The sequence below is a fragment of the Xiphias gladius genome, chromosome 6 (assembly GCF_016859285.1).
Source record: "Xiphias gladius isolate SHS-SW01 ecotype Sanya breed wild chromosome 6, ASM1685928v1, whole genome shotgun sequence".
NCBI lineage: Eukaryota > Metazoa > Chordata > Actinopteri > Istiophoriformes > Xiphiidae > Xiphias > Xiphias gladius.
In genome coordinates, this window is record NC_053405.1 from 20,217,174 (window position 1) to 20,505,531 (window position 288,358).

Below are 288,358 nucleotides of genomic sequence, written 5' to 3' on the forward strand. Positions count from 1 at the left end.
AGCTTGGCAGAGCGGTGGGGATCCAGGGTCACAGTGGCTATGTGACCAGTTATTGGGTCTACATGGAAATGACTGATTCTTTCCTCCTGACTGCTGTTTAGAGACATGGTTCCCAAACCTGACCGCTCTTGGTTCACTTCCAGCTTTCCCATCAGTGTGGTAATATCATCCAGTCCCTGGTCTCCTGGGAAATGCCGGTGCAGAGGCTCCGATTCATCCTCAGCGGAGAATGGGGCGTCAATGACATGCCGCACACGGGAAGCCTGGAGGTTATGCAGGGACCGTGACTGGACTGTGTGAGAAAAGCACATTGAGAAAAGACAAACAAGTTCAAGCCTCTGTTGACTACTACGATTTCTAAGCTGGCGCTGTCATAAGCAAGTGTGTGTCATTGTGTGTCATACTTGCATGTGTGCACTGCTTTGTGAGTGCATCAAATTCAAACCTAAAGACAATTGAGACTCCAAACCTTTAAAAACTTACAAAGCCTTTAAGCACTGTAAGCAGGATCCATTGATTTTTTTTTATTTTTTGCTGTCAAATATCTTATGGTAACAAATTACACCTTAGTGCTGTCCAGATCCACATCTTGCCTCATAATTAAAAATGGACCTTTTGTGGGTTTGTGCTAATAAATTTGATAATAAAGTAATAATAATGGTCTATCAGAAGTTGCTGATAGAGCAATGGCTTAATAATTGTAATTATAAAACATGGCCTCGGGCTACACTGTGCACTGACTCTAATCTTTAAAGTTTTTAAGTTGACAGCAAATCCTCTGTGAGGTTCAACAGGTTTGAACCTTTCCAGCTGTGGGTGAGACTGCAGTTCAAATAAGATCCTCAGCTGTGACAGAAAGGCTCTGGATTAGTTGGCAGACGGGCACACAAGTCTATTTGGTGCTGAAGGATACTTACTTCTGACTGGACTGAAGTCTCCTTGGCTGACCTTGGTGTCAGAGAAGGGCTTGAGGTTGGGGAAAAGGATTAGGGAGAAGGACAGCAGAAGCACCTAAGAATGTGATAAAAAAAAAATCAAAATCAAAATCAAATGCAAGGAATAGAAAAAGAGAGTTAGAAAAAGGATGATCCGAATAGGTGCAAGACATATAATTCATGCTCAAATCAAGTCAAAGAAAGTTGGTACTGTGTTCTACACTGTTGAACTTTTGTATAGCTAGTGTCTTTTATATTCCCCCTGTGAATATGCTTTCGGATTGTAATGTTCAGGAGAAACAGTAATCTAACTGTGGAGCTAAGTACTCTGTGACTGGGAACTGAGACTTGTTCGTATTTACAAATTAAAAGTTTAAGTTTTTAAATTCTTCTCCACTCATCTAGCCTCAGGTCTTGCACTTAATTCCATTGCAGTGATCAAAGGCAATAAATGGCTTCTGTTCAAACTGTGTTTTTCGCTCAATGGTGACTGTGCCTTTTTGCATCCTTTGTAATGTCTTGTCCGTTGTGTATATACTATATCTAAATGGGCCTTTCTCGATGGCTAACCCAGCTGTTGTCGCTGTTTATTGAGTCATCTGGATGGTCTGGGCAGTTTGTTTATCTGCCTGGCACACACACACACACACACACACACACACACACAGACGACGTCCGTACCAGTGCACATGTCCCAGTCTGTGCTGGCTTGTTAGATGTATTCATGACCAGAGCCTGTAGCCTGCGCAACTGTTCCATTAGTGACCTGCGGAGAGGATGGAGAAAAAAGGGAAGACAAAGACAAAAGAATAAGAAAAAATGGAAAATGGAAAGGAAAAGACAAGTATAATTGGATTAACAAGGGTCTGGGGAAACGAATGGGCAAGGGGAAATGCTGAAGGCAAACCTCTGACGGATTATCATAACAATCATCACCAGACATTACAGAGGAACAAAATGGAAAGAGGAGTTCTATTTTAAAATCACTCACATGTTGCATTTCTCTAGCTGTGAAACTTTCCTCTGCAGCTCCTGGTTGTGTGCACTGCAGGCAGCCATCCTGGGGGTAGTAATGCACAGGAGGCAAACAGGAGGAGAAGGAGAAGGTGAAATCCCTCACAGACAAAAAATCTGATTAACTCGTTTATTTTTAATACTGAAAAAAAAATTTTATGAGTAAAATTTTTCATTGAAGCACCATTAAGCAATATACAGTTTAAAGCCAAATGCCTGTTCAGGAAGAAACTGCGTATCTCATTCAAGAAGTGAATCAAAGGAGCATAATGGTGACTTTGCATGTCTTAGTCCAATGTCTACAAACTGCATTCACTTTGCTTTACTGGTACATATTTTCCAAAGCATACACCACCATATATCTTAAGTTAATTTCCCACCTGTTCAGCAGCTGACTCGTTTGAGTTTTCTAAACAGTCCCCGCTCAATAATACATATCATATTATGCTAACAAACTGTAACTTTGACACAAAACATTACATTATTGTCTTAAAGATTATTTTCATGGCATTTTGGTCTTCAACAGCTAATAGAGAGAATGAATGACATAAGGCAAAGGCCAGAATCAAATCAGGGAGTCACAGTTATATGGCACTGCTGGCCCATCAGGATGCCACAAGGTGATCTTCATAATGTGCTGAAATAAAGTGACCAAGGGCTGCCGTGAGGGCACAATGGGAAAACAATCCATTTACACATTTACAGTATGCTTTGGAAAATGGTTTTCAGTAATGGAAAGCATATTGAATTTGTAGTTGATATTTTAAAAAAATCACAAAACCATCAGCACTTCGCTTGTTGCTCTTCTATAAATTGGATTCTTACCTGCTCTCCAACCCATCAATATACTCTTTCTTCTTCTTCCTGCTCTCCTGGGCCGACTGCTTATTGCGAATCTTTCGGCGTATTTTCTTCAGAATCCTTTCCTCATACTGATTGACAGAGAAGGGAACATTTTAATTGTGAGTCTCCACAGGATAAACATAATTGTTTTAGTTGTTAAGGTAGTGATAGCAATTTACCTTTGTCAGAGGTAGTTGGCTGGGCAGAGTCACCCCCTCCTTTGCTAAGAGCTTCTTCTCATCTTCATTGAGAATCAACTCTTGAATAGACTGTTGGGATGGCTGTGGGGCCTGTGGTGAAATATGAATTCTAATATTGAAAACATCATCACTGCTGTTTGATTAAATTTTCTCTCTGGCCCCAAAGCTCTTCCTCCTCCTGCTTCGCCACCTCTCTCTCCCTAGAGCTTCACAGGAAGTAGTTAAACGTGTGCAGACTATCAGGCCACCTTCATCACTCTCATTTCATGGCTACCTCAAAGCAATTATGGTGTGGGAACCTAAGTTGCATTCTTCTACCGTCTCCTGCATCTTATTAAACTGGGCTGCAAAAATGGGATCAATACTTGGGGTGTGCTGACATCCTGTATACCTTTGAGTTTCAGAAGCACAAACACATTATTCTGCTTGCGGTGATCTTCTGTATTCACTTCATGACTTTCACTTTTAATTGTATTTTCTTTGGGGATTAAATGATTAAGACAAATATTATAGAATATAATGCAGCACAGAACTTTCCACAAACTTAAATCTCCACAAATTCCCCACACCTCAAAGTGATTATATCTCCACAATCAGAAAGGAACTAACAAATTATGGGGTTCAAGTTCAAGAAAAATATCAACTTCAAGAAAATACAAAATTAAATGTTTCTGCTTATTCCTTCTCTCACTGTAAGAGTACAAAGGGAGGTACTACTGATTATGCAGAAAACCTTCCCTTCCTATGAGCAAAAGTGAACAAAAAAAAAAAAAGGGACATTTCATTTGCATTTCCAAAGGTCTCATCCCTTGGTGTATCCATGATTTCAGGAAGTGTAATCACCCACTTGTTTTCACTGAAGTACACGCGCGCACTCACACACTAACTCACACCAAAGGTAAACATGCAAGCATGAGTGAGACAGCCAAAGAAAGATACACAAACACAAAAGACACTACTGCTCTTCCCCGTACCACTATTGCCGCATCCCCACTAACTGTGTCAAACTCCCAACACTACCAGGATACACTTACTGGCTCTGGTGTGCCAGACAGTAGCAGATCTTTGACAGTTAGCGGGAAGCCAGAGGAGAACTGTGGTCTATGAACATCAGAGGGATATTGTGTAATCCTCGTCCTGCCCGTTGGGAAGCCGGGTTCCCAGCCATCTGCACCCACACAGACACAAGGATGCACATAAAGCACATGCAAACCAACATTAATATGACATGCTGCGTCATTGTTTGGAATCTGTGACAAGCAATAATAAACAGCTAAGAAATGACATTTGGAGCTTGAACATTACTCAAACACCAATTTCTCTGTTTGGTCCTCAACATGTGTACTTTGATTTTTCATCAGAAACAACATCGGTGTCTTTGATAGTTTGAGTATTCTTGCACACAGTCACAAATCTTGTGTGATATCCTACTTTATCCTCTGTGATACTGAGATTCATGTGCAGGAATGTAGCCAGAAGATACTGTGACTGATTCCAAATGCACCGTGTTTGGTCACTGATCGCTCCCTGCTCACAACCATGACTAAAAATATTATTTAAGTGTAATCAGAATGAAATGATGATGTTATTAGATGTTAGTTGAGCTACAAAATTTTTTTTTGGCAAAATCTCGATCATTTTATGATGTTTTTATTGTGGATATTTAAAACCTACCGAGGTCAATGGAGACGTTGGCTTCCAGGGCTGCCTTTGTATGTGGCCTCTTACTGAAGTACTGAGCGTCTCCGGGCGGGCTCTCGGGGCGCTGCGGACTGTCCATCTGGTCTGAGGGAGGGTCCTCACTGATCCCACTGTCACTGGGAGATGGGGACCAGAGAGGCGAGCCTGACACAGAATCGCTTCCACTCAGGAGGGCGTTGAGGAAGTCATCGTCTGCCTGTTTGGGCGGCTGCAGCATCTGCTGGGTGAAAACCTTAAATGCTACCATTAGTCTGTCTGTGTGAGATGACAACACAGCGAGACATGGGACAGTCTTTTAAAAACAAAGACCTAGAGTTTATTCCAAGGATGAAGTATACAGATATAAAAGAAACAGTTGTAGCATGTATGAGTGACACAAGAGATCCCACAGTCTTACGCACATTCGGGTCCTGGATTGGCCAGGTGTTATGGTTTCCGTGGTGTTGTGTTTCTTCGTGACGGAGAATTCCATCGTTTTGATCAAACAGCCAGTCCAGCAGCTCGATGCCATCACAACCCTGAAACGAGACCAAGAAATTTAACACACAGGACTATGTCTTCATGCTTTTAGAAGCAACGACAACAAGACTATAAAGGCTACGTTTACTACCACAGCTGGGGACTCCTCTTTTACTGGCAACAATTCACCACAATCCTCCCTGAACACACTGTTCTGTGCAATATGTTCCCCTAATCTGTGTAGATGTCTGTCATTGGTGAGACAGCTTTTATGAATAATACTTGTAATATTTATGTCCTTTTAATACTATTCCAAAACATGGTATTATTCAGTAGATTTAGGTCAATTTAACATCTAGATGTACGTTTGTAATTTCCTCTCTGGCCTGAATTTTGCTCTGTAGGACTGTCCCACTAACCCATAACTGCCAAACTACAAAGCAATAAAAGGACAATATTTAGTTATTTACCTGATCTGGGTAATGCTCCATAATTTCTCTGTTTGCGTGGCACACCAGAGACAACAAAGACAACAAAGATCCCCCAAAATATCCAGTAGCTTTTTCTACGTTCCTAAAGAGTCTCCACTGTATCTCTCAGCTCTTCTTCTCGGGTCCAAAGTTTAAACTCCAACTCAACACACCCAGCCAACTAGTTTGCTTTACCCCCATTGGCTAAGATGAGAGATATAATATGATTGGTAGCCAGAAGTACACAACTAAGGAACTTCACAAGCTGGTCTATCTGGAGATGGAGGACAAGAAGTCTCCACTAAGATGTAAAACATCAGAAAGGTCAAAGTCTGTTGGTTCTCTTCCTTTTATTTTTTTGATAGCGTATTGACATAAGGATAGCTCTGACCTTTGGCACATATTCATAACAGAATGAACATACAAAGGACGGGTTCCAGAAAACATATAATTTCTACAGAGCTGTAACAGTATTGTGTAAATAAATTGTTACACACAAATCATAGTGGTTAACTGAAAAGGGAAACAGAATAAAATTTACATTTAGTTGTTTGGTAAAGTAAATAAATAAATATTTGCAGTTATAGATTGTATAATAGTGTGTTATGACAGTTGTTGAGGAAACTGCATCATTAAGGGAATAATTTATTTGTAGAACAAGTGGGAATAAGACAAAGCAGCCTGGGGCCTCAAGCACTAATCAGCCTTTAAAGAGGCTTAAAAACACGAATGTACTGCAAAGTAATGGTTGAAAACATAATTACACGGAAACAATTTGCACTTGGCTTTTTATAATCTATGTGATTTGTTTGAGGGTCTAATTATTGTTTTTTTCGCCCAAGCTTCAAGACACACAGTATACCTCAACAAGTTTATGTACTAATGAATTCAGTGTAGAGCAAGGCTGAAAGCACAAAAAAAAAATCCACTTAGACATGTAGTAATAGATAAATGGACGATGCTGGGAATTTTCATGTTAGACTGAAAAAAAAAAAAACAGATGATTTACGAAAAGAGGAGCATCGGTCTGAGGAGAGAAGTAGGTTATGCAACTTTAAACTTTTTCAGTTTGTTTTAACTGGCTAACAGTGTTTTCCCATATATAGACTAACGTAGGCCACATCCTGATTTGTCCCTGGCTGGAAAGATTTTTTTTTGTCTTAATTAATTAATTATTATTTAATTTTTGGCAAGGCACACAGAAAGGCGGATTGACTGAAAAGTCAATCTAAGATGGTGCTTTCATGTACAGCTGTACAGACTGAAAAAAGTACCTTCTTAAAAGTCAGCCTGAGAATATAAAACTGTTTCACAGTTGACTCTTAAAGAAGTAGTTTGAGATTTGGGAAATATACTGATTTGTTTTCTTGTTGAAAGTTTAATGATAAGATTGACAGCACTGTTGTGTGTGCACAGTAACTATGAAGTTACAGCCATTTTTGCACATTTTACATGTTGTATACATTAAACAAACAAGATATAATTTAAGATATAATAAGAAAGAGCCAGGCTAGCTGTTTTCCCTTTTTGTGGTGTATATGCTGTTTCTGCATGATCTCGCCTGTGAGGCACCAAATTCAGCAGAACCACCACTTCTCTCTGTTCAACCAAAATCTCACCCTCACATCCTCTCTGATTGTACCACAGGGTAGAAAAAGGTAGGATGAGGTCACTACCAATAACCATAAATATTATCAGAGTCGCTGCCAGGTATTGCAGCCAGAGATGCAACTAGATTTATATGACTTGGTGGCACCGATCTGCTGTTGGCACGGCTCCCTGCTGCAGCACTACAGCAAAACAAAACGGAGTAGACTGCACATGATATATAAAAAGGAGGGAGCGTAGCAACCAATTATCCCGTATTTAACTTAGTAATGCAATATCAGCAGGGAGGATAAGGCAGAGTTGAATAGGTGGAGACTGCGGTGGAGGAATTTTCTGTGAAACAGCAGTAGCAGCAAAGCAGTGACAGTGAATATGAGTGTGAAGGCCTTTAAACAGACCAGATCTGTGTGCTGAGATATGATGGGTATGATAAAGTAGCTGTCAGCTGACACTTCAAGACGTTAGAGTGTCTTGCCAGGACTAGTCTATTGGGTTTTCATAAAAGAAGAATTACATAATCATTATTGCTTTGTTATCTAATGGAGGAAGGTTCCAAAGGGCAAAAGCCCTGTAATTAGTCCGCGAGCTTTTCAGCTTTGGAATAAGGCTCTACCAAAGGAGGTGTTCAATGCAAACACTGAGTAATGTACAGTAAGAAACTGTTAAGGTCATGTTTCATGGCCCCAACTTTATCTGTGTTATCAATAGCGTCATCAGATAGAGACAGATGTGTTTCGTGTGCTACCAGTGTGTCTAGCTCTTCCCACTTATCTGTCCCTGTGTGTGCGTCTTCGTCACTGACTCCCAGTGTTTTGACTCCAGGAATTTATAGCACTCACTTAGTCTGTGACAGACCTGTTGTCAATCAAAGGGAGTTCTGGCCATTTGGAGGCTTAATTTGTGCTAATAGCTTTTTTTAAATTGTAATTCTAAAATGCAGCAGTACTTGTTCAGTAGTATAAACAAAGACAAATGTGATGTATACAATAAGGTGTGTTATGAAATACTGTACTAAATGTTGAAGTAAATGAAAATCTATCCTAGCAGCGTGCTGGCTGTAGCAATGGCAATGTCAATCTATTGGTTGGTTGGTCGCCAGGTGAAATGTCTCAACAATTACTGGATGAATTACGAAGAGATTTTGTACAGACAATCACAATGTTTTTGTAAGGTCAATGTTGTGCCTAGTATAATATCACAGGACCTGTTCATAGCTGGCATTAACATGCATCTTGGGTGATCCGGTCACAAGGCGACAGCTCTAAGTACGTCAGCTTGCGCCTGGCATTAGAGTACGTCTCGGGTGACCACTTGTGACGGGATCTCCCTTGCCTGCTCTATATGCAAATAAATACATACATACATCATTTCCTCTTGCAAAGACCAAATGCGTTGCTGTTTTTGACCAGCCGGAAGCAGCAATGCACTTCCTATGCCTAGTCTGCCGGAAATTAAAAGAAGAAGAGGAAAAACAATACAGGCTGGGTCTATTCCTTGGCGTGTTCCAGACAAACCAAATTGCCCATGATGTACGACACATTCGTAACATATATCTATGGGCTTTTTGAGATTTTCAGACATCGTGGACAATGCCAGCTTATGAATGAGTTGCGAGTTAGTCCACTTAAGCAGAGGACCAGCTGAGTAGGCAGTCCTTGTATGTGGCCCCGGACGAATAAACTGCTAAACGAATGTGGTCATATGCAGCCCAGACAACCTCCGAATGTGGTCTGAATGACCTGTTCTCAATGCGTCCTCAATGTGTCTCGGTTGCATTCACATTTGTACTTAGACCTGTCCACTTGCGATCGCATCACCCAGGACGCACGTTAATGCCAGGTCTGAACAAGGCTTCAGTAAAATTAAATTTTCTCTTTCCGCACATGGGTATACAGTAATAAGTACAACACAAACAGTACATGGAAAGGTGAGACGTGTTTGAACTGAACTACTGCTGAAGCTGAGCTTTTTGGAAGTGCATGTTGAGGCTCCATCCAGTAGTGTCTGGGCACGTTACACAGCAAGAAAAAAAGTAACGCAAAAATTGACTAGCCTACACAATGCGATTCCAGGTAACTTCTCTCACCAGCATAAATCCACCCATTGTATTGTGTTGAATAACAGCTACTCAACAAAATAAACTCACGTTCTTCTGTGTGAGTCGCTCTTTTGTGTGTGTGAAGTGGTGGCTGGGCTGGGATACGTAAATGCCAAGAGCATACTGTACTGCAGTGCACGTGCCTTGACGTGAGACACTGCCTTCAAACTATAAGGTCAGTACTCTGACAGCACTGTGAAATACTAATTTGAAGGTGTCTGGAGGGATGCAGTCAGGTACTTGACTTACTGTTAAAATTCCTTTTTAAAAATTAATTTACTGTATATCAGACCAAATCACTTACACTTCCTTTTGGGATAGATAGTTGCTATCCTTTCTGCAGCGATGAAAGCCCTGTAGGGGAAATAAGGTAAAAGTGCATAAAAATTGAATTGAACTGGATAGACTAGTGCCCAGATAGTGCCTGTTGTTGATCAGCTGATATGACATTTGCCATTGAATTATTAATTCCCCATTTGAATGCTACTCTCTGCTGTGAAATCTGAAATAAGGGTCAGATGACAACATATTCCTATTTGAAAGTTGGGGGGAAAAATATGCAAATGAGCCACCGAAAACAACATCGCACTGAGATTAACAGATGCTGAAGGCCAAATGCCAATCATTACAGTAAATGCCAGTCTGACAAGAGCTGTCAAGACCTCCCGGGTGGCATGAATAATTTGAAATTAAAATTCCAGTAAAGATTCATTTCCTCTCAAAAAAAATATGATGGCCATAATTTTAACCAGCACTCAGTTATTGTGTTGTAGTCATCAACATATTCAGTGAGTCCTGGCCACAAAAGCACTGTCAAAGTTTCATGGGAATTGCAGGTGTTGAATCCTAACAAACTAAATGATTGTTTTTCTTTGTTAAAATGAGGAGGAACTGAAACTTTATGAGCAATTGGAGCAGTAGATTCCTACCGGAATATGAACAGAAGATGACGAAGAAAGTGAAAGAAGCCTTTTTGTGAGAAATGACCTGAGCAATAAAAGCTAGTGAACCAGTCCAATCTAAACCATAAGTTGGGGACTTCAACTCTCTAACACATTTTGTCAGAAAGAAGAGACCGTTTCTTCAAAAGAAAAGGGAAAAGGCTTGTGTTTCTCCACCACTGAAATATCCTCAGAATAAAAGGTGTGATTCATCATGCCTATTTCTGGCAGAAGGTCATTAGGAGGACGTTAGTTCCATGGCAGTGGTATTAAAAACTATCAGCGGTCCCAATCAACACTGTTGGTATTAGCAAAGTTAACAGTAAAGGACTTAAAAGTTGATAAGCTGACAGGTCGTCTGTGTACCAGCCATATAAACTGATGATATGACAAACCTCATCGCAGTTTACGGTAGATCCGTAAAGCTTGACTTCATCATTGAAATGCATCAGCCTCTGGAAAAACAAGTTACGTGTACATGAGCACAAACAGCTCCAACACAGCAACACACCACTTAGGAATTAAATTCTATTTCATGGATACGAAATAAGAAAAAAAGTGAATATTTTATTTTATACTGTCAGGCCGCAATAAAATAGCTTTAATGGAAAAATTGCATTTAATTATTAGATTAGATTAGATTAGATCTTTATTGTTATTGTGCTCTGAACAATGAAAAGTTGTCTAGCAGCTTTTCAGCAATGTGCAGCATAAAAAAACAGTAAAGTTCAATAAATAAAAACAAATATGAACAAAAGTAAAATACAGTTAGGTACATAACTATTTGGACAGTGACACGGTTTTAGTAATTTTGCCTCTGTACACCACCACAATGAATCTGAAACAAAGGCATCAAAATGTGACTGAAGTGTAGACTTTCAGCTTTAATTCAAGGCATTTAACAAAAATATTGCAGTAACCATTTAGGAATTAAAGCTTTTTTTATACATAGTAACTCATTTTCAGAGGCTCAAAAGTAACTGCAAAATTGATCCCTCTGAGTTTGGGAGAGTGTTGGATCTCCAGTGAAATGTGGTCTTTGCAAGATGTGTAGTCAGTGTATTCCATTATCCTGATCAGCTCTGATCTGCTGTATTGCTATGACCACCACATTGACGAGAGTAAATAAAACTGCGCACAAAACAATATATAGATAACATGAAGAGTGCTGGGCCGCTATGGAAGGGCGATTGGACCAAATGTCTACTTTGGCATCTGCATTAACATGTTAAATTTGTAGGTCTTAAGACAAAAGAAAACACTCTGTTAAACGTTAATTTTTTTTTACGTCTTAAGGTGTTTAAAACTGGGTTCTACAACTTCATCAGTTTCTGACGGGAAATCCTACACAGACCTATAACCATTGTTAGAGAGAAAATACTTCCCCACTCAAATTGAGGTTAAGAAATAATATTGATTAAATTGTGCTTAAGAAATAATATTGATTTAAAGTGACGTTATCAACATCTTAATTTTTTGTTGGCTACTGGTTACTTATTGAGAAAAAATGTAGGCCTATCAAACTTGGCATATTCATTTAAAGTGTCCATTGTGATTAGTATGTAAAGAAACCCAAACGTCTAATTTAACTTTTCTCCTTTCATGAATGGAATGAAAGGACAATCACGGTTTTAGGAATCACGGTTATCCTGTTTAAAACACCACATTTATATTTAGAAAGAAATTCTTATATAATTGAGACTGGATTAAAACACACATAGGCCAGTGGTCTGTTTTTCACCTTATGTATAGGAATGAGAACCTGTAAAGGAAGTAGAGCACAGTGGCGATCAGAGCTTGTGAGAGGAGTGGAGTTGGAGTAGAGCAGGGAGCAGAGTGCCGTTAATCAAACTTGAGCGAGGAGCTCACCTACACCATTGACATCTTTAAGGAGAGATACTTGAACTTGAACAGATATCACTCAAACCCGCTCAAGCTCGCTCAAATTGATTCTGTGCCACTCAGGATGTTGTATTGCCTAAGCAGCACCCTTGCCCAGATAGCTAGATATATCTGGCATGTTCCTCTGTATTTGGTATTAAATGTTCAAATCCTCACTTTGACCACCTGTTGTGATTTCATTAATTAAAGCAGGCTATTACTGTTGCCATGATTCCTTCCTTTCCCATGTCCTAAATTCATAAGGGTGATTACTTAGCATTTTTCTGTATACCTTCAGTAATTGTCCTTATAATTAGGCTATAACACATGGTTTTTCCCTTAGACATCATCTGCAATACACACAGATTTGAATATTTTTGTTACATTCCTTGTTATTTAAATCCAAATTAGATACTTTCCATAATTTGTGGATTATAATCCCTCTGTTGAATATCGGTAACAACTGCATTCGTTTAGGCCATAATCGTTTCCTGTTATGGTGACTAAATAGCATGAGCTAGATTATTTAAATAATTTGATTCAAATCCGACATTTTTTTTGGCTAATTCTCAGAAAAAAAGAGTGAATTTGGAGTGACTTTTTTCCTCCTGAGAACAGGGAACAGTGATGGAGCGGAGCAAAGGAAAGACAGGGGAGAGACGGGGCAGAGGGCATGCACAGCCGTCTGGCTGGGAGGTTGGAAATTTTTTTTGCCCAACTCTCTGCACAGACTTTGGTGGCTATGCAAATAAAGTTTTAGCATAATATTTTTTCAATTCAAAGTCAATCTTTAATGAATGCAGAGGAGACCATTAATTATTAACTTACAACCTACATCATTAAACCCTAAATTCGTATCTGTCTGCAAACTGCAGGTATTAAGAATCCACTCTTCATGCTCTGTGCTTGGGGTCAGTATGGTTGGTGCCTGCATTCATCCCCGTTCCCCAGTAGAGGTGTGCAACTTTCTCTCTACATTTAATGAGAATGAATGAATAGTTTAGCATGCTCGGCTTATCTTGTTAGCCGGAAGAACAAATGTTGGTATGTGTTAATTAAATCCCTGACTAGAGTCACTTCTATTTATATGCGCATAGTTTAAGTTCTTTGTGTAGTTGGCCAATGTTGATAATGTAATAACCTAACCCAAAAGGGCTGGAGCACTGTACATTTAAATATAAGTATTTTTCTAAACTGTCAGAGGCCGAACACGCCACACAGGAATAGAGAAAAATATATACTTTGAGTATTTGAACAAAATTGTTAACAGGGTATTTTCTGTCGTCTTAAGACGTACAAATTTGAGTTATTATTGTGAATGCCGAACGAGATGTTGCTTTACATCCTTCCAGGATATAAGGAGGAAATAAAGAGGGGATGCTTTAATTTTTAACACAGTTTCAGTGAGTTGGGGCATGTTCTAATGTGTCTGCATTTCCTCCAACTACTCCATTTTCCTCCCTCAGTCAAAAGAAATGCAGCTCAGGTAAATCTGTAATGCAAAATTACCCGTGGGCGTGAATGTAAGTGTGAATGTGATTGTGTGTTTGAGGAAGTCCTGTTTGGCAAGCGTGTGCCTGTATGTGCTGGGATAGGTTCCAGACCACTGCGACCCTCAACAGGATAAACTTTTCAGAAACATAATGGATGGATGGAGTAAGTTCACTGAAATTATTATTTCAAGCCCCCTTTGATGTTCCTAAATATTCATACAGGCACAAATATTTAAGATGAACTGCGCCTCAGTCAACACTCACTGACTTTCACTTGAGGTTTTTTCTTCTCTAGCCACAAGCAGTGCTGCAACCCAAAACTCTGAGCTTCTCTACATAAAGCTGAATACCAAATGTGATTTGTTTTCAAATTAACATATAGGTTAATTATTGCTGACCTTTTCAAGTGTGGTTTGCAATGTGTTCAAGCTGAACATGTGTGCAAGTAGAGGTAACACTTAATTCCTTTAACCAGCCAAAGAGCCATGTTATTAAACTCTTGGACCTGAACAACTGAATGACAGAAACCTTAAATACTTTCCCATCCATGAGCCTTTTTCTGCTCATTTACAGTGGTTCACTGGTCTGTATGGTTGACTCGCTCAGACAAACTGGTTGCACTCTCAGGTGAGAAATTGGTAAGCTAGAGCTAAAGTAAACAAAGCACGGGTAAAGAACGCTAGAGCAGGAGTTTGTGAATCAAAACTAAAAAGACAGTAAATATGAGCGTAAATATGGAATTACATTTATTAGGTATGAGAAACATGACTCCTCTATGTGATGCTCATGTTGCTCGTTATCCCATGGATATAAAAAAAAATGATTTGCTAATACGTTAGCCATAAGAACATGAGTAGCTGCTGGTATAAAAGAACTTCGGGTAGGGTTTGAGTCTGTCTACCCTGAAGTGGTCAAAATCACTAACGTAGCTTCAACCAGCCTTTTGGCATCACTGACTTATCTAACTGCCTAACTTTAGACCAATTATGACTCACAGCAGGTGTTACAAATAAAGGTCAGTATTACTCCATTTTATTTACCTTGCCCTGGCAATACCACAATGGCATCCAAATGGAGTTAAGCCATTATCAAGGCTGTGCACGTATTTGAGTCAAAATTTGATGCTTTGAGAGAGGTCTGTGTTTTTTTTTTTTTTCTTTGTCTCTCCCTCTATGCATGTCTCTTCCTGCTTCAAAGATATGCCTTTTCATGTGTGCAGTTAACTGGGGTATTTTGTTGAATCGCTTTTTGGGCTTATCACATAAAATTGGAGTGAGAAGTGGGTCCCATTTTGTTTTTCTTTTCAAGTATGTGACATTTCTTGTAACTTCAGAAGCTTTGAACAGTACCTATGCTTCACAAAAAGTTTTGAATGAATATCAGGTTTTCTATACATTCAAACACAGCATCTTGCAGGAGAGTGTCTCTGCCCCTCGGAGAGAAGAGTCGTTGCTTAGAGCTAGCCCACAAACATGCTGCAGGGACTTATCCCTTATGCAGGGAAAACGAATGTCAGGGAATACATCATAGCGGAGCTTGAGGGGTTCTGCTCAAAAGGACGTCTGGGGTGCTTTGCTCTCTTATCACAATGAGTGCCAATAAAATGAATGAATGGGCATTTCTTTCTGCAAGGTTTTTTCCTTTTTAAAATTGATATTATTTTTGTTGTTTTGATGCAATATGTTGACTACTGGTGGCGGCCTTTTGTACTATCTAAAACTTGCAATTTATTACCTTTTAATATTAAGCTTTGGTAGGGTTACAGACATTCTACATAACAAAGTAATGCTTATTATGCCTATGAAACAGACTCACACAACAAAATTGTCTAGTATGATTGGCTGAAGGAAAAGTGAGTGAAAGATGCAAAGCTAGCCACAAACCTGAAACGCCCGTGTATGCCACATGCCTGCAGCTGCTTCACAGTAAGAGTCCTTCCAACACTTTCTGTCAAGAACTTCACAGAATGCAACTCAATACAACACTTCCAATAAATACGGCCTCAAAGTAATCATAGAGGTGAATCACCACCTAATTGCACACAACTGCTCAAGGAATATTAGTGCTCTCCACGTATCCCTAGCGGGACTTCAAAGAAAACAATTCTTATGATGAATTAAACTGGCTACAAAGAAACTTCAAAGAAGGTCTGATGATCTGAATTTATTCCTTTCACAGTGTTTTGATATAAGCAACTATGAACTTAGTGGAGGGAACACAACTCCAGCTCATGTTGTAGTAAATAGTAAAAAATCTATTATAACAACAGAGCTGTGGAAATCACCATAGATAGCTGTCAAACAAAGTGAATACCACTTCAAGCTCATGTGTTCGCTTGTGTTTCCTTTTAGCAAGGTTGGAAGCGCTTCATGCCTCCAGCATGAAACTTATCCCACAGTTCACCACGGTCAAAGGTCGACACAGATTGGACACTGCAGTTGCAGTGTTACAATGTAGATTCATTTTGAAATTTGAAATGTTAATATAAAGTTTGTGGATCTTCTGCTTTCATTGTCTATTCATTTACAGCAGTACACTATTGGAGAGGTTGTAGTTAAAATATGGAAAGACCTAAAGCATTTTCCTTATTTTTATTAGGGACAGTTGGAGAAAAATCAGCAAGTATTGTCAGTAAAATGTACTTGCAGTGTCAAAAGTACAACTATCTAAACTAAAAGTGTTCAGTGCAGAACAATGACCCCTCTGAGCAACAAGTTCACCAACCTGAACCACCGAATAGGTCACTTGTCCTTACCCTCAGATACGACCCGATGGAGCGTACCAGTGGCAAGCGCACTGGACCTTTGGCATTTTTGATAACAAAATAAAACACACAGGTAAGGTTGTGGAGCAGTCACGGATAAAAGAAACAGTGTTGCAGCGTCAGTTTCAAAAGGAGAACGAACAGCGGTCACTTGTGTAAAAGGTCTGTGTTATGTCGACCCATCCATCCACCCCAAGCTCCTCATATCGCAAACTTCCTCCTTTGCTCCCATCACATTTACAATGGCCGCCTTTGAGGTAGCCTGAAATTACAACGGAACTGTGGATCCTCATAAGCTGCTTGCACAGACAACTTCTGGGATCATTTTATACAGGAGGACGGTCTCCTCTGAGTGATACTCTAGTATATGATGTATAATTACATTATTAATACCGATGCTTTAATGTGTAAGTGGCATTTTAGTGTTGTCAAGGTTGAGCTAATTTTAACTATTTTATAAAGTGTTGGGAAGTTTCAACTAAAACAATGTGTTATATTTTACATTGGAGTAAAATGTGATGTATATTGTGAAATGAAATTGAAATACCTCAAATTTGTACCTAAGCACAGTACTTGAGTAAGTTTTCTTAATTACATTCCAACACTGGTTTTGAAGAGTTTGGGTTTTTTTTTTAAAAACTCAGGGGCAACTGTAATTACCTGCATGTGTTATTTGCACAGGAATTAAAGTAGTCACATATGTACTTTCTTGACTGACCCACAAATTGTATAGAAATAATGAAAGCTGAAAAACATGCCGTCAGATACTGACATCTGTGTGGGAGGAGTGTTTGTGGCATCTTCCACTGAACTCTCCTTGAGGCCTGTACGTAGCAGCTGTTCAGTGGTCCTAAAACAGCCCCACACCGGTTCGGCCTAAATTCGAGTAACGAAGGAGGCCAGATATCCAGAGATATCTACTAAGCCCTGCTCTTTTGAAAATGATGAAACAATTTTGACATTTTATCACCCGAAAACTGCCTATAAAAGAACCCCACCACCCACTGTGATTGTCGCAGTTTGGTTGTAAGAGAGAGAGGTGTGCTGTGAGTAGCCTCAACAACCGCCTCAATTTCAAGATTGTCTGGGCTGCTGCTGTTTTAGTATTAATATAATTATCTGAAGAAAAACATGATAAATATCAACAGACTACATGGTGTTCAAACTCCTGTGTCGTCCCTTCATGCATCCTTCCTTTTTTCTTTTTTTTTGAAATTAATGTTGTGGCTGATCGGTGTATGCTTTCAAATACCAACACTTTTACATGTCACGGCACCATTACGATATGAGCCTTCAGTATTACAAAGTTCCACATCACAGCTGCTTTTAGTAACACACTATAAAAGTTGTGCAAAAGCCTCATCTGCATACACTGTGCCAGAGCAGAGAGATTACCGGCCGACCATGGAGACCGAATATCCAGAGCTATCACCGAAGCCCTGCTTGTTTGGTGCCAGTATGATTTTTTGATTGTATATATTTGCTGTTTCTTTATTATTAACAGCAAATGTGATATTTAAGACTCAGCTTTGGGGGGGTCTGGCAATAATTTATTACAAGTTAGTCATTATTTAGCCCCGGGTGTCCTGGTACATGAACTGGTTGGGTTGGAGAGGAAAATCACAACAGAGCATCGCTTCCATCTGGTGGTCAGAAGCTGTAAGTACAACTTCAACGTTGGATTCAGCGTCACTGATATTTTCTTAGATGTTTCTGTGTTGTATAATCCAGATAATCAAAGATCATCAGGAAATCCCTTTCCCCCAAATACTGTGACTTGTGTGCTCTAAAGGTTCATGCTAAGGCTAAGAACAGGACTTAGGGTGTCATAACTGACAGTCACCTGTATTTGTATTCGTGCAGATACAGGAAATATTTTACAAGAATGGTTGTATATTTACAGCTGCTTATGTTGGCTGGGATTTCCGCTGTTGTGGCACAGATTTGTATTCACTTTTCCAAAAAAAAAAGAAAAAGAAGATTCCTGTTTAGGAACCTGCATCATTATCATTCTCACTTACATTCTCAACATCCTCTAAGTCTTCTGCATCTTCTGTTTCGATATTGCAAGGATTTACTTGACTTTGGTCTGCTGTGACATTTCCAGCCATTTTCCTTTGGATCATGGGAGAGACAGATAGTCCCTCTATAAAATGGACAAAATTGAGCCAAGGATACAGGAAAGGACGACACAGGAGTTTGAACACTATGTAGTCTGTTGATATGATGATATTTTTCTGCAGATAATTAAATTTATGCTAAAACAGCAGCAGTCCAGACAATCTTGAAATTGAGGCAGTTGTTGAGGCTACTCAGATCACAGCAGTGACTTAGATTAGCAAAAAAAAAAGAAAAGAAAAAAGATTGCTCTGCAGGGTGACCATTTCTCTCTCATGCAACCAAACTGCAACAATCACAGTGGGCGGTTGGGTTCTTTTATAGGCAGTTTTCGGATGATAAAATTAATCTTCAAAATGTGAAAATTGTTTCAACATTTCCAATGATTCCTGCCCTCCTCTTATCATGCAAGTCATATAGTGTGCTGCAAGAGACCTAGTGCGGGAGAAGACAGTCTGCTTCACGCCCCTCTGTGGCCCGAGAACAACTTGTTCAGCAGGAGGAAGTTACATACAAGATTTGGATTTGTGCAGAGCTGTACCCAAATCAGCTGGCTGCCATAAATCAGCCAGAATCAAATAAAATCCAAAGTAGGCTGGGATAATTAGGAATTTGAGAAACATTCAAACATTTAATTCTGCAATGGTAAAAGACAATAGGAGATGTCACGCTATGTTAGGGGAAATCTAAAGAGAGGGACACTTTTTAAATTCCTCTGGTGCAGTTCAAGTCTTATATTTTGATAAACAATATTTTGTTAATGAATTGTGGGCAAAGCAAAGCTGTTGTAATCATTACTTAGTGCGTGATTATTAAGGCAGCTAGTTACAGTGAGCACGGTTCTCTGCCCTCTTTCCACTAATGACTACATTCATGCTTCATTCTAATTGGAATTAAAACCATGATATCGGGTTGCTCAAATGTTTGTAAAGTCTGTGCGCTTTTAAATTCATCCCTGTCTTTTAATTATTTACACTCCACAGACAGGAACAGAGAATTTATAGGACCGACAATCATTTCTGGGTGCGGCTCTTTGCTGTTTTGACAGCTCAGGACATGGGGTTTCATTAGAATGAATTCAGACTGATATAGTGCACTTATGTATTTAGGGCTCAAAAATAATGCTGTACAATTACTTTTTCAATTATTTAAGTGGAAGTTTATTTAATTTTCTTAATCATATTCAACAGTGCCTATCCTTTTAGCGGTTGCAACCGGACCAACATCAGGAAACCATGCTGGAATGGAAAAGCTCTGATCGATATCAAAGATTTCTTCTCTTCCTTTAGACCAGGGACCTAAGGCCTGGAGAGGAAGGTGCAGCACACTCACTCCACAATTCAGCCCGCTCTTATCACATCTCATCAGCCTGTTAAGTCACCGGTCCGTAAAACTGTCTGAAGTGTGATATGCCGTCATCACATCACACCCTAATTTTCCTGAACAACACCTTACAGTTGAACAAGCATGATTTGCAATGCATAACCAGAGTGCAATGGTGAATTAGGCAGCGGGGGACACCTCCAAATCTTACCGCTTATTAAACCACCGCTACACTTTCAGAACTTCACCATGCCAGCCCAAGCAGAGAAGAAGCTTTCCCTTAACGGCAAAGTATTGCACATTTTGTTTTGTCAAGTTCCTCATTCATTCACTGACTTCTGCTCATAACTAGATGGCATATGGTAAGTTAAACTGTGTGTATGAGCATTGCTTTGTTTGCACGATATGCAAGTGAGGTGCTGGATGTGGAGAATAATGTTGAATTTGACTAATTAGGAAGTGTGTGTGTGTGTGTGTGTGTGTGTGTGTGTGTGTGTCTGTCTGACTGTCTTGACTGTATGGCTGCGAGTGCACGCAGAATGCAAAGTGACTCCCTCAGCTGCCTTTGCCTCCCCGTGGGCCCTCCAGACTTCCCAAGCTGAACAGATCAAGCCAGGCTGCCTCCCTCTCAGGGTCCAGACTGGTTAACAAGCAGCAGAATAATCGCCAGCCAGTTAAATTGTATGTAACTTTTTTAGTTTGCACTAATAGTGTGACCTTTATTGATTTCTTGTCTCTGCCTTCAGCTTGGCAAAACACTAATGGCATTGGTCAATAAAAAAAAACCACGGAGTGGAAGTTCTCAATACCCCTCCCCCTGTGTTGAGAACATCCCTAAAAATAGCCCCTCAACCTCCCTCAGAGGCTGGCGGGCCAGTGCAATGACAGCTCAGTGCTCTTATTCAATATGAGCTGCACTGTTTGTTTCCTCACTGCAGATGTAAGCAGGCTAACATGCTGAGCCATCCGCCAAACACATCTACTTCGAATCCTGTCCCTGCCAGCTCCCATTCAGATGGCCAGCCACATTCAGTGAGTACCCTGCCTCTTTTAATCAATAAATTTATAACATGATGAACTGAGCATAAAAATAACACTGTGACTTGGGCGCGCAAATCGAAAACAAATAGCAGTTTCAGCAGCTTTATCTTACTCTGCACTCTGGGACCTACTGCTTCAAAGAATTACTTTCACATTTCAAAAGAACAAGTTTACAATAAAAAATGCCTGTCTGTGTAGCTACCACCCACTGTTTTATTGACTTGTAATGTCAATGTGTACCCCTGCCTGCTCATGTCTTTCCCTCTACACTTGCACTTATTGAACTTGGCAGAAAGAAATATTATGAGCACAGTTCAATAGACCTGAAATTATCCCCACTTCCCTCCCAAAGAAAATAACCATCTGCTCTGGATAACCCATGTCTTTCGTCAAACTTCTCAACCCTGAACTTTGTTGACCAATCTTTTTTTACTGCCAAAACATGGCCCGTTGGATATGAGCCTTTCCTCGCTTTACAGGCATACTGGCGAATTCAGAGCAACAGAGGCAGCTGAAGCCAAGACTCACACACAGTGACGTAGCCATACGCAAGTCGAAGCTCTGGGAGGGGACCCCTGTGGTGCCGCTTCTCCACGATAAGAGAGGGAGCGGCAGTATTGATTGACCTCGCAGCCTTGAGCCTGCTGTCACAGACAGTATATCACTCTATTTAATCCACTGTTAAATAGGCTGTAATTAGAAATCTGTCCAGCAGATGTTTTTTTAACTAAAGGTTGGTTTGCGGCTAAGTTGTAAGTCAAACTGCCCTGCCTGTTGTACATTGGTTTTGTCAGCGTTGTGCTCATTTCAGTTTCAGTTTCATTTAGATGATGGATTTGGATCTGAGTGCTATTGACAGTGTCTGCAAAGAGAAGGCAAATGATGCAAATAAACCCTCTCTTGGGGGATTAGCCTGCTTGCTATTTGAAAATTACTTACAGTAAGTCTCCTAATTGTGGTTAATGTTAGCTGCTCCCTTGACTCAATCTAAATGAATGACTGCTGATTACAATACCACTTGCCTTACACAGAGGGCACTTGTGGCTAGTAGCATTTACTGTACATCATGGTCACCAAGTATCTTTTAACTTCTAGCATTTAGTGTAGAAGAGGAAAATGCCAGCTTATAGTTATACTTTTAATAATGGTGTATATTTCACCACAATGAGCATGTGTTTTATATGGAAAAGTATGGAATGAGTCTCTTTATAATTCACAGCTTAACATATGTTGTTTAAATGATAAAGCAATTTTCAGTTTTTTGTTTAAGTTTATGAAATACTACAGTTTATCATGGGCCATAGTCAATATTAGCTGTACCTCTTAGAGTTAAGGAAAGACATTTAAACATTATTATTATTATTGTACTCTTTAAAACTTCTGAATGTATGCTCACTTGTCAAACAAATCTCTTGGTCCAATCATTTTGGCAAAAGAGCAGAAAGAATGAATAAATTAAATAAAGATAATTAACACATTTCCATCAAATTCCTGGAGGGGGAGCAAAGACCCTGTATTGATTATTGCTCTTTCAAAAATAGCTAAGGTAGACGTTAGAGATTTTGAGAAACTATAAAGTCAGACAAGTATGGAATTAGTGTCTTATCTATCATATACGTAGACTAAGTAAGTCTTGATGTATAACATGTTTTTCTTCTCTTTTGTTTCAGAAATGAGTTGACCTGTAATTTTTAGTAAATATAATGTGTCATCATTTAAATGAGCCTCTGACCGCATTTCATATTTTATCATTTGTTTTGCTGAAAAGCGCTAGTGAAGGATTGGTTCACATTTTTTCAGTCCTATCTTACTACAACACTCACATGCCCATACACATCATAAAATTCAGTGAAAGCATTGAAAGAGTTTCTGCAATGGTTTTCTCCTCTCAATACTGGCTGTGAAGTGAGCCCTTCCTAGTGCAACTGCATGGCAAAAATTTGAGGAAAAAATCCACAGTCCTTACTCTGTGCAAATATGCAATGTAAAGTTCAAAACCTTACATTGGGATTCACAAGTTTGAGTGGGTGTCTGCCAAACATACAGTGTTTCTGGTTTGGAAATCCCTGCCATGTGTTTTTGCAAGACTGTGTTTCCTTGCTGAGCTGCATCAGATTTCTAGCAACACAAAGAGGGACTTTTGTACTAAAAAGAGTGTAACTTTGCAGAATACCAACTTGGTTCAGGTCCTGTTGAGGCTTCATAGTGTACTCGAGCATAGTTAAGGACCTGCTTTATTTTGGCGCTTTAAACTCTGTGAGACTACACTTTTGTCCACCACATTTCAGAGGGAAATGCTGTACCCATACGGCCTACGCTGAAAATACTATTGTGACATTAAAACATCAGTGGTTTGGAACAGTGTAGTCTGACTTATGTACACATTATTGCCAATTCTTGTTTACTTCAATTCGTGTAAAAATTTAAATGGAGGGCTTTTGCTTGCAAATGGCCTTTTCATTGAAGACGTTCACTTTGAGGCGTCACAGTGGGAAAAGCACAGGTGTAAATGATAAAATCAATGATGGCTGTCATGGCTGGCTTGGACACTGAAACAGAAAGGAGCCATTGTGAGTGTGCTCTTCCTGCTCTAACAAGCCAAATGTGTGATGTGAAAAACGTCCACGGAATATATATATATATTTTTTTTCCCATTTTGCTGCTTCCTCTAGAGGACGTGCAGCAGTTTCTCCATCACTGTTTGGACGGACTGTATTTTCACAAACATCCAAAAGCTGGTCGGAGCCCATATTTCACTTGCCAGCTTATTAGCGACCCAAGCTGTCTCTCCTAAATTGAAGTACTTCATAGGTGACACTGGGTGTCGCTCCAGAGTGTGTGATATCGCTCCTGTGCGTTTATTCCGTCTCTGTCACCCCCCCTTTCCTTGTACTGTGTGTGCGTGTGTGTTGTGTGTCGGATAGAAAGTCAGCCTGGTTTCCAGCTGAGTGCTTGCTCTCTCACAGTGTGTGTGTGTGTGTGTTGTCATTATTATCCACTCTGCTCCCAGCTCAGAATGGCCAGATTCACTCAGACTGAAACAAGAAGGCAGCACCATCCACAGCAGCCCCAGCCCGCTCACTCCAGCCTGGTTTTCACCGGACCGGGGGCACCACCGACCCAACAACCACTACTACTTATCCCACATCAGCACCAGTACCCTCAGATCACATTTCCGAAACCCATGAACGGGTCAGAACCCATTTCAATTCATCCGGAGAGCGGCAACATGAAAGACCAAGATGCCATTAAGCTGTTTATCGGGCAGATACCGCGGAACTTGGAAGAAAAAGACCTGAAACCCCTGTTTGAACAGTTTGGGAAAATCCACGAACTGACAGTTCTCAAGGACCGATACACCGGCATGCACAAAGGTAACGTGTCGCCCCTCAAGTGGCTGCCAGGCCCATTTATAGCTTCATAATTGCTCATTATTGCCAGAACCCTTTAAACAGATTTGTGTTAAAATAGCAACGCGGAGAAAGAAGGGTATTTGTCCATTAAAAAAAAAAAAAAAAAAAAAACAGGTTATCAGGCTTAATCCAGAAATAATATCAGCCTACTATTCCAAAACATTGATCAGTAGCCTCCCTTCATGTGCATCATCGCTCACAGTTTTTCATCTACCGCTCAGGAGGTTTGGCATTTTGACCCACTTCTGATCCTTTGTTCAGTATTTTAAGTTCTTACGTGTCAAGACGGCTGAATATTTTCCCCGAGCCTTTGTATTTCAATCTTGATCATTTCACTTTTCTTGCTCACGCGGCCATGTCAAAATGGGAGATTTACAAATATTACGAGTCCACGCAGCGGCGCGAGGGACAGGGAAACGAGCCCTGTTGTCAGTGTTCTTCGTTTTATTGCAAGTGGAGAGTGTTTTCTTTACACGCTCCTAAGTGGGGCAGAGGCGCTCGGAGAGGATGCATTTTTTAAGAGCCTTCCCTCGCCAGTCCCATCTTTTGCGGAGGGACGGCATCATTTATTCATCCGCATGCTTTCTCTAACATCTCCCCGTGTGCGAATGGAGCGAGCCGGGCGCAACCGCGCCACGGCGAAACCCGTGCAGCGCCACGGTGTCTCCGAGGGGCGCAAGAGCTGTCACAAGATGACGGACGTCGCCACGGAGAGTGGGCAGCGGCGCTGCGCGGCTTCTGCTGAAATGGAAGACTGGGGGAGGCGGGGAGGAGGGGGGGGGTGTAAATCCACGCAGCGCACTATACACAGTGACAACTTCCCCCTTCCGTAATGAAGCTGGTTATCGAGGATATACGGGGCAGAGATCCTGCCATTTCACAATTCGTGCCCCCCGCCGCACAGTCGATCCACGCAGTGTAGACATCATCATCATCATCATCATCATCATCATTATCATCATCATCATCATCATCCATCACCACAACACTTGCAATCAACTTTAATTTTGTGAAATACGTTTCATTTGTATTTGCACTCAGCCAAATAGAAAGCAAACCCCCCCCCCCAACTGTAGGGCTGCACGTTGGTTGAAACAACGACACAGTGACATTTAGGAGACTTTCATGATAATATAAACTGTCACCAGTATTATAATAATTGGTTTCGTTGTAATCATTATTTTAACATATTGGGCCAATGCACTGTTGACATTGTTTCCATATCCATGATTCAAAGGGAGATAAAACAAAAACAAAAACAAAAAAACGTCTGAATGAGAGTTGTGAAATGCTTTATTCTTTTGGATAACATGTATAGATTTACTTTTCATTTGTGTTTCTAAAACTGTCCCGCAGATGTTACAGACCATGACTGTCATTTTCTCACAGTTCTGCTCTCTCTGAATGCCATGTTAGATTCTTCATCTTTCACTCCTGCGGAGCAGATGTTGATACGTGAAGGATATTAATATAGGAGATAGGTAAGCCTTTTACTGCAGTGACATTTAGAGAAGACATACAACAATCTACGACAGCAATGTAAATGCCATTTGCAAACACTGAAAGCAATGTCATGTCTTCTGTGACTGATAGAATCACCGTCAGAAGATATGAAATTTGTTACCATTGCACAGTTCTGTATTAGACAGAAGACACAGCATTTAAGCAAACAAACTAACCAAAGTAAGATTATAGTAAATGGAGTAAATTTGACATTAAATGACTAAGACAAAAGAACAAATATATAGATATATGGTTTTATTTTTTATGTGCGTGCCCATGCTGAAATTAGCCGGAGATCTAAAATATTTCCCACAGTCTGTCATCACATTTGGATCACAAGATGTTAAAGTTAAGGAAGGTTTCCTACCAGATATAGCTAGCGTTAGATTATGCCACATACAGGACTTCATGAAACCACATGCCTGGATGGCAGCTGCTCCTCATCTTATAGTTTTATAGTCAGCTAGTAGACAGGGAGACAGTTTTTTTTAGTGTAGCACTCATTCGGCATTCGCCGGTTTGTGTTTGCGTGTGCATGTGTGTGCATACATATACTAAAATGTCATTGCCCTGTGTTGCATAATGATTGCAGTATTTAGCTCTTGACTGATTGTCGCCTCATCACGTTGTCAGAGAACAGACAGTTTAGGCTCTTAGATGTATTTCCATAGAGAGACAATACAGCTTTGATAGATCTGCATATGATTCAATTGTAATATATGACACAATTACAACTATGATATAAATTCTGTTTTAGTAGTAGTTTAGCATAAATATATTGAGTTATTTGCTCACCTATTTTTACATTTGAAAAGTTTTTTGTCTGTTTTCTACATATTATTATAATAACTATCTTTGGTTTATTACATCAGTCTTGCCCTGGTGTTAAAGTAAAACAACTAAAAAAATTTATATATATTTTTATGAACTCTACAATTGAGATATACTGTTTGTATTCAGTGAAAGTCTGTATGATCTCCTCCTCAGGTTCCTTGTCAGTTTGAAATGAAAAACTCTGATGAAAAGAAGACTTGTAACAAATGCCTTTTTAAAAAAGTGTATTAAACAGAAAAAATACATCCCGTGAACTTTCTATCCATTGTATGTCAATCATAAGTTTTGTTACCATTTATTCAGTTTGATAGTTGAGATCCTCACTGTAAAGTAGATAAGTAAAAAAAAAAGTTCATTCTGAATGTAATTCTCAAAGTGAATTTCTACCCTTATTCATTAACTTACAAACAACTAATTAATTTAGATAAGTCAGTGAAATTAAATGGCTTAGAATGTAATGAATTCTGGCCACACAATTAACAATACATAATCAAACCCTAATATGTCAGTGATCTCTGATTAGGTTATTTTATAGTTAATCATGTTATTAAGCAGAAAGGATTATGAATATGGATCCCGATGGAAACAGTGGAACAGCACCCTCAAAGAGGCACAATCAGACTGACAAATACATTGATGGACAGAGGGATAAATAGTCTCTTTCTCTTTCTCTCTCTCTCTCTCTCTCTCTCTCTCTCTCTCTCTCTCTCTCTCTCTCACACACACACACACACACACACACACACACACACACACACACACACACACACACACACACACACACACACGTTTGCATGACTATTTTTGTTAGGACATTGCTTTGATTTTCATTCATTGTGGACAGCATAACCCCCACACTTAACCAGGACCTCCAAAATGAGGTTTTGCCCCTGTAGGACCAGGCTTTGGTGCCCATGAGGACTTCTGGTCCCGACAAGGTCTGTGTTTATACCAGAAAAGGTCCCAAAGAAGTAACAAGAATGCACACGTGCACACACACACAAACACAAGCACTATTTTCATCCTACTAAGTGTCGAGCATTTGTAGTCATTGTGCTTATTCTGTCATTTCGATTTTCATTTCATCCACATTGTGCTTTGTGTGTTTATTATTTCCTCTCTTCTTATGCGACTATTTTTTCCCCTTGGTAATCCATGAGGGAAAACATGGAATTAGTTTGTAAAGCGTGATAATAATGCATGGCCATAATAACTTGACTCAAGAGGATTAGCAAATGTGCATTGTCTGAAGCAGCAGTCTCATGGGTGATCAGCTGGTTGCCTTCCTAAACAGTGGCTGCCTCTGCCAATTAAAAATTCAGTCTAGTCTGCCTCTTCAAATGATTAATTCTGCCCATGCTGTCGATGGCCTGCCAATTATTGTTGCCCAATTGGTATTAATAGGTAGAGGATTTCCTGATGTTGAATTTATCACAGACTGTGAAAACTTCTCCCTTTGGCTCTAATTAGCTTCCACTTATAGCACGTGCAGAACATACACTTTCATGTTTATGCACATGCATGTATACAGAACCAAAGCTAATCAGTAGTCTTATTTTTTTTAATGTGTTGTTTTCTGATTTCTTTTTTCAAATTCAATTCTGCTTTGAAAAACTGAACGTACTCTCAGAGCAATGCTGAATCTTTTTCAGTGTAGATTTTTGTCGAATAGCTCTATTTGTCAAGGCAGACTATATCCTATGAGTTTGGTTGAGACTGACTAATCTTCCGTAATGCAGTTAAGTAACAGGCACTCAAAGGAAAGAGACAGAGAAGGAAGAAGGAGAAAGAAGAAAGATTTTTTTTATTTCTGCAGGTGTGATTCAGCACAGCAAAAAGACAGTCCCTATGCTGCCCTGATCTGCCGGTGAAAGGCAGCCCGGAATCAATATTAAGATAGTGTCAGGTATCGTTGTGTTAATGCATTTATAAATGGACCAGAGATATTGCCGTAGACCTCAGCCAAGCAGAAGCACATTAAATCACAGAATAATCTAATGAAATATTTATTCAAGTTTTTATTTTTTTTCTCCCTCTGAGTCAGTCTGACGGATAGCATTCCTCTGTGGTTTGTCCTCCCTATAAGAAGGGAACAGGGAAGGAAATAGGAATTGTGGAACACAGTATATCCATCAAACCAAAATGACATGGTATTAACATGAGATAGAAGTTTCCCAATATATAATCAAACCTGAAAGGCATTAGCATTGATTAAAGTAAGCTCTGGCTTGTTAAAGCCTCTCTCTCCTCTATGATATGATGGAAGTATGAGTGCATCTACACGTCTCCATATAGTGGCCTCCATATGGAAAGTGTCAAAGTTCATGGCACTGCTGTAGGACAGCATCCCCCCTGAGGAAACAGATGGAATAAATTCACTTACAGACCCGTAAACAGAGCTGTAGAAGTGACATGGATAGTACATACATAAACACCCTGTGATATTATTAGTTTAATAAACATAGGGCTTTTTCCACTGTGACCATTGTGTGGCTGCGAATGAAATTAAACTATTTCATAAAGGTTTTAAGGAGAAATAAATTCCATTCCACCTGTGAATGAGAACACAGAGTCGCAGGAAAAAAACGACTGTCAGTCTTCTCGCAGTTTTGTGCAGTGATTCGCTTTAACAAATCTAGAATAAATTCTTCTGTCAGGGCTAGTGAGTGAAGGCCACCGAGCCAAGCTAATGCAGTAACAACACTCGCTTCGCAATCTTTAAACGTCTGTAAATATTGTAATAAGCAACAGGGCTTTCCTCATAAAAGATGCAGCAGCTCAACTGGTACTGACAGGCGCTATGGGCCTTGACTTCAGGATGAGGAATGCTGCCTGCCTCTCTCTTCTCCCCTTTTCTGTTGGTTTTCCAAGGAGATTGCCAATCTCAGATGCCGACAAGGCCGCGCTTTAATGGAGGTTAGTGTCCGCACACAGAACCCACCTGGCTTTTACACTATCTCCGCTTCTTTCCCCTTAATCCCTGCCCAAGAGAGCCTTTCAGATGGATTGATTTCCTGCACCAATGCAACATTCATTATGACTGGCAGTATATTTTGCTTTCTGGAGCAGGAATAGACATGGCAAGATGTACTGTGAGGTTTCAGGTAGAACACTGGCCAGATTTATCACAGAGACATTCGTTTATGAAACCTACAGTACCTGTGTATATAATTTAATGGACTAAAAGAAGCTCTGTGGTGGTTTTGGCCTGTGTGAAAAGTGTCACATTTGGAGGCAGGATGTTAATGGCATGTGTGTTTGTGTTTAAAGACATGGTTTTTCATCACTTGACTACCTGAAAGTAAAGTCACTGGTAATTCTTTCTGCACTTGGTGTTTCTCTATGCATCTTAGAGTTTGTTGATGCAGATGCTTTGATGATGATGCTAGAAAATATAGCCTAAAATTTAGCACTGGTCCAAAAAGTATTTAAAAAGTATTGATTTTTGGGAGGCTCTTTAATAACAGTCAATGTTAGAAATATTATTGGTGTAGTTGATACAACAAAAAAGGAATTAATTTGATTTCATTAGAAAATAGTAAGGGCACTTTCTTCTGTCTGTGCTAACAGTATTTTCTCAAGAGAGGATGTTTGGTTGAATTATTTTTGGTGTGTTGGAGGTCACATTTCTCTTCTAAAGGTAGAGTCGATAGAAGTGTACTGCCTTCTTGCGCATGAACAAAGGTCACAGCTATTTCTTCAGTCTAAATAGAAGGATAGAAGCCTATCTATTTTGTATGGGTAGCTTAGCAGAGAGTGCCATTGCCTACAGAGCAGAGTGTACTTTTATGAGGGGGGTTTATAAAGGCACAGAGGGAGAAAAAAAAAGGAGGGAGCGAAGGAGGAGGGGGTTGGTGTTTTCTGTTAGAATAGTATGAGCTCTTTAATGTTGTATTTGAGCCTGACTGGGCACAGATTCATTTTAGAAGGAAAATGAAATAACAAGCGAGAGGGGAGAGAGGAGATTTTAATGCAATGTTTTGTGATAATCCTTCTCCATTTTGGAATGGTTTAGGAGAACTCATGCGATAAAGCCTTGTACATGCCTGGAAAATAATAAGTTATTTGTCTTGCCTTATAGTACTGTGCCCTTGGAGGGCTCGCTAACCCCCATGTTTTGGCCAAAAAACAATCACAGATTAGTCAGGCTGTCACATCTCTCTGATTGCCAAATGGTTGAGCCCTTGATGCTGGTGGGAATGAACAAAGCATTAATGTTTTTTTTGTTTTTTTATGTCGTACATAAATGTCGTACGCCTGAGAGTGCAAGTGAACACAAAGCTGAGTGGGTATGACTTAGCACTGTCACTCAATCTCTCTCTGTCACACAGCCCAATGTGACAGAGAGGAATTGGACAGGGAGGATGGCACATGTATGCAGCAGGGCCCACAAGGCAAATGACAGGCAGACACATGGGCAGAGAACAATGGATGTATGGACAGATGGATAAGTGGAGGGGAAAAGATGAAGTGTTTGTCAGAGATGCAGAAACAAATGGTTGCTTTTATCCCAAGGCAGTGGGAGAATAGAGTGATGGCTCAGCTTGGGACATGGAGGATCCCTCTGACAGGTTGAGAGCTGTTTGGGCACTGGGGAGTGGGTTGGATGGAGGGTGGAGGAGGAGAAGAGACCAAGTTTGGCAGATGTATGAAATAATCACCTAAAAGCTGTTTTCAAAAGAAAATCCCTCCAGTACCACTAAAAGAAGTTTTCCCAACATTAGCCCTATTAGTGCTAATACTGATACTTCTACCACTGGTCTTAGTTGAGATTTACTGTTATTATTTCTAAACTACAAGTGTAAGCAACAATTAAAATTATCTTGTTAGTTGATAATTCTCCTCATTACCCTCCTAAATCATGACAATGGTAAACAGTACTACCAGCATTAAGATCTTGTTCTTACAGATATTAAGCAATCCCCATCTTATGAAGATGAAGACATATTTTAGATTGGAAAATGTCTGTGAATGCTCAGGTCGGTGAGGGATGTGTGAAGATACATGCTGCTCAGCATGGTTATATTTAGAAATTCTGTGGTATTTCCGAAAATAGGTTAAGCTGCCATCGCTGCACTGCTGGCATGACATCACTGATTGCCTGCCAGCCTCCCCCAAAAGACTGCTCCCACACTGTGCTCAGAAGGAGGGAGAGAATGAGGGAGAGACAGAGGGAGAATCTGTGGGCGACTGTAGGGCCATGTCCCCCTCATCTCAAGCGCTGTTCCTCCCCTCCCCTCACACCCCGTCCCTTCCATCACGCAGCCATCTCTCCCCTCGCTCCTTCCATCTATCTTTCCCACTGAAGGAGCAACGCTGTAGCTAACAGTCTCTGTACTTTATTGCCAGATACACAAACTGGTCATGGGCTTTGTACTGGAGATGTATTGCGCCCACATTTTTTTTTTTAGTGTGATACAAGCAAATTGAAAGCCAAATAGTGCAGAAGAGACAGATGAAAGATGGAATTTGTGTTTCTTTTTTGATGATCAAATGTTAATTTGGTTGAATGAGCAGAGCTTGTGGACTTTATACGAGTTCCAACATGGCACCCGATCTGTGGTTCACTATTCAACAGTAGATCTGGCTTAATTAAAAAAGACTACTCAAATTAATTAATGGCTGATGGGTTTTCATATAATTTCGTCTGCTCTTTGGATTCATTTCAGAGAACTGTCTTCTTTATTCTTCTGATCTATCTATCTATCTATCTATCTATCTATCTATCTATCTATCTATCTATCTATCTATCTATCTATTATTCATTTCTTGGTTGGTCATTAGCAGAAAAGTATTTCTGGAATCCTCTAGGCTGAATGTGGTTACTAGGAAATATACGTCAGTGCAATTAACACCCTGGTGCCTGCTTGTTAGTCAGGCCATTAGTGTTAATTATTACTCTTCTCCAGCTCAGTGGTGACATGACATAAATAAATAAATAAATAAAGCTGGGACAAGGACACAAAGTTGTATTTTTTGGCATGCAGGGCATAATTGAAAATATGTGTTAATGTGTTCTCTCAAGGTGGCCTGCAGTATAATGAAGATGAGTGTGGGTGTGTGGTATAGCCAGGCAGGGGTTTTTTATCCTCCTCCCTTGTCTTTCTTACTCATTCCTCTTTCAATCACTCTATCCAGGCAACCTCTGGGCCTTTGAAGCTCTGTCTTTAAAGGTATCTTTCAATTTGTGAAATCAAAGTGACTGAAAACCTGATCTGTCTCTTAGTCCACAGTCAGTGTGCAGCTGTCAGTCATCTATGATTGTGGCTTTGCTATGATCATTTGATCTCTTTCAAAGGTTTAAGTGCCTTTCACCTTTCAAAATAGGGCAAGCATTGTTAGGAAGGTTGCATCAAATATGCCAATCAGGTGCATGAAATGAAGACATTGCATCAGTGGAAACTTAGTGCACTGTGTTGTACTATACAGCAGAAGGAAATGAGTGTGAGCAAAGTGAAAGTAATGTTATTATTTCCTTTTGCCTGGACTTGTTAGTTCTTCTAAGAGGTTGATGCAGTTTCCTGGCTTTTGGTGGTGGTGGTGGTGGTGGGGGGGGGGCTCAGAGAAAATTCTATTGATTTCTTAGTAAATCCCCTGGCCCAAGCAGACTTGGCTGGAGGAGGGAGGGCTGATGGACTGGACAGTCGGAACTTGGCAGGTACACTCCCATTGCCCTCCCAGACGTAATACAGCAGGAGGCAGTAAGTGTGAACCTCCACATTATTTACAGCTCTGTGAAACTCCATCCATTAACAGTGTCAATTAGCTTGCTCATCAGGGATGCAGGCCACTATATGTATTTATAGATTGGGCCCTGGCTTTAATAGCAGAAGAGGGATGAAGTACCCAGACAGTCTACGAAAGCCAAGGCTTTCTTTAAAGGCTACAGCACAGTGGAAGATGCCAAAGTGCTGTATCTCAGGTATTATGCAGAGCCACATACTGAAAGAATTCGGGCCAACTTGGGAATGGGCAACTGGTTGCAGTCTATCACGTCACCTCCCAAAACTGTGCCCACTGCCAAACAACATTATCTTAGAAACTTTATCAGGAACTAGTTGGAACTGTATTGCTTACTGTTTTCGGTCTTTTTTATTCCTGTATGCCTACAGTATATAGTCATAAGTATATATGTCAGCTTTTGAGAGAAATACTCAATACAGTTGGGTTATATATGAAGCACCACTTATGCCCTGAGAGAACTATTTAATAGATGGTGAGTGTGAAGTTGTCAAAGTCTGTCTCCTTGCATTGTTATGATGGTTCTTTTGCCCCAGTATTGATCATCGTGAAACATGTACAGAGCCTATCAGAAAGAATTTATTGCATTTGTCAGACTCATTAAGCAATGCATGCCACACAATAACGTGCATGTAAGTATACGCTCTGTATATACACACTCATGTTCACACACGCACACAGGCGGCCCTTCGGGATGTGTTGCCTATGGATCTGTTTGACTGCTGCTTGGAGGCAAGTGTAGTCTATGTGAGTGAGTAGCAACAAATCAATGACTGAGGTCTCCTACTCAGGGGTCAGAAAGGATACCAGGGAGGGTTCGGGAACTATTTCTTGCCCTCATGATGGACAGTGATGCTCCTCAGGGCTCTGCGACGTTCGTCCTCCCCCAGCCATTGCTCAAGGTGAAAGGATGATGGGATGGGTAGTGAGAGGAGAAATGGAAGAGCATTTGGAGCTGGATGTAGCAAAGATGAAAGGATAGAGTGATTGATGAAGGCGTGATGGATGAGTGTAGTCAACGTCAGGATCAGGAGATTGTGACTGAGCACAGTTGCTGGCTCACTTTAAGGTGGCTGTCTGACTTAATTAAGGTTTACAGGTTACGCTAGGCTACTGCTTATGTTACAGCGCTCATTACAAGCCCATTAGGTCTGGGCAGAGAAAATATTGTTGTCAGAACAATGAGTGAGAGCATTTTGGTAAGTCCCTGTCAACTCCATGCTCCAGCTCTTCTTCTTTATTATAGCTCTCAGTCTGTCCTCCTTCTCCCTGAAACATCAGCATGATTGTCTGAGTGTGTGAACAGATTGAGGATCTTTTTTCAAAGTTGAGGGAGTGATTATATGAGCTAAAAGCTTCTCTGAGACCAGACTGATTACCCCCCTCACGGTCACTCTGCACCACTGAGCCTCCTGCCTCCCTGGCTGGCAGTGATTCAGGTCATAATCACATTGTATCAGTGCTGATGATGTGTGTTTCAGCTTCCGACCCCTCTGAAAGGCTATCAGTTCCCCCAGAGCCCCACGTGGCAGTAAATGAAGTAAGCAAGTAATCTACCCACAGTGATAGCATTTTCCAAAGAGTGCAAACGATGTGTGAGGGAGTAGACGAGACTTGTGCCAGGACTGGCTCTGTTTCTGCTACCGTCACACTCTCTGGCCAAAGGAATGCCACATTGAGAGCAAGTTCGCACTTCTTCATTATACTGGGGCAGCTGGGCTGGGCCAAGGAGTTGGAGAAATGGGAGCAAAGAGGGTGTGAATGGGGGAGTTAAAAGAGAAATGTTATGGTTTAAACCAACCAGGTCTGCTGGGAACTGTTTTCATATTCATATATATATATTCTGCAGCACATGATTTATGCCCAATGCCAATGAAGAAGTAGGATGTTCACATTGAGCTCCTGCAGTTGATATCACACCTATAGCAGTCAGTCGCCACAGTAGCAGGCACAAGTTAATCTCTTCAGGGTTATCCTTGGATATATCAATTTCAGTACCTGCTGAGGCAGTTAGGTTGTAGCGAAATGTTATAGAAAAAAGTTTCCACCATGCTGGACATCATGTATAAAAAACAAACAAACGGAACAACAAAAACCTCCATGTTAAATTTTGTTTCATTTCTGCAAAATCAGTATACAAAAGAAGGGACCATATTTTAAATTTGTGAGCCCACAGAGGTTGTAGGCTTTTGCAGTGACCATTTTATAAATGAATGACTCTCATAAACAGCACTTGGATTTGTTAGCTATATGAGTTGGGAAACGGAAGCTACTCAGTGAAGTTACTAATTGATAAAACAAATACATTTATTCCACACACTGTTTCAGTATTTATTATTTTAATAATAATAGTTTTTGTCACCTCTGTAAGGTTATATTTTTCGATATTTACTAGCTTGTATAGGATATAGGGGGTCGACCACATCTCTGTATCTTTCCAGCTTCTCAGAGCTGAGATGAGACGAGTGGGCATTAATAACATATTCAGCAAAAACAATTATCTAGTGAATGTTAGTTCACTGTTTCAGCCCTTCAGTAGGTGTTAGATAGAGGCAAAGGTTTAGTGGCTCTAATAGCCAGTAAATTTACATTAACACTTTCAAGACACACATAATAGTGACATGATATACCCATTTCACTGAGCAAAACAGCTTTGTATAAACTCTAACAGTCAGCTAATTACACCGTTGATTTAACTTTTACCATTGCCAGCTAACTAGCGAGTTAAAGTGTGTCTGTTATCTTGTGATCATCCGTTTTGTTTTCTTGTGTGAAATGGAATTATTCAATGCAATATGTAATTTAGCTTTGGCGACAATGTCACTGCGACACTCGTGCCAATAAAGCTAATTTGAATTTGAACGAGCCAATCGGGTGACAGCAGGGTATGAGGGCTATAGGCGCCACTGGAGTTGCGACCTGCTACCAGGGTTGATACCGAGCGGGAAAAAAAGAAAAAAAAAACCTGACGCAGGTGTTGTTACAACAGTGAGTATCCACTGCACGTTTTGTCAGAAATGTGAAGTGAGACATCCGGTTTGTTGGGAGCTCATCTCATCTGTGTGCGAAGGGGAACCCGTTCACCAAAATATGACGTGTGAAAGCTGAGACACAAAAGAAAGCTGGAAGTTGTTGAGTCAATAAATTAGTTGTACGCCACGAGCCGGAAGTCACTTAAAAGGGACTCAAACGGAATCGGGATATGGCGAAAAATTAGTATTTGGCTAGAGAACCCTGCAGTTAGCGAAGTGTTTTGAGTTGATGCGGGGCTCATTTTGTTCATATTGTGAAACTCCTGTGTGCACCGCACTTCCCCAGTCTTTACCTGCAACTTTAGGTAGCTGGTAAAAATATGAATGTCCTGTCAGACGTGTTTGTACTACTACTCCATAGTGATTCTGATTTACAAAGAAAACGATGAATTAAAATCTAATTAGTTTAAATTCAATAACCTTTATATTTTTTAAACTTGATATGACAGGATCTGTGTATTTTTGAGTTAAAGGGGAGGTTAATGGATTGCAGAATTTGTGGTGGAAGGTCATTTCTTTTAATTGAAGTTATTGAGTTGATTGAAATACTGTGTCTTTATATTTTCCAAAAAAAAAAAAAAAAAAAATGTTTATGCTTATATTCCAAATAGTCCTGTAAGGTAACTGATGAAGGATAATAAGTTCTGGCTTTCATTTACAAAAGACAGGTTTGTGAGTTTGATTGATGTTGTGAGCTTACCCAGTCAAAGGTGATTTTCTTATGTTTTTTTCCTTGCCACAGTGATAGGACAGCGCGCCCCAAGGATTATATGATGAATTTCCCATTTAGGTCCAGTAATTTTTTTTTTTTTTTTTCATATGAATCCAAAAACTGGATTATTTATGGGACACAGTGAGGGACAGTGAGGGACAGTTGGTTTACTTTGAGGGCAAAATATCAGTAGTTTCAACATTAATTCTCATTAAACTCTTTGCTTATGTGCTAAATTTGGGATAGTGTACCTGCACCGTAGCTGACCGTGCACAATTGATCATAGCACATGATGCGGCGCTGAGTGCTTTTTCATATAACAGGAACGACACTGTGAAAGGTGTCACTTACCTTGGTGATGTGTCCCCATTAAGCACTAAGAGAGTGCTTTATGGGGAAAAGAGTGTGGATGTTAGTGTTGGCTGTATTTTACCGTAACTGTGATGATGACTTTTCTCTAGCAGCTGAGTTTCGTTTTCATAGCTGTGACCATTTCTTCACAATATTTGCAGGACACCAAAATGTGTAAGATTTTTGCAGAATTGCAATTGATTCTTAAACAGAGGTGATTAGATTGAAGTGTGTATTTCATCAGTGTTTTGGTCTGTGTGAGCCAGACAGAGGATGATAGCAGTTACACGTGTAGTAGTAGGCGGCGTATGTTCATATCTGTTATTCTATGTTCATATCTGTGACTGTACCATTTGTGTGTAAGTGCCCTGTGTTTAGGTGTCTGGTCATGTGATAGTACATTCTAATTTTAAGCAGGTTGTCTATTGTGAAGGCACTAAGTGCGTGACAGAAAGTACAATCAAAGATGTCAGTTTGCATTCAAAATCAGCTTGATTTTCTAATGCTAATGGACCTTATTGTCCCACAGAGCATTGTACAAAGGAAATCTAGAAGCTGCTTACAGTTGCAGAAAAACATATTGCATATGATAGGGATACCGCTTCAGGAGAAAAATTTAAGAATTAAATCTTTGTAAAAACAATTTCCTTTCTCTTTACAAAATTTAAATTGGCAGTGGAGAGGTGATATCTGTCGACAAAATTCTTGTATCATTTCTTGTTAGCACAGAGCAGTACATTTATTACCTCTGCCAAAGAGGTTATGTGATTACCGGTGTCTGTCTGTCTGTTTGTTTGTTTATTTGGCAGCGGGATTATGCAAAAACTACAGAACTGATTCCCACCGAACTTGCTGGAGTAATAGGGCATAGGCTAGGGAAGAGCCCATTAAATTTTAGGGCAGATCCGGATTTTCTGAACAGGACCTGTAAACCTGACACAGATGCGAGATGCATGCTTGAGACAGACCCACAGTTTTGGTAATGGAGAGCCTGGGCCATTGTGAATGTAAATGGCTGCTGTCACCACAGCTATACAGTATCTACCACTGTTTACTCTGTCTCCTGTTCTCTTTCTGTCTCCCTCACTCACTCAGTCTCTCTCCATCTTCCATGTAAGATGCTTTAATTACATGCCATTTCAGCACAGTGGAGATGGAGAGACTCAGCCCTATTTTCTAGTGTACACACTGTGGCACACTTAAAAATATATCATTAAGAAATAGGAGCCAAGAGGAGTGGAGTTGGCATTGGTGAAGAGAAAGACGTCGGGGAAAGAGAGGAGAAAAGAGTGAAGGGGAGCAAAGAGGAAAGCAGGAATTTATTCTCTTTGGAGCTGAAATCAATGTGTGAGATAAGGCTGTTTTAGGTTTCTATCAGATGATGCAGAGGATCATCTCCTCACAATGGGAAGGCTTCCCCCGCTGCTGTGTCAGCACGCTCAGATTACAGTGGCTTTTTGTTGTGTTTCAAACAATTTCATCATGCCCCCCCCCCCCCACACACACACACAATTTTGTACTTGGTATGCAATGCAGCAGTGGCAATTTGTACGTGTTTGGATTGCAATTATGGAGTTGTTAAAGCTTTTTTGCCTGTGGCCTGCAAATTCTTATTAAGCCATACATTAAAGAGCACAGCATCACATTTAAATTGAGTTCATGTTTCTCTTTTGTTTGCCAATGTTGTGGTTGTTATTAATTTATTCACAATGCCCTGTCCGTTACACATTAACAAATAAATCATGTTTGTGATTGTAATGCAAAATAGTTGTTTCTTATTCAGAGATGGGGCCAGCATTTGTCAAGTAAACCAACAACAACAAGCCCAGAGAGTGTGAAAAAGGGAGAAAAACAAACACTAAAATTGAGCCATTCCCTCACATTAGCCTCACCCATTTGAGAAACAAACACACAAACAAATCCAACACAACAATGACATTTCCGCAGTCTTGGTATTTCTTTACAAGTTGATGCAGAAAGAGAGAGAGGGAACTAGACAGCAGTGTGAGTGATTGAGTGATTTGCTTGGTGGCCATTGGAAATCATTAGGTTAGGGTTGGTGCAACAATGGAGGCTATGGGGAGGACTGTGCCGTGACACCAGTGCTACAGTTAGCCACCTCAAAGGTCACGACCCTGGACAGACTCCATCACTGTCTGTCTTTCTCGTCCTGAAAAGCACGGCAGGATTGACCGGTTATTGTCCCAAACAGACGGAAGGATCTTCATGAAACAGAACAGAAAGAACAGAATGTGATTTTAATAGGAGCGTTCAAATACTTGTTGTTTGTAAATGTGCAGACACTTAGAGCAGCAAAGCAAAACAGGTTACAGGTCGATCAGTGGATCAATGAGTGACCTGGGATTCTAACCCTCCTTTTCGTTGCAGTCCTGCGGAGCTTACAGTGGAGACATATCCAAAGTGCAAGGGTTATTGAAATTGCACAAAATATACACGTGCTGGGGCACGTGTCAGAAATGGATGGTGAATGTTTCAGTGGGTAAAAATGGTCTAATATGCAACAAGGAAAACGGACTGGAATATTGTCCGTGTAAAGACACTTTATACAGCAATACCCACTGAATACATTTGGCTGGTGAAATGAGATCCAAAATGCATTGGCTGCTAATAAACCATCTTCAGAGTGGCAGAAATATGATGCATGGTAACCCATATGAACCTCATTAATAGAACACAAGCAAATCTATTTATTCAGACAGTCAGGGGGAAAATGATTGCCTCAATACTCCATCTGGTTTCTCTCCGTCGCTCTTCCTCCCTGCCTTCTCTTCTCTTCTTTTCTTTTCTATTCTCTTCTCCAGTGAATTTGACAGATGTGTGTGTATGCTTCCCATTGGTTCTAGGTGGATGTTTTTGTGTGTGTGTGTGTGTGTGTGTGTGTGTGTGTGTGTGTGTGTGTGTGTGTGTGTGTGTGCTGGCCAGGCTGCTGGGAGCTTTAGAAAGGACATATTAATGGCGACTGGGGGGCCTGGACATCCCTGGCAATTCATCCAAGAAATTCTCTGCTCATCTCCTTTTTTTGTTGTGATTTTGTTTTTTGCTCCTCTCCCCGTGCCACCATAAGAAACATCCACATGTAGCTCAGTGTATTACCTGTTTTCATCAGCTAACTTTGTTTTTTCCAAGAAATGTTTGCAAGGATTTTTGTGTTTTCAGTAACTGATTAGACCCACTATACAGATCTGGTTCCTTATTTTTTTTTTTTTTAAATTGCTCAGTAATTGTCCAACTGCTTTGTAATTAATTTTCATTACTGTCCAAATAATATTAGTTGATATTTCTCTTAAATTGCTACACGATTTTCTAATGTTTTTAAATGTTTTGCACATTGCTTATGTTTGTTTAATCCTAATTTTAATGTAAATGATTCTTATTGGATTTATATATTGTCTACCTCTGTTGCAGGTTGCGCATTCCTCACCTACTGTGCCCGAGAGTCGGCCATCAAAGCCCAGAATGCCCTCCATGAACAGAAAACACTGCCAGGGGTAAGTGTCTGTCTCTCCCTCTTCCTCTGTCTGTCTCCCTCCCCTCCGCTTCTCACTCTCTCTTTTCTCTCTATGGTGGTCAGCCATGCCATCTGCACCCGGCTGCACACCAGCCGGCATTCTCCTTGTGTAGTCCCAGAGATGAAAAACACTTTGGAAAGCAATTCAATCAATAGCTCAGCCTTTTGAAGGCCCAGTTTCAACTTTTCCATGGGTCTGTTCTCTAGGGGATATTGCCAGCATTGATCAGACCCACTCTGCCTCATAATTTTGAAGCAATAGCATAGAATGACAGTTTTTGTGGGGCAAAGCTCTGCATTTTTCTGGAAAGTTGATACCAAAAGAAAATGCGTCAAACAGAGTTTGTTAATTTTATAAAGAGAAAATCACCCCATTGCACTTTAATTTGTGCTTATTGGGGTAGTATTCACCTGCATTTATATTAATGTCATTTGTTTGGTGTTTATGCATTTGTATGTATGCTCACCTCTGTGCATAGCTGTGTCTGTGTGAGATGCTATTAGTTTTAAGACAATGACAAAGGGAAAAAGAAGAAAGAGAGAGGGTAGAAGTGGCTCCCCACACGGGCAGCATGTCTTAACATGGTCAAACCCAGCCAGCACCAGGGAGAAACATCACTAAAGATTAACTCACCCACCACCCCTGACCCACCAGACCCCCTCTGACGGAAGACAAAGAGCTTTAGAAACCCAGCCCACATGTTTCAGATTAAACATGTAAATACAACAACCACCAACTCCAAACATTTTTCTGGTGGTTCTCTTGAGAAACAAGTTGTTTCGTTTATCCTGCAAATTAGCCCAAGCTGGAGGCTGTAGGACGTTATTCTCTTTTTCTTCTGCATTTGAATAATAAGATGGAAGACAGAGGGAGAGGAAAAAAGTTATTTCAAATAATGCCTGAGGATGTGTTCAAGAAAGGTCAGAACTTTGTTCAGCAACGTATTAAAAAAAGAGGATTTTATTGTTTGTCTCTCCACTTCATGTTAACAGAAAAAAATATGTACAGCCATGATACAAAGAGTAGGTACAGGACGGGCAAACGCAGCCTTGCATTTTGCATTTTTCATACATGCGTTCTGAAAACTTCTCATTTTTTTGTCCACAGACTCTGAAAGTTGTCGCACATCACTTGTGAAAAAATAAAACCCTTTTCTTGTACTTTTCAGTCCTGCTTTAGCCCTCCTGCTGACTTCCCCTCTACCCCACCTAGTCCTATTCCCCCCACATCCTCCTGTCTCCCCTCTCTCCCACTGCTCCACTGCCACTGCACTTCCTGAGACAGAGCATGTCATAGAAATGTAACAGGCAGACGTTGATGGGTGTCAGGCCTCACAGAAGAGGCTGCTCTGCTCTTCCCTTCCCTTCAGCTTCACTCACACAAACAAACACCAGTGGTCCAAGGGAACACAGGCAGCGTGCGCTGTAATACTGCATCCACACGTAGCACAAGTAGGTACAACATTACCTTTACACAATTACTGTAGCGTGCTGGCTTCCCTGAACAACTTATGGTGCAGCGTCCGAGAAGGGATTTATAGACAAAAGTGCTCAGTTTTAGGGAAGGATAATTGTCAGAAGTGTAACATATAAAATACATACTGCATTGTGTTTGTGTGTTCGACTGCCTCCCATCGCTTCTCATGTCCTTCTCTCTTGAGCCTCCTTGCTCCTAAATCTTTTGTGATATGACCCCTGTTGCTTCACTGCTTGATGGTAACTAGATATGCCAGTTGTTTGTTTGCAGAATCCTGCTTGATATGCAGTGTGCCAGGGGCTACGGTGTAATTAATGTAAACTATGAATTCTACAGAGATGAGTTATGAGTTATTAACGTCTGCGTATGGCCATTAACCCCTGCATTGCTGCTCTCTTGCAGAGGGCTTTGACCAGCATGGCTACTTATCCATATATGTTATTTTAAATTTTTGAAACTGAATTCATGTCAAACCACCAAAATCCTGCTGGAATGTACTTTTTGCAAGTGACTAGAGCCCTGTATGAACATTGTACCCCCCATACACACATGCCAGCATGCATGGACACCAGCATACACAGTGAAACGCATTTAAATTTTACAAGATGGAGTATTTTATTTTTGACTAAGTCTCCAGCTGGAAGGCCTGGGTTCACACCCTGTGTCTGCTGTAATGTCCTTGGGCAAAGAATTGACTCCGTGACTTCTGCCTTGCTTTTCATGTTAAGGCGGACATGAGTAAAATGACTTTAAATTTAAAAACCCTTAAGATTTAAGTCCTTGTTGTTTAGCATCACCTGCAATTACTAGTGGTAATGGCAAGTACGTTAAAGAACTCAGAAAAGACAATTGGCCCCGAGGGCAGCAAATATGTTACTTTGTCAGATATACGAAGAAAGACAAACAGCTTGTGCATCTGCTTTGTGCAAACAAATAAACTGTGGGTTGAGAAAATTCATGTTTTAATAGAACACAGTCAACTGTGTAATCTGTCGTGCTAGTACTGAATTCATGATCGAATGTTGTTGGCTTTTGACTTCTGCATCACTTCCAGTACATGTATGGATCGTTTCCTTTGGTTTGCTCGTGTGGGTGTTTGCACTTTGAATCCTGTGCAGGAAACACAATGAAAACTACTATAAACTGTAAGGGAACCAAAATGCTAATACATTAAATTTATATTGTTAAAAAAATACTGGCTAAACGGTGTATCAAAAATGTGGTTTGATAAATAAAATTGTAAGGATTATAACTTGAAGGATTGTAATTTTTTAAAAATTACAATCCTGAAGATGCTTTAATTACACATGATTGTTATGTATACTGTACGTCTGCATGACCTCAGATGCTAAAGCCCAGTATCCTCTTATTATTAGAAAGAAGTGCCATTATTCTTGGATGTTATTATCCATGTCCCCCTGTTCCACATTAGCTGCTGAAAGGAACAGTATGGCCTAATGGAAGTGTACTGGACTGGAATATAGATTCCTGTGGTGAAGTGCAAAGGGAACCTTGGGGACACGAGTGCCTGACACAAGTTTGGCCACTGAATAGGAGAAGCTCTGACAGTTTACCAGGTGTGCGTTGCTTGGCTCTATTAGCCATGTGTGTTTGTGCATGTGTGGTAAGCCGGCTTTGCATTGCAGCCAGCCCTATGTACATACAGATAGCAGTGTATAAAGGTGGGAAGAAAAAACATGTGCACATGGCAGCTTGCCGTGGTCACACACCGCCCATGACAGTGAGGCTTGAATAGATTATTTGTGTACTGTTTTGTGCTTGTTTGCTGCTGATGAAGATGCACTACATTTTATATTACATAACCATATGAATGCTTTTGTGAATGTGAATATGCTTGTGTGTGTTAGCTTTAAAACCTGAGTGTCAGTCTTTTTCTCTCACCATGTAAAATCTTAGCATCCCCTGATGACTTAGACACTAAAATGTTTTCCTGGTGATCCCTTCATGACATACTTCTTCTTCTTAAAACACAAACAACAGAAACAGAGTGTTTCTACAGCACTTGGTGTGTGTGTGTGCTTGTGAGTGTCACAGCTCTCTACACAAGTCTGTAGGAGATTTACTCTACCCAGCTCAGCATCATGACAAAATCCTGCATCCTTCACACTACCCCACCCCCCCCCCCCCCACAAACTCTCTGTCCTCTCACTGCCACTCCTCAAATCCAGCAGATCCAAGAAATAATCTCAGTCACTGCAGCAAGTCTATTTGCTGTAGCATAGAAAAACATGCCCCCCTCCCCTTTTTGTCAGGCTAGCATTGTGTACAACAGTGATTGTCTTGGAGAGGCATTGGTGGAAATGTGTTTGCTGCATGCATTTACTCCCACTATTAGTACAGCTCGACCTGGGGGGAGTGTAAGAGGCTGGCAGTGATTCAGGAGGCAGGTTTATGGAAATAGCACCCGCATTAAAAACCCAATGAGAGCAGGGAGAAGATTATGCTCCGGCACACACATGTGGGCTCCTGCAATGTCAACACTCTAAGTAGATCCCCTCCCTCTCAATTGCCTCTGTCTCCCTCTCTCTCCAATTCTGTCTCTCCTTCTATTTCACTCTTGCGCTGTGCCCTTTGCTGCACATACACCTGCACTGTTAGTCTGCTTTGTTCAGTGCATGTGGATGCTTGTGTGTGTATGCGTGCGTGTCTGTGTATATGCATGGGCGTGCATTAGTTTGCGTGGATTTGTATGCGTAATTGTGTGTATGTGCCAGTGCTCAGCTCAGCCATAATAAGATGTATGAGGAGTGAGGAGCAGAGCCTGGCTGTGTTGCGAAGAGTTGTCGACTTTGTGCTGTGGAAATGAGGCTGGCGTGCTACGGAGCCATTCCTCGACACGCCATAAACCGCCCAGCCTCTCTCTGGAGGGCTTTGTGCATACATGCATACATACACACACATGCACACACACAGACACACACACACACACACACACACAAATCATATACATTGGCGTGCGTGCATGCTTACCCACCTGTTTATCAAATACAGCCAAGCTTTCTTGTGTGCTGGGCTAGCTGCTGCAAAGGCTGAATAATTCAATGCTACACTCTGTGAAGGTTGGTGGTGTATGAGTGTAGTGTACTATGATTGTGTGTGTGTGTGTGTGTGTATGGTATATGCCTGTGTTGTGGGGGCGTGAGTTGAGTGGACTGGTCAGCATGAAGCCAATCGGTGCTGTCAGGATTGGAGACCTTGTAGGCAGAGAGAGGGGACTCATTAGAATTTAGTCTTTGGGTAACACGTGTGTCGTTGTGTGTGTGTGTGTGTGTGTGTGTGTGTGTGTGTGTGTGTGTGTGTGTGTGTCTTCAGGAGGAAGATCATAGTGGAGTGGGAGTTGAAACAGGCCTGGTCAAGGTCTTTTTTTTTTATAATTATGTTTTTTCTGCCCTATGAATTATACAGGGATATGTGTCATGAATTTAACATTTGAGTTTGAAGTAATGATGTTTGAAGATGCTGTTGCATCTTTCCTGTCTAACCTATACTATGTTTTTCCTTTTTTATATTAGCCTTGGGCATGTATGTAATTTGTGAACTCAGATGTTTTATTTGGGTTTCACTCTTATAAGATCTCTGTGATGAACAAACACATATTTAAGGACCCAGATGTCCGTTAAAACATTTCGGCACCTGCCCTGGTGGGAATTTTCGTGTATGGAAAAATACCACCAGCTGATCTAAGCACTACAATAAGTTCAATGGCTGTATCTGAACTCATGGGCTACAGGAGTTTGCCTCTGATGTCTATGTTTTATAACCTTTGTTGATACACTGAGATGAGAATAAAGACGGCTTTGTAGATACTGGTACTCTAATGGTTTTATGTCTATAACCTGGCCTGTCTCTGAACATACCCCAGTCAAATCAAACTGATGAATAGTAGGAGCATGTGGTATAATAAAAAAGTACAGAGGTTGGGAGCTGTCTTGGGTGGACGTTTTAAAAAAAAAAAAAAAAAAAAAAAAAAAAAAAATCCTGAATCCTACTTATTTTGATTGCCACAGGTTTTACTACTGTGCCAGCACCATTATGTAAGCATAACAAAGCTAGTTTTGTTTCAGTAAGTGTGTTTGTGTGTGTGTGTGTGTGTGTGTGTGTGTGTGTGTGTGTCTACTGGTAATGGCATATTGTTGTAATGTACACACAGTAAAGAAATGCTGTACCAGAGTGCTCCTAAGGGAATCCCCATGCCCTTAGAGCATGCACTTATGCTCTCTCTCTCTCTCTCTCACTCAATCACTCACTCACTCACTCACTCACTCACTCACTCACTCACTCACTCTCTCTCTCTCTCTCTCTCTCTCTCTCACACACACACACAAACACACACACACTAGACTAAAATGCACAGGGTAACTGTTGGAGCCATCTCAGTGTTGCTTCGTTTCCACCTTCTGTCTCTCTCTGTCTCGCTGTCGTTCCTCTGGTACCCCTTTAAAACACACGCACATACCCACACATATGCACCTCTCCTTTGTTCGGCTCGTTTTTCTGTGTGGTAGATTAACCATGTATTTAGAGAAGCCTTCTTCTCTCCAGGAGATTGGCTTCCAAAGGTATTTGGAAAAAAAGAGGAGGATCTGCACTCTGCACTTGCCTTTGGAGAATAAACAACGTCCACTGAAAATGTGAAATTTCATTTAATTTCATACAGTTTATACTACATTCATATGTAATGGTCTCTCTTTAGTTACCACAAGGAGTACTGTCAAACTATAACAATCGAATACATTTTGCATTTAAAGTATAAAGTATATTTGTTGCATTATTTGTATGGAAATTATGCAAAACTGTAAATGAGATATATTAGTAGACTGATGGAACAATAGAAATGATTTTTAAAAAAATAAATAAATTTTAAGATAAAAAAAAAACAAAAATAAAAAAATAAAGTGAAAATGTCCACACTACCAAAATTTGAAAAAAATGTTTGACCCCATCTGTGACATTATCACTTATGACATTACAACACTGCTCCCCCACCCACTGCTCAGGGTATTTCTAACCGACTCTTGGGGGGAGACGTTGCTTGAAATACCAAAATAATCCACTGAACACCCTGCCCATTAAGCCACTTCACAGTGAGAAGTGTGCTATTTTTTCTGAGGTACAGGTTAGCAAAAAAGCTGAATTATTAATGTTTTTGATATTTTTAGTCTGTTTAACCTATTTCTGGTTGTGGCTGGAGACTGCTTGCCTGCCTGTCTGTGAGATTCAATCATGTGACACAGCTGTGATCTGGGTTATAGAGCTGGGTTCATCAGTAATGGGGGAAACTGTAAGTGTGTAGGTAGGTTTGTTTTTGACATTGATTGTCACTGCCTATATACCAGACTAACGTGTGCTAGTCTGGTTCATTTTGATGCTGTGCAGTTCAGATGATCTAATGTCAGTTTGGTACTGTGAAGCATCACCTGTACCAGTGGTACAGAGTCTGAGTCTGGTTTTATTCCAACCCGGCGGGCATGGCTGCGCGGAGCCGTGCAAGAGGCAAGGCCCAGATACGGACTGAAAATCCATCTATGGGTCCCCATACAGACTTGTACAGGTGTGCCACTGCCCGCAGACACAAAGAGAAGGAGAGGGAGCAAGCTGTGGTGTGCGCACATGGTTTGCCCTGAATATAGGGGTGTGCAAGTGTCTTTGTGTGAGTGTGTGTCCTTGTGTGTACATTGAAAGAGAGAGGAGAGAAAAGATTAGCTTACAAAAACTGGATATCCAAACAGACAAGACGACAGTTTGGGAGGCACAGACAAGTGTAGCTGAGAACATGTCACTTTACTGAGTAATGAAGGACACACTTAAAACGCATCACCCAATGTGGCTAATCGGAGCTGACATCTCACTGGCTGGACCTTGTGCCTTTGGGAGAGAGAGGGGGATGAGTAAGGATTGTGTCAGAGATTAGAGGGGGATGAAGTGACAGAATAGTTGAAATATTGAGAAAAAAAGAACGGAGGGAGAGAAAGGCACAGGGTCATGTTGACAGCTTTAAGGCATACCTTCACACTTAAAACAACCATTCCCTTGTCTGTGTCTGTGTGTGTGTGTGTGTGTGTCTGTGTGTGTGTGTGTGTGTGTGTGTGTGTGTGTGTGTGTGTGTGTGTGTGTGTGTGTGTGTGTGTGTGTACACTGCCTATACACACACAGCATGTGCTGTATATCTGTGTTCGACAGAAATGGCACACTTGTGTGGTGGAACCAGAGGGAGCTCATTTGTAAGGCAGATCTAGCCATGCTTTGGTGTAGTGTCCACAGAGAGGGTAAAGGGGCTGCACAGCATGACAGCCAGCATTTGTCAGCAAAAATCAGGACTAATGAAATACAGTACACATGGCTGGAGGGCAAGGAGAGGAGTGTGACTGACAGGAGGCATGAGTGGAAATAGCCCGTGGCCACCCTCCATCATGGCTACCAACGTATCAGCCAGCCAAACTGATTTGTTTTAAGCCCCAGCCCCCTTCCTAACCAGATAAGGGCAGCAGCATGAGGCATAGGGTAGAGGAGAGGAACAGTGTGTGTGAGGGACCCTGGGGGTAATGACACGGAATACAAGTGTATGGGGAGTGCTAGTGATGGGCCTGCTCATGTGGAAGTGGGTATTTGCATTGCAGAAGAGGGCTGACAGTAGAGCTCGCTCAGAGAGCCAGCGTCAGGGTGATCGCTAGCGGTGAAATCTTCTGTCATCTGCCCTGCAGACACTGGATGTAGCTGAACAAGCACTGGCAAGATCAAACGTGTTGGCACATTCAACATCTCTTTGTGTTGGGATTCTGCTAGTGTTTTTGGAGCAGTTTTTTTTTGTTTTCCTGTTTTCATCAAACTCGTGTAAGTGGTTCAGTTCTGTCTATCATGGCAGCCATAAAGCCTTTCATATAGAAAATTACAATAAGATGGATGGCTGCAGAATAGCTTGGCATATAAATTATATAGTTATTGCCAACAGCTATAGTCTTTGGCCTCTCAACTCTTTCAGTCCCGGGTTTAATAAGAGGCAGCTTTTAATAATGCAAAGTAAAACTGTATACTGGATGTCTTCAAGGCAGCAAGCTCACAGTTAGGTGAAACACTAAATTCCCCTACTCCCACCACAACCCCAAAACATATACCTGTGAAGGGCTTGTAGGGAGACACATCAATAGGTCGTGTTGTTGTTTGCAACAGAGTTTTTTAACACTGTTCAGAGCTTTACATTTCTGCGTGTATATGTCCATGTATGAACGAGTGAAAGAGACTTAGTGTGCAACTAAAAGAGACTTTGTGGTCGTTCACTCTTGTCAGGCCTCAATGGCTCCCTGCACAGCTATGGCACACATACATACGCGTGGCACGTTTTGGAGGAGGCAATTTAGAGTCATGCCGCTCGGCAGGGTTCGCCAGTGTGTGTCCTTTGATGTGCTTTCTGCAAGTTCTCAGACAGGAGGTGGTTCTGTGAAGTCAGCTTGGAGGTGGAGAAAAGAGAAAATGGAAAAGAGGGAGAAAAAGATGAAGATATGTGAATTAGATAGAGAGAGAGAGAGAGACAGGAAAAGGAGTAGGGATGGGTCTAAAAGAAGACAGGGAGACTGAAACGGAATGAGATGTAGGAGGAAAGATATTTGAATCACTGAGTTGTGAAGATTAAGAAATGAGATAGAGGGAGTGAGATAGAGGGAAATAGAAAGTGGGTGGTACTGATGGAGGGTCTCACTGCCTGATCAGGACTGTCGGTTTTAACCTGTACTGTATGAATCAGGGGAAAAGCAGCACAGCTGTGGTCCTTCTTTTGTTGAATCCCATGGTGAAGTCCAAAGGCGTCCCAAAGGCAATCATTAGGTTGACAGTGTGGTGCTCACTCGCTGAATACACACTGTCTCTCAGATTTTCATATTGGAATATATGGACTTGTTAAAAGAAAAAAGACAGAAAGATAAAAGCAGGCAGGTGAATCAAAATGAACAAAATACTTGAGAACCAAACCAATCATTCAGCTTTGATCCCTGCACATCCCCAGGATAATTCATGTTTTTCATATGGAACCAGAGTCCATTGTTTGCTCTGTTTTGTCAATATATTAATATATGATATTGACAGGGCCCAAAAAACCTCTTCTAGCAATTCTCTCAATAATACACAGACCCAAAGCACTTACTCCTGTGCCTCTGCTTTTTTACCTTGTGTACTAAATCTATGACAGTGTATTTAAACAAAAAAGTAACTATGGTAACTCGGGCAACTGTCTTGTACTACAATATACCATAGTATAATGGGTATATTAAATTTGCCATTTTGTTGCTGGTATGCTTAATTATACTGCTTGTGCGTATAATGATAAACAGTAGATGTCTTAGCACACAGTAACAATATACGCTATATAAGTAATGTAATATAATAATGTAATATATAGTATGCTGTCCTCTGTCGTGTGCATTTTCCATTGATGCCTGTTGTCAGTGAATCCGTGTGTAGATCATTTCCAGATCATGTCCAGTTTGCAGCTATAATAGTAAGAGGTATTCTGCAGAAATGTAACAGCTTCCAAGGTTTTTTTTGGTGCTTTTTTTGCTGTTTGCTAACCTGACATATAGTGTAAACACTGCTGCAAAAGCATTGCCTATATTTCCCCCCGAATGCCTGTAAGTAGTGAGAGTGACAATTTTACTGTTTTTCACGAATCCATATTGAGAAGGGGCTGTATAAGTGTGCTAAAATATGTATATCTATCATAAATGGAAAATATGCACTTTCCAATGTTAACACTCCTACTTTAACGAAACATATTTTATTGACTGGTTGTTTAGATAATTTTGTTACACTTACAGCTGCACCGGCTGCTGAAGACTAGTCTGTGATAAAATGTTGATCGAATTTGGATTCAGACAAAAATGTGCAGTTTTAAACTTGTGTCTGTTTCCTCTACATTTGCTGTGCAGGACAGATGGATCGTACCTTAGTCCACAGCAGATTGATCTACCCACTGATAATTACAAATAATGAGAAAACAGTAGCTTTTCGTGCCAGAAAAGTAAGGAATTTACAGAAACATATTTGAATATGAGGAAACGGGTACTTCATTTTCTAATTTAGTTTGCTTTAATAAGGGAGTGTCAGGCTTGCTCAAATTACCTAATGGGAAATAAGTGTTTACACACCTCTACAGTTTGATTGTTTGATTGTGCACAGCTGTTGCAGGTGATGAAGCTCAGTCTGAATATAAATGGCAATACCATATCTGTGGTGATTTTTCACCCGGAATGTTTAAATGGGAATGATCTTGAACTTGCCTTGTTGTCATGTAATTTCAAGCTCCTTTTATGAAAAAATGCCTTTCTCCTCTGTGCTGTTATTTTATGACATTCACTATATGAAGTGTCTCTGTAAATCTGGCTGTATATTTTAATAGTTATAGACGATGACACATATGAGAGAGATGAGAGTATGGTGTATGCTCTCTGACAGAAAGGCATAGGGATGCACATGTGTTTGTAAGTGTTTCTATGAGGTATGCTAAAGCTGTCTCTCATCATCATCACAAAACATCGTTAATGGGGCTCAGGCAAATGATTGCCATGGCAGCGTGGGCTACCACACTGCTTAAATGAGTGTACGCACACAGAGACACACACACACACATAAATATAGACTAAAGATGTGCATAGGCACAATCCATTAGGCGCTGGGGCAGAGGACGAGCCAGCACATTTATTTACAGAGTTTATTTTACCTGTTTTTCTCAATTCATTATTTATGAATCTATCAATCTGTATGACACTGTAGCAGTATACAGAGTGTGGTTGCTTTCCTGCTTATTTTCCCACATGCCAGTTTCTATGCATTTGTCTGCCTACCTGGCTTTACGAGGCCACTTCTATGCGCATCAAAATATGTCTGCTATGCAAACTCTCTCCCTCCTTTTCACTTTCTTTCTCTTTTATTCTGCCTCTCATCTCTTTCTACCGCACATCTTTGTCATCAGAGTAGTTCCTTCTATTCTTTGATCTTTTATTCTGTCTCTAAAACATATTAAAATATGATGATGATGACTTGCAATTTTATCTCAGATTAATTTGATGGGCTCAGCTTGTACCCATGGGTGTGCTTTGACTGCAGTGTTATTAATATATTCCTGAAAGACTACTCTCCAGTACCCGTCGTTCAAGACTGGGAAAAGGTTGAGCGTGGTGTCCAGCCCACTTCTTCATTTACTCTTCCATCTCTACGGTTCTAATATCTCCTCCCTAAACCTCTCTTGCCCCGCCAGTTGGTGGGCTTAAAGGTACTTTCTGGAGCTTTTGACCACTGATGGCACTCTAAAGCAAATGTTTGATGAGAAATCTCTTTGGTATTTGTATAACATGTTTGAGAATCACCTGTGCATGGTTGCACATCCTTGCTCTGAGATATGGGGGCTACATGATACATATTTCTGCTGGCCATGGAGGGCGCTTAAAGTTTGGGTCAGTAAGTAATCTTATTAGTGTGCCAATTAAAGAGGAGAAGACGCTAACAGTGAATGTTTCACAAAAAAATAAAAGTCTTTGCAAATGTCCCATAAAGTAGGAAATGCATTAAGTGTGTTTGTAAGGCCTTAAGGATACACAGTCTGTTTAGATAAAAAATGCTGTACATAAAGAAAACCATAATTGTGAACATTTAAAGCTCTATAGGGGACTGTTAACTAACTTTACACTGGATAAATGGGATGTTATCGGTGGGGCAGTGAAAGTCTGTCATGTCCTCTGACACATCTAAAAGCACTTAGGCTGTGTCTGCTGTATGACCATGATCTGATAATGCCAGATTTATTATAGTGTCTGTATATAGTGAGAGCCCTGTGGGTATATGCTTGCCAGCTATAGTTACACTGCCTGAGTATATTTCAGGCTGTGGCACAGAAGAGAAAATAAAAGCCTTTTCTTTCTCTTTCTCTCCCTTCCAGTCTCTCTTTCACTCTTTCTCTCTCACACTTTCTTTCTCTGTCAACACTGCTATCTTTTGCAACCCAGCACCCTTTATTGAAGATGCCTGATAGTGGTCTGGCTATAGCTTACAGAAATAGGACATACAGTAATAAAGGCAGAAGAGATGGCAGGTTATCTAAGGATCAGCATGGAGCGCAGCTAAAGAGAAAATAAGAAATTACAAATATCAAAAAATGTCGGCCCACCTCAGCCCCACCCTATCAAAACACAGGATCACTGAGCTGTAAATCCGGGCTTATTTTTTGGTGCAAACCAAATAGGCAGAAAGATCTATTCCCTGTTGCAATAAAGGAGAACAATGAAATATTGCCTGGGTTAATGTGTGAATGGAGCTATGGCAGTAGTGTGTGTTTGATAGCAGGATGTGGGTCTGTCGGTCAGACGCATTGATATCTTGCATTGTCAGATATGTCTCTCTAGGTGCGGTGTATGCTGGCAGAGCAGCAAGGTGTTATTTTGAAATTAGGAAATTAGATAGCTGATACAAAGGTAGAGCTAAAAAGCATTTGAAAGCAAATGGACAATTGCAGAACAACACACATGGTAACATATTTTTTCTCTTCAATTTATATTTTATTTCTTTTTTCAGAGTGGCAACACACAGAGCTTGTAAGACAAATCCTTTCTAATAGGAAGCCTCTAGGGCTGCAGAGGAGCGTGGTCGATACAGAGAAGACACAGAGAGCTTTCAAGATGGCCTATCTCTCTGCCTCCATCCAAATGAAAAGGCAAGAGAGGGGCCCACAGGGACAGAGCCGGGCTAAGTTTCTATTAACACTATCTACATAACACCTAAGATGTCCCTGTGTTTGATGTGACAGTGTCCAGATTAACTCACATTAGGGAGAACAACAAAGCCCTGGGTGCTGCATCCTCTCTTACTGCCTGGAAGACAGGAAGAGACAGGATGTTTCCCAGACTGACTCAGAAACAAGAGCATTCAAAAACACCAAGTCAAACATTTAAATACAAATATGTTTACAGTTTGAATGTTTTCGGTGTGTTGTCAAAACAGTTTAGTAGTCACAGATGTAAGAACCCTGAATGTATTTCTTCTTAATTTTTAAAAAATGATTACTCTTTGAATAAAAAATAAGATCTTGTATTGTGGCTACAGTCACAAAAGCCCATTGTAAATGATGTACACAATAATCATCACCAAAGGCAACAACTGTTCCTGAGATTTAAAACAACAGAAACATTTAAATATCACCCCTCTGGTGATTTCAAATTATGCATTTTTATACAGTAGGCAGAAATTATTCACCAGTCACCATTTTGAGCTAAAACTGTTGTGTAACAAATGATGTACTACTTGTGTGTTTGACACACTAACTGTCAGTGTTTGGTTTGATTCTTTCTCAGAGAGAGGTGGACGGGATCTCTTAGTGTCACCTTGTGAATTATTGTGAACAGAATGGAAAAAAAATGGATGTCCTTGTGCTTTTTAAGTGTGGGGTTATTATGACGCTAGCACCCTCAATGATGGGTGGACAGAGGTAAATAGGAGGTTTTGTGTATGTGTACATGTTGTGGTGATGTCCTGGTTCGACATATGGGAGCCAAAGATCATTCAGGGGATCTTCCAAAAGATTTCATTTGATTTAATTTAAGACAACAAATTAAATCCTATTTGTGAACTGATCACATTTTTGGTTATTAAATGCCATTTTGATTTAACTGAAAAGAATCTGTTTGGATTTGCATTCATTCTGTCACTATGAGTTTTTGTGCTTTTACATTGAAGTTGCATTACTTGCTGTGGGTTAGACAAGGATTCATGAGTATGTCTATTAATTAGGGGGAAGGTTGATCATTCCGTAGTATATTTATTGACATTCATTGGAATTGTATTTTAGTAATATTGTCACAATTTTATATAATTTGCATAATTCTGTTGTCCAAATTAATAATTACTAACAAAATGGGATTAAAACTCACAAAATTACTTATTGAAGTTTTTGTTCTACATTTGGGAAGAGTTTTATCAGATGTAATGCATAACAGTGGGACACAGGCCATTAAATTGATCGATCAGTTTTTATCTCCTAGCATACATTGGCCATATCTGGATATACAGTATATCGCTGTTGGGGAAAAAAAATCTTTTGACTTTGGTTTGACATTGATGCTGAAGTTGCATATAGTAATGGTTGAACCTGAGGCATTGTAGTAAAGTAAACAAACCCTTATGATGTTGGGTTTTTGCATCCTCATGTATATGTGTGCTTATGCAAAAATACTCGGTGTACAAGTGTTTGTCTAGAGCTGTCACAAAGGCAAATTCAACCCTGTGGGGCACCTGTCTCTGGGGCTTTGTGTGTCCTTTGTTGTCTCTGAGCCTGGAGTTAAACCTTAAGGCCCTTCAGCCCTCTGATTGAGAAGCATTAGGTCAGAGTAAATCAAATTGACATCAGTGCCTCAAATGGAACGTCTTTGTTTGACTGTTGATCACAGTGTTTGGGTTATTTAGGATTGCCATGGGTTACAGGATGAAGGCAGCTTCACTCTCCCGTTGAGAAACTGTGGAAATGGCTTTTCCCCTTGAGCCAAAATGGGCTCCGATGCATTGCCTCTTCCCTTTGATGTTGACTATAAATATGAATGGACTGGGGGTTGTGGTTATTATTGTATAGAAATCTTTTTTTTGGAGATGTGGATATTTACGGAGAGGAACACTGACAGCAGGGGAACACTGAGTATCAAGAGATTTACAGTAAGTACATAGAATCATAGGCTTCAATTTACTTAAATCTGAATTGTAATGTACTTTAACAAAGCTATTAGAACATTAATCATATCAGCCGTGGCAGCATATTTCTCATTGTTCCTCTCAAAATATTGTGAGATAAATGTATCCTAAAAAACCGGGCTATGTGTTGTGGGAATGTGAGTGCTGTTCAGAGTAAGGAGAAATGATAAGAGATATGGCTGTCTTAATATTGCAGATCAGTGTTGAAGTAAAGCATTGCATCTTGAGCTTTCACCAGCCCACACGCTCCCACGTCATGCCCATATATTTAGCAGGGGGAAAAGCTTTTTTCTTCTCCATGTGCTGTGGTGCGAGAGGTGCATGGGGGTTCTGAAATGTTTGTCTTTGTTCTCCTGGCAGACTTTTCTGTGTGTGGGCGTTCACAGTTTCTAGGAGCACCTCGGGAATTCGTTTCAACAGATGGAGGTTTTAACGGGAGTGTTGGCTTCCAAAATCAGGGCTATATGCTTTTGTAGCCTGCTATTTTAATTTGTTTGCTTGTTTGTTTGTTTGCCTATGTGTTGTTTTCCAGCAGGATAATAACAGGGTGTGCAGACCGATGGTGGATTTGCGATTTTGTTGTCATGAAGCTATAGGTTTAAGCTGTTAATGAAATCAAAATATGTGACATCTGATGCAATATTTTGTGGTCGGTGCTGTTTTTATGTCTATAAAGCTATTTTTAGTAGCTTATATTATGACATAAACAGTGAAGCCTACTTACCAGAGTGTAACATTACATTGGAGGATCCGTTGCAACGAGAAAGTACTGAAGTCTGCTGCCTGCAGTGCTGTCCATGGTGCTGAAATGGCCAGTAGCATAGGCACCATTCTCTCTAGATGTGAACTTGTTTGTTTGTCTTCCGTGTGAATTATATGAACTTAGCTCTTTTTCTCCATCTGATCCCCATCTGGTGTTTAGTACTAGTAAAATAGAGGCACATTGCATGGTAGCAGTGGAGTTGTCCTCCACAATTCAGTACATGTGATCTGAATGAGATGTGTGTGTTTTGAGCCATCGAACATTTGCAGTGAAAGTGCACATGAAAAGAAAATATTTTTTGCAAGGCAAAACGATTCTTACCACCTCAGGGCAAAACTACAGCGTGTTATGACACCCATCTAGAAGACTGCTTTCCATCTTTTGTCTAAAACTCATTTCTTATTCGATTTTACAGCCTCAGAAAAGAGTAATTGCTTTTCTGACCTGTAATTTTAGCTCAGCCTTTGTATAAACCAAAATGCAAACCTTTGATTTATGTCTTTTGTCATGCTGCTGAACTCCTTTGAATTACCTGAACCCTATAACAGGCCTATAACAGTATTTTTTAGCTCCCCCTAAACTGTTGACGGATTAAACACTTTAGATTAAACATTTTTGGTCCCCTTTGTAATTTTTTTTTGTTTTATTTTGTTAGGTTAATTAATGTGTGCTATGATGACTATAATTATACCACCGTTTTGAGTACTCTAAATCACAGTAGATGTGCTATTGTATACGTCTGTCCTTAAGCTGTTACGTTTAGGACAAACATATTTTAAGGGTCTGTCTGAATGTCTGAATGCACATTCCTATCTACTGTTTGTTATCCTCCGTCTCTGTCTCGCTTGTTTTTCTCTCTAACTCCTTCTTGCCTTTTCTTCCTCCCTCCGTGTCTTTCTCTCTTCTTACCTCTTGTCTACATATTTCCATCTCTGTGTCTCAAAGCCATTTTTCTCCTCACTCAGCAGTGGTGGCATTCCTCTCGGGACTGTGGGTGCTAGAGTGCCGCAGGCTTCCCTGGAGCCAGAACCTAGCCTACAAACACTCTGTCTAAGACCAGACAGGGCTTATATTAGTCCTGGTTAAATAAAGTACAGCTATCAAGTATCTGGATTCTGTATCAATGGGCAGTGGACAAAGGATCTGCTCTCCAATAAAGGCCAAGGCAGCACTCAGCAGTATAGCAATCTAAATCATTTTTAAAACCAGTGGATATAAAGTCAAATTCCTCTAACTGAAGTGGCCCTCATAATACAGTGTCTAATTTAATATCAAATGTTCAGCACGTAATGTGTATAAAATAGACTGTATAAAATGTGTTGCCCAGATGGTTAAGAAACCAAACAAATAGGTCACTGTTATGGTAATGTGCTATAAATAGGTGTGTGTGTGTGTGTGTGTGTGTGTGTGTGTGTGTGTGTGTGTGTGTGTGTGTGTGTGTGTGTGTGTGTGTGTGTGTGTGTGTGTGTGTGTGTGAGAGAGAGAGGGAAGTTCGGTCTAATTTTAGGCTCTCGGGAGAAGAGAGAAGTGAGGAATCAGGATCAGGAGAGTGAAGGAGGAATGAGCCCCATCTCCACCAGCTAATGGTTTAGTGTTTTTAATAACTTGCTTGGGAGGTATCTCCCGCTGTAATATATCTCTTCAGCAGCAGATAGCCCCTCCATTCATTACCAGTGTGTGAGAGCGTTATAAGCAGCTGAATACAGCATTGGCTTTCCAATAAACTGATTATATTAAAACATCTATATCTAATGAATAAAACAGGATTTAATCTGCCCCCCCCGTTCCTGTTTACACCTTATTCTAAACTGGAATTAAGGCATAGAATCAGCTTGGACAAAGTAGATCCTGACAAGAATGAATACAGACAGGAAGGGTAATTTATTAATGTTCCTTTCCTAACCTATTCTCCATCAGACTGGCCTGGTCTCTGTGCATAATTTTTAGGAGATGCTCATTAAAACTTAGATCTGCATAAGTAGAGCAGATAGAAAAAATAGACAAAAATGCATTCACTGGATTATGGATATGAAATAACCATTTCGGTTTCCAATTAAGCTTATGCTTTATAATTAGCCAAAAGGGCTCCATGCCTTAATTTTTCTCTTCTCATTTGCCCCTGAACTGTTTTTTTACACAGTCCACCACATTGAATGTGAAATTAAATCACTTTGTGCCCACTCATTCACGTGGAAAGCCCCCTATTCTAGTACATTTTGTTTTAATGCAGAAAGACAGCTCTGTCCTTTTTATAGTCATACCCTGTTCCTGACAAATAGACCCCGAGCTCTATACAGCCAGTTGCTACGTGCACAAGCTTTGTGGTCAAAAAATGTCACTACCTTTAGTAAATTGGGATTCTTTGTACTCTAATACCACTAAAGATGGACTCTGAATGGATATGGATTCTGGCTGAGAGGGGGGTGCATAATGCTGACACTGGTGATACTGTATGATGATTCAATGTACAGTAACACAAAATCTTAGGATTCAATTGGTTTTATTACTTATCTTATTAATATTCTGCATTGTCAGCATCAGATACTGCTTTACTTGAGCGTTTTGATACTTGCTAAGCATTACTGTAAGCGTTATAATCTTACATAGTGTCAGTGCTCATTCATGGCTCCATGCAGAACAGTCACAATCGGAGTGGATCCCGCGTTTGCAAAGTAAAGCTGAGGCTTTGAGCAGAGGTTCGCTTGCTGCACTCCGACTGTGGAAAGCCATCTCTCTCATGACCCAGCAGAGACAAACAGCACACATCGTGGTCATTTTTTATTCTCCATTGATATACCTGCTCAGTTGCCTTGAGAAGAAAGAGCAGATTGTTTGTTTTGCTGAGCCCTCCTTCATTTCGCACCGGAGAAAGAGACCATTAATATTGTCTTGCCATACATCTTATACGCTGATAATGGTGGCATTGCTTGAAGATGAAAAGAAATAGTGCATTACTGTCACCCTGGCAGAAGACACATCAAGCTTTCACAGGGTGCCTGCTTTGAAAGCCTTGATGCGTTAGGGGTAGCAGAGGCTTGGAAAAAAAGAAAGAAAAATAGGGAAAGAAATGTAGGAAGAGGGAAGGGCGATGTGGTAAGAGTAAGAGAGGTATGAGATGAGGAATTAAGTTTGATCAATGGCCAATTTAGGAAAGAAGAAGAGATAAAAAAAGAATTTAAAAAAAGAAGCAGTATAGCACAAAACAAAGAAAGCCACAAAGGAGATGCAGAAAAATCATAATGTTTATTATATCCTGTAAAGTAACTGCGTGCTTGTCCATAGCCTCTCCTTGAGAGAGGTAGTTAACAAATCATTGAAGAAAGATGGTTTTCTGCTGCAGTCAAGAAGTCTTAAATCTGGGATGATGGTTGAAAGCAGCACAGTTTTATAAATACAGACACTAAAAGTAAATGCACATTTTTCTTATGATACCCAAACTAAATTATCAAACAAAGAGTTTCAAACGGAATACAAGTACTGTCTGTACGTGATTTGTATTTAAAATTTTGGAAATTGCAATCCAAATATTTGCAGCTATTCAGTATTGGATTGCATCAGTTTGTATGTGCAACAGACTTTAGAAAGAGGTTCTGCTGAAGGATAAAGTATACACATCCTTTCGATTCATGTACAGACCTCTCTATTCCTCTTTCTATCTTGAAAAATTTCATCTCTTATTATGATGTTCCTTTTTTATTTATCACATGCATCTAGTTGAGAAGTAGTCTTACAGACTTTTAGGCTCTTGTTTTTTTTTTTTCTATGAATAAAAAGACAGAGAAGTTTTGTCACATTGAGATTGTAAAATTGACGGAAAAATACCATTTAAAAAAAAAAAAAAAAAAAAAAAAAAAAAAATCCAAATGATATTATGCACAAAAAAGTAAAAAGTAGTTGTGAGAGACAAAACGCAGAAAATGAATTATTGGGTTGCAATGTAAAAATTCAGTTTGATACTGTACGTATGCTAATAAAAGAGGCTTCCATTTTGAACTGTACCTCCTACAGCACCATCTGGCTTAGTGCAGGCAAAAGGGATATAATGAAAAAAATGCCAAATGTGTGGATGGCCGTGTGAACTATTTCATTATGAAACAGAAAATCACACTTGTCTGTGTGTCAGTATGCTAGTACAGGTGCAGTTATATTGTGTGAAATATGTAGGCATGCTCAGTATATAAAAAGCAAGACCAATGTGTACCCCCATTTCACAGCCTTAAAATCTGTCATAAGTTATCGTCATCCTCCATTTTTGTTCTGAGTTGCTGCTCTTTCTGATTTCAGTTTCCAGCTGTCTCTGTCTCTCTCTCTCTTGGCATGTGACCCAGCAGCTGACTTGTGGGAATTGTAGTGATGCTGTCAAGCTGAAAGCATCCCCAAAGTCTCAGAGGAAACACCAGAAGGAAACATTAAAACAACCTCAAAATGTTGACACAAACCCATGGATTTGTCAGGCTGACCTGGATTTACTCAAAACAGTATTCAGTCTTACCGTAGAAAACTGTCACCATACAACATATTGCTTTTTGAGAGATAATAAAGCAGATGGGTTTGACATTGCTAAGTGTATTTCCCCTCTTCAGATGCTGCTGCGCCTGCTCACATATCTGCTGAAAGACCGTTGCCAAGGCTAGACATTATTAAGAGCAGTAGTAACTCGCTACAACATACGAGACTTTGCTGTTTAAAGGCAAGACAAGGTGCTCCTTGAATTTAAAGTGGGGGTAGGAGTTAGTCTCCCTCATAGTGGCACAAGCACCATAGCGGGTACACACACACACACACCCACACACACACACACACACACATGGACACATGCTGTTTTGTACAGCCGTGCTCATGTGTACACAATCAACCTTCCATTTCTGTTAGAAACCTAAAGTGACAGTAGAAAACACAAAGTGCAGCAGGGAAAAATTTCCCAAATGCCCCCTCCAGTTCTCTACTATTTCACTTTCCACCCTCTTACACCCAACACCCACAATGCTCCCACTCCCAACCCCCCTTCCCACTTCGCCTCTGTAGCAAACTAAGGTTTATTTCCCTGGTGGAAATACTGGACTGTCAGTCAGATCAATTGCCAGTGTCCAGGGCACTTCATGGTTCCTCTAATTATAATCCTGTGCAGCTGGTGTGGGCCCACGTAGCTCTGGGGCAGCCATTGTAATAGAGGCATCACAGTGCTATAGATGGATAGAGCGAAGAGTCGGCCAAAGCCTTGCAGTCATCGCTCGCGTCGGTGGAGAGGCTTTACTCCAGCAGTCAGAGCAGGGGCCAGGCTGTCTTATCTGGCTCCTCCATGCGGCTCGTTGTATGCTGGGGGAGTGCATTACCAATTCTCTACCCCTCTCTCTCTCTCCTCTTTGTCCCCCTGCGCCGCTCCTCGCTCCTCACATCCTTATGAGAAGTCTAGGCACTTTGCCATGTTCGCTTGTAGAGACAGAGGTCTTCTCAGCAATACTGCATCCTGGGTGGAACCAAATTATGGCTTTGGTTGCTTTGTGTATGTGAAGTGTGTGCGAGTGAAACTTTGGATTTAAGGATGCAAATTAGTTTGTCAATAGCTCAAATGCAATTTTATTTATACTCATGAATATTCTGGACATATATCTGTGAGAACCAGAGGCACTGAATAACCTTCAGTTGTGTCAAATATTGCCATATATTTTCCCTTTGCGAACAGTGCAGCGCACTCTCTCACGTCCTCACCAGTAGAAGTGTGAATACTATGTAGAAACGGCACTCCACCACCCCCTTCTCCTGACTGGCATTGTGCGATTCCCATCTCAACATGCTGAAAGGGGTGTGAGGGAGGAGAGCATGTGAGAGAGGGAGGGGTGAAAAAAGACAGAAAAGAAAGAAGGGGAAAAGAAAGGAGAGAGTGTGACAAGGAAGAGAGCGGGAGTGGAGATGAACAAGAGAGAATTAAAATGAGTGCAGACAGCAAATGGGTGGGGGCAGAGAGCGGGGGAGCGAGGCTAAGAGATGTGGTTGAGGGAAAGAGAACGAGACAGTTTTAATACAGAAAGACATTAAAATGAGAAAGTGTGAAAAGGAAACACAGGTGGAGAAGAAGGTGGAGTGAATGGCAAGTGGGAAAAACTGAGACGGGGAGGTACGAGACATAGTACAATTGAGGAGAGACATGAGGGTTACCGGGAGCAAAATGGCATCTGAAATACACAAGCTAACCGAGTTATATAAGCAGATGCTGCTGCTATGAAACTGTTGGCTTCTGCTGGAGATGAGGAAGGCTCTCTGTCACCGGAGGGAGGGAAATGGGACAGACAGGGGGAGACAGACAAGACATGAAAAAAACAGACAGAAATACTGAGAGAGGCGTAAAGATGTATAGAAGAAAACATTAGAGCGAGTGTGTCAAGGGTTGGAGAGGTCTGAAAAGACAGACTGGGAGGTCTTGTGTGGCTGGCAAAAGAGCCAAGGCTCAAGAGAATGTAGAGATGAGTGAAAGGCAGTGATGCATTTTAGAAAAGAATACAGTACAGTGTGTGTGCAACAGAGAGTCAGAAAGTCAGAGAAAGCGAGTGGGTCGATGAGGGATTAAATGGCTTAGAAGGAAAACTGGGAATATGTGTCTACACTGGTATGATTTTATGTGTATGTGTGTGCACTGTATGGGTGTTTTATGTTAAAAGTGTAACCTTGTGTGAAAGCAAGTTCCAAACCACTCAGGACATGACAAGCGCAACTCCAGTGTCTTATTAATAATTTACGTCTCTTGTAATACTCTGAAGCATTAAATGTCCACGTCTGAAGTGGATGACATGCGCACGTAATATGCATGCATCTGTGTGTGTTTACATGCATGACACTGTATCTACTGTATATGGAAGTTCGAGTGTGTTTTGGCCTCAATCATGAATTTGCACTGCTGATGGTAAGGGGAGGAGGGAGGAGGGCATTTAAGCTGCATGGTCTGGCAAACCAAATAGACCATGAAAGGGAAAAATAACAAAATCTGACCCCCTCCCTCTGCCCTCCATTCCCCATTCCCCAATTCCCAGCGGATCACAGACTGCAGCTCTAGCTCACTCATCACTCCACTCCTCTGTGTTTCAAACCACTGGCTCCCTTTGCTTCCCTTTATCTTTTATTTTGTTTCATATATTTTTGGGGGAATTCTAGCCTTGGTAATGTTTTCCTTTGCTGCCTTTCTCTCCTGACTCTTCTTTCCTCCTTTCAGCATCCTCCCTCCCTCTTTCCCTTCTTTTCTCCATCCTCTCACCCCCTCCATCTTGACCCCTGTTCTGTCAGAGGTGTGACAGGTATGTCACGGCTCTCTCTGTCACTCTCTCAACTTGTTGACCTTTGTCTTAGAGATTACTCCGCTCAAAGCTCTCTCCTTGCTGGCTAGGATTGACAAGATTGCCTGGCAACAAAAGCTCCGGCTGATGCGCTGTGATCATGCCACCCTGTCGACTTCCAGTCAGCTGCCCCCATCTCCTCCTGCCACTGAGTTGAGATTGGCCGGAGTGTGCGCGTGTGTGGCTAAGTTCATATTCATGTGTGTGGATGCGTTGTGTGGGTGTGTGTACCCAAATAACATTTTAGACTTCTTTTTATTAAATGTCCATCCATGTAAGAGAACATGAAAGAGGCAGGGAGGGAGGACCAAAAAGTGCGTAAATAGAGGCATTGTGAAGTAAAGAAAACAAGATGATAAAGAGAGGGTGAGAGAAGAGAGCAGACGGGTGTGAAAGAGATGGGAGGGAGTGCGTGTCAGTAAAGATGCCTATAGAACTCTCAACCATTGTTTCTCCCAGTGTGAGCAATGTATAATCACTCAGCCCAACCACAGTAATGACACCATCTGGGCCCAGGAAAGGCGGCAGCTTCTCTCCAGCTGAAAAATGGATCGCACAGATCCAGGGCGATTAGAGCATCAGCTGTACACGACCTACCCTCAGAATGAATTCTAGCAGCTAATAACTACAATAGGTACCAGTGGGGAGTCTCAATCCTCCACCCATAACAAAGGTTTATAAAAGAAATGTATTGATTTTATGTGTGGATCTTTAATTTTTTTTTTTTTTTGAATATGGAATTGGTTTTAAATCTGTAAAGAATTTGTGTGGTGGAGGAGTGAGAATTATTAGTGTTTTGTGTTAACGTATAGTTTAAGTGTCGATGTCTGAGGTGTGATTACTGCATACAGAAATCTCCCCTTAAACCTGCAGACGAGGTCTCTTTAGTCTGATTGGACATTGTTCACCCTTATCCATCCACCTTTTCATTTACCAACAGCTATCCCACTTTAAGCCAAGACACATTGTTACCAGAAAATAGCTTCTAGTCCTACAGTCAGACACATTTACATAAAGGTCGGTCATGTTACTTGGGGCTCCAAGGCCTGTGTATTCATTGTGTCTGTGTTGCATCATCCATTTCAGTTTTTGAAATGACACCTCTCAGTGATATTTTGTTTTTACGTTATTTCTTTTGTGACGACGGTGCTGGAAAAAAAAGGGAAAAAAAACATGACAATGATGGCTCTGAATGACCTGTTGCCATGGCAACACTTCTCTATCGATCTAGCCAGCCCTCATCTCCTTTTAGATTCGCCTTCACTCTCACTTCGTTCTTACTTTTTCCCCCTCTATCAGTCTCTCTCTAGTTACTCTCTCCATCCTGGGCTGACTTGCTTTCCATCTGTCTGTCGTGTTCTGTCATGGAGATTGATGCCTTGTGGGGCTATGCTAACCTTCACCTGGTTCGAGCATACATTCTGCTCTTCTGTTCCAATCTGTCAGATTATATCCACCACTACCTGCCTCATCCATAAACACATTTATTCAGAATTTAAATCCTAACCCCGGGCGATGATTCAGTAAATACTTTGAAGTGCAACTGCGTACCGTGATTGCATTATTAAATGTTCTTATGCCCAAATATAGACAAACTGCAGGCTAGGAACAAAAATGTACTTCATGCTCATTTCAGCGCATTTTAATTCATTCTGTAATCTATGCCGCATATGCCCTCTGACACTCTGTTGATAACATGCCATGCACATTTTTTTCCCCTTTATTTGTAGAACAGCTCTTGCATCAACTTTCACACTATTTCACTTGGAGAACTATAAAATTAATAAGTTGTTTGAGGTTTGCAACTACTGTTCACAACATGTTTGGCTCTGCAGAGTCTTACAAGAAAGCACCATGGCATCAACACACGTCACACTTCAAGGTAAAATAAGAGTAAATAAGAGAACTTTACAGCATATAACATTTGCATTTAAAGACAATGTTGTTAAGCGTTCTCGTCTGTACTATCTATAGTATGACATCATATACCTGTATATAATTCTTTTTGTGTTAAATTCATTCGCAAGGTAATCTGATGCAGCAGACAGAAATTAATATAATTTTTTCTTTGTAATTAAAGATGTACACACACCAACTTTTCATTTGCAATCAGCCAAGCTCAGATCATGATGATGGGGATTCACCCAAGACTACTCAACATGTTCACTTATGTTACTGCACATCTGATTGCAGAGATTTTTCAAGGCCAGTGTAATTTTGTTTTGTATTTCTTTTTTTGCAAATTAACCTTAAAATTCAAACCCATCTCTATGCCCTGAGGGCTTCTCCCTAACTTATTAGAATTTATCAACGTGTGTTTATTTAATCATCCTATTCAAAAGGCTTCTTTTTTTCCTTTCGCTTTCAAATGAATTATTTAACCAAACAATGAGAGCAGAATCGCTTTGTTCTGTATGGTGAGTACAGTGATGCACACGCATGCACGTAAACATTTCATACACTTCTTTGTGAGATGTAACAAACATACACAGTCATGCAGTACATGCGGCATTTACATTGCCACCCTATGTGATTTCCTCATCCTTTTCTTTCAGACGGGACTGTGACTAATGCTACGAAGATGGCAGGGAATATTTTGAGCATGGAGGAGACAATTTTTTATGGTCCAAAGAAGAATACATTTTAAAATGGAAACTGCAAAGGCATCTCGCAGACCTCCTACACAATAGCACAGTTGTGTGTATGTGTGTGAACATGTATTGCGCGGGTGCATGGGTGTGTGCTGCTCTAGGCCCCCAGTAGGTGGCTGATGTATCATAACATGACTGCTAATGAACAGCATGCAACATTGTGATCTTCTGCCTTAAATACAGACTACTACAGTATGGATGCTATAATGTAAGACTTAGAGGGAAATTCTAGTTTCATACAACCTGGGTGCTATTGGTAATAGTAACATTGTTCTCACCAAGTTAGTTATTGAGAGAACACTGCGACGTAAAAAGATGTCAGGCACAAAACACAAGTAGTCAAATAATCATGTTGATTTTAAGCAAACTCCCAGGTTGGACACATTTTATTTGGTAGAGATGATAAATCTGAACAGTAAAAATTATTACCCAAACTGTCTTTTGTAAACATCTATCACAGTTCACAGATCAACTTTCTAGGTCATCTCTGACCCACTCACTTTTTGGTTTTACTGCCAAATAAAGTTATTTAGATTTTGCTGTAGAGATGTTTCTGAGGCCCCAGATCTCAGCAATTGAGTGAAATAAATATGAATTTATCTTTGAGAGTGACACTTCTTGGCACATTCACAAATTGAGATTAAATTCTTTAGTCAGCCTTCTTTAGATTACTGCATCATTCAATTTGTGTCATTCGTGACATGTTGCTGTTATGAAGCTCTTGTTTAGATACTATGAATGTGTCATAGGCCTGACTATAGCCTATATCCTGTCTTTGTTTCTGTCTCCATCTCTTCTCTCGAGGCTATCTGTCTGCCTCTCCTCCTCTTCCTGACGGTCTTCCTTTCTTACCTGCATGACTCCACACTCCTCCAACAGCCTTTCTGCCTGTTGTCTCTCCCTCTCCCCTGCCTGCTTGCACTCCTGCCTTACTCTGTGGCTGCCTTCACAGTATGACAGCCCACTAATGAAAGCAAGATAAGCATGCCAAGCAAACTGTTCATTTCAAATTAGAAAAAAAGTCCCCTCACACATAAAAAAATACAAGTTGCCCACCCCCCACCCCCATCCCCACCTTATCGTTGCTGTATTCCTTCCTCCTCTGCCTGTCCCTAGCTAACCAGAGCAAATTTGATTGGGTCTGGATAGGGAGAGAATGGCAGCAGATAAGGCACCCGAAACTGTCGCCAAACAAGGCCTGATGCAGCTGAGGATAAGGGCTGAAACGCAATTATGCTGGCAGAATTCTTATATTAAACCCCAAACAACAGTGTAACATTGCTGCCACCTCTATCGCCATTCCTCCACTCCTCATCCCTCCATCCATCCATCTCTACCTTTCTGTGAATGAAGAGAGTCTAATCTCTGTGGGTACAGATCTCTCTCTCAGGCCTTAACATGGCTGTAATCATAACCCTCGCCGCCTCTCTCCCCCCCAGCCTTCTCCTCTCCTCACCAACCCTCCCCAGTCAGATGGACTGTGCCTGATAACAACACCGCTGAAGAAACCTTTTTTTTTTTCCTCCATGGAATAGGGCAGCACTCCTGTCAGCTTGGAGATAGTTACAGCTGTTTTCTCCTTTCTTCCTTAATGCGTTTCACACTTACTCTGAGTATGTTTGAGTTGTAATGGGGGAATACATGTCACAGTTAACAGCAGCATGCATTATTTTGAATCGTCCCTTCCCTAGCCCACCAACAGTATAGAATGTAGTCTCATATTCCATTTTCTTCCGTATAGATTATATTTATGTTCCCTTACCTTCTGCCTTATTCATTAGAGATGGCTTAAGGAATACTATGGAAATTCCAGACAGTTGTTCCTTCAGCTACTTAGTCACAACCCTTTCAGGAGGCTGTTACTAGGGCTGGAACATTTGCTGCTAATGACGGAGGGGCATTCCCCTATCCCAAAGCTCTCTGTCAAGGAAAATGGACTCTTATTATAATAATGGTGACTTGCCCTGACAGTCAATAGAAAAGCCTGCCATTATCCCCAACATGGCAATATCAGTGTCAGCGAACAAATCAGTTTTATTTTGTTTGTCTTGTTTAATGTCAGGCAGCTTTTCCAAGGTTCTCGGAGAGCAAGGAATCGGAGGTACCATCCCAATCCCAAAAAAATGGAAAAAGTGTAATTCTGTTCCAAAATCGACAAAGCCGGACTAGTGTTCAGAAGGCATTGATGACATTATTATGCAGGAAGAGGATGTCTTTAGTTGCATGGATTGCATCGCTGTGAATAGAGGTGATGATGGGGTGTTGAGGAGGGTGTATTGGAGATATATAGGGGGTTGTAGTTTGGAAGTGGTTTGCTGTAGCCGAGGGGGCGGTTGGGCTGCCCAACATGCAGTATTCTGCTGTTTCCTGTCCTCCAGCTGTGAGGGCCACGGCTGCCACAGCACTATTAGGGGGTCCAGGTCACCACCTGCCGAGCGTTCCATTGTCAACTGCCCGCTTAACAGACAGAGAGGGGAGAGAGAGGTCCAACCTCTATTGTGGCGCCGTTGCAAAACAGCAGAGGAGACGAAAAAAAAACATCAGATGACTGTATAATTACACAGTGAATGCAGTCCCTCCCCCACGAGCATTTTTCTTTTTTTTTTCTATTCATTCCTTTTCTTCCCCCCTGTCTCTTTCTTTTTTTTTTCGGCAGAGTGTCTGCTAATTAAGCGCTTCCATTAGGCAGCCTGTAATTGGTTTGAAAAGTAATGACAAGCAAGTTTATTTACAAGGTAATTACAATAAAGGCAGGCTTTGTACTGATAATAATCATTTACAACTGCAGTGAAAGAGAGGAAAAAAAATCCAGAATCACTGTTATTTGACGGACAGGCAGTTCAGCACACTTTATGTAGTTATCAGTGTTTTATCCTATCTGTAAACACACTGCGCTCTCCACATGGGCAGCCCTTTTCTCATCTTGCTGCTGTTTTGTTCAGTGTGCAAATACAGGCCTTTCTTTGTTAAATGGGTGAGCTTGAGCTAAATCAAAGACGACATGCTGGGCAGCTTTCTTCATCCCTTCCATCCCTGCCTTCATGCTATCATTACGCTAAATGTACAGAACCGGTCTGTCAGCTGAAAGCTGAAGACTCTGCTTAGTTGGTGTGATGCCTTGAAGGGAAGAGTCAGACACTGTGTTATTCCCATAATGTACAGTTCCTCTTACAGTGGATTGGTAGGTGGATGCAACAGAGATGGCAGGCTTAGAGAGGGAGAAAGAGAGAGAGACCGAGTGTGTGTGTGTGTGAGTGTGAGTGTGTGTTTGGGGGGGTGTATGCCCATGCACTTGGACAACTCTGCCCTTCACTTTCCAGGCAACAGATGGAAACAGTGTATTAAGGCACCCAGGGGCAACCTTGGGCACCCTGGCATAGCCGAGGCATAGCCAGGTTCAGGGGGAGCAGGTGGGCATCTGTTCCATGCCCTTAATCGCTTGCCGCACCCGCCATCCCTGTGGTGAGCTTGGCTTTTTGTGTGTATATGTGGGTGTGTGGAGGGATGTATTTATATCTGTGTACAGTAAGGGTGTCTTGGTGTGTCACCTCTCTGTTGCCTTCAGTCAGGGGTAAGGGGGATTTACTCTCTGGTTGCAGGCTGGTTTCACAGGCAGAGGCTTACTACAGGCATTGTTGCCACACTAGGAACAAGGTGGAGTACAAGAGCTTAGTCAATGGTTACCACCTTTTGTTCAAACCGATACAACTAAGTTGAAAACATCTTTCACCCTAACCAGAGGAAGATGTTAAGACTTATGGCTGTGTCTGGCAGGGTCAACAAAATAAGGCATTCATCAAGACTTCTTATAGATAACTGACATTTGTCAGTGAACGTAGATATAGGTTAACGTGTGTGATCATTCTGGGGATGGGTAGGTCCATGTTCTTTAGGATGTTATACTTCACTATTATACAGTAAACAGGACAATGTTTTTGATGATCGTCCTGGGGTAAAGGCCTCTGTGGGAATGGGTCCAGACTATGGGTCCAGACTACCTCTTTGTTGGTGCAATAGATAAGACATGAAATGACATGAAATCCAAGTGAAACAGCCTTGGATGTGTCTGTGGGTTTAATGCTTTGTATCTCATTGCTGTTCATTCAGAGGTAAATGACTGCAGACAACCACTGTTATGTTAAAGCACCAGTGAAGATTTGTTCCTCCTATTTTCGGCTTGGACAAGTTTCTGTGCTTTGCTTTTAAATATTGAGGCAGGTTCTACAGCAAACATAAACAGCCTTCAGTAAATATGATTGACAGTCATGTTTCAAAGCCAGGCTAATTCCATTAAACTATTGATCTCTCTCTGCCTCAGCTTTGGCCCTGTACCAGCTATAAATACCTGTTTACTTTGCCCAGGCACTGGGCTGTAGCTCAGTTTCATGCTCTCCGTCCGTCTGCCCGTCTATCCGCCATTCTTACAGCAGGAGAATAACTTTTCAGACATCTCTCAACATGGTGCTAGTGCATAGTGGGTAAACAAAGAGGAGCAGCTTGCACACTTTACAACAAAACAGAGATGCTCACTGAGCTGGTTACTGCAAAAGAGGTAGCTGCATTTCTGATTAAACTAGAATGTATGGTCTTTTTCAGAACGTGAATGATGATTGTTTATTGTTGATAGTCTAGTGTACTAAATCAAATGTGCATGCTTATAACTAGTACTAGTACTGTTTTGAGGATTTCATGTGTTAGTGTGTAAGTCCTTTGTTGTCCATCTATCTTTGTGTCTCTCTCTAGTTTTGTGACTCATTTCTTGTCATTGTTTTATATACTATATTCATCTTCTGCTTTTTGGCTATATCTCAGTCCAAAATGTTCTGTATGAAAAAAGTATATTACTAGCTCTCCCTTCCTAAGCAGCACACTTTATTGCTGTCAAACCAAGCTTGAGATTGGTGGGAATCAGGAGCAAAGGGGAAATGGAGGAGGGAGATGATGGCTAAGGCTTGACTGGAGAGTTAGCTGTTGTTCCACTTGAGTTTTACTTTACTTTGCAAATAATTTGGCTGATTGGCGTCATGTTTACCCCCCCCCCCCCACACTTCCTCCGCCTTCCATCTTTTTATCTCCTGTCCCACTCTGCCCTCTGCCGCTCTCCTCTAGATTGGGGAGACGGGTCTGTGTTTCTGTGTGTGTGTGTGTGTGTGTGTGTGTGTGTGTGTGTGTGTGTGTGTGTGTGCGTGCGTGTGTGTCTGTGTGGGAGGGGGGGGGGGTTGAGTGGCTGTTTCCCTCATGTCCTGCTGGTCATGAGCAGGGCAATGGTAACTCACCACAACTGCCATTGATCACTGAGCTGTGTGGGTGCAGATGGGGCAAATGTATGGCCCCACTCCAAGAACATAATCCAAATGAAATGTGTATATGAGTGTTGCTGTTTTTGTGTGTGTGTGTGTGTGTGTGTGTGTGTGTGTGTGTGTGTGTGTGTGTGTGTGTGTGTGTGTGTGTGTGTGTGTGTGTGTGTGTGTGTGTGTGTGTGTGTGTGTGTAAACTGTCTTACTTTACAGTCAATGAGGAGTTTATAAAATTTTAAAGGTAGTCCCAGTAAGTTTTTCACTCACAGACCACACACACACGCGTGTGTAGGCCCACACATACACAGAAATATAAATGGTACACTGTGAGTCTATGGGTTATTGTCTTTGCCCTTAGGTATGCTCTGTGAGCTACTTCACCTGCACTGCCTGACATATAATGGACTGAGGAATGAAGTGCTACAAAGGAACACAAGACCACGTCCCAATCTTATTTCTCCTCCACACACATAATCGCACTTACCTACACACATAGACAAAGACAGACATACACAGGAAGACACACACGCAAAGTAGCTGAGCTTTGAGGACTAACGAAGCAAACAATGAGTTTCCCCAGTGCATTGTGGCTCGGCTGCCCTGCTTTAAATGTGAGGAGAGTCATCAGCACTTAAACGCTTGATTGATGGCACAGAAGTGAGGATGATTGTGGGATATGCCAGCTCCAAATGACAAGCAATTACTCATTTTGTGTAATGAAAACCTTAACACCAATCATTGAAGCTTTACACCATGCTAACACTTTATGTAATATTATATGTTCCCTTCATCCACCCCTACTCCCACCCCCGCTGCCATCCCTTGGGTGTCGCAGCAGACGTTTACTAAATAACATAATTTGTAATGGCTGAAGTGATGGCACAACAGGCCTGCTAAGTGAGTGAGCAGAGGCAAGTGTTTTATTGCTGAGGGTTGTTTTTTATTAAAGCAGATCTATGGTGGAGAGCTGAGAGTCCTGGCAGGTCTACTTACAGAGGCCCCGCAGACATCAGTGCCATTAGGTCCTCTGATTACCATTCTAAATGTTTGTGCCGCTTTAGCCTAACACTATCATCCGTCTAGCAAAGAGTTGCTATGGCAACCAAGGCTTAATTATGGTTTTTTTATAGGTGCGTATGTGTTTGTCTGTCGGTGTTCGCGTGTACGTGGCCCTCAGCTTTAGCCAGCATCCTATCTGTGTGTGTATGAATGAGCACATGCACACGAGCATGTGGGTTCGTCAACAGCGCTGTGGCGTGAGATAATGAAAGTGCTGTCCTCCTTTCTCTCCTCTCCCTTTGCTCTGCCAAGACTACAATTACCCCTCCACTCCTCTCCCCCACAAAATCACTGTAATTATCTGTAGCCTGCATGGGCACACTGGCTGGCAACAGGTGCCATGTGAATGCTAATCCCCTCCCCCTGGCCGCATGCTATTCTTCTGCCTGGCCTCTGACAAACCAACTGTCACTGGCAGAAGGAAAGACACTCCAAAGCTGCGCACTCCTTCAGAGCTGCATGCGTGTGGACAATAATTAGGCTGCCCAGAGATGTTAAGTTGTGGGATGTCAAGTATAGTTAAAATGTAGAGCTTTTGTTGAGCATGCATAGTAGGGTGGGTGTGGGTGTGGGTGTGTGTGTGTGTGTGTATGTGTGTGCGTGCGTGTTTGGGGGCATATGTGTAAATTATGGCATGGCATCCTTTCCTCCTTTTGGTAATGTGTATACATGGGCTTAGTCTGCATACACATGCACACGAATGCACACACACACACACACACACACACACACACACACACACACACACACACACACACACTTGACATCAATCCATGGCATTAAATGAAGTGTGAAAAACAGGTCAGAGAGGACTTCCTGTCTTTATAAACAGCCTAAACGCTATCCAGATGTTCCATGCCTCTCTTGTCCCTACGAAATCTGCTCACGTCAGCACTAAATGGCAAAATATAGCCTCTTTAAAGTGATATACACTAACTGAGGCAAGGACATCAGTATGTACTACCTTGGCTGCTGCACTTTGACTATGGTCTGGAGTAAAAATGTCAGGTCCCCTACCTGTATTTATAGTGCATTTCACTGTCTCTGCTTGAGTGCGATCCCAATGAAAATGAGCAATATCTCTTTATTTCTACTTTTGCCCGGCCATCTGTGCCAGGGATCAGCTGTGCTTTTAATAGACCCCATCTGACATGACAGGGATACACGGGAGGATACACACTGGTCTGCTAACTCTTACGTAAATATGGAATTGAAAAATGTGAGCACAAGGTAGTGGGAAGACAGAAAAATCTGGAAAGCCCCAAGCACCAGTAGTACTAGCTTTTTAGGAAAAAGCAGGCTTTCTTAATACAGCCAGTGCATGCAGAACATTCACTGAAGCCATGTGCACATAGACAAGACAGCAGAATTACAATTAGAATTACTCTTTTTTAGTGTGGTGTAGTCTGAAGTGGTGGATCAGGTGTCTCTTGTCTCCACCCGGTTTATTATATCCCAGTTGTTCGAGCCATAGTGTCCCGACTGGCTCCTCTCTCGCTCTGCCTGGTACATGAAAGTGCTGCAAATGCATGTTAATACAGGGACAAGGCAGATTGAGTGTCAACCATTTTGCTGGCCTTTATTTTGAATGCAGTACATTAAGAGGAACAATACTACTGGTGAGGACAGATTGATTCAATAAATGAATAAATGATGATGGCTCCTACTTTCGAGGAACGTCAGAATACACACAGACACACACACACTCATATACCAGTGCGAAATGGTGCTTCTTGGCCTCTTCTCTAATGGTTGTTAGGCACACTTACTTGACCTTTCCATCTACAAAGAAGCAGAAAAGTTCAGGACGACTGATTGTCGTCTCTCTTTTCACCCCCCCCCCCTTTCCCTGTTAACTCACCCATTATTCTGGACAGAATCCTTTTGACATGGGACCCACGTTCAATGTTTAATGCTGTTTGTTTTATATTCCTGCCTCATTTCCTTATATAAAAATTTATGATGACATTCTCTACCTTCCATAAAATATTCATAAATGTCATTACTAATAACATTCATAGATCATCTAAATTGATCCTTCTGTCTTCTGCTTTTATCCACGCTGCCCAGCATGGATCCATTGGTTTGGAGTGAGAGAAAAGCTCTTCGTGTATTTGGTTATGTATTGACAGGATGGGACAGATGTACTTGCGTGTGTGCAGTTGTGTTTTTGACTGTGTGTGTGTGTGTTTGTGTGTGTGTGTGTGTGTGTGTGTGTGTGTGTGTGTGTGTGTGTGTGTGTGTGTTGGGAATGAAAGCTAGTACAGATCGGTTCACACATTATAAAGTATTTCAGCTCTACTTTGTGCATCAGACACTGATCACCTATATTTCTGTCACACTACTGACAGACCTGCTCATTTCCTTCAAGCAAGGTGAGGGACTATCTTGGTCTAGCCGGGGCTCCCATTCATGTGGTCTATTGAAGTTAATCTGAAATCTGGGCTTTTTGTATGTGGCTTAATGTCTTAATTCCTTGTTGTAACATTTTGTTAAATTAATAATTTGCATTTCAAGCTAATTGTGTATAAATGAATGTGTATCAGGTGTGGTAATACCTATAGATCCAGGTGTGAATCTTCATCTGCCAGCCTCCCTTGATCTTTAATATATAAGAGATTTCTCTCTCTCAATACCTAGTGTTGCCTGTGAAAATTTCAAATGTCCCATTAATCATTCATGGGCTAATTTCACTTACATGACACACATTATGCATTATGCTACATGCACAGCATACTGTATATATGTTATCTTGTTATCTTTTGCCAAAAGATAACAAGTCATGAGAAGTCATGTATTTTCCTTCCTTCCTTTCTCTCCTCTTTATTTTTCTTTCTTTGTCTCCTAACTCCCCATTTCTCATTTTCAATCACTCTGTCTTGCTCTCTTCCTTCATCTTGCCACTCTCCCATTATTGAGTACTAATAAATTACTAAATTGGATTTATTTCTATTGTGATCATCATACTTAAATTTGAGATCAAAGGCTTTTATTTTGATAGATCACAGCACGATTTCTTTTCTTTTCTGTTTTTCACTGATGTATTAAGAACAACCCCACTGCTAGGTTATACATATCACAGATTAAGAAATAGTGGTATAACTCTAATTGTAAATTTACCTATGTTACTCTGATCACTTCACGTTGTTTGTAAGTCTGTATGTTCAGCCATTTCCTGTAATTGTTGTGTTGTAATTTATGGTCTCGACTTTTTATATGCACTTGTGAAGCAAATACTTTCTTACTTACCTACTAATGCAATCTTTCACTTAAAGCCACTATAAGGACATAGAAAAGAGATTAAATAAAAATTTTCACCATGAATGTTGATGCTAGGGAGAACATGAGTGAGCCTTATTGAAATGACAACAAGTTGTATTGTTCTCCATGTCCGTTCCCCTGGATTTGCTGGTTGTCTGTATTAATGATAGGTCTGAGCCTCAGAGTGTCCTTCTGTCTCCTGTCTGCCACCCTGACACAGAGATGAAAGATGAAATGGAGATTGTGACTGATGCAATTACGATGCTGCTGATTGAAGGAGAGGCCAAATTATCACCGCCCTGATTGGGCTTTGTCTGGTCTGAGAGCATGCCATGCTCTGATTAAAGTGTCGCAGAAATATGTGTGTGTGTGTGTGTGTGTGTGTGTGTGTGTGTGTGTGTCCATGTCTATGCATGTGTGTCTGTCTTGGACAGTAGAAAGGCTTTGGCTGGTACAAAGGAAAAAAGACACTTTGTCATCTTTGACCTTCCCTCATGGGAGTCCTCCTTAAAAAGAGCAGAATCAATGCACAATCTACTGAATGAAATTAAAGATATTGGAATGTGATAAACTTATTTTTCAAGCTTATCCCTTTTTGCCTTTTTAAAAATATTTTGGAAATTAGTATAATGCCTCAAGGGGTTATTACATCCCTCAGACTTTTCTATTTGGCCCTCAATGTTTTTATTAATTTTTCATCTAATTTCATATCAGCTGCAGCTAAATCTCTGCTGCAACATCCACCTTGTACCACTGGAGGCCTCCTTTCTGTCTGTCTCTTGTCTGTTTTCTTGTCTTGCAATATAACCTCATGCGCTTTCCATATATTTCTTGCACTATGTCTGCACATGTTTTTCTCATGGATGCTTTTCTGTCATCCCCTAACCCCCTTTCCCTCTCCCTCTTTCTGGCCTCTCTCTCATCTCCTGCTCCACTCTTGCATCAGTCTTTTTCAAACAGCTTGTGTTCAGCTGAGCCCCAACTTCAAACATACACTTTAAAAGAACCGAAACTATCTCATGTTAGAAAAAAAAGCCCCTGAGTCTTATTTGCCCAGCACTGCCACGCTCTCTCCCTCCCTCTCTCCTTCTCTCCATCCAGCCCTCCATCCGTTCCCTCCCCATTCAAAATGTTGTTTGTTTATCATCATTGGAGCATTCTAGCTCCAGGTTGTTGCATCAGAATTAGTAGCCTGAATAGCACCGAAGTATATGTGTGTGTGCGCATGCGTGCGCAGTTGTGCAGTTGGTTCATTTCTGATTTCAGAGGGAGTCAGTTCATCCCTGTGGCTGATCCCAGGAGCCAGCTGTTGGCTGTAGCCTATTGCAGCCTCACAGCATGGCAACATGGAGGTAACACACATCATATAACCCACCCCCACCCTATTTCTGCTTAGGACCAACTTGAAAGGCTTTACACTCTCTCAGCAGGCACCTGACCCCTCCCTCTATCCCTCCCTCCATCCATCCATCCATCCTTTCTTCTGTCTTTCCCTGCCTCTCTCTGTTTGCTCCTGTTGTAGACCGTAATACAAGTCCTTTAAATAATTACTCACAGAGGTCCTCCCGAGCAGCCAAATGGAAACATAGGGCTCAGTGAAATTTAACCCCTTCACCGTGCAGTGGTTTATACCATCTTAAAGCAGGGTACTTATAGGCAAAGCTGTGATCATCTTGTGTGTCGGTTTGCCTGGCTGTTTAAAACCAAGCCTGATGTAATCTGTGGGAAAAACAGCTTTCTAGTGACAGAGTATCTAGTTGGAGATCCCCAGGCTTTATCTGTAAAGGGAATCTGTCAGCTGAGAGAGCTCTGAGTGACAGGGTCTGAAAAAAGGAGGATGATCCATCCTTAAGAGTTTAGGCAGATCAGAGGTTAGGTTTCTCTGTGGCTGGGTGTTACTTGAAAAATTGCGTAATTTCTCATTTTTACGCCTTTTTTGGTGAAGGTGAATTTTTTCCCGCTGGCCGTCAATTGCTTACCTAACTAACGTTTACTAAAGCATCTTTCTGAAAATCCATACATTGGCCTCGACTTTAACCCTGGATCCAGTGGTTTTAGTCGAAGATGCATTATGAGAAGAGCTATGTGGCCTTCTGCTTCTATTTGGTAATGAGCTAATATGCTGCTGTTTACACTGTGTGAGGGGAAGCAGGTTGAGAAACAGAACAGAGGAACTGACAGAAACAGATTTAACACTATACATAATTAGTGTTCTCTGTCATTTTATATTGCCAACAAGCAGCAAATACACAAACAAAACCAAACACTATAGTGATCAAACTGCAGCTTTGTGTGGAGGCATTTCAAAAACTAGCATAAAAGTAACAATCGCCCACTAAACACTCCTTTTTAAGATCAGGTGGAACAGCTATATATGGCACAGGGCTACTGTACCGTCAGTAGTTGAGCTGTACTTTTTGCCATTTCACCTGCCAAGTGTAGGTTGCTTTGGAATTGGGTGCTGCGATTTGGCTTTGTCCAGGCTCCTACTGATGTACAGTATATACGTATGAAAAAGGTTGGTGGATGGAGCCTAGCTCACAGCTTGAGTCCTGTTAATGCAGATGGCTGCTTCTGCTGGCGTATGGGTAGGGTTTATGTGCGATGCCAATGAATATTTATGTGTTTAAAGCACATTTGTGGTGGGAGGCTCCTGTGGATATGAGAACAAGACTTTGACTCAGAGCCTTAGTGAGTGTCAGGGGGATGTAAGGGGCATTGGAGTGTGGCTTAGGGGGATGAGAATTCCTATTCAGCTGGCTTTATGGCTTAAAATGTCTTTGTATTTATCACTGGGAAAGGAACATGAATATACAATAAAAATATTCTGTAAAAGTGAGTGGGCAGCCCTCATCCCTTTTAGATTTTTTTTAAATATTATTTATAATAAAGTGAGGAAAGTAGAGGAAGAGGAGAAGAGTAAAATTGGCACACGTAGAACTTAGATCACAATATTAATAATTGAATATATTGTGACATGTTATTTAAAAAATTGCAATAAATAAGTAATTAAGTGATTCAGTTAAAAAGTCATAGCTGCAAAACTAAGACACACACATCAACACGTAAATAAGCAAAGTGTTGTGTACACATACAAAATTCAAGCTACAAATAAGTGTCTGTTGGGGTTTTGATTCATGTCTTGGTGTTGCTCTTCAATTAGAGTAGGTGAAACAGTAAATTACTCTTTAGGATCTTTTAAATAAGAGAGTCAGATTGCACTCATGGCAGTTTTTGTATCTCTTAATGTGGTAAAACCACAAAGGGAATGTTGAATTGATTTTCAGGGTGGGGTTTGCAGACTTTGATTGCAATAGTGTAATAATGAAGTGCCCTCAGCCCCCTTAGTACTTCCCTATTGAGCATACACTGTATACAGTACAAGGCCACCACTAATCAAATTCTCTCTTTCTCTCCCCCATGCCTTTGCCTCTGGTGCATCTCAAACATCAGGTAAGAAATTGTTCTATCATTCCACCAATCAATAGCAATATGGCCTGTAGCTAGCTACACACTGACACTGTCTACACTCAGAGATTTAGATGTGTGCAGATGGCAGCAGGGATATTTTACTCTAGACACCATCAATATTATCAGAGCCCAGGTGGAGCAGCACAGTAAATCCACTTCTCTTCCTTTTGTTTGGATCCTTTATCAAAACTTATACTTACCATGTAATGAAAGCTATTTGGCAAGAGCTGTCGCTATGTGGCATCCGGGGACGATGCTCAAAATGCTGTGGCTCATGTTGAAAATAGCTCAGTGCTCGGCTCGGGCAGCTGTACTGCTCCTGCCATTCTGTGGTGCGTTTCCTCAGTCCTCAGCCCTCCTGTGACAGCTCCCCCCAGTTTATGACAAATGGTGGGGTGCTGAGCAGGCTAACAGGGAGGTAATGCCTGTTGGTTCATTAGTAGGCCAGGTCACTGTGGGCTCAGAACCAGACAAACACTGCTCTACGCTCCTCGCTCTGGTGCTGATGGACAGATACAATGGTCTCTTTCATATGCACAAAATAACGTGTATACACACACACACACACACACACACACACACACACACACAAGAATGAATGCATGGTTTCATCCACGCATGCACCAATTTAAAACGGAAATGTTAGAACATATTTCTTGCATTTTCTCTCGGCTCCCTAGAACTGATAAGACAAAATCACCTGGTGACATGTTCATTTTTCATAGCATTTGCCCATATCATCCAATGATGTTTGAATGTTCTTTTAATGATCGAGTCATGAAGATTTTCCCAAATAAGCCCAGACCTCTGACCCATGGACCTTAGCCAAAGAAGATGAAGTGTGCCTCTGGTGATTAGCTGGCATTAGAGAGTTGATCCCAGCTTGAATGCCATCACTTTTTAATAAAAATATTCTTTATTGACGGTTACGAACACCCTAAAATCCATTATAGCTCATCCGTGCAATCAATAGGCAGGCTCAGCACGATCCTTGTCTACCACTCTGTCCTTCATTTGGTCAGTTGTAGCCCAGCCACCCCACCCTAAACTCTTTCTTTTTATCTCTTAGTCACTCACACTCTCTTTCCATCCTAACTAAGGGCTCTCAGAGGGCCACAGCCCAAACTGCTGGCCCTGTCTGTCTATTAATAAATGGCATTAACCACCTGGCCCTTCAGGGACTATTCATTTTAAAGATGTACTACCTTAAAGTACAACACAATGCATTGTGTCTCATTTTTACTGCTTCCTCATTAATGCTCTGGGCAGCTCTGGGCAGCTCTAGACTCATCAACGACCCTCCTCCTCCGCCCCACCACTTGTCCCACCATCCCTCTATCTTTTCATCAGGCCTTAACTTCTCCCTTCCCTCGATGTCCTTTTGAGAAAGCGACCAGAGCATCCATAGCTAAATCAATAGCAGAACAAGAGAAATGATTATGAGCCCAGCGGTAAGAAAGTTTCCTTTTCTCCAGATGGATTTCTAATTTTGCTAAACTCCCATCAACTCGATGATTCGGCCTTTGAATAGCTAGAGTCCCAATTCCCAGCTCTGTAAATGCACTAACAGCAATTGTGATGATAAATCTAGGCCCTCATGCTAAAGTGTTTTATACTTATGTAATTACCATAATAATTAAGTTTATTGTGGAGTGGCATGCTATACAGTACCATGGGTGTTTCATTCATAGCAATTACCGTTATAAACGTGCCACAGTGACTGTGTATCTGCACAATAAGCTGGCTCAGGCCAAATTACTGTGATCCATGACAATGTGCTACACTGCTGGTCTGCTAAATCATTTACACTATAACATATAGAGCCTGTTCTGCGCTTTAATTACACTCACTCTCAATAAGCTCCAGTATCATGCTTACTAATTTCACAGTGGACAGCTAATATCAGGATCAAAGAGATCACTACAGTTAAAAAAAACAAAAACAAAACACATCAGCATTTGATTGGCCTCTCTTTCTCATTTACTCTACAGTATTTTAAAGGGTTTTTTTTATCCCTATTACTTTTTTTTGTTTTAGTAGAAGATGAATCAGAATGCTTGGAATCGTTGCACACTTCTTCCCTTGTGTCTGAAAGTCAAAATATTTGTTCCGGGTTTGTTTTAGAACCCTGGCAAACGGGTGAAGGGATGGTTTGAAGTTGTAGAGGAACAGCCTCATTATACTCACCAAGCTGCACAGTTATTCTGTATGAAGTGGAGATAAAAGCAAGAGAAAAGCTGAGAGCAAGAAGAAATACAGAACATGGTAAAAAAGAATGTCGAAAAAAGATGAAGCTTGAAGGAAGAGAAATGTGGAAAGAAAAGGGGGCTGGATCAAACAGATAAGGGGGAGGAAGGAAGGAAGGAAAGCACCATGTGTTTCTAAAAAAGACACAATATACAAAGTGAAACAGATCAAATTATAGCAAGAGATAGTGACTCCACCAGTATGACTGGTTTATCAGCTGAGCTTAATGGTTTAAAGTCTCTGTCTCTCACTCTTTCTCTCTGAAGTCCTAAAGACAATTTCAAATTACTCTATGCTGATATGGCTAATGTTAATTAAAAGCTGAATGCTTTAGCCCTTATTGTGTGCTTATGTTTGAAGGATCAGACCTATTTCTTTCATTTCTTTGTTTCTTTATTAATTTCCTTCTCTTTTAATATGGCCTCAACATTTATGCATTTACATACATATACACACAGAAAGTCGGAGAGATTGAGGGTACATACCAATTTTGTTTTTAGTTTGTTTGTGTCTATGTGTTTGAGATTAGAATTTCAGTGCAGACAGAGTTTATGCTGTGAATCGCAGCCTTTGGCCTGTGAGCAATGGGTTCATTTCTAGCCGTGACAACAGTGTCCACACAAGGTTCTGTGTAGCAGATATTTTAATCCATCATTCACACGTGCCGCTCTAACATCTGACTTTTGACTTCTTCCCGTTTTAAGAGAAAATTGCATCTGGTAAATATGGAATACTGTGAAATAATGTAACTGTAGACCTTCTTATCACAATGCTAAAAATATTGATGTCTGACAAGCTAATAAGCACATTTTATTCCAGAGCACACATTTTTCAATTCAGTATTTTATTAATAATCAAAATTTAATGTAAAGATTTGTCTTTATACCAGTCGTGCCTTTAAAGACTAGTTCAGAGGCAGCAGCGTACATGTACTCTTGGCTCACTAACGTAAATTCCTCCACCTGACACTACACAAACATTGCGTCCACAACGATACGCTACCGCTTTTACGCAAGAATTCATGCAAAGCAAGCATTACGATTACTCGCACAGAGACACTAATTCACATGCTCCGATGCATGTAGATACACACAGAAACATGCACACAGTAACACACATGCAGGCTTTCCCCAGGTAGGTGGTTTCAATCGAGACAGAGTACTGATATTCTTCAAAGACTAGGCTCCACTGGCACTTTTTCATTCTTGTCTTGTCTTGTAGTCTGTTCTTGGAGACAGATGTACTGTATAGTCCTGTTGAACCACTGAGTTGAAGAAAATCACTGTTTTTGTACAGAGATGCATCAGTCACAATCCTTCAATAAGCCATCTGACATCTTCTTGGCAATGGCTAATATTTGTGGATGGCATAATTATATTAAGATTGTAAGACTGATTATTTGTCAAGAAAATAAGCAGAGTTATTATGTTTCACTTACTGTAGTTTCCTACCTGCCTAAAACCATTCTAAAAGGCCACAAAAACCTGGTGACAGGAAAATCAAGGTACTGAACCCAAAGCCTAAAAGACATCACAGAAATTGCTTTTCACAAATGTGACCATGTGTGTGTGGCCACATGAGAATTGTATTTAAGCTTTCCACCATAGATAAGAAGGGATAATTTGACACCTCCAAAAGCTATTTCGACACACCAGGGCAACTGTAGCTACTATAGCTGCCTGACTTGACATTCTATCTTGTTTGTATCCTCCCACATTGAATATGCAATCAAATCGCTCCCCTAGCAGATGAAATGGCATCCAGTTGACTCTCATATCTTCCACATGCATGATGTGAAGGCTCCTCATAGTGATGTGTATGTGTGATGAGAGGGTTGTACCAACCCCTGGGATCTGCTCTGTGATGAAACATTCAAGAAGAGTTGCCAGAGGAGTGTATTCAACAGCCAGCTGTAAAATTAAGCTCTGGAAAAGCAATCTCCACTCACAGAAACCTATTGCTTTCATTACCACCGAAGCTCTGTGCATCAAAGGCTATATTTTACTAAGATAAACGTTATGTCGTGATTCTTCGATGGTGGGAGGGTCTGAATGGTCATTTGCATACCTTATACATGCATACATAAAGCGCTGGAAAAAAATATTACTAGAATCTTTAGTTCATTCTGAACCTATCATACATTATAAAGCATGGAGCTTGTACAGTATGCTCATACCACACATATTAAATGAAGATGAATAGATTGCATTAATTGTATCGTATCTGTGCTAAAGCCACTGATTAATGCCACTGTTTGCTGATTCAGACCCTGTAATGATTTATGAGCACTTTTACAGCTGACAATTTTCATCATGCGAATTGTTCATTCCAAGTCGCTGCACGTGGAAATATGTATTTGAGTGTACGTGCGTGTGTGTGTAGTCTGCATACACATGCTGTAGACACAGGCAGTCAACAGAGAGCGAAGGTCCAGTAGTATTTTTGTTGAGGTGAGTGAGGGAGCAGTCAGCGTTTGTTTAGCTAATCAGGCAAATGAGTGTCATAAAGCAAGCGGGAAGCAGGAGGGGCGCAGAGTGCTGCACAGAGGAAACCCACTGAGGAAAAAATCCCCCTATTGTAATTGACCAACCTCTACCTATGTCCCACCCATTACATTTCAGCAATTAAACATTGACAGATGCCCTGACTGATCAAGGTTACTGGGCCAAGGTGAAGCCCATTGAACAGTGTCACATTGCTTTATGGTTTCTGTCCCGTAGGTCTCCCTCTGCATGGACCCTGCAGCACACTAATACACTCTGTACATTGAAACTATCCTCACCAGAAAACTGTCAATATTGTTTCTGCTTAAAATGGCCCATGCTTATGTTTTCCTAACAAGTGACCTCTTGTCGTCATGGATACTCTAGCTTTTGTCTCTGGTAAAAATGACAGCATTTGTTGTTTTCCACACAAAACAAATGCTTAAATTCAGTGGTAAGGATGGAAGTAGTTTTGGATGGATGATTAGTTGCACAAAGCAAGATTTTAAACCCCTACCATATACACTATATATGCCTATCGGACGTTTACTTGCTTTTGTTCTGAAAAAGGCAAGATATGCCAAAATACTGATACATAGAATATATAATTAAAATGATCTTTTATCTTTTTGTATCCTTATCAAAGTACTTCTGTTTGTAAGTGTAACATACTTCAACCTTATTGGCGACAGATCAGAAAAGGCTCATATGACTATAGCACATTTACTGTATATTGGGTTGTTGTTGGTTTTTTAAAAGCACTGACAAATTACCTATTTTGGTGTTTAGGTATGAGTACTTGTGTACACAGAGTTACGAAGTTGGCTATCATGGGTGCCTCTTTTTGTGGAAGTAAAAGTCCCATTGATTTCCTCTATTGACAATATTAGGTGAGAGCAGTTTCATGGCATGGGATGGACATGAAACTCTCCTGATTTCTTAAAAACAAAACTGAAATAATTAGGAGACCAACACATTATCCAGGAGACTCGTGTGTTTCTATGTTGAGTAAGATGAAGGATGTCATTGGAAGAAAGATTTGAAATGGGAATTCAGAGTGGGGAATAATACTTCTGGAAACAGTGGCTCCTCCCACTTGGCACCTCTGTTAGGCCAAGGTAAGGGACAATATATGCATGGTCAGAACAGGGAGAAAAGGTGAGTTCGTGAACATAAACATGTCTGTCCGTTATGGAGCAGGTGTGTCTTTGTGTTCTGTCTTCTGTCATCCAAACAGACCAAATCCCAAAGGAGAGATGCAGGTTAATCAGACATGTTGCTCTGCATTAGAGTTTCCCAACTTGTCACCACCACCATTCTCACTGATTTCCCCAGTCTGCCATCCTCCATTCAGTGCGTTTTTGAGACCAAGTTGCTCAGCAGTAATGGAGATAACTGGCCTGTAATAGACTTTTTTGTCGTATCCACTGGTGTCAGAGCAGCATGGGTTCCTTGTGACATGGCTATTGATTCCTGATTGGGCTTGCTAACTAGAGAGGTTAGAGAGATTGGGAGAGAGATGGAAGGCCAGCCCCAGGGCTAATGGGCCAAGGGGGCAAGGCTGAAGGGTAGGACCGGGCCAGGATAGAGCTCTTTAATAACAGTTCCTTGGATCTACACTGTCCTTTAGGTAAATGACTCATTTCATTATAATGATTTACTGGAAACCCCTTCCTCTATCTGCCTGTCATTGCCTGACTTTGTAGCAGTCTATCGCTTTCTCTTGTGCTCTCCAGTGCAGTTTTATTTTCTCTTGTTCCCGCTCCCACCCTTCTTCTTCCCCATCCCTCTCTCCATCTTTCTGTCCACTGGCCTATCAGAGAGAAGATCATAACTCAGGTCAGGTCTATAAAAGCGTCAGGATGACAGCATGCATGGACCTTGCATTATAGGGTCAGCCTGGACTTCATTACAACATTTAGACTGAGGTATTGGTGGCTGGCTTAATGGGTCACTGCTCAACCCATTTGCTATCATGTATTTCTTTTACCACTGAATGATTGGAAACCACAAAATGCTGCGAGCTTCCATTAGACAGTGCATTCTAAAACACTCTGTTTGTGCTGCCATGTTCACTGCCAAAAACTAGCACCAAAGAATAATTGCAGTACACAAGAGCCAAATAGATATGTAACAGAATGTCTCTACTTGAAAAGAGAAAAAAACTGAAACAGTCAGTTTTTTTTTTTTGGGGGGGGGTTAAAGTTTCAGAGACAATAGCCTCATCTAAACAAATAAATAAATAAACAAAGACTAACTAATATGTGAAAGCCTGAGAGGAATGGGGGCTCGGGGGGGAATATTGTGCATGTGAAAGGCCAGTGGAGGATTAGAGTGAAAGGCCAGACAGGGGGGAGTGAGGGAGAGAGAGAGAGAGCGAGAGTGACAGAGAGAGAGCACAACATAATAAAGCCAGGGCAGCTGTTCAAAAGAGGACAAGAGTGGAGGAGAAAAGAGAGGGAGAAAGTGGGAGAGGGGGCCTGAGAAAGTGTGTGTGAGAGAGAAATTGCGGGAAGACTAGAGACTGTATTTTTAGGTATTAAAGATTTATTGAGTGGCGAAAGAGCAGAAGTGCAGAGAGAGAGAGAGAGAGAGTGGATTGGAGAGAAGAATGGACATGGCTAATAATTTCAAAAGGCCTGAGTGGAAGCGTTTTGTCCTTGTCATTTTAATCTAGGTTTGGACAGCATGTCTCAATGAAGACCATGGAGAGAGAATGAGCAGGCAAGCAATACACACAACCACATAGACTTAGACATATTTGTGGGGTTTCTCATACTTGGTCTGAGGTCTGTCAATGAGTAGTTGGAGTCAGAGATTGTCCTCCCTGCTGCTAGGATCCTTCATTAATTCATAGAACAGTGGACCCGGGTGTTTTCAGTGCACCAGGTGTGGCCTTGAACGATGCCTGTTAAAAAAAGACCTCATTTCCATCCTGGGGACTTAGAGCACTTAGGCTTGTTATGCCCAGGAGGGCAGTATGGTGTGGTATAGAGTAGTGCAGGCAAATCAGTGTGTGAGCCCAGCCAGACTGTCACTGCTTAAAATTGAACGGGAGCATGGGTAGTCCCACCCTCTGAGTCTCTTTGTTACTGACTAGCTAGGTGACTGACTTTTAAGACCGGCTGGATAACTGATTTGTTGACACCATCAGGCTGGTCTGGTACAAAGAGCAGCCCCCCCCTCCAATAAAATGGTAGCATTAATATGCACCTGCAGTATTTCCCCTATCCTCTTTAGAACCTAATCAGACTTTATTCAGATTTGCACAGCTGTAGTTCATGTATTATGCAGCATTAACTGCTACTTCAGTAGTCATTAATAAAGAGTTGGCTGGCCTCTGAATAAAGGATGATGCAGGAAGATGATGAGGTGTGTGAGTGACAGAGGGCAGGGAACATAGCCTGTCAACTCTATGTCCTTCAAATAGTTATTTATTTCCTTATTGTGTGCCATGTTATGAAGTCAATGAGGACATTGGCGTCAAAAGTAATTATAGCAGTGGTGGCTTTAGAGAGCTGACTTTGAGTTAAAAAGTTTTCGAGGATTGTAGGGGGGCCCCTAAGTGCCCCTTGTTGAAAATTCTGTTGAAATATTTGTTTGCACGGCTCAGTGGCATTTAATCTCCTGTTGTTCATCAGTTTCCGCTTGATTTATTTCTTCACCTTCGCCTATTTATTGAATTTAATTACACCTCAAATCCCAATGCAAACCTGCTGCTGTTAATGGCGGAGGGAGGTGGGGATGAAAGGAGGAAAGGGGACGAGGTTGGGGAGTGGTATAAACCATGACTCAGACAAATAACCTACTCCTTCCAAATACATACTGTATGTGCTCTCTTTTATTTAAGCAAGCTCACATGTAGACAAACACACACACATTAGCTTTGGGGGTCAGTAAATTAACCTAAGAGCGGTTCAGATAGACACACATCCTCTAAAACCCTAGCAGATGATCTGCAGTCTGTCTGTGGTCTCGCGGACCACATAAAACATCGGCCAGTTAATTAGGCAGTAATTGTGCAATGTGCTCTCCTTTTTAAGTGCCATGCATTGGGCCATAAAGAGGCCAATGTGAGGATGGTTGGGGGAGAGGGACACTGAGGTGTGTGCTATAGCATCAGCCCATTTCAGGGGTACAATATGGCCATGGGTCACATATATTTCTTTTTTGAAAGGAAGTGGAAGAGGCCCAACCCCCTGCTCTGTTTCTCTGAAAGGGCTAATGAAAGAGGCAGTAACCTCAACTGGCTGCGTGCCTGTAACTCTTACTGCTATATATGCTACATAATAAGTCATACTTTACTGTGTTACATTGTTAATGTCAATGTCTTTCATTTATAATATCGAATTTAATCTATTGCTTTGACGTTACATGTCAGTAGAGGGTCTAAGATGTATTACTTTTAAATTCTTTAAAGAAGTGAAAAACATTTGTGGAAATACAGAATTGAAGATTGAGGAATCATGTTGAGCAGGTCATGTTATAGAAGCACAAGGCTTTCATACAAGATTTTTTGTACATATTTGCTGAATGTAGCAGAGAACAAGGCTGAGGTGTTACAGAAGAGACTACAGAGCACGCTGTTGGATTAATTGTGCTCTCTTCGCTAGTGATTGAGTGAGCATGGACAAGGTCGTCAGGTTCACATATTAGAGAAGGGACGTGCTGTATGCCCTCCATCTCAGGAACATGAAGGGAGTTTTTTGATGATGTGTGTGTGTATGTGTCTGCTTTCATGCTGTAGCTAAACTAAAGTTGCTCTGAATGAGCATGTGCAATATATGCCCGTATGAAATCTCACTCTATGTATTTATTCGCGAGTCTGCATGTGGTTATGTATCCTGGGGTTAGTTTATGTGTTGTGTTTGTGTATGTGTGTAAGTGCTCAGAGCCACAGGGTTGTGTGTGTGTATGTGTGAGTCTGTGTTCTGCCACACTGCAGGGCCAGCAGCACACAGCAGCGAGACAGAGATATGACAGTGATGGCTCCTTAGCCCCGGGCCACAGCTGGGAGGCCTGAGACACACCCACGCTACTGACCTTCACTGTCACCACTGCAGCAAACACACACACACACACACACACACACACACACACACACACACACAGAGGCGCACATACATTCTGCTCGTTTTCCACCTACACTCTGCTTTTCACCCCTCCTCTCAGTGAGTCAGAGCTTATAAGGCATGGCGTAATGATTCACCACCAGTTTGAGTAAGCTGCTTTCTGCATCCAGCACTTTCTCTCAGACCAACTCCATATACTCATACTTAATTATCATCCCCACTCACCCCCCTCACCCCGACCATTTCATCTCACACCCCCACACACTTGCTGTCTTGCTCCTAGTGTGCCTCTCTCTCCCCTCACTAGTATCCTAAGCCTCAACTGTGGTCATTAAGACTTTTCATTGCTCTTCTTATAATTTATAATTTACAAATTACACCAGCAGAAATAACTATTATCCGAAGATGATGAAAACAAGATTTCTGACTCTTGGATGCTATATTCAGGTCTGCGCAAGGTTAAAATGACTCTCCTTGGCCTCCTGGCTTTTCTATAAATATTTATGCTTGGGGTGGTCAGGCTACAGGTCATCACGTTCTGTGCTTGGTTCCTCTGTCAAATCAGTTGTCAGGCTGAAGCATGATGTGCATAAGTAAGCATCAGGCAGATGGAGAAAATTATAAATTTAACTTGGATAGCTACAGCCATGCACTTCTGAACCCGAAAGCTTTAACATCTCAAGTGTCATAGTTGTCGTTTACTTTTTCTCTAACCTTTTCTCTTTATTGTGGATAATGAATCCTATCATGTTTCCATCATGTAGCTTCATATTCTGTATATTCTTCATCTGTACTGTGTGAACCAACACAGCTGGAACAGGGATTGGTGGGAGCGTTAGTCATACTGTGAAACCTTAATACGATCTTGGCACGTGTAAAATTTATCATACCCTGATTTACATTGAAAGTCAGTCAACAAAGTTAATACTGCATTAAACCACATAACTCAGTAGTTCAGCCTGAACTTTTCTAGCCAAATACCATAATCCTGTGCCCTCATACAGACCTTATACTGGCTATATATAGGCACTTCAGTACATACTGCCGAATGTTGTGTTAGCGCATCTGCCATAGAAGTGAATCCCTTTGTGCTTTCGCACTGTGTTGTTAGTGTGTTGTGGTAGTGTGACAGTATACTAAGAAGTATGCTAACAAGTGTTTTTTTTTTTTTTTTATGGTTAGTTAGTCTATTACGCACTGCAGGGAAATATCTTTGATGGTACACAGAAGAACAGAGGAGGATTGGCGATAATAGGGCACAGGAGAGGAGAACAGGTTTTAATGGGGCAGGAAGAGGAGATATGTTTGTGCATCTTAACCACAACAGTAACATCAGTAGCCCCTGTGTTTTCCTTGATCTACCATAACAAAACTACACACACAAACATGGGAGAAAATAATTTTTCTTCTCTTTTTTAAATGCATATGTGTGCGTGCAGATGCTTTGTGTGTGTACATGTACATGTGGGACAACTATTTAATAAGACGCATTTTAGTCTTTTGCTAATTCTTACATCTTATTTTTCCTTAAACAAGTAAAAATGGTGTGAAATAATTGCACCTGTTTTAATGCAAATCAACTTGTGTCCAGGATATTCTTGAATCACACGGTAATCTTGATTGCACTGACCTTCCCTTTTGCATGTTGTTGCTAATTATCTCAAGAGGATCCTTGAAACAGGTGAAACTGCAGTGAAAATACAAATTAATTACCTCAGTAGAGCTCTTGGAATTACTTTTACGGGCTGGACATATTTCATATTCAGGAAAAGTAGATAGCGCACACATACTGTATTGTATGTATGTGTATACCTGTGTATATTTTGTTGGTGTTCAAAGCTTGTGTGTAATTAAAAAAAAAAAAAAAGACATTCATTTCAGTCAAGGGGACATACCGCCATTGTACTGCTGAGCAAGGCAACTGTCAGCCACATTTTAGATGGGCGTTATGTACTGCATTAGTGTATACATGCCAGTTGTGCTTGCTTACACTTGTGTGCACTTGTTTGCACTTGTGTGTGTCTGCGTATGTTAGTGTGTAGTTTGTGTATGTGCACACACAGTATATGCGACTGTCAGCACACTACAGCACTGTATATCAGGTCCATGCAGCACCATTAGATCTTTCTGTGACATTTGATTTACACGGGCTGTCAAGAGCCCTGTGGGGCTGTCTTCTCTTCCTGGAATAACCAACAACTCCTCTGGAAGAAAAAAAGCACTGAAACAAAGACTTAAGGGTGGAGTTGATACATGTATGTATATATGTGTGTGTGTATGCACGGTGGAGGCAGAGCCTGGGGGTGACAGTTCTTGCAACACTCATGATTTACACTCTCTAAGTCAATGCTGAAGGAAGGAATTAGATAATTAGCTACTGAAAGTGTGTGTGTGTGTGTGTGTGTGTGTGTGTGTGTGTGTGTGTGTGTGAGAGACAGCCATGTAGTGTGTATGTATGTGTGTGTATGTGCAGTGGGGGGCGTGTTTGCGGTTACACAAGACCTACGATTGAGTGTATGTTTTCTGCTTGTCCATCCTTACTCTATAGGTTGCAATGGTGCTGCAAAGGTGAGCCCTCTGCCTTACTCCAGTTTTTACTCTGGTGGATGCTTTGTTTGGTGTAAAGCTTCAGCCATTCACAGAGTGCTGAGCGTTGAGGGTGGGGGTGAGCTTGTTGTTCGTGTATTCTTGCCATAAGGATAATGATGTGATGAATGGAGAGAGGGAGAGAGTGGGATAAAGAGAGGGACAGAGAGAGATTTCAAGGCTAATGCCTAGGGGGATGTCAGACAAACCTATGTATGTGTAATAACCACGGAGGTTAAAATGCTACACCGGCACTAGAGATGGCTGCCAAATATTTTGACATCCACTCTACCTCCTCCGCACAGCTGCTGCTGAGGTTGAGAAAGCGAGGGATGATTTACAGTGGAGAGAGGGATGGATTAATGTGAGTGAGAGGAGGGAGAGACCAGAATGTGAAAGAGTGTGGGCAACAGAGGTGTTGATGTACAGTCAGTAGGAGAGATAGGGAGGGAAAGAAAGAGAAAGCTGCCTGTTTGCCTGCCTGCAATGCCCGCCTGTCTGTCTCCCTTGATTTCTTTCTCCCAGCGCTCTGTGCCCGAGAATGTGTCCATAGTGCTATTTGTTTCAAGGTTGTTCTAAATGTGACTGATGTGCACAGCCAACGTGCTGTTTGCTTTGCTTTCCTTCACTACAGCTGCATGCAAAAAGAATGTCATACCATATTAAATGTGGCAGAAAAACATGCAACACAAATGATGCAGATGGACTTTTCAAACAGGGTTATCTCCAGCCTCTAACCTCTTACATGGGTGAGTGTTTAATGGCGTATTCAAATTTTCTCATCCTTGTGAGCTGTTGAATGCTGCTACAAAACTCAGTTATGGGCTGTGAGATAGGTCACTTGATGCACAGTGTTTATTACCAATTGAAATAGGAGGGAAATTACTTTGCAGCAGATAGGACGCTCTGTTTGTGTGTGCATGTGTGTGTGCCTGTATGTGTGTGCGATGGCTCCATAACCCCCCAGGGGCTGTATATATAGATTGTGTCTCTCATCTTCTTTTTATTCTGGTGTGTATGGATAAATAACTCCTGTTCCCTTTAGATTAGCCATGACCTTTCCACCCCTTCTATATGTGCCTAGCAGGCCCTACCAGGCCCTTGCAACCCTTATCCCATGATTGCATTGTGAATCCTTCACAGTAACAAATGTTAACTTCATTGATTGGCCATCTTAGCCCAAAATAACAGACGTCTGAAATGAGGGGGGCTGCCGTGCTGCGGCCGTGGGGTCCCCGGGCACTGCTGAGAGAACGTATGTCGTGAGAGATTGCAGAGAAAATAGAAAACCTTACTCATTAACTTCAAGTCCACGGCCCCAAGATTTCATGGATTAATCAATGCTAACCTACTTTATCAAAGACACTTATCTTCCACATACAGAAATCTATGCATGTCCCTGGCCAAGAGGTCGATAGCAGGAAATATTTTACATTGCCCACCCTTTTTCCATCACTAATTTTCCTTCTCTCTCCCTCCTCTCTCTCTGTCTTACTCAGTCACTGCATCTCTGTCTCTTCTTTTGCCTAAATGTCCTTGGGATCGGAGCGTGCGTAGAGAAGGGGGACCCATATCAGATAACTTATTGGTTCATTTTGCCCATCTCTTTCCAATAATGTGTAACATTACCAGTGTTATTAGATAGGAGATTAATGGTGCTTGGCCCTGCTCCTCCTCTTCAGGATGGGACATAGAGGAGAAAAGATAAAGGAGAGAGAGAGAAAAGAGGGAGGAAATGAGGTGAACAGAGAGAGGGAGAATGAGAATGAGTGAATCCTCTTTGACTCTGGAGGCCTTAATGTCTGACTTAGCCCTGTAGTTAGAGGGTCATTTCGTGGAGCTGACTGACAGACGGGAGCGCCCTGAACTTGTCTATCTGTTCCCCTGTTACCCCCTCCATCCCCCCATCCCTCTTTTGCCTCCATTCTTCTCAGTCCCTCCCCTCTCTATCTCTCCATCTTCCTGAGTACTACCATTCAGCAGCCTTTGATCCTCCTCCTTCACATCAATCAATGCAGACAGCAGAGAGAAGAGAAAGAGAGAGAAGGATGACTCGTCTTCCAGTGCTTCAGGTGCTGTCTCTGCCATGGCAGGCAGAGGTCTGATACTCTGTTTATTTATGCAGCCCCCCTCCTGTGATCCCATTTTCCCCTCCACTCCCTCCGAGGCTTGAATAGGCAGGGCTGTCAAGTTATTTGATTTTACCAGGGTCAAAAATGCTGTAAACACTGCTGATGTTAACAACCAAACTGAATAGGGATGCCTCCTTATTGCTACTGCCTTTTAAATCTAAGTGGATTTTCCATCTCTCTCTGTATTTCAGCTCTCTTTATGTTAGCTCACTTTATGTCTTTCCTTCCCTCCCTCCTTCCTGCTCCTCTTTTCCCCTGCTCCCCTCTCCTCTCCCCCTCTCTGTTGTATGGAGTAATAACTTGCTCATTATTGGATGTAGGAAATATCTACTAAGAGATTATGCCAGATATAAAAAGCTCACAGGTGATGGGAGTCAGAACCTCTCTGCATCCCTAATGAGGCCTGGGGATTGCAAAGCAAGCTCCACAGAGACTGAGCATCCTCCACTCGCCCTGCATAGAGGCCAAACTTAGCTTAGTGAGAGACAACTCGGCCCAGCTCAACCAAGCTCAGCCCAGCTCAGCTCAACTCAGCTTGGCTCAGTTGAGCTGTGCTTGACCTTGGTCTGTGTAATTAATGTATTTACTGAATGCTCATCTGCTCTTGGTCTGTCAGTCATTAGAGCTTGGGAGTTCTGTTGCGCTGCTGCTTTGCCGTTTGCCCACTGCACCCTTGGACTCCCCTCATCTGCTCACCTCCGGTGCTTAGTTCTGGGGAACGAAAGACTTACCTCCCTGGAGCTCTGTCAAGTGAACGCAGTACATTTCTCCTCATTTTTAGTCCAATATCGTGCCTGCCAAGAACTGAGAGAAGTCTGCCAATTATATCCAAATACATCTCTCTCTGTTCCAGGCTTTTCGGTTCAAGATGTGGGTGATTATCGTTTCAGGTTTCTTAAGCTATGGTTATGCTTAATTTACTACAGTCTCCTGTTAGTCTGTAGTTGATATTCACTTAAGTTCTGTGGCCAAATTTATATTGTATCAAACATTCAATAAGCTTTTGTGCACATGGAATGCCATTGTACTATGTATATGTATGCATAAGGATGGTTTTTAGACTACACATCCAGTAAAAACAACTGCAGGAGGAACATGTTGTTCTTTTGGACAGTAAAAATTGAACTTATTGAACATTTAAGACTTTTTGGGTATCCTGGAAAGAGGTCTTCGCGAGTGATGATCAATAAGAAGCTTTTTTTGAAATTTGTATGCTCAGCTTCAAGCAACACAGCTGGGGCTTTAGCAGTGGAACAAAGCATAAAGTAGTAAATTGCTCAGCAAGTGTGCTGCTTGCATGAGAAAATTAGTTCCACAAGTGGCAGAGAAACCGAATAACAATAAAGAGGAGAGAAGGAGGGAGGGAGGCAGAGGCGGAGTCGGAGGAGGAGAGGAGACAAGGAACATCTTTGCCCACCACAGGACCAGCATAGGGCAAATGTTTGAATCATTTAAAACTCTAGAGACTCTAGAGAGATCTGTTACAGTGACCAATGGCAACAGGGTCGGTGTGGTGGAGCGCATGGCCCGCCTTGGGCCATCACTCCTCCTTTCTATCCCTCCATCTCACCACCTTTCCATGGCTTACACTTAAAGGAAGAGTAAGCGATTCTGGAGAAAGACTGTTGATATTTGAAATCAACAATAAAACAAATACACCCCTCCTCCGGTGCTCCTTCAGAAGCTCCACTCCCCAAATTCATGGGTGCGCATTGCCAAGGTAACAACACAAAGGAGGAATCCAGAGCCTCTTATACGGCATGGAAGTGAAGAGAACTGTTTCTCATGGCTGAAGCGAAAGTAACCTTAAAACAAATCAAACAAACGACACTCACACAAACACAGCATCCAAAACAGAACGGAGTAAAAACTAGTGAGAGTTAGTTGTTTAGGTTGTTTTTATAAAACTACAGTGACAGATAAAGGACTGTAGGTTTGTAGCTTAGCTAACAAGGAAGGTAATGTTACCGGCCATAGCATTTCGAATTATGCATCAATCCAAATATCCCACTGTGCATGGTAAACTGGTGTTTATAGGTCTTTTTTAGCAATAAAACCCTTTGCATGTGTACAGACAAATACCATGTTATAGAGCCAACTACGAGACAGCAAACTGTGCTGCAGTTGCTGCTGCGTAGCTAACATGCGAGAGGACGAGACGGTTTCCCTTGTTCAGCACACCAGTTGCGGACAGCGCTACTTACTACTCTCCTGCTTCCATAGCCAGCATCACACCAACATGTCTTGGCAAACTAGGATGTATACTGAATGTCCGTGGGCAAGTTATGTAGGTTAACGGACACACAAATGCGACACAGGTACCAGCCTGCTAACTTACCAGTTGGGATTGGCTATCACAAACGTTAGCAAATGGAAAAAAATAATGCTGACCTATTGTCTCATAACATAGCAAAACTAATATAACCCACCTATCAAGCAACCTCCGTACCCGTCTTCATGCCTTTTAAACTCTTGGTTGGAAAGCCTCACAGACGTTGTGGCCTTTTCCTGATCATAGCACTTCTTTTTCAGTTTTTGTTCTTCTTTGACTGTTTCTCAGTCATCTCTCCCTCTTCATGATGCGATTATGTTGTAGTGTTTACACTACTGTCACACAGCCGCCGGTAGGTGTTCCTTCCGTGCACTCGCCTTAATGTCGCTGCCGATCTCTTTTGCAGTCCCGATCAATCCCCTTCAAAACGCCGCACAGTCTGGTGGCGTAGGGTAGACTGTTCCTTCTCCTTCTCCTGCTAATCCTTAAATCGGAGCTATCCACCGTTATTAGTTAGCATGTGCCGGATTTACCATCTCTCGTTCCCACTGCCCCCTTTCACCCATTTACCCGCTTCTCTTCTTCCTTTCCCTGCCCTTTGCACAAGCACAAACGCTCCCTCTTGCTGATTGGCAGAAATAGTGTTGTGTGGCTCGGTCCGAGCCACTTTGTTTGTTTTTTTCAATTTACAGAGCCAGGGCTGTGCAGGAAGACCAGATTTGTTTCAGCACACACACAGAACGGACAGCTAGCAGACCATGAGGAGATATTCACTGAATTTGACAAAAAGTGTACTGGATTAGAATCACTGACTGTATTTTTAATTGCCGTAGAACATGGACTGGACAGGTATAGTAGCCGTAAAGACGTTCTGGGTTCAACAAGAGAAAAAAAATTTGAATCGTAATAAGGAGTAAAAATGAGGAAGAGTAACAATTTAGGAGGAGAGAAAAGGTGTGCCAAGATGGAGTGAAGTAGCTAGGTGGAGTTTATTGAGTTTTTTATGAATGGTTGGCCAACACTTTAACATGTAAAAAAGGAACAGACGCACTCACACGCAGTCATTCATTCATCTACACAGAGTGAGATTATTCCTTTTTTAGCCATCGGGCAGCCTTTATTTGGTGTTTGTTACCCTATTTGACCTCTGGGGACTATTAAATGTCTATTCCCCTTTAAGTGAAGAAGAAAGACAACTTCACCTAACATTTGAACACCCTTTAAAGGTCATACATCGCTGTGGTGACAACTACCGCTCCCAACACAACATACACACGTACTCGCACATACACACACTGCAGAAAAACAAACATGGAGATGCAAACTCGCACTTAACTGACCTTTTTACTCCTTTGCTCTGTCTCCTTCGTCTTTTGTCTTTCTGAAGATTTCATCTATTTTCTCTTGTGTACGATTGGCTGAAGTTTTGCCGATTGGTGGGTGTGTTTTTTCTTAAACGTTTAACTTGGGATATCAGATATTGATTGTAATGTTTATATTAAAGGAGCTTTTTTGTGAGAGAGAAGCAGCTCTAGAACCGTAAACATTCGCAGGACACATCGTCACATCCACTCTTGCTCCCAAGCTGATGAGAATTAATGCATTGTCTAATATTCAATGAGTGTGTGTGCCTGTTTGTTTGCCTGGCTGTGCCTGTGTGCTAACGGATATATTTTTTATTATGTGTGTGCAATGTGTGTATACAGTGTGTGTATTTCTATATTTTTGCATGTGTGTGTGGTATTACAGCTCCTTTTCAGTCACAGCACGGCAGTTTATTAGAATTTGTATGCCTGGCCCTGAAGTCTTCATTAGGCAGTCAAGAAACACATGAAGACGGGGCTGCAAGGCCACCATCCGGCAGGCCAAACAAAGTTGCGGCCCCTCAGTTTAGCAACTCTTGGGGGCACACCACAAACACCTATCCAGACACCAATACATGCATGAACATATACTGTACTAACATATTGTCTGTATACTTCTTGCGCTCACACTCAATCAGCTCTGTTTCCTTGTACAGAATGACAGAATAGCTTTGAAACAGCAATCAAGCACAAAACTAAATCAGAATCCTAAGTGACACTGAAATCTTTAATCAGCTGTGCATTTTACAATGGATAAATGATGAAGAATGAGTTTTCCAGTTGATCTGCATGTCCCCGGATGCTGCACCAGTGGCAAAATGATGCCTCAATTTAGTGAAAATGAACCTGATTTCATATTCATCTGTGCTTATCATCATAACTATTCATGCTAAGGATATCATTGCCGAGTGTATTTGATCACTTCACTACAAACAGTCCTCCCAGACAGCTTTGTTGTATCTTTCTTTGCCCATTAAGCTATTCATTAAAGAACGGCCATGTCTGGGGCTACAGGGTGTGGGTGTGGGTGTGTGTGTGTGTGTGTGTGTGTGTGTGGGGGCGAGGGGTTGTGCGCGCATGCGTGCGTGCGTGTGTGCATGCAGGTGCATTAATGTGTGTACAGTACTTGTGTGTGCATGCAAGAGCATTTTTGTGTATAAGTGGAAATGTATATGTACATTGGTATGCGTGTGTGCAAGGCTTTGTGTTGATACATGAGAGAGTGAGTACATGTACTGTATGTTTGCATACTCGCCCCATTATCCACGCTTTGTAGCACTGTGAGTGGGGATGCAGATTTTTTTTCTGTCAAGGTTAATAAATGAAGAAATCAAGGTGAGTGTGTCTCAATCCAGACACAAGGACACTGGGGTGTGTGTGGGGGGGATCAGACACCCAGCTGGTACCTCTGAAATTTTAATTAGGCCCTCTCTTTATTTCCCCTCCACAGACAGACATTGTGGTTGAGTATTCAGACATTCAGAACTATTTTCTCCCTCAATATTACCTAAGACAGGGATGGGATACTGGGGAGCTGTGGTTTGAGTTTAAAGGTAGCCTCCCCCTTCTTCTTAGAAATAAACTTTAATGTAATTAAGCTGTTCTTGACTCCTGGAATTCTTGGATGCCCTTCAAGTACAGTCAACCGGTCCATTGTCCAAGTCAAGAACAACTGCTGTACCACCTGACAACTCAGTTATTAGCATGTCAGCACACATATCCACATGCATGTTTATAAGTTTTAGCTACTGACAAAAGCACCACGGACCCTGGCAGTATATATTTTTTCAAATGAAAATGGTCACAAAACTGCTCATTTTAGATGTGTGTGGGTGTGTGTCTCCGTCCAAACAAATCAAATTTATTAGCCACTGCTCCAATGTGATGTGATTTTATTGCCTTGGCAGTTGGGAAGGAATTGGAGAGCAGAGTGAATATAACTGAGAAGAAACTATAAGAATGGGATTGTAGTGCCGTGTGTGTGTGTGTGTGTGTGTGTGTGTGTGTGTGTGTGTGTGTGTGTGTGTGTGTGTGTGTGTGTGTGTGTGTGTTTTTATGTGTCTGTCCATAACACTCTTGGAGGTATTTTCAATAGCTGCAGAATGGTACTTTATGTGCTGGCTCACTACTGTGAGAAAAATGGTACATCCTACCAGTAGTAACCCTAAAGAGTCTTTGGTCCTCATTGATGACTCCATACACACATGCAAATGCACACACACACAGGCATTACAACCTAAGATCTGACACGGACAGATAAAGTTTTTGAAAGTTGTCTTTGAAACATCTTCTATGGGATTATCATCACACTTTGAACAGATCTTGGTTCAGCCATTGGCGCATGTTAAGATCTCTTGCTTAAAAGGGACCGAAGAAGGGACCAGAAGAAACACATTTTTTAAAGGTATTTCAATTTCACAACAGAGATGCAAGACTGTCTTCTGTATGTTTTCCATACTTCATATGTATATATATGAAATCAATGTCATCAAAGGCATTTATTTCATGAATTAGTTATGACAAATAAACATGACTCACAGGCAATGCAAAATATAAAAGCAATATAGCAATATACATAAAAAACTCACTTTAATGTGTCCAGGACTGTACATTAGAGAGCTAATGTGTAATTTTTTCACGTAGATGTTCATTGTGGGTGGTTGGTGAGATACTGTTAAAGTAAATTTAGCTTCTGTTTTTACAAGTAGGTAAAAAGAGCAATAGTACTAGCCATATCTGTCATTACCATTTGGGGAAAAAAGTAAAAGCCCTATTCAGAACATACTGCATTGCCTCAGAGTCTATAGAGATGACTGTTGGGGGATAAATTGCTATGTCTCCCTTTTGGAAATAGATTTCTCTCTGTATTATTTCTCAGTGCAAAGGAGTAAGTCTGGGAAAGCATCCTTTGTGCTTTTATTCTGAGGGACTGACACCAAAACGTGAAAATAACCATTGATGTCTCTGAGAGCTGAAAACTTTTCTCCCATTAAACATCATTGTAGCTGCACTGAAGAAAATCTCAGCATGATGTTACACTGTCAACATTTGGCCAATTATCTTTAAGAATAAAAAAAAAAAAAAATCGACCACCACACAATAAAATGGAGGAGAATGGTCCCTTGATTTTCAAGAACTACTTGTGATGTCTTGAGAGGTATATGATCAAAGACTTTTCCTGATCAAACTGATTTACAGTAGATGCCTAACTTTACCCTTATACTTTAGTTGCTTCAACATAAATCTAGCCTTAATGCTAAACTTGTTTGCTTGGATAACCTTTTAACATTAGGAACAGATGCAAATGGCTTGTCCTCTTTGGCGAATTCTCACATAACCCAGTTTGTAGTAGAGGAGATTGCATTGAAATTGCCTCAGGAGTAGATAATATACCACTAGTAACAGTTTATAACAATCTTAATTTTTTTAGGGTGATTTTTAGGGGAGTATTCCTTTTATCTAAATTAAAAACAAAAAAATATAAGATTTACCTGCCAAGTGTTTTCAGCTGGCCCCTGTTTATTAATCTCATTAGGACAGTTCTATAGGAAGTGGGCAAGGCACACTCCATTATTTATGGAAGTGTAATTATCTATGGTGTCACAAGCAGGCAGGAATTTACAGGACCCCGGTTTTGCATCAGCACAATGGCTAGCTAGGTAATGAAGCGAACAAACCTCCAGGCCCTACAATACACTGTCCTGATCTACCCCACTGTTTTCTCTGTTGCTTTTTGCTACACTAATCTACACTACTGCAGCATATCTCTGGAAAGGCATGCCAGCTGTGAGTGGTAGAGGAAGACTTGTTAGTATTCATTTATAATAATAAATATAATGTATAATGTAATATGACAATCAAGTTCCCTAGAAGAAAAGATAGATTAAACAATTAGTAAAATATTTTATGAAGATTTTGGCTCTCTAATAGTTTCCAAGTGATTAGTTGATCCATCAGTTAGTTAAATTGCAAACAATTAATGACCAACAACTTTGGATAATGGATAAAAATGCCAAACATTCACAGGTTCTATTATCTAAATTGTGAAGATTTCTGTTTGTAAATGGAATATCTTTGGGTTTTGTTTGATGTCACCTTGAGCTCTGGTAAACTGTGATGTTTACCAGTAAATCATTTTCTTATTTTGAAGAAATATTATTTTTATTACACATTAATCGATTTTGAAAATAATTCTAAGTTGTAGCCCTATGATTCTTGTGCTGACAGCAAAGAAGACAATTTGCAAAAAAAATTCCTGTTCATTTTGTTCTTTTTTCATTACAATTTCAGCGAAAGTTGGTTTCCCATGATGCATTTGCATATTTGACATAACTGATTAAGCATGCAATCTTACACTCCACACAGTAGAAAAAAACTTTTTTCAAACCAGTTCAGCACTGCTTATCATCACATTTTTTTGGGCATGTACTTTTATACTGACAAGAATTTGACTTTCTTCTCCATTTTACAAGACGGTTGTCAATTGCACTATTACTGTTGGATATTCAAATATATACAAGGGTTGCATTGAAATGGGTGCTCTCACTGCTTTGTGGAATGGACTGTGGGCTAAAAATATTAGTATATTAACACTGAGAAAAGAACAGTTAAGAAGTATTCTTAGTATATGCGTGGATTATTGTGACAGTGCTCTATATAGAGAGGCAGAGAAAGAAAGAGACCAACAAAGATTGAGATAGGGAAAAGGAGAAAGCAGAAGCAGAGACAGGAGTCAGTCAGGCTGGCCGACTTTCTCTCTCTGGCCCAGCATTTCAGTGTGTGTACAGACTTAGTAGCAGCTTCCACAGCAGCTGCTGCAGCAACGATGGGGTCATTTACATATAAATGAAAGTTGCCGATCACACGCTGCTGACCCCATTTATTTCAGCGGACAGACAGACAGGCAGGCAAGGCAAGCGCCAGCGAGTTGCCGAATTACTCCAAATTACCGCATTTCCATCTCCACATCAGGCCTGTCAGGCCTGCAACCATCGTCCAAGCAGTTTTTTCACTTCCCTTCCTTCTCCACGCATCCACCGCCAGGTCTGGAGTGACTCTAATTGGCAGTGGTGAATTTAAAGGACCCGTCAGTGGCTGGGGCTGTCACCACCCAGGAAAGCACAGAAAAGAAACAACATAGCCAGCTTATCACAGTACAGCGTGGCATTGCACAGCACAGAAACAGCATAGTCAGGTTAGCATAGCACACAAGTAGCATAGCAAACTTTGCACATTACAATGCAGGAATAAGAGCTCAGCAGAGCACAGTGCAGCACAGTATAAGCAACAACCCACTTCATAATCAGGCACAAATATATGTTGTATACAGCGTCCTCTACCAAACTCATGTTAATCTTTCACCTCGTCATCAATTTTCTGTCATTTTTTTCTGTTTTTCTTTAATTCATTTATTTTCTGTTCTAGCTGTTATTTAAACACCAGTCAATCTTACATTCAACCTCCCATGTTTTGCGTCTCTTCTTTCATCATTTTTTTTCTATCATACTACATTCTCACACCACTGTTTTGTGTGAACATCTGGATTTGAATCCTGGACCATATGCCCTACTAGCATCTTCATCCCAATCCTTCCTTGGACATGCAACCATTCACATGTTCTCTCTCACTCACACACACACACACACACACACACACACACACACACACACACACACACGCACACGCAAGTACTACCCTAAGTACCATGGTACTCTAGGTCTCAAGGTCTTACAAGAGAGATTAATGCTACATGCCTGCATGATCTTAATTTGACAGCTGTGTGCTTTTCCAGGCGGCAACACACTCATAAAACTGGGTATCTCCACACAAAATACAGTATTCCATTCTTTTAGTTTAAAAAGGAGAGCGATGAACCCTTGTTGAGAAAGGCAGCAGAGCTAGCGCTTGTAGCTGCTTTATTTAGCTGGTAAAGCAGCCTCTCTTCCTGCTTATTTGTCTCTTTCCTGTCTCATTCTTGGTTAGTCAAGCACGCACCCTTATTAGTTCATTAAAAGGAGTCTGCTGCTGCTGCCTGACTTTGGTATAAGCAGGGGAAAGAGGGAAAGAAAAGAGGAGAAGAAAAGGGGAGAGAGTCAAAACACCACTCTCTAATTACTCAAGATTGATGCATCCAGTGAACATCCTGGTAATCAGTGTTGTTTTTATTTGTTTAATGGTAGGACAGGGATCACAGGCAGGCTGACCCTCTGTGATCATTAACAGAATTAATGCAGGCAGAAGCACACACAACTACTCTCTGCTTGCCTGGCCTGGAAGCAAGTGTCAGGGTGTTGGTTTGTGAATGCATTTGTCTATTTGTGTGTGCACATGTTGGTTTGTATTTGACTTTGTTTATGTCATTGAGCGCTGAAATTAACCAATCATCCATATTCATCTGGATTCACTTACAGAGATGGATATTATTCTGTATGTGATACCTCCAGGGTGGAGCTCATGTGCTCGCTGTTGTAATCACAGATACAAGTTTTACTTTGGCAAACCACATGATGATGAAGTTTCTTGAAATTTTGGTATTACTTGGAAGACATATACAATGCGACCATTAATAAGCTATTTTGTAGTGGATCTTCTTTGAGTTTGTTAGCACTACAATAATATTGACAGCCACACAGCTAAATATGCACATGCCTACACGTAATTGTTTCAGATATATTTATTCAGTCATTTTATTTGATTTTGTAGCCAGTGGAATGGATTTTTGAGGTCTTTAGCATAATCAATATTTAGGAGTTTTTAAAGTTATAATATTACAGTATATCAGCTGATATTGATTTTGCAGATAACATTAACAAACATTATTGACAAGGATCCCTCAAAGTTGTTTTTTTTTAAAATAAATTTTGACTGAGTGGTGCATTCAATAGTCAAAAAACAAACTTGTTCATGCTTTCTGGTGGACAAAACTAAGTAATGGTGACATTGTTTTTAAACTATCTAAAACATATCTTCAGCATTTCCCTACCTTTAATGTCTTGTTACTTATTTGCTGACACATATGTCAATACTGATAAATCAACAATAAGCTAATATTGGCTGATATATTGGCCCAGCTTATTTATTGGTTTGGCTTCAGTATCCAGGATGTTATTATTCTCCAGTATTGGTATCGGCCTCTAAAATCCAGTATCGCTCTGCCTGTGGCGTTTACCACTCTGGTGAATGTTTTTCTTTTTTTCCACATGGCTAGGTCTGTGGGAATCTGCTTAGATGTCTTTACTGTCCATCTGTCTTCATCCTGAATGGGAGTGACAGAGCACTCATTCATTTCTGTTGTTCAGGGATCCTATAAGGGGCATATGGGTTTGGGTGAAGTAATAGAAAAATGGAGGGCAGAGTGTAATGGAGGCAGCCATTCGAAAAGATGGTACTCTAATTTCATGGTAATTAATTAACGTACAGTAGCTGTTCGCTGGGGATCTCCAAGCTGCCCCCGGGGGCTGACATGCTATGCAACTGGCAAATGTCATGACTCCAACTGACAGGAGAAAGGGGGTAGGCTTAGATGGGTCAACGGGTAATTAAAGTTGGTAGAGAAAATGGACTGAGTGTTAACTGTTGATACAGTTTGTACATTTTCATGTTTCATGCCCCAGAGTTGGCTATTGTACATGTCAGAAATGCCTGTTATACTATGGGCCAGGACCCATTAAAGCATATGTAATACTGAGCATCAGGCCTAGTGCAAAGTTTTTGAAACTCGTGTCTCAAGCTATAAAACTTAAGTGTGGGTGTTGAATACAAAATCCAGTAAAAGAAGAGCAGCAGAAAAAGGCTCTAAAGTCCTATACTATATATCCTGGGTATGTGTGACACATACAGTAGAACACAGAGAGAGTAAAAGTGGGAGTAAAATATGCAGAGGTCTAAATCCTCTCTTCATCTTCATCAGGAGCTCTTAAGACTCTCTGAGACAAGTTTCCTCTGGTGACCAAGATTTCCCCTGCACTCATCGCTCACTCATACATCTGTGTGTGTACAAAGGTGTTTATAGTGGCTTAACAGCCACTGCAACCTGCCTGTAAGTGGAACATATGAAATGATTTGTGCTATGAATCATGGGTTTCACTTCTCTGCACTGCAGTGGGATGTCTGGGATGTTAATGAAGGCCTAAAATTGCCACTGTATCTTTGAACTGCGAGGGTAAAGTAGAGATTTTTAAAAATGCAAAAGGAGAGAAGGCAAGAGCCTGAATTCAGTTTAAGAGAGAGACAGACACTGCAAGGAACCAAAGAGTTTGCAGGGAGAGTAAGGAAGTTAAGGGAAGTTGTATAGACCCCTTTGCTTTTTATGCAGCATCATATACAGAATTTGTGGCAAATACCCTGCACATCCACACACTATAATTTGGAACATATGGAACAGTTTCTCTTCACTGTTTTCTTTTACATGTACAGTGGCACACACATACACACAGACATGACAGAAGAATGTACAACATTGAAACCTTGAAGGTATTTTAAACTGTGGCTGTCCCACTGTCCTACCTCAGGCTAACCTCCAGCAGCCTCGGCGATGTAGTGTCAGCAATGACATTGGGATTCTATTAGCAGGTTGTGCGAGTCGCTGGCCCCCTGCCCTGTGGTGAGACCCACCATTGATCTGTCATGGGAGATAGCTGTTCCCTGCTTCTCTCTCCCATAGGGCTCAATTTGAACCTTTCCAAAAACCAGGACCGAACCCTCTGCTTGAAATCTACCTGGGGAGCAGAGAGATAGGAGAGAAGAGAGCTCAAGGTCAAGCGTGACACTGGTGTGCAGATAAAGACAATTGGGTATGGTCGACACCAACCATAATGGCCAGTGAAAAGTGAGGTTATTTGTTATCGATTCCCAATGAGGGAAATCACTAGGTCTATATAGTGCTGTTTATGGCTGGGCAAGGTGTGTGTGTGTGTGTGTGTGTGTGTGTGTGTGTGTGTGTGTGTGTGTGTGAGTGTGAGAGAGAGTGAATGTGTGTTTGTGTACCAACCGGTCGATGTGAGACTGAGAGAATCCTCTGAAGGACAGAGAAAAGAAATGAAAGTCTGTCTCTCTCTCTCCCTGGCTCTCTCTCTCTTTCTATTTTGAATGAGGGCATAGTGATCTGTTTTCCCAGCCAGCCTCATTTGTATTTTTACTGAATTACCCCGGATGCGCAACCTGAACCCACTTAAGCATGTCACTTAGCGTTTGTTGAAGTTTGCCGAGACAGGGCCCTCATCAGGTTTCAATGAGGGAGGCTGTGGCTAAGTGGCCACTTGTCATGTTTATTTATTTCATTTTTACCCAATCCTCACATGATGCCTATGTGTGCTGTCCAAGCTGTTTAAGAAGAAATGCAAGACCAGAGGGAGAGACAAGGGCTTATGATGGATGTGTAAGTACCATACAGTATATCATTTGGTGTCTGTTGTGTTTCATAAACTTTTGAATCTGTAACTTTCCTAAATTGAGTTGGTTGTTATTTTTAGGCTGCTAGAGTAGAGCGCGTTCTCTTTAAGTGTAGAAATAGGTTAAATACACAAAAACCATCTTCTCTCGTTGTGGAGGTATTTGAATAATCTTGAATAAAATGTGTTTACATATAGTCATGGAGCCTTTAATCCTTTTTGACTTACACAGTATGAAGCAACGCTAAGGAACACAGGGGTATATGTGAATTAACAGTATGAAAGTACAAACAGAACAGAATATATAAATTGCCCCCATGGGCGATTCTCGGCTGTGCTGTGGCAGCGAGACACTTCCTGGTGCTCCATTTTATATGTATGAAAATCTCTCACGGATCCATGATATACATTATAGATGAGGGCTCCCATTCAGCACCCCAGTGACTGGAGCAGAATTTTCCATGATGTGCACCCCCAACCACCACCATCCTCTCCTCTCTGTCCCTCATTCCTCTATCCATTCATTTCTCCTTCCATATGCCCTCCCATTGGAGTGTTGTTTCATCCCTCACCAGCTCCCTTTCATCCCTCTCCAGCCCTTTGGTCTCTTATCATTTCATCAGTTCCATAAGTCAAACCTTACATCTTTACTTCCACTCATCTCCCCTACCTTCCTTCACTTATTCTGCCCCTCCCCCATACCACGGAGCGAGCAAGAGAGAAGCATGTGACCAGAGAGGTGGGAGCCTGCAGGGCCTCCCCCTGCAGTGCCACCGTACGTTGATTTGTCTCCTCCAGTTCCATATTGATTTTGTTTTAAACAAGGGAAAAATACAAGAAGAATGAGGTGCCGGAGGTGACATGGAATAAAAAAAAAAAAAAGAGGTAAGGGGGAAAGAGTGATGGGGGAGGAAAGAGAAAAGAGGAAAAGTGCTTCTATGTATCAAATCTATTAGTTGGGTCCCAGGTGGGTTCAGGGTATTATCTGGAGGTCAGGGCACAGTGGGTGATCTCAAAAAGAAGGGAACAGAGATGGAGTGTGAGATCCTTTATATAAAAATCCTTTTTTTTTTTTTTTATTCCCACCTTTTACTTTGTGCTTTCTAAGTGAGTTCTGGGGTTGGTTATGTGGCAAATGCAACTCATTCTATGTCATGGTACAGTTCCTGCCTTAAAATGATTCTCTGCTTAGTTCAGTTTAAGTTGTGTGCAGAATAATCGATCCCCCCATTAATTCTACTTAGCTGAGCTTCACAGTACAAGCCTGGGCTTGACTGGTCCACCAAGGCTATCGCTGCTGAATGGCTGACCTTTACACGGCTCCGACTGCCATTGATTTTCAGCAGGACTTATTTCATGAACTGGGGTTTGGGATGGGGCACCCAGATGAAGATGAACTATGAGGCAAAATCAGTTTCTTTGGCCCTTTCTCTCTTATTTCCCTTTATTTCTCTGTCCTCCTTACTTTGGAATAAGGGCTGTACACCGTATTGGCTGAGCTCTGTGGGTGGCGTAGTCTGAGAGCAAATAAAGCGTCCCCTGTGTGACCCCCTCCCCTTGAGCTAAGAGCCCCCCATGTCCAAGTGTTGGTGTGTGTGTACTTTATGTTCTTGCTTTAGTGTCTATGTATGCGTGTTTCTGTCCATGCTTGAGTGTATGTAGGTTACATTTTTAAGTGCTTTAGGTGGGCGCTTTCTGTGACATGGCCCCTTGGTATTTGCAGGTAGGAAATAATGCAAAGCAGAGAGTGTGAACAAGCCATTAGAGCACCAAGGACTGCCCTCAGAGGCAGAAGAATCGAGGAAAACAATCCTTACCTCATGGAACGACAAACACAACATCCACCTCACAACTGCAGGGGTGAGGAGGAGGGGGAAAAGAAACGGAGAATGCATCTCAAATCCCAAATGTAATTTTGGTAGGATTTAAGGTCCTATATTGCATGATGTTAAACCTTTTAGGTCTTAATTTTTTAGACGAATGTGCTCAGATGAACATCCTTAAAAAGAATAAATTAATAAATAATAAAAGCTAAGACAAGGAAGGGGCGGAAATGTGGGAGGCTTCTGAGTGTGATTTAGCTCGAGTTCATACAGAGTGCACGGTGTCTCTCTTTCTTCCTCCCTCACTCTGTCTCTCTCTTCTTGGCTTGCATTAGCTGTGTATCAGTGACTGTAAAAAAACATCTTTAAATTTGAAACCCGCTCATGAATACATGCATGCATACAAATGTTCCTGGATGGTGGGAGGCATGAGGGGCAGGTGAGGGCCTGGGCTGTCAAGAACGCTGCTCACAGTATGAGGTTAGTGGTGGGGATAGGGATCTGTCCTTTTTTTATACATAGTACATGTCACAACTTCTTTTATTCTCTATGCGCTCAAATGTTTGACAAAATTTTGACAAGAACGTACAAACGCACATACAAAATGCTGCTCCAAACCACATTCACTCACCCACTCCAAACCCCACCAATGAAATAAGCCACCCTAGGCCTTGGGGGGCCAGTGAGGAGTGGGAGTTGGCAGAGACACTTCCAATGTGTTTTCCACCCCAGTGCTTCTTGTTCTCACTTCGTCAGAGTGTGTTTGCTGCAGATTGGGAGAAATGGCAAGAGGTCAGGCCGGTGTGCTGCTTTTCTGGCCCTTAGGTTCTGTGGAGTTCAAGGTTGAACCAGACAAAGTGAGAGGGGTTTTTGTGTTTATTAAGCAAACAATTTCACTGTGTTGCAGCGTCAGACTTCAGAGCAGGAGGAGGGGATGAGAGACGGGGCTAGAAGACAGGCCTGTCCCTTTTGTTTGGTGCCGCATGCACTTATAGACAAGCAGGGAATTTCTCTAAGTGTCAGGATGAAACATAAGCAGGCCTCACAGCCAAGAGCTGGAGTGGTGGGAGAGTGATGGAACCAGCAGAAGTCGCTGGTGACAGAATGCTGTGTGTGCGTGCGTGCGTACGTGCGTGTGTGTATGCGTGTGTGTGTAGACATGGGGTATTGATATGCTGGGAATGAAGCTGGGAGCAGATGGACAGAGCAGGCTGGCCCTGTGTCGATCCTGTGAGCTCTGGCTCCTTCTCACAATCCCCCTTTGATAGACACACACACACACACACACACACACACACACACACACACACACAAATATACACGTGGCTCAGGAAATTGTGCAGTGTCCATATTTTACCAACTTGATAATAGTCCTATAGGATAACAAATGGTCCTATCATTAATAACCAGTATGTCATACTGATCAGTAGCTATGGCAGATGTGGCTGGTTAATGAGACCGAACAAATCCTCCAGTGGAATATCAGAGTATACAGCCAGATTTGGGGAAGAGGGTGTGTAGACTGTATGTACAGCGAAAGGGGGACAAAGAGTTAAGGGAGACAATCCATTACCATTTTTGAAATTATGCAGCTGGTTTTGGGAATATTGTTTTATTATCTCCATTTCTGTCTACTTTTTTTTCTTGCCTTACTTTCCGGCACCCCCAGACCTCTATCCACTCCTAAGCCAACATGCTTGGCTGCGTCCCTATCTTTCACCTTCCTCCGACTTCTTCTTCTGCTGTTCCTCTCCCCTCCTTGGAGGGGTGGCAAAGGGAGTGGAGGGGTAGAAAAGTGCAAGAGCTGGTGAATTGCTAAGAGGCAATCATAGTGCTCAGGACAAGGATGCCTACTGGAGGTCTAGGGACCATTAAAGAAACGTCAACTCGGCATAGGTATGCCAAGAATTATGAGTCAGTGGGCAGGCAACACTCCTTGGCTCCTATTGGTCAGGGCAGCAGGCCGTAATCTGTCACAATCCTGGAGTTGCTGTGACAGCAGCTGGAGCATTCTGGGCTCAACAAAGAGGGTAAAGGAAACATGCAGCTAAGGGTGTGTGTGTCTGTGTGTGTATCTCTATGTATAAGCCAGTATGAGTGTGGTTGAGTGCATGAAGGGCTGTGCAATGAGTGGAAAATTTACCAAAACCGACATTATGCATGTCTCACGATTTAATTCGTCATGTTGGTATGTTCAGTAAATTCGTTCCGTTAGGTAAGTTGTCAATGTAGCGTAACCTTTTAATGCACCTGAAAGTACAACAATGAATCACATCTAATCCTAAGTGCAAACAACTAATCACTGTGCTTGTGTCATTTCTGTGGGTTTAATTCAAATTGGAGAAGTCAAGTCAGCTTTGTTCCACCAAGCAGTTTTAAACAATTTTAATAACCATGTGTGCCCAGTTTAACCTGAGCAAAATAAATCCGCTTTCTAGAGGAAGCATCAGCAGTTTGTTTCATAAACGGAAACACAACCATGTCATACAGTATGACTAGTGAATAACCAAGAAAGAACAAAAAGTCACACAGTGACTCACCAGGGCATGTTTGAATCGATTACACAAGCATTAGCTAATGTCAATCCTGTACCGTACCACAGATAGAAATAAATGTTACTCATAGTCATTGTTAATAACTTTGTTTATTGTTCTGTAAAAAGAATATGTTTAATTTATTGTTATGGAGGTAAATGTTACAGTTAATTGTGATATAGATTTCAGATCATTTTAACTAGCCCTAAGTGAACTTGCTATAGCGTGCTAGCTGTGATGTTGTACATCATTACCAAAGCTGTAACTCACTGACGGTCGGGCAGGACATAATCTTCAAAGCAAATATCAAGGCAGCAGCCAGATAGGGAGCATGGCATCAGTGCATAAGGGCACCTCTAAGCATTAAAGCCTCACACAACTCTAGATCTGTAATTCTGTCACGGAACATATCCTCTGCCATTTTGTTACTTCCTGCTCACTCCGGACCCTCGCAGTGACGCACGCTGGGATTGGCATGATGTTGCCCTTCTGAAGCCGCTGGGTTGGGTCTGTCGTCATGATCTTATCTTTCTGAGGACAGTTCCTCAAAATGAACTGAAGAGCGTAAACCACATCAAACATTGAGCCGAATAAGAAAGAGAGAGAGAGAGAGAGAGAGTGTCTGTGTGTGTGGGAGAGATGTGAGCCCACCAAAAGCTTAAGCCTCCAGTGTGCTGTGCAGATAAGATTCATTAGATAGGTTGGTAAATGCAAGAGAGAGGCAAAGCGAGGCAGACACAGAGAGAGCGAGATTGAGCTTGCTGCTGCTCCAGCATTTGTTGACACAGATTTACAATGAGTCTCCCACTGCTTCACGCATTACAGTAACACGCCATGTCAATAGCTCTCTGGGCTTGAAAAGCAGCCATGCCAAAGATGTCTGGGAGTGATGCCCTTCCCCTGATAACCAAAGTGTGCCTCATAAGTCAGGAAGTGGAGGACAAGGAGGGGCAGGAGAGGGGGGAAAAATGATTTTTTTTTGTTTGTTTGTTTTTGGGTTTTTTTTGTCTTTTCACTTATTAATAAACCCCCACCCACTCTTCTCCCTCAAGCTCTACATCTTCCTAAGCATCTTTTCATTAATTTTCCCTTTTCTGTCACTTTTTCTAAGATCCTTTTCCTTCCCCCTTTTCCATCTCTCTCAGTGTCTTACTCCTCTCTCCCTCTGTTTCTCTTTATCTCTTGGACGCCCTGCTACAGGCTCAGTAGGACAGGATTTAGGCATTAGCTCAATCCCCCTATCTTACTCCCCCTCATGATTGCACACTGTTTCTGTCACCCACATACCCTAGTCTTCTGCACAAGTCTTGCAGGACTCAGAGTCTCTTATACAAATACTGGTAGAGAGCTTATACTCCACAAGACAGGAAGACATAATCAACTAGACAGACATGCATGGCGTGAGACGAGTGACAGTGTCTGTGAAAAGGGTTGGGACATTGATAAGCAAACTCAGAGGTGGAGGGTGAGATTTTTATATGGCATATTGAGTTAATCAGAAGTAATAAAGAGTTTGATGAGAACCAGCACAGGCTCATGCCATGCAACTCTGCTGAGTCATGGGGCACCCTAAATGAGGTGGTTTTGATGTGTGGCATTCACCTTCATGAAATCTTGATGAGAGCTGAGTTCTGCTGTCTGTATAATGAGGGCTGTAGCACTCAGACAGCTGGCCAATCACTTCAGCTAGTAAAGCTATGATAATAGAGAGGGTTGGAAACCCCTTTGGAAAGCATTCGGTAGATGGACTTCAGGCTGTCTGGGAGGCAGTTACTGTTTTGGGGAAAGAGATAAACAGGAACTTGGATGGTATCAGGCAACAGAAGGTCTAATGGTCTTAATCAGAGATGTTGTAGTGGTACTCGAAGTAATGATACTACAAATCGCACATGTTTGTGAGTTAGCTGCAGCCTCATTGCTAATTGGTGTATTACAAGGAGCATTCAGTGTAACAGATGGATATCAACAGTTTTGTTCCAAAAGTAGCTATTCAGCCTTCGAAAAAAAAGTAACACTTACTTGTTCAAAATAACTAGAAAGCAACGATGAATTTGCAATTTCTAAACAAAAGCATGTATTTTTGTCTCTGAATGACAAAACCCGCAGAATACAACCACTATACTGTAGAAAGTCATAATAAAGTTCATGTTTTTTTATTATTCAAAATGGGTAGCGCAGCATGGAGTACAACTTTTCACACACATACAACCGTGATACCGACTAGCTGAGGTCTGCAGGTGTCTCTCAGTCCATGTCAGCGCCTCCAGCTCTAAATCCTCTTGGTTCTGATAGGAATCCCAGAGCTTATAGTGGCTGCCATCTCCTTAGCACTGACTGATGCTTCTTATCAGGACCACCACACTGCTGCCACCAGCACATTTTCACATATGGGTACATTATAGATCACTTGCACAAACATTCTCCCACATGCATTGCATTCAAGCACATATATGAACATGGTAACATAGATTCAGCGCATTCACACAGGACAGGGCTGCTATAGCATGAGTACATTTCATTGAGAAGTGCAGTAATGACGCAGTGAGGAATGCACCTGCACATATGTACTTGTGTATTTGAGCAGATTAATTTCATAAAGCCCACCTGAGATGTGGACGAGATACTAATATATCATATATGTAAAACATACAACAGGTTATTTTATCTTTGAAGCAGTATATTTCATGCAATTTATCTATCTATTGCATAGGTGACGTGCATTTTTACTTTTTTTTTTTTTTTTTTTAATAGTTTGTAGACCAAATGACAGATAAATCAATAACAAAAATAATGCAGTATGCAAAACTCCACCAAAATAATCTCTCTCCATATATACAGTATACATTATATGCGTGAGGTAAACTGAGAAAACGGGTGTAGATATAAGCCTGGACATTTTCCACCTTTGTCTAGCTTCAGTGCACCACAAATATCCCATGTAAAGAGTCTACACAGGGGAATTACTGACTTGCAAATTACGTTGTCTGTACCATAGTACTTGTTCATTACAAAGACCTAATATTGTCACAGTGTTTTGTTATCTGACCAAAAATGTGCATTTTGTCGAAAAATGAATCATGATGATATCATTCACTGCAAACATACACAATAATGCCATCATATTTTCATCTAAAAGTGGTGAGATGTCATTTCATATCGAGTTAATTTACAATATTAAGAAATTGTTCATTACCAGCTTGAGTAAGCCTTTTAAATTTGATCTTGGTTTGTAATTTTATTCTTAATGACCAATTATTGTTATTGCAATGAAGCACTTCATATCTGTAAATCACTACACCATGTCCCTCGCTCTCTCTCTCACTGTATCTCACTGTAACTCTCGCTCCTACTCTCTCTGTCTTTGTCTTACTGTATACAGTACAGATTTATTAGCTGAAGCTGGGGCCCCCGGACAGTTTCCACTCAGAACTCCCTCGGATCAATAATTGGAAATATTAATTATATCAGAAGAAATGACCCATTCAGAAGGGGGCTGTTTATGCTCCTGTTACTGAGCAGTGCAGCAATATGAGCTTGAAGGCCCGCTAATACGTATTAACGATCCCAGGACAAACATTACTGTATATTAAACCTGAGTGAAAGCCAGAAGACACCACACATAGTGAATGGCTATTAGAGTTATTTTATTGCAAGCACTGTAAGTAAGTGCTGTTGCATAACTGTTGTAAAAAGACTTTTACTACTGAGAGATGAGCTCCGGCAAAACCAGGACAAGATTTACTGCAATTATATTTCTGTTTATTGCATTCCCGTCTATTGGAAGTTTATTTTTTGGGATAATATTAAAGTTCAAGACTAGCAAAGTTTGGGGCTTGGAATTGGACCAGGTCTTTGAAACCCTTTCCAAAGCAATATTATTGTCTTGCTACTGGCCCTCTCTGGAGTTTCAGCAGTGTGGATTCTGGGACTCTGTACTGATCCATCCTGCTAAACTCTACTAGTCATGAACTCATTAGTGTCATAGATAGTGCCAACAGAAGACTCTAAATCCTTCCCACCACTAACAGGCCAGGTCCTGACTACAGTTCCTTGACTAGCTCGGTGTAATTTGAAATCGGACAGTGGAATGTCTTTTGTGTTTGCAGCCCTGGGCCTTTGGTCCTTTTTGTGGCTAATAATAGTCTCAGTAGAAAGACGTTTGCTACCCAGCCATGCCAAACTTTACCAGAATACTGGAGATACTGTGTAATAAAGCCAGAGAAATCATAGATCTGCATAATGTTCATATATTGGTCTAGAGTGCTCACGTTTAGGCATATCAATTTGAAGCCAGTTTCAGTCAAGAGTAACAGATGATCAGTCTTAGAGACTGCCTAACAAAAAAACAAAAACAAACCAGCGGGCTCTGTTTGTCTATTCCAGGCTTATTGCACACGACATTATGTACTGTAGGCCTGGGGATTTTCTATCTCATCCTCCATTTAAAACAGCAGCATACTATGGCTAAGAGCTTTAATTCAACTGACTGGAGGCTTAACTGGGCAGATGAGGTGGCCCAATAAAAGCATATGGAACTATAGATTTGCCAAAGCCCTTAGAGCAGCACAGCTTGTGGAGTGAGGAAAAGAGAAAGACAGGGGCATTGTACTAGGAAAACAAAAACCATATTTTCTACTAGAGGAGAAAAATGAAGAGCAGTAACTAATTCAAGGGTTGTGAGGCCACTGAGATGTTGTAAGTAATCAGAAAAGCTTGTTTATTCAGTTTAATCAAAAACATTCAGCTTAAACCTGGTTATGGCCTTTGGGATACAAAAGAGCCTAAGGAAAAGCGCTAAAAAATGTCACTGATGTCCCCAGGAAAGTGTCCTCATGTCCATGTGTGCTGTTTCTTCAACGTAGTATATACTGTACAGTATTTTACAGCCTCTCACTAGCACAAACATACACATTAAGTCAGCAAAGACTTGTCAAATGAGTCTTTCGATAGCATGACCACACCTTTTTTTGATTTTCCTTTTTATTTTTGCCCCCCCACCCCTTTTTTTTTTTTAAAAACTTTTTTTTATATTAAACTTGTATATCTCACATGTCTGCAAGTTTGTTCTCATACAATGCTGAAATTAATAAATAAATGGAAAAATAATGGCTTTCTGGGAGACCAAAAAAACCACATTCAACAACATACTACATGTTTGATTTGTAGGGCTGAAACATGCAGAACACACTGTCTTTAAGAAAGTGTTTTTCACTGGACTAAAACTATGTTTTCCTCATGGGTATTCAAATACAAATAATACAAAGCAAATTCAGAAACAACAAATATTTGTAGGAGACAAATTATTTCCCCTTCACTGAATATCACATTTGGGTTGGGAAACATCTCTACCATTCATATATTGAAATATGCATTTTTATTATTATTATTTTTTTTTTATTACTTAACGTCCCACGAAATGCAAACCGTACATTTTTAGCTGAGTTGCGATAGGAAGGCAGGTGGTTGATTTGTACAGTTAAATGTACAGTGTTTGTAGGGAGCAGTTGTGCTGTCTTTTTTGGTGTGAAAGTGAAAAACAGGTGGGTGGAGTCAGAGCTGTAGAAACACCACTCAACAGAGAAGCAATCTTATCTAGGAGTTGCAGGCAGCTTTTTCTCTCCCAGTTGCTTTCTCCCTGTCTGTGCTGTATCTTTCTTACCCCTCTCTCCATCTCTTGTTGTCGTTTTCCACAATCTCTCCCTCTTTCCTCTTCTGCTTCCCAACTGCATCACCTAACCACTCCCTTAACTAAAAACATCCCGAATAAAACGTGTTATTCCTGGAGAAAGCAGCAGTGACTGTTTCATCAGTTTTTGTGGGTGTGTCGAGAAGCTACTAGCTCAGAGGAACAGAGGACAGAGTAAAAACATGCTCTACAGTATCCGAAATTAATGAATGGTCTCCGTGGTAACAGCAGCGCTTAATAAATTTTACTTAAAGTCACCATGTCTGTGCATTTGTGTGCATGCGTATAGTACAAATGTGCCTTGGAACATGCACTTCTGCTGGAATTACATGATTTTTTTTCATATGCGTTGAAGGGAAATGGAAAAAACTGAGAGCCATCAGTAGTTTGGGACTGTTCGGGACCATAATGTATTGCTCACAGGCAAATAAATAGACCATTAAGCTGGCATGTTGGAGGCTGAACAGTAACTAGCTTTAGAGAGAGCTGCCTCCCACACACACACAGGCACCCTATTGAGATGGCTGAGATCATAGCATGGTAGATGAGCCTCAGCCATACATTTGGCCTCCTCCATCATGCATGTGAACAAAAATCAGCTGGTAGGATGGAAGCATCTTTTGTCCGTTTGCCATGTCAAAGGCAAATTCAAAGATTTCCTGTGTTGTTGTGAATGAGCAGAGGGTTGTATGTGAATTTGTCTTGCGGATGTTTTTTTTCCCCTCATCTGGAGGTGTTTCTGTCTCAGAGGTTGCTTTGTACACGTGTACGATAGCGTCGAGGTTGATTCTGTAATCCATCCATACATGCTGTGGAGCAGTGCGCCCTGTGGCTTGGCATTAGCATACTGTAGGGATACTTTGCTCGTGCTGTACGAGGAAAAGAAAGCACTTGTAGACGGGGAGGGAGACGGATGGGGAGTGAGCCAAGAAACAAGTAGCTAAAACCTCAACCTTCACGAGCATTATATCCTCCCTGTTTTCCTACAAAGACTTAGCCGGTGCTGGTTATTATTTACGATGGGTAAATTTATGGAATAATTTCAGTGAAGGAAGGTTACTCAGTTCCTCAAGGTGAAAATGGATACGTTTAGCACTTAATGAATCGGGCCTCAGCCTCTCCCCCATATATCAGCATGTTATTAAGACATTTTAAAATCCCATTATGGTGTTTCTCCTTGAACATGTCATGCTTTTATTGGACTGCCCTGTCTTTAAATCTGACCTTTTCAGCCCTGCTCTGAAATTGAACTGGAAAAAAGATACATGACAGGTCGACAAAATATACATATGAAGGTGTAAAAATATCAGCGCTGAATTGTTTTTAGTGATTTGGCAGAGATGCCTGGTAATGGCATATAGTTTGAGCAATAAAAATGATGCTTAAATAGCAACTACAAATGGTTTACTGTAAATAGCCGAGTGTGGTAAGAGGTTGCTTTTATGTTCCAGTAATCTTGTTTTAAATTTGTGCTACTTTTGGCCCAAATTTTATTTTTATTATTAAATCTATTTGTTTTGGGCTGAATCAAAGGGGGAGTGTCACTTGCACATATCTGTGAACATGAATTATCTTGTAAGCTTCATGCTCTGCTATAGCACATACAGTATATGCATATTATACATGTGTGTGGGTTGGTACACAATATATTCAGTTATGTGTGCTAATGTGTGACTAGGAGGCATGTGTTCAGTTAAAAAAAAAATGGTGCTGCAGCTGTAAAAACATATACAGCTACATATTTCAAACTTTTCCTCCAAACAAATTGGACCCAAGTCTGGTTACATTTTTCAGCTTGAACAACAATAATGAAAAAAGAAGGAGATGAAATTGGGGAAGGAGGCGAGCGTGACAGAAAAACTGTGATGACAGAGGCATCTAATCCAGGCAATGCCATTCTTATCAGGGTCCAGTGGATTAGAGTGAGCCTCCTAACCAGAGAATCCTTCCCAGCCAGACACTCTCCACAGCCCAAGGGCCTGGATCAATAGGCCTGCATTGATCTCTCTCCTCCTGTGGCTGGATTCACTTTTATTAGGACTGCCTCGGTGTTCCTCACTTAGACACACATACAGTATGCAGCCCTTCAACCTTTCCATACACCCGACATGATAAACCACAAATAAAAATGTAGACGCACACGCGCACACAGACACGTATGTACCACTTAAATTGTTTTGTTTAGACTGAATACCAGGCAGCAGAAACATTATAGTGTCAAGTCAGCTTAGCGGCATGATTGTGTTTTGGTTTCCTCTCCATCCAAGGCACTTTGATAAGTATCGCAGAACAGCTATTAGTATTGGAGAGAGGGCCTTGACACCTCTGGTTTGTGGCCTCTTTTTGTAGCAACGACAGTCCGAGTCGCCAGCACTAACTTTTCTGTTACCTTTTCTTCTCTCTCCTCCAGATGACTCGCCCCATCCAGGTGAAACCGGCTGACAGCGAGAGCCGTGGAGGTAGTTGTCTTCTTTTCTTCATCATTTATTCATGTCCCCTTTTCATCTGCCTTATCTAAGCTAATTCTTTTCATTCTTTACCTCTGATCTCATCTGTATTACTGCTCTCAACGCAACATTTCTTTTTTTTTTTTTTTTTATCTTCCTCCTAATTATTTTTCATTCTTATGTTGCTGCACTTACATACGTAATTGTAGCAATTTATTCATTGCAAACAAAGTTTAACAAATGATTTAAACCAAACTGTGTCTGAATGTATATTAAACACATTATGTGACATCTAACACAATGAGGTGGGTGTCATTCTGGTTCGAATGCATGTCTCTAAACTTGTGGACATTTGTAATGAATTTTAGTGGAAATGTCTATAATCTCACCTCATATTCCACATATTGTAGCATTTTTAAAAATGTGTTACTGGTTCCGATCCCCTGGGTTTATGGAATAATCTCACTTTTTCTTTTGCACATTCTCATCCTGCTTTTACCCTTGTATTGGTTGTAACTGATTCAAGTGTCTGTGTTATTGAAATGATGTAGGGCTCTGATGGGCTGTCCTGGTGCTGCTCTCTCTTTTCTTGTTTCCTATGCCAAGTACATTATCATTGCACTGTAAATTAGATGCTGTTTAGGCTCAGTACTGGAGCCATAGCCACGCAAAGGCCTTGTTAAAGCCCACACTGCTTGATCTGTGTGCATTTGAAACACGAGAGTAAATGCTATAGAGGGAGGGAAAAATGGAGCAGGAGCACATACAGCTTGCCAAACAATCAATAAATTTGCAGTTGTTCTTGCCAAGATCCTCATTACTTGGCCTTAATTCTGTTGTCTTTGATCTCTTCCGCTTTTGGAGGCTTTCATTTACTCGCTGCCTATCTGCATATATGTTAATGAGATGTGGAGGCATCCTTCAAGTCAGTGGCAGAGACAATGAAGCTCGCTGTTGTTTTTTGGTGTGCATCTCATGTGTCACCCCGTCACAAAGCAAGTGCCTTTTTGTTACTTAAAAGAGGAACCCTGTTTTCACTCTTTCTCATCCTGGTGGAGAGGGGGTGAGAGAGATTTGGAAGTGAAAAACAGGCAGGGAGAGAAAATGCACTAATGATGCCAACTGCATACAGCTGCTGTGCTGCACTTCTGAGGCTTTACCTAAAAACCTCTGCCTGTTTTGGGTGAATTAGGATGGCTGGCCACTTGGCCGCCTGTCAAATGCACACAATCTTCAAAGGACAGCATAACCCCTTGAGATGGATGGGGGAAAGGCCAATAAAGATAGCTTTCAGTTGCCCATGCTCTTTCTTTTTCTTTCTTTTTCTTTCTCTTTCTCTCTGTCTCTCTCTCTCTCTCTCTCTCTCCTTTTCAACCATTCATTCAGAGCTTTAGAGGACTGGTGAGACAAGCAAAGGGGTCTTGTGTTGTCAAGATTGATGTCCCCTATAGCACCATTGATTTTACCATTGTGGTGCTATGTGTCCACATTAACAATGACACTCAGCTGTCTCTTTACTTGGTTGTGAGTGGCCAGTTTTAGAGCTCCCAGGGCACTTTGGTCAGTATGAGGTCCTCTTATTGGCCAGCCGTGGGGACCCCACTGAGGAACAAATGAGTAGTGGGACAGACCTGAGAGTAGCACATCATCTTAAACGAACAGGTCAGAGTGGCGCTGCAGGGGCAATCAAACACTAGCGTGACTTGAACGGGTTAGGAAGTAGAAGTGAAAGTGGGAGACAGAATGTGCAAAAAAGGGAAGGGATTGGATCTTCATTTTTTTTTTATAGAACTCCTATTCTCATCCTACCTCTAATCTGCTGGCTTTAATTCTTTCTGTGATAATCATTGGCAAAGATAATTTTGGTTGTCACTATATCTGGTTCAGTCTTCAGTTGCTACTGTTAGCTGATGGTCTGTGTTGCTGTTTCTCCTCCATGGCCCACTTTTACAAGCCTTTACTTCTTATTTTAAAATACCGCTGAAGAGGATTGCATTGTGTTGTCTGAAATTTAAGGGTCTTGTAATTATTACTCTTTGTCAAAACCAAAACTGCCAAGATTATTTTTTTGTTATTTTGATTCTCATTTGCCGGCTTTTGCCAGAAGCCAGATCAGTAACTTCAGGACTGTAACTTTAGCATGGTGTAGAGGAGTTAGAAGAGCGGATGCAAAAAATATTAATTAGCCTCTCGGAGGGAGGGACACCAGGGACAGACCTAGTCTGGCCCGCTCTCTCAGGGGCCACTTTTAGTCCAATAGGGGGCATATATTCCTCAGTGCACACAGTCACGCTACAACACACAGTCATAATAATTAGTCCCTTAATCTCATTATGGGGAGGACAGTTCAGATCACCTGTGCCAGGTTAGCCATCCATTAGGGAAAGACCTGTTACTATGGTTTTATGCCTGCTGGACCTCTGCTCCTCCAGGAGCAATTCTCTGCTGTTATTAAGACCAGACAGGCTCAGACCAGACTAGTGTACCTTCCCTCGTTACTGTTGCAATAAAAAATGAAACTGCCTGCCTACAGTGATCAAACAGGAAGACAGTATAACATATTCTTCTAACTAATTCTTCTAATTATTTGATGACTCTTAGACATTTGATCAAAACTCAGCAGTTTTCCAATGGAGAGTTTAATAACTTTTACAGTGTTGGACACTAAAAACAACCTGGCAAAAATGACAGTACATCTAGCCACTAGCTAGCTTCACGGAGGCCATATGAGTAAAGCACCTTGCCTATAGAAATTAAAGGGAAATATATGGTAGAGTAAATCCATCCAAACACTCTGTCTGCCACTGCTGCCGCCTAACAAAGACATACTGTGAAATGAATATTAATGGCCAATCACCCACCTAATCTAGCAGAACAGCAGCCGCTACACATTCAGCCACCAGCACCATGAATGTCTCTGTCACTGATGACGCAGACCATTCTGGGATGTTTCTGTTGGGAAGACGTTTAAAGAGGCGCAGCGTAGAGGCAGCAGGGACCTGTCTCTCTTGTTTTCTCCTCACAGGTCTCTGATATGAAATAGATTGATTTTCCATCACACATGGCACCAGTGACTGGCACTGACTGCTGCTGATATTTCATTTTTGAAGGGCTGCTCAGTGCCTCCTTAGAGGGCTTGGCATCCTTACACAGGATAAATCAGCTTTAACCACTTTGATTTCATCCTGAACCCTTTACTAGTGCCCCCCCACCCCCCATAGCCTTCCACCATTACTATCTGCCCCTGTTCATCTCCTTTTTTTGCAAGGTGCCATTTCATTTGATTTTCTCTTTTGTATCATTTTTTTTAGTTCATCTTAAAAGATCTGTCGTGCTCTCAGGCTAAATTGTTTTTCTGTGCATTTTTCTGTTCTTTATTGGCTCTTCTTATTTCCCAGTTTAAACCATTGTTAAAGTTTAGAGCTCGGAGATAGTCCAGAAGGCAGAGAGAGGAGCAGGCTAGCTGTCAGCTGGGGCTCTGTTGGTGTTGCAGCAGGCCTGCCTGGCACAGCTAGAGCTACAGCCCACTGAGGAGTCCTGGATTAGAAACAGGTTCTGGCATTATCAAGGCAGGCCTGCCGCCCACGCACACACCCACACAGAGAGGACAAACAGGCAAGCACATACGTACCCATACGGCTCTGACACACTCACACACTCACACACACACACACACACACACACACACACACACACACACACACACACACACACACACACACACACACACACACACACACACACACACACACACACACAGTGGGAAGTAGAATAACATGATAATAAGAACAAGTGTGCACACACAGGGCCATATCCAGTATAGGTTACATATTTACACACAGACACATACAGTGTACACATGCTGAATTGAATGGGCCAATTTTTTCCTTTCTGTTTCATGTTTATGGGCCAAGCAGCATCGTAGCATTCTGTTTGTGTGTTTACTCCAAGTGAAGGACAATGAAAAGGTTTGCTTGAATTCACTGAGATGTGACTGAACAGAGAGAGAGAGAGAGAGACACACAGAGAGAAAGGCAATAAGTTAAGTGTAGAGTGAGGGCTAGAAAAAAAAGAAAGATTGGGAATCTAGATTGATAGAGCAGGGTTACATGCTCTGTCGCTGTTCTGCGCTCAGTTTTTGATGATGAATTTATCTGGTGTAAAAGACAACAGAGTGGCCCATGTATTAAACATCACTGGTGTTCTCCTTTTCTTACTGGAGCTCCCATGTCAGAGCAGCTCAGTAATGAACCAAGCAGGAAGGCCTCTAAGCTCCACTGATCCCCTTTAGAAAAGAGAGGGGAAGTATAGGAGAGAGGGGTAGTTGGAGTGAAGGGAATGAGGGGAGAAAAGATGGTTGGTGAGAGTAGAGAGGTGAAAGAAGGGAATTTGTTCTGATACACTAAAAGGGGGGGACAAGTGCAAAATAAACATTGAAAAGTGTTTATAAACCGGTGAGACGGAGGAGCGGCAGGGGCAAAACAAAAAGCTGAGCTGTATATCTTCTCCTTTTGAAGAGAAGAAAACTATAGATTACTGGTGACAATGTGCTTGGCTGGTCATAAATGGAGAGATCTTGAAATAGTAGGTAGCATGTTCAGAGGTTGTGAGGATCAGGGTGATTTAATCCAATGGTAAGGCCAACTGTGGGTCACACATTCAGAGCTCATACTCCTTGTCCAAATCCCCTCTGGTGCTCTTACACAAACAATACTGATACACAGGCCTTTGCTAGCCCGGAGTTCAGTTAGCTAACTCCACCGAGCTGAATTGGGACATTGGGGTCACTCTGCCTGTAAGCCCTTAAATTAACCCTGGCATCAGCACAAACTAGTTTGTTTTGAGGTGGTGGGGTGGAGTGAATTAGGTTTATGGGAGACAGACAAGAGGAGAGAAAGCAGGACAGTACCAGACAAACAGAGGGAGAGAAAGAGATGATGAAATCGTTTCTATAGGGATGTGCTTTGCTCCTGAGGGTCAGATTGTGCTGAGGCTGTAGCAGATATGCAGAGTCAGTGGAAGAAGTAGATCCCAACAATTTGCTAATACACTGGGTAGGTGGAGATCAATTAGCCTTATCTAACAAACTACTGATGATTATACCAATGGAAAACTTGCTGACACGGCAAAGAACAACAAGAGAAGGCAGAGTGATGATGCAATGAATTTAGCTAGTTGAAAAATCCAGTATTTCTGCAGTGTCTCATACTCTTTTTCCAACAAAATTGCAACTTCTTTAGTACACTCAGTCTACACGTACACAGATGGAAGTAGCAGCAACTTACACGTGGTAGACAAAATAACCGAAACACTTTATAAAGCTCTTACAACATGGAAAACTTAAAAATTACAACAACTGACAGCAAAATTTGAACCTTGTAAGGTAGCATCGTTGTTGCGCGATATCAAACGAGTGTTGTAGTTATCGCCTCTAACCCCATACTCACCTGTGAATTTGTATATATACATATATTCAACTAAACACAGTCATCCTGACCCCCTCCCCAAAAAAAAAAACGCTTTAAAATAAAAAAATAAAAAATACACACATACTTCCCTTCCACTCCGTCCCTTGCTTGTTGCGATAGTCTCGTAGCGTAGGCGGATCAGCAAAGGTTACTGTTGAACACAGAAAGGAAAGGTCAGAAATCATGTTTAGTTTTCCTGGGGCCGGGAGGTAATTCCAGCCAGCAGATTGTGTTCAGACGAGCAAGCAGGCAGGGCACGCCAGTGGTAGAGATGCTCATGCAGAAGGAAGCGAGGCGGGGATGGGGACAAGGTTATCCAGTCAGCCACTGCCTCTCAGCCCCTCCGCTGTCACCCTTAATAACAACCTCTCCCTTATCACCGCAACAATCACCTTGAGAAACAAACTTGTCTTCTTTCAGAGAGGGATGGAGACGGGGGAGAGACGCCCCCCGTATGCATGTGGTCTGCCATTCTCATTACAGCACCTCAACCTCTTTGGGGACAGACAGACTGCAGATCAATTTAGTGCTCAGTTCCCTACACTTTATAATTCATTCTCTCTTTCTCTCTCCCTTTTTGTTCCCCTCTTTTTCTCATGCCTATTTTCTCTGTACCCTTTGAACACCGCCAAAACATGCCCAAATTGCTGACAATTGGAACCTATGTTCTGTACCACACAAATTCAGCACTTTGATGTTTGAGTTGTCATTTTTTGAGTAATAATACATATATAATTTTATATCTCAGTGTGACTATAAAGAATATCCCATCATCTTATTAATATAAGATATTTTGACACGGGCTAATTGGTTGCCTTTCATCACTTAACCACCAATTAAATTTGGATATTGGTAAGTTGCAATTTACTGTACAGCGTAGTACAGTATAATTACAGTTTAAGGGTTTGGACTGTCAAATTAAACATGATGTTAATTAAAAATTAATTCCATGTTTTTATCTATGTCAGTCGAGTTTCCCTGTTCATTACACAGGCACCTGAAAGTAAGGTGTTTGTGGACAATTGCGGGATTTCAATAATAATCTCACAACGCTATTGCACACTTCCTAGCTCCTTCTATTCATAGTGCATGCTAGATTAGCAAAGAGGTTTGCTATGCTAACCAGTTTATGGGAATGGGTATAGTTGCATGGATATCCAAGAAAGCTGAACTTTTTTTAAGACTTGTATTATTGAGATTTTGTTTTGTGAACTTTTTCATTTTATTGGCCATTTCCATTAATTTCCATTCAATTAAAATAAGTGTGCAGATTCTGTAGCAGCACGTTTTATTCTACTTCATCCAAGTGTCTTTTCTTACTCCTTAACTTGAATTTTTAAATATAGGATTCTTGTAGATTTTCAATTGAGTTAAACAAGTTTTGACACAGAAATTCAACGTGATTAATCTCAAAATTTGTGCAGTTCATTGTAATGAAAAAAATATTTACATCCCTATTACAAGTTGACTGTGACATGCTGATGTGAAATCTTCTGCTATGTGTATCCCCAATGTAAGCAGATAATGGCAATGACAAGCCCATACCAGGGCTGATTAACTAGTATGATGTGGATTTGTTTCTGCATGTGTGTATGTGTGTGTGTGTGTGTGTGTGTGTGTGTGTGTGCGCAAGTTTGTTTTTTTGTTTGTTTGTGCGTGTGTGTTTGTGTTTGTGTGTGCGTTCACGCATGTGCTCTCTTTGGACTTGGTGCTCTGTGATTGCAGTGGAGTTGGAGGAGGCCAGGCGAAGGCTCTGATTGGAGGACGGACTCTGTGCAACCTCTGCCAAATCACTGCAATCACCCGTTTGCTCCTTCTCTCTGCTTTAATGACACCACTTCATGAGGAACCAGGCTGATCAAGCAACCCACCACACAGATGTGTGTGTGTGTATGTGTTTATATATGTATATATGTGTGTGTATATATATATATATATATATATATATATATATATATATATGTGTATATACATGTGTATATATGTGTATATACATGTGTATATATGTGTATATACATGTGTGTATATATGTGTATATACATGTGTGTATATATGTGTATATACATGTGTGTATATATGTGTATATGTGTATATATACATGTGTATACATGTGTGTATATATATATATACATGTGTATACATGTGTGTATATGTGTATATATACATGTGTATACATGTGTGTATTCTATATATGTATTATATATACACACACACACACACAGGCCTCAAAACAGGGAGGGGAAGTCCATCAGCAGATGGGAGGAGATTAAAGCAAAGTGGAGACACATGCAGACAAGCAAAGAGATATAAGCTCCACTTCCCACTTTGGGTTCTGAAGTCTGCATTTAGAGCATGCACCATACAGCAGAGGAATAATTACTCATACAGATAATAGAATGTTAATTATATTTTTTTCAGGGGGTTTGATCATTTTCAGCCCAACAATAGACTAGATTTTTCTTTTTTTCTTCATTGTCTGGCCTCTTTGCAGAACTGAATTCTCTGCTCTAATTTTGTGAGACCTTTGCTCCCTACCCCCCATCTGGAAAGAAAATGTCGTGTCTGTCACTGAGAGCAGCCAAATACTATTAGGAGCTTTGGTGTGTACAAAAATTTATTTTTCTTCTTCTATTGTGTGTTTATTGGTGGATCACAAATCTACTTTAAAGGTGCATACCGCCGCCTACTGTGCCAGAGTGTGTAAAATCCTGGCATTAAATCATTTGAATACTTATTGGTCTATAGGAAAAAAAAATCTTACTAATGATTCTGCCCTGTCTCATATAAGATGATTCTTAATGTCTCCCTCTCTGGATTATATTTACTACAGTGAATGATAATGAAGGGTTTCTTGTTGAATGCCTTTTTTTTTGTGGCTTTGAGCTCTGTTTTTATTAAGGGTCTTTGTTGAGCTTGAGCTCTATAGAACTAGGCAACAGTATGTAGGCCTACATCATGCCATTATTTATTTTCATTTAACAACTGTGAAAAGCCTATGTGTGCAATTGCCTGGTTCGAATAAATACTGTTTTGTTAAGGTTAACTTGGTTGTGATTTTCCCCCCTTTTTGCATGCAAGTTTAAAACTGTTCCAATATAAACCACCAGTGAATATAAAGAAGGATGTTTTAATGCAGACATATGTTGCAGGGCCTACCAGAATCATCACAGTCGTGTGATTGTATGCATCAAAGGGTTAAATTGAGCATTTATGAAGTGCTTTAGAGGAAATTTAAAAATATCGAGATATATAGTGTGTATCGCCTTAAAAGGCCTTAAAATATTGCAATATTATATATCTATAGGCCATATCGCCCAGTCCCAGTTCCTCGTGCACAACAACCATACATTGGAATACACAGACACTCATGCAGACTCTCATAACCAGATATGCACTCGTGGGCACAAGCCATACTGCAGTTTACATTTGTTACTTGTTGAGAGCTTATACATGTTTGTATCTATAATTGCTTTGTAGTATTTACAAAGTGTGACTGTGTTTCTGCATTCATATTGTTTCTCGGTGTGTTTAATATGAAGAGAAATGTGGTTCCTTTTTCAAAATTGTTTGTCTTTTTTTCTTTTTTCTGAATTTGCTATTATATAAAAATGACCTTGGATCTCTCATGAGTGGGGACATGAAAAGAGCATGAGTGACAAATAGAAAATGAGAGAGAGAGAAAACAAGAGAAAGAATAGTAGGGCAAATAAGTGATGACAAAGAAGTAGACAGGAAAGAAGAAAACAAGAGCTTTTTCCACCTCAGGATATGGACCGAAAGAAAATGCCTTTCCAGTCAGTATTACAAGAGAATGCAAAAATATATGCAATGCAGTCACTTTTTATTTTTGTTTACATAATACAACACACTACAACTTTACTATGAAAATGTTGGTGGAGCACTTTGGTGTGGGAAAATTGAATACTACAATATAATCCCGATAAAATAAAAATGCCAGCTCATATATTCAAATATATATATTTTAATATAAAATCAAAATTTTACACATTAGGGTGCATGCATCAAGCAGCAGAAAGTTAGAGAAACAAGAAGCAAAGTTATGGAGAAAACAATCAGGTGTATAATTACATCTGTATTCAGATTCAGTGTCTGTAACACAGCTAATTCTCCATGTCTGTCCCTCCAATCTAACCTCTCCTTTTCTCTATCTCTCAATCTCAGCATATTAACTCCATTAGCCTCTCATATCACCCTCTGTCTCTCTCACTGTCAGTCCACGCCATTCACTTAAATCACTGCCACCATTGGACTGGAAAGGACACCTTCTCCAACCAAATGATTCAAGCACAGATATGGAGGAAGTGGATTATACAGAGATTAGTACTGCTGAAGGCCACAAAAATACAGCACTTAGTCGTTAGAAATTAGGCTATGTATTGTCAGACGTATATTGTCTGTGATTTAAGCTGTGGCAGCTATTAAAGCAATGACAACAGACAAGGACATAGGACATAGGGATGGCGAGGAACAGCAAGGTGATGATGACGTGCCTGTGATGCACCATTAGGGAATGCCAACGTTGGTTCAGTGGGCAGCGTAAAGAGGCTTTTAAATTAGGCTAAGCCACGTCTCACCTGCCTTCCTGTTCTCACCTGCTGAGACGACAAATAGTGCTGCGAACATGCACGCACTGTGACACACAGCCCCGTGATTACCCACCCGCCCACTCTCCATCCACCGTCTTTCCACCCATCTGCCAGTCAAACGAGTGCAGAGGTAATGGAGAGAGAAGCAGTCATTCTGGGGCTGTAAAACTGCAGCAGCCGAAAAGATGATTGGGGTAACCTTTGCTTTGGTGCGTGAAGGAAGACGGAGTGTTTTGACATTATTCATAAGCATTCATGTGTCCGTATGTGTGCATATTCCTGACTGAGTCATTATTACAGCACTGCCGCCTGAAGTAGGAGTGTTGATGTGGTCATGCTCTGACTGGCCTGGCCTTCACATGGTTCACGGACACTTGTAATCGGAGTTTGTATTTTCTCCTTTTTTTAAACTTCCCCTATAATTCCCCTCTCTCACTAGATCCCTTAGAGCTTGCACTGATATTTTTATCAGCTTTATCCTATCCTCTAATGTGTGCTTTGTTTGCCTTTTCACTCCCTTATTCTTTTTTTTGTACTCTTTGTCAAGGATGATTGGCAAATGGGTCTCTTTACAAAGAAGTTAATAAGCGTTTCCCCGGACAATTCAGTTCTTAGGGGTTTTTGGCCAGGTCCAAACACAGGCCATCCTGATTGCTTCTTTGCAATAAACATGAAGAGGGCCCCTGATAAAGAATACAAAGGCAGCCGAGGTTGCATTGGGGAATAAGTAGAAAGAAGAATTGGCTTCAAATGACTTCCGTACCTTCAGCTGTGGGAACTCTGACCTGACACTTGAACCAGTTTTATAGAATGTGAACTTCAAAGAACACTTTGATAGTGCAGGGAGTTATTGGGGGAGATCTGAGGGTCCAAACTGTCTTTTCATTTTAGATTAGCTACTGAGTTGGACTCAGACTAATGACAGAGGTGGAGCAGTGTCTTGATAAGGAAGAGATCCCCATCTGGAACAGATGTCATTTGCTGTGGAATGTGATTTTTTTTTTTCTTTTCCCCCCCTTTATTATATATTATATCACACATCGTCTTTGTCGCATCCTCAATGTCCCCCTACAGCAATAAACTTGTCACAAAAACCAAAACATGACACATCATCACTTGAAATATAAATAAGCCCATTCGTTACCTATTGATTTTCCTACCATTAGGGAAGCGAATGGCTCGGCTGTTGTTGATGTGGAAGATATTGTGGGTCAATATTGTGTTGCTCTTAAAAGGCACAGGAGATTTTCAAGGAATTTGGTTTGGGCAAATAAAAGAGGCCAGTCTATAACTCTAATGTTAAGAAAACGTCTGGAGTAGTTCAGGGACATCTGCCTGATATTAATGTTATCAGGGAATCAGGGAGCAGTGCAGGCACAATGTGTTTTAGGGAAAGGTACAGCCTTTGACAGCTGCCTGCCTGGACTGCTGGCACACATCAACCTAATAAGCTGGATTGGAAGCGGGGATTGATTCCTGAATGTTAAAGCACTGCTGCAACCATCCTACCCTGACTTTTGGAGCGAGGGGTACTTTTGCGAGGCGATTTGGCATCCTAATCTGATCATGCCTCTTAATCTGTGACAGCTCAGTTTAACAAGACCAATCTGACAGCAGGGGCAGCAGCCAATGACAGCAGGAACGTGTTAAATCTGGGCCCATCAGGCGGAAGACAGGAGAACAGCGTCTTTTGGCTGCATGGTGGGTGTAGCGATAGCTGGTACAGCAATAGTATCAAGAGTTGCTCCCTTTCGCAGGTCAAGGGGGGCCATCTCAAAGGAGGAGTTTGAGAGGCTGAGGGATGACAAAATCCCCGGCTAGTTGGCTGTCAGCCCCCTCTGATAGTTGTCGTCCTCTTCCCTACTATCCCCTCCATCCTCCTGTTATTCTAGAACTCTATTCTTGGCCTACAAGCATGTACAATCTGAATTATTTATCTGGAGAAACGGGATCCCTGCACGACAGTGAAACAGGACTTTATTTGTACCATTTGAATCCATTGAAATAAGCAAAGTACAAACCCGCCATGATAATTATGCCAAATCCACACCTAGTGCTCAGCCATAGTGCTATATTATCATTCATTTAGTTTCATCCGAATCATAGCTTGATGATTTTATCAGTATAATTATAGTTCTACATATGTATTTTGTTGAAATAAATTATTCAAAGAAAGCTGAAATGTAATGAAAGTTAGTAAGTGAAGATTTTATTTTACACACATAGCACATAACAGAAGAACTCAGTTCACTGCTTTGGAAATCAGTTCATTTTGTATACATTTGAGATATAATGATAGTTATCACTATTAGAAATAATCCTAATTCATATTGGGATAATTACTTTGGCCGTATCAACCAGCCCTACCCTCACCTCACCCTCCTCTTTTCCATTCCTTTGGTTGCTTTTACCCTCGTTGATGTCACACCGCATATTTTAGGGTGTGATTTTGTGTGTGTGTGTGTGTGTGTGTGTGTGTGTGTGTGTGTGTGTGTGTGTGTGTGTGTGTGTGTGTGTGTGTGTGTGTGTGTGTGTGTGTGTGTGTGTTTGAGAGAGAGTGATTATATTATGTGTGATGCTTAGTAACTCACTTATTAATGTCCTTTCTGTCTTTATTGCAAATGATGAGGGCTAATTTATTTCTGTTCTTATCACATGAGCCCACAAACAGAACATAAAAAGCTGAAAACAGTGAACAGAAAGCTCCATCTCAGTGTGAAATGAATGTGACCTACAACTGCAGAGAAGTAATGTACAGCAACAGCACAGAGGAAACAAAAGGTTCTGTCAAAATCCTGTGCTATCTCACCAGTGTGTCTGTGAAATCCTTTCTATGCTCCTGTGTGCATGTCAGCCTGCCTTGCCTTCTATCTGAATGACATTAATGAAAGGTGAAAGAGGGAATAATCAAAGATCACAATATTTTACCCTTGATTCTGATGCATGTTCATACGCTGCTGGCAGGAGAGATCTCCTTGCCGCTCAGCTCAGCTCTGATCTGACATTAGAATTCACTGCTACATTTCTCTCTCCAGCTCACTCGTCTCACTTTCTCTCTCATTCCCTTGGTGCCCCTCAATCCCCCCACCTACCTCTGTCCACTCAGCCTGCCTGCCTGACTGCAGTTAAAGGGTAAATGTAGCTCAGGGGAAGTGCGCTACCTCCACCACAAGGTCCTGGGGCCAACCATGTGACCTGGAGCTCCCAACATCCCGCTCTTGCACTTGTCCTCCTCCTCTTTGCCTTCTTTCTCCACAACACATTTCTCTATCTCTCTCAATCTCAGACACCTCATCCAGAGAGACTAATAGAACTAACCTCTGAGAGCCACCTGTTTTGCAGAATAACACTGTTGACATAGCAAAGTTCCAATATGACCCTTTTCTATACAAAAAAAACCCCAAAAATAAAACTGCATGTTTGAATTATGCAGTTGAAGGCTCCAAATACTAAAGTTATAATTACCTCTAACCTAATGGCATGTATAGTTATGCAGAATGAGGGAAGAAGGAAAAATCAAAAGAAAAATCAAAATATGCTGGTTTGTGTACAGTATAAAATCATGCTGAAGAATAGTAGAATATTAAAATTATGATACCATAATTCTTTTTTTGGACTATCCTTTTCGGGACAACAAAGTACATCAAATCTTTTTTTTTTTCATTTAGATTATTTTTTAAAGGGTGTCATGTGTAAGTGTTTTGGTTTAAAGCATTCAAAAAATAACTAAAATTATCAACAAATGTGAAGAAATGAAAGTTTTGACATTACGTCGAAAACGTCTTTTTATTGTAATGCAGAAATCTACTGAAGTTAGCATGCTAACAAGCTAGCCCTGACCCCTCCTGTCCCGTAATATAAGATGTACCTCAAGAGGCGATAGTGAGTCACTGCAACACAGGAAAGGAGAGGAAAATCTCCTTTAGCAGGATGAAAAAAGTCACAAACCACATTAAGAGACAGAAATGCAATTTTCTGTATGTACAAAGTAGCAATAGTAAAATTATATAACGGAGACAGAATTTATTCAGTAAATAAAGCAGGTAATGTATAAGTAACTTAATAAGGACAAAGAGTTTAATGTAAAGTGTATTCATACACTGAAATATTAACAAGGGACATTTTAGAATAGACAGCTAAGACATTTACTTGCGGTCAAAGTGAAGTCTGACTTACAACTAATACTGCATTCATATTGCCATAATTCCTTACTTTGGGTTTTGTTCATGTATTTACCGGCTTGTTAGATTACAATTGTTGTGAATGGACGGCTCAGGTGAACAGATTAGTTTGCTGTGTGTGGACAGCAGAAGTTGTTCCTTTGAATACTTCTCTGTGAGGGATTTGGTGCACAGTATATGTGGGTCTGCTAGTATGTTTTCATGTGTGTCTAGCTGTGTGAGGCTCAATGGCACCTTTCAGAGTGGGGGTGGGACCATGTGGTCTGCACTGACTGCTTTGGAGGGAGACAGGAGGGCCCAGCTGGTACAGGGAGAGGAGCAAGAGCTCTCCGATTAGCCAAGGCAGCCTCACAGCCTGCCAACTAACCTGACACACACACGCACACACACACACACACACACACACACACACACACACACACACACACACACACACACACACACACACAATCACATAGAGCTTGGTTAAGAAGTCTGTACACAAAAAGAATGCTAAGAATCACACACTACTCTCCATGCAATTAAAAAGATTTATTTTACCGCCAGTGTGGTTTGGCTATGACTTCTGCAAGGTGCAGTTTGTCAGTGTGTCTCAGCTGAGCTTGTGCATGAGCATAAACAAAACATGCAAAGAAGTGTAAAGAACACATTCAGGCCTCCCGTTTATATGGGGACAGTGCTGTGTGCACCCACAGAGCTTACAGAGATTCAATCATTTCAGCTGACCTGCAGCCAGGATTTGGTGAAAATAGCACCCTACCTCCAACAAAATTGTCCAATATCCTTGAATGCAGCGTGCAGGAAAAAAAATCTTTATTTGTTGGCAGCCAGGTGCTGGCACTGCAAATTATACATGACCACAGGTCCTATTGATTCTCTCTTGTTTTTCTCCATCTGATAACACATTGTTAGAGGAAAGTTGGTCCAGCGGACTCCCACAAATTGTTTTGTAAACACAGAGGAAAAAAGAACAGTCCAAAAGCTGTCACATGTAACAAAATGAATTTTCTCAGCCTGTAATTCTATATTTCTCTCTGAGTCAATATTTTTTGATCCTGTAGTTTAGAAAATGCAATAGAAAACCACTGGTATTTTTTAACATTAAATGAAAGGACTTAATTAGATATAAGTGTTTGTGTTGGTTGTGTGGCACGGGAAAACTATTCATGTTTTACTATATTTACCCAAAGCTGCTAGAAAACATTTGCAATTACAGTAATGTCGATTGCTACGTCAACAGCTATTCACAGAGTACAATGGTGGCTGAAACAATACATATTTTAGATTTAATTCTCCTGGATTGTAGCAGCTCTATTTATTCTGACCTCCATCCCGCCATACGGTCCACTGAGTCTCTAGTGAAATCTGAAGTGTATCTCTAAATGCTGTGCAAGTGCTGCAAGACTTGCACAAATTAGCTGTGTTAAAGTATATGTATGCCGTCAATGGAGGGAAGGCTCACTGGAGGCACTGTGCTGCTTATCTGAGCAGCAGGAACGTGAACAGAATGATTAGGTAGTCATACCATAGGCATCCACCCCCTCTACGCTGGCCATTTTCACTACTTTTCTGTAGAGCGGTTTCTCTATCTCTGCAAATAGTCTAAAGGGTAAGCCTAACCAGGGGCTGTGTGTGAGAGGATGGACGACAGAGAGAAACACGAGTTCCAAAAAGAATTTGTCATTTTAAACAAATTGGTCTTGAGAGAATCAAACTGAGCTTTTCTCCCCATTTAGTCCTAACTGTCAGAACGGACAGAAAAAATTCCTGACCTGAAGTGGGAGTGTTACTGCTTACCTGTAAAACCTGTAAACCTGTGAGAGGACCTAACAGTGTGTGGTCCCCAGTTTCTCCATTAGAGAACCAGCTTGGCATTCGGAGGGAGTAATTGGCTGGATGGGGTTTCAGCAGGCTTAGCCACCCTGCTGGCACAACAAGCCTGTCTTTCCCCATCCCTGAGTTGCTGCTCTGCTAGGCAGAAGCGTAGCCAGCTCAACTGCTGCCACGTCCCCTTCAAAGCCTGCAGAGAAGCTGGGGATGGCAGCAGCTGTTGTCCCAAGGGAGCCACAGGAATTCAGGGCCTGTGGTCATTAGTGAGAACCAGTGTGCTGGGACGAACCTGGGTCTTAGACAGCTGGGAGACCTCTATCACCCCTCATCCCTTCATTCCTCCGTCCATCCAATCCCCCGTCCCTGCCGAGAAGGATTCTGTAGTCTCAACTGCCTTGGCTCTCACACGAGACAAAGAAAGGCTAAGTCCCATGTGGCAGGTGTGGAAGGAGAGAGGAAAGACAGTTTGGGCTGTGGGCTTTGGAGAAGTATAGAGTTTTCACAGAAAGGAATTTTTAAATTATGTTTTTGGGAAGAGGTGGGAGTGCATGGTTTCAATCTAATTAATAATGAAACAAATTCAGAAGGACGTGGACTGTTGATGAGGACAGTGTAGTTCGTGTCATTCTTTGGAGCATTTAAAAGATTTACAAATTCTCAAAAAAATGTGTTGTGTGGCCCGTTGTCTGTTTGAGTTAATAGGACAGACGTTCAAAAGGACAGCAGTTACTTAAGTGCAATTGTTTACAACAGAATAAAGTGGAGAAATATTTTATTTTTTGTTTTTGTGTGTGTGCGCGCGTGTGTTTGCACGTGTGTATGTGTGTGTGTGTGTTTATGTGTGTTTGCACATGTGCGCATGAATTCTGAGCATGTTGTGATACCGTCTGACTTATGAGTCACTGACATTTGGTGTGTGCTGAGACATAAGTCTCAACTGAGCGGAGTGGGGAGAGTGTGCCCGTGTCTGAATGATACAGTGTGTGAACATCTGTAGGGGCCCAGGCAACACATAGGTCTGGACCGCTGTTGGCACTCATCATGATATGTTGTCCCTGTTTTTTATTATAGCTCTATGTCTATCTGGGAAATACATACATAATACATTTTCCTCTATCATTGTTTATGGATTAGGCAGAAAGGAGGCTGGTTGGGGAATACTCAGCTGTTGCAAGGATATACAAGGGGTGAAAGAAGTATCAAGGGCATTAAATTTAAAATAACTAAATCACACTTCAAAAGGCAGCTACAGAACATGCCAATGAATAGTGTCTAGAGCAATTTGCAAATATTTTTTAAAGCCCATAAAAAAAGTGATAAGCAAATAAAACATGAGAGCCTAAACTTCTGTTGGATTAAATCTCAAATTTTGCAAAATTAAAGCAACAAGACGAATAGTTCAGAAAATGACTCACAAAATCCCCAAATTTTCTGTGCTGGAAAGATACACTGAAAGCATAATTATACAAAGTTCCTGTAGTCATCTTTTGAGTAACATGTACCGGCCCCATGGTAACTTTTTGCTTTTTGCTACAAACAACAGTGGCATGCTGACAAACAATGACCGGAGCAAACAAATGGATGGACATTGCAGAAGTGGACTGGGCTGCAGGAGGGGTTTGAGAAGCTTCTGTGGATGTTTTGATACTTAATTTCCCCACAGTGAGTCATTATGGTGGGTGATTGTGCACTGATCTATTTGGCTAGAGCATGTAATTAAACAGACAGGACATGCGTGTAATGCTTCTGCTGCATTACAACACTAGGCCTTGTCTGATAAACTGCTCCATGCAACTCTGCGCACCTTCCCAGGAGAGAACATTTACTTTTTTTCCCCCCTGCATTTTCCTCTGTTGGCTTTGCATGCATTGTTAAATGGGACTGATGGAAGCACCCTGGCCATTACTCACCGTATAGCCTGGCTAATTTCTGTGCTCTTACAAGTACAAAGATGTCAAGCAGGAGCAGCACGCTTACCTTGGCTTCCCCTGAGACCATTAATCCTTTGGCTGGTGTCGTCTCTGCCTGCACCAGCTCACCTGGTTCACAGCGCTGCACGCAAACTGCTGTTCCTAGCCTTTTTTCCCCCATTCTATCTACTTGTTTTGGTTCCGAGTCAGCTCCCATCACCAACAAAATCTGATTGCAGAATCTGTGGAAAACTGTGTGTGTACGTGTACGTGTGTGTTTGTGTGCGCGTACGTGTACGTGTACAAGTGTGTGTTTCAGAGAATGAGGAAAGTTGTGGAGGTGGAAGGATAAATGCTGGTAAACTAGTAAAGATAACAAAGAAATTAAATTCCTTCAGACAATTGTCTCCATGACCTTCATACAGCAACTCTGTTTTTTGAATGACATGCAAACTTTACAAAACACCTTTTACAGTCACACTGAATCTCTGTGCCCTAACTTCATTACCACATATTGATTTAAAAAAATAAATGTTTTTTTTCCTCAATGAGATAGTCCAACTTTTAACAGAATCCACTTATATTATGTGTGTTATCTTGGGCAGATAACTCTAAATTGGTAACAGTAATAAGAGCAAGGTCTTAGATCAAGGTTCGGGGAGGCTCACTCAGTGTATATTGACCTTTTACTGTACACCCACATACATAATTTGAGAATTCAGTGCTGGGAAAGGTATCCCAATGTCCAGAAACTAACACAGGACTTACACATAATTTAAATATAATAGAAATGTGCATCTTCTTCATGCAAATTAGTAGGTTTGTGACCATAGAAAGGCCACTCATTCATTGGTCTTCAAGTACTACAGTATGTACAGACCTCCAGTTTTTGCAGCTGGTAAAAAATATCATGCATGTAGTTAACAATAAAAGCATATTCTTTGAAATGACGCAACCTCCAGATTGATATCTTAATTGTTGAAGGCCGTGAAACATCAGTTGAAGGAGGGTTTTATTTGAAATATCAAGTCTATGCTGCTACAGTACTAAGAAATATGAAAATTTATCTTTGCTGCTGTTGGGAAAACAAAACAATTGGAAACCATGCACTTCTGCTTTCTTCTGAAAATTATGAAGAATCTTTTTTTGTGTCTAAAATGGGTCTCATAGTATATGTTCAGGTAGGAAAATTAGGTCATTTTCACCACTCAGATCAAGTGATCATCAGTTGATCTTCCTGAGCGCTAACTACATAAACACTTACATTATAGAATTTGGCCGTTCCAATATGACTTTCAATTGACTTTCTGAACAGATAAGCTGCTTTAAACAGAGCCATTACACTAACGTATTTGCCATAATGATAAACTATGATGAGAACATTTCAGACTAAAGTGTCATAATGACATGCAAACAGGTGTAATAACCCAAGATGGTGTAGTTTTTAACCTTTAACAGCATGAGATGATACCGCACATTACAATGTTAACCATAAACTCCAAGAGGTGCTCTAAAAATTCATTTCAGAGTCATAACTCAGATGAATTCAAGCCACGCAGAATATATATAAAAAAACGGTTCAAGTACAAACCTGATATTCAACTTTATTCAGCTGCATGCTGTACTGTAGTGTTTCTATTATTCCATCATTCCATTTTCTCCCTTGCTCTAACTCCCTGTATATTTTTCTTAAACAATTTCTCTTATTTCAGGATATAAGACCACATCTCCGTTCAGCAGTGAATCGAGGGAAGTGAGGGAGGTGCTGGTGTTAGGGGTAGAAGGAGAACGAGGGAGGTGGACAGTAGATTACCTTTGCAATTTCAAGAGAGAATGCAGCTTATAATGATCCGGGATGTTCCCGGGAAAGGTCAGCTGAAATTGCAACAAGCGTAATTAGTAGCTTATCAATAATGCATCCAAGGGTTCAGTGGGTATGCAGTCCTTGTGTGTGTGTGTGTGTGTGTGTGTGTGTGTGTGTGTGTGTGTGTGTGTGGGAGTGAGAGAGAGAGTGAGACAGAGAGAGAGAGAGAGGGACACGCCTGGCTGGTCAGGTGTGTGAGTGTGTGTACCTAACACACCTGTGTGTACCCAGGGATGACCAACGAGAGCTGTTCTCCTGACATTCATTAACATAAAAACACCTATATGCCACTCAGGGGAGCTGCTTTAAGTATTAGCATGCAGATCCCCACTACCAAACCATACACTGCCCTACAATAGTGTTGACACAACTGATGGTATTACGGACTGATGGAAAACTTCAAGAGACACATCAATCACTAAGGCAATTACTATTGATCACCGTATCAAAATTAGGAGCCATGGGGGGATGGGGGGTGAGATAAGGGTATATTTTGCATGAAACATTATGAAAATATTTGAGTATCATGCAGAATTTATATCAGCTCTCACGCAATCACCAGCTAATTATCTAGTAGTGGAATACTTTCCCTCAAGCATCATCTACTTCCAGGCACACTCTGTATTACTGGCTACGGTTGAATGTAAAGTCCGTTCCTAGAATAAGTATGTTATACTTTTTCTTGCCTCTAAAACTTCCTGTAGATGTATCAAAAGCAGCCATGGCTTATGCTGAAGACAATTACTGATATGACTTTATACTGCATGAATTAGATAAGGGACTTAAGTTTTTCTGTGCACTTTTTATAGTTTTGTTGTTTATTTTTATTTTCATATTATTAGTTTTATCTTTTTACATTGGACATCGTCATCCAGCAAATCCCGACGGTGCCAAATGACACAAGTCTGGGTTACACTAAAGCTCATTTAACAGCCATCTTCGCTGATTTCATTTCATAGGATTGCATCAGACATGATCAAAAACAATGCTCTTCAAGCTTCTTTAACTTCTTTCTTGATGAACACTGTTTCCATTTTCCATCATGTTGCACATCCACGCAAGGGCTGATAGTGCAGGCGCTAACTTTCACTGAGCACATCTTTGAATGACTTCAGTCAGAGCATATAAACTGAATTATTAAGATAGAAAGAGGAAACTTGAGTATTTTACATAATTCATTAGGGATGTTCTTAGTCAGACCCCTGGCTAGCTGATAAGGAGATCAAGATTGAGGTAGATATTATCTCTCCCACAAAACCCTTTCCTTACCTCCTTTTCCTCCTCCAGCAGGTGAAAGATGTGAGCTCTTCAGATCAACGTTGTGTTTGAGGGAAGACAGAAACCTGAGGTGCATGTTAGGCGTGGGGAACGAAGGGGTGGGGGATTGCAGGAATCAAGTGGACCTCAGGGAGTGTGTGTGTGTGTGTGTGTGTGTGTGTGTGTGTGTGTGTGTGTGTGTGTGTGTGTGTGTGTGTGTGTGTGTGTGTCTGTGTGTGTTTGCAGAATTGTTGGCGTGTGTGATGTAATGATCCCGGGTTCTTTGGCCCCTGCCTGTTGATAAGTTGCTGCAGAACACATGAACAGGGGAAATGGGAAGCAAGCGAGATGAATGTGATTGGATTGCCGGCCGAGTACAGCCTCTCCCATCTGTCTCAGAACCTGCCATCCCATCTCACAGGCGGCAGGAGGTAATTGGGTTCATTGTTCTCACCACAGGATCCCCCGGATTGAAAGCTTCATTATCTGGATAACCATGAATGTAAATGAACCACACGTATGCAGTGGGGTAATGGGAAAAAACAGATCATTGCTTGGCACAGCCACAACACAGAGCACATCCCCTAACACATACATGCAATTTTTTTTTGTGCAGTCACATGCAAAAATACCTACACATGTGCAAACATGTCTGCAGCATTTCTTTATTTACTCTCTCTCTCCCCTTTTTTCTCTCTCTCTCTCTCTGACACATGCAGATGCCCACATACTTTTTTTCTTAATTGCATGTGAGAACACAATTTGACGTTAGATCTACAGTTTTAGGTTGGCTCTCTAAAAGCCTTGTTGTCTTCCTTTGTGTGTCTATCTGCACAATAAAGGGAGGTTGTGTCTGTTTTCAGATGAAACAAGAGAATAGTTCTGCTGACGTTGTCGACATTGGTCATGGTTGCCATGATGTAAACTTTCACAGCAGCAGCTAACAGAACTGTGTACGACAATGCTGTGACGAGCTGCTAACCACACTTTCTCTGTAAGTGTCGATGGCAGGCACCTGTACACTCACTGGAACTTGTACTGTGAATGGCAAGAGAGGGCCTGAAGAACAACAAGCCTTATGAGCTTTGAATTATTCATGCAAAACCAATGTATACCAAAAACCCAGGTACATCTTTCTCTCTAATTAGGCAGAGTTTGTGGCTGAATGTTAGGCTAAGCCTTTGTACAGTTGTGTCACAGTTGATGACAGCATGCTGCTAGCCCCTAGATTCGCTGGCCTCGAGTTCTTGCTGGCAGCAGCCAGTGAAGGGTTAAAGCATCTGCCTTCTGAAAATAAACAGGAGCTCACAGTGGAGCCCAACCACTCTCAGATCCTCTGGCAAATCCATCAATTAGCTGCAGATGTGATCTGCATTCAAGATTACTGCAATTTAAGCATGCTGGGAAAACAGCCTAATCTGGTCTCTGATGGCGCTCCGGTTTTCAATTTGCTTTCCAGGAGCGACCTGGGATCTAGTAGAACCTGGAATGGTAGCCTACAGAGAAAACTGCACTAATATCCTTATATGAATGATCATCCCATTCCTAAGGATTTGTGTATCCTCTTTTTATTTCGAAGTTCTTTTGTGAGTTTGACTATGATCATTGCATGTATCTACACACGAGTGAAAAAAAAAAAAAAAATCCCCAAATAATCCAAGAGTTCAGATTCAGCTATGAGACCTGATGTGTTGTGGTGCATTGTATAAACTGGAGGCGGGAAGGAAAAGAGAGACTCAGGAGAGGAGAGCAAAGTGCCGTCCTTACTGACTGTACCATGCTGTGCCTTTGCGTCTCTTGTAGGGCCCTGTCAGATTGTGTTTACTTTCCTGAAGGACATTTCACCTCTGGAAGCCTGTGAATGAATGGAGAACTCATTTCTCCAACAGAGACTAGTCAATCACTCCGCATTTATTCTCCTCTCTAGCGGTGACCTCTCTCCAGCCGGGCGAACAATGGCACCCTCGAAAACTGCAGTTTGCCTTGAGTTTGACTCAAAGCAAGGCTTTATACTTTGTACTGGGCACATCAATACTTATAAAGAGCTCAGTGAAATCAAAGAAAGACATTACCTTAGACAGACCCCAGGGGCCTTTTTCTTTGTGAGTATACTAAAGCATAATAAAGTTTAAGCCATGTTCTGTGCTGCATATCCACAGTATACTTATTATGTTATTGTAAGGTAGTCAGTGCTTTCTTTGAGGTAAACCTTTGTTTGTGCATCAGCACTCGACACAGAGCAGATGAGGGTTGCTTCATCTAAAAGAGGCTTGAAGCTTAGCTTGGCTGCATAGTTAATGTCATGACTTGGGTCTGGCAGATGGCAGTAACAGTTAGGGATCTCATTAGATCAACCAAGCGTCTATGCCTCGTTGCAAAACCTTTCATTAAAGTTCCATTGCTGGAATACTACTATCTCGCAATATTGGTCAAAGTCAAGAGAGGGTAGAGCAAAGTGTTGAAATTTTACATCTGCGTGAAGCTGAGAGATTAAAACGATGCTTGTGTCTAATCAGGAGAGACAGAAAACAGTGTGCATGTGTGTGGTTTAAAGAAATGTGTGTATGTGGTAACTGGAGTCTTTGTATCTGTGTTTTCATTTATCTATGCTAGTGTTTGTGTGGGTGTGATGAGTGACGCATCCTTGCTGAGCATAGCAAACAGGATTGTAATGGTCACAGAGCACATTTTGTACCTTTTGCCTTGTAATTAACTGGAATTTGTTCAGCACAAATACACTGCAAGCGTGGGAATCTAAAAAAAAAAAATCTTCTTCTAGTGCAAATTATTGACAGTTGGTAAGGGGAGGCGGATTTTTTTTTTTCTTTTAGGGGAAGGATTCAAAGTGCCTCCATGTTAACACTTATTTTATTTGTATTATCTTTAATGACACAGGGGCTAAATGGACCATAGAGGGAATCGATTACCAGCACCCTACAGCATGGCAGCCCCAAGTCAATATGGATGTTTTATGGGTTTTTAAAGGACATTTAAAATGAATTTACGTATATGGTTTAAGGCATAGGACTAATCACAGCAAGCAGTCGTCTTATGAATGATGCTATGCACTCCGAGGCATCAGAATTGCTGGCTGGCAGCAGTCATTACAAAGAAGAAGGGCATCACTGTAGAAGGGATGAGCTTAGACAAAGCAATAGACACAGCAGACTGAAGCAGTTCTCTTTAGAGGCACATTTCCACTACCAAGTGAAGGTACGATTATCTTTAATGTTGATTGATGCTATTTGAAAGAGATAGGGAAGAGAAAGCTTCTGACATTCGAGTCTTGGCCTATTTTTTCTATTTTCTCCAGTGGTAATACCAGTGATTGTGCCTGGTCATTTTCTGAGCTGAATCGCACCAATTTCACCAGTATTACAAAGGGAGACATTGAGCAAAGTCACGTCAAATATCACAAGTCACTTACCACCTTTTCTTTGTCAGTCGACGGATATATAAATGTGTACAGTATATAGTAAGATTTACATTAAAACATCACAGGAATTGCGAATACTCACTGATTAGCCAGAGTGTGTGTGTCAAAAATATTCAATGCACATCAAGTTAGGATCAAGTTTAATCACTCTTCTCCATTCATGCAATTTCCAAAAACTAAGCTAGGTAACTGTAGAAAAAATGCTAAACAATAGTAAGTCCTGTAAATATTCAAAAGACAAACATATGCGTCTGAGTTTAAAAACTAAAACATAAATAAGAGAATACAATTTTTTAAAGTGTTTTGGTTAGTGACAATATAACAGCACTAGGCGGTAAAATCCTTGTTGTGGACTATCCCTTACAGTACATACAGTATGCTACTGTTTATGTCCCCACACGATGAACCCTGGATAAAAGAGACTGTGAATGCTCAGAAACTTCTAGCACATCACAGGGTAGCACCATCAAACGCACGACTAGAAGTTTGATCTTTCAAAGGCGAGAAGCAGAACATATTCTGTGCCTTTGCCCTGGCAGACTTAGATTGAGTTTAGTTGTTGTGAGCATTACTGATCAACACCTTAGGAAAGCAATTGGCAGAACTATTATGCACAGTGATTTTTCCCAGTTACCTCTGGTGATAGGAGAGCACAGAGGCCCATGCCCACAGCTCTCTGGTAGATGGTGCTTTGCTGGGATCTGTGGAACAGAAAACCAAGCTATTTACAGGGAATACAGCAGCCTCAGAAGTAGCTCCTAGCCTCAGGGTGCAAAATACTTGAAAATAAGCTTCTGGTCTCTTTGATGTGTGTGTGCACCAAATCTAAAGGTATTTTAAGAAGTGCTGCCTTTGAGCCAAGGACGAGTCTAAATTGTCTCTTGGAGCTGAAGATGGGTGAGGTGGGGAAGAAGGTTAAGTAAAAATCAAGAAATCTAATATTTTTTCTGATGGTTGCATTACCATAATGTACACTTCACATGCCGGCTGACAGGAGTAATCCCAGTGGTGTTTTTTAAGATGGCTATCAAGGATATCTGGCGCACCAGAGGTTTATTGTTCATCCACTGATGAGTGAAGATGATAGTCTTGGGAGGCTCTTCTGATGAGAAGATGAGTTTTTATATAGGGGAGACATAACATTACTGTGCAACACTCTGTCCTGTTTACCAGGGCTAATATGATGGAAGAAAACTGCTTTGGAACAAAATAAAGTGAGTGGCTTATAACACCTGCCTCTTCACAGCTATTTCATCTTGCATTGCTGCTGCATTAAAGGCTCTGTTCTGCATGGCAATTTGTTGTTGTTGCTGCTTCTCAACAGTTATTTGTCACAGCAGATAAGGCATCTAGCATCCCAAGCACTGTTTGTGTGTCTCAGAGCTTGGAAATTACCAACCAAAGCAACATAACATACTCAGTTGAGGAGAGATATAAAAATACATACAAGAGATAAAATTGTCATACATGGAGGAATAACATCTTGAATATCAATGTACAGCTAAAGTTATGTATCTAAAAATGTGATGAAAGGAGAAACAGAGTAAGGGGGGGTGCTGGGATGGAGGACTTTTTCACATGTGAACAGATCAGATATCAAGCAGCACTAGATAGCCAATCTGCATGGTTCCGGCCTAAGCTATGGCTTGTAAAGAAGGAAAAATGTGACAGAAAAAAAAAGCTTTCCACAGTTTCATCCAGGCCGTCGACATGGTAGGACTCAGAGAATCCCGGGAGGTCTGAATGGCACACAACATCTGAAAAGAGCTCAATTTTGAAATAGGATACTTACTAAACTGCTGTAACCATGACTTTTCAGGTTTCCTTGTGCCTCAAAAAAAGGAAGATGAAAAGTAACATTTCACAATCTCTGGACCTTGAAAGCTTTTTTTGCTCCAAGAGGAAAAGGGAAAGAAAATTTTTAGACTTTCACGCTTCAACAGTTATTTGGCCTTTTTTCCCCCCTGTTCTGTGGTCAGTGAGTCACCTTCCTCCATGTTCTAGCAGACACACTTTCAAAGCAAAGGTCCTTTCTCTGCTGTGGAGACAATTGTTGGTTGAAAGGCCCATTTGAAGAGAAGTTTAGAAGAACCATATTCCATATTTTGACAGGAGTTTAAGAGCCCTGGGGCACAAAAACAAAGGCTGTCTGGACCTTGGTAAATTTACACAGTCAGGTCAGAGTTCATATATAAAGCTACTGGGGCCATTTTCTCTTGTTTCAAATTGGGATCCCTGCAACTGATATTCCTTCTTTTCTTGCATGAGGGTTTTTGGACACTCCAAACTCTCCATTATTTACAGGAGGCTGTGGCTTTCCCAGTGGTTTGGTCAACCAAAATTCATGTCACGTTGAATGTACTCCACAGAAACCTCTCAAACCACTCACCCTAATCTGCCTCTCCACATGCTCACCATGCTCCACATCCTGAAATTTGTGGCAAAATATGTCTTAATACTGCTACTGTTTGCTGCTGCACAGTCAGCCAATGAACTGTGCTGTGCTCACTGGTGCTCCTTTTAATATGGCGTGTGGGGGCAACAAGTAACCAATTATCAAAATAGTTGCAGATTAATTTTCTATTCATCGACCGTCCATTGACTAATTGTTTCAGCTCTAGTGTGTAGTCACTTTAATGTTCGACCACTTGATATGTGGTTTGTACACTTGTATCTACTTTCAAATCATGGTCGTAATTCTGTACGTTTATAGAAAACAAGCCAATCCCATAACTCCACCTGACATAATACAGCTCACTCATTCACAGCCGGACAGATAGTCGGCAGAATGTGATGAACGGCACGAATGTTTTCACAAACACTTGCTACAGTATATGAGTAAGTGTGTGACACGTGTCAACCTTAAACTAATGTTACCTTGTTTTGTCACATGTAGTGAATAAATGTTATCTTCTGTCGGTACTGTGGACATGTATTTGTACTATTGTAAACCTTTCCAACCTGTTCATTAGTTGGTTGTTGGTCGGGATTAGCATTAATATGTTGTATGTTGTTAATGTCACTGTAAAGCTATAAAATGGCATCTCATGAAAGTAATATGCTAAACATCCCTTAAAATGGATAGATTACACAGGCTCAATAATTGCAGATATTTAAATCTGTCACATTAATTTACATAAATATATCAGTGCTTTGTGAGAAATTTGAGTTTGTTCTCTACATTATATTTCTTGTCACACTGTTCTTGAGAAGTTAGGACATAGTGCTGCTGAAGGTGTACTCTCCCGTTGAAGATGCCAGATGTGAGGCTATAACAGTCTCGGAGGGCAGTGCCTCCATCACCGGCTGCCATGGAGACAGCACTTATTCTCTCCCTTTCGTTTCCCTATTACCCCTTGGTCTTTGATGTCTATAGAGGGAAGTTGTGGCTATAATTCTGAGCCAGACTTATTGTCTAAGCCTCCCGTGTTCATTGGAGGCACCTGCATTAATCCCAGGTAACACCTCTGATTAAGGATATAATTTAGACCTGGAAAGGTGTACTCACCACAATCCTACAGGCCAGATTGTTGCGTTGACAACACAAGTGATGGATGGGTTTTGCCTTAGTTGGAGGGAAAGCCAGGGATCTCTCACTTTGCTTCTTTTTCCAGGTACTGCAAACACAAGCTGTGACAAGACATAGAGGGAAATCACAGTTGGTTCTCTTTATTAACACTCAGTTAATTTGTCTTTTGCTTTATACAAAGAAAATGTGTGTATTTGTGTGCAGAATTTACATTTTACAGGTTTTTCCCGTTAATTTGTCACCCATCTGTATCTTCTTTCTGTCTTTCTTTCTTCTATAGTATTTTACTCATGAGTGATTTATTTTTCACTGAGTGATCTTCCAAAACAAAGATGGTGTTCTGGTTTTGGTTGAAAAAAGAGGGTGCTATGGCCATCCCTCGCTTCAGTATGGTTTACTACCAGCTGCTTTGACTTCTTTTGTTACTGCAGGTCAGCAAGAGGACATTTACTCTTATTATTTAATTTTTCTGTGATTTGTATTTTTTCTATTTGTGAATAACGTTAGACATCCGTAGCAGATACTTACAGTATTTTTTTTTTTTTTCATGTCAGGGTAGAAAAAGCATAGTTGTATATAATAAAATGAATGACCACTGAATTCCATTCAGTTGCTCCAGTTTCACGTATCTGGTATTGTGCATGCTGCCTCACTGTGGCACCGTTACTTGAACTGACCTTTGCGTTTCTTTCTATGACACGTCAAAATGTCTGCTGTAAAGAAAGGTCTACTAATTGGAGACAGTCAGATGCAGATAGCTGCATTTGCAGGCAGGGAATATGAACTTTTTTGTCCTCTATCGTTTATATCGAGACCTTAGGAAATAAAAAATGTGATCAAATTTGATAAATAATTCTAAGATCTAAGACAACTAAAAAATAACCGATGAAGGATCTTGTCTTTGTTGGGTTACAGTGCTGCAAAGAAATCACAAATTTAGAGATTTTCACTGCAGAGGGTCTGTAGGAGAAGGAAAAGGGACAAAGCATTAGTGAATGAGGAGTAGGAATGCCACACTCCCAGTAGGATTAAATAGGTAGCTTTTTCATTCAAAACACCTAATCAGGGACTGGTTTCCATCTGGAATGAAAGGTGAATGTAATTAACTTTATTCAACAAGCCGGTAGGATTAAGAAGCAGGAGCACTACAGAACAGGAACAGCACTAACAACCACTGTTGAATGCATTATCAAGGGTGACAAAACATACAGCATGTATTTACAGTACATTGTAAAGCACGACACCCAAAAGCGTGTGGCCCAGAGAGCTTTCCATCCTACGAAAGAACAAAAGTGATCATAAACTAAACAGTGTTCCTGTATCTGGTATGAAGTAGGTTTTGCAATGTGACATACATGAACATTTTAAATTGCTGTTTTTCAAAATCATGTGTTAAACTCTGTCCTTGCTTCTCCCAAACATTTTCAACCAATATATATCATAGTGGGTTTTTTTTCCACAGATGAGTGTCTGTGGAAATATGCAGATTCGAAAAGACTATTATTTTGTCCAATAAGAGTGTGTTTACAACATGGAGCATCCCTGAAAAAAACTGGCACATTGTCTCTCACACTGCCCCATGGGTTGTGGATTAAGCAGAAAAGCACTTTATGAACTAGAATGGAACTCGGTGGAGTGCATTACTCTGCCAAGGCCAAATATAATTTTTTATTAATTTTTATTGATGGCCCTTTTTGCTGGTGACACTGTATTCTTTCTTACTGATCTCATTGTTTCAACTCGGTTGCCTTGTATGACCTGCTTGTTTTAATTTGCTGCTCCATGTGAACCACTTTGTAACATGATTTTAGAGAAGTGCTCTATAAATAAAGATTATTATTATTATTATTATTATTGTTATTAGAATTATTATTATTATTGATGAAAATGTTTTAAAAAATGCCCTAAATCGCAATGTTAAGGAAAGTGATGATTAAAAAAAAATCCTGGATCTGCCCCTTTAACCAGATCTGCACCGAAATTTGATGGGTTCCTTAGCTGAGGTAATTAATTATGGGGAACAGAGAAATGCTTGTTCAGTGCTGAATCAACCAAAAGTAATGTTTTTTTTTAAACAGTTTTTGGCTGAGATGTTTACCTCATAGTAAATTTAAAAAAAAACAACTACTAGAGCAGATGGAGAAATATTCTCTGGCGAATATTGGAAATGTACTATATTGTTGTTTATAAATAAATCTAGGGAAGTCAATTTTAGATCTGCATTTAGTTCAAAATACAAAAAATCAACTGTAAATGTTGAATCTAAACTATGAGCTACTGCTATAAACCTGCTCGTCTTCAAACACGTCTGTTCACTGTTTGTCTCTGACAGGGTTTTGACCTGGGTTTCTCAGTTTGATCATTTATCGCATAGTGAGCTGAACCCAGTATCGTAGCAACAGTAACTATGGGAATATAAAACCTGTGGAGGGGTCAATGCGATGGCCTCCACTTGGCCTCTTTGTACAAAGGCTCGCACATTGATTTTTCTAATTCACAACACCCACCTCTGCACACAAACAGAAACATATTTAAAGCCTTCCTTTTTAATTTCATCTGATGCCATATCTAACTAATTGTAGCAAGACAGGTCATTTATTTCAAGTTGCATGACACAGATATCAATATGAAATGCATCAGGTTGTGCTAGCGTCTACCCTGCATCTCGTTTCTTCAGTCTTTTCTTCTTTCTTTACTTTGCCCCAGACCCCCTCTTACTATTTGTGTGTCTCCTGTCCCCGTGTGTGCATTTGATGTTGGCTTCAGTCCTCGTGGGGCAAACTCTCCAGGGACCCTTAACTGACAAGTGTGTACAATACCTAATCAGCGGAATAGCAACTGCCCTTTAAAATGATGAATTAACTAAACTAATTTCAGGTAATCCTTCACCATACTGGGCCACGCTGACGGCGTGAATTGATATTTGTAATGCAGACACACCTCGTCTCTGACTTCTGCCAGTCATTTCACTACACACCCAAACCTCCCAAAGGTAAAGGTGGTGCGGTTGATAAACTGCTGATGGAGCTCTGAGAAGATTAAAAACAATTTTCTAGCTCAACATGGCTGTGTGCAAACATCCCCTTGTCATACCCACATACAGTTGTATACACATAACACATACACAGTGACATTACCTTGAGCATGGACTGCACTTACTAGCCTGCATATATGCACAAGCCAAAATGAATTAATTTGAAAGGGCAGGGTTACGTCTAGTGGGCATTCGCTCAAAAAAGTTCATGCTTTATAAGAGGTTTACCAATTTAAATTCTCTTTCTGTGTTGATGCCTAACCTTTCCCCCCTAAAGCTCCATAATGTGTTCTGTCAACATGGTCCTATCCTGCAGATTAACACTGTCAGACAGTTGTAGAGTGAAAAGGACGACATACTGTTTTCATAGCAATAGAATAAACTCTTGACAGCTTGACCTGACATCAGCCGTCAGTGTGTTCTCTGAAAACAAGAAGTGAACCCAGAACATCTGCGGTACAAAAAGGGATGCACATACTGTAAGTACTTATGTTGTCATGTGTAACTACACCTTGAGTGTTTGAAATACATTAAATGACTGTTGGACAAGAGGGTTCTTAAAATTAATTGCGTTGTTCTCCAGGTGTCTAATTGCCAAGTGTGTCTCTATCATTACATCACCTCTACTGTGTGATTACGGAGTCTTGTGAAGGTTGTCGGGGAGAATGGAGCAGAATACGGCTTCTTTGATTATAACTGACACCGTACTGAGAATTGACAGTCTACAGGTTTCTCAAACCACTAAACTATAAATATATTTTCAAGAGCTTTTTTGAATAGTGGTTCCCTGTTCTTTTGCTTTGCTTTGAAACAACATATTTATATTTGCTCGTGGGTACATTAGGTATATTTTTGGAGAGAAGCATCTGAGCACGTTCTAAATGATGATTTTTTTTTTTTAAATAATTAGTTTCTGTCTTATTATTTTTATAAATAGATATTGGTAATCTAGCTAGCTGTGTGAGTAAAACGGTTCTGATGTGAAGGAAAAGTTAGCCAAGCAAACCAACCTAGTTAGCCACCATAGGCCACATACACATGTATAGATATAAACGTTAGCAGCTACAATACTTAAGTGTCCCGGCTTTTTGCCCAGATACAGTACTCGCTGATTTCACATAGTAGAGGGTTCTTTTTTTACGTTTCACCTGTTCACCAGTAAGTCCCGATACGTGGCAAACATACTGCATGCCTCTAGAGGTCTGTATGTAATATGGCATGCTGGGAGTAGAGTTAAGCATGAGTGGGCAGCAAAAAAAAAATCCACACATGCACATACCTACAGTGAGGGAAAATCCAAATGGTAGCCAGCGTGGCCATCATTTGTTGTTCTCACATCTAAGTAAGGTTCTAAGCGGGTAGTCTACAATAATTTTTATTTATACTTTACATCTAAGGTGGTAGCCATACATTCATTGCAGCCTGTGTGCACCAGAGTACAGTGTGTGTGACATTTTGATTCTGTCATCTGTTCTAAGGTATGTGGTCAGTCAGGGTAGCATCAGTGACAGTAGAGGCAACTGGATAAAGAGGAGGAGAGGATCTGCAGGAGCTTCCTAGCAGACAACTGTGTACGGGGAGCCACTGTCCCCCTCTCCCTTCCATGCATTTTTCATCACACGCTCCCTTTTTTTATACTATTTAGCTTCTCCCTCCCCTCTAAACTTCCATGTGGTGCGTGCTGACATGGCATTTCTCTGCCTTGCACACAAAGCCCTCTGGTGCTCAGTGTACTGGAGTTGGAGCATCGCCGTGTTTGTGTGCCAGTGTGTGTGTGTATTTGTGTGCGTGCCATGTGCTCATGCGTGCATACATGTGAATATTGGGGATGCTATGCTCACTCATTCTCCCGTGTCTTCCCACTTCTCACACACTCAGATCACCCTGTATGTGATCCCAGAGTACCGCAGGCTAGAGAGGAATGGAGAGAGAGAGATCTTGCAGAAAGTCCATTTAGTCAGTTTGGCAGCACCCAAACTACAACATAGTTGAGACTCCCTGCATAGAAAGGATCACCTTAAATTATTCTGAGCTGAAATTCAAATTTCATTTTGTTTTGGCCCTAAGCAACAGACCAAACTGCCTTGCTGAGATCAGTAAAGGTCAGGGGGAATTAAAATGCTTACTGTAAGATTTGTGAGAGAGAGAGAGAGAGAGAGCTAGGAAGAGATAGAGGGCCAGAGGAAAAGGCCATCTGCCTGATAGTTTAGTCTAAGTTGGTGAGAGAAATAAGTCCATCTTTTGCAGCCCAATTCTATTAGGTATTAGCTTGACGGGTCCAAATTTCTGCACTCTCACATATCCATCATATTCCAAGATATAGATTGCATGCATAATCGAAAAGTAAAGTAGGCTTACGGCTCAATGGTTTCATCAACAGAGAGTGTATGCTTTACTATGCATCTCTATGCCTGCCAGGACACTACATGATTTGCTATGACAGTAAACAAATCCAATAAATCTGATACATGAAGTAAAACAGCAATGTGCAAATGTAACTGACATCCGATGAAGAATTCCACCCTCCTCACATGATGATTTGTTCAATATATAGATATTTATTTCATTAAATATCAAGCAAAATATCCTGGAAATGAAAACAAATGGGCTGTCAAGAAGATTGGGGCGGAGGAGAGAGACAAAGGGAGACAGAGCGGGCGATCCCTCCAGTGTGTGTGTGTGTGTGTGTGTGTCTGTGTGTGTTTGCATGTGAGATAGAGAATGTTATGGGGGTCATTCTTGCAGCAATACACACAAACCCACGTTTCCTTACATGTCTGTCTGTTTTTATAAACACATTTCTGTTTATGCATATATTTTTAGAATCGTTCTCCATTCTGTATTCGCTCATATTATATTAAGCATTTTGACATGGAGACTGTAAATGACCTGCAATAATAACAGAGTTCAGTCACAGGATGGGCAACCGGATGTTTTATATCTGTACAGCTCCTTTTTTGCTCTTTGGATTAAAAGGTGTGGCAAGACATGAACCACAGCTGTAACACTCACTGCCTGTAGGTAGCAAGTCATAAAATCTGAGAAGCCATTACTTCCCTTGCCTGTAGTTGCTGCATCCCTAAAAATGCAGGTCTAAACTACTGCTGCAGGTACTTTTCTTGCCAACAGGTGGCACATGCTGGACTGAAACTTCAGGTTTGATACTACTGGCACTACAGCTCTGCAGATGGATAATATTCCCTGAGCATGGTTTCAGGTGATTTCTTGCTTTCTGTGAGACACTGGTACCATGTTTGTCATTCACACCTGCCAGTTTGGTAGTTGATGGTACAGCGTCTCACAACAGTTTCCACAACAAAACTAAAATGCATTTATCCAAGTAGGTCAGACAAAATCAAAAAGGAAGATGAAAGCAAGAGGTAAATTATTTTTTCTTCTCTACAGTAGATTATTCTAGAAAAACTGCTACAAAAGATCTGCCGCTGCCTGCTTTCTACAGTAATTTTAGCACTAATGATGATGGCAACACATCTTTTCCTTGCGATAATGGTGATGCTGTCGACAAACCCGGAAACGGTCTCTCCTCACATTGATAATAAAAGACTACTTTTTTTTTTAACAGTAAGCAGGTCAAGTGTGGTTTTTATGTCACGAACCTAAAGATAAGCAATATACTCTTAATTCTTGCATCTATAGTAGTCAGTGAGAGTGAGAGATACAGCATATCATGCACATTTCTTTTCTCACAGATGTAATATACAAGATGTTGTGGAAACCTTTGCGGCAGTTCATTAGCTCAGCAGTGCAGGGCTCTGCAAAAAAAAAAAAAAGTGATACAAGTAGATCTGATTATTCAGACAAGTAGGGATTAAAAAAAAAAGTTAGAATAGAGGGTAAGGGAGCCTCATGTGCGCGTTTGCCTTAGGCTTCCAAAACACTATGGCATTATGAAAAGCTTTCAGTAGAATCCCATCTTTTAAAAAAAGTGCTGATTGACCTTCTAGTCTAATTAAAGTTCACCATCACCAACAGAGAGCAGATAAGACAGCTTGGCTGTCAGTGTGACTGACAGGGTTAGGCTCTCCCCCTGCAGTCACATCAGCACTACAGAGGCCATGCATACAAAAAGCACATGACAGCACATAGTGGAAAAACCTCCAAGTTTAGCATCTTGCCTCCCATCAAGAATCGGCGCCAACTAATAATATGGAAATGGTAAAGTATAAAGGTAAGGTAGTGACATGCTTTAGGACTTATGTATTTATTTATGTATTTGCAACTTTACCTCATACGCCCCCCCCATCTTATAACTGTTAACACTTTTTCATAGTAAAGAGATGCTCTGTACTAAACCGGAGTGTATGCAAAATGAAGCTGCTGGCTGTTGTCATGTGTACAGAGCAACTCTGAATCCACTTTCACCGAGGTCTGTCTGGGTCTAGGCAGGTGAGTCCTCGAGTGCACCCTACCACTCTCGCACTTGGTCCAGGAGAAAGCTGACATGCAGGGTGGCTTGTAAGCCTCTTTTGTCCATGTGCAGCAAAGTCATCTGCCAGCTCAGTTGCTCTTGCAGACAAAGCTTCAGAGAGATAGCCCATATTCTGGTACATCCTCACTCTCTCTTGAGCTGGAGTTGGGCATGGCCCCTCGCTCTCTGTCTCCTAAGCCTCCTCCCTTTCATTTCTCTCTCTCTCTCGCTCTTTTGTGCTCATACACCTTTCCGCATTTTCTTATCATCGCTTCATTCTTCATTTCTCTTTACTTTTGTTATATCCACACCTATAAATTTCTGTTTTGCTGTCTGTGGTAATTGATCAGTAATACCATAACCTTTAGGTATTATCTTACAATTTTCTTCCATTTCGGCTTTGTCTGACTGTCAACCCTTCTATTGTCTTTTCTCAGATAGAGGCTTTTGTTCCAGCGTGAGTTTATATTTCATAATATTGCAGTTTTCCAGAGGTGAGGAGGTGAGAGGATATTGGTATTGAACTCTATATTTAACACAATACCATCACAGAGGCAGGATATCACATAGGGCTCAGTTTGGCTCACAGTATAATGAAGTTTGTTGTCTCTTGCTGTAGTCAGTTCTGTCCTTCCATATGAGAAAAGAGGTAATTACTTGAGAGCAGCCATGAAGGCTAATGAGTTACCTTCATGGTAACTCATTAGCCATCCCAGATAATAACAAGGTAATATGAGAGAAAAGAGAAAGAAGGTGATAGTACGGCAGAGGGAGATGACCAAAAAAATGGGGGATAAGCCAGAGAAAGAAAAATATGTCAGAGAGAAAAGTAGAGAGAGTAGAGGAAAAGTAGCTAAGAGCAACTCTGCTGTAAGGAAGAGGACGGAATGAGACAGAAACTGCACGGAGAAGAAGGCAGGTGGGGGTTGGTTGAGGGGGCTGGCCGAGGGGGTGTGTCCAACATTACCCTCATGAATCAGTGTCAGTGGAGCGATGAGAAAATAATTAAGAAACAGGCTAGCGTTGTGTTAAATACTGCCAAAGGTAAAAGGCCCATTCTACTGTATAGAAATGAAATCTGGACGGAAAAGAAGAATGGCAATAAAGGAAAATGGGGGAGAGAAAAATCCATATCATAACGGATGCCAAAATGCCCTTCGGATGGCATTATGAAGGGAGACAATATAAATAGCAGTGCCATATTGTAAATGTTTATATACAGTAGCTACGTATACACGTTGCACAGCAGTTTCAGGATTTATGACTGTAGCCGTAATACACTGAAGTCGACACAAGGCTGTGAGTAATATTTCACATTTGTTATCATATTGAGTGTAAATTTGCTGAGACATATACGGTGGAGATAAAATATTTTAGGCAATATCTCCTTCTATTCTTCTGCTTTCGGCTGTTCTCATTCTGAGGCGGGGGTGCAAGCTGTCGACTGGGCCTTGAGCTGACTGTAACACTGTGCTGAATGCGAGTGGAAGGAGCACACAAAACACACGCATGCCAGCAGTTATACACACCTCAGAGGTTTTACGTGGAGCATTTAGGGAAGGGAGAACCAAGTCAGAGGCCGGTAATTGTATGTTCAAGGCTTCCAGCAGGGCCAAGATGCAGCTCAAATCCCCGAGCCAGCAGCACAGAACAGAGCAGCCATTAGATTGCACTGATGCATAAAATCTGTTGAGATCTTTGGAGAATATTGAGTGACACACAGGAGGTGCATTTGGTGCATTTTGCGTGTTTATATGAACACGTGTGCACGCACAGATGTGTGGATGAGTCTTTCAGGTGTCATATATATTATCCGTCATCCTTTCTGCCAGCGGCACAGAAAGAATTCATGATCACTGGTCTCCAAATCCCCTCTGAGATGGAATCGACTCAGTCGGTGTGCGTGGAGGAAAAGTGTACGGTTGGAATGCAGAAGCTCTGCTCCTGTGAGGCTGCTGTTCCGTATCATATTATGGTTTGATCTTAAGCTCTCTGGCCTTACTAACACGCTATAGGGCTTGTGATGCAACAGTTAACCAACCACAGCCTCCCACTCACTGCAGGGATATTTTGTTTGTAGAAAGTGTTTTAGATGCCTCTTAATATTGTATTTCTGTATGTATACAGCACAGCATGTACAGTACGTATGTTTCTGTATGTGTGCCTGTTGATGTAGCTACTTGTATTTGCAAGCCGTTTTATTTCCTTATAACAGCCTGCATGTGAGTGTGTGTTTATACAATTTTATGGTTACTTTGTGTGTACGTGCCCACATGTTTGCTGTGTGTGTGCATACATGAGCAACCCTGTGTCAGTGTGCTTATGTCTCCTTACATGTATGTGAAAGCAGTGAGGCCTAATCCATCCCAGAGGAGTTCTTAGGGAGGGATGCGCTTTTTCTGCAGCAGGGCTATCAAGGCCCTGCACGCAACGCTCTATGGCATTTTTACTGATGCCGTTTATGGGTCTCAGCCGAGCTGCCAATGAGCAGCCTTGACACCGAAATGATGAAACTGTGACATGAAATCAAGCCATTGTCACTGTGGCTGCTGCTAGAGTTACTGAAGCAGCTTGCTGTAGCTACTGTTAAAGGGAACATGTGGAAACTGAATTATGGGCTGAATATATGTACCTAACATGGACCTAACAAGCAATGTGGTGAAATATAGTATGTTTAACATTCATATATGATTACATGTCAGTTGAGTTTCTGTAATTCTCTCTCATTCTTTACTCAGTCATATATGTTTCAATAGAAGTCCATATTGCTTTGCTTTGGTGTTGAAAGTGCACAACAGGGAACGCTGGATGTGATGGCTTTTTGGTTAGAACTACAGTATTGTTTTCATTGCAATGCTGTTTCTAAGCAACAGCTCCGAAGTTGTGAGGGGAAACAGTGCTAATAAGCTACCTCATTAGGGCCGGTGCATGGTAGGCCTTACAATTTGTGCTGTCAACTCTGTGGGTTAGCATGCAAACTTCAAAAGACAGCTGCAGATACAGTACATACACACAGGAGTGCTCAATTATTTTGGAAATTGGTAAACAAACTATTCTATCAACCCACATTTCTTCCTCAGTTGAAGGTATGTTGGTGGAACCTACTAACTGGGTTCTGTCTGAAGTGGCTCCAGCGTTATGACAAAATGCGTTGCCGTCATCTCGCTGGTGATAAAGCTGCACATGAAAGACTCATTATTCAGGAGTTAATTTGGCAGGGTTTTCTCACCCTAAGGCTGTGCCAAACCTCAGACTCCCTCCCTCGTTGGTCTCTGCCACTCCTACCGCTAATCCCTTACTGTACACAGGACGGGATGGATGACCATAACAGATCTATGCACAGCAGGACACGCAGATTGCACACTCCTATGCACTGTACATGCACGCATGCACACACGCACGCACATACATACACGATTCTATGCACATAATCTCATTAATGCAAATACAACCCTAGTTAGATCCCTATATGTAATAAATTGGATTAAATTCTACTGGCTAAGCACTGTGATCTCTTAGGGTTAATTAATTTCATTCCATTCTGTCTGTGTTTTTTTTATGCTTGAACACATGCTGACACTGTTATTGTGTGGCATCCTGCTCATTGGAGAAGCATAACAGGCCTGTGAAGGAGGGAGAGGAAACCACAATGTTTGGTATTCCAGCTACAAAGTGATTTTGATTCTTTCTTTCTTTCTTTTGACAAGGAAGTATGCTACAGTAGCTAGCTCTAATATGGTGGATCCTTCGCCTCCTTACAGCCTCTATCCAGCTCTTATCTTCCCCTCCAAATGAGAAAACCTGGATGGCTTCTCAGGGCCCCTGTTTCTGCCTGGATGCTATCTCATTTGGTTTTAATATATTTATCCATTCATTATTGTTCCCTTTTATCGGCCAGCTAATATTGTTCATAATTTGTCCTTATCTTCAAGCCTGACAGTCAAATTTGCACTCCGGCTCAGCAGACAGATGGAGAAATGACCCTTTTCCAACCCCTCCTTCTCTAACTCCTCTCCTCCCTTCATTCCTCTCCTCCTCTCCAAACTCCAATGAAACATGACTGACAGCCTGCTGTATAAGTAGTTGTCATAGCAACCTCCCCATCCTTCTGACAAGTGCTTTTTCTCTATAGCAGACACTCGCCCTCTGTCACAATATCTCTCTCCCTCCCTCCATCTCCACTCCCTTGTTGTTGCGACGACTGAGAAAGACACAGAGAGGGAAACCAGAGAGCACCTAAGGCAGTTGGTATGCTTTTCTTCCACCCTTCACCCCCATCCCCAACCCTCCACCTCTCACTCTCCTCCCACCCTTGCCTTTCCTCATCCTCCCCACCCCTGACAATGATTTACCAACTCTTTCATCCATCCTGGCTTATCAAGGACTGCAGGACTGTATGCACAGCAACTTACAGTATGGACACCCCCCCCCCCATCTTTCCTCTATGTCTCCGCTTCCCCTGGCTCTCTCTTTTTTCTTTCGTTTTCTTTTGCTACAGAACTCCTACTCTGCCCCATTGCTATTCAGTAAGTCTCATTTCACTGTGAGAATCCTCAGCAGTCTGCAGTGATATCATGGAACATACGATAATAAGTCTCCAGTAGTGGACTGTGCTGCAGAGTGTGTATGTGTGTTGTATGGACAGGTGATCCTTCAAACATGTAGTGGAATTAAACATTATGTAACAAAAGAGTGTACTGTGTAGAGATTTGGACCATGTGCATAAGTAAAGAATTTACATAGCTGTTGTAAGTCACGTGTGCGCTGTAATGGACAGACTACAGCATGAAGATTTGAGATATAAAATATTACTGATTTAATTTGCTTGTGTGCAGTGACTCAAAGACTTCACACAAGGCCAGTGCGCTCATACTGAAAAGCTTATATTGATTAGAAAGGGTCCAAATGGACCCAGTAATCTTCAGTATGTATAACCAGGCGGCACACTGCCATTTCATTATTCTGGAGTTTAATTTCCAATGCATTTATTCCAAACAAACATCTGTTTAGTTGCTCAGAGTAAATTAAACATGATGGGGGGGGGTTTCCGGACGGCAGTAGTATGTCACAATAAAGTTGGATACAGTGCTCTGCCACAGTGAGCTGTAAATGTTTCTTAATGCCAGCATGCTGCACAGTTATCACAGTTAACTTGCTTTTAGTTATTAGACCTCCGAATTGTTTAGGTGATGAAATTTCACTGTTAACGCTAAAACAGAGCGTCGCTCTAATTTGGGACGGTATTAATGCCGGCTAGGCTTTGTTGTGATGTAAACACGAAAAAACAACTCATAATTTCTTGTCTTGTTTTGTATTCATCTATACAGTAGAGGCTGTTTACCACAGGTGAGGAGCTGTAACAGCAAGATGACTCATTCGTATTTGAAGGCTGCAAAAGACGAGCGAGCCAACCAGAACAGCCTTTGCTGCTAATCATGCTTTATCCTCTTCGCATTACAGAATGTTTCAGGGTTGTGTGAGACTGACGGTTGACTTCACTGAGCCAAAAACATGATTAAATTGGAAACATGCTTATCATGACCTACTATTAGTTATGGAAAATACATTTTACCTTGGATTAATGGTCCAGTTCAAAGTAGCATCTCTGGCCAGTCAGAAAGGCATTTTATACTATACAGTGAAAACCTCCCCAATGAGAAAAGCTTAAATGGAGCTAAGGCAACACTGTTGTTTGATTTAACCTGTACATCTGAATGAAGGGTTACATATGCAGCTGCGGTGTGGAGTGTGGAGATCTCTTCCCCCAGTTAGGGGGGTCAGTTTCCATAAATATGGAATACTATATGTCTCTGGACAGGGAGATTTTATGCTGCATGTACTGTACTGCATGGATGAGACAGATATGAATACTTAAAGAAAAATTGATGTGAGATTGAATTGCAGATTAAGGGATGAGTGCTCTGGAACTATTGCAAAAACTGAATTCAACTGAACAAAGAGATGAATCCAGGTTTCTGCAGAGACTACCTGAGACTGCCATCCTTGGATCAAAGGGGCCAGAACTCCAGTAAAGATGTATAAGGATAAAGATACTGATTTCAGAATCTGTGTAAACATGCACATTGGCGAGGGAACCACAGTGAGAGACAACAAATGTTTTTTGTTTTCTTGTTTTTTTTTCTTCTTCAGTTTAGACGAATATCATGCACTGTATACCTAGCTTTGAATTGCAGTATAATTACAGATGAAGCTGGGTTATTGATGGTGTGTTGCAGCAGTGGCCACTAGCAATAGCAGTTAGAGGTAACTACAGTGAAAACTAGCAGCAGTTTAGCAATTAGTAGCAGCATAATGTTAATCTGATAAAATGGCTGATGTGGTGAGATGTTTGTATAGCAGTGCTTGGTGGATAGAAGATAGCAACAATAGCAGGTAGATTTAGTGATTAATCATGCAGGTTAAAATAGTGTCTGTGAGACTCCACAGCACAACACAAGTTAGACAACATTAATCTAAAGAATATGTGCCCTGATGAAAAAGTCAATACACTGTAGTCAGGAGTTAACAGTGGGACGTGTAAGTCTTTGTGTATCTACAATAGTGAGGGATCCGACATCCATAACCTTCTGTGTCAGGCTGTGAGAGGGTATCCTAGTTTGTGTATGTAATTTGACTGACTGTTTTACACCCTGTGCGTGTCTGTTTGCACTCTGCCTGTGCTGCAGTGTTGTAGATAAACGAGATAACGTTTCTATAGGCGATGAGCACAATACCTGAATTCACACCCTGGCATTTCAGTTTAGAGCAGCCACAGCGGAATCCTAGACTGTGGAACAGATCTCCTAGATGATCTGTTTTCATGTGCTGTTAGCTTGTTTTCAAAACGCACCCAGGACATGCACTCCATCTCTCTCCCTCAGCCCCACACGAAGAACTCGACTAAATGCTACTGCTGTAAAAGTAAAATTCTTAGAAAAAGTCGCATCTTTTTTATACTAGAGTCAACTCCTGCATGTGTGTTCAGATTTTCAGATATTATGCAAAAACACCCACACATTGAACATGACTCCAGTTTGTAAGGCTTTTGTGTAGCTCACTGTGAACCAATATTACACAGGGATGTGATATATAGTGGCCAATGATCCTGATATACTTGGAGTCCTATAAATATTATTTCATTCAGCTGGAGGGGACTTGCCAGTTAGCAATCTTTCAGCTGAAAGATGGATGTAGTGTCGTATTTTAAAACATGCCACATGTGAGCTGTTCATAGTGTGATCGTCAGAGTGCAGCTCATATGAAATTGATAAAGGTCATGCATTAATTCACAGCTTGTCAGACCCCATCATCTACTTGAACAAGGGAGTTGCAGCCAGAGTAGGTGTACAGAAAGGACGAGTGCCGTTGCATTGGTGGTTCTGTGTGCGGTGTGTGGCTGTCCGGCTCTATACAGGAGCGTGTACAAGATGTGGTCTGGCGGCATTCAGAGAAATTTGTGCAGTCCAGCCCCTCCCCCTCTCTGCGACTCATCTCCCCCATCCAACCTCAGAAAATTATATTCTCCCTCCAGCAAAAGGAAGGACCATCTTGGCCTTTCATTTTCCAGTTCAGGGCCTTCCTTTTTTTGCAGATAAATGCTCTCCAATCCACCCTGACAGATGTCACATTGCATCACTTCCATTTTGATACATTGCCTCTGATCCTGCCACTTGCAATAAGGAGCCAGCACCAGGGAAGCCCCTCCCTAGACTACGCTCTGACACGGGTGATTATTTTAAAGGTGCATCTTTGGTGGTGCTGAGTGCTGAAACCCTAGCTAGGCGCCGTGTTCGCATACACTCGCCACCGTGTCCATTGTAGGAAGGTGTCTGGGGCAGGAAACGATAACAATGCGACGTACTCAGTGGTCGTCACAGGTCACCCCGACACTGTGCAATACCTCTGGCAGCGCTATATGCTGCTCTCAACCACTACACAGCGGCGGCCGTCAGTCCTGTCTCTCACTCAATGTCTCCACTGTGACTTCACAGGTCAGAGTTGGAGAAACAGTCTGGGAAAAGGGAAGGTTTTAGTGCTTCTGCTGCCAGCAGAGAGACACTGCACAGTAGCATTAATCATACAAGGCCAGAGTACATCAGTAAACACAGTGTGTCAGGTCAAGGTAAAGATCAGATCCCACCGAGTTTAACAGAACTCAGTAGCATACAGGCTATCTATTGAAAAGTCAGCGTTATTCATGGCATGTCTCCCAGCCTTTGTTGCTCGCAGGAGAGACATGCCATTGTTCACTGAAGAGCACACTGAAATATTTCTCTGGCTACACAAAAAACACTGGATCAGCAGCAATTAGTAGAGTAAGAGAGAGATAAAGAGAGGACGGGGAGGGGGGCAGTTGAAAAAAAATTAGGGGGAAAAATGTAGAATCAGCGAGAGAGAAAGAAGAGCAGAAAAGAGAGAAGGGAGAGGGATGAATAAAGAGAGAGAGAGAGAGCAAGGGAGACAGTGAGTGAAAGAGAAAGAGAGAGAGAGAGAGCATGCGTTTCTAGCCAGTGCAGAACAGTGTGTAGGAGGTTGGAGTTGCCTGCAGCCCCTGGTGCTTTTAAAGGACCAAAGACTTGCTCATTGTCTTGGGTCTCTGTGCGTGTATGTGTGTGTGTGTGTGTGTGTGTGTGTGTGTGTGTGTGTGCACTTGTGTGCGTGTGCGTGCCTGCCTGCCTGTGTGTGCGTGTGTGTGTAAAACCTCTTTATTAGTCTTCCCATTGCTTTTTCCCTCCAGCCCCTGACCACTCACTTACCCCCTGGCAGCCACAGTATACAGTATGTTCCCATATGGGACTAAACCCACTTATACTAGAGATTAAAATGATCAGTCTTGGAAAAGAGATAATACAATGCGACTCGAGTTCAGCCAGCGCTAAATAAACTGGACAGTTACTCTACTGTACCAAGGCTCTGTGAATGTGTATCTGTGTTTGTTTCTGTGGAAGTCCTCTTCCTAAATGACACTCTGTTCTACCAACAATGATGAGATTTCACTCCTGTATTTTCTCAAATTAGTTTCATAATTGAGGTCAAAGTTATAATTTAACCTTTTGATTCTTTGTTTGTTCCAGAAGACAGGAAGTTGTTTGTCGGGATGCTGAACAAACAACAGACCGAGGAGGATGTTTACCGCCTCTTCGAACCCTACGGAGTCATCGAGGAGTGCACGGTCCTAAGAGGTCCTGACGGAAACAGCAAAGGTAGGAGCTATGATACAGTTGTCAGCATTATTTAGGTCACTGCCAGAGAAGTGACAGTGTGTGTGAGTATCCACAGCAGCTGGGGCATGTAAAATATATGTGACACATGCATCCGATGTGGGTCAAGTTGGATTTTCACATAATTACAAACATTTTTAACGCTACACTGTTTGATGTGCTAGATGGCTGCAAGCAGTGACAAAAAAGTTTATACTAATATTTCAAATACTGTTTGATTGATGTCTTCCTTTCATAATTGGTAATTCTGAGAGACGTCAAGTGGATAATTAGATTTATTTGGCTTGTTTAGAGAAATTAGTGTAATTTTTGTGGCAGTAATTACTTAAAATCCAAAAGTTTTAAAATCTTGTCATATTTTAACAGGATAATAATGGATTTTTTCATCTTTGTTTAAAGACAGACAGGGATCTTTTGGATATATAGAGGAATAATCTGCACATTCAAGTCACCAGCAAAACAGGACACCCCATGTTATCAGTAATTGTAATCCCATCAACTACAGCAACGATTCAAAAAATGAGAGCAGTTTTAAAATGCTGACTTTGCCATCTCACACTCTCTCTCAGCATATATCTCATTTCGGAAAAAAAAACTTGTCTGCATTACAAAGACGTGATTTCTATTCTGTCACTGTCTTTGAATGTTAATCTGAAACACTCTTTCCTGTGGATATACTGCAGGCCCATACTGCAACTCTGGTACTATAGTTTATCCTGCAGGCCTTTTTAAGACAGCCAAAAACTTTTGGAGACATCAATTCCCTCTGACACGCCACAAAGAGCAAAGGGACTAGTGTTTTTTCATGTCTCTAAAGCCTATTCCCCATCCAGTGCTTATGGAAATTGTTGTGGAATTATATCTAAGGGTGTTTGAAGCCAGAGCGTTCTCATTCTGCAGTGGTTTGGAGGAGGAGAAAGGAAAGATGGATGTCAAATGATTCAAATGTCCCCAACTGTAAGGATGGGGGCAGCCAAGGGAAGTTTCATTCCTCTTTGTGGCTCTGCAGTGTTTGTGTTCTGTCAAGTCTCTGGGTTGAAACATTCAAAGCATCTGACTGCAAACATTACTATTGTATTCATCTTTGTCCGCTAATGGTGTCTGTATTAGTTTCTGATGTTTTTTTTTCTTTTTGTTGAAAAAACCAAACAAATAAAATATTTATCTTCCTCTCAAAAAGGATCTGTTTTGCACTTGGCTTTCACAATACTTATTTTTGCAGAATTAAGTGCAACAATATAATTACAGTAAGTTTGATAGCGGAATATTCTATGCTCCCTAGCTACTGCACAGTTTCAATTTCATATTCAACACTCCTGTTTGGTTTATTTCAAAAAATGCAGGCAATGCATGACTTGCAAAGTACCAGTGTATCAAGAGTTAAATGCCTAATTATAGTAGCATTTAGTTTGTACTACTGTAGCAGAGTCCTTGTACAGGTCATGCCAAGCGCTCTAGCTCCTTTCTCTCCATATCTCAATAGGGGGCAGTGGTTTGACAGCTGAGAGGGCATCTTGACTGGCTGGTGTCCACAGGGGTATGCCCATTAAGAGGGGTAGAATGGCAGGGCGGCTGGGTCAAGCAGGATAGATGATAAGAGGAATAAAGTATGAAAGATTAAATAAGAGTAGAGAAAAAAACTTAAAATGAAATAAAATTAGATGAAATAGGGTATAACTATAAGAGGGCATGGCAGCGAAGTGGATGGTACTGCTGCTCACTGCAACAACCCAGGTTCAGTCTATGGTTCTGTGTAATCAGTTAAGGTTTTGTCCTTGTTCTTTTTGGTTTCTTACACCCTCTTCAAATTAGATAAAGTCACTGCAGAGACTTGCAAAAGCAGTGGATTGGGCACTACTGTATAATAAACCTATTTGTATAATTGAGAATGTGTGTTCATTCGTTAGCTTTGTAATAAACAGGTCAGGTGTCCAAGTGGTCTCAGCCTCCCACCCAGTGCATCCAGGAAAATATCTGGATAAAGACAGTTTAAATATAGTTAATATTCTAACATCAGTATTGTTACTGGTTATGTAATTGATAGGATTATGATTTGGGAGTGGATCTCATTTTTGCATGTTTGAAAAGGCATGGGGATATAGGATAAAGTGACACAATACTAGTCTTTAAAAATTGTTACAGTATGCTTATGAATTTATTGATTCAAATTGTTTTAAATGTTTCAAGTTATAATACTATTCATTTTCCAGTTATGAAATGGGGGCCATACTTAAGTGTAATATTTGAATAATTACTTTGCAACAGCAGTGTGCAATTTGTGAACCCACAAAAGCCATCTTCAACTTGTCTTTACTTCATCTGCCCCTGACAATATCCCTTAAGGACATTTGAGCTCAGATTGTTGGTTTTGTAGTTTCTGGCCATTGTACTTCATATTCACAAATACTGATATGAACATCCTGTTTTAAGAACGATAAACTTTACTGAAATCTCAAATAGGGTGGTTTTCTATCTGAAAACATCCTGAGTTTAGCCAGTTTAGCTAGTATTTAATATGCACAGACAGGCATGTGGTGCTAAATAGCATGCTTTTCTGCTTCATCGGTGCAAAGTTTAGCCTGCAGCTTCTGCCTGCTTGTCTGCCTGCCTAACGCCTGGAGTAGGGGAGCCTGCTGTGCAATGAGAGCCTCGTACTGCAGAGTGATTTCTGTGGTGTCAAATATAATTCAACATCCTTTATTAATATACCGTAGGCTTTTAAACTCACTCAATTGAGTACATTTACTGTATATATATGCTGTGTGCGTGTGTGTGTGCGTGTGTGTGTGTGTGTGTGTGTGTGTGTGTGTGTGTGTGTGTGTGTGTGTATGCGTGTGCGTGCATCTGTTCTCTCTTCCAGGTTGCGCCTTCGTCAAGTTCTCCACACATACTGAGGCTCAGTCTGCAATCAGTGCCCTCCACGGCAGTCAGACCATGCCAGTGAGTACAGCTGTCGCCTTGTGATACAAAAACACACACAGAGCAATAGGAACATACACACACCATGCAACATCCTTTGTATGCGCCACACATACAAGGCACAGCCCACCACTCACATTAGTTATGTGCTCTCTACCTGTCTTGATTAAGAGCTGTAAACTCTCAATTTTGAACTTACCCCCAACTTTTAATCAACTTATAGAAAGTGCAGCCATCTTCGTTAATATCCCAAGTTTTTAAAAAAAGAAAACAAATAAAACCAGAAATAGCCTTCTGTCTCTTTAATTAACATGGTATTTAAAAAAAAAAATCCAAATCTAATTTCCAGATAAAACTGTTTAGAGTGATAATTGAATTTTGGGTGAGTCATCAATCAGTAGTTCTGCTTGCATAATCAGTGAATATAACTCCAGTGTGAGATTACATTTGCTCGTTATGTAAGCACAGCGTGCCCTCTGAATTCTCTCTGTATTGGATTCACTATGAGCGCAGAAGCCGTGCTGCTCATTTGTATGTGTCTCATGTTTTAGAATGGTCCCCGTATACCTGATGGTGTCAAAATAAAAGCTACTTACTCTGCACTCCAGACCTGAATAGAGTTATTCTCCATGACATCCGGCGAGCGGACTGAGTGTCACGTCTCATATTATTCAGTTGCCTGAAGTATACTCTGCTTTTATCCTCATTTTTGTTTTGGGAACCCTCGCCTCGGAGAAGCAGGGACCCCGAACTCACGCCCACCCTATCTCACAGGTGTTGCGTCTCAATGTATGATTTCATTTTTAATGGTTGCCAATGTGTGGCTCAAGAGAGGAGTGCAGAAAGAAGCACTAGAAACCAGCTGTGCCATTTTGGCGCAACCTCCAAGTCAATCTAAGTGCAAATGACTGCGGGTCAGGAGGAAAGACTCTGGATGTCCATTCTCCATAGATACTCTCCTTCTCTGTTGCTCGTTCCCCCTATCTCTGCTAGCTCTCTGCCCTCGCTCGTCTCTTTTTGGCAGCCTCTCGGGATATTAGGCAATAGACTTGTTTACTCCACCTTTCACCACATTGGCTGCTGAATTATTCATCTAACTATAAGCAGGGGGCCAAAGGGAGGGGAGGAAGAGTTGGAGAGAGGCGGAGGGCTGGGGGTGGGGGGTGTGGGGTGGGGGGTGGGGGGGGGGAGTGAATGGACAGGATTTATACCTCATGCTCTGGTAAATTGATTATAGAAATCTGATCAGCATCTCATATCCTGTGGCTGCTGGAGAAGAGGGCACAGTGTGCCTGCCTCGCCGAGATTAGTGGACCACCGGTAGACCATTATGTCTCAGCAGGAAAGTGCTATTCAGAGCAAAGTGTCCATCAATGAAGCAAAGATCCTGGAAAAACCTTGGACCATACATCCTCTGTGTCTGTTTGAGTTAATGTAGACAGCAGTTGAGTCACTCTTGCAAAGAGAAGTCATGTACAGATGCATTGATTGAATGGATAAATAAGTAACCTTTCATTGACAACACATTGGGTGGCATTAAAAATTAATACATAAATAAAGAAGTAAAAAAAAAAGAAGACAGACCGTTTACAGCTACAATACAGGATGCATACTGAAGTTGTAGAAAGTGGATGCCTTCCCTTCGTCCAGCTGGCAACTGTTATAAGCAATCGCTGCATTCCTACTTCTCTGAGGCTAATAGAAATGATTAATTGCTCTAATGAACTCAGACAAAGTGGGCCAGCATACAGTATATACATGTGTGCGCATATTTGCTGCCCCACCAAGGCTGCGGCTGATGAGCAGAGTCAGAGAGATGACCATGAATAAAGCCCAGCCAATAGTGTTGCGAGCTGAGGTGATGAAGTACACCGAATATTAACACTTCGAATAACTACAGCGGTTTGATAGATCTACTGCCAATCCCCCAAAGCATGAACACTGGCTTCTAAGAGTTTATGTGTGTGCGCGCTCACACACACGCACAAATTCATGTGTGTGCATACATAAACACCTACAAACAGAAGCACTTTGTAGGTAGTGCATTTGCATGCGAGCACACACACACACACACACACACACACACACACACACACACTTTCTATATTGCTCCTCTCTCTGTTTCACTGTTACATGCTCATACAGCCACGGGCTAGGGTCAAAGGCTCCCTGACTGATCTTATTTTCCAGCTCGGAGGACTTGAGCTGAATACATTTGTGTTATTCATGTAGAGGCCGAGTGGGCATTTTGTATGTGGTGTATGTGTGAGTTGGGAAGGGGAGAGAAAATCTGCATGGAGAGTGTGCATGCATGTGGAGTGTATGTACATAAATGACGGTCAGTGCATGCAAACATGCCCTTTATGTATGCATACCATGCATGGGAGCGCATATACTTCCATGTGTTCATCTGCGTACATTTGTGATGGTTACCCAAGGAAAAATGATCTGTCAATTACTAACTAAGACATAAAGTCAGTGTATGAACGATGATACTACGTTAGTGTATGAATTATACAAGTGCATCGGCAGGTCACATATAAGACCTTGGCTGGATCTCCATCACACCCTAACCCATCATATTTCAAGCATGCAGACCTCCACCACCACCAACCCTCAGCCTCCTTCAGCTATCACACACGCACACACACGTTGCCACAGTTCAGGATATGAGTGGCTCAATTAAACATTTAAACGCTAGAGCTGTAAAGCAAATTGCTGGGATTCAGCAGGGCCGTGTAGGAAGTAAGTCCCGGGACAGAATTACACCGAGACGGGGGGATGCGGGTCAGGTCCACAGAGCTGCGCTGATTTCTTCACTCCATATCCACATCAGCTCAGCCTGAGTTTGAGGCTTTTTCAGCTGACTCTGGGACTGAGATAGAAACACTGGAGCGGGATGATGGAAGGATAAGAGCAGAACAAAGGAAAGCAAATGAGGTAAAGTTTGCATAGAAGACAGAGCTTGATGATTGAGAGTGAAGAAAAGAGTAAAGAGGGTAAAAAAAAGAGCATCAAAATGTGATTCCCCAGCTGCTGGATGTTCTCCATTACTTCAGAGAGGGAACACGCACGTGCAAGTGCCATGACTGTCAGGATTTGACACTCAGCAAGACACTTTCTTTTCATGTACAGATCAGCATGTTACTGCCTTAAACAATAACAAAATGAAGGAAAGGAAACTCAAAAAAGCAGCAGATACTGTATAAAACCTGGTTGCAGTTGGAAAACAGTTATGATCTCATTTTGTATTCAATGAGGTGAAGAGTTTTAATGTCAGTATTTCACAAGGATGATAGATTGTTGTGTTTTTACTCATTAAACAATGTTCTGCCTTTATATTTTCAGTTAGTATTTATTGTTTAAGATGTGTCATTTCTCGTGCTAGTATTTGAACCAAGGGAATTTACATTCTAATAACCTAATAGATTATAGTCATCCATTATTTTACTAGCCAAGCTCAAAGAGGATGTTTATTCATATGATTCCAGTGTGGAGTTGGGGTGGAGCAATAGGTGGTAATGGCTTATTTGAATACAGTAATGAGCATAGCATTGCATCATCTGAAGTGCATGAATCATGGGCTATATACTGAAGTTCCTATGTGCATATGCAACATCAATATAGCACTCTATGTCTTTGCCATGTATTACTAGAGGAACAATAAAGCATTCACAAATGTTAAGTTTGAATGGAAATTTGTCATATTTGTCATAAATGTTTTTTGTAGGCAGTGATGAAAAAATCTGGTCTATTGTAAGGATGTTGAAATCACATTTATCAGGACGATAGGATGTATTTCTTAGGTTTTGTTTTTGTGGTGGCACTTGAATAGATTGAATCATAGTATAACTAACCCACAGAGTCTGGGACACCATTAAGACATTGGCCATGCGACACTTGAAACCAATACACCTATATACCGACACAGGATCAGCCTCCCTTCTAGCTTTATGCTAAACTAAAACATGCTGGCATGTGATAGGCCTTTTTCAATCAGCATTCTTCTCTGTACTTGTGTTCTTGCAGACTTGTGAAACGTCATCAGTAACAGCACACATATATATGTATGTATGTATGTGTATATATATATGTATATGTATATATATGTATGTATATGTATGTGTATGTATGTATGTATATATATATGTATATATATGTATGTATATATGTATTGTGGCTGGTGTATATTAATGCTGGCAGTACAGTCCATATTAAATTCTGTTTGATTTAATATACATTACAGATTGGATATCAAGTGTATCTTTTACCACACTCCCTGTCAATTTTTCCCTGAAAAAGTCTGTTATTGGACCTTTGAGTTAAGATTATTTTGTCGGGTTGTGTTGAAGTGTAATCAACACTGCCGAGCTGAGCTGCTGATATTAGAAACAAAGCTGATGTTCCAATTACAAATAGTCCTACCGTCCTCAGGAGTTTGAACTTTTGAGTTGAACTCGCCAAGTTCAAGCTCCCAGGTATGGGAGTCTGAACCTGGTGTACTCTGTATCAAAAGAGGCCTTATATGTTAAAGAAGTTAAGTAAGTTAAAGAAGTATGGAATATATAGCTGGGCATGAAGCTTTTATCTCCTTTATTCACACAAGGGATTGCAGCTTTGACAAAAACCAACCCTCCTTGGCAATGAGAAGGAACTGTAAAGAGGCAGACTTTCCTTACGTGGTTCTGAATCTCTGTAGTGCCTATTTTATCCTCCCTGTTTAACTCCCTTTCCTTCAGTGGTTCTCTAGGTAGCTGAGAGCTGCCCAGCAGGGGGATTCTACTCACACTTGGCAGCTTAAAAATTTAATGAGCCTTTACTTCACATTTCATCCTCCTCACTTTATAGCAGTGGAGATTCTACTCACTGATATTCTGACAAGCCTAACTGGGAAACCTGGGAGATAAATAAATGCGGCAATGGATGCATAGCCGACAAGCCATAAGATTCAGGTATCCTGAGGAGAACCAGTGGGAGTTCAGACTCACTGTATAGACCTCATTGAAAAAAGCTTTGCAGAGTCTGGGACGTACATACAAGAGTATGAAAGAGAATGGTATAAGGCTCATATACAACCAGACAGGTCAATTCACAATAAACCATGTTTCTATTATTCAAGCAGAAACTCCAGTCTAGTTCTAGATGGAAAATAAGTTGACTGCAAAGTTAAGACTTAATATCCTCAGAAAAATCAGCGTTCCCCAAAAATAAGAGAAGCAGAGCAGCAACAGTGAGAGGGAGTTAAAATATTCAGTATGTACCGGCATATCTCCTCTGTATTCAGGTCCAGCACTGCCCTGTCCTGGACTCTCCCAGAGTTAAACCTCATAATAAAGTTAATGATGCAGATAGTAAAAAGCTGGACAGACACAACAGACAAACCCTAAACCTGCAACTGTGCCAAAGTTAACCTTGAAGTGGCTAAGTGCGCTCTTCTTATATGAGCTGATGCTGAAGAGACTGAGATACAGAAAGTATATCTCTTTTAGATTATGTTGTTCTTTCTCTAGTTTCTATCTTATTTATCCTGCTTATTGTAAAATCAAACATGGCTCTCATTGACCAGGAAAAGTGTCGTTCCAATGTGGCAGGATGGCGCATACAGTAAGAAGCAAAACAATTAGTCACTCATGCTGGCCAGAGTACAGATGTCAGCCATTTTGACAGTCTGATAATTAGTCTGTTAGCCAGCTAGTTTGCTAGTCAGTCAAGCATTCTCCTAACTAGACAATAAGCCATTTAGTCAGGCAGCTGAACTAACCAACTGGCCATTCACCTACAACCCTTCAATCATCTAATGCAACCACCGAGCAAGCCAGGATGAGAGGGCTAGAGGGAATATTGAGAAAAGTACGGAGAGAGGGGAAAGGAAAAGGGTTAAAATCTATATTCTACAGTCAAAAGGTCTATGAACATCTCTAGACATCTCTGTAGATGTCTTTATTGGCAGACATCCTCAGTTCTCAGTGAGGAAAAATGAAAAGAAAGAGAAAGAAAACCTATAATGCAATATGTAAAAGTCATCATTACATTTGTCATTTGTGAACACTTGTCTTCAGTTCAGTCCAGCTCCTGCCAGGTTTCACCCAGATCCACGCAAACCAAGAAATACGCCTTTAGCCCTTTAAAACCCCCAACCACCCACCTTCAATCCCAGCACTTCACAAGTCACCACTGTTATTGACAATCTTGCATCAATTTCAGGGGGCCTCTTATCGTGACTGACACACAACCTTTCTACACTGTCAGATCAGAGTAATATTTCGGCCTTTTATGTGGATCGATTGGGGGGAGAGGCGGAGCACACAAAAGGTCAACTGTAGCGCTAAATCATTTGAAGATTCTTAATGAAGGGTGTGTGGCAGACACACCTGCTGGTTTCATTATTGGGCTGCAGAAAAGAGTTAATGGTGTTGATAAAAGGATGGATAGCCACGGAGAGGAGAGAGATGCAAAAACAAAAATAGGACAGAATGAGGGAAATTGCCCCCAAAAAAAACATTTTTCTTTGGAGAACACTCTTACCAAGGTCAATAGGAACCACTGCCAATCGTAGCTCTTAATTCAAATCACTGAACATCAACTGTGGGAAGGAGCACCAAGGTTACACATATGTACTGTACCGGAGGGAGAAAGCTGGGGGAAAATATAAAGTATTTATGTCATGCGCAGCAAGGCTGCTCTACCCCGAGTGACTTTGTACATTTGTTAAACACTGATTGAAGGAATGGAGGGTTTCTGTCTCCACATCTGCCTACAGAACTGTTCACCCAATAGGTAGAATATTTTTATTCTTCACTTATCTCTGTCGGGTTTATGTTTATATTTTCCAGCCCCAAAATAAGGATGTACGATTCTCTGAAATAATACAAATGTGGAATGATTTTGCATCTAGAGTGCCAAATAAAAGCAAAGAAAAGTAATGTAAACATGTAATTAGAGGAGCTCACTAGGTATTGATGTTAACGGCAGTTGTTGTCGCTAATGAACATGTCATACTAAGAAATCAGAAATAATTACAAAGAACATCCTTCATGCAATTGCATTGGACTTTTTAAGTCTTTTGTGATCGTCTGTCTCTAAATATGTAGTAAATCATAGCGTCATATATGCAAATTATTCCCTGAAGTTGCTTAAAACCTTTTTGGGATAGAGAATATACACTGTAAGATCCTGTCCCTTCTATTGACTGACTGCATAACTGTTAGTGTTAAAGGTGCTTGCAGTAAAGCAGCGTCAACTGTCCATGCTGTCTTTCCTCTGATTCTCTGTTCTCTCTACCCCCTCAGGGTGCTTCCTCCAGCTTGGTGGTCAAGTTTGCCGACACAGACAAGGAGCGCACCATCAGACGTATGCAGCAGATGGTTGGGCAGTTTGGCATCTTCAACCCAGCCATCGCCCTTCCCTTCAGCACCTACAGCTCTTACGCACATGCGGTGAGTTGGAAAAGGCATTTGTAACACAGACAGCAGAATTTAAATACATTTTAAAAAGATTAAAATAGATTAAGCTCCTTTGGCATTTTTGTACATACCCAATAGGGTATGGGGAATTGGGAAATTTCTAAACTGGGAGCCGCCCAGTGGTAGGAAGAAACCCCTACCCCAGCGATGAATGAACTGAAAGCAACACATGGACTGCACTAATTACTCTGCCAAGGAAGTTATATTTTCACCCGTGTCTGTTTATTGTCAACAGGATTACGCAAAAAGAACTGAACTGATTTGCACCAAACTTGGTGGAGGTTCGGGGCATGGGCCAGAGAATGATGTGTTAAATTTTGGGGCACATCTGCATCATTTACCTTGGATTTGAATTTATTTTTCTTAGGTCTGGTGTATTTAGTTTAACATTGGCCTTGGCGGAGCTTTACTCAGTGCCAGAAATGTATGCCATCAGAATAAGATCACTTGAATGACATTTTATTTTGACCTGTAATCCCATCTGATCAGTGATCATTTTTGCCATAGGACCACTTATGTGTTAGAATTCACATACTCTGGATTTTTATACCTGGGCTTTCTTGTAATTTGGTCCAAATAAACATCAGAATGTTTAACACGGGATATCTGCCACTGAAATCTGCAGGTTATATCTTTTCTAGTATATACTAAAAAAGTGTACTGGAATTTCTGTGTTTTGACCCCTAATTGGTAGATATTGTTGTAAGTGAAAATTACCTTGCCAAACTATTATCACTGCCATCAGCACCACTCTCTACTCCTCTCCTCTTAAGTAGTGCTGCCACGCCATTACATTCACTACCCTCAGCACGTAGGCACACACACATTTAGTTAGCGTGTACCCTCCAACCCCTTCATCAGCTTCCCTCTGCCCTCCTACCCTCGCCTACTGTACCCCCCCCTCAGGGCATGGCACCATACACACACGGCAGATCGCCGGCTCTTTGATGAGCTCAGACAGCCTATGCAACCCCTCTCACTGTGCGCCCCCCTCTACTCTCCATCACGCTTATTCTCTATCCTTCCCCTCTCGCCCCCCCTGTCCCTCCCTCTGGGCCAATGAGATGCTTCAGGGGCCACAGTTGACTCAGAATATTCCATGAGCAACTTATATGCACACAAACTTTCTTCTTCCCTGCTGAGGCAGAGCACACACACATACGCACAATCTACTTGAAGCAGGCTAAATGAATTTAAGAAAAGCTTTCCATCCAGCGTTGAGATAAAATCCTGGGCCACTGTCACAACACACTGCATAAATACACATGAACATTAGCAGAGTATTTATTTAAAGATGATCATGAATAAATTTTTTCCTTTATTTATTTGGATGTAAAAGCTATATTCTTTGCTGCTTCTAAATGCCAGGATTAATTGTTGACATTAGCCAGGTCTCGGGGTCTTGGGGGCTTATCCGTTTCCCTCATTTTCATATCACAGCCATGGGACCCAGTGTGAAATGTGCAAATTGACCATCCCAGAGTAATTGCGAGGCCATCTCTTGTGCTCTCTCCAGTAAAACTCCCACCTTCATTACCATTCATGAAATGCAGCCCTTTCCCCGGAAATGTGGAGAAATGCAAATGTTTAAGGGGTGGTGGAGGCAGTGGCAGTCTACGGGGAGACCATTGTGCCCAGCTCAGGTTGGCCATGACTCTTATTTACTGTGGCAGAGACCTGTGTCGACTCATACAGACACTCACACACACCGCGCCGCAAATGTTCTTTCTTCTCCCTTTTTCACCTCCCTCTCTCTCTCATACACATATAATATGACAAAGAGCAGGATGATGCTAGGAAATTGAGTTCTGAGTGAAAGTAACAAGGGCACGGGGGATACTTCAGCATTAGAGAGAATCAATTACCATTAAATCCAGAGGAGAAATTGCACGTATGTGGTTTCTCGACACAAAGATTATACAGCATGAATGATGGTATTGAAGGTGAAATTCTCCTTGTATTAGTATTATGAATCACAGAGACTGTGGACGCCATGTACCTGCATATAAAGAATTCAGCAAAATAAGCAAGCAACTCTGAGGCAAGGCAACCTTGGAGATAAACTCACTCCAACTTTTGATAAAGTAATGAGTGCACAAGAGGCGGTAATAGATTACCAGCAGGGGGTTTTGTTTTCATACAGCGCAAAAGACTTATTTAATGAATCTAACTATTGGTTTAGACTGCCAGGTACGTAATAGAGTGGAATACAGGGAAATATTAGTTATCTTTAGTGTGGGTGTCCAGCTTGTACAGCGGTTATGATTACATTACAGTCATTGGCACACGTGCAGCCTTGATTCCCCTGCAGCCACCGGGAATGTGCTGAAGTGATACGATGAATGTTTCTTTACGGCGAGATAAACTACACATATTCCCCCAAGACGAAAAACCTGCAGTGACAGAAAAAGGACTTTATCTCCAAAGACACACTACATGTACGCCTACTCTTCATATATGCTGGCCAAGAGAAGAGGAGGTAGCACAGTATAGAGCACAGACGTGGGGAGAGATGGTATATATAGCTATAACCAGAGTGTACAGTAAATGGTAAATTCAAAGAGCTAACTCTCCACTACAGCAGTGGATAGGATTATAGAGTTGAGCTGACAGCCAGTAAATTGGATTTTAGGAGAAGGAGGGGGCTCTGGACACAAATTGGAGTGGTACAACACTGACAACATATGCTAAAAATGAGAAATGTGCCATTTTGACGGTAGACACAGACACCAGTGTGCTTTGACAGGAGACATCCTATTTGCAAAAAGGTGATTTCATAAAACACAAGCCGAAGCAGAGCGAGAGAGTGAGATGCCATGTTTCATTCCAGTGTTAGTGGTGAGTGATAATAGTTCTCCCATGAATCGCTGAAAGCAAATAATAAAACCAGATTTTTTAATTTTTTTTTACCTTTTGGTTTTCCCCTTCAAGACACAAACATCATATTTCTACATGGTTAGATTTGATTCAAGTCACTTTTCTTCCCTCGTCTTCTAAAGCCGCGTCTCTTTGTGAAGACAGCCATTTTAGATGGAATACCTATATGCTGTGTCAGAGGACAAGAGAGAAGTTTCTCCTGCACGGTGCCCCTTCGTGCCTCCCTAAAACAATCTGTAGACTGAGTGTGAGATAGATAAATGAGAGGAGAGAAAATGGTTTAACTTGGTACTAATAGTGACGGTGTGTGGGTGGATGAGAGGGAGGATGATGACTGTAAACTCACATTAGGAAACATCTCCCCCTGTTGGAGGGACTCACATCGGAAACAGAGCCTTTTGCAACACAGCCAACTTGAGGAATGATGGTAACAGATTACTGCATCATTTTGCTGTACAGTAGACTGCCCGCACACACACACACACACACACACACACACACACACACACACACACACACACACACACGCACACTCACACTCTAACACACCAAAGCATATGTGTGACCTGGTTTAGCTGTATTATACTTATGAGGACTAGCTCTGTGTATACACACACATGCACATGCATAAAAGTGCATCAGAGATGAAAAAACCTATTAACATCTTTGTGTGAAAGTACACCCTGTTGCAGTAGGGGGTAACAAACGAGGCCCTTGAGCTTTAGTCTTCTATCTTCATTCTTTTACTTCACCTCAATGACCCACTATCGCCCTCCCTCTCTCATTTTTTCAACCTTCTTCACCCTCTCTCTCTCTCTCCCTCGTTTCCGCTCCTTGTCCCCCCTCCCTCCCTCGGTCCCCGGCTGGTTGGGCTATAAGGGGTCACATGTTACAGTGCTGAGAGTCAGCGAGTCACAGAGCAGCGCTACAGAGATAATTGCCATGTGATAAAGAGGTGACTGCCTGCTGGCACCAAGGGAGAGTAATGCCATCAGGTTGCAATAAAAAAGCAGATGTCTGACACTAAATGAATGCTACCGGAGCCCAGGCAACTTTCTTTGCTCCCTTTCATCTCATGCGCTTTTCTTCTCTCCCCCTTGTTTTTGTCTGCCTTTTCTTCCCTCTTCCTTTCTTTTCAAGAGGAAGCAGAAAAGGTTGTGTCGGTGATGATGAAGACTCAGTTGTGCTCATTCTCCGCCAGAGACATTTGCTATCTGCGGGTTAGTGCATAAATAAAGAGAAGAGAATGGCATTTGAATGTAATGCCTTTGAAATTTTGTAAGTAAAAAAAGCATATACATACAAAAAGTAAAATGGAATGACTTTGAATATCTCTGGCAACATAACCACTCTGCTTTTTGTTCTTTTTCCTTTTCTTTTTTTTTTTTATCAGAGCCAATTTGTATTAACCACTGCATTCCAACATAATTACATGCATGAGTTTCCAATTTGCTGCATTTTAATTTGGAAGGAAGCATCAACGAATGCCAGAGTTGTTATCCATGACAATCTGACGGATGGTATTAAGGATTGCATTATCTAAGCCATGCATTGGGAGAGAGGCTAGTATTGTGAAGTCACTAGTATTCACTCCCACTCCATTATTACTCCATCCAGGCCTCAAGCCCTTATAAGGCCACAGGGCCCACACTGAATAGACTGCAGGCTTATTAGAATCGACCCTAAGTCCCCAGTCCTCATTGACAGCAGTTAGCGGAGCCAGAGAAAAGACAAAAAAAAAAAACAGCTAGTGGTGTGACAGTGTATTTATTCTGTAATACCAGCCCAGTCAGACCCTTAGTCACGGCATTGGTACTCACTGCATTGCCAAAGCAAGGGAGCCCCAGATCCTCTAGACCTCTTTGTTTTGTTTTGTTTTTTTGTCATTGCTTTTTTTTTAGTTCGTTGTTCCCTTGCTGTCTTTTGCAGCTATGCCCCCTTAAAGGCTCAATTCATCTTATTTGTAAAGGAATGGATGATCCCCATTTGTCACGTTGATAAAATTATGCAAATGACAAAAGGTGTTAATGCATAGCAGTGGCAAGGCATGTGGCTAATGGATGAGATGCCAGCGTTGGGCACTCTACAGCGGGACAGTCCCTTTCAGGTTACCTGACAGGGGCACTGAAGGAAAATAATTGGCTTTTCTATTGCAGGGTCCCCATGCAAATACAAGCAGAGTGGCACTCTATACCTCCAGTGTCTCAAAATATCATCATTAGCATTAGTGCCAGTGGCAGAGGAGTTTGATTCAGTCTCAGGCCATGGCCATCAGCAGCTCCCCTGACGCTTAGCTGCTTTGCAGTATTAAACGCATGCAGAGTCAGGGGCAAGAGCTTGGTCCATCTGTGTTTGTATTCCAATATCACACAGGTCTGCATGCCTGATGGGCAGCAACACAGCCTGCAAAAGATTGATTCCCCAGATAAACCCAGTGGTTCACGAGCTGCAAAAGCAATTGTACAATGATGGATTTTCTTCTGAATTAGGCATTCAGCATGTGGTTTGCACAGGGAGAATTTAAGCTGAGTGTGGAAACTCAAATAGTCTCTATCGCTCTTCATGCGTGTTGTGTGTATGTGCGCAGTGCAGGGGAACGGTGCATGTGAGCATGTCCTATGCAAATGAATAAACACTGTGAGCTGCATTTAATGGAAAATAGTTTTAGCTCTCACTTCTCACTTAATGCTGAGTAGAAGTGAAGAGTGAATGAAAGCCTATTGATTTTATCTCTTTGTGGGACTTTCCATTGGTTGAAAATCAACTGCCAGTAAAATTTTTCTGACTCATAACATACTGTATTACTAACATGGTTTGGATTTTGAGTTGCTAGCTATGCCTGCTTTAAACGTACTGTTTCAGTGATTCAGGGTCTGGATTCAGTGACATCTCCAAACAGCCAGAGTGGAGTTCTACAGCACTTACCGGAGATCACAATGTTGTTTGGTAAAATGATGTCTCTAAAACAGCTTTTCGCACAAGGCAGAGACTGTGGTCATGTAATGAAGTTCCAACCCCAAATGTATTCTGTTTGCAAAATACCTTCTATTTTGGCAAAAGTAGCCCAGAGACAGGCCTTGTGGTTTTCCAACTGAATTATAAAACAAAGCAAATTTTAAACTCTGGATGAATGTCGGGCTACAAGCAGCAATCATTACAAATACATCAGAAACATTAGAGATGAGTCCAGGGAAAAACAGAAGAGAGTGGGAGACGTCTGTGGCATTTCTATACAGCCAAACAGAATATTGTGAAGTTTGACAATTGTAAGTAAAAAGCATTGTAACTCTTCTGCAAACTTTGCCTCTTCACTAAGTACAGACATAATGTGCACATGTCAATGCCTTGATTTGTATGAGCTCAACAGACAGCTATTAAATTGTTTCTGCAGCTGGTGACAGGCTTCCTGCTGGGAGGATAGACAGATTCACTAAACATAGGTTGACAGGCTTCTTTTTTCTTCCCTTTCTTTTATTCCGCTCTACTTTCTCTGTACTTCCCATGCACTATCCATCCATCAACCTCAACATACATCCCTCCCTCTGTTCTACCCTTGCTGTGTTTCTCTCTCCTCTCTCGATCCCCTTCTCCTGTCTTTGTCTGACTCCTTCCCAACTTACTATATTTTTCATTACCATCTGTCCTCCCCTCACCTCTGTCACACACCATTCTCCCTCCTGCTCTCTCACACACCCCATCCAACCCACCTTTCCTCCACCCATCTCTCCGTGTCCCTCTTCTTTAGCTCATGCAGCAGCAGGCAGCCATTATGGCAGCAAGCCACGGAGGTTACCTCACGCCTAGCGTGGCTTTCCCCACCACACAGATCCACCAGATGGGGGCGCTCAACATCAACAGCCTCCCACCCACCCCCATGACCCCGGTGTCGGGTGAGTTTCATCAAACCCTGGGTGAGCACTCAGTTTCATTCCCTTTCCTCCTCTGAGTGTGTGTGTGTTGGTATTTTTGTTTTTGAAGTGGAGGTGGGTTAGTGATGCACGGAGCAAAGTGTGTAGGTTTTATGTGCATGTGTGTGTATATGTATGTGCCAGTAATCATCCTGTAAGAGGTCAACTTGTGTTTTTGATAATGTCTGTATCAATATTTGAATAGTGTGTGAGTCTTTGTGTGTGTGAGTCTTTGTGTGTGTGTGTGTGTGTGTGTGTCTGTGTGTGTCTGTGTGTGTGTGTGTGTCTGTGCGTGCGTGCGTGCAGCGTGATAATAAAACCAAAAACAAAAGAAAGAGTGCCTACTTAGTGGTAATCCAAAATTATTCCTCTGGAGAGAAAGAGAGAGTAAGATGAAAAAAATACATTCAATGGGATTTGCATGTTTATGCTGTTTGTGAGTGCAGAGAATATTTGGGGATAGTAGCAGTCGAATAAGGAATATCAATAAGTAAGTTTACAGATAAGGTACTGATTTCCCCGTAGTATTTTGACCTTGTGCTTTGAAGCACTTGTGCATGATCTGCATGCAGTTGGTTTTGTTTTCCATAACAAACACCTCCTATGCAGATACATTACAGAGGAAAGAGAAGGACTTTGAAATACCTACCCACTGCATAACATTTGCTTACTCAGCAGTGCCTCATTTTCCTTGAGACAGAGGAAACTTCAAGATTCTCCACTCAACAAAAGCATGAGCTGAAATAAATAATACAGTTTCCAGGTCTTTGTTGTGCTCTGCTCACCTACTTTGTCTACACTGCAGTATTGAGTTTTTAAGGTGATGACTTTGGTAACTTTAAACCAATCAGTGTGAGGGAGAGAACTGCCATCAGTGCAACAAGACCTGTTTTAGATTTTCTTTATAGCCATCATAGAACATGAGCATCTTACTACAAACTTGCTGCACTATGTCAAATTCTCTCTCTGCACTGTGGTTTCTGGGGGGAAGAAAATGATTCGCTTAAGTTGGTATTCCGTTCTCTTCTCCATCCAGACACAAAAAGGACAGTTTTAATGGACAATGCCTGTTTGATCCTGCATAACTGAATTCACAACAGTCTGTTGAATTAAAATATACAGAACAGGTAGCGGAGCAGGTTCTGAAATAAATGCTATAAGGACCCTTATTACCCTTTCAATCAAGCACATCTACACCTAAAGCCAAAGGAATTCGTGCACATCAATTGAGATGACTGAAGATGCCAGTGGACACACATGCTGTATGCGTATAGTATACAATTTTCAATGTCAGGCAATATATCTAGAGAGGAGAACCATTTGTCAAATATTCACAGTGATGTTTTCAGTGCAAAGTGTGCACTTTTGGGCGGGCATAATCAATCAGACAGTGATTAAGGGTGGAGCTCAGTCTTGCTGAGAAGCTCTTATTTTGATGGGTAAAGCACTGACAGAGAGGCAATTCAGATCTTTGTTTTCAGCATGCATACCTGTATTTTGTAACACAATAGTGCTGATGTAAGATAGTGCAACTGTATTGCAAGGAACTCAATCTGTATGTATGTGTGTGTGTGTGTGAGTGTGAGGGAGCTTTGTCCTCCAGTCTGATTGCATTGTTTGTGCCGTTTGTCTCTTTTCGACTTCTCAAAAGCCAAAATCAGTGCCTTACTTGAAAGGAAATATTGCTGAAATTTATTAGATATTTTGGAAAAGGAGGGTAAAAAAAGGGAAATTTATGGCAATTTAATATCAGTTGGTATTGATAACAACTTGGCTTAGGCAAGGATAAATATGTTTACGTTTATGTCATTCAGACACAGAGGGAGGACAAGAGAAGAGACTGTCTGTGAATCTGATGTGTGTGAAGTGGTGCCATTTATCTGCTTTCAGACATGCCTCTGTGTAAACTACAGTCGACTGATTACCTTTTATTACTGAATGTAATATATTATTAATCCTTAAGAGAAGGCATGGCTTTTATGAATTTTCAAGGACTGTCATAAATATGAAATGTTTTATTTCCCATTTCTTCATTCATTAATCTGTGTGTAGCTGCCAGCAGCTGCAGGAGCGGTAGTCTAGCTTGCTGCTTTGGTATACACAGCTATTTTCTCTCTCCTCTTTTGCACTAGTGGCTATGACTTATTTAGGGTTCATTGACATAAATAACATTACCAGCAAGGCTGTCTGTATAAGTAGGCAAGAGACTCTGACACTACTGAGAGACTGTAGGATGTCTGCCATGAGTCACTGGAATAATTCATTTTAATATCAGAATCTGTTTTTTCAGGGTGTGGGAGCAGAGTGCTTCTCTGCTTTTGCAGAGGTTTTAATTTATGCATTAAGTTGTCTCATCAACCAAATTAGTGCTCAAAACAAATCTATACATTCTGACATTTGGCAGCTGTGTCAAATGAACAAAGGAATAAAGGGTAGAAAGGTTAATGTCCCCTTTCCCAAAATGAGAGCAATTGGCCAATTAGCTACAATAGCTACACTACCGCCTTTCTGAATTACACAAACTGCTCGGCATTAACAGAAAGCTCCAATAGTAGTTTAATAGATGAAAAACCTTTCTGATCTTGAGGTAAATGTGTGGCATTAATCTTGTATTTAAATGATCAGTGTAACCTCTGCAACATAAAAATTCTTGTTTGTGACAGCAAGCCGATGTACAAAGAGGCTCAGAGGTTAAGGGTGTTACTCTGAAAACAATGAGACATCCATTTGATCAACAGATGCAAAGCATTTAAGCTTGATGGTGCATAAGCAGTTTGCCAGATGGTTTAGCTGATTAGAGCATGTATCCTTACAATGATGCATGATGATGCTTTTTGAAAATAATGTTCACCAGGTGCCGCTCCCTAAGCGCTGCAGAAGAAATAAAAGTTAAACAAAACAAGGGAGAGAAAGGAAGAGACAGAGTAACAGAAAGAGAGGGGGGTAGAGGGTGAGAAAGGAGAGGGAGGGAGAAACGGAGAGAGATGCGGATCTTGCTGGGTCTATGTGGTGAGGAGCATGTAGTGTCAAGGATGCTTTGTTAGGGTGTGAGAAGTGTGTAATAAAAGTCACTCTAATGTTCTGTTGCATGGTGCTTCTCTACACCAAAGACGTACATGCACAAGCACGCATTACACAAAATATACTGCAGATGCTCCACATCCAGAGACAGCCCACTCATAGGCTGGCTGGATGTATCTTAACATCCTCGCTGGAGGCAAGCATGGTAACATCATTGATGCGGAACACTTCCATGGTGACAAACAGCATGAAACTAATGAGGTGTTTGACATAGTGATCTTTCTCAGTATGTGCACCTATTCTCCATGACGCATCATACATGTCATACAGACATTTTATATTTAATGTCCAATTCTAAAACAAACAGATGCTGAATGAGGTTAAATGTGAACTAACCCACAACATCATATTGAAAGACCAGCACTACATGGCGGTGACTTAGCTGATGAGAACGGATGAGAATCCCAAAGATTCACTGCGAGAGTGACGCATCACATCCAAGCTATTTGAATCAAAGCACAGTTGGGTAGTCTGTTGAGAGCCAGATGAAACAGCTGGGGAAATGAACACCTATGTGTCTTAACTGATGGTGTGACCCGCAGCTTAAAGCCCATCTCAATCTGTAAAAATGAATGCACCATAGTTGCTTTCTTTAAGACTTTACTCTTCCCAAAATCAATCACAAAAAATTATATTCAAGGTTAAAGATATCAATCTTAGAAATATTTCCGGTTGCACAAAGGGCCATTGCCCCGCAGATATAAATTTCCCCCCCTTTCAGGTTAAATCAGGTCTATTGCATCAGAATCATAACAAATCCTGGGAGTGGAAGTGAGCAGCTCTGTTACAGCAAAAGGTACCACTGTTCCCGGTGTGTGCCAGTACTTTGAGAGAGCACAGCCACAGCCCTCGCCTGGACCAAATCTGGGCTGTGTGAGTAAAGCTGAGCTCCGTACGAGCAGCAGAGCTTCACAAGCTTCCCATCTGGTCTGCTCAGGGATCTGAAAGTCGGGCACATTGGTATGGTCAGTGCATTGTATGTACATTAGCCTGAGGAGCAGAGCAGACAGCACTAGAGGCTAAGTAGTGTGGAAAGTTTCTGTATTTAGTGCTGAAGGTCGATGGTGGAAGTTTCACATTGTCATCTTTTAACATCAGCTGAAAATATATCGCGCATACTTTATAATTAGTGTTAATATCACATGGAATTACAATGTATATTATGTTTAATAACATGTACATTTTTATTGTGTGGTCTGGAGAGGTGTGTATATGCTGCCTTTAAAGGCTTGGAGACCATCGTCCTCTCCCACACATTGCTAGGAGGGGCTTTTTCCACACTGTAACAGGAGTTTAGAGGAAGCTTTTGTCCAAGGAGGTTTTGTTGAGACTGGAAGGAGACGGCGCGACAGGCAAGTGGTGCAATGCCTTACATATGGTGGAGGGAACATAGCTCGGAGGTCCACTGGTGGGTTTGCATATCCTACAGGACCTTAACAGCAGGGAAAACAAGCAGTGTCCTGGTCCGCTCCAACAGTTTTTAGGGTTTTCTTCTGGACATTGTCAGGCAGGCCAAGGTGAATGTTTCCCAGATGCATAAAGCTGGTATTTGCTATGATGGAAAGTAGGACATGTAGGACACCAGCACTCATAGTAAGAAGCCAATTGAATAAATAGGTTTTCAGGGATTGTAAGTGGAAGGACCATCCTATATGTGACACAGAACACCTTTTGCATTAATCGCATTTAAATATGTATTTTGATGTGCGTTTGCATGTTTAATAGAAAAAAAATTGTGTAGAAAAGTCAGAGGCACAAATTGAAACATGTTAATTTGGAATTGCATTCATTTCATTTTTTTTATCCATTTTTTGGGGGGTATACCGAGTGACTTCAGAAAAAGCTGCCCTTCCCATATTCAGATTTATTATTCACACTTTCAGAACCAAACAGACATTTTCTCTGAGTCTAAAATCAGTTAGATGAAAGCATCTGTTTTGAGTGCTTATTACTTGCTCCAGTGAAAGACAGTCCTTGTGCTGGTAATGACTGCACTCTCCAATATGGGTATACCATTCCACGTTGATTTGAATGTATAATTAGCATAATAAATACTTCTGTGGCATGTGAAGACTTCTTCGGTGAGGCAATCATCGTAAGGAGCAAATCAACAGTTTTCCCCCTCCAAGAAGTGGCCTGCATGAATGTAATTTTGCTTCCATGACATAAATATATATGCGACATACACATACGCATACTATTTAGCATTGCATACTTCTTTCTTGCAGTAATAAGAGTGGAAAAGTGATAGTTAAGTGCTCACTGTATAGAATATGTAATCTGCTGTCCCATAGCCTCGTATTCAGCCTCGCCAGAGTAAGGAACAACATGTCATTATTACAGGCCAATACACGCGGCACACACTGACAGCCACATGTATATTTGCACTCTTGTGTGTGCATTGTAAACAGGCTATGAATACAATTTTCCACAGTGCAAGAGCTATATGTCCACTGAGGTATAAAATGAAAATGTCTTGTTATTTTCTAGTTCAGGATAGTAGGAAATACTTCCCCATTTCAACTGAGGAGAACATTTTCAGAGTCGGCTCGTGTTGGATATTGGGCCATTGTGGCAGTGAGGATAAAGATGATGACTAGGCTATATAAATTGCTTTCTCGTGTAATCATTGTTTTATTGGGCATGGTGTGGCTTATTGTCTTCTCCCTGTATCATGAGCCCATCCAGTAACCCAGCACATGTATAACCCAGCTACTGTAGTGTTTTTCAGCATTCAGTTTAGTTTAGTTATTGGGTGTGAAATGTTTCCGAGCTTTGCCTCACTACCGTATCAATACTGTCTTATTACACTTATGATTCTTATGCTTATCCCCTGCTGTGACATTTCCAACATGATAACCTGACTGGACTCGGTGGTCCTAGTCTGTTAGTTGTGTCATGTGTTCTCCTTTACCACAGATGTCACGTCCAACTGCTGACCCTGGAACTTATGTTATTGCATATAAGGGATCCACACTACCACCTACTACTACCACCGCTACTCCTACTACCAATATAATTGCTTCACATACATAGACGCATTCTCCCACAGCACCGCTAAGCCTTGGAAAATGAATTTGCCTGATGATGGAGAGGGTGCATTATCTGGCGGTACAGTAGAGTGCGTGTGGCCCAAGCAGACTAGCTGTCTCTAGTCCTCAGAATAGGAGCGTTGGTCTCCTGGGTCCTGGTAGGAGAATGGGCTGAAGCTGCAGTCTAATTCATCACAGCTCCGCAGGAAACAAGCAATCGTGGGGAGCCTTCCAAAAAAAAAAAAAAAAAGAAAGAAAAGAAAAGCAATGCAAAAGACACAACAGCTCTCACTGGACCCGGGCAATTCCACCGGTCACCACAGCAGTCAGCGTGACTGTCAGCCTCCTCATGACTTAAATGCTGAGGCAGGGAGAGGAAGAAGGAGAAGAGAAGGGAGAGGAGAGGGGAAAAAAGCGATCCCATATGGATATGTAGATGATATTACTCAGTGGTGGGAGGTTTCAGCATGTGATGTACAGCATATTTACCGTTGCATTAGCATTAATTTCAGCGAATGTTATGTTTATACTGGATGTGATTGTTTACCCTATCTGGACCACCTCACACAGGGGGGTTCTTTACTGAGGCGCCAGATTGTGGGGATATGGCATGCTGGAGGGTTTCCGTGACAACCTGGGCTTTCTGTCCAATCAGGGTGAGGGTTTCCAGATTGAGAGGTGGCCCTCAGAGGAGCTGTACTTCACCAAGCTTGGATGCTTTGCCACGGAGCAGCCGTTTTAGAGAGACCATCACACAGTGAGATTCTGCTCGAAATGGGTACTTTGACGTTCCTGGCATAATTGGAAACACTTTCCAAAGGAGGGTCCTTTTAAAAATGCATTGAATGAGAGAGGACAGGGAGCATCCAATTTTGATTCCACTCATGAACCTTCCCGCAGCTGCCTTTCAGGGGTGTACCATATATGTTATGACCCACCAATTTGTCAAACTGCCAGCAGTTGTTATTTTGTCTTTTTTATGATGTATAAAAGTAAGAGACATCTTTGTGTTTTTGCTACCTGCTCATTCAAGCAAATCTCCCTCTGTAATCGCCCTCTATCTAGTCCAGATCTTTTTTCTTTCTTTCTTTCTTTTTTCTTTTTTCCCTTCTCAGAAGTTGCATAGTGGTTTCATCATCTTGAGCAGTAGGAGCCAGCAGGGTATCGCACAAATACTACAGGCAGGCTCATTTTTCACACGTTGACTTCCCAGCTATCCTGCAGGATGTGTCACGACAAACGGCAGATATGTGACAGATTGGCGTCACCGCCATGTCCTTGCATTAGAGAGGAGATGCAGTGTAGCTTCTGGTCGGGAGCTTTGTGCGTGTGTGTGTTTATCTGCCTGTGCGAGGTGTGCGTGCAAGTCTTTACTCTCTGTAAACAATAGGAAAGCGTTTCTATGTGTACACTTGTTTATATCAGAACACATTGTGACTGTTTTTGTGGTATCATGTAGAGCCATGCAGATGGAGCCCTCCTGATTCAGTAACAGTGAACCTTTTTTCCAGCAGGCCTCAGTTCTCCACCAGCCAACATCACCACCTCCGCCGTGCCCAGCATCGTCACGCCCATCGTCAACGGATTCACCGGCATCCCTCACCAGCCCAACGGACACCCAGCCGTGGAGACTGTGTACACCAATGGCCTGCCTCCCTACTCCACCCAGAGCCCCACTGCTGCTGACACCCTCCAGCAAGCCTTCACCGGAGTACAGCAATACACAGGTGAGAGCCAGGAATGCTCTGTTTACTATACTATATTTCTGAGGTTTTTACAATCTGCCGTAAATGCTAAATGAGTAGCAGCTAGGAGACAATTACTGCAGGGTATCTACCGTGTGAGTGCGAGGCCGTTCAGATAATGTAGGACACTGCCTTAGAATATAACATCAGAGAGCCTTTGATTACACGTTATGCTTGTGTGATCGACCTTAAACATCCCTGACACCATTCTCTGTGGGATCCTCGTTTCTACACTCTTCCCTCTCCTTTACTCTCTCTCCCTCCTTTCTCTCCCTCTCTCTACCTCTCTGCAGCGATCTACCCAGCCACCACACTGACTCCCATTGGCCAGACACTGCCCCAACCACCCCAGGTCATCCAGCAGCAGCAGCAGAGAGAAGGTGAGGGTGAGAGAACATTATTACTTTTACACTTCACACATCTCATCCTGTGTAATGGATATATAAAGAAGATGAGTATGAGAGACCAATATTGCTTTTACACTATACACACCTCATTCTGTCTAATACATATATAAAGAATGGGAGGGTGAGAGAAGAATATTACTTTAATACTGTACACATCTCATTCTCTCTAATAGATAAATAAAGTGGAACAGAGAGAACAGAATTACTGAATGCAGTTCACATCTCAGTCTTAGGCAATAGATATATAAAGCATAAGGATGATAGAATAATGTTAATACAACTGCTGTTGAATGTGAAAATAGGTTATACATTATCTACAAAGGCCCAAGCTTCTTTTCACAAGCACTAATTAAAGCGTATATAATCAAATTCTTAGATGTGAGAATAGTAGGAGTGCAACCCAGATAGATACAATTAATGAAAATGTAGATAGGTTGCAAGAAAATCGTGGTAGCATCTTTGAAGATATTCAAAGTAAGCAATGTGATGATGTCCAGTCACACCTACTGCAGGTTTACAAAAAAAAAATTCAGGTTGTGCTGAAATTGAGTAAAATTGCAGTGAATTAGTAACAGCAGTTTTTTTTGGAATTAGCTATGTCTTAAATTTTCAAATTTGGAAATAACGGTGTCAGATAGGAGTTGTGGAAGTATGATTGAAGGCCGTATATGAGGCAGTCAAGCCACTGTTGGGTCGAGGGAGAGTAGGGAGAATAGGATATATACATATATGATGCGTTATTATTTTTAAAAAGGGTTGATTTTTTTCATACATCACACTTTTCATTTTATTCTTGTGCGTTTAAGAATGGTAATGTTTTATCACTGACAATGTCACAGACATTCTGGAAATCTATTTCCACTTATCATAATTTTGTCGACATGAGAGACTGCGTAAATGAAAATAACAAATTCACAACTGTTTCTCTCTTGAAACCCCCCAACACCCTCTCCCTGTCTCTCTCTCTGTATCCAGGTCCAGAGGGTTGTAACCTGTTCATCTACCACCTGCCACAGGAGTTTGGAGACAACGAACTCATGCAGATGTTTTTGCCCTTCGGCACTGTCATCTCTTCTAAGGTCTTCATGGACCGGGCAACCAACCAGAGCAAGTGCTTCGGTGTGTTTTTGTTCTCTGCCTCTCACATTGACTTTTACCTTTTCTCCACATTTTTACTGACAAAGTCCTAGACTTATTTTTTTTTTTTTTCAGGGTTTTTTCAGGGTATGATTTTTTTTTTGCCTTTCACATAAAGATGAAACAATGGCAGGTCTGGGTGCACAAGTCTGTACACTTATCATATGTAAAGAAGTAGAGAGCAATACAGGGGAAAAACATCTTACTCCCTTTTTAAGTAAACACTTTCTAAGTAAATGCATAGTGAATGCTTTCAGTACTTGGGCACATAGCAATGTACACTTTCACACAAACAAAACAGTTTTCGCAGCCTGATATCTTGTATTTTTTTCAAAGTGTTCAGACATTTCTGGGTGTTGTGTAAAAGCTCACAGCTTAGACGTGAAGATTCATAGTGAAAGTTTTCACAAAAATTCAAGCTTTTATTTAATATTTTCGTACTGCTCACTAAAAAATATATACATTTCTAAAAAAAAAACAATTTATGTATGTGTGTGTGTACGTGTGTGTGTGTATATATGTATATATTCTTAAATGTTGTAGATTCTGATGACAGTTGACAGCACACAGACACAGAGGGTTGAATGATCTTAGCCCTGACTGACTGACCTGAATTTGCATCTTGATGACTGTTGTGTTTTGGCATGAGCACCGAGGAAAAAATGTGCTGAGTATATTGTAGCCAAACTAGCCATGATGCAGTCGATCAGAGTCCATGTCCTTGTTTCTGTTTGGCAGCTGTGTGACCTGGAAACCTTTAAGGTGCTGTATCAGCATCCACATTACCTCTCTGTAACCCCAATATCTGTCAATACCCTCACTGCTGAGGCTGATTCAAGCACCACCATGCCTCCTGTCCCATTTAGCTCCGTCAGCCTACACCAACAAGCCCCAGGGCTTATAAAAACTTTGAGGAGGCAGGCAGAGATGTCGGGGGAAAGAAAGGCAAAGGACAATTATGGATTAGCATTTGTTTTCACTTCAGGGAACCGAAGAACCCTGGGCAAAATTGATCGCCGGTCCTGTCTCCCTGGGGGGCCTTAATAACATATAAATTCATGAAAGAAGAGCTATTTGCGGTATTGACTTATACACTATGCATTTACAACATAATGTTAGGCCTGGGGAAGGATGGAGCACACTGGTGTAATTAATCTAGAAAAGAGAAAGAGGGGATAAACTTAGATTGATGGTGTGCAAAAGAAAGAGAGAAAGCGCACTTGTAACGTGTGACAGGACTGAGTTGAGGGCTTAGAGCTCTAAGCCCGCATCACCTCTCCGTCACATCTCTGCTCCCAGCTCAGATGTGTTAACCCGATGGCAGGTAAGGAGGTCACCTCCTTTTCCCTGCCTCTATACTTTCTACAGACTTCCATTCAGCCCTCCTCCCAGCTGCCCAGCCTTCACCCTAATGGGCCAACCAAGAGCCAAGCAGGCAAGGCAGAAATCTCCCCCAGGTGGCTGTGGACGTGGAGAGGCTCCTGCTGTTTTTCATGGGTCATCGACTGTTCCTAATGACACCACAGACACAGGGGAGCGCATCAAGCGTAGACACACTCCACTGCAGTTTCTGGTCACTGGATTCTCAAGGCTTAATTTTTACACATGATGGAAAAGAGGATGTTCAGTGTAGGTTTGAGGAGGGTTGTATTTTGGGGAAATGCTCTGAGGGGTTTTCATGTCTGCAGCAGACCTGTCTCCTCACGGTGAACTATGTTTGCTCTTGTTTTGCTCCAACTACTTTGTGCGTGGACTTGTCTTCATTCATTTATTTTTGGGGGCTGTCTAGGGATGCCAAAAAGCTACACTGAGAAGGACATTGTTTAGCTCAAAGCAGCAAATATTTAGAGGGATGAGAATCTGCTTTTATAGAAAGCACGTGCATAAGAGACCCTGTAAAATGTAAGAGTAAAAGTAGTAAACCATGCTCTCACTACTACCAAATATCAATAAATTCCTATTTGCTTCTGTTTATTCATTACAAAAGCAATATATTTAACCAGGATTGGTGATTTGTTACATCCTGTTTTACAATCAGCAGATGCGTCCTTCTTATGGTCAAAATTCGGGAGATGTTTTACTCTCCTACTTGCCTCTCTGCAGGATCACAGAGCAGTTTGATATTACATCTCCTCTGACAAAAACTGTCAACCAGGAGACCACATTCGGACTGTGATGCCTTTAGAAAGTAAGCCAGAGCCACAGACTTGTTGCACTTTAGAGTCCCACCATTGTCTGTTATTTTGGCTTCAACTCGATGGGAAGCTGTGCACCAAGAAGCAGTTTGTCAGAATCCAATTCTAACAAAGTGGTTCACGCTCTGGACAAAACAAAACTCTTTAAACAAACGGACTTGGAAATGTATTTTTTCTGACAACTTTATAGCAATATTGTCACCGTCACTGGGCCATCAACATTGCCATCTAGGCTCCTGCGGGAGGTAGACAGGCCATGATGATCAAGCAGTGTATGTCTCACTTGTTTTGATTTTTATATACATGTGTTTCTGGCTGCCAGTTGAGTCATTTGTAATAAACGTCGTCTGTAAATATTGACTTAAATTGTCACCCTAAAGATCAATTTGAGGCTCACAATTTGCCTTATTAGAGTTGATGAACTTGTGTTTCTTCACAGGTTTCGTGAGCTTCGACAACCCTGCTAGTGCACAGGCAGCTATTCAAGCCATGAATGGCTTTCAGATTGGGATGAAGAGGTTGAAAGTCCAGCTAAAGAGACCGAAGGATGCCAGCCGCCCTTACTGACACAGCCTACCCTCAGTATTCATTGCAGCAGCACAGGTGAGCGCACAAAGTGTCAAAGTACCGTCACTGGTCCAAGATTTAGATCCTCAGCATTGTTTCTGCTGAAGCTGAAGATTTAACTCCGGTTTAAAGAGTGCCTATTGATTTTGCCTGACGTGTTGAGGGGCACGCTCCACCTCTGGGGATGGCCATGAACTTTTAGAGCTTATAGTTTTCTTATCTGTTTGACAGATAAGTATTAGATATTCTATATGTTCAGCGAATGTAAAGCTAAATCCTGTCAGGTTGTGCAGAGTTTTAGTATCTGCAGTCATGTAGGAACTGTAAGAGTCGATTTCATATGCAGCACAGCAGGTGTATTAATTATGGGGAAATCTGTCATCATCATGATTGACATAGATTGATTGGTGTGCCAGTGTGGGTTAGCTCTCTCCAGACCATTACACTGATATAATAGAGCCATATTGAACTATCCAAAGTTTAAAGAAATGGATCTTTGGAATGACAGTTTAATGAGCAGTGAGATCTGAAATGGCCTTTTTCTTCTGTTTTCCAGGTTTTAGAGGACACATGAAGATATCTCGGAGGAGTCAAACTTTTTTTCTTTGAAAGCAAAATATGTTTTAAAAAAAATCAACACATAAGGAATTTTTGAAGACATATCAGCATTTACTTATGAAGATATAGGTTACAGCAGAAAAAGAAGATGCGAAAGAGGAGGAGGCGCTTCACCGAGGGACTTAACAGTAACAGATGGCACAGTGCAAGAAAGACAAAAAGAAAAAAAAAACTGAAAAAAGATGTGATGAGACTGAACAACAGAACTTTTTCTTGTTGAGACTTGAATTGTTAATTAAGCAACAAACTAACAAACAAAAAAGCAGCAACAACAAATAGATTTCTATATACATATTATATACACATATATATAAGGAAAGAGGCGCTTGTGGCTTTTACTGTACTGGACAAATGAGGGTTAAAACTTGAAGATCAAGAAAAACAGTGGAAAAAGAGAAGCTATTCTATACGTCCACTGACAGACTTTCTTTCTCTTTCCCTCTTTCTCTTATTCTCTCACCGTCTCTCTCAGCAAGCGCAGAACTATGACTCTTGGAGGTCACTGAGGTTTCCATTAGCAACAGTAGAACTGCAAATCTTTCACCCATAAGGGACCAAAGGACCAAACATTTTTATTGTTCTGAACAGTAATATATAGTATTAATGATACTAATACTACAAACTACTACTAATAATATTACAAGTTAAACTTAAGAAGAAATACTAGCTTCAGGTTGAAAAAAAAAAAGAGGAAAGGGGTTTTGGTTTCTTTTCCTTTTACATTTATAGCTACTGGGTTTGAAAATATTAAAGCAAAACAGAAAAAAAATGTATACAAAAATAAAGCTGTACTATTTTAGTGGCGTAGAATACGTGGGTTAGACATTGTTTCGGGCATGTTCAGATATGTTCTTTTGCCACTCATTGCTCCATCTGCATCACGGTATTTCATCTCGGGGGTGTGATCTGTCGGTGTTATTGTGTCGGAAGAAGAAGAAAAGAGTCCTGTAGTGCCAAAAGTGACACAATGACAGCCTCTCAAAGCAAACGTCACAGATCCGCAGTGTATTTAGCCATGTACGGCTGTCTTCGGTTCTTGTCAGCACATTGCAATTCCATAAATGAAACGAGAGTCGTTCGCTGTCATCGTTAAAACCTTGATATTACAGATAATCTGACCATAAAGAGCTGTGGTAAAAGTGCCACCCGGCTGAGCAGGATACGCAGCAGTGAAACAGCACAGCATCCGTAACTGCTCAATAAAATATACAAATGAGCCTGACAGCAGTTGTAAAAATGTCCATCGGCGTGTCACAGCAGTCCCTGCCAGGTCGTGCCCTCTCCTGCTGCCAAGCTCCTCCAGCTGCTCTCAGCTTCTCCTCGCTTCTCTCCCCCTCTCCCTCCTCACCTCCAAGTGCCAGCATATCTCTCTCTTAATCGGGACCAACAGTTCGCGGGGGCCCGAGAGCTAACCCACAGCATAAATAGGATAATGATAATATTGATCAGATGGGGAGCAGCAACGTAGGGCAAGAGAGGCTCAATCAATTACACATTGGAATTTGGAATGAATTGACTGATTGACATAGTTCATTTTTCCCTCTGTGGCTGGATGGGAGTCTTTTCTCTCTCTTGCTATCATCCGCAGTCTCAGAGGGGACCCCAAACCTGACAGGGGCGGCACGTCCTGTGGGACACGTTGAAGGCACTTAAATCTACGTCATTATCGAAAAAAACCAAAAAGGTTCAGAGGTTTACGAGGCTGCGACAGAATCTGTATATAGTGTTTAGAGTAGATTGTACAAGTTCTTCAGTGAAGAGCAGCTGTATTTTTTTTTTTCCAAAGGGTATAATAGCACAGCAAGAGCTTGTACACGGTGAGGAACAGCCTGGCATTACCAGCCTTAGGAGGTCAAACTAAGAGCAAAATGATCCATCAATTAGACAGCAGCAGGCCTGTAAGTGAAGCTGCCACAGCTGCTGCTGCTTCAACAAGACGACAGCTTACCATTAGCGCCGGTCACACGTGGCTCCTATACAGTGTGGTCACAACACATCACGTCGTATAAGATATGATTAATTATCTAAACTAGAATCATCTGTGGCGATGCTTTTACTAAGAGACAAAGAACATCCGAGATGAAATCTGTTTTCACGAATTGTTTGCTTTTCCTGATCCTGTCTTCAGATATGTTCGGTTAACATTCACTCAGTTTTCTTTTCATTTGAAATGTTTTTCCAACATGCCATTCATGTTGTCAGTTTGCTTCCTGAAGCAGCTTGCCCCTCAGGACTCTGTGAGACCTCAGCGCTCCGATCATCGCTGTAAACTTTAGACACACCAGAGCTTCGGTCATCAAATCACAATGCTGCCTCTATGGCTCCATCCTCAGAAAACATGACTACTATGCCTCTATAGTCTGGATCAAACGTTATCACCAGAATGACTTCCCAGGTCCCGATGACTGTATCCCTTCTTTTATTTTTACTGTGGCTCAGCCATTCTTTTTATTTGTGTGATTACTGGTCCACTGGTATTATCGGAGAGGGGTACTGTCATTTATTAGTAGTCATTTCACAAATGTTACCCTTATTCACTGTATATTGTTCTGTTGCAGTCTTTGAAATGCCTTTTCTCATCACCAATTGCCAAATTATGCAAGCATATCCACTAGATCTCCTCATCGGACTTTAAATGTGTGCCAGATTCCTTGAAATTTTAAGATAACTTATCATAAATGTGTTAGTTTACAGGAAATGTTCATTAGTAGAATTAAATAATTGATTTTGTGATATAGTATAACAGTGTAGGACAAGGGTCAGTTCAGGCTGTAATGATATACAATAGGCTTTTACAGTGAAAAGGGTGGATTTTATATACACACACATATATATATATATATATATATATATATATATATATATATATATATATATATATATGCCAGAAGACAGCTTTTTTCCCCCCTGTGGAGTTACTGTAAGTTTCCTCTCTCCTGTCCGGGCCCACTAGCTTTTAGAAGCCGTGAAATATGCCCTCATTTCCCCGGGCCATACAGGGCCTCATAAACCCACTCAAAAATCTTTTCTTATGGGATTTCTATTGGAGAGTTTTTTAAATTATTAAAATTAAATTAAATTTGGCCTTCACAACAGCTTGGGTAATGCAAATTAAAGATGCCAGCTGTGGCTGAAATTTAATGAGTTTGAAAAGATGTTGAGTTAATTTCATTCTGCCAAGAAAAAAAAAACAAGAAATTTGATTCAACGCAATTAAAACATTGAAGGTTTGTGGATGGAGACAGTTTCCAACCTGATTGAGTTTGCAGTTGCGAATGTAGTGCAGAAGCATATATATATATATATATATATACATACATACTGCATCTGCTATATGATTGAGAAAAAAGGGAAAGGGGAGTGATGAAATGACTGAACTCAAAGAAATGAACTGAATTGTTTAACATTTTTCAATGACGAGAACTGACTGAAAATCCACTAAAAAAAAGAGAGGAAGTGGCAGTATTGATTCCATTAGTGTTATAAATAAGCTGCATGTGGTCAAGGTAACATTTATCCTACATTGTTTTCACTCTTGCATCAATTTTTACTTTTTTTTTTTTTTGAATGTTTGTCATCCTACCATGGTGCCCTTTCAATCTCAGAGCATGCTCAGTGGGGGCAGGGCGGGTTAAAGATTATGGTTATGGTACTACTCGTATTAACAATATGATTCTTTAACTATGGTTTGAATGCTAAGGATAGTAGCTTATTATAAATATGAAATCTGTATATTATGGAAAATCAGCACAGGACCTTTCTTTGGGTAAATATAAGTTAGGGTTTGAAACGGAGGGAGGGGTTGGAGGGGGGGGGGGGGGGTCGCTTTATAAAGATCTTAACTTTCTGGTTTCTCAGCACAAAGCATACAAAAACATATAAACAGCAGTGTGGAGTCTGTGAAGTAGACTTTACTGACATACAGGGCGCAAAAAGAGGAATCTCAGTACTATTCTTTAAACCTGGAGGAGAAAATGCTGTTTACAGGTTGTATTGTTTTTCTGTCTTTCTTTTTAAAGGAGAGCGCCACCTGTTTTTGTGGCAGCGTCAGTGCAGCATGGATTTACTGACAGGGAAAGCAGTATCTTTTTATAAAAAAAAAAACATAAAAAAACTATGTGTTCTGTATTAGCCTGAGAAACCAAACTTTTTTTCCCCCTGTTGAAATTTCTTAATACTTGCTGCTTAGATTACTTCATATTAATGATTAATGACTTAATAATTTTATATTTAATTATCGGGTCAAGTATGTAACTTGATGTTTATTTATTTATTCTATTCTATTTTATTTATTTATTTATTTATTTATTTATTTATTTATTTATTTATTCATTGTTCATTTAGCCACTTTTATTTTTCCTTTCTTTTAGGTTATGGTAATATAAAGATATGTATCAAAAAGAAATGCTTATCGGGGCTTTTCTCTCTTTCTCTCCTTTTTTTCCAATTTTACAATAAAAATTCAAACTGGATGTTTTGTTTCTCACACTAATATTGAATGAAGTGCTGAACCGCGACGCAAAGAGAGGGGGAGTTGTTGCACAAGGAACTGCTCCCCTCCAGGACCTTGAATGTTGCTGGATGCAGCTGCACCCTCTGTTACTGACACCTTATCCGCGCTGAGTGATGAGACTGTGATGATGAGTGTTATGGCCCTTTAAAGGATAACCAGGTCACTGCTACACATCCTTCAGCTTTTATTAAACGTGTTATGTTTCATTTATTTGTGGCGACCGCATATCATCTCTGGCAGTTTCTGTTGTTCTTACAGCAGGCGGGAGTCTCCTCGAGAATTCATCTCAAAAGGCGGGGCGCCTCGGTGGTGTAAAGTGTGCCCGTTTCATCCTCACAGGGAGGCTCGGTGTTGGCGTGTGTAGGACGAGTTACATTATCTGTCATCGTGGAAACCGAAGGATTTACCCATTAGCAGGTCACCTGATGCTGCTCTGCTGCAGGGGGACAACTGAAATATGTGTCAGGACATGCTGTATAAGAGGGGGGAACAGAACACAAAAGCAAAACCGCTGCACATAAACACCAGACACTCTCAGTCGAGGGGCTGCGAGAGAAAGACATGGGAGCAAATAACATTATCATTTTGACAAGCAGTAAACTGATATAAGGGAGGCATCGAGTGTATCAGTCAAGTTTGCATAACTATTGCATTGCTCTGATGCCAGAAGCGAAACCTGACGCAACGTCTGCTGACAGCTGACTTGCCTCTGCACATCCACGTCGTAACCATCATCTTCGTACGCCAACCCTCGCTGTGAGCAGCAGAGGCAGAGCAGCCGAGACACGACGTTCACGTTTTGAAGAGCAGGGGCAGAGCGGGAGGGACAAAAAAAAGAAAAAAAAGAAAAGTAGAGCCACTGGCTCATGAAATAAATTGTCCCAATTACAATAAAGTGTGGCTCTTGGTCAGTGCGCGCGGCAGGCAGTTCATCTTTATTACAATCAGTTAATGAAAATCAATCCCCCTCCTGATAAACTCTTATCTCCGCGGCCTTTGCGCGCCCCTCGTGCAGGGAGATAATAAATTAGGGTAATATTGCCTTTGATGAGGGAGTGAATTGCAAATTATTGTAACTTTCCAAGATTTATGATGCAGATGCTTAATTTCCGAGCTGGGTTTTTCGGAGCGTCGGGGTGCCTGGGGGCCATTTGTTAAAAGTTTGGTGACACAGACTCGTTAATAAAAATACACACTCAGACAACCAGGTGTTCTCGGCAGTGCTCTACCGTTACAGTAGCAGAGGAGGGGGGCGGGGGGGGGGGAGAAAAGCCGCTGCTGAAATGGCAGGAACTCCGAGCTGGTGGGGTTTATCCTTAGACGTGTTGTTTTACCTATTTCGGAGGAGACATATGTAGAGGCAGAAACTCAGGGGATGCGACGTGTTTATTGTATTAGGAATGCCAATCACACCCCCACCCCCCCCAAAAAAAAAAAAAAATTCTATCACACAAGCCAGCAGCGTATGATTTGATATGTAGGTCAATACCCATTCTGCAGCGAGCCAGCTCCTGAGATGTGTCTAGTTGCTCGCTGTCACTCTGATTACCGAGGAGACACAGAGAGATTGAGTCGGTCAGGTATGAGGGAGCCTGCGGTAAGAGTTGTGTAATCGCTGCGACCAGAGCCCTCTAAAAGCCACGCACACGCACACGCACACGCACGCGCACAAACTCCCTGAGAAATGAGTGACTTCTCGCCCTTTGTTCTGCAGCGCTGACCCATGTAACAGGGTGTAATATATGTAGATACGCGGGATGGCTCCTGCTCGCAACAATCAGACTCCGCGTGCGTCATTGAGCAAAAGGCGCTTGGGCGCGTGGGGGGGGTCGGGCTCGCGGGAATGACGCAAGGTGATCGCTGAAGGGCCCGCTGGTGAAGCTGGGGGCGAAACGCACAACCTCACGAGAGCAGAGCAGGAGGGGTTTAGAGCTAGACGCCGACCAGCACCTTATGCATCATTTAGCACCAACAAATCGAGCAGGAGTCGAAACTGCTCGAATGCAACTCACTTTAAGATGTTTTCTACGTATGCGAGAATCACGACTCATCCTCTCCATTATCTTTTTTTTTACGGGTATTATCATTCAATACGTGTCCGAGCCCTCCGGTCTCTCTAACTTGAGGTGTGATGCCTTAAATATCCCTATCAAAGCAAGCGTAAGCCCCAGGAGGCTCTCAACACTCGATCATCTGCTGATACAAAAGTGTCTCTTCATCAAGGCCGCCTCATCTGAGTCCAAGGAACATCTTGTGTTAAGACAGCCATCAATCTGTCCAGTATCAATCAAGGAGAGGACTCACACACCGCTATCTATTTATCTTGCCGAGTGCTCTATTAATATCAAATTAATTTGCCCATTGAGATTATCAATCACTCAAGCAGTTTTTTTTTCCTCTCAACTCATTAGCTTGGTAATTGTCCTTGTTTACAGGGGAAAGTCGAGACTGCATGGCTCAAAGAGGGTGGACGAGCAATCTATGCAGGCCCGGGCAGTTTTCCTGCAAACCTGGCCGCACCATGAAGATTTGACATTTTTCTTTTTCGGTTTTTCAAAAATACAAGTTCCCAGTGTCAGTGTATATTTTTTTAAAGAGGGGTTTCCGCATTTGAAATACTCCCAGGTTGTCAAGAAAAACTCATCAGCTTTCAACAGAGGAGGAGGGCGCTCTCGGGTGGGGTTAGTGCATAAGGCCGGTGCTGTCTTGACTGTCAGATGGCTGCATCTCAACAGATAACGTGAATCAGGACAGGGCCTGAAGCTTTTTAAAACTGTTTAAAACCATAAAGCACATAGGCTAGAGGAACACACCTTATCAGTTGCAACACGCAGGGCACAGAGCAGTAGTCAGTAGCGTTTAGATGAAAGGTGGTAAGGTGAGCCCAGAGGTGGAAGATTTACTCATGTCCTTATGTTTAAGAAAAGTAACAATACAACTTTGTAGAAATACTCTGTAACAACTAAAAGTGCTGCATTCCTATATAAGTAAAAGTAGAAAAATTTAAAGCACTTACTGTGAAGTAAAATGTCCCCTGTGACTATTGGATCATATTACCTCTTTGGGCCTCTTTGGGTCTTGAACGTAACACACTTTGTAAGGAGTTACAGGCAAAACTGCTGGGAACCACTGGTTTAATCTTTAAATGCGTTTTGTATTTTATGAGTTTGCCATAAGTTTTTTAATGTAAAATCCTAATCTGAAAAGTAAACTAGTAATCTGACAGATGAATGTAGTGGAGTTAAAGTATAAAGTAGCACAAAATCAAACGACTCAAAGTATAAGTACGTCAAGCCTGTACTTAAGCTGAGTACTTGAGCAAATGTGAAAGTTTTTACCACCAAACCACAATCGCCTTCCTCCGTTTCTTTCACCCCTCTCCGTCTCCCTCCCGCCTTCCTCCTAAAACAGAGGATGAGGTGACGAGCTTCTGAAAATGTGCTTAACGTGTAAAAGGGTTAAAGTGGTGGCGTGTTTCATCAGCCGTCTCCCAGACCACGCAGCTCACCGAGGTGTTGTCTTTAATTTAACGAAATGGGACGAGGGTAGATCGAGTATGAGGGCACATGAGACGAAACATGCTGTCAGTTCATTTTAGCTCAGTTCAAGATAAAAAAAATTAAAAAAAATCAAATCTGCATCTACTAATTATGGAGCATTAATTCTTAATGTCTTCGTAAGGAGTGTGCTGGATCTCCCTTAATTGCATTTTTGATGGCCTAAAAGCTGTTCACATCCCTCTCTCTAATCACAGCACTCATTGTTCACATACAGTGCAAACATCAGCACCGTGTGCTGCTGTTGTTGACTCTAACCTGGTGTTAACCACAGACTAAATCCTATTTGGAGCCATGCGGCGCTCTGGCAGACAAAAGCAAAGCCAGGAGCCAGCTCAGCACTCAGAGGTAACATTTACACAGGGGACTGAGAACATACTGTGGATCCCTACTGCTACACAGCCAGCTTGTCGAAACTGTCTGTATAGGAAGAGCTGTCAGGCCTTATAGACTGAGGACCCCACCAGGACAGAAGTGGCACTACAGGCACAGAGTTAGGAAATGCCACTACTGTGAAACACTGCATTACTTTTTGACATTTTTAATGTTTTATCATTTTATGATTGTCTGAGGCCTTGACCCAGAAACAGTGAATACGCTTTTCCTATTAATGCTACAATAACTGCAAAGTTCACAAAAGTTTGACAAAAAAAAAAAAAAAGGAAAAACAGTCCTTGATCGGGAGTGTCCAACACTTTAATACAGAAAATTACAGATACAACACATCACATATTAGTTTACTTTTCTTACAATGCCTCAAAATAACCTACTAAACAAAACAAATGTAAAACATATTACAGTTAAAACATCTATACACAGGCAAATTTACACAATATAAAACACATATATACACTCTTTTAATATATTATTATATAAAGATTTGTGGGGTTTTTTAACCTTTAAAACTGGAAGCCAAACAGCTTGAAGAGGAGTGTTTCACAGAAGATGAGGGCTGCTGAGAATATCCCACTGACACATCATATATTATGGATAGGTAGTTTTTACATACAGTTGTTGGATCCTGTGTATTTAGCATGCCGATTTCTGAAATAACTGTTAAAACAGACAAAGAAACAACATTTAAATACACAAAACTTGCTGTTAAAACCTGTAAGTGCTATTGATATTACTGGATTATACAGGATCTAGAAGCCACATTGCTCTCCATAAAAAACAGTTTACAGCTTTTGGAGTTATATGCAGCTCCATAAATTGTGGAGTGTTTGGAGGTTGTGCATTTTTGCAGTAGAAATAAAATATTTACAAAAAACAACAAACAAAAAAAAACTAATTCTGTTCAGCCGCCTTGAGGTCAGTACGCACAATTTTTTTTTTTTTTTTTGGAGTTTTTTCTATTTAAAAGACTGATGTAAACCAATTAATAGTGAGCTTGTGGAAATGGTGAACATGTTGCATTTGACCTCAAACCACATGACTGTGTAGTTTTCCTCAAATGATGCGATCCATGTATTAATCCAACGAAAATGTAAGGGACAAATGTCATCTTTTATGAGCGTGAAATCCTTCAAATGACAAAAACAGAAAACAACATTCAAAAATTAAAAAAAAAAACAAAAAAAACAAACCAAAAATATATGTCTGAGCTCTAGTCACTCTTTCCTCAAGCTGGTAATGCTTCCACATTCTGTTTGCCTCCATGTTTCTCTTTTTTAAAATCATTTATATTCATTTTCTTTTTCTTTTTTTTTTTTTTACAAAAGCAGCAGAATGAGGAGTAGGAGTGAGAGCAGGGAGCTGTTGGCTGCTGCTGCAGTCGATGTGTGTGACACCCCTTGGTTGTAAAGAAGAGGAGTCCTTGGGGAGTTCTGCTTCAGTTTACTGGGCGGTAGTGCCTTTAAATCCTCCAGAGCACCGTAGGCTGCCATAGAGAACTCGGGGTCTCCTGTGGTCAACAAGTCAAACACACAGGACTGAAAGTACACGTCCTCCACCTGCAGAGTCTCTCTACATTTGGCTGTGGCCCGCTCCACCGTGTAGACCTGGTGAGGAGGCCGCAGAGGGCCCAGCTCTGTGTTGGTGCCCTGCAGGCGGGGCTGCTGGCTCTGACGGCCCAGCGTGTGCTCTTTGATGAGCTCGTTGCGCGGACAGCCATGCAAGCAGAGCTGCAGACCACCATTGTCCTCCGAAAAGTCCAGGTTATCCTCTGGCATGCGGATGGCAAAGGTGAGGTAGCTTCCTACGCGCCGGATAATGATGGAAGTGCCGATGTAACGGGCCTGAATCTTCACCAGCCGGCCCACTCCAGAGCCGCCTCTTTCCACGATGGTCAGGCTGCCGCTCTCACCACCGCTGCGAGTCCCATCCTGAAAAGCCAAGGGCAGATCCTCAGTTGTGGCCTGGTACACTTTCTGATCTGTACAGCCGTGGTAGGATTTGAAGATCACTGTGATCTGAAATGGGGAGAGACATAAGATCAGTATTAAATCACCATTTTACAAGACAAATTTTAAATTTATGTAATAGGTTGAATATTTTTACGTACATAAAGCCAATGATAAAAGGTCACATCTTTGCTAAGATGTAATGATAAAATTTGAGAAAATGCCTTAATAAATTCTGAGTAACAGCAGTATGGATTAAATGCCACATGGTGGCAGCAGGAAACCACAAATTTAAAAGGTTGAGGTGAATGCTCATGGCCCTTTTTTTCCTGTCGAGTGACGGTGAATTTCCCTCGATGTAATCTTATGCCAATTAATTCATAATTACAGCAAAGTATTCTAGAGGACTGTTGTCGGTGTTCCACTGGTTTGTAACCAACCAAACAGATAACTCCTCAGATGAACCACAACTAAAATCATTGTATGGTCTTAACAATCACCTATCCTTTCCCGCACACACAACTAATTACTTACACTAAAAATAACAGCAATAACTCCACAGTTATTCTCTGTGTATCTTCTATCACTTCTACACTGGCAGTGCTAGTTTTTGCTCAGTTACTGACTGCGATTTGTATTCCAGCTGAGCTTTGAAAAATTGGGGCCTCACCTCTGTTTCTTCAAAATATCTTGACAAATCGGTGGCTGTGGTTACATTTACACTTACAGGGACACTGAATTTGATGGATGATTTCCTGTCTGAAGTCTGGCAGTTGAAAACAACTCCAAAAGCATGATGGGTCCATGCGGGTGTTGGCACAGAAATACTGTACACACACTACAGGCTTGCATTGGGCTGCAAATGCATTTGAAAAAGTTTGCTCTTAAATCCCAGATGTGATTTTACACGGTTTATTGTTTTGCATAGTTTGTTTTCAAACAGGAGGATTAAAATTGGTAAGTTTAGGAAAGCCAATGACATTACCCGAGAGTGGGAAACAAATTATTTACTATTCAAGTACTATTCAGCTTACTGAACCTATTTTTAATGGAAAGTCTGTGCATAGTGAGCTTTATATACCAATGAGACTTTTAGTACCACTTAAAGACACAGATATGAGAAAAGTTTTAACAATAAAAAAAAAAAAAATACAGCATGAAAGGCCAACCTTTTTAATTAACAGAATTTAAAAAAAAAAAACCCTTACTGCTGTCCAATTATTCCTTTATTTTGCCACATTATTCCATATTTACACAAAAAGCACCCAGTTAATTATTTGACCAGAGGGGTGAAAAAAACATTCCAGATCGTGGTGGTGGAGGAAAATGTTTGAGTGAGCGTTAATCACTACCATATGACCACCCATGTGTTAAAGGTAGAGCGCTCAAGCATGTCTGTGATTCAACACCACTGAGGGACTCCCCTCCTCTCTTCTCCCCTCACAGATCTGAAGGAGCTCCAAGACAAGAGGAATGCTGGAGGCTCGAGAGGCACCGTGGAATGACGATTAACTTCACATGTTTGATACTTTATAGCAATACTTGCTCGCCAGCTAGCACTCAAAAACAGCCTGCTCATATATGCCATTAGATTCAAACTTAGTATAAGGTGAGTGTTCATTTAATGTCTAATGTGGACATAGTTGGTTGTTGTGAAAAACGTAGATTTTTTTCCCACTAATAATGCATAAAATCATCTATTAAAAACAATGACCAGCACTTTGACCAAATTAGACAGGATGCTCATTTAACTGTGCTTCTAAACTAGTGGTTCCCTATCTGGGGCTTGAGACCTCACCAATGGGTTACAATATAAATCTGTGGGATTGAAAAATCAATGAGGTTTATTTTTGCCAGGTTTAATCTTTGCTTTTTCCTTGTGGAATTCTGAATAGATTTACCTATTCAGGCCTCCAAAATGTATTCAAATTAAACAATATAAGAAACCCATATCACTTTTTGGTTCAAACACACATATATAGTGTGACAGGAGTTGGAATTAGACACTTGTTTGTTTTAAGGGACCACAAACCAAAAAAGTTGGGAACCCCTGCTCTAAACCCATCCTTACCTTGCTGGTTGCCGTGGCGCTCGAGCCGAGAACAACAGGCACATTGGTCACCTGCACAGAAAGGAAGCGGTTGTCGATCAGAGGCCACGCCCCTTCCACCTTGCAGGTCTGAAACTCGTCTCGGAAAGTCCGTAGGTGCGGGTCTCCGAATAATCCACAGTGGGCGTATTTCTTCTGCTGACCGGCTGAGCCCGACACAAGGACCCGATTCTCATAGTCGCACAGCTCTGACACGGCCGGCCGAGATGTGCTGGGGACCTTGGCGGAGGAGGTGGGCCCGTCGCTGGAGCAGTTGTGCTGAGAGAATAACTCCTTAATGCGGAAGACAGCCGAATGGTAAACCAAGTCACCCCTACAGCTGCGTGCCTGCCACCGGGTGCACAGGGCGTAGGCCCGCAAAGCGATGCAGTAGTCCACATCCAAAGCCACGTCCTCCTGCAGACCACCAGAGGGTGAGGTAGAAGCGACGTACTCCGCATTGCAGCGCTGGATTCGACACTGCTGGCAGTGAGCTGAAAAACAAAAACAATGGAAATCAACATTTTGTACTGTAATACCGACATTTGTTAACATTACTATGGAAATGTTTGGTATAAGGGGATTTCTCTTGTAAGTAACCTCCCTCTATGCAAAAATGGTCATCAGATCTACCAGTCTGAACCAAAACATAGTTTACACCTAATAAGATTCTAAAAATCCATCTGACATGTACGGATACATTACCCCAGCTCAGTACAAAAAGCAGCAGTCAAAACTTTTCCACTATCAAGTTTAGCTCAATCAGGAGAGCCATTAAAACCCAAATGTGTGAGCTCACGAGGCCATGATCCCACACTGTGCTCCAGAGTCAGTCAAAACTTATTTCCCCCAACTAGCCCTCACAGAAATAGCATGTTGCCTCACTGTAGGAGGAAACCAACCTGTGTCAGTTTCCCTGAGGGTGCTGAATGTGGTTTGGCTGTTGCTAAGGCAATTGAAGTCCATTACGCTACACTACATGGCACGGCAGGACTCGGCGTATGGGGGCAGCTAACTTCAAGAAGTTCACAAGAGGATTATAACAAAAAGTCATGCTTATTCAGCAACTCAGGGTCCAAACTGGAAGCTGGACGGGGGTGGGGGTTGCAAACACAGCATGTGATATTTGGGTGGTATCTCCTAAATTCAGGGCTCCGGGTTAAGTAATGACTCACGAGTGGGATATTTTATATCAAGTAAAACAAAGAACTACAACTACTTCAGGAAATAATGTGGATATCCATCAAGTTCATGTCAGTCGTGTGTTACTTTTGGAGGGGCTGTCTCGTACGCTGACTGGGACAGATTTCATTTTCCGATCAACATTCGCCAGCATCCACAACACATACATCGCTACTACTGCAAGACCGGGATCACTTGCAACGGACTGCTCTTCCATTCCAACAGAGGATTCTTCTGTTTACTTCAAACCTCCATCGAATCTCCCAACACCCTTGACAAAGATGATGAGATAAGCATGGAGATTTCACACCAAGTGCACACCAATATTTCTGAATCATTTCTTCCCTTTCACAAACATCTGATGCACTGAGGGGGCAAGACAGATGATTAATGCATCTAACAGTCGCTGCACGTCAACACCAGCCCTGATAAAACTGAGATGCAGTGTGAGAGGTCAAGTTAGAAGCATTCTGCATCCCTCCTGTGAATTCCAACAGGGCTCCGCCATCTCACCGCGAGGTCACTCAAGTCCACTGTGATTGACACTTTTGGTCAATCACTGCCTATACAGCCATCAACAACCATGCATCTCCCTAAAGAGTCTTTTTGCTCCGGCACTCAATAGGCTACCAACAAGTGTGAGGACCATATGGGAAACATGAGAACAGAAAAGAGAAAATGCAAAGTGGCCACACAAACAGCACTGGTACACTATTAGCATATTATAGATTAGTAGAATACAGTTAGATATAGAATGGGAGACAAAGACACGATTTTTTAATGGTTTTGGTCTAGTCTTTAGTTTGCAGTGCAAAAAGTGTTTAATAGTAGGTTGTTTTTTTTTAGGTTTTTTACAAACATAGCCATTAGGAGTGCCTTAGCGGACCTGTATAGGTTAATAAATGATAGATAAACAATTTTTTTTTTAAAACACATATGGTGTCTTTAGTCAAATCAAAGTACCAAAACAATAAAGAGGAACCTGGGGGCCTACAGGGGTCTTTAGAAGTGCTGCAAGACATAGCTCCAACAGTACTGTTTATCATCTTTAATATAATGTTATCAGGATTGAATTCTTATATTACAAGTGTGGTTTGCAGTTTTCATGTTTAAATAAATAATATTACAGTGAAACACTACATACCAAACACATTCATATCAATTAATACTCTATTAATGATCAGTATATTATTAATGCCCCTAAGTGATGCCAGGTGACTTTCGCATAGTAACAAAATAAATGTATCTAAACAGTACGTTTTGGATGATAGCTTTTTACAAAGACAACAGAAGTCTAACAGTTGACACAAACTCCCCAGCAAAATAAATCTCATTAAATGTGCGTCACAAGTGTGGCAACTTTGTCCTAAGCACAGACCTCACAAAACACCTCAGGAACTGGCCACAGCATATGAAATAAATCAACTTCATTATCCAAACAAAACATGCTCCTCTGGTGTAGTTTAGTAATATGGTTTCTGATCTCAGGCTCGAACAGGGGAGCGACCAACACGTTCAGAGGCCAAAAAGTTGGACCCCCATGCATGGTAGCTAACAAAGTTAATAAATGAAGCATGAATGGGGGGAATGCCGTGGTCCAACTAGGTTAGACAACAGTTTAAACAAACCGAACTGGATGTGAAAGTCCCAGTCGTGAAATACACACTAAAGGTAACCGTTTGGTGTCCTGTTTGTGGTTTAGAAAACAAGCCCCGTGGTTTTCTTTTGGTCTGACTGCGGGTGCTGAACGCCAGTTTGCTAGAGAGCTATGCTAACGGAGAGCTAAGCCGTAACTTCACACAACTTGGTACAAAAAAAAAAAAAAAAAAAAACCCCAACAACTTAGCAGCAGCGATACGTGTGCTTGGTTGAAACGTGTTAACTGTTAAGCTGTTGGTAACAAATTGATTAGTGTCGTTGTTTTGAGTGGGAAGAGGGTAAATTTATTAAAAAAAAAAAAAAAAAAAAAGACGTCCGTAAAGCGAGTTAACTCGTGCTGGTCGGCTAGCAGCGATTCGAGTGTTGCAGTGCAGGCTGGAGGCTGGGATAGTCCGCAGCAACAGGACATTACTTTGTCCCCGCTGTGGACGGGATACTTTCAAACAACTGCGACCTTCTCTACCCCTTTTACCACTAAAAGACTCAAAAAACAAAACAAACACGATGTAGTTAAATGTGAGAAAAAGCTCAAAATCGTTTAAAGAGTTTGAGTTCAGCCACACGGCGCAAGGAAAAAGTTCCAACTTTCTTTCCACCTCCACCTCCATTCCGGGGAGTGCGGGACACAGCTTTGCATGCAGGAGAGGAGCGGGGGAGCACGGATATAACATGCAGCACTTACCTGGTCGAAACAGTAGCGAAAGTAAAACCATCGTCAACGTTACACAGTCCCAAAGCTGCCGCTTAGCCGAGATTTGAGGTCCGCTTCTCCCCATACCAATCCATTCAGTTAGAATGGAGTTCCTCGACTGCTTCTCATCGACGCTGTGGCTGCGGGAAATCAGACAAAAATTCGTCTTCTTTCCCAAGCGCTGTCATTCAAAAGGGGCCCCTGTCTTCAGGGCGGCTCTACGGGGGAGGGGTCTAAAGTGTAGACGGGGACCAGAGGTGATCGCTGGCCAATGAAAGACTAATTATTCACTAACCACTTGATATTTACAGTACATGTAGTGGCAATTACTGGGGATGAGGACAGTGGAAGAGTGCCTTCAACAACAGTGGGGGCGCTGGAAAATTATAATTGCCCTGATTATATTTGAAGAATCACAGGTTTTTGTGGTTACAGTAGTTACACAACTGCCTATTATCTGTACATATACATATACATATACATAGCCTATCTATGCTGAGCTGCAAATGTAGGTCCATTCACCATATTCAGAAGTGGCAAGTAATAAAACTTTTTTTTTCATGCAGAACTGAAACAGACTAGTAGAGATTTGAACTCTTTGCACTACAAAGCACTCAGGGGCATCTGTCCCGTTCGACTCCCCCTCCTCCTGAGGACAAATGTTTGTGTATTTTCAGCATTAAGCGGGATTTTCTCACCTGTTGTTTTCTCACTCCAGAATTAGTGCTAAAATAATGGGGTTTGATTGACAGTTGTGAATGCAAACTAACAGATTATATCTTGCTAATCTAGTGAATATGTTAGAACTTGATACTCCTACTTTGAAATTAGAACTGGCAGTATCCTGACAATAGTGACTGAAAAGTAATGGTTGAGAGTGAGAGAGTAAATAGAGCTAACCTGTTATGTGGGGTTCTCTCCTTTATACTGAATAGTAGTTTATTTGGGGTCCTTTAAGTCTTTTTTTCCATTTTACAAAGTGGTGTTTTACCTGCCAAAATCATGGTCATTGTCTGTTTTAGTCACTTACAAAATTCAGAGAAAATACTCTGACTCATTATTTTCTCTCAGCAAATCTCAGTGCGCTATTAATTTTTCCATTACATTTTCAGTTAGCAACTTGTGTGTTACTCTTTGCCTTTTGTGGCCAACTTTCCATCTCTCTCACTCCTTCAACGACACTCTGTCTTTCATTTGCACAGCTGCTGTGAGGCCGGACCATCTGCAAGGCACATAGACTCACCAGCTTTCAGCCTTTCGCCCGAGACACACTGTGTGGTTTTTATGCCATTCAAGTAAAGAATTTTAATGCACCAACCAATTGCTGAATAAAATATTGGTATTAAGAAAATCAACAGTTAGTCTGTGTAGTTTCTAGAATTAGATTAGAAGTTAAGGCTCTGTTTTGGTGCACCTGGAACATTTGGGTTGTAGCTGTGGGTCTCCCTCTGCGCCTTCCTCCTGACTTTATGAGAGAGAAGTGAACCCAGACAGTTATTGGATCACTGGCTTTTCTATACACATGCAGGCTTCTCCGGCCACACAATTGTGTGATTCAGGTGGCCTGTCAGTCTTGTGAAAGGTCTTCACAGGCCCATGTTGATGTGGGGCTGATATATATAGTGGAGGGGGAAACGAAGACAGCTCAACCCAAGTGGAACGTTTGGATTGTTCTGAGCTGCCAGAAGGGCCTCTGTCACATTGGATCCAGTGTGCCAAGTTTATCCCCCCAGAGGGCTCTACCTTACTCTGTTTGTTCAGCTAATTTTGGAGACTAGGTTGGTTGATCTGCTTTATGGCTGCGCTTTATGGTCGCATTTAAATCCCCTCAAACAGGTTACACTTCATATTTCCCATGACAACTTGGAGACAGGGCAGTGACGCAGTGTGGGAGGGAGATCTGTTGATGGAGTGGATATACTGTACAGCAAATTAAAATGAATACATGTCTCACCTGTTACACTGTTTACCTTCAGAAGCAACTGATGACATTTCCTGAGGAAAGAAAACACATTGTTTAATTCAATTGATAACAGCCGAGGATGAGAAAATGCTCAGTTTTAGTAACAGTGATTGAAATAATACATTTGCCTACCTAATGTGTGTCACATAAAAATAAAAGACAACAAAATCAAAGCCATAGTTTCACTCAATAAGCTGCTGTCTACTAAATGATATGCGGTTCCACAGCGCGGCCACTGATGACCACTGAAGCAAACAGTTAATTGATCCAGGTGGATGGTAAGGATGAATTCGGCACATGAAAGAAACTCCGAGGCCGCCTGTCAGACTTGATGGGTGGAGAAAGACCTCTTTCTCTCCATGTTTCCTTATGAGCGTATTGCATTGCATGACCCAGCAAAAATGCATACACTACCAACTCTGAAACAAGTTGGAGAGTGAGGGTGTTGGTAGACTACAAGAGTGTATGTCAGGTAAAAAAAAAAAAAGGCCAACATATTTCTCCTGCTGACAGTTGGTCACTTGTTCTGGTACAATCAAAAAAATAAAATCTGAAGAGCTGGTTTCTGTCAAACTCAGCAAGAAGAGGAAAGAGTTTTCAGTTTTGTATAAATATTAAAAATATCTGACAGGAAAACAAAGAAGATCTGAAAACATAAAAGCGGTGCTTGATCATTAAAACTTCCGACTTAGCGACAGAAAATGCAGAGAGCGAAGCAAGAGAGAGTGAGAAAGAAAGAATGGGAGAAAGGGGAGAAGAGAGGAGGAAGGGGGAGAAAAAGAGGGAGTGAGGGATTGGGTTTCCTCTGACTGTGTGTCTGGGCAGCTCCACATGTTCCTCATTAAGGTCCTCACACTGTGGGACCAGCTCCACACCAGGATGCTTGTTTTTGTTATTAGGCCTAACGTGCTGTGGTCTGGTGGAAGCCTGAAAACAAGGGCCAGTTCAGGACCATCTCCTCAGCTCGCTGTCCTCAAACCGAGGAAAAAATAACTCCACCGACCTCACATATCTACATCGCCACATGGTAAAAATGCAGTGCATTTTCACAAGCTGCAGATAATGCATTTAACATACATGAAACTGGAAAATTGGTATTCAAATCCAATAGGATATCTGTAAATTACACACATGTAATGCACTTATTTAACTTCTAAATACAATGCCACTTAATTGCACAACCCTGAACCATCCATTCTCTTTGGCTATTAACAGAGTCTGTAAACTTTAAAGAATTTAGTTTTTCTGAAATTGCAATGTTTACAAAGAAATTTTAAAAAGTACAGTTGCAGGAAATTGTTGATGCTTCATGCTTCTGGTTTTTGTTTAATTTCATGCCCATCTAGATTCATCAGCTGAGACATGAATCATGTTTCTTCTACAGGCTGATAACATCAGAGATTGGAATCGGAAGTAGCACACATCCTCTGTAGTTTCCGCTAGCACCACACAGTCACAATATAAGAGACACACTTATTGAATTATAAACAGGAACCAGAGCAAATTGACTGTTTTTTTTGTTTTGTTTTGTTGTTGTTGTTTGTTGTTTTTTTAATTTTCTGAGGGCCCCTGTCTGAAATGAAGTTTTCTATAGCACAGCTGTGACAGATAGTGAGACAGAGAAAGCGAGTGTGTCTGGATCAGGCCTCTTGCTGTTAGAGGGGATCTGTTATCTCAGCAGAGATAAGGGAAACTGTGGTGTGAGTGTATACGGGGCAGCGCTGATAGCATCTCCACTCAAGGATCCCACTTACGGCACCCTGATTGATAGCTGTAAGCACACACAGCGGGGGCTTTTGGAGTGGTTTGGTAGGTACCACTCAGTAGGTATCCATGCAGGCATCTGTTTGCTGTGTTCCTTTGGATCTTTGTCTCTGGGTAAACAGAAACGACCACAAATGCATGTCTTCTGTGTAGAGAGTGTATCAGTCAGGGCCCTGCACTACCTGAAATCTGAACGTATGAGTGTGGAAACAAAAGAAAGGTAGATTTTTATTTACTTATTTTAACAAAGCTAATTCTGTCTTTCTAACTTCCTCTCCTTTCTCTGTTTGTTACTTTGGTCTTTGGCACACAGAACCAAACTCCTCTCTTCCGTCTTCCTCCTTTTTCACAGAACAAATGTTGACACAGCGTCAAGCCCCATGCTCATGAATAGACAGTCAACTGACAGGTAACCCTAGCTGTGGGGTCACAGGGTCATCTCGACCTGATGAGGGATGATAGGTAAAATAAATGAAGAGCAGCACACAGAGGGACCTCTGATGTCCTTAGCCTAAAGGGAGAGAGTTCAGGGCCATTTGACCTCTGACCTAAGCCCTCCCTCGTGTTTGTGTGTGTGTGTTTTGAGGGTTAAACCTCTCCCCAATCTTGAATTCTCTAATATTTTTTATAAATTTTTTTCTGCCTTTCTTTCCCTGGCCAAGTTATTGTAAACCAATAAAGCAAGTAGCAAAAACAGTTCAATGCACGGCTTCACTGTGCAACCTGTGAAGCTTGTTCCAGTGCATAACTTTGTTTGAACATGCCTCGTCTTTTTCTTTTCATGACAACAATCCCTCGCTGCTAGTCATCAGCCATGACGCATTATGGAAACAGGGAAGAAATTGCTCCGTCATGACCTATGACAACTCTCTCTGCTCCCAGAAATTGAAATGCTCATTTGCCTCTGCACCCGCCAGCTCAAGAATTAAAACTCAGTATTTTTCACCTCTTGGTTTGTGCATGGCTGTGAAAGAAGGTTTGTGCAATGCAAATATACACTTTCTTCTATTTTAAAACCATATTTTGTATTTTAAATGTTAAAACTGGATGATTTATAGTGTATGATACTGTTCAAATTTGCAGCCAGCTACAAAAATTTGGATGCTCAATGCATCTCATGCTATCACAAAAACACGTTTTGCATCATTTTTTTCTTCTCACTCTTCTCCCTCTTCTCATCTCTTACTTTTGAGTGGCACATGTCATAGGTAATTAAATCTTAAGCAGCTGATTAATTTTTAAAGGAAGAGTTTTCTCTCTTCTTTCATCTGCAGGTTGAGATAGGTTTGAACTAACAGGCTTTTTAAAACTCTTTATCCTGATGCAGGGCATTTTAAAAGCTGGTTTAGGTTTTTCCTCCACTGTGTGCCCTTTACACCTGACAGCTTGAGGCTTAATCTGCAGATGTGTTTGTTATATGGCGTGTCCTTCAGTTAGTCTGAAACAGTTGGCATTGTTTCTGCCCTGGCCCAGCCAGACAACTGCCCTGAACCAGGAATAGAAGGATAGACAATAAGTCATGAGAGTATAAATTTAGCCATTTGGATCTACAAAATTTTTAGCCAGAAAGGCACTCGGAGAATGCTCCCTCCTGCCTGAGTTGGTTTAAGGCAGTGAAAGGTGGAAGAACATGGCAATCATGAACATTTCTATCCAATCAAGTTTGATTGACTCACTGTTATGTACTCAGAGCACAAATCTGTTAGGTGGGGAAACGTCTGCATGAAGTGTTGGGAAATTGATATGGCTGTCCCCCCCCTTTGCTTTTCAGCAGATGTTTCTCACATTCACATTTAGTCTATGGAAGAGCCGGTCCTTACATGGTTATATGGGATCATGCATTTCATACAATAAAGATGACTCATGTAGAACAACCCCAATATTCAAAAATCCACTGCTACATTTGTGCTTGTGACTTGCTATTGACACTCTGTTAGGTTCGAATAGTTATTAGTTTTACTACTGTATTAGTATATTTTATATTAGACAAGAATTATGATTGCATACACAATAAAAATAACGCTGAAAAGCCAGTCCTTAACAGTTTGTCTTTTAGCATTATTTTATCAGTGTGAAATCCTGATTAGCATCTTCAGCCATTAATGAATCTGAGAATGATAGGAGTCATGCCAGAGAGGAGAAAAAAGAAACTTACCTTGTAACAGTATGTTTCTGGTATATGCTGTATTGTGAATTGGAGCACTGCTCTATCAGGAGTTTGAATTTGCAGACGCCGTTAAGCCTCGTTCCCCCAACAACTTCAGCTGGCCAACTAAGAACTTGGGCAGCTACAGGGACAGATAGCCATTGGAATCAAGGCACATGACAACAGCTGTCTGTTTCAAGAATCGGCACTTTGATTAGAGCAGGATGGTAGTGAGCGATGTGGCCTAATTCCTACATATCTGGGTAGGGCACTTCTGACAAGAGAAAAAAACTGAAAGCATTGAATGGAAAAAAAGATTGAGGCACAATGACATTCGTGTATAGTCAGAAACATGCACACGCACACTTATAATACACTTATACTACTTATATTCATAGATATTCATAGGCTTGAAACCATGTGTCACACTTGGAAAGCTTCCCATATTCTCGAAAAGTCCATCAAACACACAGACAGAAGGATATGAGTGCAGCCGACCATTGGCCCCAGCATATCCGAGAAAGTGGGCAACATGAATGGGACGTCTTTCTGTTATTATGGTCGATCTTTGTCCTCTACAACCGCAGCCCCACCCCTAAAGTATCTCTCCTTCTACAGCAGTTATTTATGTATGTTCAAACACCCAAGACACTGCTGCCTATGCTTGGTAACAATCACCAAAACACTGTGGAGCCACAGCTCAAGCTCTTTCATGTGGCATCACTATTAAAGCATGATATGAGCAGAATTCGCAAGCAAGAGGGATCATGCCCCATAATGTGTGTTTGGTTATCACTTGGCTGCTGCAAACAGGACGAAGAGATGTGAATGTGATTAACCTTGCCAGACTGACTCAGCGCGCTCGCTCCGGGATATAAGCCTGCGTTCCTGGTGATTTATAGATGTGGAGTAGTCAGCCACAAGGCCTCAGGCTGAGGGAGAGAGAGGGAGAGAGCAAAACAACAGTACTTAATTCAAGTCTGACAAATATTCTGCAGGAAATCCATACAGACTGCTCCATCAAATCTTTCAGACCCCCTGGTTCTTCCACAGTTGTGAATTGCAACTTGTAAACTCACAAATTCCACATTAACAAAGCTGAAAGAAGAAAAAAATGTCTGCTTTAGTTTACTTTATGCAGAAATACAGCATACTATTTCTGTCTTGCCCAGACAGCATAGAAAATGCATCTTTGCAAGCTCCCTGGGAAATGTGCCTTGGAACAGATGTGAATTTCTAATAAAAGTGATGCTTAATCCTGCATGCATTTTTCAAAGTTGTGAAATTGCAAAATACCTCACAGGCTGCATATGATTCATCCAGCATTGTTCTTTCCTCCCTCCCAGAGTTTGCTCTGTCCAATCTTTTTAGGCAAGCAGCTGTTCATGCTGACAGCTGCATCGGCAATTCATTGCGGCCGAGAGGCAATTATAAAATCAAGCCAATGTTGTGTTTCAGTTGATCCATTGCTATTTCTACATATAATCCCCTCTCTCATGCCTTCCCTCTCTTTTACGTACACACTCACGCAAACACCAGCTCTTTCTCAGGCAGACACACACACATGTTCATGAACAGCACCATCACGAGTCTCAGAGACCAATGATGGCGAGATGGTATGGAGATTCCCTTTTTTTCTAAAGACAAAAGCCCCAAATTGCAGAGACCTGGCACAGTTGGATTTGAGGCATTATTGAGGCCAGAGCCGAGAGGAGCCATATAATCTCCAAGACTTACTGGTCCACAAATTTTTTCCATATCTTCTTCAGTGGAGGTATGCGGCCACACAAAGTCTGACTGGCGTCAGAGTGGCATTCAGCTGAGGGTTAAATCGAGCTGAGGCCGTGCCTTGTGCCACAAGGACTGATGCATTCTTATGCATCCATGCACACGTAAACACACACATTCATACAAGAGCTTGCATGCCCAGTTGTGCTTCTCTCTTCCAAACGCGCACACACACACACACGCACTCACACACTGACCATGCCTCCAGTTGTTCCCTCCTCTCACGGCATGCAGCAGGTGCGAAGTAGAGTGTGATAGAGCTGAGCTGGGTGGGGGTGTTGCTGGGTGATCTGCAGTCTTAAGAACAGCTTTTCTATTGTTTCAAATGTGTGTGCTCTTTTGGAATTGATTTGGAAAATGTAATGGGATTAATCCATTGGCCTTGCACTTTGGTTTCCAACACAGCACAAATAGACACTCACTTATGAAACATGATATGATTACATTTGCCATATGCGAAAGATTCATTCTGATGGCTGTGGGTTTGTTTTTCTTTTTTAACTTCTAACTTAATTCTAACTAATTTTCTTACACTCATAAACAGAATAATCCCTGTACTTTCAGATTCTTATATGCATCCATGGTTCCAAACTGGTTTGACTATGTGGTCAGGTCTGGTCAGATGGTTGACAAAGAGAGTGATGGCCTTGGGTAAAAGGACAGGCCCTTTTAGTAGGAAATTCAACTAATCTTAATAAATCTGTAGGTGAGGATGGTGTGATGACAAGACACACTGACTTAGAATCAGAAGTCAAGCTGGGATGCGGGAGAGCAGTGTCCTATGGCAGAAAATTACAGATGTAAGATAGCTAAACTGCAGAAATCTTATACCGAGGATTAGCCAAGTTATTATCATGACTCAAATGCTAGAATGAAAAAATAATCCATGGCTAAGAAATACGATATTCTGTATAATATGACAATAGCATTCCGGTACCTAACAAGCTTTTTCTGCAACATGAAATGCTGAACAAGCAGTTATTTCCCTTCTCTCCAGACAAGTAAACATCCCTGATGCTGCAAATTCTTATCACTGCAATTCATTCTCCGTCCTAGAAGCAGAATGAGATTTTTGCACAACTTTCAGTGAAATGTGGAAAGAGTATTATCCATCATGGTTCAAAACTGATTTCGGTTTGTGGGACAACTAGCAAACATTTGGTTAAAATAGCCAAAGCCTCTCTTTTTATATCTTTGACCTAAACTAATGATGTTCCAATAAGTACATTTCAATCAATGATATTAGGGAGAATCAAGGTAAAACAACCCTTACTTTCCACAAAATGTCTGTTTTTCCTGTGAGCTTGATATCTCTCTGTGCATTATTCTTCACAGATGCTATCACATGTCAGTGCAATGCATAATTGTCCCTAACCAAAGAGATGATGCACATGATTTATCTGTAATGGATGGTGCACAGACAGACCATTATGTACATTGAATGGCAGGCTTTAACCAACTCACTGTTTCTGGGAAGTATGGTTCCCATACTCAAGTGCTTCCTGTCTGACGCGTGTGCTGCAGCATCCTCACGTCAATATTCTTTATTTTTTTTCTGTCAGGGGTGAGAAAACTGTCGATCACAGTGTTCCAGGCCAGGATTAATTCTCTGAACGTTATGTTGAATATTTAGAAATTCACGGACCCGTTACATAGTTTGTGGTGCTATATCAAATAAAACACTGCACTTCCCCCTCTCCCACTACCTCCTTGTCCCTCTCCTTCTTTTTCTCCTCTACCTCCTCCCTCTCCTCCTCGTACTCCCCCTTCTCCTACTCTTCAGCTTTCTTCTCCTCCACCTCCTCTTCCTCCCGTTCCAGACAGGAGCATTACAGAGTAATAACAGTGGGCTAGGAGCGCTTTCGTAATTGCCTGGGCTCATGTGCTGTGGAAAGCCAGGGCAGGGGCCAGCGGCATCAAAGCCTGACTGATCATTCCTCAGCCTCCCTCCACTGAAAGGGGGGACAGAGGAAAAGGAGGGGGAAGAAACACAAATACAGATGGACAAACAAACCAGGGGAAGTCAAAACTGAAGCAGATGTAGTGATAGCAGTAGATGGACAGATAGACATACGGACGGAACAGAAGAACCTTAGCAGAATGTGATGAATTCTCCTCCTCCTCCACTCCAACACCTGCTAATATTTAACAAACAATGGGGGTGGCACCGGCAGTAGGGATGAAAAAAAAATCAAGAAAAACAAAAATGTGATGTTGAGGTGACATCATGGATTATTACGGTGGGGGTGGGTCTAATAAGGGCCTGGTTTGGCCTGGTCGGTAAAGAGGGCAGGAAACTGAGGCAGAAGCAATTTGAGAAGCTGAGGCCTCGGTCTGCAGCTGTGCACTCAGTTTCTCTCTCCCAGCCACACAGCTGCAGGATTGACAATACTGCAAGTATTTACCCATGACCTCTCCTCTACTTCACAATCCAATGCATGTTTATTTGACACATGTTACAAAAAACACATATGGTGCACACACATATATATATATGTCATATATATATATATATGTATATGGATATCTAATCATTCCAAGCTTAGTTTGAGTAGTGAGCTGACAAAAAAAAAAATCATTCTTAAGCTGAGAAAAATCTCTTTATAGGTCCATGACGCAAACCTTAAAAATATGTCAAATATTGTCTAAAGCCGTTTTTTTAAGTTATGCTTGGCATCTTTTTCCAGGGTAGTGTTTAGTTGGTGGAGCAGCTTACATTTTATTCATGTCATGTGTTTTTCCGTGGAGACATTATAACATGAGCAGCGCTAACATGGAAAGCATGCAATCATCCCAACAGATGTTGTCCAGAGCATATAGATTAGTAGAGACTACAGTAAAACGATGAGGTGAAGATTTATAAGACACTGTCGGATGATGCTGCCGCACCACACACTGTGATCAGTCACACACCGACAGAAAGATCTCTGCAGATTGTCATGCTCCACTTTTGAACTACTAGTCATATATGTGCGTGTGTGTGTGTGTCAGAGAGTAGGCGTGTGTGCTGCATCGTGCCAAACGCTGAGAATTTATCTCTGCAATCTTTTTATTGGCTGTGTTTAAAGTTGCCAGATTGTGAGCAGCTTTCCCCTTTGAAACTATCCGCTGCTTGCAGTGTCACAGTGCTGCATTCATCTTTGCAGACGCCTCAATTACGACCCACTGATAGCCTTAGAGTTGGAGAGGAGCTTAGGAATGCTCTGCTGGGACAACTGCCAAGCATCACTACACAACACCACCAGCTCCGAGCACCCAACGGAGAGAGAGACGAGAGGGGGAGAGAGCGGGATGAACATCAGTATGTTTGCAGACCAAACCAGGAGAGAGGAGGAGGAGGAGAAGGAGGGGATAATATGTGGCACCACTCTGAGAGCTGAGCCCTCCGCCACGGCGCTTTTGTTGCCAGATCACAACCAGATGTGCCAAGTGTGTCCAAACAGGAATGACTGTGTGAAGGCAATTTTCAGCAATTTGTCAGATTTTAGAGTCCCCCCCCCCCCCTTAACCCCATACCTCTAGAAAGACAAATACAAATGTTAGAGGAGCACTACAATCATTTCAAACAGGCTCCCACAAATGCTTGCTCTACTCTTTCCCTCCAGCTCAGTCATGTGATGAGTGATATACAGTATAACAGAGGGGCAAGACAAGGCCTGTAGTATTGACAAATACCCACCCACGATAACTTTCATGATGATCCAAATGTGCAGCGCATTTATTTACTCTTTACTTGTAGAGTCAAAATCCCTGACAACACTCACACTCCCGAAATCCATCATCTTAACTCACTTGGGACAACACAGCCAAAACAAAGAGAGAGATAAATAGAAAAAAAGTTTCTCGAGACACCTCATAAATTACGGCTTCACTTTCAAGGTTGTGCAACCAGTCTAACCTCATGCTAGTGTTAGCTCGATTTCCAGAACTTGCACATTATGGCTTTTAGTAGGAACATCAGAGTGTGTTTATAGGTACTGGGTGGTACAACTGCATATGAAGAAAAAAGCTGTACAAAGCCTTTTGTGACTACTGAGGGAGCTGTGTAAAATCTGATCAATCGCCTCAAGTGATGTCACTTGATGCCACGTAAGTCGGGGGCTGAAGACTAAAAGTTTGACAAGGAAAAAAATCTGGGGGTGCGGAGTTAGAAAGAAGTGTGTTTACCAGACCTCTGTAACCTGCTCCTCATCTCCGCCACATTAGATGCTACTAGCATAACACGCCTTAGACTCCAACTGAATTGACGGTCGTCAGGTTGCATTGCGGGTAATGTAGGAACCAGGTTTTGTCAAGGAAAAACAATGTATGGAATTGAAAAAAACACAATTTCTGTTTCTGTTGCATCAATTTTGATAATTTTTTAAGTTATTTATGTTATGGAAGTGCAATGCTAAATCTGTGGAGTACGCATTCAAGTCTGTTAACAATAATGACATTGTCCTAGACATTGAGAAATTGAGGGCAGTGTCTCGTCTTTATGGCAACCATGAAATGTGTCAGTTCAAGGGATTGGGGATTGGAAGGCTAGGGGTGAGTTGTGGTGGGGCTGGATGCAAAGATGCACCCCACTTCATTTCCATCATCTCCATCTACGCACACTGCACAAACGACACAGTCATAAGATCCTCACCAGTGTAGAGGATCTTATGAACCCAGCTAGCAGCCCCCTCAGTTCCTGCTCTGTTGTTTTTGCCCCTCATTTCTTCATCAATCTGAAGAAATGGCTTTTGTGCCGTTGCATGCCATTGCATGTAACCAGGCAATCTACTGACACAGGTAAGGAGGCGCTGTATGGCCTGATTGGAGTCACAAATGCATTTCTTGGTGGTGGACACGAAGGCCTACTTGCAAACACACAACAAATCGGAAGCATCAGGCTGCACTGATTCTGTTTAGTGCAGTAAGAAAACACATGACACTCTTGGATGCTATGGAAGCTCCTATAAAGCTACATCTCCTCTGTTGTGTCATATGTGGCATCTTACTTGTTTTGGTATGGAGTTAAATTCATATTTAATGAATCCCACCCAGGTAGTTGTAGCTCTCTCTCTCTTTTCTTGAGTCATACATTTAGAGGGCAACTAGTCTGAATCCTTGGACCAATGAAGGGGACAATCGTGGGAGGGTTTGCATAGCGTTTCCTTCAGTCACGTGTCTTGTTATTCCAAGACAGCTCAAATTCACGAGTAATGCCTTTTTTAAATTGTTGCTTCATTACTTTAGAATCCAGGATAAATTGCTGCTGTTGTTCATCTTGCTTCCAAAATTGATGGTCTTGCTTGGAGAGTTAGTGAGTATTTACCATTGCAATATATTGTATGTACTGTACTCACCACTTTGAAATCTAACTCCATAAAATGAAATCAGTGTAGTAATGTACTGTTATGGTTACACCATAATTACACCATTGAAAAGGTAGTAAAATTTAGGATATATTCTGCATATGTGGGCTTCAATTTTTATCAAAACTGAAACTGCCAGAAAGAAAGGCATGTCGGTTGTTGCGGTGCAGACTGTCATGACCCAGAACTCGAGTCAAGTCATGCCAGTAAAACTGTAAAATTGCGGGTTTTCCCTCCTTGGGGTGTGTGTCTAGCATTACAGCTGAAAGATGGACGGCAGCATCAGAGTTTCCTTACAGGAATCTGTGTGGGTGTGAGAATGGGTGCACATGAGCATACTATACTTTTCTTTTCTGAGAGAGAGAGAGAGAGAGAGGTACTATCTGCCTTTTGTTTTTCAAGTTTGAGTGTGTGTGTGTGTGTGTGTGTGTGTGTGTGTGTGTGTGTGTGTGTGTGTGTGTGTGTGTGTGTGCATGTGTGCGTGTGTGTGTGTGTGTGCATGTGTGTGGGCGTGCGTGGCTTGCAGCTGATTCAACTTATGTCTGGTGTATGCATACGTTTCTGTGTTTATACCGTTGTGTCATGAGGGAATAATTTTTTCTTCCTTCGGCTTTGAGCGACAGGCACACTTCTCACTGGCATGTGTGCGGACCAGATGCGGGTAGAATATTTAATATAATACCCTGGAGTAAGAGTGTTTGTGTACTGTATGCATCATTTGGCTTAGCAGTGGATTATGTTTTTTTGCTGGAAATATCTGTGTGAGTTCATGGGTGTGTCTTTCTGTGAGTACACACAGTATAAACTCCATATGTACAAACATGTCTCCTGATGTTACAGTATCAGCCATGTATGTGTGCGTGCATGCTGTTCCATGCATTTACATACATTTTGTTCTATCTATGAGTCTTCCTTTGACACAATTATGTTGACATGCATTACACTCACTTATATGCATACAGTATGCTGGCATGTGTGTTTGTGAAAGAGAATATTCAGTGAATGTGCATTAGTGCAGGCGGTGTGTGTTTGTGTATATAGACACATAGCAGCTGCTGGACACCACCTGTGGCTGAGCCCTCCCTCAGGGCTCTTGCGGCTCCAAATAGTCCCTCTGGGCTCACAGGGACCCAGCCTGTGGATATCAGAGATGGCCAGGCACAGGGATAGCCTCATCAGGCTGGACAGATCCCTCCGTTCCATCTGTACCCTCTTAAACTATTGTTATTTGTCCTCCAATGCAAAAGCTATTCACTCTTGAGTAGTAACTTCTTCTCGTTCCCCATCTTTCCCTCTCTTTTTGTCAGTCTTGCAGGTTTGTTTCTTCTTCACCTCATTTTGCTCTGGCTAGATGACGGACGTCCATCAGCTGCATCGTTTACCCTCACACCAACACAGCTCCAGGCCCCACAGGACAACAAGAGACTGGAAATAACTCCTCTATGAGACACAACCCTAAAAATGGACACCCACTCTTCTGGCTGTCAAGGTGTTCATGTTTAAAAAGTCACTTTCTTCTCGCATAACATATTTGTAAGGATAATTGCGATGATCTGAATAATACATTCAGTTACCATAATCCTCCTATTTGCAGTCTGAAATGTGTTTATTGTCACAGTTTGTTCCATGTGATTTCTATTTACTCTCCCCTCATTGACTTGTATTCAGCTCTGGTAAAAACAACTGCACAACAAGATAAGGAACTTTCTCAACATTATTCCATGTAATAAAGCAATTTTGTGCCCCTGACTGTGAAAAGTTTAAAGGCTCAGTTTTCATTCATTATCTTCTTAACTCAATTTCCGGCCCAGCAGCAGATAGTTACAGTCCATAACTTTTACGTAAGATTACTAATAACCTGTAATGACTTTCATGTTAGGGAGAGAAGAGAAGAGAAGAGAAGAGAAGAGAAGAGAAGAGAAGAGAAGAGGAATGTGATGGAATGGAACTGAATTACAAATATTTGTCTCCCCAAAAGAAAAACCTTGTTTGTCGGTCTTATCTTTGTTTTCTGTTACAATAGCTTTTACTGTCTCCATTTGGTAAACAGATAAGAATAAGAGTGCTGTGATAAGCAATTGTTAAATATCTAAAACTTTACTTGTTCTGTTAGTAAGCCATCTGTTAATAAGGTCATCGTGGGCCATATTAGGCTTGATAAAAAGAAAAAACAGATGATGATGTCTTATTTTGTACTGAGAATTAGATCCGCTAAAATAAAAAAAGTGTAATAGTTTTCTCCATTACTCAGTGCATGGGCTTTTAATCTACATGTGCCTTACTCACTAGTATCATGACACATTACACGTTCCTATTTTACATCAACATTTGTAATTTCTCCAATGCTGAAATTGCAGACAGGTTCGAGAATGTATGTGTTAGTAATTTGGAAACTTAGTTGTGGGGGTTACCAGTGTCATATCCCACAATGCACCGCTGAATTCCTTTAACATGTGGTGAGTCAGGAAAGGGGTGGTTGACCTATGCCTTCCCATGAGCCCCTTGGGAACAGCTTTGCTCCATTGCTCAAGAAATCTAGGATCACTGCACACACTGCTGTGCTAGTTGTGACTGGAATTGTAATCACTTTATTCTCCTTCTTCCCCCTCCAAACTGAACTTTCCCTTTCCTTTCTCTATTCTTTTATCTGATTCCTCTTTTTCCACCACTGTACATTTTATTTGTGCCTCTTGTTTTCTGGTTTTGTGGCTGTTTTAGTCGTCTTGGTATTTGGTGTAACACCAGCTCTGCACATGCAATCCATTATGGTAGGTAGAGGAGGGAGAAAGTACAGGAAGCTGAAGGTGAAAACGTTGCTCTACTTTATACTCTTTCCTGTATGAACACATTTCTACTCTATAGCTCCCCAAAATATACTATCACTGCCATATATTTCAGCAGTGAGATGTAATTTTGTTCTCAAATAGTTTCCTTCAAAGTGAGCCACTATACTAGAAAATATGTAGAGGAACATCCAGTGAATATATTCTTTTTCAACAATTTTGCAATCAGTTGGTTAAACTGGAGTTTGGGGTACAATTTTGGGGTACTTGTACTTTATTTGACCATTGCCATTTTCTTCTACTTTATACTTTACCTTTACTTTATATTCCACTCTATATCAGAGGGAAATACTTGTATTCTACTCTTTATTCAACTACTAGTTACTTTGTTGGTTAAAATTTTACACACAAAACCTATGATCAGTTTATAAAATACGATACATTGTTGCAGATAAAACCACCCAACAGGATATAAGTACTTCAAATTAGCTCCCCTTACTTTTCCTGTGGCAACACCTTGAGGTTCATGTGATTTTGAGTGAGATATCTCAACAATTATTGGATGGGCTTCAATTTCTATGGTTTTTTTAAAATAAATTTGGCCTTTTCGTCTTGCACCTTCATCAGGTCAAAATTTAAAACTGTCCAATACTTTGGTTTCTGACCAAATACCTGCAAAAGTGGTGACATTCATCAGCCAGTATTTGGTGCTAATTGACCAATGTTAGCATGGTAAAATGCTAAACTAAGACGTTGAACGTGGTAAGCATTATATCTGCTTAACATTGCAGTCGTGACCGTGTTAGCGTGCCAATGTTAGCCTTTAGCCCAAGCTCCACTCTGCATAAGTACAGTCTCACAGAGTCTTCATTTCGTTACATTGTTGTATGAGTACTTTTACTTAGCAAGGGCTCTTTATACTTCTTCTTCTTCAGTTACTTATAATCAATTATATATAACCAGTGTGTAATAATCAATACTTATAATATCTTGTATAGTGAATTTACTCTCCGTAGCATTCAAAGGGCCTGGAGAGGTTAAGTTTAATTCAACATAGACTTGTCACACCTGTCATGTACGCACACTCAGAGGTCTGTGTGGAGAGGGAGAGAAACAGACACAGGATGCTTAAAATCTATCTCTGCTCTTCTACCGTGTTGTTGTAGAAGCTTAGGGTGAAAAACACTGAGACAATGTCTAATACTTTGATATAGTAAACATATTTAGAGTATCAGTTTCATGGGTTGAGTTAATATAACCCTATATACAAAGAGGTAGGAGAAGCAAAGCAAGAGATCTATTGGTTGGTCATTGATTAGACGCTCTTGGGTGTAGAATCATAGTAAATACTTCCTTTAAACAGTGGAAATGCTACAGACATCTTAGCGTGTTGTTGCATTCTCCGAGCTCAAAAAATAAATACATACTGAACTTTCAGTCATTCTCCAGTTGTTATTTGTATTCCCTCCACTGTGGACAAAGAAATTAAGCATCATCATCAATCCATTTTTTTATATGTCAATCTGGTGTCAGAAGTTTTTATTTGAACCCACACCTCATTATATTAGCTGGACTATGATAAATAATATGTCATTAATGGCTGAAAAAAATTATAGTAATCCTGGTGGCCCCATCCTGCTGCCATAGATACATTGTCTAAACACATAAAGACATGAGTAGTTCGCTCTTCATAGGGTAGATTATACCACCACAAACCCATATCAAAAAACATTACGTCATCGTGGACAAGATCCTGTTCACGAAAGCACTTTGAGTTATCACACTACAGGTGCATTAATTAAGGCCAGTGGATCCCTAATTAGCGGAACAGCTTTTATCAAAGGGAACTGGTAACAGACTCAAAGGTCTCATAGATGTCACTGAGGCCTTGGGGCGTAAGGAGGCTGGAACGGGGCTTTGGGTCAGGGTCATGAGAGGCATGTGTCCCGATGGCTTTGTTGTGGCAGTGAAAGGGGCTGTGTTTTGGGGATGACGAGCAGCTCCGCTCTGGTCCACTGGTGGTAGTGGTGGTGGTGGGGGAACCATTGGAGGAGACGCAACTAGTGGGGAGCAGAGATGGGAGAATGGGAAGTAGACAGCTGCGCAGGGGAGAATAGGAGGTCCCTTTGTGTCCTGCCAACAAAAATCTGTGACCAATTATCTGTGTCTGTCTCTCAAGGGGGAATTCTTGAACACTTTGGGTGTACAGAGAGGATGCATAAGGAGCATTTGTGGGAGAGAGAGAAAGAGCTGAAGTGCACTGTTGTTGGTTGGGGAGCAGGGTGCCGCATTCGTTTCGTCTTTTTCTTCAGCCTTGGACCTTTTGGAGGAATTGCAGTGAACATATTTCTCTTTTGCATTTTGGGTTGCAAATTAACGAAAAAAAAGAAGGACATAGAAATCGAGAAAATGTTTTGCATTAAATTCAGTACATGCAGCTAAAAGTAAAACCAGTAAGAATGTTTTTTTGGATCTCCTGCATTTCTATTTTAAGCACAGGAAAATAACAATTTGTCCCACAATTGCTGAATTACGCTTGCCTGTGCCTCACCCCCACCCCACTGAGAGAGCTTCCTATTTGTGTGGTTAGATTTCCAGCTATGTGAAAAGTGTGTCCTACAGAGAGACGGGGAAAGTGGTTGAGAGAAGGGAAGTTGGGCCCATGGATGGCTTGTAAGCCATGTGTTAGACATTAAAGGGCTAATTACAGTTTTAAAAGCCCCGTGTTTACCGCTGAGAAAAGCCTTGTTAGGTATATTTTACTGTCTCCCCTGAAATTATTCATCCTTGACAAGCTCAATTGACATTATCATAATTACAAATGTGATTGCTGCTTAATCACTACAACTGCTGTTTTTTAAGTGTCTACAGCGGAAGTCGGTGAGGCTCAACTGCTCCTCTCTGACCATTCATCAAAACAGGAAAACAGGATTCAGGATAGTCGTCTTCTTGTTAGGGCATGCTTGAAAGGAAAACTAAAACAGTAAGTTAACACAGGTACTTAATGTATATAGCTGACATTCATCATTTCTTGTTGACGGAGGAGACGAATCCACACAGCTAGTGAATAAGTAGTGGTTCTCCTGTTGATGACTTTGGAGTTAAATCTGAAATAGTGCTCCAGTGTGTTTGTAGGTAGAGGATAAAGGCATGTTGTGAACTCTGCCCCAGTCGGGTGTGTTATTGCATAGGTATAGAATAACTCTGCTGCCGCTGACCCCGCGGCCACCTCTCCCCTCCAATCCCACATGGTTGCCAATAGCGATGACTCCGGTTGATCTTCACCTGTCAAAGCAAAGCTCTGACTAAAGACTTGCAGCTTGAGAAGAGGAAAGGAAAACAAGAGGAAAAGAGCAAACAAGGCAGCAAGCGGCTTTGTGTGTGACTCAGATTGGATTTTTGTTCCCACAAAAAGCGTTTGAAAATAGTATTAAGATTTGCTCATGCTTAAAAAAGAAAAGCTGTGGAAAGTTAAGGAAAACGTTCATTTCCTAATAATCCTAACATGCATCAAGGACTTCTCCTAAACTGTAGCTTAGTTTACACAGTTTTAATTTATAATCCTAAAAAAATCAGTCCCGGTTGATTTGGCGACACCCATGGTTTCCATGGTAACGGCAAAATGCGGTTTAATACAAGAGCAAACTCTCACTGAGCAGCTGCTTTGTCAGAAACACAACAGAAGAGTAAGTGTTTACACTGCAGCCAAACAAACTCACTTTTTTGTTCATAAATAATTACTGCACAAGTTTTCCACACAGCAGCAGAACACAGTAAAGCTGGTTACCTTGGCGAGGAGTTGGAGTGGTGGGGCTCACTGTCTGCGGATCATCATCTAACAGCCCACTGTGGTGGCTCCTTGCAAAAATTAAAAAAAATGACCTGCCGTGGAAAAAAAAAATGCTGAAAAATTTTTTTTTCTTGATTTGTAGAATCATTTTCGATGAACGAATGGGACTTGTGACTGCTTCAAAATAACTGCCTCCCTGTTTCCATTAACCAGCAACAGAAATGTTTGGTTTGCATTAGCGGAAACATTTTTGGAGTGCATTGTTTCCTGTGAATGTATGAAGGCAATATGAATCCAGCACAGGAATGGCGGACTCTGCCAATAACAATAAGATTTAGTATACAGAGATCAATTTACTTAATGTAAGTACAGTACATTGAATGGACATTTTTGATAAAATGGCGACCATAAATAGTATCAAAAATTAGGTTTGATTTCATGAAAATCTTAAGGATTTTAACTTCATACTTTGTAAATGTTTTGTCTTCATGTGAATTAACCCATTGGTTGTCAACTTACCCTTTCAATGCCTTCAGCAGTTTTAAAAAGAAGAGAAATGTGTCAAGTCCTAATCAATCCATCGACAGGCAGCAATGGGGTGGCATTGTTTTGCATTTCTTCAGTTTGTTTCTTCCTGGGATTTTTCTTCTCTTGACAGGAGGTGCCGCGAGCATACCAACAGTTGAAAGAAGAGTCGCATTCTTTCAGCACAGATTCCTCCATTATTCCTTTGTTCAACGTTTCTGTTTGTTTGAGGGGCTTTCCTCACCTTGAACTGTTTTTGTAGATAAGTAGATTTAGCCGACCACAGACACAGGGTGAGGTGCAATAACTGCCAGCTTACTGGCCTCTCTAGCACAAAATTTAACACTTGAGGTTGGAATTATATCATCAGAAAAAGTCTCACTTTTGCTGAGTTACAGAAGAGTGGCAGGAATCACTTGTTTCAATTCATTTGCCGTATGTGGCCACATTCTGTTTTCATAATGTCAGACCAGTACTAGCATGTGGGCTATTTTATTGGTGTTTCACAATTACGAATGTCATGTGGTTTCTGTCAGAGTGAAAGTACAATGAAAACTTTCCATGTTTATAGGGGGAACAATTCTCAGGAAACTTGATTGAGGTTGTCTGACTTAAAAAGAGAAGCCTCCTGGTAGAGAGCCACTAAGTCTTCAGTTCTGCTTGACTAGCGTCCGACCCCCTCCAGCTCTCGGAAAGATGGGAGTCAAACATTCCAGCCAGTGTATCCCCCTCCTTGGCAATCTTTTCAGAATTAAGAGACAAATTTAGCCCCTGGATCCTTTCTCTGGAAGTTCTATTTTTCCTGTATCAGGGTTAAGAAAATAACCGCACGTCTTTACCTCAGCGTGGGGGTCAGGGTCAGTGGAGGGTGGGGGCTGGGGCTGGAGGCCTGCATTCATTCACAGGTCATTGTTACAGTAGATAGTAGGATGGGGATGATCACAATGGAACTGTAGGGTGAACAGACACTCTGTTTCTCCTCTCTGGTTTTGTTCACGGTGAGAGATCTGCAGAATACCTTTTTTCTACAAAGCTGTGGGGGTGCATGTGGAAATTGAGGCTACCTGTTGCATGAAACAGCTCAGGCTTTATGCATGCTGCCGGCCTGCCACCCTCAGGGGAAGGAGAGTGCAGGCTGCTGATGGAGACTTGGCTGTGGAGTCTAAAAGCACATCTGGTACACGTTGTGTGGACTACTTTTTTTTTGTCTTAAACGTGCAGATGGTCTTGAATTGCTTTAAAAAATCTCTCCATTCTACAAAAAATAGTATTAAAAAAATAGAACCTCGCGGAATTTTGTCCTTTCCTTTGGGGTTTTATTCTTGCTGGTTCAGTTCCTAAGCTGCTCCTGGACACAGAGAGAACCTGTATGGAAGTGAACATAGAAACGGCTGCAGAGTTATTTCAGTCTGTAGAATAAAAACCTGAAAAACTAACAGAACCACATTCAACCCGTTGTTCTCTAAAGATGTTATGCAATGAGCCCTAAACAGGTGATGTATTCGTGGGCAGGAGCACCAAGCTGTGGCCTGGCTCCTGTTGACATTGGCCATGCTCCTCAGGACCCGTCTACAGGAACAACATAAGCCTCACCTCTACTTCACTATTTCCCATTCTTTATATGTTTCGGCCTCTCCACAACTGATCACTATGTTGTTCTCTCTATATGACATGCTAGAAATACACAATTGTGAAAACATATAAAAATTCATAAGAGTAAGATTTGTGAAAGAAATCTAATGACAAGAAGCAGAACAAGGAGGCTAGAACAAACAACCTAACTTACTTGCTTCTGCGTTAGCCCACAGCCCATGGAGCATTTCTGGCAGTACCCAGTGTCTGTTGAATCACCAAGGTGCACCTTGCCAGCTATTCATACCTTCTTCCCACTCTCATTTTATTTCTCCAGCAAATCAGTCAGTTAGCCAGCTAACCAGGCCACCGGCCAGCCAGAAACCTAGATGGGAAATTCAGGACTAAAACAAGAGCTTTGAGTTCAGTCCCCAAAAACTATATCTATCTATCTATCTATCTATCTATCTATCTATCTATCTATCTATCTATCTCTCTATCGTATAAATATATTTGGGCCATGTTAAAAACCAGGTATGTAGGTCGAGTATGGTTCAGAGAAATTTAAACTTCTTCATTAAAAGATCTACCTTCTCAGCCAGGTCTTCTAAATCTCATTGTAGCTGTTTTATTCGACTCATTGAGACAGTTTATAACCATTACACTAATCATCTGATTTTCTTAATAACAAATTATGGTTTATTACAACTTGTGTCTCATAGTTTTACCATCTTTTCTATCAGTTATGATACTAGCAAAGTAATTTCTGCGATCTGCTACAACAAAGTCCATCTGGACAAGATACATGAGCGTTTAGACATCCAGAGTGATCAGAAAGGTTGTTAACAATCCAGATTATCTAAACTACTTTATTTGGGGATAAAATTGCAATTGAGCATACCAAAAATGTCAGTAATAATTCCTCACACGAAAATAGTGTGCGGACACCACCCAAATATGGTAGATCAAAGATGAACCAGGAAGTCAGTCTGTAAACAATAATGAATGTTTTCAACTGATAGATTGGGTAATAGTTTCACCATTGGCCTTCACTTTCTTTTAAATACTGTATATAGATATAATACATAGATACCTCTCATCAAACATGAAACTGTAGTCTTTGGTCGTGACCTAACACTGAGCCCATTTCTACACAGCTTATCGAAAAACAAAGTGCTGTCCTGTCCCAGACTGTACAGACTGTCTACAGACGTCTGTTCCAGTGATGAAGGCCGTGATGATGTTGATGATGATGACGCGGCTGCTGCTGCTGCTGCTGCTGCTGATGATGATGATGATAGTCATGCAAACAAGAGGTTTGTACAGCCATTCCTCTGGAGAACCTTGGCTCTCCCCCAATGCTCCAGCCCCAGACTGAAGCCCCGGTCTGGAATGCAATCTGCCTGCCATCTGCAGGCCTCCATGGCTCTGTTTGATATTCAAACAAACACCTGTCAAAAGTCCATGTCTCATCTCACATAGCTCTTGGAAATTGGCAAAAATCTCAACTTCTTCCTTGCACCAAAAACAGAGGGGAAGAGGGGCAAATGTGGGTTTTTTATTCCAACCATCTGTGCATGTGTTAAATATAGATTTTTATGGAAGGCTCAAAGGACTAGTTCTACTTTCCACTAAAATGTCAAAGAATAATAGGCCATTCAAAGTGCTACATTCAGCGAGGTGTTTGCACAATAAATTATTTCAAATTCAATTTGTTTTTCTCTTCTTACCGTCAGCTGGCGCCGCTGATTGAACTGTGGGTGTGCACTCACGGTGTAATGATGCCAAGAGCTTTAGAGGATGTTCTCAGATGGAGGAATAGTCATGGAGCCTTTGTACAAAATCTATCCATGTCCCCCCTTCCTCCCCCTACTCCGTGCTGTTTTTTACATCTCTCTCTTTCTTTCTCTCTCCCTCTCTCCCTCACTCACGTTGAGATGAAGGGTCTGCTGTAGGATGACAGGGCGCTGCTTGGCGGCCATCCAGGCCCCACATCTGCCTGACTGCTGTTCCTCTCTTTATTTTCCCCCAGCAGCCCCCAACAGTATTCGTTCAGTTGTCAGCCCATTTCAGGGTCTGTCTCAAGGTCTGCAGATGTGGTTCTCAGTGCAGCAATGATGGACTCTTGCAGAGATCTCTAGTGTGAGTGACTAATGGCGCAGAGACATCTCTGAAGGCATTGAGGAATGGATTTATCCAATGTCATTTATCACAACGCCTGTCAGTGCCAATATAAATGGCTGACGGAAAGCACACATTCACCTCTGAGTGGAACTCAGTTGCTCCACAAAACCTGGGGGAAAACCTGCAGTGAATCACAAGATAAAGTACGTATACAACATTTGAGAGAGAAAGATTTTAAATCATTTTAATATTGAAAACCGGAACAGATTAAAGCATGCAAAGCACATGTTCCTGCTCAATTCTGAAAAAAACAAACAAACTCTGCAAGTTCAAGGTGAGTATGAAGAATACTTGTTTTGGTCAAAGATATCAAACACGTGTAGACAAGAATATGACGGCTTCAAGGGCACCTGGTTTCCCATGTCAGTGACTGTGGCTCATAAAAACCATCTTTGCAGGCTGTATAATCCTAGTTCTCCTCATTTCTCCTGTTGGAGGGATTCTATAGCGTGCTTCTTACATCTGCCATCATAGGGGTTACGGGAGTCATCCTACTATTACCCTTTTTATACCAAAATGAGCACATATATGCAGGTTTCTAAAACGCAGGTAAGCCCGCTAAAAAAGGCAGTTGACCCCTTTCCCATTGCCAGTGGATGAGTTTGCCTTTCTGTTTTTTTCTGGTGTGTCACAATCTACGTCACAAACGCGCCGGAAAACAGGGTTAGTACATGCAGTGTTGCCTAGGAAGAACAAAATCGCTGTTGCACGTTGTTCCCATAGACTGTAAAAAACAATCAACGCTCTTGGCTATTTACATGCCAAGGAACGCTGATGCGCATCAAAGCATCGCACTGGAAAAGGGACGAAAATTTGTGTGTCCAGCCGGGCGTCATGTTTCCGTCACTGCCAATCGGAGCTGCAGCCGATAAATACCTGACTTCTGCAGAGTCATTTGACCTGGGAATGAATGCCGAGTTTACCTTTTCCCACTGAAGACAAAAGCCAGACGTTAGTGGTTGTTAGTGAGTTTTTCGTACAGTGTGAACGGGCAACCTTGAAGTAGTCACTTACACATTTAAGTTTATAATAAAAAGCAAGGGGACCTAAGATAGCATCCATTAATTATCCACACTGAGACTCGATTAAGGATTTCCAACTATTTGAATTTACCTGTGTATTGATGAGACAAAGAAAAATTAGGTGGTGCATTGATAGACAGGTACTGCTTGTTCTTGTCACTTGAATGTAGAACACTGAGATCACAGTTATGGGATGTATGAGTCTGTGAGAGGGAACCTTGTGTGTAGATGCCACAAAGAAAGCATTTGCTTTCTGTGAGACAAGTTCTAAAATGTTGCAAGACTGATCCAAAGAGCAATGAAGCAGAAAGAAGCACAGCCGAGTGCATTTTTGGGGCAATAAACCAAGCGCAAGTTTTATGTAAAGATGTTCTAACTGGTAAGGGGGGGAAGGACAGGAAGAGGGAGAGAAAGGTAAAAAGGAACAAGGAACTGACAATTAGGGACAACTAATCACCAAGTGTGTAGCCATGCGCATCCCCCCACGCTGGTGCCAGCGCTTGCACTGTGCTTGAACCTGTGCTGAATGCCAACGGCAGATAATTATAAACCCGCAGGGCAGGCCTCCTCGGTGCAGAGGGAGGGATGGAGCCTCAGCCAAGCCTGAACTCCTGACCTTCTTCACACACCAAGCGTCTGTTGTGGGCTTCGGGAGGTGCAAGATGGGTCACAGCAAGCCGTGAGGCAACTGGAAGAGAATGAGAGAGGGTAGAGGGAGGGAGAGAGGTGGTAGAGAAGTGGGGGGGTGTTAGAAGCAAGGGGGGATGGGTGAGGGACACAGAGCGGGGAGGGTGAGGTGGGGGAAGGAGGGATTTGAGGGAGGAGGTACTCACTAGAGTGTCATTTTTTTGTTGGCATTCTTTGGTGAGTGCTCCTGACCAATCAGATGGCAGAAGAAACCACTTGACAAACCAGAGTGAAACACTCAGTGAGAGATATCCCTTTTGTTATGCCCGTTTGGTTATCTCCTCTCACTTTATCAGCATTCATCATTCATTAGGTGGGGAAATGTAGTCTGTTCAATTCCTTTGCATACAAAGAGGAGCCTTTGTTTGAGCTTGATCATCTTTTAAAGTTTCCTTAAATAATCATCACATTGTCACACGTATCAACAGTTAATTATTTAAATCCTTGATTCTTAATAGTTTTAAAGTCCTCATCTCACTTATTATTGAACCATATTACAGAAGGGGTCAAGTTTACAGTTTGTTAGCAGAATGTTTTATGGCAGTGTTGGTCAAGTTACCTAAAAAATGTGATCATCTACACATTGCATTTTACTCCTTAAAAAAGAAATGACATTATTTTACTAATTATTCAACAGCAAGTGTAATTACATTACTTATGTTAATTGTGTTAATCTTACATGTATTTTTATATGTGTAGAAAAAGAAAAACAAGACGTTGTGGTTTAACAAGCAGCCAGGCTTTGGTTTGGAGGACATTGACTGACCACCAGCATTAAGTCCCGCCCCTGACCAAACCGTAGTCTCTTCTGATTGTGGCATTAACCCGAGATACAATGTGTAAAGAAGACTCCTTTAGAGTTACCGGGAGGTGCATTTCTTCTATTTTGGTGGTGCATAACCGGGTCCCCACAACTCCTGCCCCTGCACCTAGCAGGCACGTAACTACTGGACCAGTCTGTAAACTGAATGCACAGAGACCAAACCGATATTAACCCTCCGTTAAACTACAAGAAAGGTGGAAAACATCGACCCCTAAATTGCCTAAGTAAGGGAGCATTACTGGTCTTTTGTCAGTGTGTAACTAATGATGAAAAATGGATGACATATTCTTTGTAATGTGGTGGGCACCTTTTAAAATATTGAATATTTTGCTGCAGTTCATGTTTTTATTACATACATGTAGTTCTGATTTGTCATGTTTTATCCACTTTTATCTTTTTAATGTGTTTATTTTAATTTCTTCAGCAGTTTGCATCATGTTCGACATTGGCAAGACAATCCTTTTGTGATGTTCTTTTCATTTATCTCGATTCCAGCTATGAAAAATTCTGAATAAAAATAAAACACTAGTGTTTTCAGTTACTACTGACATAATGCAGCGGGTCAGAGAAAATACGCCAAGCAAAAAAAAGGGGGAAAAAATCTCAACAAGAGTCCCAATTTTCATTTTCCCATCTTCTCTGTGAAGTCAGAAATGTCGTAGGACCACCTCGGCTCATCTGGCCTCCTGCTCTCATCATGAAGATCTCTCTCGCTTTGCACTTTGCCAATTTCCCATGATTGAATGTAATTGGGACCAGATAACCCCCCCCCACTCTCTCTCTCTCTCTCCTCAGGAGTCTTTGATCACTTCTGACCTGGCTCCGGCTCAGCTCTGACACACTGGCAACCATTTCTTGGGTGGTTTGTGATTGCTCACAGACAGACAGCAAAATATATTGAGTACTGATGTGTGAGCCTCAAAATCCAACACGCTGCAGGGAATATTGCAACTTTATTCTCTGGGATTGTCAGAGTTTGTTCAACATGCTATCTCCCTGTCGTAAATACATCTGTGCTTTAGAACAGTGTGAGTTATTTGTGTAGAGCTGTTTATGCATATGTGCATGCATTTAATGAGCGATTGTCTTGAGGGAATAGAACAAGATGTGCACAAAGATTCCCAAATTCGATTCAGGAGATTTGTAAATCCTGTGCAAATTACTGTTGCCTCTTTCTCTTCTCCCTGCCGTACTCCTCTTTGAAACTCGTCTTCTGAGGCAATCATTCCCAGATGGAGAATATTAGATATAATCACTTCCATTCGCTGGCTCTTTTACTCTCACTGCGAGGTGACATGCTTTCTCCCTCTGACATCTCCTCACAATGGACAATTACCGCGCTCTCATCAATCACTTTCGGTGAAGAACTTCGACAGAAAAAATCTGGTAGAAATCATTTCATTTGATAACCTAGAGAACTCTACAAATCTGTTTATGTGCATGATAGGTTCATATTCTCTCCGTTGTGTGTCAGTGCCCCTATCAGTGCTATTCTCTGTGGGCACTTCAAAACTGTCAAGTGCAGTCATTATAACTTTCATGAGCCCTTTACTTATTGTGTAGAACACATAAAGTACATACTGGAAGCGGTGCTTATGATCTACTGTTTGATACAAATACTGTGTCGACAGTATTGATTCAGCTTTAAACATAGCTATATGCTTACAGCCATTCTGCTGAGGGGAAGTTGTCTTTCAGTCTGCCATATGGAAAAGCTGAAAAATCACGGATAAAGGAGACTGACATATGGAATTAGAGGTGTCCACGTCTCTACCTTAAGACTTAAATATTTTTTTTCTCCATCTCCCCCTCACGTCAAATCCTCTTCTTTTTAAATTCATACCTTTTTCTCCTCTTATCATCCTCCCCTCTGTTTTGCTCCTCTCTTGCCCTCTCCACCCTCACCTCCTACCATCCCTCTCTCTCTTTCTCTCCCTCGCTTCCCTCTATCCTTCATTCTCTGAGACAGACAATAAAGCAAGCTTTTCCATGGCTGACCTGCAATTCACCCCTACCTCCACACCATCCCAAACCACAAACAGAGGGTGAGTTACAGCCTGAGATCCAATGTGGTGCAGAACGGTCCTGGACCCCGGGCCAGACCTTGGGTCCCACAAGGCTTTCGGCCCCCGTGGCCGGTCTACTCCATTCTTCTCTGCTCTGCTAAGCGCTGACGGGGTCACACAGACTCCAGACATGCACACACCACTCACATCCCAGTCCCATCGAAGGAAATTCCCATGGGTTCGGGAGGAATAAAGGAAGAGAGATTGACAGAAAAAAAGAGAAGAATGTTGCAATGAAAGAAAGAGGAAATTCTGTTTCACTGAGAGAGACCTGCAGTTGCACTTAGGCCAAGGTGACTCCTCTCCCATGTGTCCGCTCTTGAGAAAGAAGCAGAGCAAATTTTGACATTCATCTAATTCTAGGCACGTGCTCCTTTCTGCTTTTCTCACGACCCTCATTTGACACAGCCACATAACTGACCTTTGGATCTGTCATTTGGCAAGCAGAAGTTATAGTTCATGTGAATCAGATGTTACAGAGAGGAGACTGAGTGCTCCCTCGCTGCCTGGCAGCTCCGCCAGAGGAGAAGCACCTGTTTTCAAATAAATCTTCAGATAAAAATGATATACTGAAGCTCAATCATATGTCTGGAAATGTGGAAATCTGATTCCTGTGCATGCGTGCTGTTTTTTTACTCCCACATGAATTCTTCATCTATCGCCCCAAGTTATAAGTTCCCATTTTGTGCTCCCCTTATCTAAAGTAAATCCTAGAATTCAGAATTTAAAACAGAGGCCTGAGTCACATGCGTCAGGCTTGAGGTGGAGGCCCAGCCAGCCCCACTAGTGGAACTATGAACCGTGTCAGGTCATGTCAGCTCTCTGCTCAGCTCCCCTTACTTGAATGTAAATAAAGCCAGTCTGGCTTGGTTCCAGACCACCAGTAGTAATCACCCTTGTAGACATTTTGGGAAATGCACTTATTTGCTTTTTGGCAGAGAGTTAGATGAGAAAATAGATACAACTCTCTTGTCTGTAAGCTGGATCCAACAGCCAGCTAGCTTAGCTTAGCATAAAGACTGGAAACAGGGGGAAACAGCTAGCCTCTGCTCTGTCCAAAAGTGAAAGAAAATCCACCTACCAGCAACTCTAAAGCTCACTAAGTAACATGTTAAATCTTGTTAAATCTTATCAAAAAACCCAAGTGTAAAATGAGTGTGTTTTTCCTCCTCCTTCTGGTCTTTTTGTAAGCTAAGCTAACCAGCCGCTTGCTGTACTCTCATATTTAATGGACAGACATAAGAGTGGTACCAATATTCTCTTCTAACTCTCCATTAGAACGCGAATATGCATTTTGCCCAAAATGTTGAACTATTCCTTTAAATGCAAGTTACATATTGTTTCCATACTATATTGTGATCTAGCGGGATCCATGAGGCCTTTTCTTGACAAAAGCAAAATCCAATTCAAGCTTTGCCCCATCCCCAAGAATAACACATTTTAACTGAGGACCTCATCCCAAAGTAAAGAAAGAGGAGAGTATAGAGCAGGTCCCAAGAGGTCATAAATTGTCGAGGCAGACCCAATTTGGGCAGGGAATTAAGTTCAAGCAGAAGCTCCGTTAAAGGGTCTAGTGGTCTCTGTTTCTCCTGGAGTTTAACCCTCTCACCTCTTCTCATTGGCCACTCTTTTATTCAGCAGGCTGATTTATTGAAGCTCACAAGGGAGAAAAACAGGCATGGCACAGACATCAGCCTTGCCTGTGATAAATGACCCACGCTGCTATCTTCATCTCAAGTGGGACCTGCAGTTCCACTGGGTGAGAACGGGTGTGTTTGTGCATATATATATATTTATGTGTGTGTGTGTGTGTGTGTGTGTGTGTGTGTGTGTGTGTGTGTGTGTGTGTGTGTGTGTGTGTGTGTGTGTGTTGACTTGTGTGTAAACTGGGGTCATGTTTGCATTTTTTGCATACAATGTGCTGACGATAGAGGGAAAAAATGGCAACCAGAGCCTATAGGGATAACTCATGAATATCTTCTTTAGTGACATAAATTACAGTGAATAATCGGTTTTTTTGCTCGTAAAAAGGAAAACAAAATAATAAATAACAAATACAAACAAATATTTTGATACAATTCTTATTACTATCTTTCTATATAAATTCATAGTTGTCTCTCTTTCTCTCTCTCCGTCTCACCAGGGTCCCCCCCATCCCCGGTCCTGCCTCTGGCTGCCCCAATGCAACACAGCCCCTCTTCTCCCTAAATGAAATTCTTTGGAAAGTCATTTTATATCACCCTTTGACTGTGCATTGAACTGTAAAACCACCCCATTGGAAACAAAATAAAAGGATAGGAGAGGCAGAGAAGGGGGGATGGGGCAAGGAGGAGAATTATAATTCTTTGCAGGCCTTTGGTATTAACCCAAACACCAGAGCTGTCAGCAGTTCAGAGAGGGAGGTGCGAGGGGCAAACATTCAGTGTTAATTGGCACTTTGTAAGCTCTGAGCCTTCCTTTTGTGAGGGAAGTGGAAGAGAGAGAGTGAGTGAGCAAGAGAGGGGGGGAGACAGCAGAGGGGGGTGAGGGAGAAAGAGAAAGAGAGAGAGAGAGGGAGAGAGAGAGAGAGAGGGAGGGAGAGGGAGAGAGAGAGAGAGACAGCTCTTGTTCTTGTAGGTTTGTTGGGCCTTGTTGAGGGTGTTTACGGTTCACTTCTTATCCTTTGTTAATTGGGCTTTCTCTCCCCCAGTGAAAAAAAAAAAAAAAAGAATTCATGTAACCCCCAGCCTGCCACCCATGCTCCCTGTGACTCTCCCCACCAGCCTGATCAGCAAGAGAGGAGATAAATGACAGGCACATAACGAACGGATTGTCCTGCAAACGTCATCAAAGGTTTACACACATACAAATCTCTGTATTTTATCTAAAAGCTAACACTTTATCATATGAGATACAAGTGAAACTGTTCCGGCAGTGTTAGGTACAGCTAAACACACTGAATTTGGAAAAAACATGCATATAACCAAGGATTATGAAAATAACAGCCAACAATTATTCTTTCTTGTTTTAGCAGGTGCCAAAAATATCAAACGAGAAGTCCTCTGCAACTATTTTTTAGGGGTTAAAAGCAGATTTAAGCAAACAAATGTGTGCATAAAGATTATCCCCCCAACTTTATCTGATGCCCTTTGTGTTAATGGTGATACAGAAGAGCAGGAATAGAGCAGTGTCAGACCATTAGGTACAGGATGTAAAAGCACCCTGTCTGTCCTCTTTGTGGATGCTCTCCTTCCGCCGATGTGTTTGGAGTTATCTAAAATAATTAGGGAGAAGAGATTGGCAGACACAGAGAGAGAGAGAGAGAGAGGGATGGGAAGGCACCTGTCTTTGAAAGAGAGTGGAGAAGGAAGGGGGGTCATAAGGCTGGTGTACCCTGCTTCACAGCACCTCTGGCCTCTTTCTGTCTTTCCCTCTCTCTCCCACTGGCTGATGTAAATAATAATAGTGCCCGCATTGAAAGGACACAGGTGTCAACCATTGTCCTGCTCTGAATGGACCTGGGGGAAGGAGGTCAGGGGTCACAGGGCCACCTCAGCCACCTCTCACACCCACAGTTTTTATTCACACTGACGCTCCCTTTCATAGGTTTACGTCCCCCCCACCTCCTCCTCTGTCTCTCTCGCTCACTCTCTCCCTTTGTTATCATAGCTCAATGTTTTGTGAAAACTTTTCAGAGGTCATGCACAAGCTCAGTATTCAGGAAGATTAACATTCTTTTCGAAATTAATCGGCTCGCATAACTACGCAGATCAATGCCTTTTTTCAACTTGAAGATCCAATAAATGGATGAAATTTGATATTAGGTAACATTTACACCATGGACAATATGTAAAATACTTTTTTTAATCAGTAGCTTACATGTCTGTACCCGTATTATACAGTATGTTCACATATTTGTTTTATTCAGCTTGTTACATGTTAGAAGTTACTATAGCACAATTGTATACATCCTTTGATGCTACAACTCAGTAAGTACTGCAGCTTCAAAATAGTTAAATAAATCTGAAATGATTTACAGTATATCGTGAAAGCATTTAAAAGAAAAGTTTGACATTTAGGGAAATACACTTATTCACTCTTTCACTTCTTTCCGGGAGTTAAATTAGAAGATTTATACCAATATCATATCTGTCTTGAAATATACAGTTAGCTTAACTTAATGTAAAGATTGGAAATGGGAGGGGGGAGGGGGCAACTAGCCTCGCTCATTCAGAGGTAACAAAATTCACCAAACAGTAACTCTAAAGCTCCCTAAGTAATACTTTATATCTTTTTTCTTCATAGAAAAACAGAAGTGTCAACAGGATTATTCTAGCGGTGGTTGCAGGTAATGTGCTGAACTATTTCTTAGCTGGGACCAGTTGCTAGGCAACCACCAGAGACTCCAGGAAGTTAGTGGTCTTTATGCTGAACTAAGCTAAGTCTTACTTTACAGACATGATATGGTATCAATCCTCTCATCTAACTCTAAGCAAGAAGCAAATATGTGTTTTTACCAAAATGTCAAACTATTCTTTTAATGACCAAATATCTCACCAACAGTACATTTTTAAAATGACAGTAATATATATATATATATATATATATATATATATATATATATATATAATCTCCTCATATATATATATATATATATATATATATATATATGATACATTCTATGTTTTAGCGCTCGGTCATGGTTTACACCACTTCCACCCTCACACAGGAGGCTCATGAGTCCCATTCTCACCAGACAGCCACTCATTTTCTAGCCTGTGGGTAGTAAATGTCACACAGGCAAATAACACACACACACGTCAGCGGACATGCATGACACGATGCATGTGTGCGTGCACCTAGGCCATCCTTTCTGTGCTGCTCAAAGTAACTGATGGACGAAGCTGGATGGACATTTGTGGAGCAGTGCTCTTTATGCTCAAAGAAGCAGGGCAAGGGAGGATCATTAATTGGAACTGGTGCATGATGGTTGAGGTGCACCGTGCCATTTCCATGGACAGGAAACTCTCTTTTGTCTGAAACAAGACATTTCTACTGCCTCAGAAAACTCTTTGGGCAACTCTAAAACTGGGGACATACTAAATGCTATGTGGAAAAAGGTTATAGACATATTTTACATGTCAATGGTTTTTACTACGGTAGCACATACACAGATTGTCTTTCCTTATCTGTCCTTATCCTATCTTAACAGAGATGAAATAAAATGCTGTGTCACAGATGTTAAATTAGAATTCAACTTCCATTACAAACCTCTATAAGCAAGGGTCCAATTGGCCAATCAGTCTGCCACCTTTCAAGTTTTATGTGTAGTCAGTAAAGCAGCCAACCCCAGCTTTGGTCTTGGCCTTGACTGTTTGCAGTCATAATAAAAATGTTTGATCTTGATATAGAGCCCAGTTTAAACCCTGGGGAAAACCTCCATTATACTCAAGCAACAGCATAGCTATTATGTAAGTATGGTAGTTTAATTTGCGGCATGCTTGGCAGTGAGAAAGGACAATATAAATACATCCAGGGATGCATCAAGGTTTCAGTGTTCATAAAAAATGTTTTGTGTGTTTGTGGGTGTGTGTGCGTTATAGTCAGTGTTGTGGGTGTTGCTCCACGGCCTATAAGATCCATGCTTGGTGGAGATGGAGATGCTGGAGAAGGGTGAGAGGATTTATTACCTAGCATTAGGAGCACTAATCTGTTGCAGGTGTTTCTGGCTGTTCTCCCAGGCCATGCCGGCTCTCCTCCCCAGGAGGCCCCGCCATTAGTTTGTGTGTGTGTGTGTGTGTGTGTGTGTGTCATGCGTCTGACAGAGAAAGAGACTGAAGGAGTGAGAGGAAGGGAGAGATTTTTTTTCTTTCCACAGCATCTGCAGGGAGATTATACCATCTCCAAAATCCTCTCAAATCATCAAGAGTGTCAAGATAAGGACGAGGAGAAAATGTATTCCAATGACTTCTCCCCATCAGTCCTATCACTTGAAAGAACACAAGAAAACAGCAGAGTGCAAACTTTTATTACAGATTCAATGCCACTTATTCTGGCTCTTGGAGAATCATTATATGTGTCCAAGAGAAATTGCTTTTCTTTTTGTTTTGCAACTTTTCAAATCACACTGTAAGATTTAGTGAGGTGCTTTTGTCTTTTTCTTTTTTTTTGACAAAAAAAAAAGAAAGAAAGATACAGTAGAAAACTGCTCCATCAGCAGGGTACAACCTATAGGGTGTAATACAATAAAGAAAAGACCACCAGGGTGGATTGAGCCAACAGCTTCACGGGAAGCCTGCGGTGCCTTTGGGGGTGATGAACAAAGACACAAAGGAACCCACTGAGAAAGTCCTGCTCTGTAGGAAGTCCTCCATCGCCTACTGTGGCCAGCTTTGGAAAGACAAAACTAAATGAAATGGAGAAGAATGGAGATGGGGAGGAACCATGGGTGGAGAACAGTGAACACATGAAAAGGAACAGGGAGGGTGAGGATTGATATGGTGGTGGGGGTTTAAAATCCATTAAATAAAAAAAGTAAAATTGAATAAATCTGTGACCACAAGGGACAGTTATTCTTTCTTCAAGCACAGACTTTAGTATTTGAAAAAAAAAAAAAAAAAAAAAATTCAAACCAGTTTGTTACTGCCATCACTACTTTAGTACTACTGCCCTCATGTGGACATTCACAGTACTATTCCTTTCAGATTAATAGTTCTTTCTCAACAGGTATGGTATTGAGTATATACTTGTTTCTTTTAAGTGTGCAGGATTGAAAGTTTTAATTACAGTAAATACATTTTTAGAATCTAATTTCGGATGGTCAAGGGTTGTTCCAATTAGTTTTGAGCCACCTTTAAATGATAATGCTTTAGTATTCAGTTGTTCCAGAGCTTATAATTGTTCTCTGTGCTGTGAATTTCTATTTGAACCTCTGCGAAATTGTTTATGGAGTGTCCTGGTGGCTTAGTGTTTAGGAGCAACACTTTATACTCTGATCACAACACCTAAGGATCGAGTCGAGCCAGGTAGCCTTTGCTGCGAGTCATTCCCAACCTTCCTCTCCCCATGTTGCCCGTCACCTCTCAACTATCCACTGTCAAATAAGGGCAATAATACCCAAATACTAAACATTTTACAAGCAAGAGAAACACAGAGTGACTGAGGGGAAATGTCTTTATTTTTTTCCTCTTTTTACCGAGCTTGTCACTCTTACCACAGAGTTTCTGTAATGTGAAGTATGATGTTCCAACCACCACTGTATCTCAACTGAGGAAGAAGAGGTGTCCTCAGCTCTTCAGCATCCTCCTTTTCCTCGCCTGACTTGCAGGCAGAACATTCTCCCATTGTGTGCTTCCTCATTTGTTTTCTTCTGAGTGGTAAACCAGGTGGCTGTTTCTGAATTTGCACCTGATATGCGTTGGTGCAGTAGCTGTTGGTGGACTGCACCTACTGTAAACTGCAGATAGGAATGAACCCCTTTTTAATTTCTATGAGGTAGGCAAAAAGGAAGATATCCCAAACCATAAGCTTTTATCCCCTGTGGACTTTTTATAACTGGACCTCTCCAAAAAGCAAAATGAGGAAAGGAGGACAAGGTTCAGCTTGTTATAAATAGCAACCTGATCCATTGGCCTGTGAGGAAAATGATTTTCCAACTGGAAAGTTAAAGATGAGGGCAAAGTCCGGGTAAACCACAATATTAGGGCTAAATCTGGCAAATGGACTATACCAATTATAGACGGTGCTGTCCACAGTGTCATTATGCCCATCTTATATCACTACATTATAAATATGATGTCAAACTCTAACCCAATTATACACCGATCAGCCACAACATTACAACCACTTACCGGCTTTAATGTTGCGGCTGATTGATGTTTACATACAGTATATATAGAGTATACTATATATACTGTATAAATACACCATTCAGCCACAACATTAAAGTCGGTAACTGGTCTTAGCGTTGCAGCTCATCAGTGTATGTCCAGGTATTGAATCGAGAACAGGTGTAACAATACTACATATAAATACTTTTCATGGACTGTACTTGTAGGAGTTCTGGATGATATGGCTTGTGATAGAAGGGAACCAGTCTTTGCTTAGATTCACAATGTGGGTGAACCAAGGGTAGAAGAGCTCTGGCTGTCTCGTAGCTCCTGTAATGATGATGTTCAAGGCTGCATCTGCAGCAGGGTATGCTGGTACATTAGTGACTCCCCTAGGATACGGAAAAAATACTACACTTAACCCCTGCGGATAGTGAAATATACACAAATAATATTAATGGTGCCAAATATTTTTGCATTATTTAGCATGTAGATTTAACTAACCTGACTTTGTCCATAGCGGAGTCAGTATCAATGAGCCCCAGTGTACATACAGAGATGGAGACATTACTCTTCTTCATAGATAGCTCATGTCGAAGGGCCCCGAAGAAACCATTCAAGGCAAATTTTGTCGAGGTATACGGCGCCACAAAGGGACTGGGCATTTTACCTGTGAAGCATCAGTACATTTTAGAGTCAGTTTTCCCAACACAATTTTGTCAGATGTGAAATATAAGACTCTATTGTGGCCTTGTGTGGGGTTCACTTAAAAATGTTTGTACTCACGGATTTGATCTCAACTAGTGCATATGTACAAATTAATAACTTTTGTGGGCTTTTATTTCCAAAATGTTCAAAAGGTAAGAACAAAATTTCTTTGTGTATTCACATGTGGTCAAGACTTATAAACTCAGCTGAGGAGCACATACTGTGCATTTTCTGGGCCATGAAATAGCAAATAACATCAGGAAAATACAGGATACAAAATATTTTTAAATATTTAATATTTTACGAAACAATCTCACCTTGGCATCCATTTAGTAGGTGTTCCTGGGCTTTCGATCATATCACATGATCTTCCTCAGAAGATGGAGTTTTATACTAGATCATAAAAGTGTTTTGTGTGTGAAGTGTGAATTTCTTTTCTAAGCACTTCAAGGACTAGTCAAAAAAACCCCACTAGTCCTGAAAGCACTAAAAACATTGCAGATCTGCTAATGAAGATCATGTGATTTGATCAAAAGTTCCAGAACAGCCAATAAATAGACTTTGAGGTTTCAGCAGGATTACGCAAAAAGTACTGAACTCATTTGTACCAAAGCCGGTGGATGGATGGGGTATGGTCCAGGGAAGAACCCGTTCCATCCGCTTAAAGGGGCGGATCCTGGATTTGTTTTTTTTTTTTAATCACTTTCCTAGACATTGCGAGATAGGGCATTTTTCAACATTTTCCTCAATATTTGGCCTTAGTTTGGTCTTGCCAAGAAGTCTTTATTTTCATTTTTCCTTTCCTTGGAAAGCACTTTGTAACTTTGTTATGAAAAAGCATACAATACAATACAATACATAATGATGACGTATTCGATACATACATTTATACGTATGTATACGTGTGTTTCATAGTTTGCTGTATTCAATGTGATGCCGTGACAGACCTACCTAAAAGTGATGAAACAATCACCAGTGATCCTTTACTTTGTTCAAGGGAGTCCAAAGCTTTCCAAGCCATCTGAACATAGCTGAAGAAATTAACCTTTTGAAAGTACACACACACACACACACACACACACACACACACACACACACACACACACACACACACACACACACACACACACACACACACACACACACACACACACACACACACACACACACACACACACACACGTATACAGAGATCAGTGCATTACCCTAATTTTATCTGCTGACAGACCATTAAACTGCTGAATTACCTTCATCAGCCACCTGATGTGTTCTACATCTCCCTCCCACATGCTGAAAGGGCTCGGGCCAATGTGGTTGAGAACCAGGTAATCCAACCCTCCGAGCTTTTCCAGAGCAAAATTTATCACTTTTTCAGGGTCTGACTTGCTGCCCATGTCTGCTGCTATGTAAAGTGCTTTCTGGGCTCCCAAACTCAAGCACTTCTCTGCCACCTATAAGCAGAGATCAGAAGGAATGGGTTAACTCTCCACTTCAGCTGCAGAAAAGAGTATAGAAAACAACCTTGACCTTATACATACACTTCAAGCAACTGAAGAATATTCTTTGTTAACCTGATGGTGTTTTCTGTCCTACTAGATTTCTATTAATATGATATGATTGACACAGAACTCCTCAACCAAGTGACAGAATGGAAAATAAAAATGTCTGCCGTGCTGCATTTATCCGTACATGTATTCGTTTTAGCTTTGCTACCGTTTACAGTACATGTTGTCAAGTTCACTGACCTGCTGTAACACATTTTCCCTCCTTGCTGTAATAACTATTTGGGCTCCAAAGCGGGCATACTGATATGCCATTTGTTCACCAATGCCTGTACTGGCCCCAGTCACCAATACCCTGGCACCTGTGAGAGATTCTGGAACAAATTCATACAGATTTCATTTGGTACACATATATGAATGCATAAAACACACAAAAAGACATATTCATAGGTGGCGGAACGACAGATGTATAACAATACGGGTATAGGTATTTGTGCCAGTAAATAAAGAAGATGAACGTGGCAAATATTACTGTGCATATGTTAATTTTACATAAACATATGCATTTAAAGCTTTGAAACTGACTTTAGGCATACTAGACTTGTTATCTAAGTTTGAGTCTATAACAACATAATCCCCATTTAACCTAGAATTCTTTCAGCGCATAGACCTTTGCTATAACAAGATAAACCAATCAAAGTCCTCCATTGGTTGCTTCAGGTTAAAGGGCAAGGAAGAACATTAGACCCACTGTGTAGAAAACCCTCTGTACACTCCTTGTATATGGTAGTAAAATATTAACCAAACACTGCACTCTTTTTAAATCCAAGAAACTGCTACTTTATGAAGTAATTCCATGCCCTCATCACTCCTCTTGGTGCTTTAACTCTTTGGCTGCTTTAATGAATGTTCTCTTCCCCATCTCATCCCTCCTTAAATAAGGACGCACATATCGGCATCTTTATTCCCCTTCAAAAATCCAGCTAAATGTGCACCAGATTACAGATTACAAAACTGCAAATCCAGGATAATGCAACCTTTGTTTGTCTATTAATCAGAAACAAATCGTCATTTGCCATTCTGTTCTTGTAAAATGTAGTCAAATCAAATGTCAAAATATTTTCTTCAGTAAACTGTAGTAAATTTTTTTGGGGGTAATATAATGTTTCAGTTGTTGACCAATTTACATGCAGACACTACCCCATGGCTCAAACCATATCATTTCAGTACTTGTGAAAACTCGAACGTACACTGCGTCCTCACAGTGTGGATAAATGCCGTGCTCTCGCTCTGGTAAGGCGTTAGTCACAAGCGGAAAGCATGTCAGATTATCACCAATTACTCGCTCAGTTTGTGCCTCCTTTCCTAAATTTCCCCGGGGGAACATTGAACCTTCATAAACCTCTTTATTAATACACAGATATTTTGTTCAGTGGAGAGCAGTAGACATGTATAGCATCCCATTACCCGGACAGTTGCATGATAAGTTTACACGGTCCATATTGCAGTGTGGATCATGTAGTTGAGGCTGCACGGCCCCAATTTTGTGGGCGCCACACTGAAATGTGGAGCCTGTAGCCCATCATGTGATGGTTGGCCTGATGGGGCAGTATATAGACAATTGGTTGATGAAAGATAAATTACATTTTGGGATTTTGAATAATTTTCCTAATGCATTTTTGACAGTTAAGTTTTCTGCTTGAAAATGGAAACCTGTAGAATGATTAGAATACCGCGCAGTTTTGGAAAATTTTCTCTGCCACATTTCCAGCAACTTATTATTGCACACCCCTGGCAATATATATCACTACAATATTGATCTTAATAATAAGATGGGATCAGATATGAGGTGGGATTTTGGTCATCATTATGTTGTAAATTGGCCTGAGATCATATGTCATGGTCTTAATGACTGGCTTTGCAGTAAAGAGATACTGCTCTCGGAACCTATTTAAAACATCTAGCTCAACAAAATGAAAAGTGAACACCTCTAATTGTTTGGTCATCATATGCGTACTACTTATTACTTGCCTTTTCAAAATATTGTCAGTTCACCTATGTAAGTAGCCTTAAAATCAAACAACACTAATCAAATTGAGAAAGAATACATATTTGCATAATTGTTTGCCAGATATCCAGAGGGTGGCGTGCAAAAACAAACGGACAAAAAAAAACCTGAAAGTTGTTTTACATTAGCACCTTATAGTGTGTCAAGACGCCTATCACGTACCTATTTTATGGTTATCTTTCATTTTCTTACCTGTAAGGTCATGACATTATTATTGTATTATTTGAAATTATTTTTGTTTGTTTTTTTTCCATTGTGAGGGGCTTTTTTGCTGTCACTCTAATTTATGATTGTAAGATTATTATTTTGTGTGTTTCACAACTTTCTGTCTACCATTAACACTTTAACACCTGTCACTTTAACGGCTATGGTATTTCCACCTGTAGGCCTAACACCACCTGTCGTCGCATTATCAGCGGGCTGCATCTGCATGTCTACTCTTGTTAAATTGGCCAAAATAAACAAATAAATAAAATACAGGGTATTAATAGCTAGAAGTACCTACACTTCAGAAGAGCATAAAATACAATTACTTGTATATTGTAGTTGCGTCTCTCTTACCTGCATCAAAACTGGGTGCAGTCCACTTGACAGCTAAGAAAGCAACAGATATACTTGCTAACAGGATTTTTGTTAAAGTTCTCATTTTTTTAAACTTGCTGGTAGTTGATTTTTAAGCGTCAGGTTACGTTCAGAAAGCCCAGACTTCTACAATTTCAGCTTCCAGAGCTGCCTTGCACAGGCAATATATGAAAATCTAGTGCTATTTATGTAACCACCCCCCCATCCCCATCCCCTTTCTCCTGACCTGTATCACGGGGGCGTGTAATATATACAGATGATCAGATGATATGATCAGTACTGGCCTGCTTCCAAGATAAAAACTGCAGAATTTTGTTTGTTTGATATTATTAAAAAAACAAAACAAAAAAAAAACAGCTCCTTTAAAATAACCGCTTTTTAACTAAGGCGACGAAAGTACGATTTGAGTAGGCATTAATGCAAAAACGACGAGAAGAACGAATCTGCGGCTCTTAAATAATGTTAGTGCAGGCGTTTGAAAGAGCAACTTTATTTACACAACCCCTGCGCGCAGGGATCATACAGGGTTGTCCTTCAGTGCAGCTAAACAGATAACGCTCACTCCAGCTCATTCTTAGCGTACCTGGAGTAACTATACGCAAAAGCAAACTACACCGCTGTGGACCATGGCGGTAAGGATTTTGCCCGTAGTGAGGTTAGTGTTTTTAATTTCGCCCCTTAATTGTTGCTGCTGTAGCTAGGTGTTAGCTAGTCAATTAGCCAGTTAGCTAGCTAACGCCAAGTTAGCTGTGAGTCTGTCCAAGAGCTCTCCAGCTGTCGTCGTTAGACACTTTGCTTACTGCCCGGTTGGCTAAATAATTTACCAGTAGCATCACTGTATTCTGTGCATATCCATTAGATTTTGACGTGGGTCTAATTTTCTCGCTTTTTCTCGTTTGCTAACGTTAGCTGGTGGTTTATAAATAACTACTAACTGATAATTTCTAGCTTCAAAGGACACTCTCAAGGTGCACTGTAGTAATAGTAACATGTAGCCATGCTTTCTATCAGTTTGACGCATTTTTGACTGGATACATGGGTAGGTATTTCTGCCTAACAGCCTGACTCCCTCTGTTGTTTGTTTTCCAGACTGGCCACCAAGGTGACAATTGCAGGAGGAGCTCTGTACGTTGCCTGTGACTCTGGTCTGTTGGGAAGCAGTGAGCAGGGCTCAGCGGCCCTGGGGAAGGCCCAGGCTGCAATACCCCCCGCCATACAGGAATGGATGAAGTACTTTGGCCTGGAGGTAGAGATAACATGCACTGCTTAAACACCTTGCTCTGATCAAGGATGGACCTGGATCATGGCTAGTAGGCATCACAGTGCAACACAGGGAAGGAAAATATGTGAGACACATTTTGTATCCTACTTGCCTATAGTAGGTAATTTCCATATGGTAGGCAAATAGGCCACTTCCATAGACACCCCTGACAGTGATTTTAATGATTCATACAATCAATTCTCAAATTTAATTTGAGAGTCCTGCCACTTCATGGCCCATCCCTCATGGGATTATAAAACAGCTTCCAGCTATGCTGGTCACGATCAGCCCAGGTATTTAACAATAAAAAACAACATTATTATATAATCATCCACCCCTTACTGATAGATTTAGATTTTCTTCATGGCCTCCCATGGATTCACTAAATAAGTTGGCAAATTCAAGATCTCTTTTACAGACAACTATTATCCTTCATGTCAATAAACAAAAAAATCTCAATTTCCAGCACAAGGGACAGTAAAAACCCAAAACACCAGAATGATACTCATGTTCTATTTCTCTCGTATCATAAACTGTACAAAGTTGACTTTCTTCTTTCAAAATAGCATGCCAACACTTTTCAATGTAAAAAGGTACACCAGCTCTAATGTGAGCACAACTAGACATTTTTTTTTTCTATTAAATTACAGTCCTGGGACCCTGTATTTGGTGTATTTATACAATCTAATGCAATCCAATACAACAGCTTGACTACATAGTATTCTATAAAGCTTATGATGGCCACTTTTTTCGTGTGTGTGTGTGTGTGTGTGTGTGTGTGTGTCATCAACAACATTAACACTTACCTTATTACCTCCACCTACCAAGTAGGTTATGTTTTCACCCATGTCTGTTTGTTTGTTTATTTGTCAGCAGGATTACACAAAAAGAACTGAATCGATTTGCACCGAACTTGGTGGAGTAATAGGGCAGGCGCTAGGGAAGAGCCCATTATATTTTGGGGCTGATACGGATCATTTACTGTGAATTTGAATTTTTTTTTTCTCTTAAGTCTGTTGTATGTTGTGTGACATTGGCCCTGGCGGAGGTCTGCGCTGTCTGAGTTCCCTTCTAGTTTTTAAATGTGTTCAGTATGACTACAATTGCAAATATAGTTAAAATAATACCTTTCTGCCAGTGTCAGTCAAACTGAACATTATTATCTTTTGTAAAGGTAGAATTTATTGCTGTGGCAGTGATATTTTTTATAATGTCATAATTGTCAACCATTTGTTGTTTTCAGTAGTAGGCATGGCACACTATTTCACCACATGATGTTGAGTAGCATCTTGAGCAAAGAGTGATCAGCCAAAATTATGTCTTTCCTATTTTGCTCATTATCTCCTGTTAATTTACTTTGTAGTGCTTAATGTAAATGCAATATAATGTACACTGCACTGTGCTGTTTCAAACTAACAGATCCTCCCTCTCCTCAGGCTCAGCTTCCAACCATGCCTAAGATAGAATTCTCCCCGGTTGAGGCATGGAATTCTGGTAAGAACTGAATGAAAAGCTTGTTCTTTTTAAAGTGAGGCTACAAATGTAGTAATGTCATGAGTTTTGGTTTTTGAGCGTGTGCAGGTTTGAAACCCTAGTTGTGTACTTCACTTGTTAGAAACAGTGATATTGTTAGTGTTTCATTGGTGCAGTAATCAGTTTCAACATCGGCATTATTATTTTGAGATCAGTATTATTCTTTTGGTCAAGACCTTATATGTACAAACAGCAACTGAAGGTTGCTGCAGTAAAGGCAGCATCTCAAGGGAGGAATCTCAGCATTTGGTGACGTCCATGGGTTCCAGACCTCAGGCAGTCATTGACTACAAAGGATTTTCATCCAAGTATTAAAAATAATCCTGTAAATAATTAGAGTATGTTAGTTTGTCCACTTAGTATTCAGCATCTGAGAATTGAAGTAATTTGCATAAAAATGGCTGTAATTCCTAAACACTTTTATTAAGCCCCTTGAACTAAAGCTGAAGGTCTACGCTTCAGTCACGCTGTGATGGCTTTGTTTCAAATCCATTGTGGTGGAAGTACAGGGGCAAAATTATGAAAATTGTGTCACAGTCCAAATATTTACGGACCTGACTGTATTTTTGATGCCACAAACCTGAGACATTGATCTTTTTTCATCTATTTATTTTTTCTAATTGTATTGCAGGAGTGCGGTGGACGATTTCAACTCTTTCAGAGGCTCCAACAAAGGCAACTGAATACTCAAATCAGGGTTTGCAGTACCTGAAAGACCTCACCAAGTGAACAGGAACTCTCTGGGCAACCTGATATTTATCAATCTTTTTGACTTTTGCACTTGAGAAACGACATTACTTCTTCAAAAGTTGTAGCCCCTATAGGACAGAAGAAACACCCAACATGAAAGAAAACTGCTAGATGACATTCAGCTGCAAGGAGTGTAGTCTTCACAATTGTACTTTGGTTATCTAAATGATAGTGGCATTGGTTGGGAGTTGTACATAATGCGCAAAAGTAAAATGTGTTTTAAAAACATTGTTCTGTCATTTTGTGTATAACACAAATTTATGTGTACGGACTTATATTGCTGCCCCTTTTTTTTCAAAACCATCCAAATAATGTAATGAAGAGAGTGTCTGTTGTATATATGCAGTTTCACTATTTGTGACTAAGTAATACATCAATCTTAAAACACATCCAGTCTTTAGTTTGATTTATTGAGTCAAAATATATGCTGCATGTTGATCATGGCAGTGTGTTCAAAGACTATGTCCAAGTAAATGTGCAAAAATCTTTATTACTCATGACAGAATAATAATGACACAAACTGCCTGTTGATGGTGCTACAACTTTAGAACAGGAGGAGGTAATTGAAAGCATGAAAAAGAGCACACACAGTCATTTGTAATTCCACTCTACACAATACAGAAACACTCCACAGCACCAGTAGGGGCGATGTACAGTGTTAACTTATTTTTGAGATCGTTTTGTATTTTAATGTGGGTAAAACAAAGGGTCCTGATTCTGCCACACATTGTCACTTCTCCTCAGTCAAAATAAGGTTTGAAAATCTCCAGGCACTCTGTTCCAATGATGCATGCAGAGTTTTGAGGGCTAAAAATAACAGTAACAGTACACCTACTGATTGACTAGTTTACTGGGGGATATGCTGAATGACTTGGAGAAGGCTGAAAAGGGCAAGACCAATTCAGTAGCTAGTATATGGTGACAAAGTTAGGATGAAATCCATACTGCAAGCACACATGTCATGTTTGCAAGGCTAAGAGACAGTTATAACAGACTAGAACCAGAGTTAGTTACTGTGGACAACATGGTTTGTCAGTTGATTATACCTGTTAAATATTCAGTTTATAGTTTGTATATTAATGACCCTTTCACTAAAAGCTGGTGGTGTTTTGATGAGATATTCATATTGTGAGTAATCACAACAGACAACGTTACAAGGCTTTTTACACAAGTTGTACAGGTTAAATACTGTCATTTGAATGTATTGCAAATAGTTTTTTTTTTTTCTTTTCCTTTTTTCCTTTATCCGTGTGATATAAAGCATAATTCTGCCACATTTTCTCTAAAGGAAAAAAGCATTTTGGGGAAACTATATAGCATACCATAACCTAAACATGTAAACTTTGTACAATTAAAGTGCTCCCCACAATATCAACGGTGAGATTATACAACCAATGATGATGTGTTATATTTAAAGAACATTTTCATACTGCATTAAGAGCAAAACACAGCACTAATATAAACTGATGGTTGCAAAACTTTTCTCAAGCTGTCAGTGTTGCCACTTCCAAATGAACACCTAGTAGCAGCCTTCATACTCGAAGATTCATTAAGAGCATAGATAGTCAGAGATACAGTATGTACAGTATTGCAAAATGACAAGCCGGAAGGCACTTGATGATTTGTATGGGATCAAATTCAAATAGGAATTTAGCAGAATTACCAGTACAAAGAATCTGATGTTCCTTGTGCTGTTTAACTATTTAGAGCCTGTGCCTTTTAGCCCTAAACCTTCCTTTAGGGCTAAAAGAAGAAATGCCGAGCACGAAAATTCCGATTGAAAATTCATACAGCCATGGTTACTACAATACTAAATATGGCGAAAGTGCAGGACTATATTTCCACGAGAGTTATTCATCTGAATTGCACTTGAAAATATAAGGGCCTCATTAAGGTGATTTTACAATGCTGCTTGTATTCATCCTTTCCAGTACTAACACTGATTGATTCAATATAATTGTTAGATAAATACAGTACATGTATTTATCTGCCCATTACATTTATTAATGTCTTTCTTGAAGGCATCTATGCAGAAGAAAATGTGTATACCAAGCTTATTATGTATTAAGTTAATTCAAAGAAAAGTGTCTTTAAAATTATATTTTGAGCATCTTTTTTTTTTTTTTTAGTCACACTAGGATTTAATTAAGATCATTTCTTTAAGGAAAGATCAGTGAGTATCTCAGGGACAACAATGCAAACACAGTATCAACTGCACTTTGCAGCTGTTGGGCAGTGCAATGTTGGACTGTCCACATTAAAGTATAAAGTAGAGCAGCAACAATGAAACAAGTTGACTCCCTCTCCTCGAAATAGCAAAGCATAGCGGTGCTACAGTTCTGCTGTGCATACAAAAAAGGATTGCACCTCCTTCTGAACAATAAAGCATATTAACTATTCAACCCTGCCATGGCTTTGAATAACAGATTGTAACAATGACTGGAACAGAAGCAGATGGGGGGAGGATGGAGAGTGAGATAAAAGTGTCCACTATCTCTAGGTGGTTTTGACCAGGTCATAGACATGGATATGAAAGTCATCATCGTATTTGATATAGTAGACAGAGGGCTTGGCTGGGACCTGGTAGATGACCAGGCCAGTTCTCTTCACACCCTTGTCAGTAACGTACTCCACTTGTTTCCCCACCAGACTCTCCGTCTCTTCTCCTGGCTTCCTGTCCGCAGGCAACAGGTGCTTGTTTTCTGAGGAGAGGAAAGAAACATCACAACATCACAACATTAACATTACAATTACATCTGAGTTAGGTCCAACTCACCAAACACCATCTGCTCTACTTCAAGTATCTCAAAGTGGGTATAACAAGCATGGAAAGTATTAAAAACAAAAGTTCCATATTATTCTTTAAATGGTCCATTTCTGTTCTAAAATCATTACATTCCAAAAATTAGGAATTGTGCTCCCTCTTGTTCTCTAGTAGTATACAGCCTAATTAGGATTAATTAGTAAGGCTTTCTTTTCTCAAAGTTCCCCAATTACTTCTATGATTTTACAGACCTAAAAAATGAAGGAAAATACATTACCCAAACTACTCCAAAGTGTAAGAGTCTTTTTAATCACCACTTAGTTAAACTCATAGTTTGCAAAGTGAAAATTATCACAAAAACCAAACTTTAACAGACTGAAATAAAAAAATTCGAGTTCATAGAAGCCTCAGTATTTTGCTTAATGCCTCTGTATTTAGGATTTTTATTAATTAAGATTTCTCTCGATCTGGATTAGACTTGATTAGGAGTTACTGTGAATGTGTATGTGTGCCAAAAGATTTGAATATTCTCAAATTAGAAGCAATTTGTGCATGGCTAAACATAGCCATTACCTCTGGAACAGCTCCAGAAACAGTTGTTTGACAAAACCACTGATGAGAGTCTTGGCTCTCGTTATTTAACTGTGGCCGAAATATTTTCATAACTATAGATATCTAATCTTTCAAAGAAGACACTGCCTGATTGAACTCTAAGTACTAACTTTACTTTTGTGAAAACTTTCACTCTTGACAGACTGCAAAAAGTCCTTGTGTTAAAATAAATAATTTTGCCTATTTGCTACTGGGTGTAAAAGCCCTTGATGAAGATTGGTAATGAATACAGACTTCCATGATTATGACTCACATGGTATCCACTGCTAAAAAAAAAAAAAAGGGCAATCTTCCAAAGTGGAAAACTGATTTAGGTCACATGGTGGTCGATTTTGATCTTATCCATGAAGCCTTAGGACAAGATTATCATCAAAGACTTAATAAAGCTTTGTCAAGCATCATTCTGCCTTTGTCACACACAAATGACGAGTACCTGCTTCAGGCAGAATCCTGAGATCTCCGTCAGCATAGTCGTCCCACAGCTGGTACATATAAAGAACGGGGTCCTTTTCATAAGTGATATAATACCAGTTGGTCATGATTGGAGCCCTGGAGAGGACCATGCCTCTCCACTCGTTCTTCTCTCCATCCTCCTTTTCAAACAGATGCTCCACAGCTTTGCCCACCAGCTCCTCGGCCCCTGGAGGTGTCTTGATTTTGTTGTTTACTGTGGAGACACAAGCGCAAAGGATGTCAAATATACTTTCTAATGTATAAAATATATTGTCTTAGTTCACTTCAGAATCCGAAACATGAATTAAAGTAAAAGAGAAGCTCTTCCTAACTCACCAACTTTTTCTGACAGGACTTGGAGGTTGGACACTCTCTCATCCTTGAACAGCTCGATGCCATAGACGCAGTCAAAGCCGTCATACTTCACCATGAAGAGAGAAGGATTTACACTGAGCCTGTCCAGCACCGTTCCCTTCCATTTGCTCTGGTTCCCCTTCTCACGCCAATTATGTTGAATACGGACTCCCAGAATGCTGTTGGGGTCTGGGCTTACTGTGTCACTCAGTTCACCGCTGCTCCGCTTTCTGGTAAAACAGGATGAATATGCAGGTCTGTGTGTCTTTGGTTAAGGTTTAAAACAAAGTATGCATCTTACACATATACAGGAAGCGTTATGATGATCAGGCTATGTAACTTATTTCCAGTATTTGATCACATATAAATATTTGCATTAGAGAAATTTCTGGAAATTTAAGTTATACTGAGGCCACTTCAAATAACCTATGTTGCTTATGCAGTTCTATTTGCGGCACCATCAATGGTTTTTTAAATCAGAATGCAATATGATTTTTTTTTTGTCATTCCAGCCTTTGGTCCAACATAAGTTATTTGTTCCTTCCAGTGGCTCATAGCTGAGTGAACCACTTTTTCATGTAGCTCTTTGTGGCATTATAGTCTTACTGTTACATTATATTCTAAAACCGCCAACAATGGCATCGTATGATGGCATTCACAGTTGCTTTGTTTCTACATACCTGCCCCTTTTCTTGGACATGCCTCCAGAAATTCAAAGGCTACTGATTAAGAGAAAGACAGGGCAATGTTCAGTTATTACGTGAGTAGGTATGACAGCTGCCAAACTTCACATGAAAATGCACGTTACACCATATGGATGGCCTCTTCTTTCGTCAGAGCAGACCTGTGACAGGGGCTGCAGCCTGCTCACCAGAGAATGACAACTCCAGCAGCCAATGGATTAGCATGATGGAATAACTTCCTGGGTATTTACTTTAACTACACAGCCATGGAGGTCAGTGTTTGTAACACGCAGCTCAGTACTGTGAGATCGTGTAGTTCGTCATATGCTTAGGTTTGTGATTAAAAAAGTCACATAGAAAAATTTAAAAAAAAAAAAAAACAATCTGGCAACTTCAAGAGAATACGTCAGCCATTTCACTGTGTCTGACAAATTACAGTGTGTAGTTAGCCGGTTACGTTTCACTGCCAATAACTTACACGTTAGCAACATGCACATAAAATATGATGAGGCGAGGCCGATAAACTAGGCGGTAAATCAGGCCGGAATCCACCTGTCCTGGACTAAATCCAACACACCTACACCTCACTCGGTGGGTTATCAATAACACCCGTCTGTCCTAGCTCTACCTCAATGCAGATGTGACTGTAGGTAAGTGGAAGCGGCTAGCTACACCCGCTCGTCAGTGTCCCCTGTGGCAGCGAACAAACACCAGCGCCGACCGGGTGTTAACAGCCCCGTTCTCGCCTCCGAACGTATTTTTGTTACCTTTACGCAGATTTCATATCAGTATTGTTCAGCTCGTCTGGCAGAAAACGTTCCCACACACCGACCACGTCTATGTAAATCTCGCGAAACCTGTGGAAAATGGGAGATTGGGGGAAAAGACTCGAGTTCCCGGCGAGCCTTCGGTTACCATGACCGCAGAGAGGGACACGAACACAGGCGCAATGAATGGTGGGAATTGGTGTTTAATGACAGTGAACTGGACTTCCAAGGACCGGAGTTCCGCGGTTGTTGTAGACAGAGCTCCCTCCTGCATTCGAGTGTTTTCGGAAATAGCGATAATTACGGTGTAAGTGCACATGAGCGACATGACAATGTGCACAACACGAGAGACCACAACAGATGTTGTAAAGCCCGGAGATTTTTTGAACAAGATAGGCTTTAATGGTGTAAAGCAATATTATCGTCATTATCATTGTCGTCCGCTGTTATTATTATGCTTCTACGTTCTTCTTTCTTTTTTAGCGTGCAGATGCCAACGCCTATGACAACATTTAGGAGTAGTATTTAGTTTCCGTGTATTTCAGCGTCCTGGAATACCCCCTGCTTGGCCAGTGCCAGTGCAACACTAAACCTGTATCTATATGAACATTATCTTTAAGTTGCTCATTACATTATAAAGTTGCACAATACAGCTGCAGCCTACAAGTTAAAGGAATACAAATGCACATGATCTCCCCCAGCCAACTAAATACACTGCATCTTCTCAGGCTTGACCTATTAAATGAAGCAATTGCAGCGGGGCCCAAATTATCCCACAAGAATGAAGCTACCAACCTGCAACCAAATATGCAACCATGAACAAAACTTTGACCCATAAATGAAACTATTTTTTTCCTCAAAGGTGGCTACAGAATTCATGGTTTTATTCATCATGTTAAGATTGTGTACAATACATATTACATATTTTCAGAACAACAAAGAAATGTGTGAATTGGAATTTACCTGACATTTTTGTTTTAGGTTTGTTTCTACATTCAGCTCAGTATACTTTTGAAACTTTAGCATGAAAAGAATATTTTCCCAAACCCATTTCACAAGCATACTGTATATAAAAAAAACAAAAACGTCAACTGGAGACAAAAATAATAATTTATCCCCTCATCTCAACATCCACAGCACTGCGTTGTTAAACGGATATGAAACGAGATACCGCCACATGTTTGTATATTATTAGGAACCTTGTCTTGAAGAATACAACCCAGTCAGGCATATTGACACATCATCAATCAATCTAATTTGCCTACTTGTTGTTTAACACACTTGCAATCCAATCCCAGGCAGACGATACGCGTGTATAGACATCAGGGGCCCTGGGGTCTCCACATCGCCGGCCAGAGAAGGAGACGACACCTGCTACAGCTCCATGACACACCAAAGGACCACCTGAATCCCCCTTGAAAAGAAAAGATACAAGACCCTTAACAGCAGGTGTACATTGTTTAAAATGCCCTGTTTGATTTTTTTTTCTGTGCTCAGCATTGTTTGGTCAATGTCCAGCCAGTGCACTTTCTCACCGAGCAGAAACCTTGAAAGACCCTCGACCCAACGCCACAGACCATCGATCTGGTGATGGGAACCGTTCGCCATCTCCTACGACACGTCCGACCTGGCAAGATGGTAACGTTGACTTCCTGAAGCGTTTTTGCTATGGTGTTGTTATCCCCTATATCCCCCCAGCCAGCTGTGATGCACTGACTCCCTGTTCTCACCCTGCCCATTTTCAGAGAGATCAGCTGCACTGCTTCGGTCAGCCGGGCCCTGCCGTTGAGCTGAGACGAGGAGATTAATGGTAGAAAAGAAGAGTAAGTGTTATTTTATTAAATTCTGTGTAATCTTAACATTATCTTATTTTGTCTTTGTGCAAGCTGGACAGAATAATGAAGAGGGATTCTTCTACTTAAAACCTGATACAATATTGTAGGCAACAGTTCATACTTTCCACACCTTTAGTAGCATGATGTCATATGCATGTCCATCATAGTTGGGATGTGGAATGGATCTGACAGCGCTGAACTCCTGCTTTGTAGACTCATTACCTGACAGGGAATCAGCTCCAAGCACCACTGTGTATGGTCTAGAAATCACAATTGAATGAAGAATGGACATTACATATGATGTTAAGGCTGCTAATAGACTCTGAGATGCTGAGAGAAAATGGACTGACCATTTTCAAAACACAATACAAGTTTAACACAAATGAGCGTTTTCCATACATTTGAGTGCAGTTCAACAATCACCTTGCAGAGACTTGAAACATGTACAGTTTATTCACTGTAACTGCTTTCATTTTTTGTCGAAGTTACCAGCATCACTTTTTTTTTTGTCAAAGAGAGGATCCTGAAAGTACCGTCAAATTAGCTTCAATTTGACAAAAAGCAGAACAAATGTAATTTTTACTGTGATGGGTTACCTATATCTGTTTAATTTGAAGTCCCTGCAAGTTGATTTTTATACTGAACTGACATAAAATGAAACAAGTGGCTGCAAGGAAAACAGGAAATACTAGGTTAGGTTAATGTATACTTGTAGAAAAGGTCAGCATGTTTTCTAGGAGAATGTCAAATTCTGAGACACAATGTCATTATGATGTGGGGAAAAAATGTGTGTCAAGAGAGGTTTTGATCAGCTTTCAAACTATTTCAAAAATCAAAAAGGTATCTGTTATAGTTTTTGAAGTAGTTATGTTATTGCGGCCAGCAAAACAAGAGTTTTTGAATTCTTACATAGGTATCTGACAATGTGCTGCTGTGAGCACAAAGTCTTCTCTCACCAGTGCCCCCCCACAGTTAAGGCGACCTCGGACTTGCAACGAGGCCATGTAGGGGCGCGAGTGGGGGGCAGCATCTCTGCCTCCAACAATGTGAGAAGCATCAGCCCCTGAAACACAAAATACATCATTATTTACTTGTGTTAATCCAACTTCATTTAGGTTTGAGGCAAATGTAGCTTTTAAAAATCTCTACCATGTATAGAAACAAGAAATTACAACGAAAATAATGCTGGTTGTTTGGCTGCTTTGGGATCTTTATCATAAACAACAGTGTAGCTTACCATTTAGCACAAAGAACAGCAGGAGTATGAAGCTGGTTGCCATGGTCTCTGGTCAAATCTGTACTTTCCACTCTCGGTCTCATCATTTTTGAAGAGGAAAACATCTTCCTTATTGTGCGGTCATTATTGCTTCAGGGAATTTTTTTTTTTTTTTTTTTGGTGAAGTTGTTGGTGGGATTACAAAAGACATGGTTTTATTTTCAAAACAAGGTTTCATAACTGATGCGAGGGATGGTTGGATTTAACGGCTTTAGAGATACTTAGAAAAAGGCACATAATGCTCAGCGAGTTCAGGTTTGCCGTATGTATCCCCTAGCATCATGTCTAGTGATGAATTCGGAGTTGCACACTTGTTCAGGGAAGGTTAAGATTATAGATAAATGGGAGTTAAAGACCACATTGTCAGAAGAATAAATATATCCAAGTGATTAGCAAGTAGAATAGGAGACTAAATGTGGTATGTCTTTTGTTGTGGAAGTTTTTTTACACAGGACTCTGAACACAATTAAAAACACAAAACACTGATAGGGTTAAAGTGAAATATAATGTAAGTTACAATATGGGAGAAAAACAAGCCTTATCACAAAAAGTCAAAGGAGAGTCTCTCAATAGAAAGGGTCGTACAAACATCCTTTATAATCTTTCTTGAGACAAAGAACCTAGTTCCAATTGGTTGTCTTTACTTCTACCCAAACACATCATCCAATAAGATAGAAACATATATAATGATCACGCGGTGCCCATGTGGCCTTACATTGAACCTGACCCAGCATAGCTTGGCTTATTTCCATTTATGGTAAGGCGTCAGGCAGCTCCGTAGGTAGGCCCCCCTGAGCTCATAAAACATCTGTCCAAAACCCCTTAGAGAAACCTTGAAACTTCTATAGGAGCATCACCAAAAGTGAATAAATGATAAACCAACTTTTCTTTCACAGTTTGCATGTGTCTGTTTGTGCAGGATACTTTCAAAATTAGAGTTCTATTTCTCAGTGTTATTATTAAAATCTTGCAAAGTTCCAAGAGAGTTCAAGTATTTCACCTTCCTCCTTCTATCGGGTTACATCCTGTTTGTTTTCACAAAAGTGTTCTTAAGAAAGAATGTGGGTTTTGTGTCATGCAGCGTGCCGCAGCCTGCAACTGAATTTCTCAACTGCATGGGACTAAAAGTATAATTATTAAATTCAGCAGCAAAACTGTATCAAACCTTGCTCACTGTATTTGTTGCCACTTTTAGATGGACAGACCCAGGACACTCAGTAGGAGAGAACGGCCTTTTAGTAACACTCTGTTGAGTTTGTGTTGAGCTCTGCTAAACACTGGGAAAACCACTGCATTTTCTTCACTAACTTAAATATCATTTTAGATCCACTGAGGAAGAATGTTATCATAGGAAACAAAATAATACAGTATTTTGAATGAGGTTTTACGTTTGCATTTTTGTTAAAAAGCGAACATTGAAAGAGCTACTTAGACCCAAAAATATCTCCAAAAGAAAATAAACGTATGCTGAAGCCAAACCTTTTGTAAGATTATTAGAGTGGATAATTCTTTTGCTAGAGAATCTCTTTGATCCTGGGAAGGAATTTTGATACATGTGTACAGATACACCTGGGTAGTTACAGTTATACTTCCTGCTGAAAGACACACCAGCTATACATTATATGATTGGTCGGAAATGTCTCAATAACCATTGGATAGTTTGCAATGAAATTTCTTGAATTTGGTGATCCTCTTACTTTTCCTCTAGCGAGGGTGACATTTGTGGTTTTAGGAAAATGTCTCAACAACTGTTAGACAGATTGCCATGTAGTCTTGCCCAACGAAAATTGTTGTAACTTTGGTATCCCTTCACTTTTCATGTCGCACCGTTATCAGGTCAAAATGTCAGTTTGTTTGATTCTTCATGGGGTTATACCTGCAAAACTAATGACGTTCCGAGCAGCCTGGGCTGTACTTTTAGTTTAGTGCCCATTAGGAAATGTTAGCATACTAACATGCTAAACTAAGACAGGGAACATAGTAAAAATGATACCTGCTAAACATCAGTATGTTTGCATTGTCACTGTGAACATGTTAGCATGCTGATGCTAGCATTTAGCTCAAAGCATCGCTGTGCCTGAGTATAGTCTCACAGCATGGCTGTACACACTTAGTCCTGTCTCTGTTTTCTTCAGTTAGGAGTTTAGATAAGATGTTTGTATTTTGGTTCTTTTTTGGTTTAATTAGGTATAAGGTTGGATTTATTTAGACCAGTTTTGTTAATTGATTTATTAATTATTTTTGCAGATTCATATTCTACAATACAGTATAACTGTAATATGAAATGCTTATTATCATTTAGCTTGTACACATCTATAACTGTAGTAAAAAGAACCATTGGTCCTTCGCAGACTGTAATCTTTGTCAACTATGACTTAATTTCCGTATTTCTCTTTTTTTTTTTTTCTCTAACCGTTTTCGGATACTTCTTAGCCCTATTTAGTCAACGTTATTTGGATGAATTCATTAGGCAAATAACACAGATGCAACATGAATGGGTCTTGATCGGCAATCTACTTGACACATCCCAATCAAACATTTCTTTGAATTGCTTGACAAAACTAGATGAACTTCAGAAACCACAGTTTCCAACCTCTAGTTTGAGTGTAAGGGTTCATACAGACCCCGATTTCAACATATCTTAAAGTGAAGTATCGTGACAGTTAATCTTATGTGCTGGGGATTCCATACGACATACACACACAGGGGCTCGAGTGGCTGGAGCTGCTGACCTTGCGACAACATTAAAACCAGTTACCGGTTATAGAGAATCGTAATCAAAAATGTCAGTTGCCTCACTTTGATTTATTCATGTTATTTCGCTTGTCATAGCTCTGTATGAAATCAATAATAAGTTCGCAACACATTCACAGCAGGAGACTTGTGCGATCTGAACGGCTGCCTGTGAGCTGCTTCACTAATTGTACAAGAGAGAAAAGGGAAATATCGGCTGTGTTGATGGCCCAGCTGATGTCTATGATGTGTAATGGTTACTCATTGCATTGGTGGATGTAGCCTGTGTGTTACAGCAGTTGATAAATCCCACTTCTGATCCTGCTTTTTCTCGGTGGGAGTGAAAAACGTGATAATTTAGACTTTAACTTTATTAAGTTGTTGTGCCTCACCTACCTGACAGTCGCTTTAGAGATTGAACAACTGCCAACCGGCATAATAAGGCACAGACAAGCTTGTAGGTAATGTGCATTGTTGTTACTACCAGGTAAGTGGGACTATTTTTCCAGTCAGCCAGGTAGGTTAACTACATTGGGAGTGGCACAATAGGAGGCCAACCAGCTAGCGAGGAACAGGACTAGCCAGCCTGGGCACCAATCTGGCTCTGACTCTGGTTCACTGCCATACAAGTGGATAGTCAAGTTCAGTAGTATTCATATTGCCCTCACCTGTGACAAGGAAGGGAAGGGAACATAGCACAGTACAGGTACCACATAAAGATGTATAATAATAATGAGACTAATATTAAAACTTTGAGCCTAAACCGGTTATGTAGACACAGCCAAAACTGTGATGTGACTGAACATGAATAGAAAAGATGTTCAGTAGATTCAGGCTCTTGAAGACAGAAATGACAGACTCAAAAGCAAAATCTACTGTTAATTTTTTATGCAGCTGGATTGTATCTATTGACGATTTTAAACTGACATTCTATAGCCTTGGAAGAAATTGGCCATTTTAAATAGTATTTATCCCTAATTGTTGTCATGTATTCGGATTTTTGTGTCTCTTATATAATCATGAAAAACATGCATTTTAAAAGTTTCCCCATCATTTTTCAATCATACTTTTTATCACTCGTGAGCAGCTGACCAGTTTGTAAATTTGGAAGAACAATATGTTTATTTGAATGAGTGAGAGTGTTTTATATCAAGTGCACCAGTGGTATTGCCTCACATATTCAGCTGGATTCTCTGTATGAGCATTTTATATCAAGCTTTTCATTAAAGGTGTTAAAGTGCAAGAAGCAGCCATGGCCATCCGTCCGATCTGTAACAAAAATCCTTTTTTTTTTTTTTTGTCATACAAATTTTGATTGAGTAATGTTTTTCCTAATTATTGTAATATTTCTGCTGTTCCACAAGGTGGAGTCCTGTGAAAGGTAAAGTTATGACACAACCAACACTCTCAGCTCATCACCAATTCAATCAGCTGTTCTAGTGAAACCCCATCCAGCTACACAGCACTTTTCTTTGTCCTTCATGTGCATTTCAGAACTGGGAAGTTGAATCGGTTGTATTCTCTTGTCAAGTCAAGCTTTTCTAGATGGCTCGAGACACAAAAAATCAAAAGGCAAAAATTAAAAACTGGCAAAGTCTAATGTCATAAAATAGTTCTTTTCATTCACCAGACTTCAAGTTGGCAAACAATTGCAGTAATATTGATATTGGTATATTTCGTTTTTGCATAATTTTGATTTTTTCATAGAACCATGATGTAGAGTGTATTGTGGGACATTTGTTATTCTGTATTGTTAGGTTGCAGTGTCACAAAAACAAATGGTTTCACCTAAGAATATGTACAGTACTTAATTTAAGGAGCATGATGTAATTTTTCCAGTTCCTACAGAGACATAAGATTTGGGTTTGTAACTCCACTCAGTATATCTCATTTTTTCATGATCAGTCGGTGCCGAGAACAGCACTTGTTGGTTTCCCGAATTTATGCAGACCATGCATTATGTTGGCAGGACACTCAACCTGTCCTCCTGGTGGTGTCAAATAGTTCATTACCATCTGTTTTATTTTGATGTCTATGGCCACATCCTATGTGCAATGTAAATTTCCAGCTTATGATATCCTGGTCAATTACAGTATTAAGGATATGATGAGTTTAACACAGTCTGTCACACTGATCTATTATTTGTCTTTCAATTAATCCAACATTTTAATTTTAAATTTTGTATAAATTACACTTCCCATCTGTTCACTCTTTGTGGATCATATTTAACCACATCAGGTGAAGTTAAGTTGGATCACAATTGCAGCTGCAGAAAATCAAAATGGTGGTACCGTTCACTGATTGATCCTAGAGGCAAATTGGGAAACATAGATGGACATGTACACCAAATACGATGAATTTGGGTAATATCACTGACAGTGGTGAGTGCAATAGCTGTGTTGAGTAATGAACATTTTCTTTCACATTAAGGGCTGCTGCTCATCGAGCAGTAATGTCGATTTTGTCCTCCCTGAACTGGTTGGAATTAAGTCCATTTTGTTTCCTACCTACTGCTAAAGTACTGGTGTAATGGCAGTGGAAAAGTTTGATGCAATAAATACAGGATGCGCCCTTTGGTTCTCTTACTGTCTCTATGACCTTGAGTTAATCTGATTTTTATCATATTATAACAATCCTCCTCAGATGTGGCCAGGCTCACCCTCTAGATTCTTTCTAATGTAGTTAGTTTAGTGAATTTTGGATGCGTGAACTCTACTATATACATATATTCTGTGATTTATTTATTTTACTTTTATGTTGTATGCTTTATAAAAGAAATGTTCATGTATTAATTGCTTGCAGATCAGTATGTTAAAGACTTTTGCATAAATCTTTTTTCCTTTCTCCTTTTTATTTGTGGGCCTTTTTTGTGGCTACAACTGAAGAACACAGATGCAAAACAAAGATTCTTTGGTGTAAAACTACTTGAGACAGCACACTGAAACATGTCTTTGTGTACCAGTGTACATTCACATACTGTATATTTAGATAGTGAACTTCTGAAACTCTGTTAGTCCTGACTGACAAACAGGAAAAATGAAACAATCTGTTATTCTTGAATAAATGAGTTGCTCTCCCCATTGAACAATGCTGACAAAAACTGGCTCATGGTTGAACCTAATCGCTGACCCCAGGTATATAAAGGAAGAAACGTTAAAAATAAGTCTTAGATTATTTTGAAATAGTATCTCAGTTTGTCCATGAAAATGCACTGAACTATAAAGTGACCCTCTCAGTACATATCTTGGTCATAATTTTTTACTAATGAAATTTATGAGATCATAAAATGTTGGTTTATGTTGGATGTGTATGTTTAAAAACAGGTGGGAGATTCTGCAGCAAATACATTTCCACTAAAATACAGTTGTTGGTATTTTGGGCGGAAAATGTGACTTTGTGCTGGGAATAAACATCTCAGAATTACAACAGCGTATCAGGAGCATTGTTTGTGGTGTGATGAGGTTGATCGAAACTTGCAAAGTGAAACAATGCGGTGCCTTGACAAAAAAAAAAAAAAAATACATATATATTTTTTCTGGCAAACTTGTGACTCTATAATTTCAGAGAATACCCAAGTTATTGTCTTGGTATATTACCCCCTCCCCCGGCTCTGTAATTTTATTTTATTTTTTTTAAACCTACAATGGCCCTAATACGCCAACCAGCAGAACCATGTCTTTTTCTGGTGGGATTTTATCAACAAGAGCAAATTAAATACAATGCACAGCAATCTTCCCAAATCTATATTCAGATACAGTATCAACAAATGTGGTTTTAGATGTACATAAATGCAAGTTGTCTAGGTATGCTTCATCACTGTGTACTCAGCAGAGAGGGGCCAGAGTAGGAGTTTTAGAGTTTCTCTGCTTTTTGACCATTAGAGGGTGCCACTCTAACTCTAAACCTAATCCAAACAATTGATCTGTCATCCCTCTACAAATGTTTAATTGTCCTTGTCGCCCATACCTGTCACCTTCAAATAATTCATTGTTCTCCTACTGAGAAGACATACAGCATTTAACCCACCCTGAGAATTGTTGTGAATGTCCTGTTGTGTCTTGTAAATGAGAAAATGACTTAAGATGACAAAACCTTTTTTTTTTTAATTTTCATTATGCATTATCAGTTAAAGAGCAAACACTCAGGAGAACAATATAGACATTATAGGTCCTCCCCAACACTGAAGCAAAACTATCTCTACCATTTAACAATTCTTTTCCTTGAGAATCTTTTTGATCCAGGTCAGGTATTTTGAAATATTAACATACACGTTGGGTGCATTTGGGTAGTCACAGTTGTAATTCCGGTTGAAAGACACAACACCAACTGCCATCCCATTGCAAACCAGAGGACCACCCGAATCACCCTGCGAGAAGGAAATATCTTAATTTGTTTATTCATGATTCAATTTTAGATGTTTATACCACATCTATACGAGAAACCAGTTGACATTTTTATGAAAGGACCAGAAAACATACCTGACAGAATCCTTTGTCTGTGCCATATCCACCTGCACAGATAACATTGGCAGGAAGCATATTATCCCACTCCTTCTGACACTTTTCCAGGTCCATGATTGGCACATCCACCATTTGCAGGTCAGCAACCACACCACCATGACTTCGATTTGTACCCCATCCAGCTACACGGCAATTTTCATTTTCGTTTAGGTTTATTTGATGACTCGGAAGTTGAATTGTTTGCACTATGTTGTTTAGTTGAACTTTCCTGGACAGCTGGAGACACACAAAATCAGAAACGTAAATCTTAAAACTGGCAAATGCAGAAATTATTGGTAGAATTTATTTTTTTTCTATCTGTTCATCTCAGGATCTTAAGTTAAATATGTTTATTTTGAAATAAGTGGTTAATTATGTCGAGGAAACAAACGGTCCTCTCTTGAGTTGTTTTCTTGAGAAAATAAATATTGTCATTTGATATAACGAGATTGTGTAATTTTATCTATTTAAGCAAATTACTAAAACTCTTGCTTCAGAGGAAATAACTCCAGCGATCCTGCTATTTTTAGCTTCATAATACCATATGAGAGATGCAGAGTAGCTGGATTATTTTACTTCTAGACATGAAGTTTAATTTCTTGATCCAAGATGCAGATTCACCATGCTTAACACGAAGAGGACGTGGTGTTCCACATTTTCCTGAGATAATGTGATAATTAACTCAAGATCTCAAAATATAAATAATAGCAACCATGGCGGTTCTCAACTTCAGCTGCCAAGAACTAATTTCATAACATAATAATATCATTCTTATTATCCATAAGAGCTTGAGTTAACTGGGAGCTACAGCTGACAAATCATTTAAATGAAGATTATTATTAGCAGTGTAATATGCAATTGTTGCCGAATAGAAAGGTCATATTGTGTGTATTACAAGGACTAAGAATACATTGTCACTCCCTCTGACATTTTTTACAGTTACCCCACCTGCAAAAAACAGATTTGATTAATTTTAATGAACCCAGTGGAGTTTAACAGAACTTTAACACAAGGCAAATGCATGATGTCAACTGGACAATTACGTTCAATGAATATATACTGACCTTGAGGAGCATGATGTCATTCCCATTTGAGACATTCACGTAAGATGGATGTTTGCATCTCTTTACACCGTATCTCATGTCATCACTAACCGTCTTGAGATTGTGGGTGCCAAGAACAACACTTGTAAGATTGCTGCACGAATAATGATTGAGAAATTAACAGAATTATTTAAGTTAAATTTTTTATAATGAGAAATTGCTTGGAGAGAAAAGATCACTCACGGGTCATCACAGTGTGCCGCAGTCATCACAAAGTCTTCACTGACAAGGAATCCTCCACAAGTATGAACGTAGTTGTTTTGCACTGATGCCATATACAGCATTGAGTTTTCCGGGACTTTCTCTCCATGTATGATTTCACTCCCAAGAGCTGCAAAGATGAGTGAAAATCAAAATTCAGTCAATGTCCCATTAAATGGTTGGAGAGTAATATTCAGATTCTGTAATCTTACCGCTTGGTCCAAGACATGCCAGGGCTTGAAAAAGCAGAATTTTGTGAAGACCATGCATGATGCCAGCAGGATGGTTAACTTGGGGGTGTCAAGTCAACCTGACCTTTTTTATACCATCGTTTGCCTTGTTGGCACATAAGACTATCTTATCAGGACTTCTGACCACATCCATTGTGCAATGCAAGTTTGCAAGTTTGCAACAGATATTATCTTTTTGATTATCTTGTTGAACAGTATGAGATGAGTTTAACGTGGTCACATTAATTTATTCTTCCTCCATTTAGGGCCCTTTGTGAGCTCTTTTCCTTCATTATATACAATTTAAGTGTGTTTTGTTGGATTCATTTAATAAGTGAAGAGATCAGATGCAACACCAAGAGTCTTTAGTGTGGAAATCAAAATTTGTTACTGAAACCATTTGGCTGTTTTGGATTTTGGTGAATGGCCCACTCTATGAATCTGTTGTTGATCTTACTCTGCTTTATTTTCACTTTTCTGCATCTTTCAGTTGTTTGATTTTGTTCACTCCGGGCCATTTTGGACCTACTTCCCCACTGTTTGTGAAGTTCACAGTAAGCAAACTTAAATTGGGAGATGAGTTAATAACACTGGTGTATACTATCTGATTAAAAAATTATATACTAAGATACCAGAGGGTTTCTAACAGTCATCATTTGACGCAAACATTTCTTTGAATTCTATGACAAACCAGATGAACCACAGAAGCCAGTTTCCCAGTTCAGTTTTTAGCAACAAAGATCTCTGATTCACATGTATGAAACTAATTCACTACTTAAATAATTTTGATCATTAGCTGACAGCAGTAAGAAACATCATTACTCAGTCTGTTTTTGTTTCTGGTAAAAAAAAAAAAAAAACACTGAAAAAACCCTCTGTATACTACCTGCTCAGCACGGACCCTGAGTTATAATCTAGATTAATGCCTTTATTATTTAAGCATATATTGTGCTTAAATGTGCCACTTACAGATACACATGTAAACGTACATGTCACGGCTGGCGGTAGCAGCACAGGCAGCGAGGATCCAAGTGCAGACATACAGGCAGGCTGGTGCGGTGATGGAACTTTAATAGAAAAAAGGAAATTGGACCACGCTTAAAGATGGACAGATGGACAGATGGATGGATGGATGGATGGATGGATAAGCAGGAAGGTACAGACAAAAGGTTACTACACACAGGTAACAGGCACATAGGGAAACACACAGAGACATAAGAGGACGATCTGACAACTGACTGTGAAAAAGGGCTGGCACAAATACCAGGGAGAAATTCTGGGAAAGGATATTTCAGTTTTCCCTTTTAATAAATTTGAAAAGCTGTCCAAAATAAAATCGCTTAATCATTATGGGGTATTTAGTGTAGATTCATAATGGAAAAAAATTAATTTTGACAATTTTAGCATAAGGCTGCAACAAAACAAAATTTTAAAAAAAAAGGGGTCTGAATACTTTCCAAGTGCACTGTATAAATCTGCTAACTAGTTATAAGGTTCGTGTCCTTATCATATACCTTGCCATTGTTACTGAAAATGTAACGTTTGCTTAAAGATGCTGGTGGTGCAGCAGGGTGAAGTGCAAAATACGCTTGTGATCATCAGCGTGTGACTGTGAGACTCTTTTGCAAGCATCCTTTCACCCTTCGTCACCTCATTTGTCATTATGAAAGATGAATTGCGTGTGTTCTCTTGCCTAGTCTAGCTTAGAAATCTGGCGACACACAAAGTCAGCAAGTGGCCGGGTGCAGCTCGAGCAGCAATTGTAGTTTTATCTTTCTTCGAGCCCTCTCACACTTTCCTGGACCCCCTCCTCTCGCAGATCGTAGATACTACTCAGCCACATCAAACCATGAACCTTAGTTGGATACATTTTATAAGTGGAGAACGAAGAAGCAGCACTTTGTTTGGTGGAAACTATACTTGACTCAGCTCACTAAAGCATTTGTTGGAACTCTGTGACAAACTAGATGAACCACAGAAACCACAGTTTCGGGGTTGGGGGCTAACGCTCTAGTTAAATCCCTTTCATTATTAATGGACAGCTACCGGTGAAGCATTATTATTCAGTTGTTTCATTTGGTCAGAATCCAAAATATGTTTAGGTGAAGTGTCATAAAAATTTTATTGACTGGGGATACTGGCATTATGCAGACGAAACCATCTGTACATCAACAAAAACAACTACAACACATTCAGGCCCACACATTGCACATTTGGCTTTAACATTCTGTATTTGTGCTCTTTATAGTGACCTGGATTTTTGGGGGCTCTGCAGAGCCTTTCGAGTGCAACCAAAAATTATATATTCTACATCAAACTTACACTAAAAACTGCTGTGAATATCATGTGAGAAAGTTCTAAGTTAAATCCTATGTGTGTGTTCTGAAGACGAATGAAACAACAGGAAACAAAATACAACATTTGAAATTGAAGTCATATTTTGCATTTCAGAGCAGAGAGCATACACAGAGTGATTTTAACACAGAAAATGCCTCCACACTACAAGAAATGTGTGCCATTCTATGCAGGTTGCATTTAACAATTCATTTGCCTGAGAATTTTTTTGAGCCAGTGAAGATGTTTTGATATATCTGTATAGACATTGGGTACATTTGGGTAGTCACAGTTTTTTCTCATGTTGAAAGACACAACACCCACTGCCCTCCCACCGCACACCAGAGGGCCACCAGAGTCACCCTGTGAGGAGGAAGAAGCCTAATTAGATGATTCATTTTTTAAAACTAGAAACTATTTTGACTAGAAATGACCAGAAAACATACCTGACAGAATCCTTTGTCTGTGCCATATCCACCTGCACAGATAAGATTGGCAGGAAGATTGAATCGAATTTCTTTCCATTGAGTCTTACAGACCCTCCAGGTTAACGATTGACACATCCACCACTTGCAGCACATCAACAACTTTACCCCCAGTTTTTGTGAAACCCCATCCAGCTACACGACACTTTCCTTTATCCTTTATTTTATTGTAAGCCCTTGGAAGAGGAATTGTTTTCACTCTGTTGTTCAGTCGAGCTTTCCTAGACAGCTGGAGAAACACAAAATCACAAGGCGAAAAATAAAAACTTGCAAAGAACAATTTATTGCACATGAGTAATCTTCCATCACGCCTGAAGTTAAAAAAATTTAATTTCATGAAGATGGAGCTTTCATGTATAGTGATGTGACTGTTAATTTAATATCTACTTACTTTGAGGAGCATGATGTCATTTCCACATTTCAGATTCATGTATGATAGGTGTTTGCATCTCTTTACACCATATCTCATTGTGTCATTTTCAACCTTCTTGAGATTTCATGTATAGCGCGGAAATCACTATACATGAAAGCTCCATCTTCATGAAATTAAATTTTTTTTAACTTCAGGTGTGATGGAAGATACATATATACAGTGTAATAACAATATATATGTATTGTTATTAATAATAAGAATTATCATTAATTGTTATTGTTCACAGTGTTACAGGCATTGGTTGTTGCCATAAATCCTTCTGATAGTCCTGTGTTTTTGACACTTACTCTCCCTGGAAACAACATATTGTTATTTTTTGGAACTCATGAATAACTTACATTAAATGCAAATAATTTGACCATAACGATACATGATGTGACCTGGGACTCTGAGGTTGAATAGATATGTACTGACCTTGAGGAGCATGATGTCATTCCCATTTGAGACATTCACGTAAGATGGATGTTTGCATCTCTTTACACCGTATCTCATGTCATCACTAACCCTCTGGAGATTGTGGGTGCCAAGAACAACACTTGTAGGATTGCTGCACGAATAATGATTGAGAAATTAACAGAATTATTTAATTTAAATTTCGATTAAACAGAAGTTGCTTGAAGAGAAAAGATCACTCACAGGTCATCACAGTGTGCCGCAGTCATTACAAAGTCTTCACTGACAAGGAATCCTCCACAAATATGACCGTAGTTGTTTTGCACTGATGCCATATACGGCATTGAGTTCTTTGGGGCTTTTTCCCCATGTATGATTTCATTCCCAAGTGCTTTAAAAATAAATAGAATAAAGGATGAGCTATTGTCCTATTTGTGCAACAGAGACTAGTAATTACATTTGATAATCTTACCATTTTGCCCAAGACATGTCAGAAGATGGAAAAACAGATATGTGTGCAAATTGTGCTTCATCATGCTTGCAGCAAAACCAAGGTGTCACATCACCCTTCTTATTCAACCGTTTGCTCAAGCAACCCTGTGGTTTTCCTGACTTCTTTAGTTGCATCCTGTCTGCATCAGTGCAACCTTTAATTGCCTTATATGAGTGCAAATGGTCAGTAAAAAAAAAAGAGCTGTCATGCAGTATTACCATTGTTACAGTAAATATAAATTTTTTAAGTTCTGCTGCCTTATATGATCAGCCTGTGATGAGTTTAACACAGACTGTCACATGAATCCTTTTATTCTATTATTCCTTTATTTTCTTTCCCCCTTTTTGTTATTCATTTTTGATCTATGCCAGTTTAAGTTTCTGTCAACCTCTGTAAATAGTTATTTATGGTAATTTTCAGACCTTCCTCTCTCTCTGTTTGGATACCACTTAGCCGCTTAATCCTACGTAAGCTTTAGTTAGATGAATTGAAGTGAAAGACCAAAATTCTTGTTATGGATCTGCTTTTTAAATGGGACCTTTGTGTTGTTGTTGTCTTTTGTCACTGTGATGTTGCACCACAACCTTTCAAAAAAAACTAGATGAGTAAAAGAAACCACAGTTTCAAGCTTCAGGCTTGAATAGGCGTTTTCTCCCTGTCACACTTAAGATACTAATGCTAATACTAATACTAATAAAGTTATAGTCATTTAAAAATTCATAGCTAGCAGTCTAAAGGGGCTTCATGACTCATCCTGTAAGCTTTTCTCTTGACCACAGTGGAACATGCCAGTAAGTGATGTGTATTATGAAATTTGAAGTTTGAAGCGAAAGAATCTCACTGACAAGTATATGACCGTCTGGTTGTTAATTGAATGGGAAAGAAATATGTGAAGAGAAGGCATCACTCAGTGAAATGTATGTATGCAGAGAAGCTTTTCCATTGGTTTGCAAAGTAAGTGAGCCTTTGGAATTACTCGCATTTATGTATGAATATGTCTTAAAATATGGTCAAATCTTCATCAACTTCATTCAGACATTCACAGTGTAGATCAGAAAAAGCATGTGAACCCCTTGACAAATGACATCAACAAAAGCTAACTGGAGTCCAGTCAATGAAACCAGGGTTACAGAGTCGTCTCAAAGGGTTTAAATATTCATCAGTCCACAGTTTGACAAAGTCAGTCTATAAATGATGATGATTTTCTTCTGTGACTACTCAACCTAGAACTGGGCCTCGATCTAAGATGACTCCAAAGGTACAACACAGAATGATAAGTGAGGTGAAAAAGAGGTCCAGAGCAACAGCTAAAGGCTTAAAGGAATCATTAAAGGAGTCTACTATATGCAAATCATGGTGCATGGCTGTGTGGAGCATGGTGTCCATGGCAGAACGTCATGCAGGAAGCTGCTGCTCTCTAAAAAAAAAATCAATGCATACATCAAGTTTACCAAAGAGCCCCTTGGCACTCCGCAACATTACTGGGAAAATGTTTTGTGGACTGATGAAACTAAGGTTAATTTTTTAGGAAGAACACGCATGTGTCACTGCATACCCACATGAAAACATCATCCCAACAGTAAAGTACGGTGGAGGGACCATCATCATTTGTGGCTTTGCTGCCTCTGGGCCTGGACAGCTCACCATCACAGAGCCGAAACCTTAACCTAATAGAGATCCTGTATAATGACCTCCAGAGAGCTACTCACACCAGACATCCTAGGGACATGTCTGAGCTGAAGCAGTTCTGTGAGGAAGAATGGTCCAGAATTCCTCCTGAATGTTGATGTCTGATCCACAGCTACCAGAAGTGCTTGTTTGAGGTCATTGTTTCCAAAGAAGGCTCGACCAGCTATTAAATCCAAGGGTTCACTGTGAATGCTTAGTGGGTGTGTTCCATAAATAAGTGAAAGATCACATCAACTTATATGCCCAATTAAAGCAAAAACTGGGTTATCCAAAGGCTTCATATACTTTTTATTGCCACTGTACATTTCCATAACTCAGACTCACATCAATAGGCTGTATTCCTTGCAACCAGCTGACATAGGCAGTGTATTGCAAAGCAATACAATCATGTCAAAAACTAGACATGGCACGACTTGCATCATTTGGATGAGAAATTAAAAAAAAAAAAAGTTCTACAAACTTTTCAAAAATATAAAACATTTCACACAATACTTAAAGTCAAAATCGTCATTTACACATTTTATTTCAACCAGTCATCGTCTTGCATTTAATACAAAATTATGTTGCAAGAATCTATTTTCCCTGTACCACCATTAATTTCCTTTTGCGTCAGTGACAATTTCATTCTCTTGAATTTTATTATTTTGGCCCATGTGTATTCTCTGTCTCTCACTTTTTATGCATACTGCTTTGTAGCCACATGCAACGAATTAAGCAGAAACACAGACACATCACAACAAATGTTCTTTGTGTTGGATGTATGTAACAGGATACAAACATTTCTTTGAATTGTCTTACTGTCTTGAGGAACCACAGGAACCACAGTTTCCAGCTGCAGATTTGAGTGCTGACGTTCCCATAGTCACCGTGAAACCAAAGCGTATTTATGTTTTTTTTAATTACTATTCTTTACCAGATAGTAGTCTTAATAGGCATCGAGATCCAGCAAACAGTGGGGACTTGTTAGATTATTGCAGTCTTACCTGCTTCTCTGTGCTTCACTTACAGCAGTCACCCACCCAAAACCCCATAGAGACTGTGTCTGTCCCCCTACCACCCTAAATTAAGTAACTCAAAAAAATAAACCGAAGAGTTAGAGTAGTTACACATAAAAACCTAATAGAAAATTAAGAACACTACTGCAAAAGTACAACAAAACAGGAGAATTAAATGAGGACTCTATTAGATCTCTGCCATCTAAAGCTGCATTAGTAAACGATCTAATATCAGATCATCTTATTGATTTATTTAGTCTTACTGAAGACTGGCTGTGTCATGAAGAGTATTTTATCTTAAATGAATTCACTACCCCCCCTCATTTTAATAAGCTCATTCCTCAAGCCACTGGTCCAAGGAGGTGGAGTTGCAGCCATTTTCCACTCAGGCCTATTTATCATCCTAAACCTAAACTCAATCATAACTCATTCGAAAAGCCTGGTTCTTAGTCTTACACATCCATCAAGGAAAACTTTAAAGCCTATTCTATTTGTCATAGAGCACCACGCTCCTGGCCCGTACTCTGAATTTTTATCTGAATTCTCAGAGTTTTTATCAAGTTTAGTCCTTAGCACAGATAAAGTAATTATAGTTGGTGATTTTAATATTCATGTAGACCTCGACAATAATAGCCTTAGCACTGCGTTTATCTCATTATTAGACTCAACTTGCTTTGTTCAAAGTGTAATTAAATCCACTCACTGTTTTAACCACCACCTCCACCTCGTTCTGACCTATAGCATCTAAATTGAAAATTTAATAGTCTTTCCATAGAATCCTCTCTCATCGGACAATTATTTAATACATTTTTAATTCCTATTACTGGACTACACACCAGTAGGCAAAATTTCTTTACTAGATTTCTATCAGATAGTGTTGTAGGTAAATTTAAGGAAGTAATTCCATCATCATTTAATTCACTGCCATGTTTCAATATAACAGAGGACTCCTATACAAACTTTAGTTTCTCCCAAATTGATGATCTTGTTGATAGTGCTGCAGGCTCAATGTGAATGAGTCTCGACCCCATAAAAGATAAGATTATAAAACAAGAGAGGTTAGCTCCGCGGTTTAACTCCCGAAACCAGCATATTAAAGCAAGCAACGCTAAAACTTGAAAGGATATGGTATTCTACAAAACTGGAAGAATCCCGCTTAGCATGGGCAATGATAGTCTTCAAACTTAGAGGAAGGCCCTCTGAAATGCCAGAGCAGCCTAATACTCATCTTTAATAGAGGGAAATAAAGACAGCCCTCAGTTTCTTTTCAGCTCTGTAGCCAGGTTGACAGAGAGTCAAAGCTCTATGGATCCATGTATTCCGATAGCTCTCAGTAGTAATGACTTCATGAACTTCTTTAATGATGAAATTGTAACTATTAGAGTGTAAAAATTCCTCACCTCCTGACCTCGAACGGCACCGATTTATCTTCAAACACAGGATATATATTTAGATGTTTTTTCTCCCATCGACCTTCACTATCTTCACTTCAACTATCTTTAACGATTTCTTCATCTAACCCATCGACCTTTCTCTTAGACCCCATCCAAACTAGGTTACCTTAGGAAGTTATACCCTTAGCACTTCTTTACAACATATAATCAATCTGTCTTTATTAACAGGCTATGTGGCACAGTCCTTTAAAGTAGCTGTAATTAAAACCTCTGCTTAAAAAGCCTGCTCTTGATCCAGATGTTTTTCCAACTATAGACCTATATCTACCCTTCGCTTTCTCTCTAAGATCCTTGAGAGAGCTGGCGCCAACCAGTTGCGTGACTTTCTACATACCAATTTTTTATTTGAGGATTTTCCGTCAGAATTTAGAGTACATCATAGCACAGAGACAGCACTGGTGCAAGTTACAAATGACCTTCTAATTGCATCGGACAAAGGACTTGTCTCCGTACTTTTCTTGTTAGATCTTACTGCTGCAGTTGACACTATTGACCATCACATCTTATTACAGAGACTGGTACATTTAATTGACATTAAAAGGAACAGCTGTAAGAGGCTTTTAGTCTTATTTATCAGATTGAGATCACTTCCGTTATGATTGGCTGCTTAATAAATAAAACTGAGTTGAATTTAGCTTAATTTAAATTTATCCTGTAAGGTTTAGTGAATTATTTGTCTGACAAAGAATCTTTGCATTTGTGTTTACTGATGACAGGTGAAACAGAAGAAAAACACATTGTTTATTTGGCTGACAAAATGACTCAGACAAAGCAATACATCCACAATGCAATTCATAAACAATTAGTAGGATTGTTATATTTAACACTGCTTTTTCTTGAGAATGTCTTTGATCCAAGGCAGGAATTTTGATATGTCTGTAAAAATGTTGGGTACATTGGGGTAGTCACAGTTCCGATTGTTGTTAAAGGAAACAACTCCAAAAGCCATATTCTGCCCGCACACCAGGGGACCACCAGAATCACCCTATGAGGAGGAAGAAGCACAGTTTGTTTATTCATTATTTAAGATATTTCTACTATTTTAAACAGTTGACATTTCCTACGAATGGACAGAAAACAAACCTGACAGAATCCTTTGTTTGTGCCATATCCACCTGCGCAGGTAACATTGGCAGGAAGGATATTATTCCACTCGTTGTGGCACTCTTAAAGGTTAATGATTGACACATCCACCACTTGCAGATCATCAACAACTGTACCACCAGTTTTTGTAAAACCCCATCCAGCTACACGGCACTTTGTGTTTTCTCTAAGTTTGATTTGATGTTGTGGAAGTTGAATTGGTTTGATTGATACTTTTCTCCTCGGGCGATCTTTCCTAGACAGCTGGAGATATGAAATAAGAAAGTAACATTTACAAACTGTTAACACCTCATTTCATAACATTTCATTTCTCTCCAGCAGACTTCAAGCTAACATATTGCTGGAAGATAGAGCTGGTGATAGCGCTAGGAAGTTCAAGTATTGTGTTGTCTTGGTATACACAGGTCCAGATCTCTAAATATATCAAACTTTCGAGTATTTCAAGTGTTCCAGTATTTGGTGTTGCACACCTCTCAGGCCATAAGAGTGCAGGGTACAGACACAAACTTGCAAGCTAGAAAACATTTTATGACTTTTGCGCTGGAATATGAGCAATTATCATTCAAGTGACCGGGCGCCATCTTTAAGTCTACTACCTAGCTCCTATAATACATGCTGAGAGCTGGTATCAGCGGCAGCAAAGCCAAGTCAGGTTGACTATATGGGTTTGTAGAGCTGAAGGGTCTAAGCAATGAGCGCATACAGCTACAGTAAGCCGATGGGGGAAAACATGTATAAGTCAGTTGTCACCTGCACTGCTCAAACCAAGCTAAACTTTGTCACACAGGGCTCAAGTGAGTTTTTAACACTGTTTAACACAGTAATGATTACTTTTTATATTCACCGACTCTTAGGACTTTGACAGTGTCAAACTTAGAGTTTAAGGATTTAACTTTAGAGTTAAATCCTGGAGGAAGTACATACCAATGCAGACCCAATAGATATTGAAAAAGGATTGGTACAAAAGATTCCTTCATTACTCACGTCTCACGTGTGTGTTCTAAGAACATACACATGGATCAGAATCAGTGCAATCGTACCTTTTTGTCTGAGACATGTCAGAACATGAAAGAGCAGAAACTTGTGCAGAACACGCATCATGGCTGCCGGACCCTCGGCATGTTGCATCTTTGAAGTAAAGGAGCACCTTTTATACAGCCGTTTGGTCTGAGGTCACCTTGGTTTCCCCTCTGACGCTCCTCTTGTTTCAGTCCATATTGATCTTCATTTTACATTTTGTAGTTATTACACCTCATATCTCTTTATTTTGTTCATTTTGGACCTCCCTTTCTCACTGTTTAGACACTACTTACTCACATGAAGTAAACTTTTGCTGGATGAATTTGATAAGTGATTAATGTTAGTGCAATTTTTTTTTCCTAGCACTTGTGGGTTTTTGTGAAATGTCACACCTTGTCGCTACATCAAAACATGTGAAAACTAGATGAGTGACTTAAACCACAGTTTCCAGCTTCAACTTCACTACCCCAGCTGTTTTAGTCAAATACCTTAATCACGAGTTCACATCTAACAGTCTAAAGGAGCATTACTATTCAATATCTTAAAACTCAATTTGTCTGTGAATGAAGTGTTTTATAAAAATGAGTTGAATCAGTTGAGGGTACATGCAAACGCATGCACATGAATGCATACTCAGACAAAAACTCCCAGCAGAAAAAATAATTGGTGTAGGGTTTTAGCCCATTGCAATGCATGATGTTTAACACGTCACTCTACTCTCCAACCTGTATGTACACATTTTGAGCTACCAACAATATTGCGGTGTTGACATTGGGAGCATAGCAGTGTTTTAATGTACAAGCTCTCACTAAAAATATAGCAAGCCCTGAAGGACCATGGTTAATCACAATAGACAAATCGGATTTTCTTTTAATAATGCAAAAAATCACAAAAATAAGTTTAACATTCATTTGACATGCCAGATATCACAATTACACTGGATCAAAGCAAATACTATTGAAATTGAAGTTGTTTTGAATCCAATGGTACCAAGCATTTGATATAACTCCTTGTATTTTTGGAGACACAGCCATTTCTGTAGCATACTACATTTATTTGTTAGTCACATGTTGTTACTCATTTTACAATTTTTCACAAAAATACCAGTGGAAATACAGGTTCCTATGATCACATGTTCAAAAAAAATCTATGCACTTATTCACCAGATAGACTAAAGTAAGAATTAATCATAAAAAAAGATTTTTCAATGCACTTTTAGGGAAAAATGATGAGAAATGTAGCTCAATGGCCATGAGTTTCCATGCATTTCTATAGGGTTTATGGAATGGCTGTATTCTAACCAACTAATAACCTCCTTTTTGAAGTGTCTCTACCAATAAGAAACACGCACACACACACACACACACACACACACACACACACACACACACACACACACACACACACACACACACAAACAACTACTTCAATGAGCAATACTGCTAATTATTATATAAACATCTTGACATCTGTACAAAAGGCAGCTTATATTCAACTGCATTTCAAAATATCGACTTAATAATGAGTTTAAATTCAAAAGCAATGCATTTAAAATGACAATTTAATTTATCATCCGTGCTCAACAATTCTTTGTTTGGTGACAGCTCCTGGGGGGTTGAAAGCTCTCTTGCCTTCCTTCAGGACAGCAAAGAATTGTTGAGCATTGTTATGGCTCAAGTGGCTAATGCTCTAAAGATTTCCTTTTATTATTAGTTGTCAGCTGACATTCTTATTCAGAAAAATCATTACTCAGTATTTTAATGTTTTACTTGACTAGATTTTAGTGTGTTTTGGAGGGCCAAAAAATTAACTTGACACTTTGTAGGATTTATGAACACAAACCTGTCTTTAAATACTTACTTTATCTGCATTTAAGCTCACAGATCCAAAAACCCAAGATGTTGTCCTGCATTTAATTGTGTAGCGCTTTCCCGTCTTTGTCATTGTGCTGCGTTGCATGCATAGCCACATACTTGCACTTCTCACTAGCATATATGCACACATACAGAAACACTCTAGCCTCACACTGTACCTTAAACAATTTATATTGTCCTTTTCTGTCATGTATGGTAAAGTTTTGTTTACAACCCAATTGTTTAATACAACCCTAATCTATTGTCCCTTTGCATATCTACATTTAGATACCATTAAATGTATTATTATGTATACACACAGCTCAGCTGTTACTGTTACTTTGGTCAGTTCTTCATGATAACCGGTAGAGAGGGCCAGAGTTCAGTATAAGACTTTCAAGGTTGCTCTGCTTTTTGACCATCAGAGGGTGCCACTTCTCCATCAGTACAAATCTAATGTAAAGTCACAAATTGAGCTGTCAAATTAATCTTCCTAACAGCACCTGTCTCTTCTGTGGTGCATTAAAAAAAAAAAACTTAAATTTTTTTTTTAAAGAAAAACAGTGAGAACATCATCCTGCTACAATTACAAGGGGAAATGTTTTATGGTTTGTGACGGTGAGGTTATTTATAAAGTGGGACAGGGGTATGAAAAGGAGCAACCCTGCTTTTAACATAAATTCATAAACATTTGACTTGAATGTAATGATTAATTCATGTAATGATTCGTAGACTACCAGAAAATATTAGATAAGTTTGATATGGAAAAATGCAGACCAGGGATATCCAGAGAAGCTCATCCCATTTAAATGTTTCCATATCAGTACAATACGGACGAAAGGTAGCCGATAGCATGATTGATTTATATTACTCTCTTTTACAGTTGCTATCCCCACTAGTATTGATGTACAAAAGAATAATGATGTCACAGACTGCTAACTAACATGCGTCTGGTTTCTTCCAATCTGCCTGATTGGTGGTACAAGACGTAAAACTGAGTTTTAAAAAATTGCTTGTTACAACAACAACAACAACAACAACAACAACAACAGACGTCTCCGGACTTTAACAAGTATACAGAAAAAACCAAACAGGTCAGTGCTTCATTAATTCAAACTCTGCCAGCCGTAGCCACTGAGTCTGGTGCTGAGGCTGGGGAAGTGCAGGTCAGGATGGGAGTAATCAGTCCATACTAGATAGCTGCTGTGTTGTTGTGTTTACGAGACTTGACTCTTTGTATGTCCTCTACTAATTTGGTGGACAGCGTCAGTGTTAGAGGAGAAAACCTCATGGAGTTATCAGACACAAAAAATATTTTAGAGGCTTCGGCCACAATATTAGGTTTTCAAAACGGAAAAAAATAAACTTTTCTGATTTCTCCAATTTTTAACGTAGTGGGATATTGTCATTTTTAGATCCATTGATCCTTTAGGCCCCTGACTTTGGCCTGCAGTTGAACCTCGCAGCTTGTCTAGACTGCTTTCAGTCTACATTTGACTGTTATGTTCCAGAATCTGTTTACATATGTTTTTTTGAATCCATGGTTTTAGCCAATATTTGAGTAGAAGATTGTTTCCTTACAGACTTAGTTGTAGTGTACGTAAAATCCTTAAATTTTCCAGCCAGTGTCTAGTTCTTTCTCAGAAAACATGATGACAAACCTTGACAGAGGAAACTGACATTTCACTCCATGCTTACTCTCTGATACAACCCACAGGTCTTAATCCAGTGAAAACCTTCTTGTCTGCTTTATATCACACCTCTTTATGGGGAAAAAAAGCAGATTTCTACATGAATGTTAAGGAAGAACATCCACCTGTTAATCTTTGAGTTGAAAAAAACTGCAGTGTTGAAGAAATATCACCATGCATGCAGTGACAAAACACAGAGTCTGTCTTGTTTCACTGGCATGAAGAATTACTTCACACTCAGCGGGGCTAGGGGGGCAGGGCGGATAGGCTTTGGCACAGCTCAAACTTTGCATGAAGCAGCACTGACTTTGGTCTTTTCCAGTCACTAACAGCCAAAGACAACCTCATGATGTTGACTGGGACATTGGCCAACATGTGGCTGGCCTGCCTCAGCTGGCCAAACGATATATAAGGACATGGTCTGTGCCCCTTTAGGATGCCACCACCATTTCTGTGATCTTATATTCCTTTATTTTTTATATTCTCATCTTTTCAATGCTTATATACCTTTTGATTATATTCCTATATTTTGCGGGCTTAGCAGTCACTTTGTACTCTCATGTGTGCAAAAACCCACCGAGTGCGACTAAACACTGGTCACAAGAGTGTCATTAGCTAGCCTGATCAGTATTGTATTTATGTCTTTGCCGGGCACATGCGAGCAAGCCTGCTCTCCCTCCTGTGACGGACAGAGGCAACATTATCTGTGTCAAAAACCGTGGGATCATAGTATCCAGCCAGTAGCTGAAGCTACATAAAATAAAGGGATGTACTGAGTGGCCACAGCTATCTCTCCCAAGGTAAAACTACATCCAGAGTGAAGTTATGGTAAAGATAGATATATTCTTCCTATTCAGACATACAGCAACAATACACTCAGTGCCCATTTTATTATACAATCTAATGAAATCCATGGCAACAGCTCTGCCACATATTCTTCCTTTACAAAGCTTATAATGGCCAGTTTTTGTTAAAAGTTTCCAAGATGTGTTAATTCAACTATATCTTTATTATGGAAATTGTAGTTAGTGGTGGTGTTGTACTGGAATGCATTATACTGACTCTAGCATTTTGTGTCCTATGCCCTCATACTGGCCTCTACGTGGGTTGTACATGTATCCCTGCTTTTAATAGTTAAATATGTTTGTTTTGACTGAATTGCAAATGTCAAGGTTGGTAAGAATATAAGGGCTTTACAAGGATTAGGGTATATTTGCTTTCTTGCTGAGAGTTAGATGGGAAGACAGATACCACACTTATATCTGCATGCTAAAGTGAAGCTAGAGCAATGGCTAATTAGCTTGCATAGAATTATGGATGCAAGGGGAAACAGCCAGCCTGGCTCTATCTAAAGTTTTTTTGTTTTTTGTCTTTTTTTTTTGAAAATCTGCTTAGCAGCAGCTCTA

The 288,358-nt window shown here is 40.9% G+C and overlaps 9 protein-coding genes and 1 long non-coding RNA gene across 17 annotated transcripts in view; 3 read left to right on the forward strand and 7 right to left on the reverse strand.

Annotated features, from left to right (window-relative positions):
• Positions 1-5,921, reverse strand: part of creb3l3a (cAMP responsive element binding protein 3-like 3a) — a 6,863-nt gene extending 942 nt beyond the window's left edge. Inside the window, exons 1-10 of one of the 2 annotated variants that reach the window (XM_040127896.1) lie at positions 5,623-5,921; positions 5,095-5,211; positions 4,667-4,910; positions 4,027-4,160; positions 2,972-3,082; positions 2,775-2,881; positions 1,927-1,995; positions 1,617-1,701; positions 918-1,011; positions 1-292 (exon numbers count right to left, since the gene is read on the reverse strand). The exon at positions 1-292 is cut by the window's left edge and continues 942 nt beyond it. In XM_040127896.1, coding sequence (XP_039983830.1) covers positions 1-292; positions 918-1,011; positions 1,617-1,701; positions 1,927-1,995; positions 2,775-2,881; positions 2,972-3,082; positions 4,027-4,160; positions 4,667-4,910; positions 5,095-5,211; positions 5,623-5,643 — 1,274 coding nt within the window. In that variant the 5' untranslated portion in view covers positions 5,644-5,921. Of the gene's footprint in view, positions 293-917; positions 1,012-1,616; positions 1,702-1,926; positions 1,996-2,774; positions 2,882-2,971; positions 3,083-4,026; positions 4,161-4,666; positions 4,926-5,094; positions 5,212-5,622 lie in introns of both variants that reach the window. The other variant, XM_040127895.1, reaches the window with a different exon arrangement.
• A 17,958-nt stretch (positions 5,922-23,879) lies between these two features.
• Positions 23,880-195,265, forward strand: celf5a (cugbp, Elav-like family member 5a). 2 transcript variants are annotated; one of them, XM_040129169.1, is made up of 12 exons: positions 23,880-24,263; positions 40,902-40,984; positions 120,044-120,092; positions 164,700-164,828; positions 167,707-167,786; positions 175,055-175,201; positions 181,860-182,016; positions 189,641-189,853; positions 190,165-190,251; positions 191,254-191,397; positions 194,050-194,213; positions 194,734-195,265. In XM_040129169.1, exons 1-11 carry the CDS (start codon positions 23,906-23,908, stop codon positions 194,175-194,177), a joined length of 1,575 nt encoding a protein of 524 aa, XP_039985103.1. In that variant the 5' UTR covers positions 23,880-23,905; the 3' UTR covers positions 194,178-194,213; positions 194,734-195,265. The 2 variants fall into 2 exon arrangements, with proteins under 2 accessions (XP_039985103.1, XP_039985102.1); XM_040129168.1 differs by lacking the exon at positions 23,880-24,263 and adding an exon at positions 36,259-36,368 and having other exon boundaries at positions 190,165-190,257.
• An 8,292-nt stretch (positions 195,266-203,557) lies between these two features.
• On the reverse strand, positions 203,558-211,061 carry rgmd (RGM domain family, member D). The gene is made up of 3 exons (XM_040127694.1): positions 210,820-211,061; positions 207,279-207,790; positions 203,558-205,276 (listed from the first exon to the last, which is right to left on the reverse strand). The coding sequence occupies exons 1-3, from the start codon at positions 210,911-210,913 to the stop codon at positions 204,578-204,580; spliced, it is 1,305 nt and encodes a 434-aa protein (XP_039983628.1). The 5' UTR covers positions 210,914-211,061; the 3' UTR covers positions 203,558-204,577.
• A 36,114-nt stretch (positions 211,062-247,175) lies between these two features.
• hsd11b1la (hydroxysteroid (11-beta) dehydrogenase 1-like a) lies at positions 247,176-252,458 on the reverse strand. Its single transcript, XM_040127944.1, has 6 exons — positions 251,934-252,458; positions 249,548-249,678; positions 249,050-249,253; positions 248,754-248,847; positions 247,599-247,764; positions 247,176-247,486 (listed from the first exon to the last, which is right to left on the reverse strand). The coding sequence occupies exons 1-6, from the start codon at positions 252,016-252,018 to the stop codon at positions 247,303-247,305; spliced, it is 864 nt and encodes a 287-aa protein (XP_039983878.1). The 5' UTR covers positions 252,019-252,458; the 3' UTR covers positions 247,176-247,302.
• A 1-nt stretch (position 252,459) lies between these two features.
• On the forward strand, positions 252,460-255,726 carry micos13 (mitochondrial contact site and cristae organizing system subunit 13). The gene is made up of 4 exons (XM_040127954.1): positions 252,460-252,609; positions 253,044-253,200; positions 254,652-254,709; positions 255,380-255,726. The coding sequence occupies exons 1-4, from the start codon at positions 252,581-252,583 to the stop codon at positions 255,475-255,477; spliced, it is 342 nt and encodes a 113-aa protein (XP_039983888.1). The 5' UTR covers positions 252,460-252,580; the 3' UTR covers positions 255,478-255,726.
• A 242-nt stretch (positions 255,727-255,968) lies between these two features.
• On the reverse strand, positions 255,969-261,295 carry LOC120790445 (spindlin-1-like). Of its 5 annotated transcripts, none has more exons than XM_040127949.1 (5): positions 261,132-261,295; positions 260,362-260,400; positions 259,664-259,911; positions 259,308-259,541; positions 255,969-258,200 (listed from the first exon to the last, which is right to left on the reverse strand). In XM_040127949.1, the coding sequence occupies exons 2-5, from the start codon at positions 260,379-260,381 to the stop codon at positions 257,995-257,997; spliced, it is 708 nt and encodes a 235-aa protein (XP_039983883.1). In that variant the 5' UTR covers positions 260,382-260,400; positions 261,132-261,295; the 3' UTR covers positions 255,969-257,994. The 5 variants fall into 5 exon arrangements, with proteins under 5 accessions (XP_039983883.1, XP_039983882.1, XP_039983885.1 ...); XM_040127948.1 differs by having other exon boundaries at positions 260,362-260,403; positions 261,132-261,294; XM_040127951.1 differs by lacking the exon at positions 261,132-261,295 and adding an exon at positions 260,993-261,123 and having other exon boundaries at positions 260,362-260,403.
• Positions 261,296-262,013: 718 nt separating this feature from the next.
• LOC120790444 (mast cell protease 1A-like) lies at positions 262,014-264,278 on the reverse strand. The gene is made up of 5 exons (XM_040127947.1): positions 264,204-264,278; positions 263,876-264,029; positions 263,097-263,226; positions 262,667-262,921; positions 262,014-262,545 (listed from the first exon to the last, which is right to left on the reverse strand). Exons 1-5 carry the CDS (start codon positions 264,244-264,246, stop codon positions 262,393-262,395), a joined length of 735 nt encoding a protein of 244 aa, XP_039983881.1. The 5' UTR covers positions 264,247-264,278; the 3' UTR covers positions 262,014-262,392.
• On the forward strand, positions 262,591-268,616 carry LOC120790447. Its single transcript, XR_005707546.1, has 3 exons — positions 262,591-262,769; positions 262,877-262,954; positions 268,340-268,616. It is a non-coding gene; the product is annotated as an uncharacterized LOC120790447 (long non-coding RNA).
• A 2,515-nt stretch (positions 268,617-271,131) lies between these two features.
• Positions 271,132-275,918, reverse strand: LOC120790443 (duodenase-1-like). 2 transcript variants are annotated; one of them, XM_040127945.1, is made up of 6 exons: positions 275,789-275,918; positions 273,978-274,075; positions 272,761-272,908; positions 272,539-272,671; positions 271,454-271,711; positions 271,132-271,341 (listed from the first exon to the last, which is right to left on the reverse strand). In XM_040127945.1, the coding sequence occupies exons 1-6, from the start codon at positions 275,812-275,814 to the stop codon at positions 271,180-271,182; spliced, it is 825 nt and encodes a 274-aa protein (XP_039983879.1). In that variant the 5' UTR covers positions 275,815-275,918; the 3' UTR covers positions 271,132-271,179. The 2 variants fall into 2 exon arrangements, with proteins under 2 accessions (XP_039983879.1, XP_039983880.1); XM_040127946.1 differs by lacking the exons at positions 273,978-274,075; positions 275,789-275,918 and adding an exon at positions 272,991-273,766.
• A 6,186-nt stretch (positions 275,919-282,104) lies between these two features.
• Positions 282,105-283,509, reverse strand: LOC120790761 (cathepsin G-like). The gene is made up of 3 exons (XM_040128597.1): positions 283,501-283,509; positions 282,455-282,631; positions 282,105-282,269 (listed from the first exon to the last, which is right to left on the reverse strand). The coding sequence occupies exons 1-3, from the start codon at positions 283,507-283,509 to the stop codon at positions 282,105-282,107; spliced, it is 351 nt and encodes a 116-aa protein (XP_039984531.1).
• Positions 283,510-288,358: the final 4,849 nt, after the last annotated feature.

Bases quoted from the DNA above. Each gene is read 5' to 3' on its own strand.
- celf5a (XM_040129169.1), top strand. From the start codon at position 23,906: ATGGCCAGATTCACTCAGACTGAAACAAGAAGGCAGCACCATCCACAG. The intron at 175,202-181,859 runs GTGAGTTGGAAA...TAGCTCATGCAG, and splicing joins ACAGCTCTTACGCACATGCG to CAGCAGGCAGCCATTATGGC. The intron at 182,017-189,640 runs GTGAGCACTCAG...TTTTTCCAGCAG, and splicing joins TGAGTTTCATCAAACCCTGG to GCCTCAGTTCTCCACCAGCC.
- rgmd (XM_040127694.1), bottom strand. From the start codon at position 210,913: ATGGGGAGAAGCGGACCTCAAATCTCGGCTAAGCGGCAGCTTTGGGAC. The intron at 207,791-210,819 runs GTAAGTGCTGCA...TTTGTTTTTCAG, and splicing joins TTCGCTACTGTTTCGACCAG to CTCACTGCCAGCAGTGTCGA. The intron at 205,277-207,278 runs GTAAGGATGGGT...TCCCCATTTCAG, and splicing joins GCGCCACGGCAACCAGCAAG to ATCACAGTGATCTTCAAATC.
- hsd11b1la (XM_040127944.1), bottom strand. From the start codon at position 252,018: ATGAGAACTTTAACAAAAATCCTGTTAGCAAGTATATCTGTTGCTTTC. The intron at 249,254-249,547 runs GTCAGTGAACTT...CTCTGCTTATAG, and splicing joins GGGAAAATGTGTTACAGCAG to GTGGCAGAGAAGTGCTTGAG. The intron at 247,765-248,753 runs GTAGGTCTGTCA...GATGCTTCACAG, and splicing joins GATTGTTTCATCACTTTTAG to GTAAAATGCCCAGTCCCTTT.
- micos13 (XM_040127954.1), top strand. From the start codon at position 252,581: ATGGCGGTAAGGATTTTGCCCGTAGTGAG. The intron at 252,610-253,043 runs GTTAGTGTTTTT...TTTGTTTTCCAG, and splicing joins AGGATTTTGCCCGTAGTGAG to ACTGGCCACCAAGGTGACAA. The intron at 254,710-255,379 runs GTAAGAACTGAA...ATTGTATTGCAG, and splicing joins GGTTGAGGCATGGAATTCTG to GAGTGCGGTGGACGATTTCA.
- LOC120790445 (XM_040127949.1), bottom strand. From the start codon at position 260,381: ATGTCCAAGAAAAGGGGCAG. The intron at 259,542-259,663 runs GTGAGTTAGGAA...GTGTCTCCACAG, and splicing joins AGTCCTGTCAGAAAAAGTTG to TAAACAACAAAATCAAGACA. The intron at 258,201-259,307 runs GTACTCGTCATT...TCCTCTCCTCAG, and splicing joins CAGGATTCTGCCTGAAGCAG to AAAACAAGCACCTGTTGCCT.
- LOC120790444 (XM_040127947.1), bottom strand. From the start codon at position 264,246: ATGGCAACCAGCTTCATACTCCTGCTGTTCTTTGTGCTAAATG. The intron at 264,030-264,203 runs GTAAGCTACACT...TTTGTGTTTCAG, and splicing joins GCTGTTCTTTGTGCTAAATG to GGGCTGATGCTTCTCACATT. The intron at 262,546-262,666 runs GTGAGAAAGTGC...TTTCTTTTCAAG, and splicing joins TCTTTCAAGGTTTCTGCTCG to GGGGATTCAGGTGGTCCTTT.
- LOC120790443 (XM_040127945.1), bottom strand. From the start codon at position 275,814: ATGGCACAGACAAAGGATTCTGTCAG. The intron at 274,076-275,788 runs GTATGTTTTCTG...TTTCTATTAAAG, and splicing joins CAGACAAAGGATTCTGTCAG to TTCCATCACCGCACCAGCCT. The intron at 271,712-272,538 runs GTCAGTATATAT...GTGTGTCTCCAG, and splicing joins ATGACATCATGCTCCTCAAG to CTGTCCAGGAAAGTTCAACT.
- LOC120790761 (XM_040128597.1), bottom strand. The intron at 282,270-282,454 runs TAAGAGTGCCAC...TCCTCCTCATAG, and splicing joins ATGTGTCAATCATTAACCTT to GGTGATTCTGGTGGTCCCCT.